General features: G+C 37.2%; 16 protein-coding genes, 1 long non-coding RNA gene and 3 other non-coding genes across 37 annotated transcripts in view; 12 read left to right on the forward strand and 8 right to left on the reverse strand.

Annotated features, from left to right (window-relative positions):
* Positions 1 to 1,146: 1,146 nt before the first annotated feature.
* On the reverse strand, positions 1,147 to 20,386 carry LOC106159297 (T-box transcription factor TBX20). 4 transcript variants are annotated; one of them, XM_013535528.2, is made up of 8 exons: positions 18,481 to 20,381; positions 13,252 to 13,528; positions 9,893 to 10,166; positions 7,755 to 7,916; positions 7,275 to 7,351; positions 6,319 to 6,387; positions 4,888 to 5,012; positions 1,147 to 3,087 (listed from the first exon to the last, which is right to left on the reverse strand). In XM_013535528.2, the coding sequence occupies exons 1-8, from the start codon at positions 18,710 to 18,712 to the stop codon at positions 2,684 to 2,686; spliced, it is 1,620 nt and encodes a 539-aa protein (XP_013390982.2). In that variant the 5' UTR covers positions 18,713 to 20,381; the 3' UTR covers positions 1,147 to 2,683. The 4 variants fall into 4 exon arrangements, with proteins under 4 accessions (XP_013390982.2, XP_013390981.2, XP_086867912.1 ...); XM_013535527.2 differs by having other exon boundaries at positions 1,147 to 3,090; positions 18,481 to 20,206; XM_087011786.1 differs by lacking the exon at positions 6,319 to 6,387 and having other exon boundaries at positions 18,481 to 20,386.
* Positions 20,387 to 26,467: 6,081 nt separating this feature from the next.
* Positions 26,468 to 36,463, reverse strand: LOC106164171 (uncharacterized). Its single transcript, XM_087011471.1, has 6 exons — positions 36,246 to 36,463; positions 34,383 to 35,507; positions 33,181 to 34,032; positions 29,986 to 31,095; positions 28,913 to 29,293; positions 26,468 to 28,676 (listed from the first exon to the last, which is right to left on the reverse strand). The coding sequence occupies exons 2-6, from the start codon at positions 35,489 to 35,491 to the stop codon at positions 26,939 to 26,941; spliced, it is 5,190 nt and encodes a 1,729-aa protein (XP_086867597.1). The 5' UTR covers positions 35,492 to 35,507; positions 36,246 to 36,463; the 3' UTR covers positions 26,468 to 26,938.
* Positions 36,464 to 37,002: 539 nt separating this feature from the next.
* On the reverse strand, positions 37,003 to 41,203 carry LOC147762557 (uncharacterized). The gene is made up of 3 exons (XM_087010448.1): positions 41,020 to 41,203; positions 39,704 to 40,706; positions 37,003 to 39,099 (listed from the first exon to the last, which is right to left on the reverse strand). The coding sequence occupies exons 2-3, from the start codon at positions 40,600 to 40,602 to the stop codon at positions 37,221 to 37,223; spliced, it is 2,778 nt and encodes a 925-aa protein (XP_086866574.1). The 5' UTR covers positions 40,603 to 40,706; positions 41,020 to 41,203; the 3' UTR covers positions 37,003 to 37,220.
* Positions 41,204 to 41,278: 75 nt separating this feature from the next.
* Positions 41,279 to 45,426, forward strand: LOC106159313 (uncharacterized). Of its 2 annotated transcripts, none has more exons than XM_013535570.2 (3): positions 41,279 to 41,560; positions 42,092 to 43,078; positions 43,285 to 45,426. In XM_013535570.2, exons 2-3 carry the CDS (start codon positions 42,156 to 42,158, stop codon positions 44,987 to 44,989), a joined length of 2,628 nt encoding a protein of 875 aa, XP_013391024.2. In that variant the 5' UTR covers positions 41,279 to 41,560; positions 42,092 to 42,155; the 3' UTR covers positions 44,990 to 45,426. The 2 variants fall into 2 exon arrangements, with proteins under 2 accessions (XP_013391024.2, XP_086866576.1); XM_087010450.1 differs by lacking the exon at positions 41,279 to 41,560 and adding an exon at positions 41,595 to 41,620.
* Positions 45,427 to 48,789: 3,363 nt separating this feature from the next.
* Positions 48,790 to 56,842, reverse strand: LOC106164172 (uncharacterized). Its single transcript, XM_087011472.1, has 4 exons — positions 56,716 to 56,842; positions 54,405 to 55,931; positions 50,592 to 51,575; positions 48,790 to 49,586 (listed from the first exon to the last, which is right to left on the reverse strand). The coding sequence occupies exons 2-4, from the start codon at positions 55,877 to 55,879 to the stop codon at positions 49,292 to 49,294; spliced, it is 2,754 nt and encodes a 917-aa protein (XP_086867598.1). The 5' UTR covers positions 55,880 to 55,931; positions 56,716 to 56,842; the 3' UTR covers positions 48,790 to 49,291.
* A 4,542-nt stretch (positions 56,843 to 61,384) lies between these two features.
* Positions 61,385 to 69,681, forward strand: LOC106159318 (uncharacterized). Its single transcript, XM_087010451.1, has 8 exons — positions 61,385 to 62,390; positions 62,707 to 62,839; positions 63,029 to 63,522; positions 64,713 to 64,845; positions 65,185 to 65,334; positions 65,796 to 65,918; positions 66,079 to 66,189; positions 69,051 to 69,681. The coding sequence occupies exons 1-8, from the start codon at positions 61,905 to 61,907 to the stop codon at positions 69,125 to 69,127; spliced, it is 1,707 nt and encodes a 568-aa protein (XP_086866577.1). The 5' UTR covers positions 61,385 to 61,904; the 3' UTR covers positions 69,128 to 69,681.
* Positions 69,664 to 76,305, reverse strand: LOC106159316 (protein-L-histidine N-pros-methyltransferase). The gene is made up of 6 exons (XM_013535573.2): positions 75,967 to 76,305; positions 73,725 to 73,915; positions 73,069 to 73,169; positions 72,480 to 72,588; positions 72,033 to 72,217; positions 69,664 to 71,661 (listed from the first exon to the last, which is right to left on the reverse strand). Exons 1-6 carry the CDS (start codon positions 76,174 to 76,176, stop codon positions 71,459 to 71,461), a joined length of 999 nt encoding a protein of 332 aa, XP_013391027.2. The 5' UTR covers positions 76,177 to 76,305; the 3' UTR covers positions 69,664 to 71,458.
* Positions 76,306 to 77,308: 1,003 nt separating this feature from the next.
* Positions 77,309 to 169,685, reverse strand: LOC106159310 (zinc finger homeobox protein 3). Of its 8 annotated transcripts, none has more exons than XM_013535546.2 (13): positions 169,520 to 169,685; positions 166,239 to 166,357; positions 156,406 to 156,450; positions 154,133 to 154,247; positions 139,532 to 139,611; positions 109,281 to 112,914; positions 95,862 to 95,951; positions 92,273 to 92,656; positions 85,996 to 91,344; positions 85,390 to 85,536; positions 84,717 to 84,905; positions 81,600 to 81,656; positions 77,309 to 81,202 (listed from the first exon to the last, which is right to left on the reverse strand). In XM_013535546.2, exons 6-13 carry the CDS (start codon positions 112,783 to 112,785, stop codon positions 80,652 to 80,654), a joined length of 10,272 nt encoding a protein of 3,423 aa, XP_013391000.2. In that variant the 5' UTR covers positions 112,786 to 112,914; positions 139,532 to 139,611; positions 154,133 to 154,247; positions 156,406 to 156,450; positions 166,239 to 166,357; positions 169,520 to 169,685; the 3' UTR covers positions 77,309 to 80,651. The 8 variants fall into 8 exon arrangements, with proteins under 8 accessions (XP_013391000.2, XP_013390998.2, XP_013391019.2 ...); XM_013535544.2 differs by having other exon boundaries at positions 169,371 to 169,543; XM_013535565.2 differs by lacking the exon at positions 81,600 to 81,656 and having other exon boundaries at positions 169,371 to 169,543.
* LOC147762558 (uncharacterized) lies at positions 134,582 to 136,339 on the forward strand. Its single transcript, XR_015333721.1, has 2 exons — positions 134,582 to 135,006; positions 135,761 to 136,339. It is a non-coding gene; the product is annotated as an uncharacterized LOC147762558 (long non-coding RNA).
* On the forward strand, positions 169,662 to 198,833 carry LOC106159317 (thiamine-triphosphatase). 3 transcript variants are annotated; one of them, XM_087010452.1, is made up of 5 exons: positions 169,663 to 169,799; positions 190,736 to 191,387; positions 195,441 to 195,533; positions 195,914 to 195,952; positions 196,380 to 198,833. In XM_087010452.1, the coding sequence occupies exons 2-3, from the start codon at positions 190,820 to 190,822 to the stop codon at positions 195,524 to 195,526; spliced, it is 654 nt and encodes a 217-aa protein (XP_086866578.1). In that variant the 5' UTR covers positions 169,663 to 169,799; positions 190,736 to 190,819; the 3' UTR covers positions 195,527 to 195,533; positions 195,914 to 195,952; positions 196,380 to 198,833. The 3 variants fall into 3 exon arrangements, with proteins under 3 accessions (XP_013391028.2, XP_086866578.1, XP_013391029.1); XM_013535575.2 differs by lacking the exon at positions 195,914 to 195,952 and having other exon boundaries at positions 169,664 to 169,799; XM_013535574.2 differs by lacking the exons at positions 195,441 to 195,533; positions 195,914 to 195,952 and having other exon boundaries at positions 169,662 to 169,799.
* Positions 198,834 to 208,541: 9,708 nt separating this feature from the next.
* LOC106159328 (uncharacterized) lies at positions 208,542 to 217,230 on the reverse strand. 3 transcript variants are annotated; one of them, XM_013535589.3, is made up of 5 exons: positions 216,912 to 217,230; positions 216,120 to 216,254; positions 211,999 to 212,061; positions 211,083 to 211,172; positions 208,542 to 210,187 (listed from the first exon to the last, which is right to left on the reverse strand). In XM_013535589.3, the coding sequence occupies exons 1-5, from the start codon at positions 217,062 to 217,064 to the stop codon at positions 209,522 to 209,524; spliced, it is 1,107 nt and encodes a 368-aa protein (XP_013391043.1). In that variant the 5' UTR covers positions 217,065 to 217,230; the 3' UTR covers positions 208,542 to 209,521. The 3 variants fall into 3 exon arrangements, with proteins under 3 accessions (XP_013391043.1, XP_013391041.2, XP_013391044.2); XM_013535587.2 differs by lacking the exons at positions 216,120 to 216,254; positions 216,912 to 217,230 and adding exons at positions 212,801 to 212,863; positions 213,388 to 215,074; XM_013535590.2 differs by lacking the exons at positions 216,120 to 216,254; positions 216,912 to 217,230 and adding an exon at positions 213,388 to 215,064.
* Positions 217,231 to 217,408: 178 nt separating this feature from the next.
* LOC106159326 (26S proteasome non-ATPase regulatory subunit 7-like) lies at positions 217,409 to 221,375 on the forward strand. The gene is made up of 6 exons (XM_013535585.2): positions 217,409 to 217,694; positions 218,897 to 218,989; positions 219,363 to 219,460; positions 219,794 to 219,874; positions 220,081 to 220,172; positions 220,563 to 221,375. Exons 1-6 carry the CDS (start codon positions 217,472 to 217,474, stop codon positions 221,035 to 221,037), a joined length of 1,062 nt encoding a protein of 353 aa, XP_013391039.2. The 5' UTR covers positions 217,409 to 217,471; the 3' UTR covers positions 221,038 to 221,375.
* A 169-nt stretch (positions 221,376 to 221,544) lies between these two features.
* LOC106159327 (D-lactate dehydrogenase, mitochondrial) lies at positions 221,545 to 230,438 on the reverse strand. 3 transcript variants are annotated; one of them, XM_087011123.1, is made up of 12 exons: positions 230,233 to 230,438; positions 229,386 to 229,507; positions 228,982 to 229,123; positions 228,323 to 228,464; positions 227,861 to 228,020; positions 227,427 to 227,532; positions 226,978 to 227,071; positions 226,410 to 226,538; positions 225,726 to 225,853; positions 225,141 to 225,231; positions 223,606 to 223,717; positions 221,545 to 223,040 (listed from the first exon to the last, which is right to left on the reverse strand). In XM_087011123.1, exons 1-12 carry the CDS (start codon positions 230,317 to 230,319, stop codon positions 222,869 to 222,871), a joined length of 1,485 nt encoding a protein of 494 aa, XP_086867249.1. In that variant the 5' UTR covers positions 230,320 to 230,438; the 3' UTR covers positions 221,545 to 222,868. The 3 variants fall into 3 exon arrangements, with proteins under 3 accessions (XP_086867249.1, XP_013391040.2, XP_086867250.1); XM_013535586.2 differs by lacking the exon at positions 225,141 to 225,231 and adding an exon at positions 224,855 to 224,945 and having other exon boundaries at positions 230,233 to 230,437; XM_087011124.1 differs by lacking the exons at positions 221,545 to 223,040; positions 223,606 to 223,717 and adding an exon at positions 224,863 to 224,945 and having other exon boundaries at positions 230,233 to 230,437.
* A 148-nt stretch (positions 230,439 to 230,586) lies between these two features.
* Positions 230,587 to 233,453, forward strand: LOC106159303 (large ribosomal subunit protein eL14). The gene is made up of 5 exons (XM_087011971.1): positions 230,587 to 230,642; positions 231,566 to 231,667; positions 232,133 to 232,327; positions 232,888 to 232,941; positions 233,259 to 233,453. Exons 1-5 carry the CDS (start codon positions 230,640 to 230,642, stop codon positions 233,367 to 233,369), a joined length of 465 nt encoding a protein of 154 aa, XP_086868097.1. The 5' UTR covers positions 230,587 to 230,639; the 3' UTR covers positions 233,370 to 233,453.
* On the forward strand, positions 231,868 to 231,942 carry LOC112041914 (small nucleolar RNA SNORD49). The gene has a single exon (XR_002886382.1). It is a non-coding gene; the product is annotated as a small nucleolar RNA SNORD49 (small nucleolar RNA).
* LOC112041913 (small nucleolar RNA SNORD49) lies at positions 232,607 to 232,681 on the forward strand. The gene has a single exon (XR_002886381.1). It is a non-coding gene; the product is annotated as a small nucleolar RNA SNORD49 (small nucleolar RNA).
* LOC112041915 (small nucleolar RNA SNORD49) lies at positions 233,079 to 233,148 on the forward strand. The gene has a single exon (XR_002886383.1). It is a non-coding gene; the product is annotated as a small nucleolar RNA SNORD49 (small nucleolar RNA).
* An 807-nt stretch (positions 233,454 to 234,260) lies between the features above and the next one.
* LOC106159302 (uncharacterized) lies at positions 234,261 to 243,138 on the forward strand. Its single transcript, XM_013535534.2, has 10 exons — positions 234,261 to 234,979; positions 235,573 to 235,727; positions 236,164 to 236,325; positions 236,768 to 236,920; positions 237,554 to 237,721; positions 238,037 to 238,254; positions 238,470 to 238,563; positions 238,750 to 238,902; positions 240,163 to 240,396; positions 242,244 to 243,138. The coding sequence occupies exons 1-10, from the start codon at positions 234,928 to 234,930 to the stop codon at positions 242,454 to 242,456; spliced, it is 1,602 nt and encodes a 533-aa protein (XP_013390988.2). The 5' UTR covers positions 234,261 to 234,927; the 3' UTR covers positions 242,457 to 243,138.
* Positions 243,139 to 246,668: 3,530 nt separating this feature from the next.
* On the forward strand, positions 246,669 to 252,498 carry LOC106159296 (uncharacterized). Its single transcript, XM_013535525.2, has 8 exons — positions 246,669 to 246,827; positions 247,452 to 247,604; positions 248,423 to 248,590; positions 248,952 to 249,169; positions 249,363 to 249,456; positions 249,681 to 249,833; positions 250,493 to 250,726; positions 251,371 to 252,498. The coding sequence occupies exons 3-8, from the start codon at positions 248,459 to 248,461 to the stop codon at positions 251,590 to 251,592; spliced, it is 1,053 nt and encodes a 350-aa protein (XP_013390979.2). The 5' UTR covers positions 246,669 to 246,827; positions 247,452 to 247,604; positions 248,423 to 248,458; the 3' UTR covers positions 251,593 to 252,498.
* Positions 252,499 to 256,146: 3,648 nt separating this feature from the next.
* LOC106159301 (uncharacterized) overlaps positions 256,147 to 288,358 on the forward strand; it is a 32,625-nt gene continuing 413 nt past the window's right edge. Inside the window, exons 1-4 of the mRNA XM_087011373.1 lie at positions 256,147 to 257,561; positions 265,881 to 265,966; positions 280,372 to 280,555; positions 287,831 to 288,358. The exon at positions 287,831 to 288,358 is cut by the window's right edge and continues 413 nt beyond it. Of these exons, the coding sequence (XP_086867499.1) occupies positions 256,772 to 257,561; positions 265,881 to 265,966; positions 280,372 to 280,555; positions 287,831 to 288,153 (1,383 nt within the window). The 5' untranslated portion in view covers positions 256,147 to 256,771 and the 3' untranslated portion in view covers positions 288,154 to 288,358. The remainder of the gene's footprint in view (positions 257,562 to 265,880; positions 265,967 to 280,371; positions 280,556 to 287,830) is intronic.

Raw genomic sequence — 288,358 nt, forward strand, 5'->3', positions numbered from 1 at the left:
GTACTTCTTCAAATTAATGTAAAAATGCAAGTTTGCAACTTAATGAGACATAAATTGTTCATTTTATGGATGTGAAGTGTTATTTCACGTAATATTAAGCCAATATAACTGATTTTATCGACAGTTAAGTTTTGATGAAAATGTATGGCTATCTAACAATAAAGATGCAGCCAAAGTCCTTGATGTCAAAAAGTCACTGATTTTTTTAATTTTTATTTTTTTGCTGCTGATTGGAAAAACAATTTCTGTAGCTAAAATGAAGTTTCATTAAACTAATAAATCATACAACAAAACACGAATTAACCTTTTTGAAAGTTATCTGAATTTGGAGATTTGTCTTAACGACGGCAAGGGCCTCTAGCACTAATATTATCCCTTTGTACTAGCGTGTGGTTTGGACATTTCATAGGGCCCAGCTTGGCTCCTAATTTGAAACTACTCTGTCACACCCCTATAAAATTCTAGATTTCTTGTTCTTTCTTGTTTTGACAAGTTGATAAATACAAGTCATCTCCCCCATTTTAGTCTTTTTGACTGCTGAGAAATTTCATTAATCGGCTCACTACCCAAATTGTCGACGCTGGGCCGGGACGCGCTCCGGAGCGATTACTTCAGCTAAATTTGGGTCACATTATGGCGGAGGAGAGTAGCGTTCGCAAGATGCTCTTTAAAAGTATTAAATTCCCACTTCATTAAATCTCATTAAGCCGCGTTTGCAATCTGTCACCTTTAACAGTTATTGGGAACCGGGAGCTCAGCGGCAGCTCAGGACGCAGACCAATAATGTTAATCTCAGTCAAACTTCCTACCTCGTAACTAACAGATATATAGTCATATAAGGAGAAATATAAAAATTAAGCGTGCTTTTCATATATATCTGCAAATCCTTTTTGACGACTAATTTTCATAGGTAACTCTATAGGTTACTCTATTCATTAATTTTGCTACACTGCGGACGTGGCCGTAAGTGAGAAAAATCAAACGAATTAAAGGTTAACATTTTTAAAGTAGCACGTTCAAGCTGAACATGGTTGCCAATTAAAATTCTTAATTCGTGCCACAAATATATAGTCAGTCTGGGTTTAAACAAGGGAGTCAAAACGCGACTTCCTTGATTTAAAAAAGGAAATTAGAACAACAAAAAGATAATTTCACATTCGTATATTTTAACCCAACTTGTCTCTTAAACTTGTATGCAACATATTTTGCTCATCAATAAACATATGAGCCTGATCTCCTAAAATTAACTTTGATTTAACCAACACTCACCGGCGTTTTCATTGATTAATATAACCCAATTCGTTTTAATACAAGTTGGTCGTTGAGCAGCAGACATACTCATAGGTTAAGATACATATGTATCTCCCACATGTGCTCGCAATCATGCTGTATCCAAAGGACAAAAGTACATTAACACTTCTGCTAAATTTATGTCGTTTTAAGGTTTGACAATGATGCTGCACAGCTGAATTCATTTTATGCTGAAGAATACACCAGCCATATTCCAGAAACATTTACTAGATTACGTTATATACATGTATGAAACAAATAAAAGAAGATAAAATATACATCGATATTTTGGCACCTTTTTATAAGAACACCGTTTTTTACTCTAGCATTATATACATGTAAACAAAACGTTTGGGGTGCCAATTTTAGAAACATGGGATTTTATCAAACAAAACTGCCCTATATTTTCAATACTTCATCATATATCTTTATATAACTACGTGTTACACTGTCAGCAGCTCTCTGTCTTCTCTAAAACTATTTCATACCAACAGATTTTATGCAGATACCGTTTTATACGCCAATTTTGTTATATGCATCAATACAAAAACAGATGGCCAAATGACAATATGACTTATGCCTTATTTCATTCAACTTAACCAGCAGACGCTATCAATAGATGGACTAAGATTCAAATAGAAAATGCAGAAATGGAGAAAGAGTAACCAGATTTCAAAGGAAGACAGTAGACATATAACATAGAAGTAACAATTTTCTTCATATCAAAAAATAGACACGAACGGGTTCCAGAAAATACAGTCAAAATATATCGATGAAATACAGTAATAACATATTTCAAAGATTAAAAGCAAACACATTACAACGAACACGTTTCAGGCAAAATTGTCTTTGTTAATCTTGAATTTTTACAATATTAATTGCTCTAATTAGAGCACGCCCCCTGATAGTTCTGAACATACGGGTTGTTGAATATTAAATCAATGCTACTTGAAAATATGGGCAATTTCCTAGTGGGCACCTGCGACGTTGATGGCGTGATAATTGATGCCAAGGAAAATGAAAATGAACATCACAGCGGGTTCTGATGTTGTTTTTGGTTTGAGATTATATGCTTTTTGTTTCTTTTTGGTTTGATATTATTCAGTCTAAAGTGGTTCAGCACTTCGCCCTTACATAGGGATATATCGCCAATGAAGCAAATAGGCTGATCTGTCCCATAGACGGAAAATATCCATGTAAAGGCTGCGACATCAAGTCTAAACTTTTACCATTCAGATATTAGGCGTCCTGCACCTAAATGAAGCTCAAATTTATTCCACTAACAGATCAGCCAATATATCTCTCATGCTCTTTCTCTCTCACACACACACTCACTCCCTGACCGTCTTACTTATAGGTAGTAGTTACAGGTATATAGACGTGACTGAATGCTCTAATCATCTTTGGCCTGAGAATCAGTTTCGTTGCTGCCTTGAAGGCCGGAATGTTTTGGCGAGTGTTCTCTGATGTTTTGGCGTGGCATCATGTAAGGTCTGTAGCGCATTGTATGTGCCACGTGAGCGCGCGTCCTATCGTCAGCCGGCGAAGTGCCCGGATATAGTGCCGGAAAGCATGTTCTGTAGCTATGATAAAATAATGTCCAGGGGTCACTCAGTCCAGCTAGCCCAGCAGAGGACGCTGCAGCCGCCGCTAGCTGAGGCGAGTACATTGCTGCTGTCCCAAACTGAGCCGATGGCAGCCGTAGTCCTAAGAAGTTTCCCCACAGTTTTGGATATAAATCTGTTAAGTACATCGCATTTGGCGCTGACGTCACGGGGAGCCCCTTGGATAGTGCGTCTGCTAAAAGTAAAACGAATAACAAAATATTCACAAAATATATCAATCAGAACTATTGTCTAATTTTTAAAATGCCGTCAGGGGAGGGGGGGCTTTAAATACAGTGCCTGCTGAAATAAACATAAAAGAAACACACGTAAACATGCACACATATCCAACCAGTTCCAAAATCTGTTGTCTTTTTTATTTCTGACTTAAGCGGCTTTAGTTATTTTAAAATATGAACATTATTTAGAAGTTCAAAGGAATACTTCAGAAATCTATTATTTTAAAATATACCCAATATAGATAATACAGCGTTTCGTTTGTCATGTTGGAATGAAACCTTGCTTATCATAACTATTCCATATCCCTAGCCTCTACAGTATTCAAGAGCATAAAGCATAAACTGCTAAAAAATACTTTCCAAAATGAAAAGAGTTATTATGCAAGAGTTTGGCAAGATAACACAACCATGTATGGCAACATAAACAGACATATCCTTTGAATATTTACAAGTTGTTTTCACTTATTAAACAGACATGTGGACGAAAGTTGGTTTTAGGGGCAGTGGCAGTTGGAAAGGACGGTACAATGGGCATGCTTCACCCTACGCCCCCTCTTTCTCTCTCCAATTAAAAACAATAAAATAAAAATGATAAAATAAAAATAAAAAACAGATAACAAACAAAACTAGGCAAAACCAAGCATTTTTCATCCCCGAGCTGCGCTCGGCAAAGGTTTTTCTTTTATTTTATCCTGGGGCTTCCTACTTAGCAACATCCAAAATCTACCAGTGTAATTGTATTGTAATTAGGGCTGATGCAGATATTAATCAGACAGTCAATAAATCAATCAAATCTTATTTCTGCAAATTGAGCTTTTTCGTTTACCTCAGTGATAATGCACTGCTTGGAGGCAAGCAATGGTTTAAAAATTTGATGACAGTTAGACTTGACAGATTTCAAAGTTTCCTAACAGTTACTCGAATCCATTGATCTTACTAAGTTTTTTTTAGCCCATTTGTAACTGTTTAAGCCTAGTAAATGTTATATAAATTAAAGGGATAACAACTGTTCATTTTGGCAAATAAAGGGATTTTCCTCGGGTAAAGGACAATTTTCCCATACTTATCAATGGTAAATGAACCCATTCCGACATTCAAAATTAGCCCCTGTTGTTTTTTTTAAGTTTGGTTTTTTGCAATATTCTCTTAAGAGATTATTACAGAGTGTAGCCATCAATGGAGTTCACGTGATCTGATGTCAAGCACAAATTCCAGAATAATTGCGATAAATGCCATTTTGGTAGTAAAATAGAACTTATTATATTGTTTACAGTATATTTATTGTGAAATATAAGTGTCATACAAACAGTTGTTATCCCTTTAATTTCACTTGAATATATTTTTTAAGTTTTCCTCAAAATGTATTCCTTATGTTAATTGAACTTGGGGGCATAACTTTCTTTTACAAATTAATGCACTAAAATAAATTATTCTGTAACACCAAATAAAACAAAAATCCATATAACTTAAATCAAATTAAGTAAAATAACATAAGACACATATTGCGCTAACCAGACAGCACATAATTAACTTACGACATAAATAAATAAAGAAATAAATATATGAATATTTATTAAAACCACCAACTGGTACTTGATTAGATACATGTAAATGAATAACAAATAAAAACATTGGACCATAAATGAATAATCCAAAGCTTTAATATAAAGAAGAAGAATAAAAGAAATAATTGATGAAAAATTGATAAAAGTTAGAAATATTGGATTAAATGATTACATATATAAGTAATATACCTGGAGAAGGTAATTGTCCTACTCTCTCAGCCGTTCGGTAAGCATTCTCAAACTCTGTCTCTGTGTATGCTCTGAGGGGCGATCGTGCGTACGTGTGATTCTGTATCATATTTTCCATACCGTCTCTACAAAAAGAAAAATTATATTTGATTCTTAAAGGCATGCTGCTAAACTATAGCTTTGTATATCTACTGCGTAAAAATTCTAACTTTTAAATTCAACTTCACATAGAGGGCAGAAGCAGCTGTATTACTGCTTTTATGTAACATCACTGAAATCGGACCGATGTTCTAAACTTATCAAAATTGACGGCACAAAGGACATATTTTGACACAACATACTTCAAACTACTCAGACTCTTTGCATATTCAAATATTAAGGTCGCTTCCACAAAAATAAACCATTTAGTTAACCGTTGGCGCTACCTCGTAAAGGGTCTTTTTTGAAAGTTGTGTTTATTCTTACACTAGTAATCTATAGATACTTATCGCAAAGACAGTTTTTCCTTTGAACTTTCCTTAAGATTTACAGTACTAGAAAACTATTCTAATTCACATAATCTGATAATGTTAATATATATCTAAATATAAAATCATACAATGCAGAATCTTATGTATGGTTGCGCTGTTCAATCATTGCGTCATTACACAAATTATACCACAGAGCCAATGACACGCACTTTACTGGTCGGTGTAATATAAATATCTTTCATCGAAGTATCCTAACATGCTGTAAAACAGAATATCAAAACTAAGAAAACAGTTTTTTTTACGCATTAGTATCCTATATACCTCTCGGCTGTTCTATACATATACATGTCTAATTACTCCATCAAGATAAACCGTACGTCGTCACCGTGCCAGCAGTGGTACTCTGTTAGCGTTTCAGATCGAATTAAGGGTGTATGTTTTTGACGCTCTCCACATTGCTCGATGTCGAGACAAACGAAACTGATATCGTCCCTCATAAACAATATCATGTAACGCAAAACAACTGCTGGATAGAAAAAAATCGAGAACCTTGCTGAAAACTGTTCTGCTCTATAAATACCAAAGAATGAACAAAAACACCTATGGAATATTTCTTGAATTCGAGCTTAGCGAATCAAACGACCTTACCCCCCCTTTTTGTGAAAATCCCATCTGAACTTATTACTAGTCTTGTCATTCAAAAATTACCGACATTCTTTCTCGACTTCTTTTCAAGAATTTTTCCTCTTATTTTCAACAGTTTGATAAGCAATGTCGTTCTACGTCAAAACAACCCTTAATGGGGAATGTCCCGCTGTTTTTAAGCGATACATATATATATTATGGATTACTATTATTATTATTATAGATATAATATAATATGGATTACTATCATTATTATGGATATAATATTGTTTAGATATGGTCAATAAAATACTGGTCATAAAAAATGTTCACGTACTGTTGGTGTCCTGAAGTAATGTGTCGAGCCAAGTGAAATATGCTGTGACATTCGGAGGAATCTGGAAAACTGGAGAGGAAATCCCCGGGGGAGACAACGTCAGTCAAATCGATGGAATAAATTGGGTGTCACTCAAACTATGGAATTGTTGAAAATGCATTACAATAGTAGTCATACTGTTTTTTTTTGCTACTTCTAACAAAATGGCTAAAATAAGCCCAGATTTATTGGCAGTATAAATAAACATACAGAGACGTTGTTGAAAGTCGTGGGCTTACTTCGACCTTAACGTGATAGAATTTGCTGTTGAAAAAGGCACACAAGTCAGGTGATATCAAAATATCAAAAATGATTGACAGCAACCCGTTTAAACTAACACTACCTTTAAGTGTCTGCAACGCCCTTTACATACATTCCCATGTCCTACTGACAGAACACGTTTTACTAGAATGTTTAACACAAAGTTTTGCAAAAGAGGGTTATTTACTATTGAAATCAGACCATTTGCTCTTTGAATCGTAAAACCCAACATAAATGTTAACAGGGCGTTCCTACCATCAACTACACTGATAATGTTTTTATTATTAGTAATAACGCCGTGATAATTAAACATAAATCGCCACCAACAATGGCGTATGCGACATAACCACCCTCTACCGTGTTAACATTGATCGGTTCGTTTAACAAGCTTCGCATTTATCAACCATTCATCAACGTTGCCAAGGTGTGTAGACGCTACTCGCAAACCCACACATTTAACTCTTTTTGTTATAATTCAATTTGAAGCATGACCAGCATTTTAATAGCGATTGTGATCTCGAAGGGAAGAGGGTCTAGAATAACATTTCCACATAATGAAGCCCTTGTTTGCTTTTAAATGACGTCAACATATTAACCGATCTTTAGATTTTGAAGTCGAGAAATTCAATAGTGGGGGTGCGTCACGTGATACGAACCTCTCTAGATCAGTCAGTCTTGAAGAGTCGCGAAAACCTTTGGCAAAGGGGTTGCTTTCTATCTTGAGCTTTGTTATCTGTAAATTTTCGAGAAAAAATAAAGCAATTAACATACATTGTATTGATAATTATAAATTATTGTGACATCCGTATCCTTAATTCTCGTATTTTCACTTAATTTTATCGATTTGCATAATATTGATTTTTGCATAATAACGATGAAAGAAATATGCTTGCGATAAAAATTTTAATAATATTATTACTACAAACAGGGTATAAGAAGAAAGAAAAAAAAAACAAATAATTCAATCAACAATGAATACATACAAAAGAATAACTGCATGAACAAACAGACGAAAAATTATGAAATACAAATATCTACAATATCTAGGGCGACATGCCAAGCATGGTAATAGTTAAATAATAATAATAAAATAATAATAATAATAATATCCTTGTTAAGGTTGGTGTTCAACTCACCAGTTGGTTCTGGTAAGCCGTCACTGCGATAAACATAGTTTCCGGGAAGACGAATGTCCTGTGTTCCTCGTGGTCCAGACTTGTAATGTTGGTTGGCGTGGTATCTGCTAGCTTTACTAGGTGGATCCGGGGCTGGTACTTGTGCATAGAATTCAGCACGATCTGGAAAAAGAACATTAGCTGTAGGTTTTTGCTTAATTGTTTGCCTTGAGAGCGAAATCCCGATTTGAGAAAATATTTTCATTGGATCAGTACATAGTGATGGTGAGGAATAGTCATCAAAATTAGAAAAGAGTTAGACAAAACTGCCAATTACATAGATTCCCGAAAAGTATTAATCTAATTTCCATGAGTGTTCTTCAAGATATCCTCAGCGTTGGTTATCTTCAGCGTATCGAAGTGCAATCAGTGCATTTAGGCAATTGATCTCCTTTGTTTCCAACTTTCATTTTATTCTAATAACACGATAAAGAATTAATCTACCCACTTTGAAAAACTTGGCAACCCTGCAAAACTGAAAATAAGTGGTTTAGATTTCCTTAAGCATAAAACGCGTGGTTAAAAAAAAATATGAAATCGAGAAATCAAGAAAACCCCAGGACGGTGCATAGTTCTCTTCACGATGGGTGAAAAAAGATAATCTGATCTAATAGCCCATTTTACGGAAATTGAGAAATAGGTTGACATCACACCGATTTCCCTGCACGCAATTGAATTGTTAGACATTCTCAATAGTTTAATATGAATAAAACAGAATGATCTTGACGCATGATAATTGCATTCCAAACAAAAAGAATCATTTCAGAGTCTCCAATACTATATATTTATCATCAACTTTTTTTTCAAAATCATTGAAGTTATGAAAATATTTCAGCCTAAGCTTGTTTGTTTAAAAACAAAAAAATTAAATAAAAATGTACCAAAACGACACAAAACCAATTACATGAACATGACGTTTGCATAATAATATCTCCGGCGTGGGTTAATGCTGATGACTCTCCGTTTAATTTCAAAATTCGAAACTAAACTGAACGTACCATGTGTTATCTGACTATTTAAGAGTACATTCAAAGTGCATGTTTCTCCAGTTCCTGAGTAAGATATCCTTTGTAACAAATTACGGCAGGGTTGACCCATACGGCTTTCAATGGTATCAGTACTTAGTATTCTTTGCATTGTTAGCTGTTTTAATCATACAAATTAATTATATTGTCATGATGCCCTTTGTTCTCCTTATGAAAGAGTAATGGTAATGACACGTGGGATTTAAACAAACGAGTCGATGTTTAACATTAAACCCTTTTCGCATATTTAAAGAATTTAAAACATCAATTTAAAAAGAGGGTCTGAGTTAAGAAAATTTAGAAACATTAATGATTTTTCCTGATTTCACCCTTAAACTCGTTTGTCACCCGTGTCTTATTTTCATATGAAATTCGAGATAACCTTTGATAAGTAATTTGGAAAGTGATTCTTAAGCCTGGTATTTCATCTCCCTCGTGTAACGCTAAGCTCATCTCATATTCTCATCCCAAGTAATTCAAAAAAAGATTCGGATACGTCTAATCTCGGTTTATCACCCTCGCTTTCCCCTACTTTCCCAGAGACTTCAACAAAGCCCGCCGATTGACAAGTAGGGGACAAGTGACGTGGAGCACGTGCGTGAAAGCGTCCGGCAGTGTTTCATAAACTCTGCACCATTAACTTACGACTCGCACTGACATGGTAATAAGTGTAAACAATGCATCTTAGCAGCACAATTAACCAATGAAAGTACGGACGCCAGACATGTCAGTGAAGTGGTGTCCAGATGATCTTTTCTGAAATCCTTAAAGAGACATCCTGAAGTACCTTAGTAATGGATGCTTTGAAACTAAATAACGTCTTAGCCGTTTGGAAGGGAAAGCTACCTTCTAGATCTACATATGCCTACTGCTGACTGTTCTAATTATGTCTAGTTTTTATTGTATTTTTTTTCAAAGCGGAAATTAATTAATTTTTTTCCTGAAAAACAAAATGACTAATGATTTTTTTAATTCAAACTGTTTTCATGGTCGACGCTAAAATGATCTTTACCGAACAGAGAGAGAGAGAGAGAGAGAGAGAGAGAGAGAGAGGGAGAGAGATGGGTCACTCACATGTCCAGTTTTGTCCATCATGTTATTGGTCAGTTTGACTTTCTCGAAGGACACGGTCTGTTTGTGTAACTGCTCCCCGGAGAACGTGGAGTCCGGGTGAACATGGAGCCGAGATGGAAGAGGAGGGTCAGCCTTCCCCGCTACCAACCACGAGGAGCGATGATAAGCGTAACGGTAGCGTTTGCCGTCAACTGGTGTAACATCCATGAGGACGGCGTATTTAGCATCTGACTCCAGCCCACTGAACGACACTCGTAGGGTAGGAAACATACGCCTGCAATCAAAATTTTAATTAAATACATTTTGTTCACTGTCCGAAGACAAAATAAAATAAGATGAAATAAATAAATAATTAATTAAATAAATAAATAAAAGAAAATAAGATTTTTTGAAAAAGGAAAAGTAATGAAAAAGAAGAGGAAGAAACTCCTATAATTGCTCTCAAGGATAAAGCAAGGATTGTGTATTACTGTAGAGTAATGAGGATAAAAGAATCGTGGGGTAAAGGGTAAACGTCATCAAATAATTATCTAGTTGTTCTGTTAACGTTTCTGCGTATCAAGGTAAATATTTGCTTGCGAACTGCCCTTTCGAAAATTCATACATGTGAAAGGTGGCGAGTGAACAACTTTGACCGAATAAAACTGAGATGATAACTGTCCACGTTATGTAAAGGGCGTTGCAGACACTTAAAGGTAGTGTGATGATAAAACTGAAATTGTTGACGAACCATACGTAGAAACCCATACTTTAGTTGTAGAAACTACCATATTTCTTTTTAAAATAAGGAATAGAATTCTGCATTTTTCTTGAATCAGAGGGGTTAATTTTCAACTTAGTTTTTATTTCGAATGAACGGATTCTTGGGTACCTTTTTCAAACGGTGCACGTTATTTAAAGTTATCTTGGAAATAAAGACAATAATTCTATATCATGACAGATCAGATCAACTTAAGCCAACATTTGTGTACGTCATTGTCAAGTTAAAGGTATTTTAACTTTTATTCTCAGCACAAAAGAATTGTTCTCGAATATCCCGAACGTACAAAATAAGGGTATTTAAGGTAAGGAGGTGAGAAAAATCTAAATAATGTGAACTCTATATCTGACTGCCTTTTCATACCTACGGGTAGAGAATTGTACTTGTATTTCAAGGCAACACAATCCTCAGAGAACTGAAAACTAAAAACAACACAGATGTCTAATCCGAAAACTATGAATCTTGCACCCCCTCTCTCTCTCTCTCAGTCCGGATTTTCAGAATGGAGCTTTCTACGGAGACGCCGTCATGAAGAACGTATCATGTCAAACGCGACAAGAATATGCGTTTGCCATTAATAAGTACGAGAGAAAGGAGAACGTTCCTGTCTATTGTGAGTCGATAGCGATACGGTGACTTTACGCGGTGAATATCAATGAATGGGGAAATAAAGCCGTCCTCTTTAGTTGTAAACTTTGTAAAATATTGAATGAATGGAGGACAACGTCGTCAAGCGGAATGGGGGTGCGTTCTAGAACAAATATGGCCGCCCTCGCCACGCGCTCTTACGGCTTGTTACCAGCGATGTTACACAATTAATGAGTTTGTATTTTTTTAGCGTCTTTTCCTCACCTAAACCGTCCAAATCTCTACACACAGATGCTCAAACTTCCGATGCAGAGTGCTAAAAATATGAGCGAGTCTCCCTGATCGTAACAGCATTCCCCCACACGTAACCTGCCGGGAGAACTGGCAAGACATAACAAACACGTGTGTTTAGCTTTCATATAGGTGTTGATGGAGGGTAAAAATTCACAAAAACTTCTCCAAAAATTTGCAAACATTTCCCCTTCCCCTTACGAACGCCGGTAACCAGCCCGCTAACAAGCATCTTACACAAACCCTCGGCATTCTGCAATGTCAATATTTAAGAGAAGGACATTTATCGATCTGGGTTTTAAATTAAAAGGTTTGAAAACTTGAACAGACGGCAAGGTTGTGTTTTCTTTCCAATTGGCTTTTGACACTTGCCAGACCTAAGCAGCACCACGGCTGTTTACCGCACTAAAAATGTTATGTTTGTGCTTTTGGGGGTTATTAGGAGATCGTATTACCACCCCAAATTCAGCAAGAGTAGTGAAATTGCAGCCTCGCAGATTTTACCCTTGATTTATGGAAAATATACTTTTTTAATTTTCATAAATAGCGCCATAATCAAAACATCAATCCAGATCAACCAAATCGGTTTACGTAATTAAGCATTAAATTAGAGTAATAAATTATTAACATGCCGTTGTTAACATTGAAAAATGGTGAAAATTGACAAGCTTTTAAGTGAAAGTTATCCAAAGCGTGTTATCGCCGAGGCACATTGGGAAAAATAACAGAGAACTGGATTATTTCGAGGCAAGCAGTACCCAGAAAGTTAGAAGCATTAAGTGTTCGTAAGTCCCCATTACCTCCGTGTGCGAAAAGAATCCTTCAACCAAACGCCACTCGAACTAATCACGAAGGTGTGAGCTCCAACGAGTTTAAATAACCAAGGTTTGAAAATTTATCTTTCAGTTTTTTTTTCAAACCAACCAAAGTTCTCTTAAACAAACTTGGTATTTCACTGACTGTTAATCGGTCGATAAACCTGTATCATAATCATCAACAAAACAAAACATGCTCATCCAACACACACACACACACACACAGAGAGAGAGAGAGAGAGAGAGAGAGAGAGAGAGAGAGCAGAACACGCCAGCACAATCACTATCAAATAACACACACTTTATTTTCCTCAAAAATCACTACAAAATTTAAATTAATTTATGACGGAATAAATTAGTCACCACACGTTATATATGGTGGCAGAGGGCAATGTTATATGACATTACCACCGCGTTACATTGATTCTTTGATATGAATCTAGGAAAACCATGTTACAACTATGAACAAGCAACAGTCATCAAATCCCTGGGCTCCAAACACATTAAACCTTTCCTCCAATATCTCAAAATCGTTCTACTATATACATTTTCGTCTTCGGGGAACTTTATTTTCGGTTTTTCACTTTGGATGAACCTTTGTTAATTTTCATGTACCGTTTGCTCGAATTTAGGTGTTACATTTTTATCCTCAAGCTTCATCTTTCTCCTTGATATTTTTCACGAAATAAGTATGTAATAGGCATATAAAAAATACAGTATAATCTACATGTATTTCATGTTGTTGCTATCTCATGGCAAAACCTTTGATCAAGAAACGTCAACTTGAATCACATTGAAAATGATAAATTGTTTACTTATTTTATAATCATTGCGTCTATTTGATTATTATTATTATTATTATTATTATTATTATTACGATATTTTACAGGCACCATTTATCTCACCTTCCAGATTTAGTAATGATCATCTCTGTCCCCAGTTCGTGAAATTTCGCCCACAAATCTTTCGTTTCCAGACGACAGTGCACTCCGGCCAGCGTCTCACTCCCGCTGACCAGTGGCTTAGTGGACTTACTGTCCGGTGCGTTCCGTGACTTCCCAGTTTTCTCTGTGCTCACCACTGTTTTGAAGGCGCTGTCGGACTTAGATGGGCTGGTGTCGGCTTTTGTTAGCTCCGCTGACGAACTTGTGGTGAAGCCGTTTGCATTGTGGGCAAGTCTCTCTGGAAAAAGGAAAAAAAGAGAATTATTGCTTCTTGAAGTAGCCGGAAATTTCTCTTTTGTTTGCCAATATTTTTCAAAAATTATAATAAGAATGAAATGGTGTTCGTATGTAACAATATATTATAATAAGCATTGGATTATAAAACAATATTTTGAACTACGGTATGCAATACTTGCATAAAAGAGTCAAAACTGTATTTCCACCTTGGTTCAAATAAAATTGTGCAAATGATTCGTTGAATAAAATTTCTTTACCGACTCCACTCACAGAGTCCAATTCCAGATGAATGTTTGTTTTTATTCTGATCACGTTTTATTATTCACAAAAAGGTGCCGATATTCTCATTTTGATGAAATCCTTATCAAGTAAGTAATTGGTCTTTACCAGATTTCGCAATGCCTTGTTTTAACTAATAACCCTAAAAGTCTGCTGAGATCCATTTAAACTCGTTCTCTTGGGCAATGTATCATTTGTTGACCAACAGATACTTAACAAAAATAACCAAGCGCCCTAGGCCATGCAGAACGCCGAGTTAATGATGCATGACTTTAGTCGATCACGAAGTTACTGTTACAGTAAGTGTGAGGCAAGGAATCGCTAAAGTTACTATCGCTGACGACGTCGTGATTTGGCATCAAAGGTCGCCCACGCCATTATGACAGTGACACGAAACACTTCTATTGCCACTATTTGTCACAACCGGTGATACGCTTTTATCATGCTTATTGTAAAATACATTATTCTAATTTCCTTTTTAAGATTCAATTGTTGAACATGTTGTCTTTTTGAGGCTTCCCCGTCGCTTGTCTTTAATGTGTTGTAACTGCTTTGGCGTCTAATGATCAACCATCATTTGAAGACACACAGTTACAACAAAATGCCGTTTTTTTCTCCAAATTACTATCTTCAAAGACAACGGTAGTCTTAGCAGCGTTGAAGGGATTTAACTCGTACGGTTTTGAACACAGTCATACTGTCGTTTGTTGACAATTAGTTGACAAACTAAGGAAAAGTGCGGTGTAAGATTTTTGAAGTAAATTGTTTTATCATCAAAGCCAGAAGAGCCCGGAAGAAAGAAAGAACGAAAGGAAAGAGCAGTGATAGATTTTAAAGGAAACTGTAATCATCAAAGTCAGAAGAGCCCCGTGAAATGCTACTGCAAAAGTGAGTTAAATGACAAGATATCCAAATATTACAGTCATCAGTCCACGCCCTCGTGTTCTTTTATCAATAAAAGTTCACAATCAATAAAAGTGTCTTTTTTGAATTCCTTTCTAAGCCTATAGCTAACAAATAATGCTATCAATTATTAATGAACTTGGAAAATATATCAAAGCGTATAGCTATAGCATTATAGATATGCTATCAAAATTAAATAAAATTTGAAAATATTTGGAAACGAATAACCTGACTGATACAGTATCTCATACAGAATCAAACTAATTTTAATACAAAGATGACATAATGAAATTCAGAAACGCTTAGTTATGCCAAACGGTATATAAAAAATGAGTAGGGTTATAGCAGCAGGGCTTAAATTGGAATTATGAAATCTGTTTCTCTATTTACTTAAATATATTTGAAATTACCTTTTAACAAATTCGTTTATCATCTTATTATTTTGTCGAAACATGTCTCCAAAATAATGATTAAAATCACCACTGCCTGAAAATACTGACAATATCAACACCTAATTTATAAGACTGACTTGGAAAAAATGGCTCAGACAATTAAGTTTATATAATCGCATTAATCAAGGAAAAATGTGATTAGCAAATATTTATTCCCCATTTACGTGACTAATTATTGCTTGAAAATGGTAATTTATCCTAATTATTCAGCCCTTTATATTACTGCTAAATGTTCGGCTTTTACATCAGGTTTTACGGCGGCAGTGGACGACTGAAAAAAAAATCACAAACACACGCACACGCACGCCAGAAAAACTGTTTTTCAAAATGATACATAATTTCTTCGTATCTGGGCATTTTCTGTTTTAAAAGGGTTTCTTCGACTCTAAATACATTTGCAAAGAAGACCTCATGTCGCCGTAGCAGTGACAAATAGACTATAGCAGAAACATTTTTTTATTATTTAATCTGGGATGGCTGTTTGTGTTTCAGCGGTTGGTAGCAGAAGGTGTTACAACTCCTTCAACGGCCGAGTTTGCGGAACCCCAGCCCATCAAGCTTGGTGTACATTTGTATGACATGCCACAAGGTGTTTTGTATCTCGCATAGGAGTTCTTGTCGTAGTTTTTAACCAATGTAAAGTTCGTTTTTCTTCACAACCTACCACAGGCGTACATACCGTCAAATAACACTTGACTGAACTGCATCATAGTTATCCAGCCAAAGAGGACTTCTTTTTAGAATTATCGCTCAAACCAGGAGTAAATGCATTTCATCCAAATTCTGGGCATTAAGAAAAGTATTGTGGTTTTAGAAGATGTTCAGCTTGGTCCTGTCTTGTCTTGTCAGCACGTGACGTTAAATGTCGTCTGCTGTCATCATGATGTCATCTGTTTTCAGCGTTCTGTCACTTTGGCGTCCATTAGATAAGTTTGGGCGTGAAGAAACTCGCTGAACTAGAGAGTTTTAGATGGAAAGACGTTGTCGTTTGTTGTTACTTTGATTTGTAAACATTTCTCAAACTCATGACAAAATGCGCAATTTTGCCAGTTTAAGTCAGCAATGGCCGTCATGAATTTGTTGTTTATAGATAAGAGGACATGAACCGTGCTTTCATTTATTTTTCTTAGTCATCACTGGCAACCTGATTAAACCAGCTCCTTCGTTCAAAAAAGTCCAACAAAACACGGTCTATTACATCGATTAAACATAAGATCCAGGAAAAATTTTAAGTGATATTTGATTGAATGTATACAGTTAAGTTTTCAGTCGACATCTCTCAATTTTCCACTTTCGCCCAGACTACACAAACAATGGAGACCCAGAGCACTTTCCTACAAAATATCTTCCATCTGACTAATTGTCCTGCAATGTGATGTTTGACACCCAATACTGGCGAAAAGATATTGAGATTAACACGGTGTAAGGGCTCCCTGACATAACAGAGGCAATGACAAGAAAATTACAACTTTGAAAATTGAAGTTACATCACAAAAATTGTGAAACGCTTAACGCATAAAGCCGCTTTTCGACACATGAATGACCAAGGAGATCATTTGCTTTCATCTATTTCAATTCTTCTGTTCGTCATAATCACAAGGTCTGCATTGGGGTACCGACAAAACCGACAGATTTTCCCGAAAATTGACACCGGTAATAATAACTTAGTTGAATTTCTTAAATCCAACGGAGTATTGAGGGGGAATAAAGTGGTTGATACCTGCCGTGAAGCGATGAAAGGTCATTCAATGCCTTGAAGTCGGTTACAAATAATTCAAGTTAAAGACGCACAGAATCAGAAGTCCTGAGAATCAAAACGCTATATTTTTTTCATCGGGTATTTGTAGAATTTTCAAATTGATGCCATTGTTTCGCTATGAATGTATAGCGTGTTGATTTTATTTTTACATTTTCGGTGTCAAGAGAGATAGCCTCATCGTTTTTATGAGATATCATTCCCCACCGCCTCCTGAATTGCCATTTAACTGGCCGACTAATGCCATTCATTACCTCCAATAAAATTTTCATTGTACAAATATGATTGCTTGTTTCGAGTGTTTATACTTATTGCCAAAGAAAGGGTGAAAATTAAATCTTCGCTAATATAATTTGTATTGATCAAAATGGTAAACGGCCTTTGTACGTTTCAGAGTTTCGAGTTGAGTTTCCTCGCCTCCCTGACTTAGTAGACTGATATGGGGCTTGATTAGCAAAAATACAACACCTAGAACTGTTGCCGAGATATAAGATTTCAGTGTTGGTGTTGAAATAAGTCTGCCAACAACAGAACGCGGTTTAAAGTAAACCGCAAAATGGGGATAAAAAACCTAAAATGTTATTGGAAATTGTCTCAGGTTTCTATAGTCTACCGGGGTAATAACGAAGTTATAGTAAATTCTCTAATGTGACATGCTGAATATGAGAATGGTTAGGGCGGTAAGCAATGGAACATCTTTCTTATTATCAGCAGGAATTTGTTTTCATTCAAAATACCTTAAAAGCAATTATATTACTGCAATTATACAGTATAGTCTACAACTAGTTTTTAGACGGTGGTTTGGTTTTTAATAAATAACTATCATTCCATAACTTGAATTGGACTTATTTATATTTATGAATAATGATATTTTATTTAATGTAAATATGGTCCATTTGTGTAACTTTTAATTGTCAACAGTATTACACGTGACTGCTACATACCCGGGCATCGCGTCTTATTTGTACAAAATGCTTTTTTTACTTTATTTGTGTTAGTAAACTTCTTGAAAATATTTACCATCGCACTTAGTCAGTTGTCTACATTTTCTCACGTAAAATAAACTCCTTTTTGTACTGCTTCAAGACGTTGCAAAGATATACTGGATTTGTGCCTCAACTTTTAACCCGGGACTTAAAATGTGCATGTATATTTTCAGTGTAATTCCAGTTCGAATACTATTTATCTTGAAAAATACAAGTATTCATTTTTCCTCCATGGGTTCTCTTTAACCCCGACTTTAACTGTAAGATATCACGCTCTGCCTCCCTGACATTAAGATAATATTAAATCAACAAGAATAACAAGGACATCTTACATAGCCTTTACAGCAAATCTAGAATAATTTTTTCCAAAATAATGGTCTTGTTCTCAAGCAAGGCATTCAACCACATCGGAATTAAATGGTTAAAAAATATTTGACACTTAAACTACTGGGGAAATATTTATAATAAATCCAGAAATACATGTTTGTAACGACACACATGTAACAGTGATTGCAATTGGTTTTACAGTTTTTAAGGACACCTGCATATAACTAAGTACATGTACACCGCGACTTACCGAGTGACGAAATGGAGCATACATCAATGTTAGCGTTGTCATCATCCTCGTCATCATCAACCATGGCCATGTCATCGTCCTTGTGCTCCTCACTGTCACTACTGCTACTGTTACTGTTATTGTTACCCATGATTGCGTCTATCGTGAACGCCGAAGGTCTCTTAAAGCTCGTTGGTATAGGAATAGGTTTAACAGCGACGCAGAGGACATCTTTAACACCTAACTCCTCCATGGTGTTGCGAGCTAGTGAATATAATACACTGACGAGCGTGTGTTGTATTGTGCGCTGTTCGCCACACCTCCTTTAGATTGATATCCAAGTTTCCTCAGCGCAGTGAGAAAGAGAGTGAGTGAGAGAGACCCGCGCTTTGTTTACTCCGCAATCGTCGATGAAATTGGTAACGACTGCTTAGCTTTCAAGTTATCGATCCTTTTTTTACTCGCAGTTAGAATTTTTACACTCAAGTCCCTTGGCTGGTGAAACCGCTGTCTCTTGCTAACTTGCATTCAAATCCCCAAATCTCTAATCAATTTCAACTCTCGGCGATGCGCGACGGTATTTCTGTACTACACCGTTCCCCCATGTGATTTCTCTACCGATCAAGCTCCATACTTAAATGGGCTGTGTACTACTTTGGCGAGTTGGGTGATGCGGAGCCAAATCTCGCGTCCAGATCACGCGTCCGAATGACATGGGGCTCAGACCTCCAACGCTGTTCCGATTAAAGAGGGCGGGCCAAGCGGGCCTGGAGGCGAACGCGGTGGATAAGATGCCAATTAATTGGTCGTGTCAGTTTAATCGTTTTCAACAGATGAGTGAAGTTGATTAAGTCTCTGTTCCCCAGACGCTGGTAAACGATTCTTTGATTGCCACTGTAATTCTGCTTTAACTTGTCATGAAAATTGCCTTGGACAGAGTGCAGGGCCGCGCGGGACCTAAGAACGCTAGAAACGGGTTGGAAACTGGGTGTTTTTTGTCGATCACTACTCAAGATATTCCCTCCCTCGCTCTGGTTACAATACTCTCTTTACTGCTGTAGTAAAACGAACGGTCCTTAATAGCCATGACCACTTTTGGGAAACTATTTTAACCAATTAGCTTAATTGGACAAGACAATGTTAGTTTTTCACGAAAATTCAGCACCAGAGCAATGATGCAGAAAGCTGAAGATATAAGACGCCGCGTTGCAAAGTGAGGAGAGCGCACTAAGGCACCATTTCCAGCATTTGAGGTATGGAGTGAAGACGCTGAGCTCGTATTTTGGCAGGAATTGCTGATGATAGTCTTACTAAGTGCAGTTAGTGCCTTAATCGATCTTAGAAAACTTTTTCTGTAACGCGATTTAAAATGCGAACTTGGAAGAGTTACCGCGGGTGACTGAGAGCCAGTCGACAAATGTCTCGGGTTACTCACGCGCCGAACTTAAGCAAGTGTTAATTCGTTTAATTGTTTATTTTGGCACTTTGCGATTTCAAACTTTCATCGACGGGCTATTAAGCGGCGTCTGGAGTTGTGGTCTCGGGAGAAAATATCCGTGAAGCACGGTAATGCACCAAGACTGCGGCCCACTGCGTCTGTTTGTTTAGTGATAACCGATCAGTTTAATAGATCGCTTGCGATCGTGTTGGCAGAGGAGGCAATGAAAGTAGACGCCGCGTACTACACAACGCGAAACAGATTTACGTTTCTTCTAGCTCCCCGAACATGCACACGCTACCCAAGCCTACAATACACTTCTCTCGCTCGCTCACTCGCTCGCTGTCTCTCTCACTCTTCTTCTGTGTGAAGGTATCTAATTAACTGTCCCCTTCATTACGAAATGGGGCTCTATTTCAATGAATGGGACACCGATGCTCATTGAATAGACGGTGTGTAGTGTGTCGCTTACTTTTCAATTTCCTCACAGAATGGAACTTTTGTAGCCGTAGTTATCAAACTGTCACCGCGCGATATTATGCAGCTACGAAGTCATCACAGTCCTTGCTTAGACCTGGCTTTTATCAGCGCGGGGGACGCTGCCACACCCCCTATTAACGCACAGGATTTGTGAATGTCCCTGTCTTTGACAAGTTGATAAATACTCTTCATTTTGCGACAGTGGCCCCTATTCATATGTAGGAAAAATTCATTTTATGGCCCGGTAGGCAAATTGTGAGTAACTACGCCATAAACGTGTCATTACCTCTGCTAACTTTGTTTAAAGACTTGTGGCGTTTGCTCGGGGTCTCTTTTTTCCTTTGTCGTATCAATTCCGAAAACTCACATTCGATCATTAAGTCGCAAAATAATCCTGTCAGAGATGATTTTTATTCTTCGGACCACCTCAGTTGTAAAAACGCTGAGAGTGATATGAGCGAGCCCGCTGCCGCATTTGCAGCCAGAGATGCACGGGCTCTCGGGAAGAATTACGGAAGTTTTCTTTAAAAAAAAATAGTCTTGAAAATTTCACGCATTAAGTTTGTTTCTTCAGTTATATGTTTCCCTAACTGAAACAAGTTGCAGTGATAAACACATAGTTTTGTCGCTAAAGGTTAACCTTCTGTTTGTAAATAATTATACTGTTTTGTTTTAAGACTAGAATTAAATTCAAACGCAAGTCTGCAGAATATGTTTGTATCTTTAAACAAAAGTTAGCGCCGTAATTGGATCTTTTAGAGAAACGAAGATTTGCTTATTAAATAAACCAATAATTTCTTGGTAAGCTCTACTTTCTTCGGGCAATTGGTAATTAAATAAATGACTCATTTCCTTGTAGATTTTACGGAAGAGTTTATTCACAAACTCGTGAATTGGCTGCTGTCTTTCGTCGTCTCGTTTATTCATAGATCATCTCTTTTCAAAATATCTCATTTTCTTCAAACAACAGCCAAAATATCCCCAAAACATTGCGAAAAAGTAAGCGCTTATTTAAACGTGCATGGTGTTAAGTGAACTTCACATTTCTCTCCCGTGCCTCACACATGATGCTGAGGGGAAAATGAGGGGGTGAGCGGAGAGGACTTTGTAATTTTTTAGCCCACATGCGCAAACATCCGCTACAGGTTGCCCTCCCAAAACATCATTGCTAAAACATCAGCACACTCTTTGCTTACCTAACTGAGGTGTTGTCGGGAATTTTGGAGGTAGAGTTCAAGTTGTGGCTTATTTCAGCGTTACGTATTACCTCCGAGGATACACGAGGTCAGAGAAGAGAGAAAGAGAGAGAGGAGAGGGGAGAAAATTAAAAGAGAGAGAGAGAGAGAGAGAGAGAGAGAGAGAGAGAGAGAGACTAAATATCAAATCACTTTCTTGAACTGCAAACCGCAAAGCAAAATCAACGAGGCGTGTTCATTTTGATGATTAATGAGTGTTAAGGATTATGAAAATTACATTAATAACATTGATATCCCCTCGTAGCTAATTTTACACATTTTCGCGTATTGCCAGCCACTGCGTTCATCCATACTTGTATTTTTAACATAAATACTTCGGAATGGATTCATCAAATGAATCAGAATGTTACGACGTGGTCTTTAAAACATTATATAATAATAATAATAATAATAATAATAATAATAATGCTCTTGGAACTACCTAAAGGTGGATATATTACGTCATGTTGACTAAAAATGGATGGATAACATCAAACAAACAGATTTACTAGGATCGGCGACCATTTTACGATAGGTGATTTCCATATTAGTTCAGCGGTACTACCAGCACGTACTGTGAGACAATTGTAGTAAACACAGTAAAAATAATGTAAATAATAAAAATAGTCTATGACAAATGTCCTTATTGAAAATATCAAAGTCATTAATTTAAGTCTACTAATTCCTGTCCTATCATCTAGAAAATTTTAATCAAGTTATAAAGTTAGCTCCGGCGGCTTTTTCTTTGTCAATTCTTTGTCAATTTGCAAAAAAAAAAAAAATAAATAAAATAAAATAAAATAATAATAATAAATAAATAAATAAATAAATAAATAAATAAATAAATAAATAAATAATAATTAAAAAATAATGATAAATAAATAAAATACCCATTTCATTTTATTGTCCGTAACTTAAAAAGCGCACAAAATGCATCATTATGAAATCTTAATGTAATTAATATTCCCAGGGCATTCGAGTACCATTATTGTATTTACAATTAATTGTATCTTAAACTCTTGCGTCTAATTTGTCCCGTTTTATATACCTAAGAACTTGGGCAGACCGCTGTTAAAAGCCAGGTTTGTGACACTTGTTCAACTATAAAAATCTATGCGGGCCATTTCTAATATGTGAGATACGTCTCTGAGTGGCTTTGGTTCAGACAGCACCTTATACCCACAAAACGCTGTGTGCGCACTGCAGAAGGACCAAAGAACGCCGATTATTTAAAGCGTTCGGTAGTTTCTGTTCTCCTTAGGAAGTTATCAGCTCTGAGCTCTGCCTCGTGCCGGGACGAAACGCCACTCATTTGCTAGTCAAGCAATTAATGGAAGCCCATGCACGAAATTGTTCAAATCAATTTTAATCCAGACGAAAGTCTAACAAGGTCGCTATACCACGTCAATTTGTCGCTGTGATTGGATTAAGTCTTAACCAAATCGAGTGTCAGGGCACTACCACATATTAATAAATCACTCTAAATTAACAGCATCGTTTACTGCGCTAAGAAACAGCAGCGCTCAGCCTGGCTTACTATTTACTCTCAGGTCCGTGTGCTTTGTTTTCAGTAATGAAGCGAGGGGAAAGAGAAAGGGTGATGGGCTAAGAGCTATAACGCAACTGAGAATAACTGCCGAATTTAATATGATTATATCATTTAAAGCATATAAAGTGGCTGCAATTTCCATTGTACTTACATGCTGTACACGTACAGTTTCATTATTTTACAATTCACGATTTGCGACAATCCTTCATCATCTACACAGCTTGTCCACTTTTTGCATTTACATATATTTCAACATTTTCAAATACTTATATCTAATTAAAGAGCGATTCACCAAAGCTTTAAAACGTACTTTACAAGATAGTTGAAAATAATAATATTCATTTTCCAGTTTAAACTTGATATTTGTAAATTTTCATGTAAAAGGGGTTTCTGAATGTAATCTGTAACTTCTAAATTTTATTTTGTGGATGATAAAAAAAGACAACTTGGTCACAAACTGTCGATATGCTTTGAAAATGAAATCATAATGGAAATGAATATATTTTCTGTTGCAGTTTGTAAACACTACACAACAGTCAAACAAACACACAGCCGATCAACAGGAACGTGCCAGTGATATGTTAGATGGCATCAAATAAATGCGCTTCGCTCAATGTGTAGGATGTATAACAAAACTCTTAAGAGGAGATTCCACGCAAGGGGGCATATATTAGCTGATCAAGCTTCGGCAGTATAACTAGTTGATGATTTGAGAAATACTACCAAGTTTAGAAGTGGTCTATTTTTGACCAAACCAGCTGAGTTTCTTGTTCTTTTACATCAGGTTTTAACATGGCAATCAACCCAAATGAACACCATGAAATCAAAAATGAAAGTGTCGCTAAATTGAAAATAAAAATATATAAATGAAATAGAAAAAAAAAAGATAAAATGAAAATGCCAATAATTTTAAAAGACACCACATCATTATAAGAACAGGGTTGCAAAATGTGTCTTACGTTTTTACACACAAAAAGAAGCTAGTGGAAATGATCTAAATTGGGTGTTACGCTAATAACATAATAATTACAGGCAATTCTGTTTTGTCAATTCAGTATTCTTGAGACAGAAGTGAAGTTAGTGACTGCTTTGCTTAGAGATCCATTGAATATGAGAAAGAACGCCCCTCTTTCTTCTCCCCCCCCTCCCCACGTTCCCTCTAATTTGACTAAAGTGACGCTGTACAGATGACTTCAGCGTCCACCATCTAGTCACGCGAGCTCTCCTCTGGGACACATCTCTCGCTTTGAAGTCGGTGCTCGTAACAACCGTAACGCGATGGTGAAGACGATATCTCTTTCAGTGCATCATCTTCTCGTCGCGTTTGCAAAACGCCGAGGATCGATACAATAGACGCTGGTGGAAATCCTACTTCTCGCGTCCCGATGTAACGTTTGATCTTTTCATTGCCAGTGAAACACGAAGCCAGCGATAGAAGGCAGCCACTTGAGTTCTGGATTGGTCTACATACCGACATAAGAAATAACTAGTGGGGTTCGAGAGAGGGAGAGGCACTCACTCAGTCTGAGAGGAGTATGACACCGAGTTTGGGAGGTCGTCGTTCTCAACATGAGCACTTAGGCGCCCAGACGTAGAAATCCGACGAAACGTGGAGGATTATTGTCTCCGAGACTTTAACAACTTATCAGGTCTTTTTATGCCACAGACGCTCTCCCGGTATCATTAAGTAAATCACGTTAATAGCCGGCGCGTATTAGTCGGCTATCGGTTTCGTATCCTCTCTGACCTTTTGAGTGGCTCAACCGTCTTAGGTTCTCATTAAGATGGAAAACTGGAAGGAAAATAAAATTTGTTTTTTGTCAAGCATTGACAGAAGAACTTTCGTCGATCGTCGATTCTTAATTTGTGTACCCGCCCACTCGAACCTTGTAAAGTTCAAATATTTTCTGAGAAAAGAAAAAAACCGAAGACTTTGCATGTCTTGTGAATCGAACAGTGGCGTTATATTTTGGGAATGTAACGCTGGTTGTCAGTAAATGCCAAGTAGTTCTTTACCTGAATTCTTTCGACCAACCACTAAATAAATAAATGAAATAAAGATATAATAAAAATGACCGAAATTGCCAGTGAAGAACATCAAATTATGATTATGAACACCATTTGTATTTCTAGTATTATGATAAAATTCTTTCGACAACACAAAAGTTATGTTGTATTTTGTGAGTTTGCGGGATAAAAGAGTATCCGTTGGTGTCCTAGAAATGATTGAAAAACTTGGAATATAAGACAAATATTTTTGAATTAAATTTTTGAAATAAATGTTTCGTAGCCTGCTCCCTACTCCCCCCCTACACACACACACACACACACACGCACGCGCGCACGCACACACACACACACACACACACACACAGAGCTTCCCCAGCTCCACTTCAGCGTGGACCATCACTTTCTAAATACGTTTTTGTTCATTTACTCAGGTAAATGTTGCAGGCATATTATTCCCTATCACCTGTAGCCTAATTCACTGAAGAAAGCGTCTTGTTATACACTGAAATATTGAAGTGGAAATAACTCGAATATACTGGCTCCAAGTATAGCTGTATGTTGTTTGAACAAACCATTATCGTAACTTTTGGTGCATAAAGCAGTGATGCAATTCTTTATTTGATTTCAGAATTTAAAATGAAACAATGTCGTATTTTTTACTGAAAGAATGTGCACAGCCCATTTGAAGGAATGAGAGACGTGTATTAAAAAAAACTTAGTTGCAAGACTAAGTAAACGAAAAGCTTCATAAGACCTCGCCAGAAACAAAAACTTGGAAAAGTTCAAGGTGACTCATTCTAGACCAAAAAATACAAGGAAAAACCTCCGTGTTCCATATCTGGTGGACATAACTACCCCTGCGACCACAGATATATAAAGAACATAGAGATGTCATTTCAATCATTTCCATAGCTTCTGCACACATTCAATTGACTGAAAATCCAAAAAGGAATTTTTTCTTCCGTAAAATACCACTGTTAGGCAGATATCCAAACATTTATAACCAACGATACGTTTTCATGTTTCTGCTGTAAAAAATTGCACTCCCGTCTTTTTAAAGTAAGAAAGATAAAACTTTCTTTGATATCAATAGCCTCTTTATCAAAACATCATAAAATGTATCATTGATTACTGTACAAGCGAAAGCGAAGCTGCTATACGGTAAAACCCCCTCAACCGGGCGTTCAATAGTCTTGGTCGTTTTTAAGCTATTGCGATAGAGGAGAAAATCACAAATCAACAGGTGCATACGGTACAACGTCTTCTCTGACACATTTCAACAAATTCTAACCAATATTTAAATAAATGAGCTTTATTTTAAATATATCAACTGAGTTTATGTAACATGTAATGAACTTTGCCAAAATTACAATAAAATGTAATGTAAACTTACTTTTCGAAACAGAAAAGTATAATTAAAATGTTGAAATACCGCATAAAGATCCTTTATGATTTGAGGAATTAATACAGAAATTCATAGCTTTGGCATATTATCTACTGAATGCAAATACCTTCACTAACCCAAGATGTTATGCTACATGTATCTCTGGTTGTCTGCGCTGTTCTTCATATATGGTCCAAGTATACACAATGATTTATAAAACAGTTACCGACAGAAACAATTTAAACAACTTATCTTACTTATGACTGTTTAAGAAAGTGATAAGCATATTAAAAAATCGTCTCTTGGATCACCGGTAATTATTATCTCTTACAGCATGTCTCAGACAGTGTTGTAATGTGATGTGAATTTTTTCTGGAATGCTTTTATGAATTTTTGACATGATCACTATGGCGACAACGTATGTGCTTCTTTAAAGTATGACTGACAGCAAAAGCCTTGTCACAGTGCTGACATTTGTATGGTCTTTCCCCAGTGTGAGTTCGTTCATGAACTACAGCGTCATGTTTCTGGGCAAATGCAAAGTCACAATACTGACATTTGAATGGTCTTTCACCAGTATGAATTCTTTCATGGTTTGTGCACGTTTTTTTAATGTTAAATGCCTTGTCACAGTACTGACATTTGAATGGTCTTTCACCAGTGTGAGTTCGTTCATGGACAACACAGTTGTTTTTGCGGACAAAAGCTAGATCGCAATACTGGCATTTGTATGGTCTCTCTTCAGTCATAGAACCTTTGTGTACAATTTCTTCATGGCGCAAACAATCTTCTTTCCTGAGGAACGCTTTGTCGCAAAATTGACATTTTTGTTTATCCCTTTCAGTGTGAATCAATTCATGTCGAGAACAAATATTTTGAGTTAAAAACCCTTTCTGACAAAACTGGCATTTAAATGGTCTCTCAGCAGTGTGCAGTTTCTCATGTTTCCTGCGGGTGGCTTTCTCAAAGAATGCCTTATCACAGTACTGACATTTGAATGACCTGATTCTGGTGTGAGTTCTTTCATGCTGCAAGCAGTTGCCATTGAGAGTAAACGTCATGTCACAGTGGCGACACTTGAATGGTTTCTCTCCGGTGTGAATTCTTTCATGTTCAACACAGCGGGGTTTGGTAGGGAAGGCCTTATCACAGTACCGACATTTGAATGGTCTCTCTTCAGTGTGAACTTTTTCATGCTGTACACAGCTCTTTTTACTGGTAAATGTCTTTACGCAGTGCTGACATTTGAAGAAACTTTTCTCAGGTTCACTAGCATTTAAAGTGCTCCTACAAGTATCAGAAGAAACTGTTTTGCCTAAGTCAGCACTGCCAATATTATCATTACGTCCACAATCCGATGTATTAGAAGAAGACAGCATATGTGTATTTTGCTGAGGCAGTGTAATTTTACAATATTGGCACTTATATGATTTCTCTTCAGTATGTGTACCTGCACCAGATACATCACTGCAATCATGGAGATATATCTGACCACAGCTCTGACATTTCACCATGTCCTGTTGGGTGTTATTTCCTCCACAGATTTGGTAGGAAGGCATCTGGTAACTCAAGCGAATATCTGCAAGAGTCCCTGCTCCATTTTGTAGGACAGTTTCTTTCGTGGCACTTTGGGTAGATATTTTCAGCTTTGAAGTAGGGTTGAAATTCACAGGTTCAGTTTTCACACTGGTGTTCATGGTCAACTCATCCTCTAGGTTTTGCTGCACTGGATTAACACTGTCACTGGCAGCCTCATTTTCGGCATTCTCATATTCATAATCCACTGGCTCGACTTTTACAGCTGTTGCCAAAATGCTTTCACAATCATCCTTGGCACTCTCTTCACTTGATTCACTGAGTTGTCTAGAATGTGGATGGTGATTAGAGTTGGCGTCTGTCAAAGTTCCAGCATCATCTTGTACATCAGATTCTTTGACCATGGTGTTTTTGTTTGCTGTATCTGGTTTTAAAGTTTTGTCCAAACAATCAGGTGGCTTGTGATTTACACTTAAAGTCATAGTTGTGCTACTTTCCAAGTTTTGCTCGACTAGCTGAACATTCAAGTTCTGAGTTGGAATACTGATATGTCTGACACCTTCAGTGTTGTGGCGTATAAGAAAACTGAAAAGAAACAAAAATTGAAGAAATTTAGTGACTGCATTATTCCCTCTATTTCAGATTAAATGAAAAATTTCCAGTGAAACACAGCAATAAACTTTGCAGTTGGCATCTATGTGCAACTGCTGCTCAAGTGCTCATCCTGAATCTAAATGTTACAAAGCAAAAGAACATGAAACTATCTTTGGTCAATTAATGAGTCATGGTTACCCTTTATTACAAATGACTGTGCACCTTACCTTTGGAAGTGTACCATACTTTCATGATGGATACGTTCCTGCCTTTTCAAGAAAGTCTTCTCACAATACTGACATTGGTGGGTTTCCCTCTTAGAGTGGCGTTTTTCATGTTTGATGCGGCTTTCCCTCCACGAAAATGCCTTATCGCAGTATATGCACTTGAACGGTTTTTCTCCGGTGTGAGTTCTCTCATGGCTTCTAAACCTTGATATCCGATGAAAGATCTTATCACAGAACTGGCAATGGTAAGGTCCAGCTTTTACACTTGCTGCCAATGTCTCAAGCATCTTGTTGTTTTCTTCAACTGAGCCAATTTCTGAATCTGTTTTTGTTAGCATATGACCATCTTCAGAGTTGGCTGTGGAGTCTTGTAAAAAGAAACTGAAAAGATAAAGGGATATTTCTGAGTAATGGAATGAAATATGCATGGGTGATATTTCAGCCCACAGCCTTCAAATCAAAAATAATTCCATGTAAATCATGTGATGTGATCTGGTGGCAATCTACATTTGATTGCAGCACAACACATATAAAGCAAACTAATCAGACTTCAAGAAACAATATTCAAACAAAAAAAGTAAAAAAAAAAAAAATTGCTCAGAGAGCAAATATACTCATAAACTATAAGAGTAGATCTAACAAAAATTAACATCTAATTACAAGACAATCATAGTTTAATAGTAGAAATGTTTAGATGTAATGTACATAATAACACGCCCTCCATCAGCACTGAAGTCTGATTGCTGTTACATACACCCCATTTCCATAGATTTTTAGATCGATCTATCCCTGTGGGGAGTCTCACTAGATTACTGTCAGCTTGGCCGGCTTAAGCATCTGTCCCGCCTACTAAAAGCTGTAAGGGGGTAATTAACTATGGTGCCCGCTCGGCTGACTGCAATTTAGCGTGAACCCCCAGGGAGTTAGGTCGATCTAAATCTTAATCTTTAGATCGATTTAAATCTCTGGGAAAGCACCCAAAGGTACTACATGAAAACAATCAAGGCTGTTAAAGATTTGTGCTGAGGCTGAATTTGTTCGCATAGTGGTATTTTCTTTATGTTCATACTTACCTGTGAGAATGAACTGTACCTTCATGAACAATGTAATCCCTTTTTTTGAAAAATATCTTTTCACAATACTGGCATTTGTAAGTTTCTCTTGTCGTGTGAAGTAACTCGTGTTTGGTACAGCTGTCTTTCCAAGAAAACCTTTTCTCACAATACTGACATTTGAATGGTTTTTCCCCAGTGTGGGTTTTTTCATGTTGTGTTATTTGGCTTTTTAGGCGAAAAGTTTTTTCACAGTATTTGCATTTATATGGTTTCTCTCCAGTGTGAATTCTTTCATGTCTCAGACAATCAGTTTTTTCTATAAACATCTTAGCACAGTACTGGCATTTGTATGGCTTCTCTCCAGTGTGAATCTTTTCATGCAGTGAACATTTGCCTCTGACTGCAAATGTCTTTTCACAATACTTGCACTTGTACGGTTTCTCTCCAGTGTGAGTTCTTTCATGTTGTACACAGCTGTTTTTTATATTAAAACACTTATCACAGTATTGACAGCTGAATGGTTTCTCTCCAGTGTGAATTAGTACATGACGGGTTAGATGACTTTTGAGGGTAAAAGACTTTTCACAATCCTGACATTTGTAGGGTCTTTTGCCAGTGTGAAACCTTTCATGAGTGAGGAGATGACTCTTCTCTACAAATGATTTCTCACAGTGTTGACATTTAAATGGCTTATCTGCAGCATGGGTTTTTTCATGGTGTAAGCATGTACCTCTCAGAGTGTATGCCTTATCACAGTACTTGCATTTAAATGGTTTCTCACCAGTGTGAACTCTTTCATGACCTGCACAAGTTTGTTTATCTCCAAATGACTTGAATTGTTCCTCCTGAGAGTGGTCTGTTTTGCCATTTTCTAAAGATGTTTGCAAATTTAGCTGAATATCTTTTAAAGTTCCAGCTCCATTTGACAGAACATCTCCTTTAGAAATATTACTATTTGGTGCTTCCTGTCTTAAACACGGGATGACTGGTTCATTCACGGATTTATTTTCTGTAGTATAAGACAAAGATTTGAAGTCCCCATCTTTTTCTTCAGCTGGCTCAATATTCACACTGTTGACCAGAATGTCCAAATTTCTTGGGGAATCCATGACGATCTGTTCAAAATAACTGTAAAGATACGTGTAAAAGACAATTAAATTAAGGGTAAAATTACACTATCTTGTCTTGCCCGTGGATATTTCTGTCAAGAGAAAAAAATTAGATGGATAAAAGATCAATTTGAAAAAGTTATCTGACCTGATCATATTTAATATCATTATACCTGCGATACCACATGGTTTTGGCTCATCTTTAACAGTTTTATGCCATAGCACTAAATACAGAATTTCTGCCAAAAAGCCCGGAATAGACACCTTATGACATAGGCTCCTCTTAGTAAATGTTCACAGTAGCTATTTGTGTTGATTATATGATAGCAATAAAATATATATAAATATTCTGTTTTCTTTAATCTTTTTTTTTATTTAAAAAAAAAAGCACTGAAACTGGCATAGCCTTACATTAGAATTTTTTAATCAAGGGTATCTGATAGAAAATAAAAAGTATTAAAGTATTTCAATGCATGCTTGATAAGCTACCCCACCCCCTTCTCCCCGGAGCAACTTTTTAAAAATCTGGTACAGCATCCAAAACACCGGCCTAGTTGTGTTTAGTAGCAACCAAGTGAAAAAAGTTGGATGTCTTGCCCTGCTAAGGTATATCGTCCACAACTAACATTCTCGTATACCATCCACATTGTATCAGTTGATGCATCAATTTGATTTTATTATTAAGCGAAAGAACCTTACGGTACCTGCACTGGCTGCAGTGTGAACTGTGAACGAATGCTCATAACGTGACTTCAAATCTGAGCAGTAAGCTAAAATAAGATAAATGCTGTAGAGCCAAAGCCCTCGGGATTGTTGTGAGACAAGAAGCAGCGTTTCTTCTCCTTGAATGCCATTTATTATGTACAGGAAATGACGCCAGTCTCACAGCGAGTGGGCGCGGACATCTTGGCTATTGCTAACATAAAGATTGTTTTCCACCACGGAACGGCACTTTTTAGAAAATGATAATCTTGTTGAATATTTAATTTATGATGAAATTGAATATTAATTGTGTGTTATATTTTGTGATTATAAGAATACATATGTGATTGCTTAAATCAGATTCAATTACAACGGCTGACGGAGTTGGGGGGGAGGGGGGGGGGGGGGAGTTGAGTGTGATTTTCCTTGACCTGACTCGAAAAGGTAGATATTCACCTGTTGAGAATCTACATGCCCCATCAATTATACCTTACTTCTAAAAGTTTTTCATGCATTGGTAATTATTCTGCATACTAACATGTTTGCAAACGTAAGTGTGCAACATGCAGGGTTGACAGGATTGTTGAGAAATGGATATAATTGTCGTAATCTCTCTTTAATTATGACACAATCAGTCGCCTCAACCACATTGCCTTCCCTAACACATTTAAGCATCAAAATTTCAGTTGCACTTGCTATCCAATTTTGTTTTTCATGTGTAAAAATCTAAGCCATAATTTAAAGGATTTTTCAACATTACCTAATTAGAGGTAAGTCTTACAGCAATACATATCTTAATTCTCTTGGATTTTTCATCACATATTACTGAGCTCTACATATCTTATATTTTCTAATTAAATGCGGTTATAATACACATCAAATATATAAATCAATTAAATGTACATTTGGACTATTAAGCCCCAATATAATGTTTTGAATTTTTTTTGCTGTTGTATGCTTATGCTTGCAGTGGAATAAAATGGTGACTCTTAAATTCAATTAAAACACCACTTCTTTGACAAAAGAAATATCATAAATTGCACTTATCAATACTGTCTGCTACACTAGATGCCCTGAAGTTGTATACTATGATGACTGTCATGAATACCCTCTACATATATTTTTAAAAAATAAATTACTGTATTGACATGATAAGGTATTTCACCAGTGTTAATTTTTTTCGTGATCCACACAGTTACCTTTAAATCTATATGCCTTGTAACAGTGCCGGCATGTTTTAACAAGGTGTTTCATCAGTATGAGTCCTCTTGTAGTTAATTAAAGTGCTCCTTTCATGGCAAAAGCTTTGTCTTACTACTGTCTCTGGAATGTGATATACACCTGAAAATACTGTTCTGTTAAAGTCTTTATACAACGACAGTCTCTAATTTGCCTGCAAATTCACTCCTTCAAAAGACAATCTATTAGCCAATCCTTAGCCAATGTCAATTTGCAATATTGGCAAAAATTTTTTTCTTCAGCTGGTACCTTATGTTTACATGCAATTTTATCACCTATGTATATTTTACCACAGTTCTGACATTTAATCATTCCCTGTTGCTTACTGCTAATTTGATCAGTCGTGATCTGACAATTCAAAGGCATATCTGACAAATTCTGAGCTCCGTTTTCCAAAACGCTCTCTTGAGCATCATTCTTGTTTGATATTTCCACTGTCATGCTATGGTCAGAAGGATCAACTGGCTCAACTTTAACACTAGTGTGCAATGCTTCACTGTTCTCTGTGCTATGGTCACCAATCTGACTGGAGAATGTCTCATAATTCACCATGATCTCACCATTTTTAGACATATTTTTTTGATGGGTTGTTTTGTCTGAGTTTTTATGCTTTAAGGAGTTGGCAAAGTAGCCAACTGATCCCACCTTTACACCATTAATCTTAGTTTTATCATGACCTAAGTTGTGTTCCAGTTGTTCAGGGTCAACTCCCTCATTTAAAGTTTGGGCATTCTCAAAATCATCATCCATGGGCTCTACTTTTACAGTGGTAGCCATGTCATCTCCACGGTCTTCCTCAAATCTCTGTTCCACAGCCTCGTTCTGAGCGAATTGTGTTTGGCGATTCAACTGAACATCTGCCAAGCTTCCAGCCCCATTTTGTAGAATGCTTTTTATTGCAGAGATTTTTTTAGGTTTTTCCAGTTTGCTGGTATGGTTGGAAAGCCTGACTTCCAAATGTCTTGTCATATTGCTGCTTTCTTTGTAGTTATCTGTGGAATTTGGTAAAATTAAACTGAAAAGGACAAACTGAAATTATTAGAGTTAATTTCAGGTCTAAGAGAGAAAGTAATTAAAGAAAGATAGAAAAAAATTTCAAAAGATTTTTTTTAAAGTTAAATTTAGAATTTAGGGTACAGATGGAATTCAAAATAGCCTTTGGTCAACACATTTCATAAATTATTTTTTTGTGATTTTGATGATTCCCTACGTGCAAGACCTGGTAAAACAATTAATGTGAAAATACAAATGCAAAAGGAGAAATAAAAAATAAATAAAATTTGTGTAAAACAAACCATTAAAAATGGTAAATAATAGAGGATAGATATTATACACAACTGGTATTTTCTTTACTTGTATATTTACCTGTGAGAGTGAACTGTACCTTCATGAACAATGTAATCCCTTTTTTTGAAAAATATCTTTTCACAATACTGGCATTTGTAAGTTTCTCTTGTTGTGTGAAGTAACTCATGTTTAGTACAGCTGTCTTTCCATGAAAACCTTTTCTCACAGTACTGACACTTGAATGGTTTCTCCCCGGTGTGGGTTTTTTCATGATTTGTTATTTGACTTTTGAGGCGAAAAGATTTTTCACATTTATTACATTTATATGGTTTTTCTCCAGTGTGAATTCTTTCATGTCTCAGACAATCAGTTCTTTCTTTAAATGGCTTATTGCAGAACTGGCATTTGTATGGCTTCTCCCCTGTGTGGTTCCTTTCATGCAGTGAACAATTGCCCTTGACGGCAAATGTCTTTTCACAATACTTGCAGTTGTACGGTTTCTCCCCAGTGTGAGTTCTTTCATGCTGTATACAGCTGTTTTTTCTGCTAAAAGACTTATCACAGTATTGGCATATGAATGGTTTCTCTCCAGTGTGAATTACTTCATGACGCATCAGATTACTTTTGACAGCAAAGGCTTTTTCACAATTCTGACATTTGTATGGTTTTTCTCCAGTGTGAAACCTTTCATGTGTCAGCAGATGAGTCTTCTCTACAAATGCTTTCTCACAGTGTTGGCATTTAAATGGCTTATCTGAAGCATGAGTTTTTTCGTGTTGTAAGCAATTGGCTTTGAGAGTATATGTCTTATCACAATATCTGCATTTGAACGGTTTCTCACCAGTGTGAATGCTTTCATGACCCACACAAGTTTGTTTATCCCGAAATGACTTGCTACAGTACTGGCACTTATGAGGTTTTCCAGGAGAGTGACCTCTTGCACTATTTTTGACAGATGTCTGCAAACCCAACTGAATGTCCTTTAAACTCCCAGCTTCATTTGATATAATATTTTCTTCATTTATTTTATTATTGGGTGCTTCCAGTTCAAAAGAGAGTTTGACTGGTCCAACCATGGATTCATTTTCTGTAATGCCAGATGAAGTTTTGAAATCCACATATTTCTCTTGAACTGGCTCAATATTCATGCTGCTGCCTTGAATGTCCAAATTTCTTGAGGAGTTCATGATTTGTTAAAGAAAACTGCAAAGAAAAAAAATATAATAATTGCATGCATTCCACATCTCACATGCGGTCACTATAGAGCCTGTGGATATAACATGTATCAGAAAAAAAAATTAATTGGATTGATAAAAGATGAATGTCCAAAATCCTAAATTTTACTGCATCAAAACTTATCCTATAATAATTATTCAATGAAATCTTGTCTAATATAGTAACAATATGTAAACAAAGCATGCTATCATTTCACTTCAATACAATGAAATTTCTAACATGACTCAGTTGCTTTACTTATTCAAATCAAATCCTCAGTGCTAAAAAAAAAAAAAACGTCTCAAAGTCCAAAACCTGAATAAGTCTTTCACGCCTGATATTGAGGTATCATTTACTTGCATTTCCAACAATTTTACACTCATACACAATTTATCAGTAAATTACCACAGTCTACATCATTCATGCATTCAACAATTGTTTAGCAATCAAACACATACTAAAGCACTCCGTACAATTATGTAGTAGAGAGTAGCTCCAGCTAGAAGTAGAATCCAATAAAACGGATACCGCCTGCTTCAAAAACTTGTCTTGCCTTCAGCGATTAATTTAAGAATATGATAAATATTTAGTTAAATTTGTTATGATTAAAGCAAAATCGGATTCAGGTGACCAAGGGAGGAGGTATGCCTCACTGACAAAAAAAAAAAATTTAATGATCAACTTCAAATCCAACCAAAGAGGAGGAACGCTATTAAGTGAGCTGACCTGCGCTGCAGCGTCCTGTGGGCAAGACATTGATACTTGGGCAGGATGACCTAAAATCCCATCAGCAATCTAAAATAAGATGTATCACGCAGCGTCTAACCCCTGGGATTGTTGTGAAACAAGGCGTTACTTCTTCGTAAATTAATTTATTATGTACAAGAAATGACGCCTGTCTCAGCGAATGGGCGCGGACATCTTGGGTTACTTCTAACATAAAGATTGTTTTCCAGCGTGGAACAAAACCCATTGAACATGATATTTGTTTCTGTTGAACTTTTTAACGCTATTATTAAATCAAACAAAAATAGTGGTGGAATATTTTGTCACATTTTCACCTGGAAAATATTATTACTGTGGTTGAATAAATCATTTTTTATTTCTACAGGATTACTTATCTGCTTTCAGGCTGTCCCCAGGAGAGCACAACACACACACTCACTGGAAGAGAGAGTGTTGAAATTTCTTTCTGCAATGGTGTCTTCAAGGGCATATTGTGATTGCATTTGACATATATGTGTCAACATTGTTGACACATATATGTCAAATGTGTCAACATTGTTGACGAACCATGGTCTTCCATCTGTGGCGTTAAAAAACTGACTCTCACAACAATGATTGTGACACAATTGGTGTTCTCTAAAGTTCTAAACATATTCAGGCCTGAAGCCAGCAGGGGTGGTGTTCAGTGAAAAATGTCTTTTTTGCCCCTCGTAGTTAACACAATGGGCCTGACATTTAAACATCAACAATTCAAAAGTATATGTTATCCAATTTTATTACATTTCTTGCACAGATACATTTACAGCTACTTATGTGATGTAATGTAATGTAAATTCTAAATTCAACTATTAGCCCTTAATTATCAATTAATTGTTTACAGTAGCGTGCTTGCAGTGGAGTACAATGAGTTCTATTTCAATAAAAACAGCACTTGCTTAACAGAGGACGTGTTGTTATATTTATCAATTTGGTCTTTTATACTACATGTCCTGTAGTTGTCTTTTTGAGCTGACCTGCATGGCGTCGCTCTACATGTCTTTTTAAGGTATGACTTACAGGAAATGACATTTCACAGTACTGACATTGGTAAGGTCTTTCACCAGTGTGAATTTTTTCATGACCTACGCAGCCCCCCTTTAATTTAAATGTCTTGTCACAGAACTGGCATTTGAATGGAGCTTCACCAGTATGAGTTCTCTCATGGTTAATTAGTGTACCTTTTATGGAGAAAGCTTTGTCACAGTACTGACACTGGAATGGTTTTTCACCAGTGTGTGTTCGTTCATGGACAACACAGTTGTTTTTGCGAGAAAAAGTTAGATCACAGTACTGGCATTTGTAGGGTCTCTCTTCAGTCATAGAACCTTTGTGTACAATTTCTTCATGGCGCAAGCAATCTTCCTTCTTGAAGAAGCTTTTACCACAAAACTGACATTTGTGTTTTTCCCTCTCAGTGTGAATAATTTCATGCCTTGAACAAAGAAATTGTGTTAAAAATGCTTTCTGACAGACCTGACATTTAAATGGCAATTCACCAGTGTGGAGTCTTTCATGTTTCCTGCGGACCTTTTTCTCATAGAATGCCTTGTCACAGTACTGGCATTTGAAAGACCTTGTTCTTGTGTGAGTTTTTTCATGTTGCAAGCAGTTACTATTGAGGGTAAATGTCTTGTCACAGTATCGGCATTTGAATGGCTTCTCCCTGGAGTGAGACATTTCATGCCTAACGCAATAACTTCTCACGGCAAATGTCTTGTCACAGTGCTGGCATTTGTATGGCGTTTCCCCTGTGTGAATCTTTTCATGCCTTACACAGTTACTGTTTATGGTAAATCTTGCATCACAGTACTGACATTTGAATGGTTTCTCCCTGGTGTCAGCTGACGTGTGGGATAAGCTTTCATTGCCTGTAGTTACTGTTCCAGTACAGTCATTATAGACAAGCAGTCTTTTGCTTTGTATACTATTCCCTTTTTCAGATGGCATCCTATTAGGGATGTTGTCCTGAGACAATGTTACTCTGCAATATTGGCAATAATATTGTTTATCTTCATCAGGTGCCTCTTTTTCACATGTAGTGGTATCACTTATGTATATTTTACCGCAGTTCTGGCATTTAAGCATTTCCTGGTGAATACCTTTCATCTGATCAGCTGCCACCTGATAATTCAACTGAATGTCTGTCAGAGTCCCAGCTCCATTCTCCAAAACACTCTCAGGTATGGTTCTCTTGTTTGACATTTTCACTGTCAAGCCACTGTTTAAATTGTCAACTGACTCAACTTTTACGTCATTGTCCACCATATCAGCACCCTCCATGTTATGTTCTACAGCCTCGCCAAGCTGATTGGAGTTTGTCTTGCAATCCGCCATGATATCTGTCACACTCCCAGGACCATCTTTTGACATGATTTCTTGGTGGGTGGTTATGTCAGAGTTTTCATATTCCAAAGTATGGGCAAAGAAGTCAACTGGTTCCACCTTAACACTATCAATCTTAGTTTTATCATGGTCCAAGTTGTGTTCCAGTTGTTCAGGGTCAACTCCCTCATTTAAAATTTGGACATTCTCAAAACCATCATCCATGGGTTCTACTTTCACAGTGGCAGTCATCTCATCCCCATTGTCATCCTCATATCTTTGTTCCATGGACTTGTTTACTTGATTGAACTGTGCCTGATGGTTCAACTGTACATCTACCAAGCTTCCAGCTCCATTCTCTAAAATGTTTTTATTTATGCCATTTACATTACGTTTTTCCAGTTTGCTGGTCTGGTTGGAAAATCCAACTTCCAAATGACTTGTCATATTGCTGCTTTCGTTGGAGTTATCTGAGGTGTTTGGTAAAATTGGACTGAAAAGGAAATAAAAATGATTATTAAAAGACATTCCATTCAAAGTTTAGGCAGTAAAACAGGTCCTGAATTTGCATTTTAAAAAGACCAAAGAATATTTATACAAGATTTTAAAAATTTCTCACACAGAAAATTGGGATATTGATGGAATTTAGAATTGCACAACACCTTTGAATAAAAAATTTTGAAACAATTTATGGTTTTGATAATTCTACAAGGCTTTGCAAGTTCCTGCTAGACTCAGTAACAGGCCTCATGAACAATAACTATCGTTTGCTATAACTAGCCTCAGATTTAGGAGCACCAAAGCCCAAAATGAAAGACATGACCCACAATTTCAGTGAACGAATGTAAAATTAGTAGCCAAAAACTCTGCATCAAAAAGAATGGCCAATTTGGCCAGCTTTCATTCGGTGGTTAATATTAAATTACTGGAAATTGTGCCATGAAGACAGCAATTTTAAAAAGCCTAGTTACATGCATTCAATGAGACAAGACATAGGGTGGTGGCTCTTCATTAAAGGACCCATGCCTGCCTCCATGCATCCTACATTGTATATATTTTATCATAAGTAAGAAACATATTTTGCTTATACAATATACCTTTTAGAGTGACATGAATATTTATGAAGTATGTAGTCCTTCTTTTTGAAAATTTTTTTCTCACATAACTGGCACTTGTAAGTTTCTTTTTCTGTGTGAAGTGCTTCATGCCTGGTACAGTTTGCTTGCTTCGCAAATTCATTCCTACAGTACCGACATTTATATAATTTCTCTCCAGTGTGAATCATCTCGTGTCTCTTATGCCCATGTTTCTGGCGGAATGCTTTGTCGCAATACTGGCATTTGTATGGTTTCTCTCCAGTGTGAAGTCGTTCGTGTATTGAAAGAGAGTATTTGACTGTAAATGACTTGTCACAGTACTGGCATTTAAATGCTTTCTCTCCAGTGTGAATTTTTTCATGCTGAACAACATTGCTTTTGAGGGCAAATGCTGTATCACAGTAACGGCATTTGTATGGTTTCTCTCCAGTGTGAGTCAATTCATGTCTTTCATAATGACTTTTTTCTACAAATGATTTTTCACAGTACTGGCATTTGAATGGTTTATCAGGAGCGTGATTTTTTTCATGCTGTAAACATGTGCTTCTCAGAGTGTATGCTTTATCACAGTACTTGCATTTGTATGGTTTATCACCAGTGTGAAGTCTTTCATGACCAACACAAGCCCATCTTTCTGCAAATGACTTCTCACAATACTGACATTTATACTGCTTGACCCTTGTTTGTGTACTTTTGGAAAGACTGCAGGACCGTTCATGTTGCAGACAGTTGCTTCTGAAGGTAAAAGTTCTATCACAGTACTGGCATTTGTGTTGTTTTTCCTGAAAACATGCTCTTTCAGTATTATCCAAAGATGTGGGCATGCTCAACTGTATGTCTTCCAAGGTCCCAGCTTTTTTGGCCACAGTCTCTTCAGTAGAGTGGCTTTCATTTTCCATTTCAAGGATATTGTTTACATATATTCAACTGCTGGTTCAACTTTCACATCATTTCAACTTCCATATCATTCTCACATGTCCTCATGATGATCCGTGAAGTCCTACTGTAAGAATTAAAAACATAAGCAATGCATTACATAAATCCATTAGACTGACAAGTCAAAGAACAATTCAAATGAATATTCATCTATTACTATTTATGCATTAAATTCTATATCTGCCGTTAAACAAAGACAATTGTACTCTTGTCGGTCAGCGTTAATGCTTTTCATTTAATGATGAATACGAATAAGAACAAAAAAAGAAAACAAATGAAAATGATTCAATGCAGCGATGGAGGCGCAATGAACGACCGAGTTGTAAACATCAGGGCAAAATAGCTTTCTGTCGGCTAAATACAGAAACTAAATGAAGTACCTTAAGCATCAGGGTGACACTGCGACAGGATACGTCCTTTGTTCAACACCAAAGTCTATTATCTTATAATGTACAGGATATCGCAGACATCTTGGCTACAATCTAAATCAAGATTGTATGTGACAGAAATAAAATGCATTAATAAAAATAACTTCTTGTATTTCGACCAACTACCAAATCAACCATTCTCAACAAAATTCATTTGGTTGCATTATGATATGTATATTTTATTAAAAACGATTCCCATTTTTAGGATCAAGCTTGACCTCAGAACCAAACAATATGTCTGCGCCCACATACTGTGACAGATCTTACTTCGTTCTGTGAGACCGACTCTTTGATCGCTCCCATACCGTAAATTCACTCTTTGCTATGAGCAGAGCATCGGAATAATTTTCTACTTAGTATTGTCGTTAATAGTGAACCATCTTTGATGCCTTGTTCCTTGCAACCAAAGCCTAGGTCGATTGGTCCCATTTTGTTCAACACAAATTTTTCACTTAAGATGATTGCAGTGCACATGCACTGAAGTGAAAGCAAGGTGAGGGGCTAGTGTGACCACATGCACGCTGTTGCTGAGATGATATGATATGACATGCAGGTCACTTCCAGTTTCAGTTTCAGTTTTTTTTTTTTTTTTTTTTTTGCTTATGACCTTTTTTGCTTTTTAATAATAGCACTGACTCCCCCTATCTGTGTGCGCTCTGTGTTTAAATTCCCCACATGTACTTTTAGCATCTTGTTTACAGTTACTGTACACTGCAGTTGTCAAGAAAAAAAAACTTGACACAGACTGTGGAATATTTGCGGGTGTCTCAATAATCTGAAGGTTCATTGGTCCGAAGTTTCTTAGGTCAAAAAAATGATATGCACCCATCTCTGATGAACTTTACTTTATCACCAGTACATTGTACACTTTATTCATTCGGACTATTGAACCTTTGGACTATTCTACAGCCCTGAGTATTTTACACTCCTGGCGAAAATTTCAATTTTTTAAAATTAAAACTATTTTACCATTTTAATAGAACAGGAACTGACTAACTGTTTAATCTTTCTTTTTTCATTTTAGACACATTTCACAGAACATTATAAACTACTTTGGAAATGGTAATTCATTGACTCCCAGTGTCGGTATGGAAGAAGCTTATCAAAATCCAGGGAATCTGGTATCTTTGACCACAAGAGTGAAAGCGGAGCCTCCAGAACTTGACCATATTGCACAACTGGACACTTCAAACAGCAGTGCATCTGGAGAAACTGTGATAGCAAATGGGGGAGGATCTTTGGCAGATGTAGAATTGAGTTTGCAATCAACAGTTACTAACACTGAAAGAATTCAAGAAAAGTCTCTTTCTTGGAAAAAACCACACAAGTGTCGGCATTGCCATAGCACATTTTTTTACAAAAGCAACTTTGTGCAGCATGAGAGATCTTGTTTTTGGCTGAAAAAGAGTCCCACTGAAGTTGAGAAACCATACAAATGTCAGTACTGCGACAAGTCATTTGTGCAGAAGCAGGCCTATGTGGGTCATGAGCGTCTTCACACGGGCGAGAAACCTTTCAAGTGCCAGACATGTGATAAAGCATTCACCCTCAAAAGTACTTGTTTAAAGCACGAAAAAAACCACACCAGTGAAAAACCATTTAAATGCCGGTACTGTAATAAGTCATTTTTAGAAAAGAGCTATTACCTAAGACATGAACTGACTCATTCAGGGGAGAAACCATACAAATGTAACTATTGTGATAGGGCATTTACCCTGAAAAGCAATGTTGTTCAGCATGAAAAAATTCACACTGGGGAGAAGCCATTTAAATGTCAATACTGTGACAAGTCATTTACTGTGAAGTATACTCGTTTAGTCCATGAAAGAACTCACACGGGAGAGAAACCATACAAATGCCAGTACTGCAACAAAACATTTCCTCAGAAAGTTGCCTGTATGTACCATGAAAGAACTCATACTGGGGAGAAGCCATACAAATGTCAATACTGCGAGAAAAAATTTTCCTGGAAAGACAATTGTACAAGACATGAAATGCTTCATACTCAAAGGTAATAGATGGAAAGTTCCTTAACAAAAGTATTTGAAAAAAGTTGGTGTTAGTATGTAAATTTCATTACTTTTACCTATAGAAATTAATTATAAATCTATCAGAGGTTTATTAAACCCATAAGTAGATAGTGTCATGCTACCATTTGAACAGTGTTTAGAAATCTGTTGTTCAATCATTTTTACTCTAGAAATTGATTCTTTTCAGTCCGGTTTATGAGAACATACTGGGAATCTCCAGACATGACAATAATCTGTCAACCTATCTACCAGTTCAGCCAGTTGAAGATAAATCAAGAAATTTACAAACTGTAACAACCAACAGGAAAGCTGGACCAGTGGAACATTTTAATCATGCCACAACACTGAGTATTTCAAAAGAAAGTATTTCTAAAGATTTGCTGCTTGAAAATGAAGGTGAAATTTTCAAGGTTGGCCATATGAATTGTGAGGCTCTTTCTGATCAAAGCAGAGAGCCACTACAAAATAACTTTGCAATGGCCCAAACTACGACCACCATTGCCAATGGTAATCCAGTGCAACATAATTTGGAAAATGTTGACACCTTGGGCAACAGTGTGAAAGTTGAGCCTGTTGATCATTTTGAACATACTGAAAATTTGAGACTGCCAAAAGAATATGCCTGTGAAGAAGCTATTTTAGAAAATGGAGCTGGAACTCTGGCTGATATTTGCTTGAGTTACCAGATGCCTTCCTACCAAATCTGTGGAGGAAATAACACCCAACAGGACATGGTGAAATGTCAGAACTGTGGTCAGATATATCTCCATGATGGCAGTGATGTATCTGGTGCAGGGACACATACTGGAGAGAAATCATATAAATGCCAATATTGTAAAGTGAAACTGGCTTTCCTAGACAAAGATACAAAGGCACTGTCAGAAGAAATAGATAGTGGAGCAGATGAAGCTACTTTCGACAATTCAAGGACAAACACACAACTACACCGTGACAAAAACATTTCTTCAAGTATTATTTGTTCATCTCACAAATCACCTGACACTGACAGAAAGTCACACAAATGCAGGTTCTGTGACAAAAGTTTTACTCTGAAAAGTAACTGCGTAAAACATGAAAGAATACACACAGGTGAAAAAAGATTCAAGTGCCGATATTGTGAGAAGCCGTTTGTTGAAAAACGCTCTTGTGTCACTCATGAAATGACTCACACTGGTGAGAAACCATACAAATGTCAGTTCTGTGACAAAGCCTTTACCCTCAAAAGCAACTGTGTCCAGCATGAAAAGACACACACTGGAGAGAAACCATTCAAGTGCCAGTACTGTGAAAAGACATACACAGCCAAATATTCTTGCTCAATCCATGAAAGAACTCATACAGGAACAAGACCATTTAAATGCCAATACTGTGAAAAGTCATTTTCTCAGAAGGCTATCTGTGTAAAGCATGAAAAGATTCACACTGGAGAAAAACCATACAAGTGCCGGTTCTGTGAGAAACGGTTTGCATTGAAGAACCTATGTACACGTCATGAAATAATTCATACTGAAAGGGAAACTTACAAATGCCAATTTTGTGACAAAACATTTTTGGAAAAAAGTTATTGTATACGTCATGAAGACATTGTTCATAAAGGTTCTTACACAGAAGAGAGACCATACAAATGTCAGTTCTGTGATCTTGCTTTTGTTCGCAAAAATAACTGCATGGTTCATGAAAGGATTCACACTGGTGAAAAGCCATTCAAGTGCCAGTATTGTGACAAAGCTTTTGCCATAAAGGGAACTTGTGTAGACCATGAAAGAACTCACACTGGTGAAAAACCATTCAAATGCCAGCACTGTGGAAAAGCATTCGCTGTCAAACAAAAGTGCAAGAAGCATGAAAGAAGTTGTCGTCATTGTGCTCACCCCCAAATTTTATCAATTTAGTCTTCATTTCCATCCCCAGTGCAATAAGAAATATTTATCACAAAAGTGAAGTGAAATAACATGAATGCTTTCATGAATGCTTCAACTTCTGGTGTCATCTGCTTTATGCTTTTTTTGCTGAAAGTGCAATCTTATTATATTTTATTCATTTCCAGTACTGATAATTTTGATAAAGATTTTTAATAAGAAAATGGTTAAGTATCTTTCTTATTATTATGGCATTTGATAAGTAAATTAAGTAAATTAATTTTTTTCTGTTATGACAGAATGCTGTTCAGAAACTGTTTTGAACACAAGTAAATATTGCAGATTGATTAAGACATTTAATACATTTTAGACATTGTTCCAAAGGTATGTATTGCAATGTGGGAGAGAGAACTCATCATGCCACACTAATAAGGTACAGTTGGCCAATAAAGCAGTTGATTAAAATTGAATTTTAACTGTCTTTTGTTTTGTACACCTGCTCTATGTTATATGAAGACTGACTTCTACTGAATCACTGGCAAAACATAACCTTCCAGATGTTCACTTGCTCTTTTGTGACATCTAAAAATAGCCCCTTATGAATAGCTTTTTTCTTCAGACTGAAGTTAACTGAGGAATCTCCTGTAGTAGCTCCCCCCAGAGCAGGTACAATGCCATCTGCACTCCTGCAGATTTAATTGCTTCCATCTGGCCAAAGTCAAAGGGTGGCTTTTTGAAAATTTGCCTATAATGTCTACCGCCCTGGTAGAGGATACTCAGCATGTACTAAGAAAAATGTTTTCACCAAATGTACAACCATCATGAAAGGTCAACTTGATTCTTGTTGGGTAGAAACATTTGTTGTTCACAATATTACGTAGTTTCAATTGTAACATACATATCACACCACAGATTGCAACTCAGTACAATTGTCCATTGTCCTTGGACAAATGACTATCAGCGCCTGTCCAACACCCCATTTCCATAGATTAGAACGACCTACTTTGGATCGACCTAACTCCCTGGGGGTTCGCGCTGAATAGCTGTCAGCCAGGCGGACACGAAAGTTAATTGCCCCTTACGGCTTGTAGTGGGCGGGGACGGACACTTAAGGGGGATTATCTGACGGTAGTCTGGTGAGACTCCCCGCGGTGATAGATCGATCTAAAGTTGTGGGAATAGACCCAAAGATAAATAGCTGATTGTCCTAGGACAGTTGTATATCCATCAATTTGGATTCCTTAGCTAGTAAAAATGCAAAAATGGATGATGATTTTCATAATGCCATCTTCTATTTACATTTTTTTATTTCAGAAATCAAGGTCTTTCACTGGTTTAAATTAAAAATGCTCAGCTAGTCAAAAGTAAGATTTTTGTAAAGTATATATATCTTATCAGGGGAGTAAATCAAAGAAAAAGCTGAATTATGTTTGAAATTCCCTTAAAAACTTGCCAAAACTACTAAATTTGTAAAACGCTAAGGATTTATAATTTTCACCACATTTATTAAATATTTCATGATCTAATTTAACACCAAGGTTAAAAACATCTTATTTTACATCAAAATAAGTGACACAGCATACCTAAATAATCATTGGCTTACTTATAAATGCCAATTGACTGAACTGCCAAGTTTCTTTCTCAGATGATATAAGTGCAGCAATAAAGGTAGTATCCTTCAAACAGCTATTGGCATATTATCTGTACGCATGATATTAGCTATAAGTGTTTAACCATTAAATTATTTTTTTTCTTTTTATTCATAACCACTGAAATATTTAGTATCACATGCCAACATCTAATACAACAGTTGTTACTAGGAACCATTGAAGACATTATTAAGAGGGCTAATTTTATTAAATGTGATGGGAGTATGGTCTTTCAATGGAACACACATATGAAAGATAGTGGAATAAGCTTGTATCTGTGTAAATTATGGCTGTATGAAGTAAAAAAAAAAAAAATGGGATTGGACATTGATTAATCAAATATGTTTATGGCTGTGTTCAGAAGAGAAGTTATAGTACTGTAACAGCAATATTGATCTCCGTGGAAATTCTCGCTAAGGCCCAGTCATTGTAATCGGCTTAATTGTCTGGCATGCCTACTCATAACTTGGGTAACTTTAGACTGGGTTCCCATCCCTAGATCGATCTAATAAGATCGGTTCATCTCCACTGGGTTTCTCACTAAATTGCTTTCTTCTTAAGCTGGCTTTGATGTCTGGCACGCCTGCTAAAGCTGCTAAATGATAGTTTATTACCTTCTATCAGCTTCAGTAGGTGTGACAGACATCTAAACTGTTAAAGTTAATTGCAATTAAGCGAGAATCCCCTTGGAGATAGTTCGATCCAAAGTTAGTACTTAGCCTTAGTAAAAATCTGCCACCTTCAGTACAATAATTTCTATTCTGAACATAGCCTATCACAATTTAGATTTTGAATTAAGATGTAAGAGAAAAATACCTCTACCCTGAAATTCAGTCCAATGTGTAGTACTTACAAGATACTAGCAATAAGTGCCTTCTGATTTCATCCAATAATTCTTGCTGTCACCAACAGTTAACTTATCAAACCCAACTGCAAGGCACTGGCAGTCTGTTTAAGTTATAGCAAACAGTGACACAATGCACCAATATAACTACTGGCTTAGTTATGTCTTAATTGACTGCCTACAGCACAAGTGTGTTCTCAGATAGTACCAGTGCAACAATTTGTCCTTCAAATTCCTGCTTTTGGTAACAGCCTAATGTTATCAAATTTTAAATACAGCGTGTATGTGTATGGTTTTTAATATTTATGTAACACAAATACAAAAGACAGTGGAATAAACCATGAAAAAATGGGGCCGCATTCAGGACAGTGGATTGACTAGTCTGAGGGTCAAATATGGCTGACCCACTTGAATTCTTCCCCACGGGGAATCTATTCAGTGTCTATTAGTGGATTAGATGGCAAGCACATCTGCGCTGGGCAGGCCATGTTGTTCTTATGCCAGACTATCGGCTTCCCAAGATACTGCTGTACGGCGAACTGCAACAGGGAAAGCACTCCCTAGGTGGTCAAAAGAAGCGCTTCAAAGACACCCTGAAAGCTTCGCTAAAAGCCTTCAATATCAGCCATGACACCTGGGAGATGTCTGCAATGAACAGACTAAAGTGGCGTTCAGATGTTCATTATGGTGCCAAAGCCTATGAAACCAACCAAATTATAAAGGCAGAAAAACAAAGACAGGCCAGAAAAAGCAGTACTAGTAAGCCCTTGACAGCAGCCGCCATTCTCTACCCTCACTGCAGTAAATCCTTTCGAGTGCAGATTGGCCTGCACACACACAGAACACAATTCACTACATGGTTCTTGTTGATTCAGATGGACCAACCACACACAGATGGCAAGCTTTTTAGTGGGCAGCCATATTTGACCCTCGGACTACTTAGTCTACTGTTCTGAATGCGGCCTGGGATAATAGCGTGGGTTATACCTGTTGTGCCCTCCCTTGTAACTGCCACAAAAGATGATTTATTTAGATATAAGACATGTATAATTTGGGTTTCTTACTGAAGTAAGAAAGTGTCCTCTTCTGCTAATATAAGCTAAATGATACTTTTAAGTCAGAAAGGCCTATAGATCTACTAATTTCATCTACTGACAGTTCTTGGACCTCTTCTAATTGTTACATTTATATAATACCATGAAACTACAACATTTAGTAAACAATAATAAGTACAAAATTTGTCATAGATTACTGCTCTTTGCCACTGATTAATTCAGAATTATTTGGCCACTTCCCTGAAATTATCAATAATGATAATTAACAAATAAAAAGACTATCCCGCAGTTTCACAGTACATTTTATTCAGCTGTCTGTTTTTCATAATAAGCTTGCATCATTTTTGCATTAAAACCAAAAACAGCTCCTGGAAAGAATGAAAGTATCCAAACCCTTTCTTTCACCCTGGGTTTCTGAGGTTTGAACCCCAACTGTCCAGTGTCAGCATAAACGTTTCTCTCATTTGATATTTCCATTGCCTAGCCAAGGTCAAAATTGTCCATTCACTCTACTTTCAGTTTTACATCACTGTCCAACATTTCAGCATCCTCCATGTTATGTTCCACAATTTCTGAAATCTAACTGGAAGTCATCTTGCAATTCATCACGATATCTGACACACACCCAGGAATATCTCTTGCCAAAGTATCTTGGTGGGTGGATTTATCCGATTTTAATATTCCAGAGCATGGGAGATGAAGTCAACTGGTTCCACCTTAACACTATTAATCTTAGTTTTATCATTACCCAAGTTTTGTTCCAGTCATTCAAGGTCATTTATCTTGTCTAAACATTCCCAAAAGCCTCATCTTTGGGTTCTACTTTCACAGTGACAGTCATACCATTCCCATGATCTTCCTCAACACTCTGTTCCAAGGTGTTGTTCACTTGATTGAACTGTGCCTGGTGGTTCAACTGAATGTCTACAAAGCTTCCAGCTCCATTCTCTAAAATGGGATTATTTGTGCCACTTATATCAGGTTTTTCCAGTTTGTTGATCTGGTTGGAAAATCCCTCTTCCAAATGTCTTGCCACATCACTGCTTTCGTTGGAGTTATCTGAGGTGTTTGGTAAAATTGGACTGAAAAAGAAAAATGATTATCAGGGCATTAGGTTATAACAGAGCTCCAGAAAATAGGAAAATATGAAAAATTAAAATAGAAAAAACATAGGAATTTTCTTGCAAAAGTATAGTAAAAATAGGAATTTTTCTAAAAGAAATACTGTCTCCCAACACCCATATTATGCCATACTGGTCTAACACACGTCTGTGCTTGCAAAACAGTCTTACAACAATCCATCACCTAACAAGCTTTCAAACAACATGAAATTATTGAAATACTAATTTAATTTCTATACAATACTGTTACTAGTACTATAACATATCTGTTTTAAAAGCACATTCATTTGATATGTGCTTATTAAGTTAAAAACATGTACCAAATACACTATCAAAAACATATTCTAACATTATTCGACCTTTTTTTTAATGAACAATCAACTTTTTTGTCCCTACTGCTGACCGTTTTGCCGGTGGATAACTTTTTTTGGACTCATAAACAATAACTGTCATTTGCAATTTTGAACTGAGAGTTTGCAACTGTGAATGCTGAATTAACAACCTTAACCACAATTTCATTGAGTGAAAGTAAAAAATTGGGGGATGATTTGGCAAGCATTCACCAGGCCCTATTTTATTTACAGAACATACCAAATGGGATTTTGAGCGGACTTGTTTATCACATGTTTGTGTTTGCAACAAATGTCTATATAACTGCACCATAAAATAATAGTTTAAGCTGTTCCTTTGTAGTTGATAAATTTTGGTGCTTTAGACTGGGTTCCCATACCTAGATCAATCTAACAGGATCGAACTATCTCCAGAGAATTTCACAACACCTTTGAGTTAAACATTTGGAACATTTTATGGTTTTAATAATTCCTCAAGTATGCTGCCATACTCAAAAATAGGCCTCATGAACAATAATTGGTATAAAAAGCCTCAGATTTGGGAGAACAAATACTCAAATTAGGGACTTAAGCAACAATTTTAGTGTACGAATGTAAAATAAGCAGTAGGACCTACCTTTTGGGGTTACATGAATATTGATGAAGAATGCAGTCCTCCTTTTTGAAAAATATTTTCTCACAATACACACATTGGTAAAATTCTTTTTCTGTGTCTGTGTGAAGCGCTTCATGCCTGGTGCAGTTTGCTTGCTTTGCAAATTCATTCTTACAGTATCGGCATTTGTATAGTTTCTCTCCAGTGTGGATTAACTCATGCACCTTATGAGCATATTTCTGGTTGAATGTCTTGTCACAATACTGGCATTTGTATGGTTTCTCTCCAGTGTGGAGTCGATGGTGTATTGAAAGAGAGTATTTGGCAGTAAATGACTTGCCACAGTACTGGCATTTAAATGCTTTCTCTCCAGTGTGAATTTTTTCATGCTGAACAACGTTGCTTTTGAGGGCAAATCCTGCATCACAGTAACGACATTTGTATGGTTTCTCTCCAGTGTGAGTCAATTCATGTCTTTCATGATGACTTTTTCCTCCAAATGATTTTTCACAGTACTGGCATTTGAATGGTTTATCAGGAGCGTGATTTTTTTCATGCTGTAACCATGTGCTTCTGCGAGTGTATGCCTTATCACAGTACTTGCACTTGTATGGTTTCTCGCCAGTGTGAAGTCTTTCATGACCAACACAAGAGAATTTTTTTGAAAATGACCTATCACAATACTGACATTTATACACCTTCGGCCCTTCCTGTGTTCTTGTGAGAATGCAGGACCGTTCATGTTGCAGACGGTTCCTTCTGTAGGTAAACGTTCTATCACAGTACTGACATTTGTGCTGTTTTTCCTGAACATATGCTCCTTCAGTATTATCCAAAGGCATCGACATGCCCAACTGTACGTCTTCCAAGTTCCCAGCTCCGTTGGCCAGAGTTTCTCCCACAGACTGACTTTCATTTGGTTCTTCCATTTTAAGGGTATTGTTGATATACTCAACTGATGGTTCAACTTTCACAATGTTAGGTGAAGACATTTTAAGTTTTTTTTAAATTTTTTTATTTATTTATTTTTTTTAGATCACTCTAGCAGAAGGTCAGTGCTTACAGTGTCAAATCATTTTCAAATGGTACCATGATGATCTATGAAGCCATTCTGTAAAGATTGAAAAAAAAAAAAACATTAAATAACTTTAGTTTATTAGATTGAAAAAGTCAAAAACATTAATTAACAACAATTTCCATTACTATTAATCCATTAAAGACAACCGTACTGGTACCCTCACCTGCTACAGTGCTAGCGTCACTTTTTTCTTTTAATGATGAAAACTAATTAATGCAAAATGAAGACGAGATCGAGACGCTATGAAGGACCAAATTGAAAATATCAGGACAATAGCTTTCGACCGGCTTATTACAGAAACTAAATCAAGCCATCATGATTACCCTGAACAAGTCTCGATCTTTGTTCTCCACCAAAGTCTATTATAATGTACAGGAAATGACGAGATTACCTATCAAGAGGGCGCAGACATCTTGGTTACAATCTTAATCAAGATTGTATGTAGCGGAAATAAAATGCAATAATAAAAATAACTCATTATGTTTCGGTGAACTAGCAAGTAGAACAACTTACGATTTTTGAGTGCTGTTTCAAAAAGCTATCGTTAACCTATTGCTAAGTTCTCTTGTTAAGTTCGTTAACATATTCTCTCGCTACTCACCGTACTCTCGAAACAGCATACCGGAAATGGAACTCTTGCGTAAAAAGTGTCATGAATGTAGTCATTCTCAAAAGTTTGGCGGCTGCTTTGAGGCCGTCGGGCTTCACCACCCTTTCCACCGCTCTTCTTGTCCCAGTTAGGCGGATTCTTTCGTAAATTTCATCATCGTTCATGTATTCTAATGCTTGGACACTGGCTAAAAGTTAATTGAACAGCCTGATCATTATGTAAACTTCCTACCTTTGAAGCGTTTTCATGTCAGGGACAAACCACATACATATTTCCGGTGATTGGATTTCTAATGTTGTTTGCGCGAAGAACATGATTAAATACTCTATCTAAGACTGGTCTCCCATACCTACAGTAGATCGATCAAATTACAGGGATCGACCAATCTCCATGGGGATTCTCGCTAAATTGCTTTCAGCTTAAGCGGCTTACTGTAGATGTCTGTCACGACTACTGAAGTTGCTAGGGGGTAATTAATTATCGATCAGCAGTTCAATCCACACTTAGTATGTTGGGTTGTGGAAATGGTACAATTAACCTTCAGCCAGTGCCCAAGTAGAACTGAAAGTTTATTTATGAAACGTGCAATTTACGCAGAATATGATTCATTAACTCGATGCGAGTGGCTTCGATTCCATAAAATGGGTGCTCAAAAAGACAGGTACCCTGGGTATCTGTATCTACTTTGGCAATTTGGTCAAAAAGGTTGTCAGCTGGCTCAACTTTCACATTTACAGTCAAAGTTTTATTGTTTCTCATGTCCTGTTCACCTGACTGCATTTGTGTGGGATGTAAACATGCAAGTACACTAATAATAATGTTTTTTTAGTACGGGTATGTACGTTATACTAATATGTGATATGTATAAAAAAAAGTATTACTTGTACACTTACCCTTGATACAATTGTTTTAGTGTTATTTATTATTTTTTCTCTCCAGTGCATTGTTACATGTGTATTCGCGTCCTATAGATATGATTTTACCTTATGTGTGAAGGTTGTGATCAATAAACTCATTCCATTCTTTGGGGGAGAACACAGAAACGACATTTCCTGCCTGTGAGCCACTGCCTGTAGGGGGGCGTCTCGATAGTCCGAAGGTTCATTGGTCCGAAGGTTCATTGGTCCGAAAAGTGGTAACATTTTTATCGATTTTTTAATCAAGGGTTCATTGGTCCGAAGGTTCTATAGTGAACATTCGGACCAATGAACCTTCGGACTATTGAACCTTCGGACTATCGCTACGGCCCCGCCTGTAGCCCGTGTGTGAAGTGTTATAATCTTTTAAAGTTATTCATGAAAAGAGAAGTTACTACCATTATTAAAAATAATAATGAGTCGAGCCAATAAGTCTTTATTTTTAATTATACCTTCTTTTTGTGTGACTAAGTACAATTGTAACTGGACTTTTCAAAGAAGAGATTTTTTAAAGACTGCCACATCATATTTACTTGATGGATTTTGTTGGCTAGTTTTACTTGTTACGTAAATATATGGGGTCATGTCAATACATCCCCGCACTGTTACTCCCCAGCACCAATACTCCCCTTTGGTACATTTTTACATTATGCACATCGATACGATTCCACACCTGTAGATCCCTGCATAGATACATCCTTTGTTAAATTATTGTTATGCAAGCACTGGTACTCTACTCCCCCACACCAATACTCTCCCACATCTTTGGCTTCCCGCATCGTTACTCCCCCTAAACAAATAAAAACTCTATTCTTCAATTTTATTATTTTATAGTTCATTTTATTCAGCTGGCCAATTTTATAATTTGCTTGCCAGTCATTTTAGCAATTTTAATGAACAGCTCCGGGAATGAAAGTATCAAACCCCTTTTTATCACCCTGGGTTTCTTAGGTTCATGGGTGCCCAAATCTCACCAATCAGCAAGCCACTCATGGGAATGGGGTGGGGGTGGGCATTTCCAGGGGCCACTGAAACCCCCGAGTGCTTTTTACAGAAAAAAGGGAACATTTAAAATGTATTGCACTGGCGTTTAGCTCACAGCTGAATCGCTCCCTGGTAAAACTTACATATGGCATGAAATGAATCTGATATCTAGTCATTTGTTTTAATAGCCAGTATTCAAAGAGGACTTGAGTTCATGCATGTAGGTAAGTACTTGTGCTTGTTACTGCATTTCATCACTATATTCCAATTTCACAGGACATTCATGTAGCATCTCTTGTGAAACTGGTGAACTTTCTCTAAATTCATCCTGGGAGCTATGAATTTCAAAATGAAGCCTGTCACTTTTGCCACAGTTTTTTTCATGCTCTTTACAGTTTTGTTTAACAGCAAATGCTTTTTCACAGTGCTGACATTGGAATGGTTTTTCACCAGTGTGAATCCTCTCATGTTTAACACAAGTACTTTTGATGTTAAATGCCTTAACACAGTACTGACATTTGAACGGTTTTTCTCCAGTGTGGATCCTTTCATGTACCATGCAGGTATTTTTGCGAGGAAAAGTTTTATCACAGTACTGACATTTGTGTGGTCTCTCTTCAATGTATGTCCCTTCATGGTTAATCTTTTCATGGCGTACACAGTAACTTTTCTCGTAAAATGTTTTATCACAATACTGGCACTTATAGGTTGCTCTTTCCGTGTGAATCATTTCATGACGTGCACAGTTATCTTTCCAAGAGAACTCTTTCTCACAGTACTGACATTTGTATGGTTTCTCTCCAGTGTGAGTCCTTTCATGGTTTATACACATGACTTTCTGTGCAAATGTCTTGTCACAATATTGGCATTTGTACGGTTTTTCTCCAGTGTGAGTTCTTTCGTGCAATAAGAGGGAATATTTTGCAGTGTAGGTTTTACTACAATACTCACATTTAAAAGGCTTCTCCCCTGTGTGAGTTTTTTCATGTTGGATACAGTTGCTTTTTAGAGTAAAAGCCTTCTCACAATACTGGCATTTAAATGGCTTTTCCCCAGTGTGGTTCATTTCATGACCTATACAAGACCTCTTTTCAACAAATGTCTTGTCACAGTACCGACATTTGAATCTCCTTTCCCCAGTGTGGATTCTTTCATGTTTCACACAGTTACTTTTAAGGGTAAAGATTTTCTCACAGTATTGACACTGATAAGAAGGTTTGTTCGTTATATGTGGTTTTAAATGTAACTTATTAACAGCTGTAGAGACACGTTTTTTATACTCTTGGTTGGCACATGCTCCTGTATCCATAGTAATGCTTTCATTCAATCCAAAATCTATTTTTTCACATAATGTCTTGTCACTGTTATACTGGTGAGGCAGAGTATTTCTACAATATTGGCATTTATATGATTTCTCTCCAGTCTGTGTCCCTGCACCAGATACATCACTGCCATCATGGAGATATATCTGACCACAGCTCTGACATTTGACCATGTCCTGTTGGGTGTTATTTCCTCCACAGATTTGGTAAGAAGACATATGGTAACTCAAATTAACATCTGCCAAAGTTCCAGCTCCGTTTTCAAGGGCAGCTTTTCTTTTTGACGTATCTACTTTGGCAATTTGGTCAAAATGGTTGTCAGCTGGCTCAACTTTCATATTTACAGTCAAAGTTTTATTGATTCTAATGTCCTGTTCACCTGACTGCATTTTTTGCATTGGTGCTTAAATGCTGTCTTTTGTTGTGTTCTTAATGGACTGGATATGAAACCTAGAACAAAATAAAAGATCACTGCATTGAACAAATGTAGGAAATGTAAGAAATATACCAACTTCAAATGTGTGCATACTGTATGTGATCACCATTTTGAAAAGGAAGTCTGAAAATATTTCATTAATTATAAAAATACTATGGTGCATCGAAGCCTTCACTTTTCTCCCCTTCTCTCTGATGCCAAAAAGAATACAGAAAAGCTGGTGATGTAACAAGCATGTTGGAATCAAGAGGAGGCATGTTAAACTGTTAAATCTGATTGCATACAGCAAGAGTCCAAGTGAAGTGAGCAAGTACCAGTACAATAGATTCATTGGGAACACACTGTAACATCAGCTGGTATAAGTAAGTACTACATGGGTAATGTTTGACTATCAAGTTAGAAATACATTTCTTTTTTCTATCTTTTTTCTTCGACACGCAGTGTGATCTAGAGTCCGGCTGTGGCATGTACATGCATGGTGGCCCAGGAAGCTTATTAGTCTGTTCCCCATTACTTTGTACAGGTGACCTTTGCCCATATACTAACCCCAATACTAAGACAACCATATTAAACATAACCCTCCCCCCCCCCCCAAAAAAAAAAAAAAAAAAAAAAAAACTTCCACTCCTAAGCATACCATTCCTGACATACATGGTAAAAAAGTGAAGGATCAGTTTTCTCTGCATCAGTCTCAAATTTATTTACGTTCATGTAAGCTGGCACGATGATAAATATATTGGTCTGAAATGTGGTAGCAAAAGCTGAAAAATCACCAACAATAGCCGTAGATCTACTTGCCTTTCTTATGCACAAGCGATCACAGTAATCAATTATTATAATTCTCTTTTCACCCAGGGGTAATTTTAATCGTCTTAAGGAGCAGACATCTTGGGCAATTCTAATGTGAAGATTGGTAAACGAAACGCAATTCTTAAGTTTACTGTAAAGTTTATAATGGTTATTCACTAATTGAGGAACGTTCTCAAATAAACACAATGGTAAAAATAAATGTTGGATATTAAAGGTTGGGTGCAGATGAACAAACGATGACCTCTTTGTCTCTTTGCGAGATGTGCGAATAGTTCTAGTCCCAAAGTTGGATTTTTATCAGTGTCCACATACAGCTTTAAAGGCAGAGTCTGTATAATTTCAGAGGTGGCATAGTATGTGAGTGGTTTTAAATTTACGCTAACTTAATGACCGCATCCACGGTAAAATAAATTTATCAAAAGTATACCTTCATCATACTGTTATCTCTCAAATTTATGTTTTAATCTCAAATGATAATTTTGGGGTAGGGGAGACCGGGGCACGTTCGGCCCCTTTTCCTTTGATCGGTTGTAGTTCAGCTGCTTGACGACGAATCTCAATGATGTGTTTTTAGTAGATAGAATGCTGAATTCCCCCTTTTTATACATTGTTTAAATGTCAAAAAGACCTTACGTTTTAAAGAAATTTAACATGAAATAAATTTCCAACACGTGGCCGAACGTGCCCCGGCCTGGGGCACGTTCGGCCTCTCGATGGGGCACGTTCTGCCTGCAAATTCAAATACTTTCCTACCGATTTCTTTTATTTCCATTTCACATGAATACCTTAAAAATAGGTATTTTTGGTGCTAAATTAGCTACTAAACTGTGACGATACACTTGAAATAAATAATATAGTTAGGTTTTAGAAAGATATAGGCCTATTTAGGCTTAATTGAAATTGTTTGTTTGGTACATGTATGTCCTTGAACTACATGTATTGAGCTACTATTTTTAAATGCATAGGTCTTTATACTTCTCGCATCATGGTAACGTATGTATTGGTAACGTATGTATCATCTTAATGTAATAAAGAAGAATGAGCGACGTAAAAACATGCGTGCCCACATATAAAACGTCGCACGCAACCAGTCGTGAAAAAAAAAAACAACAAACAATGAATTAAAAAAAAAAAAACCTTCACGTTATTTGGTGACATATGTATCTTATGAACAATTTTCACATTTAGTTGAAGGCAAAAAATCTCTTTTTATTTTATTCTAATCTAACATTAAGACATAAGTGTTGGCCCACAAATAGAAAAAGACGTAATAACAAGCTTGCGCATATATACAACGTCGCACGCATGTTATTACGTCGTTCATTCTTCTTTGTTACTTTAATATGATACATACGTTACCGATACATACGTTACCATGAAGCGTGTAATTATTTATTTATTCTATTTTCATTGGTTGTCTTTCGTTTTGTGAACCAACACTTACACTGATGCTCATAAGTTAAGCAACACCCAGATTTTTTCAAAAGTTTCTTCTATCATGATCATTATTTCATTTGTTAGTGGAATTATGCATATTTCTTTCATATTTTATAAATAACCTATTCAAATTGAATATTTCTGTTAATGAAATACACCACATAGCCTATTGTAATAATCAAAATAACTTTATTAACCAAACGGTACCAAAATAGGCCAAACCATGTGTCTAAAAAGTATGCTCACACAGCATAAAGTACGTGCTGATTAAAACAGCTTATCATGAAAAAATAAAGTTCAATCATCTAAGAATTAGTTTTAATAAAAGAAGACTGTAGATAATAAATGATTAATCGTCTATTATCCAATAAATATTGGATGTGCCTTCCCTATTTTTGAACAACAGCTTCACAATGCCTCCTGCAATTTGCCACCAAATTCTGTCAATCTTGCATTGTGAGCCTGTTCCATTCCTAAATTACTGCCTGCTAGAGCTTTCTTATGTTTCCGACTGGAGGTTGTCTCTCATTAACTGCTCTGTCAATCATATCTTTAACATGTTCAATTACACTGAGAATTGGCGAATATTGCAGGGCCATCCAAATTTGGAATACCATGCTGTTGCAGCGCGATTTGCACGGACCGTGCTTTATGAATGGGCAAATTGTCCCGCACCAAAATGATATTCCTTCCTGGATTTGCTTGAATGTGTGATTGCAAGCTCCCCAATGGTATTTCTTCTCTGTATCGTTGACCAGTGTATCTCCCTTGCATGACGTACAGTGGCAATTTTTCATCATATGAGAAAGCGCACCATACTATGACGGGTACTCCGCCATCCTGAATACAGTACGTGGGTAATCACAATCATCCTGAAACGCTTGGTTTGGACCTCTCCAGACTCCCAGCCAACCATCTGCATACATCAAAGTGAATCTGCTCTCGCCAGTCCACAGGACCCTTCACCCAGTCCTTAGGTTCTATCTCTCTCGGCATCTGGCTTATGCCAAACTTATCTGCTTGTGTCTTTTGGTCGACGGTGGCTTTTTAGGAGGCTTTTTAAATGAAAGTCCAGCTTCTAAATTATGCCTGTTGACTGTCTGCCTACTGATTCGAGTTCTTCCTAATCCAGGCCAGATGTTTCTCAGCTGTTTGGTCGACATGAACCGGTTCTGGTGGCGTAGTCGAACCTAACATCTTCTAACACTTGCGTCGGTTAATCTCGGTCTACCAGAAAGAGGCTTGTCCAATACATGATGAGTTTGGCGCCATTTTGCCACCAGCTTGGACACTTGACTTGGTGCTACTCTCTATTGCCTTGCAATCTGTCTCTCTGGTACCTCAGCAAGATGGCTTCCTATAATTTGCCATCTGATTACCTCGTTGAGTCTTCTTCTAACCATTGGTTGGTACAATATAACAAATTGTGCCCATGAAACCAGCCAAATTGGAAGCTCCGCATGGCATGCCCAAACTGTGTTTTTCGCAAGTGGCACCCCTATTGCATATTCTACCCTGCCCAACAGTAAATAGTACTCAAATGTCACGGTCCACTAGTTCAAAGTAAGAACGAGATACATGTTTAGCTACTGTACAAATTTTGCCTCAATAAAAAGCTTGGTTGCTGAGAAATTTGAGAAATTAGAAAGTGTTGCTTAACTTATGAGCATCAGTGTATGTCTTAATGCTACATTAAAATAAAAGAAAATGAAATTAAAAAGATTTCTTGCCTTCAACTAACTGTGAAATATTTCACATGAATCCTATCGGTAACGTATGTGTCATTTTAACGTAACAAAGAAGAATGAGTGACGTAATAACAAGCACATATACAACGTCGCACGCTTGTTATTACGTCGCTCATTCTTCTTTGTTACGTTAAAATGATACATACGTTACCGATACATACGTTACCATGAAGCGTGTAATTATTTATTTATTCTATTGTCATTGGTTGTCTTTCGTTTTGTAGACCAACACTTATATCTTAATGTTACATTAAAATAAAAGAAAAAGAGACAAAAAAGAATCCTTGCCTTCAACTAACTGTGAAGTATTTCACATGAATCCTATCGGTAACGTATGTATCATTTTAACGTTACAAAGAGGAATGAGCGACGTCAAAACATGCGTGCGCACATATAAAACGTCGCACGTATGTTATTACGTCGTTCATTCTTCTTTGTTACGTTAATATGATACATACGTTACCGATACGTACGTTACCATGAAGCGTGTAATTATTTATTTATTTATTCTATTTTCATTTTAGATCTAACGTAACAAAGAAGAATGAGCGACGAAATAAGAAGCTTGCGCACATATACAACGTCGCACGCAACCACAGAGTCGCGACAACAGAGAACAAACAATGAAATCAGCAAAAACAATACCTTCACGTTATTTGGCAACGTATGTATCGGTAACGTAGATCTATGCTCATAACGTATGCATCATATGAACAATTTTCACATTTGGTTGAAAGCAAGAAATCATTTTTGTCTCGTTTTATTTTAATGTAACATTAAGATATAAGTTTTGGCATACAAAACGAAAGACAATCAATGAAAATAGAATGAATAAATAATTCCACGCTTCATGGTAACGTATGTATCGGTAACGTATGTATCATATCAACGTAACAAAGAAGAATGAGCGACGTAATAACAAGCGTGCGACGTTATATATGTGCGCAAGCTTGTTATTACATAACACAGAGGGCAATACAAATCTCGCGGGAGTTGGCATTCCCTTTTCTCTACTTCTATGTTATTACGTCGCTCATTCTTCTTTGTTACGTTAATATGATACATACGTTACCGATAGAAGTATATGTATTGATGCATCTTTGAAGATTTACATTATAGTTGTAAAATACAATCCGGCCTTCTTCGGGGATTATGAAAAAAAAAATTTTTTTTTTGTTCATATTCCCCGAAGAAGTCCCAGGGGCCGAAAGCTCGGATAAAGTTTTAAAGAGTTTTAATCTGTGTAACAGCGGAGTAACTTCATCAGCTGTCTTACATGATAACAGTTAAATTAATTCGAGGTAATGCACGCATAATTGTAAATTAACTGGCGCTTCTTTATATTCATAGCAAGGCTTTTCCCATCGAACCGTCCAGCCGTCATTTGGACGACCGATGGCATCACCGGACGGCCTATATTCTTAAAGACGGCTGGACGGCTTACGATTTTTTTTTTAAATGACTGAATATGCACCCTAACTGAATTGAACAATTTTAAGAATGGATCAAGTAGGGCCTATTACAATAACAACATCAAACAACTAACAATAATCACCTGCGGCAAAAGATATCATGAAAGTTCACTTTTTAACTTAACAGATAAATCTAGTAATTATTTTTCAGTGAATTAAGTTGCTAGACTAGCTGGTGACATGTAATTAAAGTTCCACTTGGACAATAATTTTAATGGACCTCAGTATTTAGTATGTGAACTCACCCAGTGAAAGACATTTGTCATGGAAAAGATCATTGCAATATGCTGTCCTCGGCTTAAATTTAAGTATGTAATGCAGAAGCGAAAGTTTATAAAATAAGAACATGATTCATAATATTCGCCTCAATTAGTGTGCATTACGTTCCGCGTGTGCATTCTTTGTTGCGAACGAACCCGAAGTCAAGAAGCGGCCAGATACCAAACACGAAGTTTTCGTCACTTCAGGCATTTCAGTTCTAGTTGAGTAGATTTCTTCATTCGGAGCGATTATTCTATTAATGTTTATAGAAGATAACCAACTCGGTATTTATAAGATCAGTACAGCTATGGCCGCTGCATGGTATGTTATCTATCGACTTTTTAACAAGAACAATGATGCAGCAAACGATCAGAGCGATGAAGTTCAAGGTTACAAGAAAAAACGTCACACACCCTTATCGGCAGAAATCCACAAAATATTCACAACCTATCTCTCACCTGAACCTGTCGAGGAAAATAACGATCCACGAACGCCACGAAATAGACACAATCTGGAACGCCAGCTTTTCCACGCCGGGTTTAAATTGGATGTGGAATCGCCGTCAAGGCGACTGGAGAATTTCAAATCTTGGGCGTGCAAAATGACAGTGAGGGAGAATCAGCTGATTGAAAAGAAAAGTGGCAAACTCATTGTGTCGATTGAAGATTTCCCAGACGTAATTAGAAAAGCACACTGCGACGATCAAACTGGCCTTCACTTGGATCTGCCGGCTACAATAGAAAAGGTTTGTAATCGCGAGGATTTGATATAATATCAGTAAATTAAAGGCAACAACCACAAACATTCAGTTTTTCATTTTTTCCTGTGGGTGTGTATTTAACTGTCAATCTGTTCCTTGATAAAACAGATACAACATACAGAGAAAAAACAAAAAATTCATCATACTTATAAATCATAAGCAATCCCATTAATGCACTACATGCCCCTGTGGACTTTGTGTCAGATGCCAAAATGTACATTAAATAATATTTAATAATTTTTGTAATAAGATAGAGTGGTAATAAGACATTTATTTAAAAAGTTGTGATTGTCACCATCAGATCAAGGAGAGGTTCACATTTGGCCACAGAAACTTTGGAATGAATGAGGCAACAGTGAAAGAGGAGTTAAACAAGTGTAATCACCCTATCTGCAAACCTATCTTCAAGCAGTACCGAAAGGCAAAGAAAATGGGTAATCAAATTGATTTTCTTTTTGCTTGATTTATTAATGATTGTACATAAGTCTTATTGTTTTATGTTTTAAGCCCATATGCAGTCATGTTTGGTAGAATTTGGAGGGCATATACAGGAAGAACAAAAAGTTACTGAGGCTTTCCCTTATTGTTCAGTCAATTATGAAATATTTGAAATACATTTTCAGGTCAAGCTGATGCCACAACAAGCAGGCAGTCATTTTGCCAAGATGCCCACAACGTCCACTCTGACATGTCCTTGACCTCTTTGACCCCTGTGACCTTGGAGGAGAGAAATGTGGAGTCATCATTATCATTGACCAGTCTGACTCCATTGACCATGGACAAAAGTCTGCAACCTCTGTCTATCATGTCCAGTGCCACCAGTGCCCAGTCCTCACCTTCTTTGACCAGTTTGGCTCCAGTGACCATGGGCGAAAGTCTAAAGTCTCTGTCCATTATATCCAGTGCCACCAGTGCCCAGTCCTCACCTTCTTTGTCCAGTTTGGCTCCAGTGACAATGGGCAAAAGTCTGCAACCTCTGTCCATCATCTCCAGTGCCACCAATGGCCTGTCCTCTTCTTCTTTGTCTAGTTTGGCTCCAGTGACCATGGATAGCAGTATCATAGTTCAACCACCTTCCTTGACAACACCACTAATGTCCACTCAAGATCTAGATAAGGTCAGCAGTCCATCCTGGGTCGTTTCTGAGGTTATTTAACTCTTAACCAATGTTGACTACGTAACTGATAGCTAATATATACTAGCTTAATTGTTTTCATTTAATAAAAAGAAACCAGAAAAAGCAAATTTCTAGTTGACAGAACTGAGGAACAAGTTCCAAAATTGGTGACCAAGGATATCTTTTAGCAATTTTCCATTTTTTTTACTCTGGGCCCTGTTTGGCAAAATTTTAAAGAGCTTATAATTATCCTGAAAATTTGATCTTGACTTTAAGACCACAACTTAAGTCTGCTTTGACCTAAGATAACACAGTTGTGAGAACATTAAAATATTTATTGTACCAGTTTTGTGTCGTGAGTTGCTGTCAACCAAATTTTTGGTCTGAAAGGCTTCATTCAGAACAGGGGACTAACTTTTCTGAGGGTCAAATATGGCTGACCTACGTGAATACTTGTTGCTTAATCTCCACAGGGAATCTATTCAGTGTCTAATTGGGAATCAAGTGATAATTAAGCTTTTTAGTGGGTCGCCATGTTTGATGTGGATCTGTTAGTCTGCTGTTCTGAATATGCTCATAGGCTCATAGCCAAGTTTCAGACTAAAGTCCTTACATGATATTGGCTCCTGGTCTCGGCCTAAAGGTATTCAAAAAGTTGATTAGCAATGCATTACTGTTGTGTGTTCATGTTGATTTTAATATTTCTTTCTAACATTTCTTCTTTTTCTGTGTTTTTTCAAGTTGTTATCCTTTTTTGTTGAGGAGTTTAGCATTGGAACTAAACAGGCTGTAAATTGACAACAATCTAAACAGTGGGGTAAGTTTTTTTGACATGTTCATCTTTTAATTATCCTTCAGTTAGGTATGTGACTAAGTTGGCTGAAGTTAGAGATGTACGTATCTTGTTTGAAGAAAAAACCCTGTGTCAATATGACATCTTTCCAATCTTTGTCACAAGTGACATCTTTCCAATCTTTGTCACATCTTTCCAATCTTTGGCCACATGTACATAACGACAATAACTTGGCAGCAAGAATGAGCTAGCATACTTCTTGAGCTGTGCACAAACATTTTGATTAACAACTTTACAGATTTAATTTTTCCTTTTCTTTTACAACTACAACTATAGTTTTGAAAATCATTGGTTCAGTTGCACCATTTGAAGCAATTGTTATTATTTGTAATTTCAGGCACAGCAGGTCCAGGATGTTTTGCCTCCAATGTTGCAGTGCATTCCAGTAGAGGACAGCTCTGAAGTTGCCATACAAGAAGAGCCCACCCCAGTCCTGGCAGATGATTGTGAAGAGATGGCAATAGATGAAGGTGAAAATCTTTTGTTATTTTATTTTAATTCTTTATAATTTTATTTATATGTCAGAAAACAGAAGAGGTATCTGTATACTTGTCACAATTGAATGCCTGCCTTTGTCAGTGAAAGAATAGAAATTAAATTTACAGCAAACAACTGAAAACCATTTAATTGTCTCACAGATTTTGATATTTGCTTAAATATTTTCCTTTTTTTAATCTAACACCCAATACATGTCATTTAATTTATACCAGAGCCAGGAACAAATTTTAATCAAAACTTATCAAACTGCATGTGCTTATTTTAGTATTTCATAATAAAGTTTTGAATACCTGCATTCTTTAAATTTGCAGAAAGACAAGAGCTACCACTGGCTGATGTTACATCCACAGATATGAAGGCAATACCTGAGGAGAACATAGAACTTACAGATCAATTCTTCATCCTGTCTGAACGTAGTGCTGTCACAGAGTGTGTGGACGAAGAGACGAGAAAAGATGAAGGTAGTTTAATGTGTCTAGATTGATAGATCTTGTTCAATAACAAGGAATAGGCCACTCCAGATGGTAATCTTGATAAAATGTGTGCATTTATCATTACAACAAATATTTGTCTTGCCTCTCTGAAATATAATCATTGTGCTTCTTGAATTTGGAACTTTTTCTAAACTGTATTTTAATAGTTGTTTAAATAAATTTTTAAAGAGGTAAAACAATTTAAATGCACATATGTGGCTCCAATATTATGAGCTAATTATATGTCCCAGGAGTGCAACATCTAGATTTTCAGCAGACCCTTGTGCATGTAAAACCATCAGCTTTTACCATGCATCTGTACGTGAATGACAAAACTAAAAAAAATACATTATTACTGTGCAAGGTATATAGTTATTTCTGTGGGAATTTTTTTCATTCTGTCAGATCAGTGATGATAGTTTGTCACTGAAAAAATTGTCACATTTCAGAGCACACAGAGGTCGGCTCGCCAAAGGAACAAATGGCTCACGCTGAGGACACTAGAAACAGTAGCGACCCAGAAGAAAGTGAACATAAAGTTTTTGATCATAAAGATAAACTGACACACAGAAGTATGCACCCTTGACTTAATTACATTTCTTAAACCAAATTTTTTCATTTAAATATTTAAGATAGTTGTTAAATTCTTTGGCCCTTCTCATTTAATTTTTGTTCTTACATTCACTAACGCCAAAAAACAACATAGTTTAATCTATGCTCCACTATTTTCAGGATTTTTGAACAGAAAGATGAATGGACTTCTGTGTGTTATACAGAGTATGAGGAAGGACATCAAACCAGCTTATGGAGGGAAGAAGAGAAACTTGGAGAAACTGAAGAAAAGTAAAATCTACCAGTCTCACCTCTCTCTCTCTCTCTGTTCACAAATTCTTTTCACTTTCTATTTTTCCACATCCATCTCTTTTATTATGCCCTCTCCAATCACTCTCTATTACTTGTAAAAAAGCGAAAATCATAAAGCACCTTTATTTTTTGTGTTGTAGAACTTGATAACATTTTCTGTGTAGTTTCAAAATGAGAATTCCACTTATAGTCTGGATGACTGGTGCTATATTTTGGCCAAATTGCTCAAAATGTGGAAAAAGCATGAAACTTGGCACAAATGTTCTTTGGTCTATGCTGATCATTTTCAAGGGCAGTGCCCAAAATTTCAAAGCGTTGCTTAGCAACCGTTGCTATGGAAGTGAATTTCCTTAGTAACAAGCTAATTAGACCTTTCTTGTCCAGTTTAAATGGTTCAGAAATGCTAATAACTATGTTTCAGGGCATCAAAACTATCACTAGACTATTTTAAGGCAATTAAAACCCAAATTAACCTTAGCCACGATTGCTAGGCAGCATATTACCCTAGCAACAAGCATTTAAAGTTGCGTTAGTCTATTAAGGAGGGCAAATCTATAATACTAGCTAAGAACTACACTTTTGAGCAAGATGTTCATACTTTTAATCCAATAAGTTGAAATAATTGTGTGTTTACACACATCCGATCAAATACATTGCCAGTGCAGATACTTAGGGCAGCATGTTCAAAGTTAGTAACCAGTCATTTCCATGCTTTTATCACCTTACGACTCTTTATAAAACTTTGCAATAGTTATGACGTTAAATTCTCTCTTGTATGTGCAGTGCATTTTGCCCTTGCACATTGTCAGCCTCTACATCTGCACCTACATGCACACTGGAGCAACTCTGGACAGGTCAATAACTTCTGGCAAATGTGTCCACAAGGGTCCAACCAGAGTGAGCACATGGTATCTGATGACATGGCACCGTAGTGCTAATTCATATATGTTCATCTCGCAAGAATACTCTTATATTGTTGTAGAGCAGCCTTGGTGGAAGTAAGATATGGCATCTAACGGCCTTTGGGTGTGAACAGAAACTTTTGAACTTCATTGATTAACAAAAAGAATTAAAATAGAACCATGCAGGTGTATTTAAGTTACTTGGTAGAGAATAGAAACTGACAAAATACAATGTGAAAAAAACTTTTTAGAAAATATTGAACAAAATGAAAAATATCTTGGAAATCTGATCTCTGAGAAACCTTTCAATAATAGGAAAGTCAACAGTAAAAGTAAACCTTTAGTATTTCGCATCTTACGTAGTGCATGTATAAACTCTCCTACCAGCCCCCCCCCCCCCCCCCCCTCAATACTTTTAAATATGCATATCATATTTAACTTTATCAGGAATGGAAAAAGATACAAAATAAAATGAGCAAGGATGGCGTCTGATTACAAAAATGGACGGTAAAAGGTACTGCAAATAAAAAATTTATCAAGGCCCTAAACTTTACATGGCTTAAAAGACTTCTTTGTGAAGAAAATAAGAGAAAATGGAGAGTGTTTTTCTCGGCAAAATGTCAGGAATCGGTAGTAACAAAAGGTGGATTAAAAATAATAAAAGCAACTTCTTATCCCTTTTGGCAAAGATTATTGGTTCTTTGAGTGAAATTCAGGAAAATTTCAATTTAACCCCAGATGAAATCCTATCACAGCCATTATGTCAAAACTCAAAAATTGAAAGAAATTGAAAAACTATTTTCCATAAAAGATGGTGTAAAAATGTTTTTTTTTTTTTTTTTTACATCAATGATATTATAAATGACATTTGAAATCCCCTCTGTCTAGAGGAACTCAACAAAAAATCAACCTTAACACTAACTTTCCGGGCTAATTCAGCATCCTTACCATCAGCATCCTTACCATCTTCCCATGGAAGGAAATTACTCATAGCATTCCAAAGATAATGGACTCAATTAAACAAGATACCAAACCATCCAGATATTTTTTCGCAAAAAATCCTCCAAAGCCATATAATATCACCAGATAAAGGTGTGGGTGAATGACAGACATATTAAAAAACCCTTGAGTACTGATAATTGGGAACTAACATTTAAGAAACGGATCACAAGAAAATGAAGTTGCTCCAATTCAGAATAAATCATAGAATATTCGATACTTATGCTTATCTTATGAATTTGAGAATTTTGCAATACTGCTAGGGAAAATGTTCTGTACGTTTTTGGGGGTTGTCCACATGTAAAAAAATGTTTGGATGTGCATCATTTGCCCCGCTAAAGATAAAGGTCATTGATAGATCTCCGGAGATATTTGTATTTGGGTTTGTGTAAGCATACAATATTTATGTACCTATCTTAATAATTAAGAAACATGTTAGTATATGTAGAATGGGAACAGGAAGATGGGAAGGAACTGGAGGGTATGTAAAATGCTACAAAGATATCTATATATATTATTAAATATATATTATTAAATATATAATGTTAAATACTTGTTGCTAGGGTAATATGCTGCCTAGCAACTGTTGCAATGGTTTTCTTGGGTTTTTAATGTCTTAAAATAGTATAGTGATAGTTCTGATGGTTTGAAACATTATTAAAAGCCTTTGTAAATCATTTAAACTGAACAAGAAAGGTCCAATTAGCTTGTTACTAAGGTAAATCACTTCCTTAGCAACGGTTGCTAAGCAACGCTTTGAAATTTTGGGCACTGCCCTTGAAAATGATCAGCATAGTCCAAAGAACATTTGTGCCAAGTTTCATGCTTTTTCCACCTTTTGAGCAATTTTTGCACCAGTCATCTAGACTATTAAATTGTTTTAATATTTGTTAAAAATTCTTGTAAAAAATCACAGTGGAGTATCCTTGCTCGTTTCAGAAATCGGCCTTGGCCTGACTGTGTTGGATGCTATGCAATTCCATCTGTTGTTAAGTGAAGACACAATTGCTTCCTAATAAGACTTACAAAGAACATTGTACAACTAGTACTATCTATTGTTGAGTGAGAACACTAACCTCATTGACATACGAAAATGGGCTTTTTTTAAAAATCAAGTTTATGATGTTGCAGGCCTTTAAACATATTGATTTACCAATAGTTGCTGATTCACAGTGGAAAGAATCTGGTTTCGAACACTGACGGTATTGTAATTGAATGGTGGACAGTTTTCCTGGGGATATGGCAAGTGCTCCATCATGACTTTGAAAATCAAAAACTTTTTAAGTATGAGTAAATCACTTTTCTGGTGTTATTTGACTCCGTCACATTTTATTTTGCTTTTTAAAAGTAAATATGCATAAATGTTACACAAGTTATTAATGTCACAAGCAATCTTTGGGATAAAAAGCTGGTGTCCATTATTACTTATATATGCTGTAATACTTAACTAATAACGTGCCATATTCTACATTCTGTTATGTTATAATTTTGGAGTTTAAGTTTTGTTGAAATGTGCCAAGTGAAATTGGGCAGCAATGAATAAAAGTCGACAAGAATTTATCCACTTGTATTTTTCTAGTTGTTTCTTCTTTTAAGAATGAGGGGAAAATCTATTACAGTGAGGTTACAGCCTTTTGCATAAACTTTGTGTATTCACCATGTTTGTGTGTTACTTTAGCATTATTTTTTGTTAGACTACATTCCTGGTGCTTAAGAGATTTGCCCTTGTTTTTTAAAAGCTTCACTCAAGCAGTACACAAATTTAAAGTCACATTTCAGGGTATCTCATGGGGGATTTCCGTTTTCTCTGATAGTCTTACAAAAACATGTTACTTAATGAGACAATTGAAATAACAAAGTACTCACTTATCATCCAAAATAAATATAAACTGCTGAGGTCTGAAACACTAGCATAAAACTTTGGAGATTACCAGTTCAAACCAAACCGTATCTAGTTCTATTTAAAATACACAATTAATATGGTATGATTGCAAAATGCATAATTTAAAAATAAAATAAAAACCAGTATTAAAGAAAAAATTGACTTGATTAAAAAAAACCTTAAAGTCCTTTACAATGAGTGTTGAACAAAGCAGTTGCACTAGAATTACAAATTTTCAACAAGACTGGAATTAGTCATCTGAAATTACTTATGAATACTTTTGGCAGATACATGATTACTAAGCAAAGGGTTATAATATACATGCCTAATAAAATATAAAATGGATCATTTACATATACTGTTCATTTACTCTGACAACCAACTAGCCACAGCCTTTATTGCACTTTTTCAACTTTACCATTCTGGAAAATACTGAAATAATACATCTTTTGCAAAAGGATACATAAATTAAATAACAAACTATATAAATATGTCCTAAAAATTTTCAGCTTACTGGACTTTTGAGCTGCCACGGGCCAAGAATGTATTGCCCCAAAACATCAGAGAAAATGCAAGGATGAGATTTTTCTATCAGAGTATTTCCATCTTTTTGAAAACCAAAAATATCATTGGCCTAGGCAGCCCCCTGGACCCATGGCATATTTTTTTACTTTTTCATTAAATGACCGTATCATCCCCGAAAGTGAATAATAAAAAGTGGCAAGGAATTGTACAAATTTACAAAGTTTCACTGACACCACTTCTGTTATACTCAGTCAGGCATTTGTCAAGTGGCCAAGTTCAAGACTGCAGACTGCCATTATCCAAACATGGAAATGTGCATTCATGATTTTCTTACCCTTTTTTTCAAATATGGATCACAAATTACAGTAAATCACAAGGTAAATCAGTAACAGAATAAACCTTCCATACCTTGTTTGAATTCTCATGAATTTTCACTATGAGCAGTACAGTTTATGGATCCCACTAGATTGATTGGTCTTAACATAATTACCCTACTGGTTTTACTCCTTTCACAAGCTCCAATATACCAATCAAAATTTATCTGGCACATTTCAAAAGAACTGTTAGAACTAGTACTTAATTTCAGGCTTTTTAAGTGACCATCCTTGACTGACATTATAATTTCGAACTGTTACAGAATTCTGTGACACAAAAATGTCTGAACAAATGCATGACCATCAATGAACACAAAGAAGAGATAGGAATAAAGTTCATCTTTCACAGATGTGGCAGCCTCCTGAACTTTCTAGACAAAATTTCCAAAAATTTGTCCACCAGCTAACCTGTGTTTTAGAATGATGCCAGTCAGCTTCTTCACTGAAAAGTTCCCACACATCCCTGCTAACGTGAGCATTATGCACATGTGGAGATGATATGAAAATGATAATACAGGGTTACATTAGGTACTGAAACACAGGGTAAAACCAGCAGTCTGGTATTATCATAAACGTTCCAATACAAACACAGCATCATCCAGTACATAGAAGGAAGAGTTCAGATCGCCCTCACACAGATATGGAAGCCTGGTAAACTTCAGTAACTTGAATCCTACTGGTTTAAAGATGTCTTCTACAAAACTGGTGACTTGGTCCTCGAAGGTTTTCCCCTGGATGTAGAGGTATTCTGCAGGAATGTGATCTTGATCTGTGAGAAGGATGAAGTCAGTTTATTGAAAAGTCGACTTTAATTAATTAACAATAAATAATGTAACTAGAATTCAATTACTTACATTTCAGGTAAAACCTACATTATTTACTACTCCTGGGAACCAGTCTCTGGTAAACAGTATTTTTTCATCACACTATTCAAATCAATTCCCAATCATAAGCTAATTTTATGAAATCAACTGCTAATTTCCAAAAATGAAGAAAAGGTAATTAAAAAATATCAAGTAATCATTCAATCCTACTCAATTCCCAAAAGGATCAAAACACATAAATATATCCAAATTGTAGGAAATCTAAGATAATCAGGTTTTTTGTTTTCCTCTGAGAAACAAAGAAATCTATACTCACTGTACTCAACATAAGGACTAAAAGGGAACACTGTTGCCACAATAAGGCGCCCCGTGCCTGGTTTTAGTACTTTGTATATATCTCGCAGCAGTGTCATTGGACGATCACAGCGATCCAGTAGGTTAAGGCAGCTTATGACATCATACTGGACACTGTTATTGTGCCACTCATCTATATCCAGTAGGCTGAAATACATGGCGTATAATACTGAATGCCACATACTAAACCAGTATCGCCATCTATTAATAAAAGTTAATGTTTATACTGTACACCATCAGAGACAAGGTACCACAAACATCTTGAGAAGCCTTAAGACTTCCTAATATAATAATAATGTTTATACAGCTAATTTAAATATACCAATGAAATAAATTTAATCGAAAACTAAATTTATTTTTGAGAAACTATTATGTGCGTGTGTGTATGTATGTGTGCATTCAAACCTACGTATAGCCCAGCTCAGTGAGTCTCTGTCTCATGGGGGAAGACGCTTCAGTGGCATACACCTGTTCAAAATGATTCTGCATTTTCTCTGTTACTTTACCATCTCCAGCACCTTTTACAACAAACAACAACATCAAGTACACACTATGTTTACGATTACTCTCAAAAAGTCACATTTTACATAAACACCATTTTAAAAATGTGAAAATGTCACATTATTTGGTTCCAGAAAGATTGGTCTACTTCAATTAAGTATATTTTGCAAAACAGACAGTAATATATGAATTAAAATTCTAAGAAATTTATATATATATATATATATATATATATATATATATATATATATGCTACAAAACCAGCAAATGCATGTACACACACAATTTCATGATTACAAGATATCATAAATACAGACCTATACAGATTAAAATATCATTGCATGACACCATTGTAACAGTGATGGTCCTATATATCTGACATCATTGGTACAATTACAACAATACCAAACTGAAGTTTGATATATAATTAACTGTAACTGTAAAAATCACTGTACAAATTAACAATGACTCCTGGCTGAATGCTGACAAAGTATTACCTAGATCCAGGAGTGTGGCTGCTTTCCAGCTTTCATCAATATCCAGAAGATCTTGAAACTGTTGCTTGGAAAATACAAACATGGACCCTCTCCTCAGTAACCTGACAAATAAGGTGTATTCTGATAAATGATATAGGATAGGTTAGAATTGGACTTACTTAAAAGTGATAAGATTTTGGTGAAGATCCATCATTTAATTAATTAATTAATGGTTAATTATTAATGTAATTATTTGTCTTTGTGAAGGTCTGCAATCTCTGAGTGCTTTGCTCTGAGATACATTTTAAAATTGAATTATCATTTATTTGGAACAAATTATAACAATTAATACAAACATATAGCCTAACTTGAATATCTGCGTAACTCAAATTGTTTGGTCCCAGTTATTCCGAGACTAAAACTGGGTTCCCATCGTACTAGCAGGATCAATCTAACTCTGAGTGGATTCTGGTTAAATTGCATTCAGTTTTAATGGTTTAAATGTCTGTCACACCCACTGAAGGGGGGTAAATAACTTTTGTGCACATTTAAACTGAATGCAATATTTACCTAGAATCCCCTTGGAGATAGATTGATCCTGCTAGTACGATATGGCTATGGGAATGGTCCCTAAAGTTACAGCACAGGATTCGCTGACTAAGGACTATTCCTCTTACCCATTAGCATCAGTCTGAGTCATAAACCATGTAAGCACTGACTTGGCCAGAGTGTGAGCCAGCTGTGTAAAGATGGAGTCTGCCTTGTTGAAGCAGTTCTCTAGGAACTGACATGTTTCTGGGTCCTGGTGTGTCTGTAAGAACATGTCACACATCTCCTTGCTCAGCCTCTGCTGGTTAACCTGATACCACTGGAACAATTATGATACAATATCACACAAGTGTGTGTGTGTGTGTGTGTGTGTGTGTGTAGACTGTGCAAGGTGTCTAGTTTGTAGCATCCTGATGCCTACTGCAGCAAATGCTACAAACACATAGACATCAATGTTGTAACAGTAACAAACCAGTATATATCACTGTAACTGTTACTACAGTTACTGTTCATTAATTTTTTTTTTTTGTATGCAAGATGGCAAAGATTAATCTAATAACAGATGTGAAATATCATATGAACACACAGCACAAGTAAAAAGCTCTAAATCTCAACCTGTGGTGAGAGGAACCCTAAACTCTCAATTCACATGCAAGAGAAAAATATATTCTTTTACTATGAGACAAAATCTACCTTACCACAATCATTGCTAGTCAAATCCCTGCTTTCCACATTTCTGACTTGGCAATGTCATTCATTTACATTAATCATGAACCCCTATATGCTTATCATCAATACTTCAATAAAAGCTGTTCACATAACAAAGAAAATCCATTTAAATAAAACATATAAATAGACATCACACGTAATAAAATTTGTCTTAAAAGCATGAAATGCCAGCAACATTGTCTCACAGAAATTTACATTGTAATAAAGCAAAAGACGACAAAAGATTATTTAATTTCTGAGACTTGGGTCTTTTTTAGTCTACTTTCGTGTGCACAGCAAGATGATTAAGAGGTTTGACATGATTTGTAATCGACTTGACTTGTACCTGCTTTGTGTCCACAGTTGCAGTTGTATATAGACTGTAATGGCGGATTACAGTGACAAATGCAAGCGCTATAATATATGTCTAATTGAAAACTATACAACTGACAGTTTGACATATCGGAAAGTAATTTCCTGCCAGATCCATATACTACAGTAATAGTCAAAGGGCCTGTTCAGAACCAAGCTGATCCATAGAATAAGTGATCCACATATCAAATATGGGCAACCCACTTGAAAGCCTGCCCAAATCCCCAAGGAGAATCCATAGGGGAATATGTGGTCAGCATTCAAGTGGGTGAGCAGTATTTGACCTGTGGATCAGTTAGTCTGTGGATGAACTTGGTTCTGAACAGACCCCAAAAACCATTACTAACTGGTAACCATGGGATGATAATGTATCAGCACAAGTTCTGGTGAAACAACAGAGACATGCTGATGGAAGGGGTGACATTCAGGATGAATTGATTATGTCGTTTTCCACATATCACCAGAAAGTCACTGTCGTGAAATGAGGTGGCTCTTTTACACTTTGACTAGATACAATATGCATAACAATAATTACTTCAAGTTTTTAAACAACTCTCTTCTTTTATATTTCACTTTTTTTAAAGACTGATCAGTGTCAAACTATCACCAAAGTGTACTCATGACAAGAAACTAACTAATCTTTCAAGACTCATGAATCAACACTTTAAATTATAAATAACTTTTAATCTATTTTATTTATTTATTTATTTATTTATTTTTATTTTTTTTTGGGGGGGGTGGGGAGGAGGGGTCTAGACATTTTTTCTTCAAATTGAATGAGAAATCAACACAGTTTATAAGAGACTTAGGGTGCATTTACGCAGCATACTAACTAGGTTGGTACACCTCTGCAGGGGTATTATTGCTTAAGTGCAATCAGCGAAATTAGCTTAATCAGCACACAATAGTTAATTCCCCCCTAGCTGCTCCAGGATGTTTTTCAGAAAATTATGCAAATCCTACTGATTGCACTTGAGGAAAAATCCCCTGCAGATTTGGACCAACCCAGCTAGTATGATGTGAGAAACTGAATGAGGTTTTATAAGATAGTGCAGAACAGTCCATCACTAAGATCAAGACTACCTCGCTGATATCTGAAAGCACTAACTACCAGCATTTAAAACACCCCAAGAGGACACTAGAAGATGCCATAATTAAACCCAGTGAAATAAAACTTATATTGCAATCGTACTTGGAGTTCATGAAAAAAAATTTATCCCTCAGCTCATGAGAAAAAAAGGCAGAAAAAAAGAGGCAGAGAGAGAGAGAGGAGGGGGCGGGGGTCATTACCGAGCTGTGGTCGTTGTCTCTGTGCTGCCTGTCCTCGAGCATGCGCTGGTAAACTGTTCTAGCAAGATGACTGCGGAATCTATAACTGGACTGATGCTCTGGGAGCGCCAGACTGGACATTTGGTCTGTCATTGCACTTGCTTTATAGGTGAGTAAGATTGTGCATAGAAATATAAATTTACACACTCGTCGTCTTTCATGTCTCAGCATCTATCTACTGCTAGTCTGGTAAACTCTTGCTCTTGATTTGTCTCAGTCAATCGTCAATATGTATTACTATGATGTCGTGGGTTTTTCTCACCTCCGCCATCTTTAAATGTCTACATATGAAAACGAGGCTCGGGATTCCCTTTGGGGAAACCCTGCCTGACCTGATTGCACAAGTGCTCAGGGTTGGTTTAAATAATATTTTTGTATGCTATAATTGAATTATTAAAATGTAATTATATTTAAATTATCTTTTTGTTTCTTGAAATTTTCTCTTTATAGTTTAAAGAGCAGATTTATGCGATAAATTTCATAATACGGTACACCTGAGGTTAAAAAATCGATTTTCCGCGTTTTATTTCTATTTTATTTCTGTACCCAAGTCAACCTTCCTTCCGTTCACTAATGGACAAGCATGATTTGGGACTAATTTTGTAAAATCAATGCAATTACGTAACAAAATTAAAAATTGACAGATTTTACAGCTGTTTTGTCAAGAAATGAAGAGAGAGAGAGAGAGAGAGAGAGAGAGAGAGAGAGAGAGAGAGAGAAAGATTCAAACTGATATAGACTACACCGTTTAATTATCTGGTAAATGTTTTTAAGCAAACATTTAGTTTCCATTTGTACATATTGCATTTTTTTTTATTTCAGGAAAGGATGAAATTTACTTCAATTGGTAGATGCTATTATACTGGAGTTTCTCAATTTCCATATCAATCATTCATTGAAAATCGGATCAAAATCACAGGTATGCATAAAGCATAAGCAAGGTGTCAAAAAAGGGCATGAGATGAAGAAGTTAATCCTCCATCTTTTTTTCTTCCATTTTCCCTGCTATATCACTAATAAATTGACGTCAGCTTTGCACTTCGTATTTAGAAAATATTACTATACAGACATTTTTTGTAACATGCCCAATATTTGTAGGTCATTTTCTTGCTGTAATACATTTCTCAATATTTCATGCAATGAAGCAGCAGCAATAGCAAAAACATGCACGTTTACTAGTAACATAGTTATAAGAATAAAATTCTGGTTTAGAGTTTTGCATTGCAATTAACATTTTATGGATTTTCTTGAGCATCTATTATTCTTGCCTTTTTAAAATGGCATACCAAAAACAACACAAATCTCCCATTTTTGTATTTCCTTTTAATGAGCACAAGCAATACTACATATAGTTATTGACAGCGTAGGGGTAGACTAGTCAGTAAAGGGACTGGATAATCATAATGAAAAATAACAAAATATAGAACAGACTGTCTATACCCAGTGCTTCTGATAATATGTATATATATAATATGTTTGTATAGAATATAATATACTTCTTTCTATGTTAATAAAAGAACAAAAAATAATAATAATAACTGTAATAAAGTTTTCCACAGTCTGAGACCAGAATTAAATCATATCTCCCTTGTAAGTGTTACTTGGAACTTGGTTGCTAGGAGACAGTGTGTAGAAGTGGAAACAATGTGTAGCTTTTAAAAATGCTTCGAGTAAAAACTACGTGTTAGTGGCATACATATAAGTACATGTAATGTATCTACTGTGCAAAATGTCTGGTTTGTAGCATCCTGATGCCTACCTCAGCAAACGCTACATACACAACCCAAGTGTAAATACTAGGCTCTGGCAGTGTGAACTGTATCCATAGGGATAACAGTACAACCCACACCGTATCCACTTCCACTTCAGTGTCTCCAGGCACATACCCATACCTCAGCCACAATATACCGTCTCAATCCTTACTTCACCATATGTACAAATATGATTGCAAATGCGCACTACTACCTCAGCAAAAAACCTGCCAAAATCTAATAACCGCCACTTTTCTGAGGTGAAAAAAAAAAGGAAAAAATATGCTTTGAAACTGCAGTGGGATCTCCAGCCAGCTGCAGCTTTCTGCATTTCAGCCCCAGTAAAAGTTTCACCTTCTGCCTCGCAGAATTCTCTAAACTGTATAAGCGTAACAAATGCCTTGAGCTCTTTGTAACAGAACTACTAATAATTCTAATTATCATTTTAATAATGACTGCTAAATGCTGTAATGTTTATCATATGTCCAATGCATGTTCCTGTACACTGTTACTTTACCATAAAAATATTGTGCAAAATAACAGTCAACCTAAAAATGTAACAATATCTCTCTAAGTCACTACTGTTTATTTTTTCGTATCACGATCCATTTTGAGGTTCTCTCAGTTACTTTAGGAGGTATATTTAACAAATTGTTTGACAAATTTGCGATGTTCAATCACATGATCACAATGTAACAGAATATTCAGATTCCATGCAGACAATATCGGTTACAACAAAACATGAAACTGTATCATAATCTTAACCATTTCACATCTGACCGGACTCAAGCATAAAGCAAACCTCAACGTAATCTAAATACTTATTTGTGCTTTTTCTTTACAACTACGTAACAGTTAATCTATCTAGCTAGATTTCTATGGCAATCTCGTTACTGCTTTGCAATAGATGATGCCATAGAGGTAAAAATGATGCAGCTCTTAGCATGCTTATGGAAGCCTTTGCACACTACAATGTCAACTACTACATACAAAATAAGTTGTCGGAGTATCTTACGCCAGGAACTCAGTACGTCATTGGAAACATATAGAACAGTAATAAAAATCCTAGCAAATATACATGTTAACATGGCTGCATAACAAAAATCTTGAGCTCTTTTTATTTTATTTCCAGCCAACAGAGTGACTTTGAGTCACTATTTTAATATGAAAAAAATGAAAAAACATGTCAGAGAAAGTGATGTCGGCATGGCCAACTTTAACTTTCTTGTTAGCTTTTTTTTCCATCTTAATATGCACCTTGGATTCATCACCTTCATGCCTCCCATTGCTTCTTCATTCAGTAATAATGTCAACAATATGCATAATAAACCATAACAAATTGAACATATAGTTGTTCTAGTCGCCTCTACCAATGTTTCTACCTGTAGGAAAAATTGCCACTCACGTTCTATAAATTTATGCTAAGCACCAGTTTCTACTTAGGCTGATAGCCAACAAGGTAACAAATTTTCATAATTCACATAAATCTTTGACTCTGGTAACCATCACATCTTTGTCAGTCCAATATTGGACATTTTCAGTCAAATTCTTTACTTCAACATCTAAGAGAACTGAAAATATAATTCAACCAAAATTATTTTAAAAAACCAAAAGCTAATTCCAAACAAAAACATGCAAAACTTGAAGTTCAAATTTGTCATCTGCTACTCTAAATTGTCAATTTGTCATCAAATACAACGACTTATATATACAAAATTTGACATGATTTCTTTTTTTCCTTTGGCATATGCTAAAAGCTCAGCTTCTGGTGCAACCCTGCCCTCGAGTTATACATCCCTGAATATATAGATTTATATGTAATTATATATATAGTTATAATATATATATATATGGTTACTAATACATAATATGATAGATAATAATAGTGCCTGACAAATCACTCAAGTAAACTGTATTGCAATAATTTCTCCACAACACGTATTACATTTGATACCATCTGAGCATCTCCTGAGCACTACAACCAACTCTCCCACGGGACTTCTGACATCAATTCGACATGCTCACAGTGACATCTACAGTTAAAACATTCAGTGACTGAACACAGATTCTTCATACACTTATATCATTCCTGACGCCTTATCACTTGACGCACTGTTAATTAATGGCTGAGCTCTTCAGTCACAGGAGATCAGTTTTTAGTCAAAACATCACAATTAATACCTGTTGCTTCTCCATTTAAAATCCTTCAAAACATATCACCGTCTTGTAGGTGGATCAGTTATCAGCCCACTAATGGACGATATGTATATAAAGTACCATATATATCTTTACAATTGTCTTAACAATATGAGGCAGTCAAACTATATAATGCATTATCAGGTGCTCAGACGTCTAAGTAAATGAAAACAAAATTATGATTACACAATATGTACACAGAAATGGTGAAATGGCTGTCCTTTTGATTACTCATGAAGTAAGTTTTCAACGACGCTTGCCTCAGTTCCAAGTCCCCACCTGATAATACAAAGTTACATTGTAACAATACTACACCCATATTAAAAGTGCACTGACACCAAGTTCCACTGTAATGACTGGACAAACATCTATAAGTCACACAGAGAGACAACTTAGAAACACAAATATTACTTTTTCCATCTTCTCCACTGTGGAAAACCGCTGTCATATGAATTGAAGATTGCCTGTATGTTGAAGATTGCCTCTAGGTTTATATTGCCGTGTTTTCACTTATTACCAATATATATGACAGGTATCTTATTGTGTTTAGGTTATTCTCTGTTTTTAAGTGATTTTGCGCAGTTACAAGTCACATGTTAAAATACTTTTACAAGTGAAGTCTTTGTGAGTTTGATTGATATTTAGTAAATGCAGCTTCTAGTACTAATTAGTGAATGAGTGCTAAAATGCACAATGTCCTCAGCTTGTGCTTTTCTTGGGCGTTCCACTTCTGGTGGCTCCCTCTGCTGACTTATTCCCTGAAGCAGCCAGTCCCATTGGAGACCGGAAGGTGCCTGCAGCCTCTGCCTTGCTGAGTTTGGCCTTGTGTGTGACAAGATTACAGTGCAGTTTATACTCCTGCAGAGTTGAGTAGCTTTCTCCACATAAGGTGCATTTATACTGCACCTGCTCGAGCTTCAAAATGGACTTCACCTCGTTGGGGTTCTTTCCGGGGTAACAAGATGCCCTCTGGTGACTGACGCAGGCATCGCGCTGGGGGAACACCAGGTGACACTTTTTGCAGACAAAACCCACGTCCACGGTGAACTCACTGGTGCACGCAGCATCACGTACACTCACAATGTTCTTGACGTCAGCCAATGAGAGACAGTCTTGTGTGTAGCGCGCCAGGGTGGTGTTCTGCTCTGCTATTTTTGAGACAACTGTTCTGATCGCTTGCTGAGGAATCTGGAGCAGCGCCAGCGGTGTGCCGTAGGTCATGGGGTCAAATGAGAACATGTTCTCCATTCCTAAAATTAGAGGAAAAACTTATACATATCCTGCCATTAGACTGCAGACAGACTGAAAAAAAGAAGTATTTTATTTTAACACATCTAATAGCAGTACTTAAGATCATGAAATCCACCTGAAATCTTAACAATGTAAACTTGAAAGACAAAAGCAAGCAGCACAGTTTTTTCATATGTCAATCTTCTGCCAAATGTCCTTAAAAAAACTCTTAAAAACCCACTTTCTCTCCTCGCATTGACACATGCACTCAACTTACCTCCAACACTATGGACCACATATATTTGCATTCCAGTATTTTTCAAATTTTTATATGATTTGGTTGTTTTTTTTCTACTTGATTGAAGCATTTTATCATTTGCTTAATTTGATGAATGGGGCAAGCAGGTGGTAACTTACCATATGGACCCCCTGGAGGTGGAAAAGGCATCCCCAAATCATCAATCATGGGTATGCCTAATGAAGAGAAAGGGCTGAGGTAAATGTAACATAGGAATGAGATTTTCACCATTTCCTCAGTCACAAGACGGACACCTTACAACAGAGCTGTATGCTATGCAGCAGCAGACGACAATGAGCTGTATCTACATACACCATGCAGCCAAATAAGAGGTGGGGAAAGGCTAAGGAGGGACAAGTACACATCCTTGCAAACTGGCAACGTCCCCCCTCCCTCCATAGATGTTTCTTCCCATCTATATCTAAGCCCATTTTCATGCAAGCAACAAGTTTTACAGCCCTAAATGTGTAAAATATTTAGCACAGGTTCTGTCAAATTACAAAGACTGAATATTGTTGGAATGGACGAGTCACTGCATATGAAATGGGTCCATATGGAATGGGTCCATTTCCAGGGAAACAACTTGAATGTAAATTGAAATAAAAGCCCAATGTGCCTTCATGCAGAAAATGATAATAGTAATTAGTGTTTGCACAATGATTTTCTCCATATTGACGTTTTCTTTTTCTTTTGAGGATGTGTACCTGGGACAGAGATTTTGAGCATGCAGACATCAAACCAATAGTTCATTTATCAACATGCAAAGACTTGTCATTTAAAAACTGAATGACAAATGCAATTCTATCTAATACAGCCATAAGGTGTCAAATTAAGTCAAATTAACTTATTCTTTTAATCAAAATGGTTTGTACAAAAGCTTGAGTGTGAATTTTGAAACTGAAATATCTCTAAACAATGATTATAAAAGCTGAACTTATGTCTGCAAGAGTCAGTTCTGGTTTTTGATGAGAAACAGGTTAGTATGGCATAGTTGATAATTTTGTCACAGAAGAAAAATAACAATAGTAATTATATGATAAAAAAATTACAAAGAAAACAAAATGAAGAGCTAAAATGCAAGATGTGCAACTCACATAATAATGTTTAGGTGAATATTTGGTCATCATATATTGATAAATAAGGCAGAAAAAAAGTAGAGTACCATGGACAAGTAAGGCACTTATACCACTTATAATGTTAGCACAAGAGGTAATGGATTTGCAGAGGAGAAGGGGAGAATAAAGCAGGACCAATATCAATTTAATTATAACAAACAGGATTAATCTACACGAAACAAAGTTTGGGTGTAACAAAGCTCAACTTCTACAGAGCACTGGAGGTGATATGGACAGCATGAAAATACAACCCATGTAAAAAGTGTGCCACACTAATATTTTTACTAGGAATTTATACAGAATTGAAACTATGATATATGGAGTAAGACGGTAGGACACACTCCTGACTATATCATGGGGCTGTGACCTTCGGGGATTTTTACCCATAGGAGGAAAGGCAGTAATGACCATACAAGATGGAGATCCAGTACATTTTATACAGAGTGCAGCATTTCCATGAGAAAAATTCTTCCTTGCCATCTTCCCGTGTAAGATGACTGAAGGCAAGTATCCAGGTACAAAGACTATGCACATCAATTTTGGTCAAATAATGCATGCAAAAATGCTAATATACATGCATATGCACACAGGTACAGAGAAATATTCACAGGTGAATCTGCAGCGAGTGGCAGCAGCTCAGCTTAAAATTGTGTGGGACAAATGCTGCTGGAGAAATGTGTAGAGAAATGTGTGGAGAAATGTGTAGTATAGAGCCTGAGATATTGTACAGAGACCAAGTTTTATCAACCACTTGGGAAAAGTATCTTCATTTCACATATCCACCAGCCAATGCTACACAGCTGTTAACTTCAGGGCCAGAATAATTGACTTAAAAAAATCCCACATCATTTCAAAATCTACACATGCTACTGGCTGTAGTGACTTGACGAAATGTACAAGGCAAAGAAGAGAAGTCTACTATACTTGTACAATAGCTTACCTTAAGAAACATGCAGCAGCTAAGCAACACCAAACACAATATTCATACTCCACCCAACAGAAAATCTCTCTCCACCACAACACAGACCATAGTGACACAGTTCTCATCACTTTCTTCAAATATGCACTTACTAAATTGTATTTCACTTAAAATTTTGAACAAAGATGAAAAATTCCCTTACTTTGCTCAGCAAATATATAACAAAACATGAGGACAATTGCTGGGTTTGTCTTATTTCACTGGGGGTGAAGGGAGGGGGGGGGGGTAAAACGAGTGCATGTACCCACTGTGCAAACCTGGGATCCCCCTTAATCAGCTTATGGAGACTGGTGTTAACCCATACACTTTTGTTATTTATTACAAAAATGAAATATCATATGAGATATGGTCACTATGATCTGTAACATTCCAGTAAAACTCTTTCACCATCATTTAAACAAAAATGTCACATAAAATATGCAATATGATCATTAATAGTATGTTTAAGTTATATCACAGAAAGATGATGTTCTAATATTGTACAGAATATACTCAATAATTATTTCTTTAACTTGCAACATAACCCTGCCTTAATTTATTAAGTGAGCTCATATTCTGCAATTACTTCAGCTGTAGAGTCAATTAGAACATTTATGTCATCTAACTGGGTAGCTGCAATCAGCAATCAAACCCATTTTAAAATTACATAAATTTGTCAGACAGACAAATATAATTAACACCAAACTTTTTGCATATTATTATTCAAATTCATTAACACAGATGTCAGGTTTCCTCATCTTGATTAGGATTCTAATTGCATACAAGCAATCCACCATTTTTGTTAACTCACTTCATTAATTAATATGTTTACAGAAAGATAGACTTGTAATTTATACTTTTGAGAAAAACAAGTGAGGAAATATACCAAAACTTAAATCTTTAAACAAACAGTGATATTGATTTTACAAGAAAAACTTGTTGGTTTCAATTTCACAATTAAAAAAAAAAAAAAAAAAAAAAAAAAAAAAAAAAAAAATACTAATAATAATAATAATAATAATAATAATATAAACTCATTTGCTTAAAGACATATTTCAAATATCTATTATCCAGAGAAAGATTGCAACAAACTGTCATCTTTGCAAACAAACATTAAAAACAAAACTATGAACACCCCCACATACACTCTAATTTAAGCCTACCTGGAAAGAACCCTGGTGGCATAAATGGCATCCCCATACCAGGGAACATACCAGGCATACCCGTGTACATCAAGGGGTACATGCCAGCCTCGCCTCCTGGCACTGGGCCAAATGGGGAGAGCAGACTAGATGCCACTGAGCTGTCACTGGCTGAACTAGATGATGAGGTAGCAGAGTCCTTCTTTTTTCCTGAAAAATAAAGAAATTTTCCATAAAAAATTTATACAGACTGCGCAAAGGCAATTTATATGTATTGGCTAAAAATTGTGTTTAGAAGTCAACTAGTCTGCAAATGAAGTACTTCACTAAATCATGGCCTGCTTGGAGAATGATCAAAACAGAATGGTTTTATTAAATTTTTCATGAAATGGATATAGTGGTGGAATTAGGCAGTATATACCCCCTTGATCTATTTACATACAAGAAATAATTAAGATTGTGAGATAATGCTGATTCAGTGTATGCAGTCACATAATAACATTACTTTTGAACACTTGCAGCTTTAAATTTCAAATCAAACACACAGTTTTTTTTTGTTAAACACAATCAACATCAAGGAAATGAAACTTTTTTTTCACTTTTCAATAAAATGTATTGCTATTTTGAGGATTATCACTGTAATCTGTGCCACAGCTTCTTAGCATACAATTTGCCATTGGTGTGTTTCTCTCACCTTCACTGTGTGCTGTAGATGCATCAGCATCATCTTTAGGTTCCTGTTTCACTCGCGTGGGAGTCTTAGCCAAGTCTTTACTGGAAGTGGCAGAGGGTTTTGGCTCTGGAAAAACATTTCCTGGGCTGACGTTACCAGATCCGGCAGCTACATAATTAAGAACAGGAATTATCAGAGGTTAATTATCAAAATTGTGCAATTAGCAAGATAGTAATGTGTGTTGGAGTGACACACCTTACTTTTATAATTACCACCAATTCATACCTGTCAGAATAAAAGTATTTATAGCCAATCGAAAATTTTGAATGAAATTAAGCACTTGTTTCATTTGATATTTGGTGAGACAGCTTAGCAAAGCCTGAACACCATACTTTGCATCTTTGTCTATAAAGGGAAGCTACAAGTCAAGTACTAAACCATGCTGTCAAATAATTATCAAAGGTGGAAAAATAAAACCTAACAAGATGTTTACCAGCCTTGCATAACTCAGTTATTCCACCTTCCTGCCTCTTTTGTTATGATACTACAGTTTTTTTAACTTATATAATGTGAACAGAATTGCTGAGAATAAAAGGTATACAGACTACATTGATGAGATATTATTACCTCCACTGGGCAGTCCCATGGCATTTAGTCCCATTACTCTCAGTTGTGCCAAATGTGATGCTTCGCTTGCCTCCATTAATTTTCTCATCTGCTCTGACTCGTGTTGGCGCAAGAGCGATGTCATTGGGTTGGCAAAGTTCTCCGCATCAGTCTCCTGTTGGATGTGTTTCTTGACATTCTCTATATGCTTCTTAGTAAAGATATGGTCCTGGACAGTGTACTTGTGTGAATACTTGAATTTGCACAGCTTGCACTCCTCTGGAGGGCGCGAGAACTCCAGCTCCTGGCCAAAGTGTTTGGAATACGCCAGCTTGGCCTTCTTCTCCTTGGCCCGGGCGTTCTGGAACCAGACCTGAACCACGCGCTTTGGTAGCCCTATGAACTGACCGAGCATCTCGCATTCTGCCATGGTGGGCGTCTTGTAGTCGGAGAACAGTGACTTCATCACCTTGATCTGGAGGTTGGTCATTTGAGTGCGGTAGCGTTTGCCTGGAATCCTGTGAGGCACCATGGAATTCATGGAACCCGACTGCGGTGAAAGTTCGTCGTCATCACAATTCTCCGTGCACTCAGAGTAGGTGTCAGAGCGGGAGTCGTCAAAACTGAAGTTGCGTGAGGAGTTCAAGTCGCCGTCGTTACTTCTCTCACTCATATCCGTAGTTGGTCCCTCCAGCACACTGTCCATTTCCGTCTTCACTCTGATTGGCTTACTGAGATCTAGTGGAGAATCATTGTCATCAGGTTTACTGACGGTGGACGTTGAAGAGGAATTTTTCTTGGGTGTCGTCTGCTCTGACATTCCACTGGAATGACGTGATGGGGTCTCAGAGGACTGTTTAGGAGGAGGAGGTGGCGGCAGCTGAGAAGACGGAGGTACCTGCTTCGGGTGGTGAACTGCCCCACTGAGCTCATCAATGTACTTCTTCAGGGAGTCCTCATAAATCTTCTTCATGGTCTGATGCAAGGGGTCTGTCATGGGTGGGAGACCCAGCCCTGGGGGTGGCATAAATGGCATGAAGGGGTGCATGCCAAAAGGTGGCGACAATAGAGGCTTGGTCTCACTGGCTGGGGAGGTGGCTGCTGAAGAAGGTGTGGAAGGGGAGACTGGACCCTCACTGGTGGCATCAGGAATGTCCTCTATCCTGATTTCTCCCTTAGCCATATCTTCAGGGTGTTTGGTGGCCAGGTGAGATTCCAGGGCAGACTTGGCCCTGAAAAGGGCACGGCAAAAAGGGCACCTCTTGTGAATCAACTGAGTGTGGGCACGATATTGACCTTTTCGTTCGCGCGCACGCGTGTTCTGGAACCACACCTGCACCACCCTCTTCTTCAGGCCCACTTCGGCTGCGATGTTCTCCAGCTGTTTTCTACTGGGGTTACAGTCCAGTTGGTATTTCTGATACAGATAGTCCAACTGCTCTGGGAGGATGGTGGTGCGGAGGCGCTTGTCTCTGGGCTGTCCATCATCCCTCTCATCATCTTCATCCATGGAGACCTCAGAGGCCTTGCGTTTGTTGCCCATCTTGTCTTCCCGGTGCTGGCTGGCCACAGTCTGTAGCATAGCAAATGCACTGTCTGGTGGATATGCTGGAAACAAGTTAGGATTCATTAAATGAACATTCTGATGTTCTCTCCACAAATCAAAGCGTGTGAATGACAAATTACACTTTTCACAACTGAAGTTGGCCTCTTCTTTCCCAGATGACGCAGACTGCCTTCGTTCTCGAATTTTGCTGTCACTGTGATCTCCCTGTTCTGCCTCACTCTGATTGGAACTGCCAGTTGAGTTTGTGTCCTCATCTGCTATGCCAAATGCCTGTGCTAATGAAATATCCTCATCCTTATAACAGTACTTCTTCTGGTGCTTAATGAGCTCATAATAACGCTGGAACACAGTCAGGCATTTCTTACACTGGTAATTAAGCCCAGGCGTGCGCTGGTAACGATTTCCGTCGGTATCTTCAATCTCAACTTGTGGCTGATTTTCATAATTTTTCCTGGCTTTCTGTCTCGCATTCTGAAACCACACCACAATGACCCTGGGGCTGAGGTTTAACACCTTGGAGAGGTGCTCCAATTCATCATCTTTAGGGTAGGCATTCTGCTCAAAACTATCTTGTAAAACCTTCAGCTGGTAGTCAGTAAATCGTGTGCGATTAGCACGTTTTCCAGATCCACTTAGACTATGATTGGTGTCATCTGAATAATCATCAGAGGGTGTGGTAACGCGTGCACGCTGGTCATGGTTCTGTGTAGGAGTGCTGCTCATCATATAGTGTGAGGACTTACTGAATGGTGTGGAATGGTCCTCTCTTGACATAGGGGGCAGTCCAAATGCGGCACTGATTGACATCCTGTTATGACCCAATGACGAGGGCCCTGGGGTTGTAGGGGTGGAAGGACAAGGGTCATCTGCAATACTGGACATGCCATCATCATCAGACTCATCATTGGATATCAGAGTATCGTGTTTATCTCGGTCATCATTCTCAGAGGACTTGGGGCTGAGGTTGCCCGTCTTTTCATACTCTGCTAGGTTCAGAGTGGTCTGGGGTGGTACACTGAAGTTGTATGGAGAGTCCTTGTTCCTCTGCCTCTCTTTAAACAGTGTGTTCCTGAACCAGTGTTTTATGACTTTCTGTGGCAGTCCGCTCTGCTCTGACATGGCAATTATTTGCTCCTCGCTGGGGGAGTTATTGATGTCAAAATGAGCTCGTAAGATCTTCAGCTGTTCGTCGTTGATGCGTGTGCGTGCTCTCTTCTGTTGCTGAGCAGCTAGCTGTTGTTGCTGCTGCTGCTGTTGTTGTTGCTGCTGCTGCTGGTGCTGCTGTTTCTGTGCAGCCATTAAGTTGGGGTCCAGCATTGGGAGGAACCCTGGGGGAGTGAACCCGTCCATCCCAGGCATCATGTGAAGACCCAGGGGTGGCATCATGTTCATCATCATGGGCATTCCAAGGGGGCCAAAGGGCAACATGCCAAACATGGGCATCTGTGCTAGGTGGGCCATGTCCAGGGCCGAGGGGGTCAGGGGAGCCATGTTCTGGGCTTGGGACTGCAACACTGCTTCTGCCTGGCTAGTGCTGGGGCTAGCTGAAGTGGCCACAAATACGTCATCCTGCAGAGCAGTCTGGCATTTTTTCTCATAGTCCTCTCTGAAGTCATCTCCGATACGTTCCACATAATTTGTTGGCACCAGCTCCTTGTGGATCTCCTCCTGATGCGCCTTGAGCACCCACAGACTGGAGAACTGCTTCCCGCATGTCAAACATTCGCACTTGTTGATCTCTGGCAGGTCCATCTTCACTTCTTTAACTCCGCTTTTGCTGTCCACCTTTTCCTTCCTCTCCTCGTCCTCCTTCTCTTTGTCAGCTTCCTGTTCGCTCTCTTCCTTCTTCTCAACGACTTTCCTCTTCTGGTTGTACTCATTAAACTGCATGACGCAGTCAAAGCCAAAGTTCTCCAGGAGACTGCGCTGTGCTTGTATGCGTATCCCTCTGGTGAGAGGTGGCTGGAAGTAGCAATACATCTGCTGGTGCTGGACCAGAACCTCATGGGAGTTAAAGATGGAGTTGCACTTTGTGCACACATGCATGGGAGGGTGTCCGGCAGCCTCACTGCTGGTGATGGCTCTCTCCCCCTGCTCCGAGATTGCAGACATTTTGGGTACTTTTGGGGTGCTGGGGGGATGCAGGTCATGTTGCATGCTCTCGGGCTGAGAAATTCTATTCCGGTGTATCTGTGAGCTCGATTCACCTAATGTGCTGGACATACCCTGTGTTAATACTGGAGGCTGAGCAACAATGGAGGAGGAGGAGGTGGCCGATGACGCGGCTGGGGATTGAGCAGCTTGCGCCTTCTGTTGCAGCATCTCCGCCAGCACTTTCTTATGGTGCTGCTGGGTTTTGGACTGCTGGTCTGGCTGCTCAAACAGAGGCTGTGAGAGGTCCACCTGGCCTGTCATGGCCAGCTCCTGCAGCTTGGAAGCCCTGGTCTGATGTAACACTGAGCGGATGTGGATATCAAGAGTGGAGCTCTGGCTGTAGGCAACCTTACATATGTTACACTTGTATGGCTTCTTATCCTCTGTCTGATTGCCTGATAGGGCAGGGCTGCTGGGCATGGGAGATGTGGATGATGTTGGTGCTGTCAACCCTGAAGAGGGCGCTGCAGCCAGGGCAGAAGTTGTAGGGTGTGAGCTCCCTACGATGGAGGTGCCCAGAGAGACCCCAGTAGATGTCCCAGGAGGGCTTGAACTGCTAGGGGTGAGGGGGCTGGTGGCTGAGGAGCTGTTACCCTGTGTTCCTTCAAAATGCTGTTGTTGCTGCTTTAGCTTATGGAGGTGCGACACCGAGTTGTAGTGAACCAGAAGTATGTTTTTCTGTGTAAATGACTCCTTACAGGTCTCACACTTGAATGGTCTGTTGGGGTCCAGGTATTTCTCCATGGGGTAACTCAGCTTGTCACCGCGGCGATGGAGTAAGGTTTTGTTGTGCGCACTGAGGAAACTCTGCTTGGAGAATCCAACCTTACAGCGATGACACTTGTATTTCTTGGTGGGGTCATTGTAGCTGTTCTCAGCAAATGCCTGAGTGTTGATGTACTCGAAGTCTGACTGGGTCGAGTCGTTTGATGCCTCATTGGAGTTGTCGTTCACATCCAACATATCTTCCCCTCGACTCAAAGAATTCTCATCCACAGAAGGAGATTTGGTCATGTCTGATTCTCCCATGTTTGCTCCATCTGAGTTATCTATAGCCAAATGATCACCAGGAACATCATCTTTGTCCTCGTCATCTTGGTGATTGTTAGACAGTTGCTGTAGTGACTGTTGTTGCTGGGTCAGGATGACCAGTGGGTTGGCAGCCATTCGTGACTGGTAATCGGCTATCTCGGCCTCTGACATGGTCTCGAAGTGAGCAGCCTCCATGTGCTGCTGCATAGAGGCTACAGTACGGAAGCTGCGGTTACATATTATGCATTTGGTGGCAGCACGGATCATGTGGTACTGCTGGTGCTGCTGTAGCTTCTCCATGGTTTTGAACGCCAAGCTACACTGACTGCAGCGAAACTTATAGACGTGGCGTTCAGATATGGCTGCCTGCTGTCGTTTGGCGTGAATTTCTCTGAAGTGAACCTGAAGGGACTGGGCCGTCTTGAAGTACTGGTTACAGCCTTTCTTCCAGCAAAGGTACCCGGGTCCGCGTGGTGTCTGCTTCAGCTCCAGGTGACCCAGCTCGTTTTGGTGTGCGTACAGGAGGTCGATGTTCTGGAATGTCTTGGTGCATGTCTGGCAGCGGTATTCATCATTCAAGGGGTGTTGCTCCAGGTTAATGAAGTCTGGGGATGCACCTAGAAAATACACAATATGAAATTCCATCATGTCATTTTCTCTTTGGTCTGAAAATGTCAATTTGTCTTTAACTGCTACAAACAAGGCTGAAAGATGAGAAATCTCTTTTTCCCTCAGACCTAGAATAGACCTATCCATGCACTCCATACATACACATGCACATTATAGGTATGTATGGAGTTCATGGATTGTCAGTTGTGCAAATCGTCAATTAAGTAACAAAACATGAACATAAATCACATTACTTCTTCAGTGTAGATGCATTCAGTTGAGATCATAGTCCTATACTCCTATACTATTTCTAGGATCTAGTGTGCGTGTGTGTTTGTGTGTGTGTGTGTGCTGACATTTAGTATACAGTTTGAGGTATTTACCTTCAACATCTCCACTGAAGAAATATTTTTCAACTAACTGCTATTTGCAAATGAACAATTATTTGCAACTGCCACTGCATATCAAGCAGCTTCAAACAAGCTGCTAATTACTTCCTAGTTCAAATTGCCTAATTAGGACTAACTATCACCACTAAAAATTACTTAGTTATTTGAAGATAAGGTGAGAAACATTTTTCACACAAAACAGACCGCTTCTGATTTTTTTCCTAGACTGTTCTTAATTATTTGAGATCAAAATGAAGATAAAGAGGACAAAAAATTGTTAACAAGAAATAGAACACATCTTTAAGATTTTTTTCTTCAATGCAAAACATTGTCTTACATGAAGGCTTGTAAGTTGCTTGAAAAATATTTTAAAAACTTTATTAACAAAAAGAACCAAACATTTTACTTTATAAATACAATCAGCAAAAGAAAAAAGGCTACCACTTTAATACTTATAAAAGTCCCAAAAATGTTTTTTTATTTACATATTCCTTAAAAGAACCATGAATTTTGTTTTCAACGATATAGACTTTCATGCTCTCCTCACCGTTGTCAGCCTGCAGTTCATCCGCCGTCTGCTGTGGATCATCTCCTCTCTTACTCTCTTCAGAGGGCGCCACTGTATGGTCAGGTTTAGAGGCCGGAACCGCATCCACCATGGACAGTATTCTCTGCATGCCCTCCTTGCTGACATTGTGAACCTTCATCAGGTGACCCTCCATGGCCAGAGTGTCCATACACGCCTCCTGGCACAGTGGACACGGCTGGCTCTGGCTGGACTGAGACGGTGCCGCTTGCTGATGTTGTTGTTGCTGCTGCTGCTGGTTGTTATGTTGCTGTAGAACATGTGTGTGCATGCGCACCTCGCTACTGCACGTGTAGTTACAGAATGGACACATCTGGTGATGGTCTAGAGAGTTCCCTGTAGCACCTGGAGAGAACAAAAAGAGAGCCATTGTTAATATCATCACCATCATTTCTAACAGCATTTATTTCTTATTCATATAAATATAAAATGCTTTTCTTCCAATATATGAAAGAAGAAAGTAAAAGCATAAGCCATTATGTTCAGACTGTCATTTTTATTACTGAGAGATAAGTTCTTATTTTTCTCTTCATATGAAGTTTTTCATTAATGTGTGTGTATGTGTGTGTTAGAGAGTGAGAGATCAAACACTATCTAAACAAACAAACAAACAAACAAACAAACGCAAGTCAAAGGCAAACACATTAAATATGGATTATCAAACATGGCTGCTGCAATCCCTTACACAGCAGCAACACTACATTTTCATCTCTGACTGCCTTCTTAACATAGCACAGCTTAAGATCTGCCCTGATTATCAGTTTCAAGTGTCTCTGTCTGCCGAGTATGACCTGACCGCCCTAACTGCGTGAGTTATTAACATCAAAAAATCAATACATAATAGAAACCCATTTAAATATCAGTGCCCATTAAGTCATGATGCACAGGAATTGGAGAAAGGAGAGAAAGAGAGAGTGAGTGAGAAAGGGAGAGAGAGAGAGAGAGAGAGAGAGAGATGGAATGTAACCGAGGTCTGCAGCCATTTAAATTGAGATATGTATTTTATTGGTGTTGCCGTGGTAAAGTGTAGTTTGCCAGGATACAGTGCTGGGCCCCAAGCTTTCTTATGACTGTGCCCTGCAGTAATAACATCCCAGGATATCCTAATCTAACTAAGAGTACTTGATGAGAGTCTAAACCACCAGGCTTGAAAAATACTTGAAAAAATCCCGCTACATGGCCTGGCTGATGAGAACCATCTGGGGCGGTTCAAGATAATTACGAAAATCAATGTTTTCCTTAATTACTAACGATGCTCTGGTGCTTAATAAGGCTCACAACCCTTGCCGGCACAATGGGTAGCAAGCATTCTGACTTGTAGGCGGCCATTCCTGCGGTGAGGAGAGGAACGCACTGATTAATCTTCAAAATCTCGAGTCTGATCATTTTCCTGTGTGCTAAATTAGAAAGGGTCTGTGATTAACGTAATGAGAAATCGACATCAAATTTCAGCGCCATTGAAATGGTGTGCCTCCCCATTGTTCTGCTGTAAGAGGCTGGAACAATGGCACACATACCATCTCCACTGATCTGCAGCTTTCAGTGAAATGACTACACTGAGAATATTATGGTTTGTTTCCCTGCACACTGCAGCCATTCATCAGTCACAATGCGCCCGCCATAACGCTGGGCTGCACAATCTAAAAACAAAGTGCAAAGACATCAGATTTATTTTCTCAGGTGTGAAGCCAAGGTTGCCGCTGTCTCATAGTTTTCTCATCTTAATCAAATCACCCTGCCCTAGTGTTATAGATTTTGTAATTAGTCCGAGATTACAAGTAAAATTAATCAACTCCTTAGAATATAACTCTCAGTGCTGACCCTGATTCCTGCTGTGACTTTGGTATATATTACAAAGAACACTAATATGGTCAGACAAAGTCAGACATACTCTGAGTATAAGTCAGGGCAGACTGAAATTAATGATTAATAAATGACTGGTTTATAAATTTAATTATCTTTTTTTTTCTTTTTATTGCTCCTTTTAAAGCATAAGATTGAGGATGAGATGACAAATGATCTGTAGCCATCAGCACGTACAAATATTCCTTGTTTTCTCACGTAAAGAGTTCCCAAACTCCTTTTGTGATTAATGAAAGGAAATTATAAATGTGTCTTTCATTCTATTTTCAACACTTGAAATTAAATTGGTTTAATTAGGGCCATCTTCAAAGGAAAGAGATGGGCAAAATAAGTGACATAGCAGAGGGTCTCAGTCTGTTTATGTGGGTTGTGACACGCATTCAAAAGTACTCATAACTTAACTTTCAGGCTGATGAATTAAGAATTAAAAATGTTTGCTACATGACTGCCATCTTTAATGGGATTAAGCAACAAAACTTACTGATATGAATGTAGAATTCATTCCTTAACATCTAAGTTTTAGTTTACTCCAAAACTAATTTGTTGCAACTCTTGTCCAATCAAAATATATTTGAACCCCAGGAAATTTTGTTTTTGTCAGTTTGACAAAGTGAATGTTTTCATACAGTGTATGATAATGATATAATCCAAAAGCAACTAAAAGTCGTTTAAATTTTCAAAGTTAAACTTAACATATCTGAATCAGTCAATCATATATAAACAAAGGATTGTTTTCGAATATAGAGTAAGGGTGTATTTCCAGAGATTTAGATCGATCCAGGGATTAAAATTTAGATCGACCTAACTCCCTGGGGGTTCACGCTAAATTGCAGTCAGACGATGGCGCACCATAGTTAATTACCCCTTTACAGCTTTTAGTAGGCGGGTCAGACGCTTAAGCCGGCCAAGCTGACAGTAATCTAGTGAGACTCCCCACAGGGATAGATCGATCTAAAAATCTATGGAAATGGGGTGTAAGACAAACCAATCAAAAAGATCTTTTGGTTGCTTTAACGGTATATATCAAAGTAAGAAATAAGACCAGTTGTGTGATTGATAATGGGCACAAAACTCAAATACATTTATTAAATCCACATTTCTGCTTTTAAATAAATAAATAAATTAATTAATAAATAAATAAAAAATTAGCATGGATCTTGTTATCAAAAGAGCCAAAGAAGAATTAAAGTTCATACAAAATATTTTAAGTTGTTACACATTTGTATAATTTGTTTTGAGTGAATAAAGAATTATATACATGTATAAAAATAGGCAAAAAGAAATTCGTGTCAATGATGGCATCAACAATCAAATTTAAAAGTTTTATTTTTCAGCAAAAGTTTGCTAACGCTATCCTTAAATCGTATATAATAATTTTTATCTTATATTAGTACTCAGGAAGAAGATCTGTCTCCAATCCAGTTGATCATCCCAAATACTAAATAAGCCATGAGTATACAACTCTATTTTCGTATCCAATTGTATTTGTTATTGTACAAATAATTGTCTAAAATCATGTCATATGTACTTTGTCATTTAAGCTTCTAATATCACCATCATAATAGTGGTTTCCCCACTTTTAGAATCTCTTCTCTTTCAGTGTTATGTTGATTCCATATTATTTTAGCTCTAATGAGTACAGACGTCAAAATATAAGGTTTCTTTTCTATGAGAAATGCTATCCTACCATTTGTGGACTCTAGTGTGCTGTCTGTGTCTTCTCTCACCACCTCTCCATCTTGACTAATGTCCATATCGTCAGCAACCTGGTCTCCATCTTGAAAAATAAAGAACATTCTTTATCACACTATAATAATAAATATGTAAAAGTATTAATACGATATTTAACTTTTTATGGTAAGGCTTGCGACTGCATATCGGCATATTAAAAAACATTGTGATATTTCTCACTTCTGTCAGAGAAGTGTGAACTCTTTTGCAGATTAGAACACGCAAATTGCATGCTGTAACACTAAAAACATGTAACTCTGCTAAATGAAAAATAATGTATGCAATAGAACAGATTACACTTTACCATCCAAATTTTCAAACAAACTCCTCCTGTACAACTAGGAAATGATTAAGTTGAAAAACATGTTGACAACCGATAATTCACAAGGTGAGGAAAGGGCATTCACCTTTGAATGGTTCTAAGAACTTTCAAACAATCTAACTGAGATCATTGAGATTATTGTCCCATTATTCTAGTCTATTTTGAAGAAAAATTAGGAAATTTTTCACATTATGTATGTTGATACTGATCATGAGAAAAGTAAATTGTATTTAAAGAGATTTTTTTCCAAGTATTCAAGACCTTTCACTCTTCACCACATTTAGTGGTTTAAGGACGTACTTATATACCATCTTTTACTAAGAGAAAATAATAAACTTATTTCACAGTATGCTGATTCTGTCTATCAATCTTGTAAAGAAAAAAAAACATTTTATTAATGTCTTAAAAGAAAGACTTGTGTAGAAGAACTTTCAGTGATCCTGTTCTAAAAGTTTCACCATTACAAAGATAAACAAACACAATACCCCTCACAACTTCAGTTTTAATAAAGTTGTGTTATTAGTCCATCTAAAACTTATTTCTGCATTCGTTTTTTTTTTAATTTGCTCTTTTATTTTTCACTTACAGCAAGCTACATGTAACTGAATTTGTCTTTTATGATATTTATTCTTAGTAACAAAACATTTTGCAAAAAAATTTTGAGGCACACTGAAGTACTTAATGGAAAGCTCCATAAAACTGGTGGGTTACAATATTTAAGATAAAAGCTAAAAAAAAAAAATAAAACACATAAATGAAGGGTACTAGTCTTTACATAGTTCAAATTTTAGTCTTTTTTATCACCAATTTTTGTCTTTCTTGTATTGTCATCAGCCATATACTGATTAGTGAGAGTAGCCACACCTTGATTAAAATATCTTCATATACCTAATCATCTGTCATAAATTTTCTTCGAAATTGAACAATATGTGTACAAATGGCATCTTAAATTTCTGTGTAATCCAATCTTCACTTGGAGTAACTGAGGTAAATTGGCATAGGTCATTGCAAAGAACAATAATCACAATAATTAGAGAAATGGGTTCATTTCTACATCAAACCCATCCTAATTTTCATTTATTTCCCAACAAAACAACCTGGCAGCAGTAATTAAGCTGTGGCAGTTCAAACAGGTTTGTTCCTGCATATGGAAGCAAGACATGACACACTTTAAGTTGTTTTACAGTTGACAAGGTACGATTAGCTTTTCCCTGAGATAGCTGGTAATAATTGAGATAGAGAGAGACGAGACAATGGTGGTGTTTTCTGTTTCAACAGGCTCAATAAACAACATTTCCCAACATTATATACACCCTAAATACTGATAATATTATCCTTGTTGATAATAAACTGGCTTTATTTTCTATTCAAATACCCCTGGCCAGGTTCAGAAATTTCTCCTATTTAAAGAGAAGATGGCTGTCACACTTGTTATAAATCCCTCTACTTACTTCCTGAAAAATCACAGCCCCTGCGGTATGGAGACACAAAGCACAGGTGTTAAGTTTGCTCCCAATTTGCAATTAATGGGGGCCTCATACACCCCCTTTTCAGAGCGTCTTCAAATCATTTCATCATTATGACTATAGGCATATCCAAAAACAAGAACCTGTGCTAACAAAGGGTTCACTGGGCCAGCTTTACGCACCACAACTTGTCTATTGGTTTCTCCGTCAACAACAAGTTCCCATTCACTCACCAGTGCCTTCTTTTATTATAACCCTGATAAATTACTCCCTCATATTCATTTAGAGGTCCTAAAAATAACTTGAAGTGATTTTCATGAAAAGATGTTAGATCAAAGCGAGAGAGGTGCGCTATTGTATCCTCTCCTTGCTGAGAACAAAGCAGAATGGGGGCATTTGATTGGAGAGTCAACATCCCACCATTACTCATTTTAATTTCAGCTCATTCAATTACCAATTTTAGTGTGAATGTTTTTTACAGAGTACACCTGATTAACTCAAACTTGATTACATTCCCACACTCCAGGTTGAAGAGCCAACACAAGGACTTTCTCCCTGGTGTTGTTTAATTAGGGTGCCACTGTTACCCTCCCTTTTCTTCATCCCCTCTCCCCTCCAGCTTGATTAACATTATCTCACGACCATCTTATCCTAATGGCGTCTTAACAAATGCCCCAGCAGATAATGGCTGCTGGTCGCCTATTGTCTGTGTCTAAGGTGCGTCACTGCATCCTAACTCCAGTTACATGTACTCAGGATGAGAAGACAATCTAAAGCTTTAAGGAGTGCACCTGAGAGATTATCATTAAATTTTGCCAACTTTTGTCTGTTAAATGCACAGGCATGTCACACCTCAGTGGGTCTCATAGCACAGAACACCTGACAATTGTCTGCATTTCTTTTAACAGATAGAAGGGTGACTAAGATAAACACCAAAACCAAAAGTTGAAGCTGTAATATATTTCAAGGTGCTACATATATATTTTTTTATCTAAGGAATTTTATATCTCGGAACAAGATCAATGCGAGCCTATTTCTTCTTAAAGCCATCCCTACCTGTGTCCAAAAAATTAATTAAAAAAACATCACAATTATCTTTTAGGATTCAGTTGTTTCTCCTGATTGATTAATTTGAGAGTTAAAAAAAATAATTGTGGTCCCATTACAGCTGGGTGAGCTTACTTAGACAACAGAGGCCATAGGTATGTATCAACAGCTGAATGTTTTTGAAGAGCTGCAGGTTTTATTTTACAAGAACAAGCAAAGAATCCATAGAAATCTGTTGGCTATTTTTAGGCAACTTTCAGTTTAAATGGGACAATATAACTATCTGGCAGAGGTAAGCAGCTGTCAATGCAGATAATTAACATTTTACCTTATAGAGTATGTCCGAGCATGCACATGCACATACACACACATGCACGCACACATACACAGTTATCCATTTCCCTGTTAACTGTCATATGAACTATTAATATTTACCACAGTAATATGCTCATAACATGGTGCTATATCAAAAAGCAAGTGTTTAAAGGGTTCAGAGAGAAGAAAGGCAGGTTGGTATGTGTGTAAATAAGTGTGCATGCATTTATGAGTGCATGTGTATGTGTGCATGTGCACTGGTGGGAGGGGCTGGGTGGATATGTGTGTGTGTGTGTGTGTTTGGGGTGGGGGGGGGGGGGAGGAGTCAACAAAACAAAAACCTAACCACCAATATACAATACAGCACAAGGCAATACAAGTGAGATATTAGACCAAAGAAATGTTTCCAAAACTTGAACCAGTGCATATTCACTCCAAGACTTGTGCACCAAGACACTTGTTAATTAAATATGTATCTCTCTCTAACGTCTAATGGAGAGGGGCCACACTTACAAGATCTGCAGGATAAGAATCTGATACAAGCCCTGCCTTATCTCCATGGGTCTAGAACTTCAGTTTAATTGATGCTTATCAGAGGTCGTGAACTTCTGACCAGGAGCTCCCTGTCCACTTGCATAAACCTCTTTTTCCTTCAGACTTGAGCCATGTTCGTTATCTGTCACCCTCTTTACTAATTCCTCTTATCAGATCTCCCCAACAGTCTCATTACAGCACTGATATTAACTGCTGTTTAATGGGCACATACCGTGTCATTTCCTCACCAAACCTTCATTAAAATGGCACATTTCTTTAATTGTTCTCTTAATTACTGGCATCTATAGTTTACTGACAGTTCACCTGTGGAACAATAATATCCTGAGTGGCGTCAACCAGGGTGACATCGTAAGATGCCGAGATATGATGACTTTTAATTTCTAGAAAAATATGAGGACTGTTATAATGTTATTAATGTATAAATATTTTTCATTATCATCTTGGTAGTTTTCAGACAGTAATTTTTAGTTTACCTAATATCAGCCATGGGGAAATAATTTTATATTTAACATGCTGTCACCATAAAAAAAAAAAAAATAAATAAATAAATTTTGCTACTACTTCTACTTTGAGGATATAAATATATTAATAAATCATATTCTGACACCAGTTTCTAAAATAAATAAATGAAATTGCTGAATTTAACTTGGGCATTTTAGCAGACAACAATGAATATATACAGTACTAAATACCATGACTTTTTCTGCGACACAGGCATTGTCATCCTACCCCTCATGTAGTCAGCCATGCAACAATATACATATTTATTTTCACCTGTGTGCAGGTTTGTTAACATTCTGAAATGTAGGTGCTTTAGAAAACTGTGAGTATTATACTGAAGTATTGCTTTTTTTCTGTTTTTCCCATTCTTTTGTACCTGGTGAAATGATGCAATTGCTTTTTCAAGGACTTTCAGGCAGTACCAACGCTCCTTAAGGATTCTGGGATACCTATGGCTTCTCTGCCAGGTCCACCACCAAGAGACTGGATAGGGCAGGGTAAATGACTTACAGGTTATAACGATGTATTGATTCACTTGATAAATCTTGACAAATGTCTCCATTCATTCAAAATGAAACTTGAATGTGATTCTTCGCCATCTTTTGTAAGAAAGAAAATGAAGAAATCTCCCTGACCAGCGCACCCTCTCAGCTCCCTAAAACACTCTTTTTTCCCAGGGGGTTAATAAGCAACTATGTTCTTTTTTTCATTAGTACTTCAATTATTCAGATTTCTGCCTATTCTTAGCCTCTAATGAAGAAATCACACTAATTACAGTTTTCCGTGTCCAATAAATTAGTTCTGATTTCTTCAAATTACATGACGTGCAGTAGCCCTTCTCCCCATACACAACAACATAAGTAACTGTTCACAAATATGTCCATGTGCCCAGACAGTGCATTTCTGAAGCCATCCCCCTCTTGTAGGAATGTCCCTGGACTGTGTATTTTTGTAACGTTCCTTGAAAGCTTCAACTGACACGTTATTTTCTATTAGCATTCTAGGAAAGAAATACAGGCCGTTTACAGCTATTATCTGAATTAAGTGCCATGAATGTAAGTGGGGGCACACATTTTTTCTTTCTTATTACAAAAATGATGCATAGTGGTATTATGTGGCCTTGGCCAGATCATCGTTTGGTCAGCTACTGCAAATATCAGAAATTGCCTGCATTTTCCACTAAGCAACTTCATTAATGATGTAGTTAGTTAATATAGTAACATCATTCAGAAATCAGAAAAATTAAATTTACTTCTTTTTTTTTTCTTTTTGGAAAAAATCCAAAGCACTAATAAACCATAGGAAAGCTATGTACAAGCTTTCTGTAACTGATTACAGTGCTATGGATCTGCCACTTAGAATGACCAAAGTAGCTGGCTAGTTCCTCAATTCCCCACTGAGCTACTTGCTTGTCCACTCTCCTAAACCACCACTGTCCAAACAACATCAACCTGCTAGTGATTTCATCCAAATTGTAACAAAATAATCTCTTACAACAAACATGCTGCAAAAGTTAATTCTCAGTCATAATCCCTCTCTTGCGCAAGCAGGTTTTTTTTACAACCTTGCCCTCAAGTCTCTTTAACCAGAATAAGCTGATTTTTGCCTCCTTATCTAATACGCTGGGAAAGTGTTTTTAACTCTAATTATCCTACGCAAAAAACTGACAAGGTATAAGCAATTGACATCAGGCTGGTAAACAGAAGACCAGCTGCGGTGCATTGGTAACCATGGTGATAAATTAACAAAATTTCGCAACATCAAAAGCAACATAAAATAATCGACGCCTGGTCTGTAATAACCACAAGCTGGTGCGGCCATTTTTCTTGATGAAGGATGGACGGCCACTTCGCTGGGTGCTCGGTCAGACCGCATTCTCACGCAGTCCACCTCCAGCTATTAATTAACACTAGGCCTTCTTTTTAGGCCCCGTCTGTCCGAGCCCAGCCAGCACCATGTGATTTTACTTTAATCACTTTTCAACTTCAGACTCATTTCCCACACTGGATCATTTATCTAATTTCCCCCTTTCCTTCCATCTGAGAAGCTTGCCTCCATTAATCACCTATACATTGTTGCACCCCAGTGCCATTAACGGGATTTAAGTTAATTATAAAATGACATGGCTCTGTTGAAATTTGATCAGTTTTTCTCCATATCTTTTAAGTAGATTTTTTTACACCTGTTTGGGTTCATTGATGTCTGTACCCAGGTTCACGTCAGTCTACACAGATTATATGACTCAGTCTCTCTCTCTGACAGCAGAAACTTTTCTAATTAATAGCAAGCACCTGTGTGGAGCAATATTTTGGAATGTCCATCTTAGCTCCAGCCAACTGAGTGACCAGACACTGACCCATGGTCAACATCACTCTCATTCCTTAATTACAACTTTTCATGGAAATTCACGCCAATAAATGAGACTTATCTTTAATGTCTTTATGGAAATGAGCTGCCGCAGTCAATACAGAACTTAATTCCTTCCATCATGAACATAAACACACAAAATTGGACGGGAGAATTGGATTAATGCAGTTCTCTTTAAATTTGATGAATAAAATGTCTTCCTGATGCATAAAAAGACAACTGGTAATCTATTCTCATTTGGCTGGGTCACAGCTATTATAGGAACACCTTGCTGAGATGTTCTGCAGCCCATTTGTCTGGCGTTCTAATTACTATTAAAGGTCAGTGGCATAATTTTCCCTGACACTTCCAACCTCCAGATGCAAATGAGCCCCAGTGAAAGAATGCCAAGTCTCTGTGGGGGAAAGAGTCATGCCTGAACTAATGTGAAGTCATTCATTCATTGGACAGCCTACTGTCCTGGCTACTGGCACCAAAACCAAACTGACCCTTTCTAGGGCCCCATTCCACAAACAAATCTTCTGAAGTTTTTTGGGCTCAGTTTAAAGCCTGCTAAACCTCGATAGCTGATAATGTAAAATGGACTTGGTAATAGTAGCCCAAGGCCACTTTATTTACAATCGGCCCACAATAAATTTAACTGACATGTCTAAAAATGCCAAAGCCACCACAATGAGTTAAGCATCAGTGACAAGACAATATCAATACCTGGTCTTTTAAGCTTTAATTCTCAGATTAAGACCCAAGAAATGGCTGAAGGGTCTTGAAAAGAACAACTTGGGTCTCTTTTCCAATGAAACTTATCAATCTATGTAGATCAACCAAACTCCATGGGGACTCTTGCTGAATGTAATCAGATTAACACTCCTCTTCTTGATTCCAACATACTCGTATGATCACCAACTTTTCTGTATTTTACTCAATCTGACTGCATTCAACAAGAGTCCCCTGAAGTTGAATTGGCCTACTAATGACAGTTTCAATGTGGTAATAAGCTCTTGTATCATCTTCTTAAATTATTTAGCAGCTTCATCTAAGACCAGTGTTCAACTTCAAATTCTCGATGAAACAAGAACAAGGTAGAATGGCAATCATTTACAGATGTTATTTTTCTATTTTGGGGCCTCTGTTCTTTGGTGCTACTACTACTGTCCACTAAGACTAAGAACGACTTCCTCTGCCACTGTACTGCTACCAGGTCATGTCCTCTGTTTTTCCTGGTAATATATCTGATATGTCGATATTTGCCCTTAATCTCAAATTAGATACCAAGAGTGAAATAGGGACCACTGATTTTTAAATAGGTAGAATTGGCCAATTCTCTATACTTAATTTCTAAAACTACCATTTGCAAATAAGTTAATTTTAATGTGTTTATTATAATTGGTTAAAATGTTAAATGATGAGGGCAGATAATAATGACTTTTCAAGAAAGAAAACAGGAATGGCAAAAAATGATCTTTTCCATTCAGGTCTTCCCTCTCCTCTCTCTGTTCATCCATTCAACGAAAGCTGATTGCAAATTACCACAGCACCATAATATTCCCACACTCTGTCTGTCTCATTAGGTTTTTCAGCTGAATACCTCTCTAGGTGGCACCCAAGGTTCAAACAGGGGGAATGGATAACTAAATGTCCCTGTTATAAAGCTTCCACTTCAAGGTAAATCATAATTAACATGCTCAGTGGAAAAGAAAGCCCAGATGTAAGAGTATTACAGAGGTAAAGGTACAGGTATCGGCCAGGTAACCTTAGCTGCCATAGCTGTAGTGCCATCCGCCCTGTCATGTAGAGTGATGCAATAGGAAAAAGCACAAAGGGAAGATACCAATCGGCAGATATAATGGGTTAAATTTTCATTGTTCATGAAGATTGCCTAGTGGAAATGTAATGGCCAGATCCTTTTGTTCACAGGCCTTTTACCTTTCCTAGCCTTTTGTTCAAAGGAACTTCAATGTGCCATGCTGTGGGGAAACAGGGGGATCAAATAGTTCTACTTATAAATCCTGACAATTCTGTTAATTTAGCAACACATTGTCCTTAATCTTTGCTAAGAAATTTTATTATTAGGAAAGTCATTTTAATGACCAGTTATATGAGGTTTACCATTTTGATGATCTTGGAAAAAAGGACCTGAATTAATCATAAAACTGAGTTCAAATTAAATACCAGTTCATATCATGCAGTATCAAGTCATGAATAAAAGATGCTTCTGTGAAAGTAGAAAAAAAACTGGAGAATGACAATAATTTGCATTAATATTCACAACTCAGATGCGGTTCAATATCAATCAACAATCTATACACAGTGCTTCTGCTTTAAGTCAACTCCTTCAGAGATTAATAATTAGAAACAAAAGGTCTCCCACCAGCATCCCATTAAGATCAACAAGGAAAATGTCTCACATTCTGGCAAAGAAAATATCTCCGCTGACTTCCCGCCAACACTTGGCTTGCATGTCATTAACATTCCTTCAATAATTGTTCAGCATACAATCTCTGGTCTGCCCTCCATGTGTCATGCACATAAACACCCTTCATCCACACTCGCTGTTAGGCCACTGATATAGCAAAGAGCATTGATTTTTTTCCACCCTTAAAGATTATGCCAGAAGCCGAGTAGAAGAAAAACTGGTGTAATGTTCCTAATGATCATGTAACATGGAGGTGATCTGTAGGTTTGGTGTTAAGGATAATGATTAGTGTTGATCTATTTCTATTCCTGCAATTCACTCTAATTCCATAGATTTCACTTCTGTAAATTGAGCAATTTTGCTTCATTGTCAGTGTCATTTAATTTTTATCAAAAACTGATGTGGAATATTGCTTGATATAAATGGCTGAAGAATGCATTTAATCTAAAAAAAAAACAATAAATACTCAAATTTTAGATGGTTTTATAAAGTTAATATCATTCTAAACTTTCCTAATTTGGTGTTAATTTTACTCAAAGTCGTACTGCCTACAGTAATGTTATTCATATTCAATCATATATGAAATACATATTTAGAAATACTATAACATACAGCGCCAATCAATGTAAATGATCTTGCATTTAGTACTAAAAAAACTCGCTATTATTCTAAGAAATTTGATGACCGAATATGTGGTCAATGTCTTGAAACTGGGCTATCAAGAGGTCAAGGTGAGCAAAAATGTCTACACTGACCACAACAGAGTGTCTGTAAAAGCTGAAGCAAATGCTGAAGCAAATATTATGCAAATGTTTTGGCTATTCCAATTTGTATAGCTTCTCATACATGGTCAGTATCCTGGGGAGATGGTCACCTCAATATAACAAGGAACCACAGTCTGGAGGTCAGTGTCTGGTTGTCAGACAGGCAGGGGTCAGCGTGGTCAGTTTAACCCGGCCAGACCACTGGTTTGACCATATAACACTGGGTTTACAGTTGGATTCCAGACCAGGGGGGCACCCAGAGATATGACATGACTGTGGCTGATGGTAGAACAGCTGCCAGCAGCAACAGGTCTGGATGGTGTTTACACTGTAGCCTAACCCTATACTAGAACACTTGTTGTATGGTGTATTTTGTTTTATACACTGACATGTCCCAAGTTACTTGAGTAGACTGACCATACTACTACAGCAAAAGTGATGCTAGTTAGAAGTTTTCAAGACCAGTTAGAAGTTTTCAAGACCCAAGTTATTGGGTGTTATGGTCTGATGCTGCACCATATAATAACAGTTCAATCACCCTCGTCTGATTTATTAGCTTGAAGCAAAAAGATAAATCAACTCAAATATAATCTATATCATTTGAGAAATGCCACATTTCATTCTCTTTCACATACTGTGAAGAAAATAGCTCATTACCATGTCCTAAATTCTTTTACTCAGATTTGGAGATAATTGCTAAAAGGAGTTTCTACAGAGCCTTGTCCTCTACTGTTACTTCTAGGCTAGAGTACTAGCCATAGTACCCAGTACATACTCTATAGTAGTAGGAATACTATGAATGACCCTACAGACTGGGCAGATTTAAATTTTGGCAACAAGAAGGACCTCAGAGTGTAATGTGTGGGAGGTTACGGAGAGAGGCTGTTCTCGTCGTATGATAATACGATAAAACAGGAGTCCCTCAGGGGCCCGGCTACAGAGCAATTTTGATGCCAAAATCGACAAGCTGCAAAGTTTTCTAGTTATGAATCACTGGTATTGATCGCAGAGCTGGGGCCAATTTTATCCTAATAACCAACTTGTTTTTAATGGCAAAAACAGCCACACGGCAAAGTTACCAAGATCCACAGCCGTGAGCATGCTTAACAAGATTGCACTGCTTCTGATAATCAGCAAATCACTGGAATATAGAGGTGACCTTTTCGCTGAGCTCTCTCAAATTATGTCTCCAGCAGTCAGTGTTCCAGACTGCACCAGTTCTCAATAATCCCATTCCCCCCTCTCCTGCGCACAAAAGATAACACGGCCTATGACTTGATATTTTAACCAACAGCCATATCCTTCTTAATTCTCTCCCCGCCTCAGTAAACTGAGGGGCCTCATTACGTACAGAAGGGCAGCAGACACGCAAGACTACCATTGTCCCCTTTTTTACCCACCACATGAAATAGCACACTCTCCTCGACTCCACTGTGAGGTCTTTCATATCCTCTCATTTACATCTCTCTCTCCTTTGGCTGGCAGCAAGCAGTTTCATAAAGAATGAGTATGGTTATTAGTGGCTCTGTGTTCTAGAGAGATTGACCTAGTTCACAAATGAGCCAGGTTCACCAGTTCAGTTGGCCACATGGTCAGACTCCATCGCTGCTCATTCTAGGTAATTAATGCCCTTTGCTTGAGAGCTCGCTCAGGCTTTTACTAAATGAGTCCCTGCCACCGCTGTCAGCAACAGCCAGTTAATTACTGCGTCTTGTGATTGTCAATCAAGACTCTGGAAGCTGTTTTCTGTTTTACATACAGCAATCAAGGGCCTGTTTGACCTCACCACTGGTTTTCAGCTGGCACAACTCAGCCCAGACAGAAAGCTTTCTCTTCATTATGGAACTAATCTCTCCTCCACTGGTCTAATTTATGCAAGCTATCATCTACTTCTGAGCAGAGACTGAGAAACAAAACCACAGTGCTGACAGTATTTTACTGGTTCTTGTAGAGGGGTCGCCTTGCTTTCCTAATATGACAGATCACAGTGGGCAAATTACGACATTAACGAGGGAGAGAGCAAGCTAATTTTCTCCACTCAATTTGTGAAATAGAAACAATAGCTATGACGTCATTTTATGGAAAATATTTTCATAAAAAATTGCAATAAAAAGAAAAGCTGAAACCCGTAAGTGCCACGGATCACTGTACTGGTTTCATAAGAGATAACTGATTGTTCTAAGACATTGTGGTGTTCTCCCTCATTGTAATGACACAGAACTGGCAGGTTGTGTCAAATCATCATGGTGGTTTGCGAACATGCACTGTGGCAGACCTTATGCCTCAGCCAGCTGAATAATTACTTTTTGATGAGCAGAAAAGCTCAGCTAATGAAATAGCTAATGTTATAATGGCTACCAGCTTTTCAAACTGGGATCAAATCTATTATTATTATCTATGAACCTAGTTGCGATCTTGAAATTCCATGAAGGGAACACTTTAAATACACAATTATTTCTCTTCCAAATAAATGAATTCATCACCATCGTTATATATGAGACCCCAATCTTGTTTGAGCCATCTCTTCAATATGTCAAAGCCATAGACATCACAGCCTTTGTTGTCATTGGTGGAGAAAAATGATACTAATTACAGCAATTTTTCCACTGCTGTGTCTCATCTTGATCTTTGTTTCTTCTGCACATCACGCAAAATACTAACATTGCATTACCATCTGCTTTCATCAGCCGCCATATGCAGGAAAAGTCTCTAAGGTAAAAATTAACTTTTTGTGTTTTTAAAGGCTAATTATAAAAATTAGACAAATACAATTGCTCTATATTCTCAAGTAATTGTTTATCCCTCTCCCAGCAAACAAATATGTCAATTATTTCATGACCTGGGTTGACAGACTTATTTCTAGACAATGAAAGTACAAAAAATATACTTAATGTGAAACAAGATGTGCAGGAACAGAACAGTGACCTCTTCATGAACAAATTACTTTCTGAGTACATCTTTTTCTTAGAAACTATTGAATTACTTATGAGAATTTTTTTAGAAATCTCTTAAAACAAATCTCTACTCGTTTCTCATAGCATATCATTAGGGCCCTTTCATTCGCAGATCATTCATTGATATCTTTCATCTCAATGTTTCAATGATAAAAACTGGCAATTTTATTTGATTTCCATGGAATGCATTCTTTATTCATTCAACTTTGACATAATTTAAGTATTTCTGTCAATTCAGTAAATAACAAGATAAAAGTTACTTATTTAAAGTCATTTTTTTTGTTTTTAAATTCTTTACTAGAATTCTTAAAGAAGATTCAATTTTAAGTAAAAGCTTTTCTCTGAGCCAAACAAAAACGCATTGTAGAAATCAAACAATAAATTAGATTTTCAGAGAACTATATTACCTATCAAACCAATTTTTCATCATCCACATAGACCAACTTTATTGCCCTGCCTCACCAACCTTTCTTCATCGTTCAGAGAAATTTAGATATTTGGCAAAACATTATAAGACATTGCAATCATTTAATTGGGGTTTCACATTTGACATATTCATTATTATTATTTAATCACCCATCCTCCATTGTATCCTCTATCCCTGACCCCCCCCCCCCCCCCCCCACACACACAAAAAAAAATAAAAGACAACCAAATGGTTTCTCACTCACCTTCCTCATATGTATCACTTTCACAGTCACCTTTGCCCTCTCTGACAGTGAGCGCCTCCAAAGTGACGTCCCCTTCCTGCGGCATTTCCTGACCCTGACTATGCTGCTCACCCTCGCTGCGAGCATGCGCCATGGACGCCACGTGCTGAATCATGCTGAGTTTAGTTTTCGTCGAGACATTGCACAACATGCAGTGGTAATACTTCTGGTTCCCCTTCAGCTCGCCCTCACATTGCTGTAGGTGGTGGAAGATACGACTCTTGATGTCGTGCGCGCGATTGGTGGAGTGCACCTGGAGTTTGTGAATACTGTTGGTGTAATAATCACACGCGTTGCAGCGCACTTGCACAGGGTTGCTGGCGTTCATGTACTTGAGTCTCCATTCGTTGGCCGGTCCGCCCAGCTTTATGTGGTTGACCAGCTGAAGTCGTTGTAAGTGTTTGTCAGTTTTACAGTGAAGCTGAAAATTGGCCTTGAGGTTGGTTTTATACTGACACAGGTTACACAGGTAGCTGCCAGCTGCCACTGTGATGTTGTCTCCTTCACCCTGCTTTGTGCGATCTGTCTGTATATGTTGATGCAGGGAGCCTATGGAGTCTGTGCAGTACACGGCGCATATACAGCAGTGGTAAACCTTGCTGGGTTCCATCACTGCTGGGTTCTCTTCTTGACTGCTGCTCTCTGCCTGACCCCCACTGCCTGGCTCCTTGGATAAATCGACCGGGGAGTCAATGGCAGGTGGCGGCATGTGCTGAGACATGAACATGGCAGCCTGGTCAAATGGGAAGCCTGGGATGCCCCCTGGTGTCAGCGGAGAAGGCAGCGCCATCATGCCCAGATCCTGCTGTAGCATGGCCATCTGCTGCATTTGGAGCTGCATGTCGCGCTGCATGTGCTTCACGTTCTGCTGTAGCACCATCATGTTATGCGTATGCTTCTCGCTAGTCATGTGAATGCGCAGGTTGCGTGCCACATTGGTCTCATAATTGCACACGTCGCACCTCCATGAAGCTTTCGGTTTGACCTTCTTTGCAGCAGCTGCAGCAGCAGCCACTGATGATAACGTGTTGTTGTTCTCAGTGGGCGTAGCCGACACGGGTGGGGTCTGTGGGGTCTGTGGGGACAGGGGGACTTCTATAGGGGCAGCATTATTAGTGGAACCCTGCTGATTGTTCATCTGTTGCTGGTTCTGCAATTCCTGCATGTTATTTATGTGCTTATCTGACTGCATGTGAATACTGAGGTTACCTTTCGTCGTGGTTGAGTAGTTGCATACGTCACATCGATACGGCTTGTACCCACAGGTGTAGGACTCCCCACGGGCAAGACGTGGATGGGGCTGACTGGTAATACAGTAAATGCACTGTGTGTCATTCTCTGGGTGTTTTTCCTTCATGTGTATCTCCAATGTCTCCTGGTATTTATAGTGCCAATTACACTTGGGGCATTTCAGGGTCTTGCAGGAGTTACGGGAGTGCATCATTGTCATGTGACCTCCCAGGGAGCGCGAGGAGCCCAGAATCATGTCACACTTGGGGCACTCCACCCCCTGCTGCTTCCCCATGGGGTGTTCCTCACATTTCAGCTCTCCCACCACCCCACTGGCGTTAAACAACATCTGGTTCATTTGGGATTGCGAAGCTTGCATTTTCTGCATGATATCTGCCATGCTGATACTGGGAGAGTTTGGTGTGGTGGCGCTGGTATCTGAAGGAACCCCCAGCGCATTCTTCCCCAGGTCTGGTGCAAGATGGAGATTGAATTTCTTGTCGTGATTGTTGTTCAGTCTGTTGGCCGTCTCGGGGCTGACCAGTAAAGGGTCAGTTTCTGAGGCTGTAGAAAGTTTGGGGTTAGAGGGACCATCCCTTTGTGATGCCTGGTGCGAAGACTCTGGATTCGTTTTAACACCTTTGTCAATGTTAGCACCACCCTGAACCTCATCTTGAGCAGAAAAGACGGAATTTGATCCCGTTGTTTTAGCGGTGTTTGTGACAGCACCTTCATCAACCTTGCCATTGGATGGCAGGGCCTTGGACTTGGAAGATTTAGCATTCTGCTCACTCGATGTGGAAAGATCAAAGCCTTCACCAGTGCCTGAATTTCTCTGAACTGAGCCAGAGTTAAAGCGGAAATATGGACCACTTCCCTGGTCTCCATCTCCTTGTGGCGGAGTGTTGGGCTCCAGGAACGACATTAAGGGTTGTTTATCTTTACCCACGCCTTGAATGATTGCTGAGGAATTAGGCCGTGACATAATTTCTTTCTCGCTGTCATTGAGCACCATACCGTGCTCTCCTGTAGCATGGGCTGTGAAGGACTTAGTGAAACCAAATGACAGTTTACAAATGAAACACATGAGAATGGGTTTTGTTGGGACTATGGAGTATGATACGTTCGGCAGTTTCGGTGTAGATTTTGATTTACTGTCCTTTTCTTCTTCCTCCTCCTCATCCTCTTTCTTGCTCCCCGTGCGCACATCGTAAACTTTATAACTGTGCATGACGGGGGCCTCAGGCTTACACTCTGGCATCATAGCATAATAAGCACTGTAGAATGCTGCAGGGTTTCTGTGAATATACACAGCATTTGCGATCTGTGGAAATGCAGCCATTTGTGATGTGGAGGGTTTACCCCTATGGTCCACAATACTCCCTTCTTGTTTTGGAACATCCTCCATAATCGAATCATCGTCACTGATTTCTGAATCTCCTTCAATAATGTAAGCTGAGCCGTCAGGGTTGTACACTATTTTCCCATCAAAGCTCTCCACGTCGCTCAACTCACTCTCCTCATCCCTATCTCCACCATCTTTGTCGGCACCCTGTCCCACCTGCTGAACGCTGGACTGGGAACAACTGTGCTCCATGTATTTCTGCAAAGTGTCAAAGTCCGTGGTACACTCCCCACATTGCACTGGCTCCGCAGAGGAAGACTTAGATGGGGAGGGGGAGGAGGATGAGGAGGAAGAGGAGGAGGAGACGGGGCCCTTAGTCTCTTTACCTGAAGTCTGTATACTCTCCCCCTGTTGAGTACTAGCAGTAGTACTCGCCTCCATTGATAGTGTATTGGAATGAGAAACGATGCCAGTCTTGGGAGAATGCCTTGTCAGGTTTGATGGATCATTGCTCTGTCCATTTGAACTATTTCCAATACTCGGTTCCCTTGATGGACTTTTTATCGCAGTTCTTTTTCCAGCACTGTCCCAGGAGTCTTTGGTTGTAGTAATATCAGTTTGTGAGTCAGCCGTGGCCTGTTCTCCGTTCTCTGAGTATACACTATCATTGGGCTGGACTGGGTCATTGCCCTGGTCAGTCTGGTCCATCTGGTCACTCTGAGTGACCACACCACCAGAACTGACAACAGGAATGGTCACATCCTGATTATTCTCTGCAATCAGGTCAGCGTGGTGGTGGTGGTCACTGGTCAATGCGTCCACCTGGCTGACCGACTGCAGCTTGGAGAGATTCTCATTGATCTTGTCCAGGGACGCTGCCTCTAAAGCCATGGTGTGTTCACAGGGTCCCAACTGACCACTACACTGGACATCAGTCACAATAACCCTCTCCTGGCTTGACCAGTACCCATGGTTATATCATTAACATCACACCAGCCAATCGGAAAGGAGGAAGCTCATCTGAAATGACCAAAAGACCTTTTGTTATAACACTCTCAGTCTGTGCTAAGAAATAGGCAGCATCATTACAATACAGGTTAATTGGTTCCCTGGTCACTGGGGCTTGGCTTCCCCTCTAAACAAGGGTGTTGCCCGAGCCCTGTCACCTGCCCATTATCTCCTGACCATCTCCTGACTTCAAAGAGGTGGAAGTGACACTCTGCAATCAGATAAAGAAGGGTTTTGGAGAGTTTAATTAGTGAGTGGGGAGGGGGAGAACAATTAGCCGTTGCACAGGTAGCAAATTCCTGGGTGCAGTTTAATTATAACAGTAGGCCCGTAAGCAGGGTCCAGTGGCCAGAGTGCCCAGGTACATGTCACAGGTGGGGAGGCATTACATCACCTGTAATCAGCTGACCCCTATTATCAGCTCCAGTGTCTCTCTCAGGGGACTGAAAAGAAACAGAGACTGGTTGATTAGGCTACGGTGTAACAGTTGATAATTAGTGCCAGGAAAAATTAAACTTAACTGGAAGCAGTAGTTAAGCAAACATTTGCCTGTGCCTCTCTGGTCCCCATATCAATAAACTGCAAAAGAGATATACACTATATAGTTAAGTCTTAATAAATATGTCATAGTGACAATGCAGCCTGAACGACATAGCCCTACAGGCTTTCCAAGTCACCTTTTAAAGTTTAAACTGAATTTTTATACAGCAGTTTTTCAGACCTAGTAAGACTTCTTTCTTCACTTCCCCCACATCTCATGTGGCCATCGCAGCCAGAGGCAAGGCCAATTCTGCAGACACTCTTAAATTTTCTTTCCTCACAATTAATGGCATTCATCCTGCCTCTGTGATTTATATAATTCCTCAAAGAGACAGAAACAAGCTAAAGCGGAACTATTTTCTGATATGCTCATATTTTTTCTCTCGGGAAGCCTGGAGTCAATTAATTCTTACCTATTTTTAATGGGGGTAAAAGTTGGCACTCTTGAAAAGCAAGGCTCGAAAGGCAATTGTAAACTTTGCCTAGTCTTTTATCATTTCACATTTCAAGGAAAGGAAAATATATAATTTTTTTCCTACTACTAGCTCATATCAGGATACTATGTGTTTTTCTAATCATGGGATTTTGTAATAAAAACCATCATAATCATGATTATTTGTCAGTGACAACAAAGTCATTAACTTCTTTAAAAACTAAACTCCAGGCAAACATTTGGTAATTAATTATCTTACCACAATGGCAGGAGTTTAACTAGGTTTCTTATCTAAATCTTGAGAAAGATTTCATAATTAGTCTCTTTTAGATATTCAGTTTAATGGCACATATAAAACCTCCTTTTCATCTTCACGAGTTTGCATGAGAGGGACCAAAAATCAATGTATGATACTTAATTCTGTTCATATTCTCAATCTAGGTACAAATAAATTGAAAATTGAGTTACAAAGTGAAACAGTATTTTCTACAATTACATAACAGGCACACTACATAATTACTTTTGTTCCAAACATTAAGTGTGTGAATGACAAAATAATTAGAGATTTTAAGATTCTTAATGAAAGTTGTAGGGATATGTGTTGTCTTAAAATACTTTCTCAAAAAATAAAATGCAAATTCAATAGGAAAATAATTGGTAGCATAAAATGATTTTTACACTGGCAGGCAGACATCAGGGTTGCTTTTAATCTTAATGTAATCACAGATAAATAACGAGTACTGTAATGATTTTTGGTTCAGCGTCTAAGCTGTTTTTAATTTCAAGTTTGAGAAAAATATGAGCATTAACTGAGTAATGATTTTCTCCCCCTATGTCATGTTCTGATAACGGCTAACACGAAGAGATAGCCCGGCTCAACACACCCTCATTACACCAAGGCAATCTCACTCTCTCTTTCTCTCTCCGCGGGGTCCCTCCTAGTCACCACTGTATTAGTATACATATATCTCCAGGATCGAGCATGGGGCATCAATACAAATTACATATTATTCCAATACGTCATCTGTCGGTTGATGACTTATAAACCAGACCTCGGCTGAAGTGGCCTGAAGGTTGCCTGCGGTCATTAAATGTGAAATATGAAATGTAATCCATGGCAGAAATACTGTGATATTCAAAGGTTAGTGTTCCATAACTAACTCGCACAGCTGGGGATTCATAGCATATTCTGACAGGACTTAATTCATAACTTTTATGATTTCAGTACCAAAGAACTTTGTGAACTTAATAAAAATGTGTTTATATTCCTATTTCCTGAGTTATGTATTTATAATTGAATTGGTGATAAAATTCAGATGACCTAGAATGTGAAAAAAGAAATTGTTCGCATGTTGCCTTTCTTTACAAATATTTAATTTCTTCTCTGGTATTAATGCAATATTGAATAAGAGAATGGGTTTAGGAACTTAATAAAAATGTTTAAATTCATCATTCCTAAGATGTGTTGATAACCTGATGATGAGGCTTGGATGAAGGAAAAAATAAAAAAACTTTGAAATGTTATCTTTGTTTACAAATTCTCTATATATTCTCATGATAGATGTTTTGCATATTCCACAGATGTTTGATCAAACTACCTAAGACAGCGGATCACCTACGTAACACAGCATGCCACAGAAACCAGCTTTTTTTAAGGGGGGTTGTCTGTAAAAATGGACCTATTTAAACCTACGTTTACTCATTTTGAAAAATTACACAGAATCTAGATCCAATTCTGCTTCAAAACGGAGCTTTTCCAGCCATAAGGCAGTTGTTTTAAAACCTAGTTGTCCCCTTGCCCATAGACCTTTGAAGAACTGGCAACCATCCTCTTATTAACTCTCCCAATAATGAGGAAGAGGAACCCCACTCGTTAAGAACAAACTCCCTTCTGTTGTTTGCCAAAGACAATTTAGATAATTTTCCCCTCCCGAACATTAACTTACTTGTAGAGCCCAGGGAAACTGGTTCTTGCCACTGTGGTAGCTCAGGTAAATAATTACATAATTGGAAACTGTAGCTGAATTATTTTGTAATTACAGCTGTTACAAAACCTAAGTAGGTAAGATGAACAATGGGCAGCATCAGGTGGTTGTATGGGGGGAGGGAGAAGAGGAAAGAGAATTACAGTTAATAATGGTGGGAAAGACTAATTCGTTGGTGTAAATGAAATGCAATTTTTTCAGATATTAAGAGATGTACAATCAATTTGTTGCCAAACAAACAAATTAACTAAATTAAAATTAACCAATTTTCAATTGGAATTTTTTCTTTTTCAGAATTAGTGAAACATCAAACCATCAAAAGATGGCACTGTTGATGAAGGGCAAAGAAAGAAAATAGAGTTTAATTTTAACACAGATCCCTTTAAATTTGTTTACCGCATCGAGCCAGATTTACCCTGCACACTATGAAATCTAACTGCATCCTTCAGTCACTTGTAAAGACATCTTTTGCAGGCATCCACCCAACATGTGTAAATTCATATCAACATGTGAATTTATAGTTATGTTTTAATGCATTTACCTAAACATCTCCAAATGACAAGAAAGTACCTCAAAGGCATTAATAAAAACAATGTCATTAAACCCAAAAAAGTCATTTTAGGTGGGTAACTGGTGGTATCATGCTCACCAGCACCACAAACAACGAGATGTTCATCAACATGGCCAAGATATGAATTATTGCATTCTTTAGATAACACTGATAAACTTTAAAGCTGTTAAGTTCCTCAGCTTCCCTTTCTTTTATTTCATTTCATTTCAATCTGGCTCTGCTCAACACCCTAACTATAACTGGTGTCAAGTTAATTTTTTCTGGGGGGAAGGAGGAAGGCATGCAGCTGGGGGAGAGGGGGGGGGGAATAATTGGTGGTTTGAAGAGAGTAACATATATATAAATATAATAAGATATATCAGAGGAAGAATGCTGTTAACATTCAACTTAGGGAAACATGCATTTACACAAATGTTACTGAATTATCTACAACAATAACTATGGCTGACAAAAGGACAGAAGACAGAACAGTACCAGCAGACAAAATCACCCTCAGGTCATCTCAGAATCCCATCTGATGGAGTTCTCACATGTTAGATACATTTCTGCAACAGAAACTTAATTTTGCATGTGAAATATGACCATTAACAAACGGTGCTGAATGCGAGCATTAGACATCTCAACTTAAAGTAACCAATCATCGGTGATATCTTGTCCCGAGAAGTCCACTGGGACCCTTGCTAACAGTTTTGTAGCCCCCACTATTAGGCGAGGGAATTCAAAATCCATCATTACACCGTGTAATTTCTCAGCAGCTCTAGTCGCATTTAACTTCTCCCCACTTGTAAAGAACTTCCATATCTGCTGTAAACCTATCAGTCTCACTAGCACAAAGACATAGACCTGGTTTTGGAGTCATCAGAGATTTGCTCCCATACCGGGGCTATCCAATGTGGTCGCCAAACAATGGGCAAATTGCTGAGGATTTATAAGTTTCTAACTTAATTTATTGAAGCAAAGCTGCACAAATATTTCAATCCCACAAAACAAATCTCCCACGCCATGGTGGACTTAGCTGCGGCAGTCCCGATAACACTATATATTAGTTTTTAATCAATTAACAATGTCCTAAGAAATCTAGGTCTTTGTTATCTTATCGCAAACTTGTGGAAACTTCTGTATTTTAATTGCCTCTTTTGCAGCCATAAAACTATTTACAGCCCAAACTTCTGGAAACCATCACTTCAGCTTTAATTGCATTATTGCTTTCAATTCAATATAGAAAAGAAAAAAAATCTTTCAAAATATTTTCAATGAATTTTTTAAAATTCAAATTATCCAAAATGCATTACAATCAAGAATAAGTATTGTTTACCATTCAACACTTCCTTACCTTTTAAAAAAACACTGACCCCATCCCTTAGCAGGAAAAAATACACATACTGTTATTTAATGCTCTCCCAGATAATTTCAGAATAAAATATATACAAGTTACATAGATATGACAGCTATGAAGTATAATTTAAAGATCAGAAGAATGAAGTATGTGCTGTTCAAGCAGTATATCACCAGCAGGACATGGTGGAGATATGTCAATATTTGATCAGGAGTCTGACTGCAGAAATAAAATGGCCCCGTTCAAGCTTGAAAAGGTGGCTATACATATTGACACAAAATCACAAAATCCTGAAGATCTGTATGGAACTTGCAAAGGCATCCCTTAAATATACACCTCCACATTATGGTGAATTGAGTGAAGCGAAAAAAATCATCTAATTTCAATAGAGTGCAGAAACTGACTTCCTAGCTCGTCCCTATTGTACGGCTCCTAACCAGCCAAGACTTAAATAGAAACTGCCCAGTGGTTAAACATCCACAGTCTTAAGGAATAGGCCAGGAACTATATTTCTTCTATTTGCCTTGCCACTTTAAGGTTATAACCTCTCAGATGTGGAGAGAGGCGAAAGCACCGAGAATTCCATGGAATAAAAAGCAATAAATTCCATTTCTGTGATTGCATGCCGCCTGATGAAGGCATCCAACTGGAACCGAGATTAATCATTACGGAGGGTTGAGCTGGAGGCCATTCGGCGCTTTTCATACTTTAAAATAAAGGTCAAGCGATCCGAGAGATACATTTCAGACTGTCACGCTAGGGTAGGTGTGCTTTATACCCTGTCCAGTGACCAAGGCGAGCTGTGAGAAAGAATTAGTACCACCTCTTCTCACAATACCCTTAAGAAGGCAAACTAAACAGCCTTAGTAATATATCCAAGGTTCTTCCCACATTTAGAGTAAAACCATGCATTCAGCTACTGGCCACAGGAAGAATGCACTGTCATTGTCCCCACATGTGACAGAACTATACTGTCACACAGGACAAGTAGCAATCATGTTTTTTTAAAGAAAAACACAATTGGATGGGAAGTGGGAAATCAAAGCTAACTTGAAAATCATATATCACTCATGTTATCAAAGGACTTACTTCAAGTGGTAGAATATGCTCTGTTGTTTCATGACTCCAAGGAAAAAATGTCCACACCTTTTTTTTGTTGTCTTTTCCTGTCAACTGTCAATGGCTGTGGTTACAAACAAATAACGCTTCCACCAGGAGTTACACCAAGTCAAACAATGTAGTCTCATCTCCCAACAGTGTCTGTTCACAGTTCATCACTGTCATATTTTGAATTATGAATTACAATTAGAAAAAAAAAGCGACCACATTTTAAGTAGATGCAAACATTGTGTGTGTCATTAGCTGGCTCGCATTCCATGATAGCCCCCATTAACCAGAGCCTCAATGCGCCTTCCTATGCCATTAAATTTACATAACTTATAGATATTCCTCTCATCATGCAAACGAAACACATTTTGAATTCTTAATTAAACAATCAATTTTGAAGGTGAAAATATTAAAATATATCAAAGCTTTTGCACTCATATATAATGGAGTTTTTGGTGATTAGAGGTGTCTGGAAATGGCATTAGCATAGGGTGGTATTAATTATACGATGGTCCCTGTGAAACTAAAAAGGGTGTCATGTCCTATTATTTCAGTGCATTAGGCCACGGCCAACACAGCATGTCATGATATCCGAGATCATTAAGAGTCAAACTAAAGACAGCATGTTACCTTTTGACTGCCGCATGACCTCAACAAACTTGAAATAATTCTTCCTTCCTGCTAAAATTAAGACCTCAACCAATTTAAGATCGTGAGTTTTTTCTCTTGATAAACATTTTTCCCTGCCCTGTCTAATACTTCTCATTTACATAAAAAGTGATAAATAAATGGAATCATTTAATTAATCAATTTATCTATAAATTCATAAATGTTGTAAAATAAATTCAAATAAAATACATCTAACCAATCCACATGATTAGAAGCCCAGTCCCAGCCTCATTTTCCTCTGTTGCAGTTGACTCCTTTGTTCCAAGAGCTAAATGCCACATAAATATTTCATAATCTGATCTTCACACTGGCATGTGAAGTACCAGTATATGTTAAGATATTTAAGAGTGGACCCACAATATCAACCAATGGCTGATTTTCCCTCTAGTTAACAAATGAAGACAAAACTCATCTCGTATTTGGTTATTTAAGGCCTATTTAATGAATATTCAATTGAAATGACGATGATTATTCTTCTCTTTATGACAATCACTTTTTCCCAATATATCAGATGGCACTAGTCAAATGTCAACATGAAAAGTCATTCGTAATTTCATATGAGAAAAATCGGTAGATCAGTTGTCATATGTTGCAAACAAAAGTGACACAGAGATATTCATGGTTCTTTTATCCCTTGAGGACAGTGATACTGTAATTACTCATAAATGTCAAACATTTCGCTTATTCCAAACTTTCTTATAAACAACCATATTTATTACTAGTAAAAATATTGTTGACTCATGATCAACACACTTAACTCACTCATTTTTCTTATCAAATAATTTTTGTGGGACACTTACTCCTACCTTTGCTTCTAATGAGTAAAATATTCTACCTTATAATGCTCATAAGCTTTGCTTTAGACATTATTCATTAGGTTTCCTGAAAAGGAAATGTTAGAACTCTTTTCCGAAACTTAGCTGTCATCTTTAAAGCTATAGGAATTTGATCTCTCTTGGTTACTTCCTATCAGACTAATTGCTTGTAGTTACAAAAATGGGTCTGCATGAAAATGCACCAGAAGCAGTGATGATAGTAGTGGTAGTAGTAGTAGTACTAGCTGTAGTAGTATAGTAGTAGTCAGTGCTGTCACTATAATTCCTGCATGTGTGCCAAAATCTTTCACTCAAGGAACAATTGCTGGCACACACCAGTAAACTACTTATAAATACTGAAACATTGCCACCTTTCTGGATTTGCTAGTTCCTCTCAATCTTGGGATTAACTCTGGCTGAGCTAATGCATGCAAAAACATCTCAGTCTAATATTATTTCCATCTCCATGCCATTTTATTCACTTATCATTACTATTATTGTTTTTTTTTTGTTTGTTTTTTTTTTTTTTTTTTTTTTTTTTTTTGCAAATCTATGACACCAAAAGAAGTAAAGAAAAAGAAAACTTTGTATGATCTTTTCAGACCCCCCCCTCAAATGCTGGATTAATTTTTCCTTACATAACCAAAGTGTGACAGACACATCAGAATTTTTCCAGGTAACTATCATCCTACTTTTTTTCCTATGTTCCTACAAGCCTGTGGACATCTTGGCTGCATTGTCTGATCTCCTCTGAAGGGGATATAATTACAAGAATAATAATAATAAGTGAATAAATAACTCAAATTTCCATCTTTGACCCTTTCTCACAAAAAAACACTTATTTTCTAAACCTTCATTAACAAATAAAAGGAAAGAAACTGACCAATAAGAGGAAGAATTCATGTCAGACAGATACATAGAGGGAGCTGCTGAGAGAAGGGAATTCTGCTTCAGCAACCAACCAATAAACACATACAGATTGATTCCATTCTATTGTTGATTGTGTCTTCTAATCAAGCATCTTGAGTAAAAAAAATGTTGTACAAAATTAATTACATGTTACAATGTAAATTTTAATTAAAACTGACAGAAGAAAGTGGTTGTGTGTACATTTCAAAACCATTTTGTCGTTTTAAAAGTTACATTGCACCAAAAGAAAAAGGAAGGCAATGTTAAAAGCTAGTCAATTCGCTCCTACAGTATCATAAAAGAATAATGATAAAAGGGAAAAAATACCATGGAATTTAAAACAGAAATAGAAGCTTCTGCATATTTACATTGCCTTAAGTTTCAAGTGATGATTAAAACTCCCTCTTCACAATGTCTTCAGTCTTCAGGTAACTGATCCTTCAAACCCCTATGACAACTTCCTCTCTGGATGTAATTATTAATCTTTATAATAAACACTCTCTTTTATCCGCTAAAATGCTCTGACCTTTACTTGATAAAGATCCATTAATTCATTGCGTCTCACTGAAGAAGAAATGGCTCCACACATGAATTATTGAACCTTAACATTATTACTATTTTCATATTTTGAAAATAGTCAGGTGAAAAGGTTGCATTAGGAAGTGATAATGAGCGTTTTCAAGACATCGTAATGTGCATTGCGATATGCATAAAAAAGTGCTTGAAAATGCTTTAATTTCATTATTTTCCTCAAATGAAATTCATAATGGCAGCACTACATAAAATGTGGAACCAAAAATGATAACTCATTTTAATAACTGTGGGATAAGTACCACTGTGGGACTACAGGCTTTAAAAACCTAGTTTTAGACTTATTTCTTCAGCTTTTGTGTTTACATAACCTTTGATGGCCTAATCACATATAGCAGGGTGGGTGTGGGTGGGGGTTGTGGGGGGTGAGGTCCACGGATCAGAAGGAACTGCCCTTTTGGCCAGAAAAGGTCCACAATAAATGACTTGCTCTAGGTCCAGTGCCATATCTCAAGTTGGGTTAACTAAGGGGGCTAAAAGGATCCAATTTATATAAGATAAATAAATAAGTAAATAATGTATAAATAATAATTAAAACTCTGAAATTGCCAACAACAGAGAGCTGTAATTGAGCTCCTCACACTGTGCTATGGATGGAACTGACTATCAAAACCCTGTGAACAAAAAAATTAATTCTCATTAGAGATCAAACTTTTCCTGACATAATTGTAAAATAATTATAAATATATTGTTTCCTAACAACACAGAGTATAATCTAGAATGTGTAAAATCAACTATAGGTTGCAGAATTCTATTTGGTGCTCTATCTGGCAGTGATACTGAACTGCTGCCTAAAAAAAAAACCAACCCACAAACTAATCGCATAAACATACAACAAACATTACAAATAAAATTATCACCATCAACAAAAACAACAACAACAAGGTTAGGATTGTCTATAAACACTTAGCTATGTACATGATCTATTGGTGGCTGAGATGGTCAGTCTGATGGCCCCTACATGACCCTTCACTGACCTCTGTTTGACCTCAGAAGAGAGCTGGACTTGCCCATGGTTACTGGATGGAGGGGGAGAGATTTGGACATGTTATGGAATGGTTTCACATCAAAACGCAGGCAATTCATCACAATTCAGCCACTAGTTATTGTACTTACTGGCACCAGCTATACTAATGTATAGGGACATTAGGGAAATTATAGGGAACAGGAGTCTTTGGCCATTTAAGAGGTAATCTAACCTCAACAAGATGGGGGAGGGGGGCAAACATTCAACTATGGGGGTGGGGGGTGGGTGAAGCAATTTTTACTTCAACAAACAGGTTTTCATACATTTTAGACAATTCTTTGATTATTAAAACCTTTGCACAATTTCTGTCCCGGGCTTTGCTTTAGGCATTTTGTAAGCGTAAGTAGACAATATGGCGAGAGGATCCACTGTTTGGAGGACCACCATGAAAAGGGACTGAGACCCATTTATTATAACCATAACACCTCTAGTGCGTCACACATAGGAAATGCCAGCCAACATGTTCACCTCATCCAGACTGAAAATTTTTAAGGAAAAAAACGGAGTAACACATATTTAAATTAAAGGCATTTTCCAATTAACTCATTTACAGAGCAAAGGCTCTTTTTTAAGGATTAAAAGAAATCTTCATTCTTAGCTAAATGGCTTTTTTTTTTGGACATCAACTTATCAATGTTCCCAACTGGACAGAAGACTATAATAACAAAACTGAAGTATGACTATCCTTATTTTGAAGCACTTTAACAATTGTAAATTGCAGCTTAGAAAAAAAAAAAAAAATACACAACTAGACTCTAAAACAGAAATTAGCCTGAAATTGTTTTTTAATATTGCTTGATTGCTAAGACAACTGCCTCAAATGCATTTAAGTAGTGCAAGAAAAAAAAAGATATAGAATGGGTCAGGAGAAAACTGTACTGTCTCCCCTGTGCCTAAAATCTAAGCCATCTTGTCAACTGTAATTGTCATTAGAGATCTGTAACTGTACTCTGAGCTAGATGACAAAAGCTTCACACCAGATATTAAGAGCAGCCGCCAGCTATGTTTGTAGATTCAGCTCATTACGATGATATGAAGATGACAGATGCAGGCTTGTTGTTAAAAGGATCAAACAGCCTCGGAGCAAGTAGCTTTCCATATGGTAAGAATGGTGATTAATGCTAATTAATTAGATCATCAAATCAGTACAAGACAACGCTGGAATGCAGCATAAAAATGCATTTTCATTAAGGCGCAGAGAAGCAAGCTGTGTTTATCTGCTCCGGTAGATGTTAACTAGACCATCAAGGTAATACAAGGAAAGGTGAAATAAAAAATGTAATATACTCTTGTAACAAATGTTAGCCTGGGTTCAAATCCATGCCTTTCTATAACTTTTTATCTTGTCACTTTTCCAATCTGACTAAGAAAAATCTAAAAAATGTCCTGTCCTCCCCCTCGTTTTATAAAAAACCAAAATGCTTTACGAGAAACACACTGGTAAATGAACTAACTTTCAATCTAAGTTGTATCTTTTAAACATCAAAGCTGCTAATTATAGTCTTAGCAGCAGAATTTGATACTGGATTTTTACAATCTATGTTTTACTTGTCAAAATGCTAATTATAGGGTATTGCAAATAAAACCTGTAACTTCATTTTTTGCATTTAAAACAGAGAATCAGGATGATAATTACATCTTTAGTGCGGTCTTTTAAAAGTCCTCTCCGCAATTTGGGGCAAGTCTTATCAAAGCTTGATCTGCCCAGTCTAAGTGTCATATATACAGAACTGCCTTTGTTCTTTTTGAACTCCCATCTTCAAGCAATTTTTGGTAGCTAAACGAGTCAACACTAGGTCAACTCTATCTTATCTATTTTCCTGGTAGGTCATAAAGTAAATCAAATTTTAATAAGTTTGAGAATGATTTTTTTTCATGGAGGACAGATTAAAATAAAACCCACACACATCATTTTAAGTTGTCAATAAACTCACCAAACTATTATGCAACATAAAATAAATCTGATTTGATGAGATTGTGATCAATTTCATTGTTTCAAAGGTTATATCATTTGAAAAGCATGACGACAAACAGACTGAACAAAGTATTTAAATTGGTTATCAATAAATCAAGCAAAAATTACCCCTGAAAGCCAGTGATGAATAAATATATGATTTTTTCCTTGAGGGGGTTGCATATCTATAATTCAGGGGGCACCTGGTACCACCTCCCTGTTAATCCTATGTCACTGGTTATGTCACATCAGTGAAGACATATGGCCGTCATCTCACAGTCCACAGCACTCAAACTCCCGCTCACAATTAACGTCCCAATCTGAAGGAGTCCTGCGTGACACCCAGCACAATTGTTGTCACATATGCTAATGTCATTTCTTATCTCTACCAAACAAGACACACGCAAATTAAAATGGTGCCACAGTGTTATCGTAATATTCATCGTACATTAAGCTAATTAGTTGTGCTATGCCATATTCCTCAGCCCTTTTGGATGGCCTGACATATTAATGACAGGGAGCTAAGAGGTTAAGGTAGAAAACACAGACTTAATTTCAGCACACCCGACAGCTTAAGGGGGAAATATATTAACTGTGCAGTCACTACTCCTTTGTTAATATTCAATAAGAAACTCACATTAAGTAATAATATATCAGAAATTTCCTCATAATTCACTTTCCTTAAAGGGTTGGCAATGTCAGACGCAATAAGTGAAAACCTCTCGTCTCAGATTCATTATTTCATATCACATGTAAGACAATTCACATCTTGTACATGACAGCACAATGCCATTTTTCTATATTAATAAATGAATTGCAAAATTGCATCTGTCTGTTGGACTGCAAAACCATGCTTAATTTTTTTCAAGCATGATGAAAAAAAAGTCTTGTCACACCTTGGCTTAATGATATCCAGAGACAAGATTTCAACATAACTGCAGAAGCCATTCATAAAAATATTTTATCAGTTCTAGAAAGTTGCTGCTTCACAAGATTCAAATGTTTATTGTGAAAAAAAAAAAAAAAAAAAACACTGAGAGAGAAAAAAGATTAACCTTACTGATCACAAACATCTCTGTAGCTAGTCACCAAAAATTTGTTGAACGAAAACCCAGAAGAAGAAGAAACCTTCCTGGATACAACATGGCCTTGTCTAGCATTTTGTTTTATAGGGAAGTGGACATTTGCACAGTGTGATAATATCACGTAGTTCGAGGAAGGGGTTAACAACAGTGCTCTTGTGCGTTTCACCGACACGGGTGAAAAGTCCAGTGGACGTCATGTGGCCTTTGTCCAGCATGAGAGTGAGATAATGTCACAAACTTCCCTATTGACCATATCCTGAAGGTATGATGTAACACCATCCCCTTCAATCCCCCCCCCCCTCCCGGCAGTCCCCTCCACCCCTCCTGACCCTTTTGCCCAAATGGCTACAACCTAAAGCATGACATTTCAGCTCTGATCAATGCTGGTTATTATGTGACACCAGAGACCATCCCAGTCAGCCCATTACCTTCATATTACTGCGGTTCAATCAGAAGTGGGCAGGAAATATTTTTCACATATCAATCACATACACGGGGAAAATCAATTAATAAGATTTCAGCTTGGAGTTGCTAATACAGGAATGATTTAAGTTGTATTTATAATCTCCCTCTTCGCCAGGGACAATCTCTCAATCTGGGCTGAAGTGCCGGACAGAAAATGGCGCTTAATTGCCTATAGAAAAAGATCTAAAAATCCATTCTCCTGCAGACAAAAGTATTCCCAAATTGCCAAAAGAAATACTTGATCAAAACGCAGAGAAAATGGCAGCAGCAATTAGATTACATTAACTACTGGAGTATCCCTGGGGCTTCCTAGCCACTAATGTCACTTCACTAACTCACACACACACACATACTCAAAAATATTACACTTACACACATAAACGAACACAACCAAGTCTTCCTGCTCATTAAAATGTATTTGACATACACATAACTGAACATTAATATGAAACCCACATTTATGTATATCCTATCATTTTATACTTATATCCCTTATCAGTAATTGGGTAATTAAAATCCCCACCTTTAAGTTCAATCTCTTATCACTAATTTGGGTAATTAAGGCCCCACCTTAGATTAATATGTCTTATCAGTTCTTAAGGCAATTAAGCCCCCACCTGACTCTCTGTTACACCTGACAGTGCCCTTTAATAGGGGTTCCTATTTAATCTAGGTGGCATTCTTCCCCCACATCTCCTCAATCCCTCATACCTGTGCCCTGCCCCCCCCCGCCCCCCCTGTTGTCACACTTGTGTCTTCTTCCACCTACCCCTCTTGTCACACCTTTAAGTCCTATTCCCCCCTTTTTTCCTTCCCCCTACTGACAAGCCTGTGTCCTCCCCCTCCCCCCTCCTCGTGTCAGTTCCCCACCCATTCCCTTCTGAAGTCGTACCTGTCCTCCAACTTGTCACCATTGAACTGAGCAAATAACAGGTCTCTAATATCCTGGCCAATTATCCTGTCAATACCTATCCAATATATGGATGAAATGTTAAGTTCAAGACACATTCTAATTAATACTGACCTCACCTCTCCTTTATAGTATATAACCCTGAGTAGAGAACACGCACGGAAAGCACTTGGGCCAGCTGCGGACCAGCATTTGTCAAAGTCATTTGTCTCAGCTAACAATCTGTGAGAGCTGTTAATTTTTCTTTTTTCCACTCTCGTGATCAAGCCACACCTCATAACTAGCGCCCCCTGTTTTTCGCCCACCGAAAATTTACATCCCAATAGTCTAATTACACTGGGCGATAATTTGATCTGCACACCTAGCTGCCCTCCAAAGCCTCCAGCCTTTCGCCGCATTCATCAGCTTAGTTAAACAAGTTATAATACCGTGTGTATTGAATCAGGTAAAAAAACACTCGCGCATTAATAACTAATATAGAGGCTTTCTTTTGTTAACCAACCCCAACACGACTTTGTTTTTCCTCTTATTGTTCCCTTCAGAGCCGACGTATTGTCAGTGCGGGTGTCTTTGGTTTCAAGCAAGAATGGGTCAACTCCCGCTTTTAAATTAATGACTGGAGGGACTTAAGTATGTAACAACACATTGGACGGTCCCCTTCTGCTGCCAAATGATGTCACAAATCCAAACAAATGACAGATAATGCCCGGTGGGCTCTCGGGTGACTTGTTAGCAACTTCCACTTTGACGGAGGTGAACAATATGAGGGGTGAAATGACAAAAAACAAGTCGCTGGGCTGTTATTAATATCTGCGCATTCCTCTACTTTAAATGCCTTCCTCACACAATGGTGTAGGTGAACAAAAGCAACAAGTTGTTTTTTATGCTCGGGCCTACCATGACAACAGTGCATAATCCTCCACCGAACACAGGTCAATGATTCACAAAGCATTCAATCTCCACATTATTTCTTCATCAGAACACAGACACAAATAGGGGACTAGCCCCATTATCTCTGGCTTATCAGCAACATAATCATTCCCAATGCAGATTGAACAATTTAACATGCAGCGCAAGTATTCTATCCTTGGCCCAACAAGCATAAGACAAAAAAAAGGAAGATCACACTGTGATGATAAAAAAGTTCATAAACAACGTTAATTCTGCAACCGGCCTTGTGGCGAAGAAAAGGGGACACATATTTATGGGAGAGATGATGGGGGAAAGCCATATGGAAGGTCAGATGTAAACCCATAGTAATGTTCACAACAGGGGGAAACATTGCTCTAAACAATTCCCTTTCAAATCGTTTTGATCTCACCATGGGACAAAAGACGCGCAACTGATTTTCACATGACTGCCTGCAACCAAGTTGAAATTATGCAAGTACGAGAGATTAGGAATTCCAATAGAGGCCCTAAAGTAAATCAGCAAATCAAGCCATCCAACGCTGACCTTTTGTTCTTTCCCTGGGTCATCTTAAATCATAATGGGCCATTATTCTAACGATTACCACCTTTCATGGCAGTTGTGCAGGGCACACATCATCGTGTTTGTCGACCCCTTTGTCTGCAGTTTCAATTAGCTGGGACATAATTCTACTCCAACATTTAAATCAGGGCCACAATGCAATCACTCTGGAGCCAAAATTAAATCATAAGCCTTAATGTTTGGAGGCTGAACAAGCAAACCCCGCTTCCTTTTAAACTTTTTTAAGGCAATACTCCCCATTCAGACTAAATAAACAATTAAAGGGGCTCACCTCCCCACCTAAGGCCAGTTGAACCAGGGATTTAATTATTTCTATTGCCAAATTAAGTATTCATTAATGCTCCATAATCTTTTTTTATCTCTGATTTACACCTTTGACGTCACTTTTTATTTCCCAAGTCAATAGCAACAACATAGATAAATTATTGACAAATTGTTCATAACAGCGAATAAGGCAGGTTATAAAGCTGGAATCAGGACTTATAAACCATTCAATGGAGTAATTAATCTTACAGCTCTTCCATGACTTTTCTCGGTGCATGTAACACAGCCGATAACCTCGGCTAGGCTGGAAGGTCATGTGATTATCAATTAACACATGTGCTCAGTGCTCACCTATCTTTGTACTTAATGTCTGTTGTAAAACTGTAGCCCAACAACAAGAGTGTGTGTATGTGTCGTGGAACTTGTGCCTTCAAAGTTCCCACCTCTTCTCTCCGCACATACACAGTGCCACCTATCAGGGGTAATGTCCAGGTCACAGTGCTTTAAAGTCAAATCAATGGAAATCAGTAGTCTCAGTTCCTCTCTCTGACTTTATTTGTCTCTCTTTTTCTCTCTCCTTTGGTTGCGCCTCATTTAAAGTGTCTTCTTCCTCGTTGATGTCAGAGTGCTGTGCTGCAGTGACCCTCGCAGTGTAAGCCACATACCTATATAAGACGCCCTAATTACACAGCCCCATTCAGCTCCTCTCCATCTGATAATAAATAGCAACTTATTGTGTCTGCCTAAGCCGTCTTCAAATATTAGCATTGGGTTGGTCGACTAATCACCCCCACCGCTAGGGGAGTTAAATTAAAAATCCAATCTGGATGGGTTGCATCCTTCTGCATCAGACGTTAATTCCAGCACTAGTTAATGTCTTCTCCAGTCCCCGTCAAGACCGAGCCCAGTTTCTCTGCCTGCATGACTGTTCAGCCTGACTGCCAGAGACTTGTATAATTATCAAAAACAGGCAGCTTTCATTAATGACAGAGTGTGTGTGCTATATGGAGCCCGGTAATCTGAAAAATGCTATGCTAATCAGCAGTGATCGGGTTTCCAGTTGGGGCCCCTTGCTTTTGTAAAAATCTCTCACTCTGATTAGGGAGAGTCTAATTACACAAAGCTTTATGCTGGCACCTATCTAGTTGCGGGGAGAGGGGTGTGAAAAAGGAAAAGATCGAGGAGGTGCAGGGGTGGAAGGGGGGGGGGGGATAACTAAACAACAGAGATTAATTGAGCCGAGGGTCAGGGCCAGGGTAATGGGTTGCATGTATAATCAGCGTGTAATATCCTAACTCTGTGTAAATTTACATAAGGAGCTATGGCTCTCCAGCACAATTCCTCGCTGCAGATCAACTCTGATCTCCAGCTTGATTAGCTAATGACGGATGTAAACTGTCTGTCAGATCAGAGTACGAGAGAGAAAGAGAGAGAGAGAGAGCAGAGCAGATAAAAGGGCAGTTGTTTTGTCATTGCCTTGATTTGTAAAGGAGCAGGGGGAAAAAGTGATCTTTGCAGGTGACTCTTAATATTCCACATCAGCAGATCATGGGCTGTATTAAGAGCTGTCAAGCCCATATAATAACCAGCCTTCTGGTCCGCATCAGGGAACAGTGGGACTTCCAGGAAGGCGGTTATTAGCACCATAATTTTCAGGTGCAACAGGGTATCTTCAAGTGCCTTAAAAAATTAAATTCAATGGTTTTAAATTCCAGCACTGAATGTTAATTGGGGGTTGTAAACCAAGTTGGAACCACTTGAAAAATCAAAGTCTAAATAACGCAAAGCACTTCCAGAGGTCCAAGGCAAACAGGCCATAAAACTTGATTAGCAGCATGCTAGTTTTCACAAAATTAAAACAGCTTATCTAATTTGACTGGGTAGCGAGTTGAGGTCTCTTGTTACAAGTGAGCTGTGCCAGAATTAACTAACACCTACAGACTCACAAAGTAATGAACAAACTGAACAAAACACTCTGAACTTTTCCCAAATCAAGCCTACACCTATTTTCTCCTTAAGTATAGCCTTTCTCATTCATCATTTTCTTGATTAAGATCCTCTCTGCCACCCAGGAGACAAAAACTCCACAAGATCTGCACCGGGAAAAGTAACAGAATCCACAGTGAGCTCCTCGTTCCTCTCATATCAGATAAGCTCTCTTTTTGGGATTGCCATAGCAACGGTAGTTAAAAAACGTCCATCTCTCTCTAACTCTGTAACACCTGGCCTCAACTGAATAGTTTTCTGATTTACTGATACTTCAACAAACACATGTGTGCATGGGAGACAACTCTGTTGATTAGCCATCATGCCTTGCTGACACACTATATAACAGTTTGCTTAAAGTTCGGACAGGATCTGAAGAGGGGGAGGGGGTGTGGGTGTGGAGGGAGGGGGGTGCAGAGTGACAGGAATACAAAAAAAAAAAAAAAGATAATCTAGTGAAATACGTGCTTAAAGAAGTGGGATGTGTGTGTGTGTGTGTGTGTGTATGTGTGTGTGTGTGTGTGTGTATGCAAATGTGCATGTTTGTGTCTATGCCTATGCACTAAACTACATACTTAACTAAAATTGAACTCATAACTCCTCCTTCTCGTCACATATATATACAACAGCAATAGGCTTTCCAGTAGTTTCCTGCGTATATGCATACATCTGAGTTCACCTACCATGTGGATTATGATGTACCTAATCAACCATAGGAAATGAGCAATGCTAATTAACTCAAGCAATTTCTAAATGACTTCTGCATCAAAATCACAATTCCAGAGATTCCCGACATCAGCCAACGTATTGCTCATTTGCCTGGACAAGTTTTTATCAGTTCAAACTGGACAGAGCGACAGAGAAAAAAACAGTGATTCCCTTGGGGGTATTTGCTTACTAGGATGTATGAAGCAGTTTTGGCCATTGATACAGACTGCCGTCCTATTGATCTCTGGGATAGCATGCTGTAATGAGTCCTGGTTGACTGCACAGCACATGGAGCTATCGCAGGAATCGGAAGACCATCGTCTCCACATATCAGTTCTTAATTACTGTATTAATTGAGTTTTGTTTGCAACAGGGACCAGTATGCAATATGATAAAATGAATAATTCATGATCATTCCCTAAATCTTCAGAGATTCCACTTTAATGTTTTATCAAACCTACCAACACAAAAATATCCAGCTCAGCGTTAATTTCTTATGGATCGATAGCTGATTACTAGAAAGTGCCGTCAAGTCAATGATTCGGAGAAAAATATCATCCAATATCCCAGACTTTTTTTTTAGATATACAAATATGATAAAATCACTTATTGCTTGCAACGTTTATGACCCAAGAGGAAAGGTGTTATCATATTGACAGACCCCCCGACGCTGAAACAAATGATGCAGCGACTTTTCTCTAACAGCTCGGCTTCAATTAAGAAATCACAAATTTCCAAACCGCTGAAAAATCAGATTAGGTGGCTATGATGTGGAGGAATGTGGGACTTCTTCAGTAGAACAACAGCATTCTGATCTTAAATATGGACTTTGTTACCAAAGTGATGTAAATATAGTTAAGTTAATGGCTCCATCTGCATCAAATTTTCAACGAGTTCTCCTGAAGAAAGTGGCTTATTACTAAGACCGTTCAGTTCATTAGATCATTTTAAGCCTCCATTTTTTTCCTCCCACATTTTCAAGCAGTCTGAAGATGGAACAATGTCAAAATCTTTATGCAATTACTCAAAGCATGACATTTCTCTGTTTTCTTTGCTGAAGTTGACTGTGTAGAAAGATGTACAGTTTACATTTCTCTAAATTTGTCATTTACCATTTACCATTACCAAGACTTGATCAAACAATCTCCTAAAATGGCAATCCATCCCTTGAAACCAGAGGGCTACTGCCTTTTTCCTCACAATAAAATATAGGACACACGGATAAGGCAGAGGAACATAAATAAAGAACATAATTTAAGTGTTTAATTTTCTTCTTTTGATATTTGCACTCAGATTAGTTTCAGTTTGTAAGCTATGTAACAATGTAGTACTGGTGTGATGTTTAACTCTAGGACACCATGCTTGGGCACTGCATATCCCAGCTTGCTCACATCACCGCAGCCAATACACAAATATTTTCTATCTAAATGAGAAGAGATGTCCTGGACGCTTCAAACTCTGCCCCCTAATGACTAGACTATTTTTCTTCCAAACTGATTAACTGACATGTGATCTCTTCTCTTCATCAGCAATGGTCTGGGTTACTGGTTTTGGAGGTGGACCCCAAAAGATGGGAGGGGAGAGGGTGAGGAAAATCATGGAATCACTGAAAGTCTTTCTCAAATCCAGCCTTAAGTAACACTTCTTAAAACCGATATTAGTTTTTTCTTGGAATTTAGAAATCAATCCTATAGAAACAATTTTCATCTGAAAATATTCTTCTTAAAATATTTTTAGCTATTGTCTGCTGTCATCCATAAGCTGCAGAAGAAAATAAGAGAACGATATTTTACCTGTCATGTCAGGATCACCCTGCAAGCGGACGACACTGCAACATGCAACAGCAATTATTTTGCTTCTCATGATATTTTTTTTCTTTTTTTTCATCTAACAAACAAAGATTCTCTTCTTTCTTCTACCATCAAATGATATGACTATCGCAGTGACAGGTCTCTGCCGACAAGTTCAGTTAACAGGCTTCGACCTCTTGTAATGAGTATTTTTCTTAAGCTTCATCTGTGTCGTTAGTAAAATGCCAAGTCTGTCATAATACTAGCATGAACTTTCCGTGACTAATTAATGCCAGCAAATCTCGGCTTGTTGAATAAATGGAGCATTTTATGTGCTGTTATGCGATAATTAGAACAGTTATTACTTCCCTTCAATCCAGGATAACAGAGATGGATGGGGTGATGCTTTTACTTACTATTTTTTTTTCTTCTTTTTTTTTGCACTTTGGGAATTCTAACCACACCTGACTTAGCTGTCACATAGCATGAAGTTAACATCATCATCTGGTCTCTCTTGTAATTATTACCACCATAAATCATATTCTTCAGATACCTTCTCAAGGTGGATTGACTTAACTCAACCCTTATTTCTCTCTCTATTACTTGTCTTTTACTGCTTCACCTATAAATTCATTCATTCCTATGTTCTGTATCTTGCCCCCATTTCTAATAATAATAATAATAATAATAATAAAATAATAATAATATTAGCAATGCAAGCGATTTTATCTCTCCTTCACCAAATCCACCTTCAAATATACCTCATCTACATTAATATATATGCCATTTTTCATTCTACAGCTACAAACTTCCTAGATCCCCCATCTCCTTCCCTCTGAATGTCTGTCCATCTGTCTGTCTGCCTGTATCCTTCTTTTTCCTCCCCAATAAAACTAGATAACATATTTCATCCCATCTTTCCTCCCTTTCCCCCCTCAAATATGCAAATGCCTAAGTTTTTCTATTTTCCCACAAAAAAAAAAAAAATAATAATAATAATAATAAAATAAAATAAAATAACCCCCCCCCCCCTACATATCTGCCATTAGTCTTATTCCAGAGGTCATCTGACTCTGGCCATGTCCATTTTGAGGCCAAACTATTTAGGTCAGTCTGTCTGGACAGAGCTGACCAGACTTGTTACAAACCCATTGGTCAGTGCTATCACTCTAATGGTTACTCTATATCAGTGAATCAGGACAGATACAGTATAGGGGTCAGTGTTAAGGTACTTCAACCAGTGTCCAAGCAATGTCCAGTTTGGTCAGAGGGCACTTGCTATGAATGGGCCACTGGTCACTAACAAGATACAGTGATTGAGCGTAAAGACTGTATGCAAGTAATATATTGGACACGGATGAATGAGAAAAGCAAGAACATGAACACAGCCAGTGACAACACAGCACCAGTAACAATACAATGCTTGATGCTGTTCCTCAGTTCTCACCATACAGTGACTGTACAACTGGTAATGGAGTAACACTTACTGTGATATACAGTGACATTACATACTTGATAGAGATAGAGTTCTCACCATGCAGTAACATTACAACACCCGAAGCCATCACAGAAATATCATCATACAACAACAACAACGCAATCATTGATTCTTTTCTTCATATTACACATCTAGGCATTACAGTCTGTTTTTTACTTATCATTCAAAATTAATATTTTTAAAAAATCATTACTAAAAACAATGAACACCTGTATATTCAATGACCACCCCAAAAATTAAAGAGAAACAAAGCACCATTTACCTCAAGATACAGAAATCGGGCTGAAAGCTTATCTCATTCAGATGCTGCTGGACAGACTTCCGTTATGATATTGTACATACTATTCCACTATTGGCATTACATTTTAGTTCAACCACTGATGAGATCTTATTCTGACCAATCAAATGATAAAAGATGTACTTACACATCACCATGGTAACAGATTGTAAATTAACGTGGCTAATTTGTAATTATAGAATTTGGCCAGTTAACTGTATGGATAATACATATGGTCCATACAGTACAGTTTTGTTCAATATCATACAAGCAATGAAGATTTAAACTGTCTGGTAATTAAGAAGTAGTATATTTCTAAACAAACAAACAAAGATTATTTTCAATGACAACAACTCTGTTGCACTTATGTAAATGTGATCAGCATTCTTAAGGCATAATTTGAGTGAGTTATTTTACTTTTTTATATCTATTTATTATATTTTTTAGGGGAGAGAGGAGAAGTAGAGGAGGGTTAAGTAATTAGTGTTAATCACAGCATGAAAGTCAAAGGCTTGCTTATTTACAAGGAATATATACTAAAAATGAGGAGAAGAAAAAAATGATACTAAAAGAAAACGCAAAATATAATTTTTACAAATAGGATTGGTCAGGCAAATACGACTGAACTGTGAGTTGGAGATAGTGATCTGGGTCTGGAGAAAAACTCATACTACGTTAACTACATGTGCATCGATTGTGGACTCGCGAGGGCCGTGAGGTACTCTCTGGAGTCACAGATCAATGAAATGGTAGTTACTGTGAGCGAATGATGGATGGCGACTTTTACAATCCCGATTGAACCTTCTGCTAGACTTGCCAAACAGCAAGCAAACAAGTGAAACACTAGCTTAATGAATGGCTGGTTGGCTTGGGAAGACCCCCATCTCCTCACTCCATTGTACTACAACTTTCTCCAATAATGCCAAGACATAGATGGATGCACTGCATATCATTTTGTATATGTTGTATACATTTCTTCATGCTCTGTATCCTTTATTTACTACTGCACAAGTATTATTTTTCTCACTACTCTCTGTGGTTTTTCTTATTGCATTTACGTACAATAGTTAAAAGTTAAAAGTGAAGATATCATTGATAAAAAATGAACAACACACACGAAAATGAAAAGGACTGACAGCATGAAGAAAAAAAAAACATAATTGCAAACAATCACTGTGTGGACAATAACATTTTTTGTTTAACTATTAGCACATTTTGTACAAAGACCATTAACTATAATAAGAATCTCCAAATTACACCTACGACATGCCATGCTTTAAATAATAGGTCCACTGAAAACATTGGGGTACTTTAAATGTGTCCATGTATCATTATTTCGTTATCTTTTCTGGCTTAAACAATACCCATATAACAAATGAATAAATGGGTGTATTAAATAAATGGACACAAAAGAATAAGCGAAATGGTAAATAAATAATTAATTAATGATAAAAGTAACAATGATGGGTTTTCATGCAAATACTAGGAAATAGATTTTTAAGAGCAAACAAGGTTTATCTCTGTCATGCTGAGGCTAAAAGGGGCTAAAATAAATACCTCTAAGCTCTGCATAATTTTGTGATAAAGGTACACCCACGTTGATGAGGTCATTTGCCCTACATTGTCCCTACTTCCCAGAATTATATATAAAACTGATTCACTGTAATAAATGACATACTATAGCAAATAATCATTATGTAATAAATGTTTTTTTAAAAAATCGACGGACAGAAGAGGTCATCCTTAATGATGTCACGATGTCCTTCCTTTTCCAGGAATACCCCAGTTTAGTCATTAGATTGGAGAGATATGTAAGGCAGAATTGAATAAGGTCAACTATTTACTTGCCAACCCAGGAGTAAGCCTTGACAGAGCATAATCAGTGATGGTTGGACTTATGTAATAGATCACATGTAGACGTGTGTGTGTGTGTGTGTGTGTGTGTGTGTGTGTGTGTGTGTGTGTGTGTGTGTGTGTGTGTGTGTGTGAGAGAGAGAGAGAGAGAGAGTGCATATTTTGACATTTTTTTAAAGTACGGCTCATTTATATATATATATATATATATATATATATATATATATATATATATATATATATATATATATATATATATATATATATATATATATATATATATATAATCTTAAGCACAGGGATGCTTTTGAACAGATAAATCTATCATGTAAGTGCATGTCATATAACTCATACTTTACATCATGACAGATATACTCTCCAATATGACTACACACAAAACAAAATACATAAACATCCACATTGGAGTTCCATTCCACTTGTTGAGAAGTAAACCAAATCTTCTATACACGAGTCCGAGGGGATCAATCGCCCTCTGTGGGTTAATTAACCTGAAATTTAAGACAATGGTTTTTGCACACTCATCTCCACCAGCAGCAAACAAGCAGTTATCTGATGTATGCATCTCATTGTAATGTCATTAGCGTGGAACGCGGAGGGCCAGGGATCAGGAGACGTTATTGAGTCAAACTTCTAATAAATCAAATCAGTTCACTTCAAGCTCTTGGTTGTATGTAAGGTATGTTTTATTTAAAAATTGAAATTGTACACTGATTATACAGAAATGCCTTGTAGAGATGCTGTAGATGGTGTGTGTGTGTGTGTGTGTGTGTGTGTGTGAGCACCCACCTGCACGAATGCATGCATGGACACGTGTACTACAAACACTTTTACATGCATTGTACCAGAAAAAAATGAAATAGGTCATGTTCATTCAAAAAAATACATTGTTGCAGGATATAATTCATACAGATCAAATATATGTTGCTTTTTCATACTAATTAACCTGTCCTGTTTTCTTCTAGAACATCTTCATTTATCTGAACTAATGCTGAATGGGGGGTGGGGGGGGTGGGGGGGGGAAGGAGAGAGGAGTTTTCTGTCACAACGTGGTTCTAAACTGAAGTTGAATGGGAGAATTTTCTGACCTAATCTTTGCCAGTCTATTAATGAGACTATAACGTCTGCCTTTGATTGAAGAAAACACATGTTGTTGTCATTTTTGGAATTTGACTGTAATCGATATTTAGGTTCCCTCCGTCTGTGCTGCCTTGTCATGTTTTCCAACACTAACTAGAATCCCACCATATAACACCATCACACCAGTGAAATTTTTATGAAACTTTTTCTCATATTTTTTAATATGAATTATTTCTGGAAAAATAACTAGTGTGTTAAGATTATTTTTGAAATAATGGTGATGATCTTTCTGTCAGAGAAAGAGAGAGTGAAGGACAAATCTAAAATACAAAGAATCCTGTACTTTTAAATTAGTTATAACTAATTTTGATATCAGCTAAAAATAACTTTTTTTAAATGGAAATGTAAGAATGAGTTGATGCAGCTGTCAGCTGTGTAAAAAAATAAGAGACCACACAACACGCTACAACTGCAAATGAGAGAAATTAATGCATTGGATTGCAATTTAGACACCTGCAATTTCAATTGGTGAACAAATCAAGCATATCCAAGGTGAGAAAGTTTCGGCATACGACACTCAGCCATTATGTTGATAATCACAAATGTAAATCTGATACTAAGCAACTTTTTTTTTTTTACAAAGATGCATCCTTTCCCACTTTTCTTTGTATCTTTTTTTTCTCATTCAACAACCCACATTACCTCCTGCCGTAGGAAAATTTTGAAGTTCATGTCAACTCATTGTTCTGAATGTAACAATTTAATATATTCACCACTGTGTGCCTGCTTCTCTTTTGTAAGTGTTAGTGCTGCATATATAGAAGAATGTCGCTGGAAACAAAAGGCGCTCTCAGATAACATCAGTCAACAAAGCCTCATCTTTTACTGCCTGACAGTGAGGACGGGCTGGGAAATGGAGCACAAAGTTGACAGAGGGGAATGAAAGTTAATATATATATATATATATATAAGGCAGAATTGAATAATATATATATAACATGCATATTTATATAAATAAAACTAAATTATATCTAAAAATTATTCCATCAGCTGTGTCATGCACTGAAAGTTACAATAATAGATTCTTCAAAAGGAAAAGGCTACTGTGAGATCAACAGCCCCATTCCTTAATGAAGGTATCATGTGAGACAATGAAATATTGGAGTGGTCTTAAATCTGATTTTCAGCTGTTGTTTTAGGGATCTTTTATTGTAACTTTAATCGCATCAACATAACAAAATAACTTTTTAAAGAAAGCATTCATACCTTCAATGAGGAGTAAGCTTCTCACTTTTTCTTGCCCTGTTCTGGCTGGATATCTACAAACTGTCTCTCTCAATCTTCCTCTGGAAAGAAAAAAAAAACAGAAATAGTTGTGCGGTTGTCTCATCCAGCCCAATCTACACACTGTTTCGCCACGGGGACGGCACTGGGCTCTTCAGCAGCCCGACTGTGACTACTCTACAATATGACAAACAGCAGACTGTCTTGATTAAAACCTAAGTCACCCACGGTTTCTACTGTCAGAGCCTACAAGCTTAGGCACTCCATCAGATGCTGCTGCAATCCACTAGAGATACCTCAACTCAACTCAACGTACGCCTGTCCGAGCCACGGCAGCTCCTGGAGACAAAACCTAAGAGCACCCAGGTGGTGATAATTACACCCCTCTTCCATCACCTGACCTACTTTCAAAATTAATCCAGCCTCGGCTGGTCTTGTTAAGTGGGTGGCTTGAATGCTGACACTAATGAGTGTCGGTGATCAACAACATGGTACTTGTGATGTCATGCCAGCAACAAACCTCAAACTGATTGCCTCGTCAGTTTCCAAACTGGACCATGAGCAGAGAGGAGAGGTGGTGTCGTCAGTGTTGGCTTTTGGTGGAAGTCACATGGAGAGAAATAGAGAGAGAGCTGTGACACAAGACAGCGGAGAGATAAAAATACCACATAACTCATTATCTCTGTGACACCGCTGTGGCCGAAATATTAAATGATTAATTGCCCACTGCGTGATCTCAGAACTAAATGCCTTGGTTAGATAAGACTCTGTCCTGGCCCTACATTGCCCTCTTCACATAATTCATCTCTTTCTCTCTTTTGGTCAGAAAAGTGCAAATCAAGAAGGGAAGTGCTCCTGTCATTTGCAAATGTTTTTGGTCTTCTTCTCAGACACCTTCATAATGTTGCCTCTTAAGAAGAAATTTCTCCAGACTCAAATGTCTCATTAATTACAGAGGAATAATAACCACCAAACACTGCCTTTATGGCTGCAAGTTTTAACACCTCTTTTCATCCTCATCTCAAAGACGTGTTCTAATACTTACAATCATAATTGCTGAACATTTATTATGCTGTCATGGCAGCTCAATTAACAGCCCTGCTTTACAATCAAACAACAATGATAATGATTTCCACAGGCTCATATCACCTTTTAATTACCAAGTTGGGGGGTGGGGGCACTGTTTCATTACTAACAGGTCATTTATGAACAGGGTGATAACTTTTTTATAGAGAAGAGAAATAGATTTATAGGTTTTCAAGCAGACCTGTCATTCACCTCTACTCAATCCTGTCTACTATTCATAACCATGCAACAAGGTGTGAAAAAGAGAAATTCTTTATTAAGCTACTCCTACATGCTTTGGGAGGGAGGGGGAATGAAGGTGAGAACTTGTCTAGAAAAACCCTCGATTAACTGTCTCTCTACACCTGTTCTACAATCTGTGTACTTTGGCAACCCCAGAGTTTGTTTAGCAAATGTGTTTGTTTTTCTGAAACTTTGCAAATGTTTGTTTGAAATCATGGCTAAGTAGGAAACATTTTTACCTTCCAACTTTTGGAATTTTGATCTCTCTAATGCTATGCAGCCAGTTTTTTTCTTTTTATTCTAAGGTCATTTATGGGTATCCAAATTGAGTGCTCCAAAATGCACAGCTCAAAAGTCTTTATTTCAAATTGAAGACCTTGCCACAACACTGTGCTTTCCTAGGAAATGTTATCCATTTTTCCTTCATAAATAAAGTAGCTGATACATTCCAATTTCTTATCTTTTCAGCTTTCTTTTTCAATGTGACGAATTCTTACATCTAGTTATCGATGTTAGCCTCAAACATTATCTCATTTGAAAAATAAAATTAATCAAAATATACATTAAAAAGATGACACTTTTTGACCTGTTCATGTTGTCACCTAAACCTATCAAATCTTAATAACTTCATTTCAAATAACAACCATAAGATGGAATTTTTACATTTATAGTGTATAATAAATCAAATGTTGAAAGATATGAGCATAATATTATCAAGATGATTATACATATTAAAATCATATCCATAATTAAAATACCCAAGACTTAAAATATTTATTTCACCAATATCACAAAAAAAAAAAAAAAAAAGAATATAGAATTAAACACTCAATCCTCATTAGGCATCGGAATACTGATCTTAATTAATCCAATTAATCTGTGGTAATTATTGATTAATAGACATACACTGTAACACCAACCTTTTGAATTAAAAATATATTTCAAGTTGCAGATGTTCCCCTACTGCATAAATCTCCCACGTAGGCATGCATGCACACAAGGGGCAGAATTATTACCTTTCTTAGTCTTTATTAATCTTGGTATTAATTATAATTAATATGATTACTCGTTTCCTGTAAAATAATGAGGGTCAAATAATTCTGACTAATTGATGATTGTCAACAATGTCATCAGCAAAATCCATGGCAAAAAAAAGGATATAAAAGCAACAAATTATGAAAGTCAACAGGGTTTTGAATTCTGACCTAATGGTTTAAATCATGGTCCTCTAGTCTAATCGAGCAGAATGTGAAGTGTTTGTGCCAGTAATTATAAGACTTGTTAAGATACTGTCACACAAGGTGACAGGATATGACTTCTTGTCCTTTACACCACAATAGACTTGCTGATGATTGAACTGATATGAATATTAACATCTCAACATGGAGGTGATCAAAACATCCACAACAACTGGTTCTGGTTTTTGTGTTCTATAGGCATATAACCCTGCAACTCTTCAGTCCACGAGTCACTACATGCTTATATGATTATGTGTGTAAAATTTCACTAAAACTGATTAAAAAATGAAAAAAAAAAGTCAAAGGTGGCAAATGGTTTCAACATAGACAGACAGACAGACAGACAAGATATTTTCTACTTTGACAGATGAATGAGCAATTAGATTCCAGTATACCTCTTGTGTGTGCAGGGGAAAGGAGGTGAAGGAGAGTAAGGGGGCCTGAGGGTAGAATAATATGATCTTACATTTGCAAAGAGCCGCCCACTCTGTATACTAAAATAAAAATGCACTACTTTTCCCAGATAAAGTCAATACTAACAGAACAAAAAAAAATGTTCAATGCTTCATAAAAAACCAAAAAAGTGTTAACTGTTCCCAGTTAGATACACCATATAGCGTGGTCTCTAGATTAGTATATCTAATGAACTAATGGCAGAAATGTACAATTCTTCTTTCCGAGGAGATCTCGAGCCATTGGGTCACCACGAGGGAGCACATCCCTGCAGGCCTGCCAATCCCAGAGCCGCTAAAATCTTGCTAATCAAATGTAACATGAGGCTCTGGTTGGAAATGTCATTCTTCAGGCTGATAAGAGCAAATTAGGCCAAAGAAAAAAAAAAGAACTAATGAATGGTGGAATCTGGATGGCAAATAATGAATCTTTCTATCAGTCTTCATGCTACTTTGGCTTTTCCCTGTGTTTCTCAGGCTTGTTTCTAAAAGATACCGAGAAAAAAAATGGATGGTAACCCTTAAAGTCAAAAGAAGTTCAGTCAGTTACATTAATAGTGCGAACAGATTAAAAAACACACAACAATCCACTAAACAGAAGCAGGCTATAAATATAAGAAAAATAATTTCCCATCATTGAGAAATTACAGTGAACTGTGCATAGCTATTATACATGTCAATAGCTATGGCTGACTGGAAGACTAGACTAGTTTTTCTAACAAACATATTTTCCATGTACTGACCAGACTGCACATATCTAAAAATCACACACTCAAAAATTTTACAAACTTGTTTTTTTTTTTTACGGAACAACGCACTCATTTCCTCAAACCACTCATCTGCTAAGATGTTGTTTTTTTTTACTAAGTAATATGTAGACATTCATTAATGATCAAAATGCCTCTGCAGTGCCTCACCTGTTAAGCTGCATGCCCAATCTTTGGTTGCCATGGAAACCGAGCGGGTCAGCAGGGCAGCAAAAAATCTATGGGCCTTTTGCAGGAAACAGCATTAATTAGGTAAAATTGTGCAGTTTAATCAGTTATGACAGGTTGCAAAAGAGCAGGGCCTGCACCAGTGAACTCATGCAAATGGAGAATGCCGACAGATCAATTCCTTTTCTTCAGACTCCAAATTAAAGAGAGCAGACCTTCATTCCAACCTTCTTCGCACCATCTCAGGGCAGACGTCGGAATAATCAACTTCATTAAACTTAATCCATTGAGACTGTTGTAATTGCATCTTTTTTCCCCCTTCTTTGCGTATAAAAATAAAAATCACTGCATCGACTGGATGTGCCCTAATATGAATAGCCATTTTTTGCCCGTACAAAGTCAAAGCAAACTTAATCAAGATTGGAAAGTTGAGGACACCACAAAGTCCAAACCAACGAGCCAGAGAACAAATTTCGTCCAGTTGCACTAACAGAAGTCACCAGATGACACAGCTCTTGCCATGTGTTACAATCTAAAGTGTGAATAGCATTATATTTCACAGCATCTGAAAAAGGACTGCTGTTACCGTTAAGCAAACGTTGTAAACACTGATTCTGACCAATTTTTTTTTCTGTTAGGAAAGAAATGGAAGAACAGAATGAGAAGAAGGAAAGAATGAACTCTTTTAATAAAAGAAATGGAAGTTATTCTTTGTAATTTTCAAACACCTCTCTTATTCTGACTGTTCTGATACTTTTTTTCCTAAAACAATAATTTTCAGTAACTTGTCAGAGGGAATAAACTTTCTGATACAAAGCCAATTGACTTTTTAAGATTTCTGAATCAACAATTTGAGTATAACTATCAATATTATCTTGTGAAAATAAATTAAATCATTTTGTGCAAAATTACTGAGTAGTTACTGTAAGTAAGTATCAGGTTAGACTCAGGAGAATGTTATCAGTGCAAAGAAAAACTGAACAATATGGACACAACTCATTAACATTCCTCTCCAGCAGCAGAAGGACAGTGTCCCAAACATCATTACCAAAAGTCGCCTCTTTAAACGGCGCCAACATGCGACATAACGCATCGTTTTTCCTTTCAACTACCGTAACCTTCATTTCACACCACGGCCTACAACAATCATTAGTCATTATCACAATCATCATCAGCAATGTTTAACATTTTTATGTGTTTTTTCTCCTTTTTAAAAACATTAGGTTAATGTTGTACATGTTAAATAGCATTGTAAGTGTCTGACAGAATAATCATTTGTCATGACTTTATACATTAATTCAACACTGGTGAAAATGATTTTCAAGTATTAATATATAAATGATGTCTCTTATGTTTCTCCCACAAAGGTCTGTCTCTCTTAGCCAATCTTCACCTCGTCTGTTACTTTTTTCCTTCCTTTAAAAATATACAAACTTTTTTATATCCAACTTTTTTGCATGCAAATGAATAGTCACAACTGTGAAACTACAACTCCATCAACTCTCCCCCCCCCCTTTACACCACCACCACCACCAGCATCAATGCCCCCATGTTGTGAATTATGAGAAATTAATCCCCCTTGATCCATAGTCTTCTCACTGCAGCTGATAACTCCTTGTAATCCCTAGTTAACTAATCTCTCCTCAGTAATCCTTCAGGTGTATCAATCTGGAGCCTATTTCAAGAAAGAACTATAGCCCGTAAATTGGTCTAAATAAGACCAAAATTTCAATCTAGTTTCACCCATGATAAATCAGTAGCTGTCCAACTGAAATAAATATTACAATGTTTTATAACAAAAAACATATGGATAATGTTTTCGACCAATACTATTGCAATATAAGTGATGTGTGTGTGTGTGTGTGTGTGTGTGTGTGTGTGTGTGTGTGTGTGTGTGTGTGTGTGTGTGTGTGTGTGTGTGTGTGTGTGTGTTTCCTTTTTAAAACATTATCATATACGTGTCATTGACTTTTCTTGAAAATTCATTTACTCTTGATTACAATTGAATTACAGAATAAAAAGCTAGCAATATTTGGTCCTTTCAAAAAAAAAAAATAATAATAATAATAAACATATATATGAAAAGGATGTTATAATTATTTTCAACCAATCATGCACTGCTTGATTTATAACTGCAGCTCTTGGGCTGTGACTGCACATCTGCAGCTTGTTTGTCTCTTCAAGACAATATGTAATTACAGACTCAGATAAAAATGATATCTTTTAACAAAGTTATACAAGGAACTCCCTGTTTAATGATGTTCTGTTTAGGTTTATGATGGAGAAAATTAGTCTCAACTGTCTGTATGATGTTACTTTTGCTTTTAAGTTTGCACCGCAAGGGTCCCGTGATTTGCTCTCCCCCCTGGACCTTTATGGCAGTGAAGAGTGCCAGGACGCTCTGCTCATGGTGCCAGCCCTTGCTTCCACTCATGTAGGCCCCATACCATGGATTCTGCTCTGGTAAAAAATGCTGAATTCCTACGGAGGACTTTCCTTATTCATGATATATTTCCTAATTAAAATTACAACCCGGGCTGTGGTCTTAAATTACTGAATTATTGGATCCAGATTTGAGTAAGATTGTGGGAAAGTGAAGCTAACCATGCAGTGCCTTCTTTTTTGTAGCAGATTAAGTTGTTGGTTAATTGTTCACCAAATGTGTTTTCCATATTTCATCATAAACAGACAAAGTGTGTGGTAATAGCAAATGTATCTCTTGTGTAATGGAGTGGATGATACTTGTGTGCATGTGTATGAGAGAGAGAGAGAGAGAGAGAGAGAGAGAGAGAGAGAGAGAGAGAGAGAGAGAGAGAGAGAGAGAGAGAGAGAGAGAGAGAGAGAGAGCATGACACAAGCATCACCCCTATCCTGATAATAAGCCAGGATAACACAGCCGACATGTAATTTTAGGATAATAGGCTCATCTGGGGCAATTAGTGGGGCTGATTACAGTCTCAGATAATTAGTTTACTAATTACTTGCAGCTGAATCAGATGTGAACTTTCTATGACCCTTTAGTTCCTAACACAAGACCTTCATTTAACTTATAATATGAACCAAAAGCAGTTAATGGTAATAATGGGTTTGAATAATAACAAAATTGAACTTACCTCTAATCTACCTAACAACTGCAGTAAGCAAGTCTAAAAACTGTAAATGAAACATGTATATTATATTTTTTTCTTCAAAAATAGCTTAAGTAGTCTAGTCCACATTTTTAAATACAAAACAACATGAATATGTAAAAAATGCCTACAAAAATGGACTTCATCTGACACCGTTTTAAATTTTAAATAAAATTGAACACTATTTTGATACTACGGTGTACGGAAGGGCACACATCCCATCATATTTCTGCCCAGTCTTCAAAGAGGGCACAGGAACCAAGCAGCCCATTACTTGCCACATAACAAGCCTCTAAGAATTATTCTAATTGAAAACAAGATAACAACGCATCATCCGCTCTACCTAATGGGCTGATACACCGCGCAGTTTTCATCTGGGACCCTGTTCCACCCCAGGGGACTATGGTTTTCTTAATCTTGAGTTCCTCTAACTCAAAAACTATAATGCACTGGCCAAGATGGAATAAATGAAACTCATCAAGAGAAATGAATCTCATCAAAGACAGGAAAAGCATCACATTTTTCAAAAGAAGGAAAGGAAAAAATAGAGAGAGTGACTGATGAAGATAAAGGATAATTTCTGGGATCATCATGGAAGAAAAATGCTTTTTAACCACATTTGGAAAGACAAAGTTAATTTTCCAAAATTAGTGCTATTTTATGCACCTTTCCCTACACTTAACATTTCTAGTGAATCCATTGTTCTCAAAAGAATAAAATGGTATTATCTACAAAAATGATTACTTTCTTGCTTTAATTTTGTCAAAAATAAATAAACAAACAAATAAGTAAATAAATAAATAAATAAATAAATAAATTAAAACAATCGCAATTGTTACAGAAATGATAACAAAATCAAAAAGGATCACATAAATTTTCTGTAGTAGGGTGGGACAAATCGGACAGAGAAAGACTCAGTTTACACTGGAGAATCACAAATTTTAATTAAACAGGGAGGGGAGTAATAGTCCAAACAACCTTCAGGGAAGATGTCACCAGTTGTGCTCCCTGTCAATGGAAAGAATGTGGAAAGCAATTCAGTATGGAATTCCATGATAAAATGTGTAGGAGACAGAAGAGATCAATTATAAATATAAGTTGTTCAAATGAAAGGTAAGCTTAACCATCTTCATGCTAACTTTTTTGCCAATAATGGAGTTCTCCCCCCCCTCAAAACACACACACACACACACACACACACACACACACACACACACACTTAAATAAAAAAGTGTCATAAAGTCGTAAAGATAACATATAATGCCATTAAGATTTTTTAGCATTTTTTAATGGATCACTGGTCACATTATTCAGGTAATATAAATTCTTTTACAAGCCCACAGACTGGTTGAAAATACTGCACTTATATATTTACATACATTTTAAAAAGAAACTGAGGTTTATGATGTTTTCTGATGTACTCAAAATATTCAAATCTTTATCATTTTTTTAATCTAAATTCCCCTTTCAGTCTGCTTCTTCTGACAAATACATCCCCTGATCTCTGTCACATCATGGCCCTGGACCACAAAAGAGCTTTTGCCCAAAAATTGGTCTTTACTTTAAGACCAAGATATTAGCCTACTTTGACCCAATATAAATCAGCAATCATCCAATGGAACGAAACAGTGGGCCCCATTTTTTCATCAGGAAATGCATTGTTTTTGTGTTACAGACCAGTAATTATCTCAAGTGGACTACTACGGGCCTATCATGGACTAAAGCAAAAGTTTATAGACACATTTTCAGGCTAAAGGTCTTTGGTGAGCCAGACCTCAGCCTCAGTTGAACTCTGTTAACCTACTAAACAATACCTATATGTTGACAATATCCTCTCTATGATATTATTTACAACATCCGATTATCTACGTCCACAGAGTCAGATGTCTCATTATGAGATCTCGTTTTTAAGACAAAAACGTCATTGGGAAGATGCTAGTCTGTAGTTTACAATACCATTCTTTGAAAGGAATTTCTCTTTAACTTTCAATGCTTTGGTAATTAGAAATTGGTTTTGTGAAATTAGTTTTTTCCTTCTCAAATCATTATTGTACATTTTCATGACGAAAGAAAAAAGGAAGATTTGAACAAAATGCTCTTGCTGAGTGGTTAGCCTTTGAATAACCTATTACAAGCAGTTTTATTACTATATGTATCAATTACATTAGATGATGTCATAGAGGAATATTTCTGTTGCTCACTTTAAGTCTAGTAAAAGTATAAAGATAAATGATTTAAAAAAAACAGAATCAGAGGATATACACAAATTCCACTGATATTCACAATTTTATGTAACAAAACTTGCCATTAAGTTTGAGAGTGGAAAATACAGATTTTATACGGAACGTGCTAAACCATTTGACTAATCACAAAGTGAAATTCCATCGTATCCTCTCCATTACCAATATGTAATAACTCCCCAAGCAACCTACACAAGATCTGCTGACATACTGTAGAAAGACTATTGTTTAGCCTAGATCAGCCAGAGAAAAAAATACAAGCTCCAATGCTCAAATTATGGAAATGTATTGTGAGATAAAACTAGCTGATAAGGAGAAAACATTTGTTTCTGACATGAAATTAATCAGGGCCGAAACAATTACGCCGAACAAGAGCCTTGCCCTGTTGTCACTGCAGACTGATATTCATATCATTTTTGCGTGCTCATTTTTTACTGTGTAATTTAATGTAAAGCTAAGATCTTCCGATAAGCAGGGGAGGTTTTGCCTTACAATTAGGGTTAATTCCACTAATACATGCAGCACATGGTTTCAACACGGGAAGTAAAAAAAAAAAAGATGTGTGCAAGCCTACTTGGTCACACCTATATATCTGGATACTGGAGAAAAAGAAGGGCATCCAAGGCCATCCCTGGATCAGTAACATACACTCAGAGAGACAATACGCCTTTACAAACCAAGCCAATTTACAGCTTGGAGTTAAGAAATAAAATCCCCACAGGTGAATTAAAGACAAACACCACGCTGAAGAACAAAGCCGTCACCCCTGCATCTGTTACACGACACCCACACTTAAAAGAAATTCTTCACACTTTTGTGCCACTGAAGAAATGTGGTGCCAAAAGACAGCAAAAAAAGTGGCATATAATTGTAAGAATGTTAAAATATGATCTATGCTGTTAATAACATACAAGCAAAATTATGTAGAATCAGATGTCGAGTTAAGGTTGACAAGTGACAAGTTCTTCTGTCTATGCCATCCACGGAGTCGTGCACAAGACGACAACCAGTGCAACCTCGACTAAGTGTCACTGTCATACAATAACCACTGATAATTTTGTGCATTTTTTCCCAACCTCATTCAAAAAAAGGACCCCGAGTAACAAGTTTTGTTGCGCTGTGATTATCGTTTTTGTGCCTTAATAAACACTAAACAAGAAAAGCACGATATATATGCATGTGAGTGTTTGTAATACGAGCACGTATGATTGCTGTCTGCATACCAGGTGTTAGAGAGCTCTCTGCTAATCAAAGAGAGCACATAAATGTATCACATGTTACCTACTCTCCAAGGCTTAATTAGTAAAACCATAATGAAATGACATGTCATTCTAGCGTGCTTTTCTTTTTGAAAGGTGTTGATTTTCTGAATCACGCACTGCTGCTGAAACACGAGGCTTATTAATGTTAATACCATCCAGAGGGAGAAAGGTGGCAACACGACAAGCACTTTCTGCTGCTGAACTAATTGAAAAAACACGTAATTAAAAGTTGACGTGATAACAGTATGTCATCTGTGGCTTAAAACAAAAACCCTCCAAAAAAAAGTTTAAGTCACTCAACATCCTATTTGATAAGTGCCATTCTGGAAAGCAGACTATAGTGCTTACCCTCTTCCTCTCAGCATAATCACTAGGGTTTCACAAAAACAGATGTTGAAGATTGTTCAAAAATATCTATAAAAACTGTCCATCATAATTGTCAAATATAACATGTTTTTTGCCACCAGGTGGCAGGTTTGGCTGTTGGTCTTCCCATCTGCTTCACTGTCTTAGAAAAAAGAAGGGAAATCTGCCAAAAATAAGCTTGTATCTGATCTTAAAAAGTGATTATTTACTTTTCAGTTGACAGGTAAGATCTTAAGTGTGAGTATTATGTTACGGCCTAAACACAATGCATATTTGCTAGATGGCGCACTGTTTTAAAACATCTCAGCAGCGATGGTAGTCTACTTCACAAAGAGGCTAATTTAGCAGTGTACTTTTGGGTATGCAAAATGTTGGGAGGAAGCACACTAAGTGAGATGAATTACTGTCTGATCTTCGCCATTTGAACTTAGCTGAGAAAGTCAGCGAATGCTGGCACACAATTAAGTAATTCCAGTATTAGATGTCTTCCGCTGACATGAATGATCCATCACTTTGCTGTAACTAAGATAAACAAAAATGAAAAAGACAACATTACAAAATGGTCACCGGTAGCTAGAAATCTCTGCATCAAACTCTCTCTCAAAAGAGAAAAAAATCCTTTTCTTAAATTACTTGAAAAGAATCCATTGTGATGATACAAAACGCCTCAAAACTGCTTACTTTAGAAAATTCAGGAAAAAAAAGTGTTTGACTCATTATCCACCCCGCATACCCCTGTACTTATTTTACTGCCAAACAATTATCGGCTATATCCTAAGGTAGGGCACGCCAGATAAACACTTTAATTGCACAAGATTTGATAAGTTGGATTGTAAAACAGGTCACTGGCTTGAGGGAAGGCAGGCCTCCTCTGCCAGTTTCTATCAAAACTTAACGTCTGCTTAATTATTATCTTGTCAAATGATTACATGGCCTGCGGGGTTGCATTAGCTGGGCATTCCTCTGTGGAAATAACGTGCTATTTAGCTCGCTAATCCGCCCCAGTTACGAGCGCATGCAGTTCCCAGAGAACGGCTCTGATCTGTACAGTGAAACCTGCTTGTCTTACGTTTCCCTTTTCACTGAGTGAAACATCTTCAGTGACATGCAAAATAACAGTTTTTACATTATCAGGTATTAGAAGGCAGTGTCTGGAGACCTTATTAGCCTAATGACTTGTCAAGAGGTCTTCTCTTGGAAACCACTGATACTGGAAATCTACAAGTTTTTAATGGGATGCAGCCTTCCAGAAATGAGGCCTTCAAAACAGAAAACATCACTCTCTCTCTGTGGTGTCTCTCTTTCTCTCTCTCTCTCATGCGCTCTTTTTGTGTTTACCTCCAAAAAGCACGATATAGCAATCTTTCCAACTCAGCAGAAACATTCTTTGTGTGCACGTTGCCATGCAACACATTTCACAGCCAAGCAGGAAGATACAAATAATAACATGAATGTAAGATATTTTTTACAATCCAAGAAAGCCAGCGTACACAAACTTCCACTTTTGTACCAAACACAATAGTTGACACTGACAAGTAAAATATCTCAATAGGAATGAAATAAGGTTAAGAGCTGTACAAACATATCATTATGAAACTAGATTAAAAAAAAGGGTGAAATGCTAGTAAAGGCAGGGGCTATCATCTGAATTAATAAAATGATGTTTAAAAATCTTGTGTAGTAAAACAACTGTATGCAACCCTTACCATTTAAACTTGTACAGCCATTATAGTGGCTAAATAACCCAATGGCTTGAAACAAAGAACTCTAACTTCCCTGCATACATTAGTTGATATATGGGTACTTCATTATGAATCTATATTTCCTTCATAACATACATAAAATTAGGTGGCAGACATATCATAATTAAAAATTGAACCATATTACATGGATGTTGACTGGCACTAAAACAGTATAACCCAACTATGAGTAAGCATGGAAATGCACACAAACTAATACCAAACCAGTACATGTATCACTGACTGTTATTAAAATACATTATTTAGATCCAGAGACAGACAAAGAGGCAGACAGACTGATGAACAATACCAACAAGAGAGGGGGTATACTGAATATGAAAACACATGCAACAAAAGACCTGTAAAAGAGAACATTTCATAGGGAGCTGAGGGTTTGGTACATTATTAACTTGTGGTCCAAGGACCTGTCTCACAAAATAACCTAAATCCAAAATTGGTCTAAACTTTAAGAACATAATTTTAGTCTACCTGACCCAAGATAAACGAGCAGAAACCAAATCAAATAAGACAATGTGTCGGTTTTATGGCATTTTTTTTTCTTCAGAATGATACTTACTTAATATAAGTGTAGAGCTACTGATTTAACTTGTGACTTCCAAGTATTCCATATTTATGGTAAAAAAAGTTTAGACCAATTTCTGGCCTATGTTATTTAGTAAAACTGGGCCCAAAATGTTTTTTAGAAGCAGAAGCAGTTTTCTGCCAATGCCAGTGTTCTCAGTCTCATCCTGGTTGACCTGGTGGCATGTCATACATCACATATGATGGCAACATAGAGCGCATTCTCAACGAATTAAGCCAGGCTTTACAAAGCCGGTGACCTAAAAATGGCGGACGTACATGAAAGAAAAACCGCCTAATCTTTTAATAGTCTCTCCGCCTCTCACACGCCTCCCCACACGTCGTCCCTGCGGGGTACAGTAATTAAATCTCGGCTCCGAACATTAATATTTCTGTGAATATCTCTGGTGATATTATCTCCGTAGATAGTCGATTCATTGCTGCTCTACGGGCCAAATTATTCCTTTTTCGTCTCTGTTTTCAAACATAATAGAACAGAAGAGCTTTTTTCCTTCGATCGCCTTCAGCCGCCATGCTTTCTTCACCACGAGTTTAACTGATGAGCATGCGCACTTAATATTTCTCAGGTAGCTTCCGCATGGCGAACGGAGCCGAGATTTAATTACTGTACCCCGCAGGGACGACGTGTGGGGAGGCGGAGAGACTATTAAAAGATTAGGCGGTTTTTCTTTCATGTACGTCCGCCATTTTTAGGTCACCGGCTTTGTAAAGCCTGGCTTAATTCGTTGAGAATGCGCTCTTAGAGTATGACTTCCCTGTGACAGCAACATGATAAACAAACGAGAGAGAGAGAGAGAGAGAGAGAGAGAGAGAGAGAGAGAGAGAGAGAGAGAGAGAGAGAGAGAGAGAGATGGATGGAATAAGTAAAGGGACTGTACATGTACAAAGCCTTTGGTTTGAAAAATACAATACCAAATTTTTGTAGTTTCTCAAAAATTAACAGATTTTATGGATCATCACTTTATCAAGTTCCAAATGCCAAATACTTAAAAAGGTATATATTTTTTGGGCAAACACTTTCTTCACTAAGATAAGTATGTAGTTAAACATCTTCCTTTCATTCTCACTTTATCTAAAAGTGAACTTTTCCACCATCAGTAGCAAGTTCACTACAAAAGGAAGACACCATTAACTATACTGAACATTTAGTACAAGCTTCCTTAAAAAGAACTATGACAAATAATGAGGATGACAATCATATTAACTGTCCCCTTTAAGAGAACAACCATGCAGTTAGCAAGCAATATTAAAGATGACAAAAGTCCAAATATAAGTGCCAAGAAATAAAGACAACTTTCAAATCAAAGCTCACCTGTAAATATCCCAGCTTCAAGATGTTTTAATGGCGTTCACTTCGCTTGGTCTCTGCGTTAATAAGTGCCGTCAGATTCATTTCAGTCGCTGTTCACTGACTGCACACATTGAAACTGAATAAGATGAAAATTTACAATTAACCTCCTTCATACAATGGCATGGCTGATTTGATAAATGCAACATTAAATTAAACTACGGGACTTGTAAATACACGGCACCAAAAAGGGGGTTAAGTTTATTTGAGCAATGTGGGCTTTATTAATTTACTTATGCACTCCCTTGCTCAGAAAAGACTACCCATTGTTAAAAGAAACACAGGCAAAAAGGCCATCGGGTCACGGCACACATTCAGTTGATCCCTCTGTTAAAACCTTATGGCCCCGCCTCAGGATTTCCACTGGCTGTAACCAGATTTAATTTGCATGACACATACCAAAACTAATCAATAATTTCAAATAATTTCAAGTGTGTGGACTGCGGTAAAACAAATACAACTTGTTGAGAATGTATTCTTCTCAGACTGTTTATCCCAGTGAATGTACCTGAGCAAACAAAGTCTTTTAAAATAATTGTGTAGACCAGACATTTGGAGAGGGGGCAGCTAAGTGGAAAATGTTTTGTTTCACTTTTGCGTAACTTCTTGGGCTAGAGCGATGTGAAGGTTTTCGGCATTGACTTAACAGGGGTGCTGTTAATAGAGAAATCTTATCCCTGTCTTTACCACCTTTGACCCCCCAAGTCAAGTTTTATTTCACCATCCTCATTGAGGCTTGACCGCTGCTGACCAGGTGTGGATCGCAGTCAGTCACACTTGATTAAACAACAGCTACATATTTCCAGGTTGGGAAACATGCTTAATCTGAGCTTTGTTAACAGCCCTTTAATTTTTCTCCAATGAAGTAAGGCGATCCTTTTGAAATGCTATAAGGGGTGGTCAGAGGCAACAGGCTGAATGGCAAATCATTTGACACCGGCAGACAAAACAAAAGACAGAAAGCGGCAGGAATCACAAGTCCCTTGCTGTTACGCCATAGTTTTGTATTATGTCACCATTATCATAAAAAGAATAGGTACCACCAGTTCAATTACTGATTCAATCAGGCAAAACAAAGAAAGCCCAGAGCTCAGAAATCAAAAATACTATCAAGCATTTACACACTGTATACTATACACCCTCACATTCATCAGTTGTTTGGAGAAACCCAATCCCATATAATTATACCCCAAAACTGAGGGTCATTCATTAAGAGCAATGGCAGAACTCCCGACAGGTCAACAAGTAGCTCCGTCTTTCTCTGATAAGTGACTGCACATGCATTCGAGTGCGACCTAATCCTGTGTCCGCCATTTAAAACCCCCAGCGCTCATTAAGACTTGAGTGGCAGGTCCCCCTCGTCCCCCCAGGTGAGGCTGAACAGTCCCTGTCTTAGGCAAATTACAATCAATCTGTCTTTATCCCCCACTCCCCACAGGGGGGTCTATTCTTCAGCTGCAAGATGCATCTCATTAATCCTTTTGTTTGAGGTTGAAAGCCGTCCGAGAGGGCCTCTACCTAGGGACGTGACTGAATTCCATAATTAGGGAAGCCTTTTATTCAACCGAGATGCTATTAAGTTAATTTCAAATAAATGTATGAGTAATAACAGAGAAGCAATGCTGAGGAATGTGGGAACTCTAGCTGTCTTTAAGTTATTGTATTACACTGATAATCAACCGTAGTGGATTGGATGGTTAATTTCATCACTGCCCCGCCAGCAGAACACGTAAAGGGGGGCGCCAAAATGAGAAGTGTAGCCTGATGCACACAGTAAGCCAAACTGTAATCAATAAACTTGATAAATCAGTTAAACATACTTTACGCACAGAATCAATATTTTTTGAAGATTCTTACAAAAACAGAAAAAGGAAAAAAAAAAGAAAATAATAAGAAAAATTACATACCTGTCTAGTGTGTCAGCTATATTGTACAAAGTACAAAAGGCTGACTGTTTAAAGAATTTATAGGTGACAGAGAAATGAATATTGTCATGATTTTTGGAAGGGTGTCCGAGCATATCATTCAACCCCAAATCAACCCCCATTAATACTGTGATGGTAACAGGTAAGTAGGGTAGTCAGACAGGTCATCCTATCCAGACACACTTACACAAGCCTGTCTATAGTTAAGCTTCTTTAAATGGGATTATTATTACAATGACTTATTATCATTATCAAAACAATTAATGTAAAATTACTTATGGTAAAAGGTGGCCACCCGCAGCCTTTACTTACTACTGGATGGTTAGTTATGAAGAGTTTGCCTATGGTGTCTTCTACCTGAAAAAACAATTTTCTTTAGTCAGCTTTTTTTAATCATTTTCATATACAAAAAAACTAAAAACAATCGGAATCTAGAGCTTAGAAAAACAAACAGATATTTTATTTTCTTAGAATTCAAACTAAGGTCTTATATAACTTGGATTTACATATCATTATTTTCCTTTTAATTAAAAAGAGTTTGCTTGGGAATTTTTACGTATAAAACAAATATTATCATAAAAATTGTTCAGAAATTCCATAAATAAATTTCAAAAAGTGAAGCAAAATATTCTCTGGCAATGCACACATGCACACACAGATCCACGCAAGTTCGCACATACCAAACAAACCTAACTGGTGCATATGCTTAATAACAGAAATAAAATGTGTACTACATGGCAATATAGGGACATGGTGGCAAGATAGAGTTTTGGGGTTTGGAGAGGGGGTTATAGGGATTGGTGTATGAAAACAAAGTATTTCATGTTCTAATGTTAAATAATGTGCTTCAAAGATATCAATCTTACTAGGTGCCCCAGAAGCCCAACACGAGAACAAGGTGTACAAACACGGGGAAAATCCATCCAAGATTGTTTTCATTTAACCATGCCCTCTCTTGCTTGTTTGGATTTTCAAAATCAAATCCAACTGATTATTCACATTGGCTAATAGAGCAACTCCAGTAACAAGCCTTCATTACAACATGGTGCAAACAAGTTCAGCACCCGTTTCTGAGGAAATGTTTAGGGTCCCACTTGCTGGGCGCATGGCGGCAGATGACAAGATTGGCCAAATTCTTCCTACATCTTAATCAGGGCACTGTTAATATTATAATATGTCAGGAATATAATATGTGGTAACTAAAACAACGGTGAATAGGTCAATGATAAGGAAACAAACAACCACAGACAAATTGAAAAAAAAAATGGTTCAACAATAATAATAATGCTGGGACAAAAATGATAACTGAAGGCTATACCACATAGCAACAAAATGTCAATAACATACTAATTGGAATTTTTTCAAAGTAAAAGATACCTAAAATGCACAAAAACAATTATGATCTTAAGTGAAAGGAAAGGCTTGTTTACAAAATATCATCACAGACAAATTGTGAGCTAATTTCTGTAATCCTTTAATCTTCATATTTTGAATTAAAAAATATATATATAATGAAAAAAGTTTTAGCTCTTTTTAAAAAAACAACACTTCCACTTTCCCCTCTGTATTCCCCTAAACATTTGAGAGCAACAGAAAAATTACAGCAGCTAAATTAATTACACTGGGAAGAAGACGATAATGAGTGAATAACAGCTGAAAGGAAAAAGAAAATACAGCAAAAAATGCCAATGCACCTCTTCTCATTAATCTTAACTGCCGCCTTGGCACTCCATTCCCTGTCAGAGATGGGGGGAAACCTTGCTCGACCCTGCCAACTCCACGGACCAGACTCTAATTACTTCTGTATGTAATCAAGTGAAATGCTCCCAATGAACAGTTAATGAACACTTAACTAAAATTAAGTTGGAGGGAATGACTAGTGCCATATGCAGATAGCGAAGGAGAAATTATGCTGGGTCAAACGGAAAAGATTTGCCTGCACTGAAGAAAGAAAAAAAAAATGGCTTTAATTTTGCTTGCCGCTGGAGAATGTAATGGCATAAATGGTGATACAATCATTCAACCCTGCAGTGAAACAGTCAACACAAAATTGTTCCAAATGTTAAACAAATTTCATATGGCCATGAGCGAGGAGAGGTGGAGGATAAATGTTCTGGAATTTAACACTGATGTAAATTATAATAATTCAAAAACAGATTAGACTTATGTAAACTGATGAACTATTCAAGTATAATTCCACAAGGACTTGTAAGTTTAGAGAAATATATTACCCTTCCAAGCCCTTTTTTCCTTCCTCATAAATACTCACCTTAGCTGAGAAGTTACTCGTCTTTGGAAATTGTAAAATAGTATATCTGTCTGAATCCATTGTGTACATGTGTACTACAAGACTGGTCAAGGAGGGAGGGGGGCTCAGCCAGGGGGGGGGGGGGAGGATGGAGAAATAAACAGCTATTCACTGTAAAAGCCTTCGCCCTCCTGATCGATAGAACTCTCCAAGTATAAGGTCAGTGGCAAGAAATCTAATGTGTCTGTATTAATCAATGGCCCCAGCTCACACATATATATATGTTATAGACATTCCAGGAGAAGCAAGACATCAATGTAAAGTATGTCAGAGGCAGAGTAATGGGCACATGAAGAAGGCGTACTAGCAATAGTACTACTGGATATGTTCTAGGGAATACAGTAATGGCTGCATGCGTGAACTAAGATAATATATATTTACAGCATGCAGTCTTCTCCATCTCGAAAAAAAAAAAGGTTTCAAAGTGGCAAGTGTGCATCACTGGTGGAGCAAAAATGTCTGGTATATAAGTGTCCATGGTGTGTACAAAATATATACGAGAAATAAATACTAATATACATAACCCCCCTGGGAAAGAAAAACTGATACGTGTGAAACAAATGGGGTTGTATGTAAAACATGTAAAATCGTGTTAAAACATGGTTATGATGTACATCAACATCTGTCAACATTAAAAACAAATGCATATTTATGTTAACAAACTGATTGGCTACAATTAACACAAGTTTTGCTCTTAAAAAGAAGAAAGAAAGAAAGAAAAGGTAGATTATAGCAATAATGGAAATAAACAAAAGAAAAAATATTTACAGTTTGTTCACAAAATGGTAACCATGCAACACTAATGAAAAAATAAAAAAATAAATACACATGCACACAAATGTGTGTTTTGTTTAGAAAACGTGAAACAACAATAAAGAAAATAAATAGTGTTAAAGACAGCGGTAACTAATATTTGGTTATGATGAAACCTCAGGTGACATGTACAAACAGCTTTGCATGACCAGCACTCTGTCTGGAATCATGACGGCTGCTAGACCACCTGCTAATTGGCTGATAATTGTCAAGATGAGCTCTCTTACAAAACAAATTATTTATGAAACAATCGCCACACTGATGTCAGAATGCCACAAGTCATCTCAGTTCAAGAAATTTAACACGGATGGAAGTTCTTTAAGCATTACTCTTTTTCCCAGTGCTGTTTATCTATATATTTAATTATTTTTTCATATCAATTACCCTGGCATCCCTCAAAATTTGTTTTCTGGTCTCCTAACTGACAAAAATAAAACATATATATAGAGAAAGAGATCTTTACTACATAATCATTTCAATAATGAAAATAATAAAAAATGACCAAATGCATAGAATGTCAGCACATGCTGCATTGACCGATACGTGAACATGCAGAAGTCGTTCTCATCTGCTAAAAAGCATTACGAAATGTGAACGAGCTCACCACCCCAGAGCAGCTGAACCTTAGAACAAACTCTGCTGTGGCAGGAACAAAATACTCAAAAACGAATACCTGCCTATTATCCTAACCCTACTGCTGAGCAAACAGAGTTAAATAGCCCTGAAGCTTAATTGCCAAATTTACATATGACAGTGCCATTAGTTTACCCAGGTCCCCTATACTTAACCTTTTGTTGTGCCTCACACCTCATTAAGCACACAGAAACATGGGAGACAGATTAATCCAAATTGGAGATGAAATACATAATTCGCACTACCACTATTCAGAGACGATTTTCTCATTTTTCTCAAGATCCATTTCAAAGCCGCTCTTCTTGAGATGTGAAGGAATTTTCCCACACTCCCCGAGTTAACACTGGAACAATGTCTTTCATGCTGGTGTAAGTAGCCATCATTCTCTTAACGAGACAGATGTTAAGTGTGTCACCTTAATGAAGGAGCTCCTTTAATCCCTGTCCCAGGCCCCTAATGTCCAAAGGCTGGTTCACTGCCAATAAAGCTCCCCCTCTCAAGTCTACGGTTAAAAGGCTGCCTTGGTCTCTTAGTCTTTTAATGAGCTGTCTGTGACTGGTTCAGCAGCTAGAGGAATTACCCATACCGTGTGTAATTAAATCAGTCAATTGATTGACAAGCTTTGCATATGAAACTTTTGAAATTATCAAGGCAGAAAGACTGGGCAAACAGAGCCCCGCATCTCCGGCTCATATGTAGATGTAATTATCTTGGGAGGCTGACAGTCATGGCCAACTGCATGCAGAAAGCGCACAACTGTCCATTTGCATTTTTAAAGTCAGCAAAGAAAATAAACCAATTACACTAAATGGATTATTGATGACAAGCTCAAAAAAGCTAAGATGCCATTTCACAGGCTCACAAAATTAAGCCATGCCATTTCTTATTTGCTAATTCCAGAAAGGCATTAAGAGACGCTGTTAATTTCCGTGAAAAATTCTGCCGGCTTAATGGCAGTTTCATTTGCAAAGGACAGCAGAGGTCACCCTGGGATTGCGATGCTCGAAATCTCTTGCCGAGAACTGCGGCCATTTGTGACCAGCCCTGGGGAATTTGCGCATTTCAGAAAGAGAAAGTAAATAACGCAAAATGAAAGATTATTTTTCAATTTATATGCAGATGGAGGATAATTTTCCCCAGTAAAAATCATCCTAACATCCTCTGAGACAAAATATGTCAATTAAACAAATATTAGACTTGCAGCGTGCACGAGGCAAAACTATATTGATGATTTGCTAAATATAGGTTGCATAAATGCAACAGATCTGATTAAGCCAGCTGGAGGAATGTGAGACTGTGGCAGTATGCGAGGACAGAGGTCAGCCATTACCTGGAGACAGGTCATAACCTTTGACCTGTCTGACCTCACAGGAATCTTGCCCTTTGACTTCAAAATTACTTCTCTTGATCAACTACACTGAGATATCCCAATCTAAAAAGAATCATTCAAATAAGCCTTTAAATGATGTAACTTTTTTTCCAGAAAGCATTAGGTATCAATGTTTAGTGTCTTTGCAATTTCTGCTCTGACAAGGGAAAACAGATGCATGTAACAAATAAAAACTTCTCCAGATGATTTCCTAGGCAGAAACAATCTCGGAAAATCTGGCTTTGTATTATCTCAGAATGTGTCTTTGGTAAACAACAGATAGTCCTTTGATCAGATAATCATTGTTTTGTCACACTTATAAAACTATGAGCATTTTTTGAAAAAGAAACTTTGACTTTGGAGCAAGTATTCATTTCACTTTTATGGATCATTAGAAGGTTTAATTGCATCTGTTTTACTTCGCTGAGAGAGGAGGAAAGAAAAAGTGAACTGAAGTTTTGGAAGAGAACTTTAAATTCACAACACAACACATTCATATCCTCATTTTCTTTTGAGAATGTAGAGGCTCAAGTTTGTAAGAGTTGCTATAATTTTTAATGTGTATCATATCTCCCAAATTAGTTGGATACCATGGAAATAGTTTTTAACTTTAGGCACAAACTTTCTTATAATCATTTGCAAATAAACACCATCATACTCAAGTCTGGAAGATGTACCTGACAGAAAAAAATGGACTCCAGAATATTTGGTAATTAAGCAGAAACAACACATGTTCTATACCTGCTGATGACTTGTTGGCACTGGTGAAAAGGTAAATTAAGAGATTCATATGATGATCTGGGCTAAATTAGACGTGCCATATCTGCTGTAATTTACAGTAAATCTGAACTTTTTTACACATGTGCAGGGCCAAAAGACTCCAAAGGGCCCAGGTTTCATGGATTTGGAGGCATGATATGACCCTTATGGAGATAATTCCTCATCAGCTTAGTGGATAAACACACACAACAGGAGGGCAGCCAATATGCCAGTGGATTATTATCACCAATATGGGGAGAAGTAGCGCTGAGCTGATCTCAGATGCTTGGGGTTTCTTCCTTCATAGACAGGTCAGCCTGCGATCATAACGCATTACGTCTGGACCTGCCACATGAGAGGTCTTCTGCTTTACCTCTATGGATATGCCTGAAATAATGTGTGTTTGTGTGCCTGCGTTAGGGAAAAATGTCTGTTTCCATACATTTATCATGTTTAAACTTATGCAATATCATAATGGTCTTGAAAAGTGGGCCTTAAACTCTTTAGCTCATCAGACATAAATTTCCATTTGAAAAAAAAATTCATAATGACATTTCATGGATTCCCTTTTCACATATCGCACCACCAATCCCCAAGAGAAGATGCTTTTTTGCCCCTTGCCACACAAAAAAGAGCACATCTTATGAAGTAGAAGCATAACTCCTGTACACATATTTTAAAGAAAATGCATTTTTAACAACTAAACTTCTAAAGATTCAGTCACTTCATGTCATTTTTTAATCTGAAAAAAAAAAAAGAAAGGTCAAATCTTTTTTCTTTCTATTTTTTTTTTCTGGTGTCCTTGTTCCACAAAATTTGCCTTGACCCTATGCAAACTTTGATAAAAATACAATAAAAAATCATGAAATTTGCCATATAACATTTAGATACAATTGTTTTGAATTGTTAATCAAATTATATTTAAAATTCAAATTAGCTATCTTTTCTTTTTTTCCTGCCAGACAGTGAAAACAGACAAACACCCAGTTTATCTTGACCAATGCTTTTTACATTGGTGACAATTCTTAATTGCTGACTGGCGGTGTATTCTATAACTTACTCATGGATTGACTTTCGTAAAATTTAATGAAAGTCCTTTGCTTCTGTGATCCATTTGAAGAAAGTGCTTGTTACACTGAAGAGCATCCAAACAGAAGGTTTCATTCATTTCATTAAGTTCTTGTACTTTTTCCAGAAAGTATATATATATATATATATATATGATTTATTTAATCTAAGTGCAATTTCTAAGAAAAACACTTTATTTGGAACTTATCTGATATACATTCTACTACTTTTTCTCAATTTAATAGCCATTCTATAGAGCTCTTTTGTTGCATTACAAAATAAATCATCATCATCATCATCATAACCAAACAAAACAGGGCATTCTCTCTAGTATGTACACAAGAAGTTTGCTCTGCCCAAAGGTTTTCTTGAGTAAAAAATAATAAAGGTAGTTCACAATAATTTCATCACATTTTTAAGATCCCAATTTTTTCTTTAACCTTATTCCAGTGCAATATTTAACATAACAGCTGGTGCAATCGAAAAAAGAGATGTTACTAATAACCTTTTTTCCTCAAATCATCAATAATTTTTCAGACTCTATACCTTTAAACCAATAAATACCTTATTTACCTATTATATAGGATAGCTTTCTTCTCTTGGCTTATTCCACTTTTACCAGGATTCCCTACATTCTTTATTAGCTTATCAAATTAATAATGCAATATTTTGAGAATTTGTAGCAATTCAATAATCTAAAACAAAATGTTGCACGTTTTTGAGATGCTGTCACATGAGAGAGAGAAAGAGAGAGAGAAGGGGAAATTATACAACAAACTGTCCCTTAAAACAAACATGAGCCAGAAGTTTCATGACAACACAACCCATGACATCAATTTGTTCCATGTTTTTCATGACCAGAGGCCATACATGCCACATCATGTCATAGAGTCATGTCACATGAGGTCACGCCGCAGTGTCACAGAAGGAATGCACCCCTCCTGCCAGCTTCCCACTTCCAGAACAAGCCCGAGGTTGTAATTTACTTTTTTATAGACACAAATATTGATCATTAGTTGAAAATTTATGCCTGAAAATAACCGTTTTGTGTGCACCACTCCCTTATCTTCCAACAACCTTGTATGGAATGGAAAAATGGCCTGATCTGCTTTATGTTCACTTTAATGATTCTATGAACTTAGATTACACTCCATGACTTGGGTGTCCCTGGCATCACCCCAGGGGGGGGGGGGGGGCACTTGGTAAGTAGATGTATTCTTTATGAATGATAAATCATGGCTACAGCTGCTATGCTGCTAATTGAACTTATCGCTTCATCAAAGAAAAAAAAAATAGAAAAAAATCAATCTACAAAATTAGTTCTTAAGGAACAATAAAAATCAACTAAAAAACCTCAGTGTTTCAATTAAATATGTGCACCATTAACATTTATATTTGCAAACAGAGGTTTAGATGGGCAACAACTAAAACTTTTTTCCAACTCGTGGAAAAATTTGGCCAATTTTTAACTAAAATGAGTGCTTGTTTCACATCTGATTCTCTCATAAAATAGAAAAGCAACTAAGTTTTTAAGCTTTCAGCAGTCAGAATTTGTTCCAGATAAAAAATTGATACACAATGTACAAGTAAAAACTAACAATGACATAACAAAATATACTTAAAGTCACAAACATTTCTGTATTAAATTTCTAATCAACTCAGTATCAAATAAACACTATACCACCCAGAACTTATGAATCAAGCCTCCAATCAAACCACCCATTCTAGTCATGCATACTGAACCCTCATCTTTTATTTTCATGTATGCCAAACTTATCTCCAAGGGATCCATTCATGACAATTTAACCTCCCAACTACCCACTCACCCTACACAATCTTATCCCAAAACTGTATTTGTGAACTGTAGCCAAGTAACCAAGTAAATCTGGTAAGTCAAAATCACAACTTTATATGTTATCCACAAAAAACATCTCTCTTGCTCAACACCCAGCTCAATTTGTTTAGTTTCCCAAAGATGTTTTTTTCTTCCCTAAACTCCTCCTCCTCTTAACCACCTCTTTATTCCACAGCCAGTGCCACACCTGGTATTCCCCACCCTTTCATCACACTTTATTCCAAAGTCTATGCTACCCCCCTGGAAGCCCCCACTATCTCATCCCACCTTATTCCAAAGTCAGTGCCAACTCCCAAAAATCCATGCCCTCTAATCTCACTTAATCCCATAGCTGGTTCCCTCCCCTGGAATCTCCCACCCTCTCATCCCACTTTATCTCACAGCTGGTTCCCTCCCCTGGAATCTCCCACCCTCTCATCCCACTTTATCCCACAGCTGGTTCCCTCCCCTGGAATCTCCCACCCTCTCATTCCACTTTATCTCACAGCTGGTTCCCTCCCCTGGAATCCCCCACCCTCTCATCCCACTTTATCCCACAGCTGGTTCCCTCCCCTGGATTCTCCCACCCTCTCATCCCACTTTATCCCACAGCTGGTTCCCTCCCCTGGAATCCCCCACCCTCTCATCCCACTTTATCCCACAGCTGGTTCTCTCCCCTGGAATCCCCCACCCTCTCATCCCACAGCTGGTTCCCTCTCCTGGAATCCCCCACCCTCTCATCCCACTTTATCCCACAGCTGGTTCCTTCTCCTGGAATGCCCTACCCTCTCATTCCACTTTATCTCACAGCTGGTTCCCTCCCCTGGAATCTCCCACCCTCTCATCCCACTTTATCCCACAGCTGGTTCCCTCCCCTGGAATCCCCCACCCTCTCATCCCACTTTATCCCACAGCTGGTTCCCTCCCCTGGAATCCCCCACCCTCTCATCCCACTTTATCCCACAGCTGGTTCCCTCTCCTGGAATCCCCCACCCTCTCATCCAACTTTATCCCACAGCTGGTTCCCTCTCCTGGAATCCCCCCACCCTCTCATCCCACTTTATCCCACAGCTGGTTCCCTCCCTTGGAATCCCCACCCTCTCATCCCACTTTATCCCACAGCTGGTTTCCTCTCTTGGAATCCCCCCACCCTCTCACCCCACCTGTTAACCCCTCAATCTCCTATTGCCAGTGCCATCCCCTGGAGTTCTAACATCAGACATAAAACAGTATAATAACCATGCAAATCAAAACCTCAAAACATTGATTGTAGGGGAATAAAGTTCATCAACCAACAGCAGAATCGATATTAATTTCAAAGACAATGTCCATATTAATGAGAACATGACACAAATGCTTACTTGAAATCGAAGGAAGACCCGTGGTTGATTGGGTTGATTTTTTCTGCCTCTATTACCAAGGGTATGGGCAGCACTCTGAGTTGGGCGGCTGGAGCTTGGGAGGCTACTGGCTCAATTCCCTATAAAAATACAATTGGAATACAAGCACGTTAATTATTGACAACTGTAGCAGCTCCTCTTTTGTCTTTCCTAACGAGACCCAGCTTCATTATTTTATCGTCAATGCTATAATCTTGTGAAAATCCATGTCTGTCAGTCCACCATAATTAGTTTTCATTGTCAACACCAGCACCTAGTTGCAAGAGAGATCAATTTTTTCATGGTCCAACATACGCCTTTTGTTTTGCTGGCAATTGAAAGGCAAAAAAGCAACAGTGACTTAATGAGACCTACATTTCAGGCATTGGGTTGGAAACTGTTCTCCAATATAGAATTAATGACGAAAAGATAATTGGGCTCATGTGAAGTTAAATATTCATACATGCAATATTGAGAAATTACAAGAACCATACGATGAAGTCATGTACGGGGTCGCGCTGTCATTTCCTTCATTATCTCTGTATTGTGTGATGCAACTGGAGGCTGATAATTGTATCACTTTTGAGCAAACACACCAACTGTTCTCAAACAGGAATCGAAAACCAAATACATTTTACCTGGATTGATTCTGTTATCCTTTTATATTCAGCTAAACTGATTTTTCTATCCTTTAAGCTGCGTTACAAACTCTGTCCACTTAAGCAAATTTAACTCTTCTTTTGATTTTGAAAGTTGTTATTTTTAACTGTTTTTTCCCTTTCTTTTGTTAATGACCTGTCAAACCAGGGATCTAAACATTCTGAAAACTTAAATATAGGTAACTCTGTATAAAGAATTTGGTTATACGATGTCAATACTCTCATGTTATATTACCACAATTGGTAATATTATCCTTTGTATAAATCTAACATACATGAAACTGTACAAATTAATCCCATACACAAAGTCGAATGTCAGCTACCTCTAGACTATATTAATAAGAATATTTCAATAAATTACCTCATCTTAAACAAATGAGAAATAAATGACAGACAGAGACAGGGGAAAGACGAACAGACACACGGATGAATACAGAATATGCCTTGCAGGTGACAGCCAAACAAATACTTCATTATTAATTCTTCATTAAAATAATATGAAAACTCTACATTCTGCACAATTGACTTTTGTGTCACATACATACTGACTTATGTACATAAGTGGAAGATGAGCAATAAGGCCCTTAAACAATCAGATTTTATGAAAAACTACAAAATATTTACATTTTATAAGAGGTATCTTCTCCATGTTATATTCAGGTAATGGTAACTTGGATAAAATTCATTTAAAAAGTCAACAAGCTTTGAAAGATGCCTTGAATATGAAATAATATACATTTCTTTTAAGTACATCCCCTACAAAAATTAATCATTCATGTACTTTAAAGACAATAAACAATAACAAATGGAGGCCAAAAAAATCTAGGAGTTATATTTGTGACCTCATCATTATTTTTTAGCATTTAGATAGGTATAATGGCTATATTTTACCTCCTTGCATGATGGTGTAAATCATTTAAGATTGTAAACAAGGTCAAAGAAAATTAAGAATATTTTTCTATACCTTCATGTGGGATCAAAGAAAAACTAATCCTTGCTACTTTATTTGCTTAATTCAGAATGAAGGCATTTCATTATTATTCAAGACAGTAAATTAAAATCATTTATAATATGATGACTGATAAAAAATGTGACTGGTTTGAAATTCACAATAAAATAAAGCTATATTTTAAAGTAAAAACCTCAACCATACAACACATAGTACAATGTGCAGTTTTCTTTTATGAAGATAAAGCTTTTGGTTGATTTTCAGCAAGGGTACAATTATCCATCCTTGGCTCCTAGAAATGCTAATGTACTTGCCATAGATCAGTAAAAAAGACCTCATCAATTTAGCTGCAGGATAAGCAATAAGTATCTGGTGTTAAGATCAATACAGAGATATTGTACATGCTGTGGTCACAGACGAACTAATGTAAATTATTAATGAAGACAAATATCCCAATCATTATACTGCTTTCCACTGGACACATTGACCGCCGGACGGCTGGCCAGACTGCTTGGCTACTGGACATGGAATTCCGATACATGGGAGGCCTTGGGTACATTAGGGGATACACTGACACTTGGGACAAAGGGAGATAATGGAACAAAATATGAGACCATAAAAAACCAGTACGGCCTCTTTTTTTTCCAATTTTTTTTTCAACATGATCCTACCTAAATTTGACTTCTTACATTGACTATGTGGCTAGATGAAACCTTCTAATTGCCTGACCTTTTGGTGACTGTATTGGATTTAATATGAGTTATGTGTAGATGCATGTCTTAACATTATGCTTATATGTGAATTAAAATAATCAATTCATTTTACAAGAATTGGCATGGGGGGAAAAGTTCAGAATCCCTATGGTTATGACAAAAAAATAATAATGATTATCATTCCCACCATTACAAGTTAATAATAATAAATAAACAATAATGAAAACATCAAAAGCTAGGGATGGTTAAAGCAGCAATAAAAACAAAGGTCAAACTATAAAATCAACATGTGAATTTATACTAAAAATATCCCGGAAACCAAAAACCTCTCTGAACTGCACCAGAGCCAAAGTTATCTGCGTTTGGTATTACAAACTACTGTCTCTGAGGGAACCCCCAGCATGTCACTGGGGACCGACAGAGACAAACTGTCTGAGGAAAGTCTCTCATCGATTTCTATGTCACATTCAACAAATATAACGTGTCACCACTGATGACAGGGCTCTACCGCAGTTTACACGGGAGTACAACGACGGTCGCGCGGAGCGTACGAGTCCCCCCGGCGCGACCGGTGTTAAGCGGTCAACAAAGACCGCGAGATCCTCATATGATGGGCGCCCACGATCGGGTTGCAACCTGACGCGGCGCTTCTCCCGGCGCGCTGGGTCACCCACGAGTTCCTAACTCCGCGCTAAACCAGGGCACCATTCAACAATCAATCAATACTCTCGATATCTAGTAGAGTACTACCCTGTCACTACGTCTACCTCTAAATATGCCATAAAATACTTACTGCTACATCTGCTGACTCCTGGAGCAGTTGCCAAACATGGCGACTAATTATTACACGGCTTTGGTAATTACGGCGTGCACTGCCAATGAAAGATCAACAAGGAAAATACCAGAGCGAAAAGTTCATTACACTCGTTAGGCCTGACTTACGCAGTGTATTTGCACTTCCCGCTGGAAATTTCTCGTCGTGGATGCTTGTCCACAGCTAAACTCGCCTTCGACAGCTTAGAGCAAGCTCTCAGACAGCGACTTAATGCCTCGGCTAAAAATAACATGAATGAGAAGTGTTTTATTGTGCTAATTAATTATTCAAAATTAATTGGACCGCGATGCGCATGTCCCAATTAAAGGCCCCCAAGAGGAAGAGAATTGTGGGATTGGTATGGCGGCGCCCTTGAGAAAGTGATCTTCTCCGGGTTTTCGCCTTAAAGTAAGTATGTAAGCCTGTAAGAAGAGAAATTAGTACATCGATAGCATAAAGGATGCTTTTAATTGTTCCATTTGTCTGGAAATGGCGTGACATTGCTTTCAAGTGCACGGGTGGAGTGCTATTAGTTTTGCCGGCCGGGATGTCATCTGACAAGTGACAGATGCCAAACTTTCATTGCAATAGAATAACAAATCCAAAAGACACCTGTTTTAATACGCCACGTTACATGGTTTTGTTGTTTCCTTTTATTCCTATAGCAAATACATGCTGTCAGAACACTTTCTCGTGGAGCACATGACATGGATAATGCTGAAAAGTAAAATATTTCACAGTATCCATTGCCATATGTACAGTAGGTACATATCCCAGGTGTATTCTACTGATAACTGTCAAATAAAATGAAAGTCCCTTCAATTTTTTTCAAAATGCACAGGCTAATAATTATTTGAAGTTCAAAAGTCAAATTTGAGAGATACAACCTAGAAGATATGAATTTATTGTCTGTTTAATTCTGTATAGTGGGGTTGGGCTGGGCTCAATAGCTCAATTGGTAAGAGCAGTCACGTTTTGCCTGGGTTCGGTAGCTCAGTTGGTAAGAGCAGTCGCACAGTTTGCGAGAGTCCCAGGTTGAAATCCCGGTCGAGCTTGGTGTTTTCTCCTCCCAAATTGCTACAATTCAGTGCAATAGTGCATATATTTGGCATGTTTAACATTGACATCATTCGTGTGACACCCCTCATATTTTGCTACAACATTACACTTTTCTTTGATTGATCGATTTTCATTATTCAATTTTATTGATATAAAAGTTTGCTGAACAATTTATTGGGGGTAGAAAAAATTAATTTGATACCTGACAATGCTTGAAAAGCACACAATATAGGTATTAAATCTTTATATAACAAACTGTCTACGCATTCTGCAGACTAACTTGTCTTTCATAATAATTCAAATGTTAAAAACAATAGAACCCTTCAAATAAAAGTACCTGATGTAGTTATGCCCTTCTAAAATGTACAGGAAGACATGGCTGTCTAAGTGATTAACAACTAAATTATTGTATTAAAATGTCATTAACAACTAAATTGATGTATTAAAATGGTAAAAAATAGCAAAAGGGGTCAATCAGTGATTCACGAGTAGTAGAACATTACTTTTTGTATCTTTTCTTTCTTTCCCTCAGGAAAATTTAATTTGGTCAAAAAAATCATGTACAGTATGGGATACCTTTAAACTAAACTACATATGTAACCACCCCTTCTGTATCAACTTTCATAATGAGAAAAGAACTTTTTAATGATCCAGAAAATGTTGAATATATCAATATGAATGAAGTAATAAGGTGAAGCTTGCATTGATCATTTAGCTAAAATATTAAGGATGTAATCAAAAGCAGTTCGATTATTTTGTAACAGTAATTCATCCTGTGTCCTTTCTACCAATTTTGTAAAGCTTGATTCTTGTCCTTCTGATTATTGATAATTAACAGTCATATTTGGCATTTTATGTAACACACACATTTTAAACACTGCTGTTCTTGGAAATAATAAAATCCTCCTTGCACAAGGTAATACTTAAATAAGAAACCATTATAAAAATGAAAATGATATAAATTAAGCAATGCTAAATAAGGCTCTGCAATAGCCTCTAGAGGTTTGGACATATGGTTAGATATACAAAAAGATTAATGCTCAACAGGCATGTGTATGAATTCTATGTCAGGACATTGCAGCATCTTGTATTAAATGCACATATGTTGAATCTTCTCTGTAGACAGCAGAAAGGGCACTTGTGTATTTTTTTTAATGCATACAGGTGTTTTATAGTGCGTTAGGTGCACCAGTGCATTAGTTGTGCCAATAGGTTAGGTGGGGAGTTGTTCAAGACAGGCTGGGTTTGTTAGATATGAGGATGGCCTTATTAATTATTTATATGTTATTTGTGCACTAATCTTACCATTGGAAAAAGCCAAGAGCATTATGATTTCTCAATTTTATTTCTTATATCAAATTTGGCAATTTTAAGCAAATGGTAAAATGAAGATATATATTAGTCAGTTTATGTAAATGTTTGTAGAAGCTGAATGGTCTGCTAGGTGCCTTCTCATTATGCCTCTTTTTACAACACATCATTTAGCATGCTTAAATAAAGATCAATATATAGCTGGGCTACGTTAGATATGTCAAAACCATTGCGAACGTCATATTACTGCTCTGTGGAGCTAACAAAATTATCGATTAGAATAGATTTGTGGTGTGTCTGATAAGATTTGAAGAAGACTGTTCTGATTAAGGATTGTAAATGATTACTATAACTTGTTAAATAAAAAAATGATATATCTGGGGTAGCACTAACACTCGCCAATTTACCCTAATGTTAAAACTGACTTAAATTGGCTAAACAAAAAGGGCTTGATTTGACTAATTTTAGTCAAATTAAAGCCATTTGGATAACAAATTGACAAAAAAGTGGTAATTTGGCTAAGTGAAAAAAATTGCTAACGCTACCCCAGTATATGTTATTATAAGTAAAATTGTTACCAAACCCAAGAACATCAGATATTAACTGCTGTGTGGAGGTAACAAAATTATTGATTAAAAAGAATTATGCTGTGCCTGATCAGAAGATAGTGATTAAGGATTTGGAATGTTAGCTAAATTTCATCATTTAAAAAGAAAAATGAATGTAACAGATTAAATTGACGTCATCGGAAGATTCATGAGGTAAGGCATATGAAATTTAGAGTATCAGCTTCTTTTGCTAAGATTTGATTTTGGTTAATGAACCTTAAACAATTGTTGTGGTAGCCCAGTTTTCAAAAAGATATTTAGACCTTTGTTTTCTAAAATCTATGTGTGAGTTATTTGCCCTTAAAAAATTATTCAAGCATAAATAAATGTTTTTATGTACAATTTTCAATTTCTGAAAAAGAAATGTGAGATATCTCCTTTTTGTACCCAAATTTGAGGTATCTATCATAGATATTTACAAATGTATGGTTAGGCTTTACCTTGAAGCTTGAAGGGAATAATTTGCAGATTTTGTCCAGGGACTTTAGCTTGCCTTGGTGAACGGTCAGTAAATGAGTGGGTTATCACTTTGGGGTTGAATGAGAATTCTTCCCTCCAGAGAAAGACCAATTTTCATGATTTTATTATTATTATTATTATTATTATTATTATTATTATTATTATTATTATTATTATCCAGTGGATTTTTGACAGTCATATATCTTACGGGGTGGGGGAGATACAAGGCTTTCATGATACATTTCTTTGAGGGTTCATTACTTTTATTCTGTTTTGTCTTGTGGTTTCTGTAATGCTTAATCTGGTGAGGATGCTGAAGCCTGATGATGTTTTATCTTGTTTGAAGATGCATTTAAAGTCAATTTTTTGCCCCAAAATCTGACCAAACACTACCATACAGTTTCAAATAGTATAACGTGGAAAAATCAAAGGACATCATTTCATAATTCTCCAAAAAATGACTTTTGAACAGATATTTTCTGCTTTTTTTCTGTGCTTTATATATCTCTCAGCAGTCTCTTTTGAGTAAGTATGCAGTTGTGTACGCAGTAATACATCCATACATCATGGGAGTGAGAGTGATGACTATGCAATGCCCATGCAGTACTACGTCATTTAGCGGACCTTTATGAACTGGAGCAGGCCCGTAGCCAAGGGGGGTTCGGGGGGTTTCGAAAGAACCACCCTTTTTGCTGGGAAAAGGTCCACTCTGGGTACAATTTGATCTATGTACCTGAGGATTTTATACTAAAAGGTCCACTTTTTCAGAAAACGAACCCCCCCTCTAAAATTGCTGGCTACGGGCCTGTGGAGGGACAGATGAATAGCGCTTGAATAGATGAATTAATTTACTACCAAAAAATTTGAAGAAGGTGCAGTTTTAAATCCATTTTTTGGCAGAATGAAGGATTAATTTGGTTTATGACTTGGCATGTCAACTGTATTTTAGTTATATTAGAAACTAGTGGAATGTGCATTATTGGGAATCCACTCTTGCTTTATTGGAAACTTTAAAGGGTGTGTGTACACATGCATTTTTTATTTTATTTTATTTTATTTTATTTTTTTATTAATTTTTTTTAAGAGTGGAGAAAGAGAAATAGGAGTAGTATTTTATTACATGTTAGCTTTGCTTAAGATATATTTTATTTTTGGTTGAAGTGCATTACTTTGGTTAAAAATGAGGTGGTTTTTATGCATTTATCCTTTAACATTTTATCATATAGAAAATTACAGATGTTTCTAAAACATCAAAAAGCATTTCAGAGTATTCCAACTTTTATCTTGTGGGGTCAAAGAGTTTGTCAATATTTTATCTTGATGAGGCCAGGAAACTTAATGGTTTTCAATTCTCAGCTGTATCAATTTAATGCATCATCTTACAGCATATAGCAGTATAAAGTTGGATACCCAGTACATTTAAAATAATGATGCCGTTGAACACTAAATACGTTAACTGTACACTTCACATGTACATTTGAATGTACATTAAAAAATGAATGTGAAATTTCCATGCATATTTATTTATATGTAGTATTAAGTCATGCAGTTTATTTTCCAATATTATCAAATGGAATGGCATGAATTTCTACCAATTCTATCTGCTTTAATGTCTTGTTGAAATGGTTGGGTGGTCCTTAAGGTATAATCCTTCTCTCACAAGACTACCACCAGATATTTTGCTCCCAGTAAGTGGTATATTGGTTATGGATTGACAACTTCTTCAAAATTGACCATTGTGAATCTTCTATAAATACTACAAGTCCTGGTTTTTAAGAGCAAGGCCTACTATTATTTGAGTCATTGATCTCCCCTTAAAGCAATTACCTATTGGATTTGCTGGCAAATATCTCCCAATATACTGATAATTGATCAGGGACCCCAGACACAGGGAAAGAAACAAATCTATGCACTTTTTTCAATGTAACCAGGGGAAATCATGGCAACAGGATTGTCAACATAATTTGATTTTATTCCAAATATTTTTGGCTAAAGTAATTATTAGAAGTGGAAAGTGTAGGGATGATTTCTTCGCTGTTTCATGCGTTTACTGTGTTGTTTGATTACAACAAGTTGACAGTCTTTGAAAAATTATGCAAAAAATATAAAGAGATATTCCAGGAATTTTTTAAAAGATTAATTATACCATACCTGCACATTTTGTCTCAATGTCAATGTCTACTACAGATGTATTGGAGGTAAATTACCATGTTGTTTTATTTCGACAAGTTGACAAATTTTTCAAAAATGGCACATAAAGAAATTCTTAGATTTTTTGTCAGCTGACTTGTTTCCTCTCTAAACATGTACACTTATGTCTCCATAACTACTTCAGATATAAAGAGGAAATAGCCAAGTTGTTTTATTTCAGTAAGTTGACAGTCTTTCAAAAAATGAAGCACAAGGAAATACATATTTTTTTTTGTCAGCTAACTTGTTTCATGTCTACAGGTATTTACTTATATATGTATATATTATCTCAACAACTACTGCAGTAGAGTAGCCATATTTCAGAAATGTATGCATACAATGAAGAATGATCTAACCCAATTTCAGTGGCAGTCGCTAGCTTAAGCTTCAAGATATTTACTCATATTCTTAATTTTTTTTTTTTTTTAGCCTCACTTTCCTTTTTTTCTGGTGTTAATTGTTAATAACATATCAATCAATGGATTTATGCATTTTGAGTAATATAATGTTGACAACAGTCTAGATGAACAATTTCATGTCATTTGATCTTTAATGTTATTTTATCTTTAATGTTTTTTAAATTATTCTTGGCATCCTAGTCTACCCCACCATATGTTTTGTGTTATGATGTGCAGAATTGAAAGGTGTGCATTTTTCTTTGAAAAAAAATCCCTAACTTTTCTCTAAAGCATTTGTGTGTCTCCTCTGATGCTTTTTCAAGGTAAAGTTTGAATGAACACACCATCAGTTTGTTTTAGAATTAAAATTTGCATTAAAATGTCATTTTTATAAGTCTTTCAGAATATTAATTTGCAACTTATATGATATGAAAGTGGTATAAACTTTCCCGGGTCTTAATAGTCCAGTTCCTTTTACCACATGATGCTAGTGGTGGCAGTGCCATGCATTTTTCCAAGCTTTCCTTATGATTTTGATGTTAACCTTTCTTCATTTTTTAAAACAAACTGAAACTCAGATACATTTGAACTTTTGCGTGTAGAAGTTTGGACAGTGGTATCATCGAGCTGTATATTAGTAAATGACATATTTTTCATTTAGTATCAGAATAAAAAGGTCAGTCTTGCCATCAAAACAGGCCATAAAATATTAATTGAGCAGCCAAACTGTAATTTAAGGTATCCACACATAATAAACTAGCCTCTTTCAAGAAATGTACACAAGCAAGTTCTCTTTCTCTAGACGGGGTTAATAAGTTTATCAGACTACTAATAATTCTCCTGTTTAAAGTTTTTCATAGAATTTCATTAAGACTTCTCCTTTTGAAGTGGACATACACTCCAGCCAGTTTCTTAATTATTTGCATGGTAATTTTTTTCATTTGTGCACCAATTTATCCTTTGCATTAAGTGTCTTACATATTTCTGTGGCCACTGACCTTTGTTTGCTATGAATTCTCTCAGTTCACTTTCCAGTATCTACGAGCAACGGGTTTAACATCTGCAATTAAACTGACTAAAGGACACCAGCCTTTGAACATTAATTAGGCAGATATCAGAGAAAATATTTAATTATTCCATCTCATTAAGAAGAAATGTGTTTTTGGTTATTTTGGTCTGGCGCCTCACTTTTTTAACTCTCCATTTCACATCTGTACTTGTTTGATTTATTATGAATAATTAACTGCTGTAAATGCTTAAGCAATATGTTAATTGTTTTCTTGGTCTGAAGTGGTGCTAGGGACATTCTTGAAGGGAGAAAAATACTAAAAGACCAGTGCAATTCTTGTTTCTCAGTTAAAGCAATAACATGCCAAAAAATTAGATTTTCCATTGTACCATAAAAATGAAAGTTTAATGAGCTTAGATAACCAATCTATCTTGTCTTCACCCAGGTCATTGTACTAGAATACAATGTCAGTGATGAGAACTTAGGTTTTTTTTTAATCTAGTAATATGCTCCCACAGGTCTGTAGCCATGAATTCTGTGCCATAGATTTAATACCTTCAGGGACAGGTTTCTCAAAAAACTTTTTACTGCAAGTTGGTCTGATCTGTTAAATTGTTGTAGTTCACTTATGACGGATAGATATTTGTTAAAATAGCGAAAATGGCTTTTTCCCATTTCTTTTATATAAAATAGATATAAGTACAATACAATTAAACACTTTTAGAGCAAGAACTCCCCTTTTGATAGTTTGATTCACCAAACCACGCACTTTGCCTGAAAGCTCTGCCCCTATTTATTGTTAAATTAACTGCTTTTTAAATTGATGTAACACAGTAATCGGCTTGTGGTGTAACTCCATAACTAAGTCAAATATCATCATGAAAATTGGTATGGTTGATGACAAATGTGTGATGTTCCATCAAACAAAAGCACTATTTGGCCTCTTTACCGATAAAATCAAAAGTGAGCCTTTCAAAAAATCCCTGGCAACGGATCGTATAGTACTTCTAATTGAAAGTAAAAAGGCGTTTAAATGGTGCTGAAAAGCTGCCCAGGTAAGGGGATCTGCTTGAATACGAAAACGCAATTTTTATCACAAAAAATGCTGCTGTTGTGTCATCAGCTTGAATTACCAAATTCACCACGCTGTATTTTTGATGTGACAGCATTGTCTCATAACATGTCAAGGTTAATTTCTACATTCTCTAAGCAGATAAAGAAATGAATCTTAATGTATCTATCTACCTTAACTGAAATAAATTGTGCCAAGAAAGAGATGTCTAGTATTTTAGACCAAAAGCTGTTTTATTTTAGTGGGCTACTGCACATTTATCCTGAATTTTAGGTAGACTAAAATTTTGGCCTTAAAGTTGATACCTTATTATAAGCTCCTTGTCTCTGCCTGAAGTTCTTTTCTGATACTGGTCCCTGCACCATACCTTCAAAAGGTCCTCAGGGGGGCAAAGACTGTGTGTAACCAAATTCTACCATACCTATTATTCACCCAACTCGCGGGGAATTTCTTGGACCCTTCTGCATCCAACTTGAACAAGATATTACCATTCCCTACCATCTCTACCTGTCTCTTGAATTATGGACGACTGAAACTTTTTCCAAAGGGTAAAGCAATCAGATGCTTCTTTCAAGTCTTTTGTCTTTAATTTTACTGTTTTTATCTCATCCCTTTGTGTTAATTTTTTGTTTTTATTTTTATTATTATCATTTTTTCACATATATGATAGTTCAAAAAAAAAAAAAAAAAAAAAACAGATTCCTTGTCATCTTTCACTGTTCACTATGCAAGATTTCTTTATTTCAAATACTGACCTTGTTAAGATGGTCTCAAAGTGACATACCTACTAGTAAACAGAAACTAATTTCCCTTTATTTTAAACACAAAAGACGCACCTTTGCCTTTTATCTTTAAATCTGCAGGTGGTATTTATTTCCTTGTTCCCCCTGTCCTCTTCTTAAACAAGCTTCCTTGTTTGAAGTAACAATAATACCAGTGGTTTCTTTGAAACAACAGCTAAAATTGGATTGATTTGTACTGCAATATTTCATGTCTCTCAAGCTGCTCTCTCCAGGGAAATTCTTGGAATAGGGGGTACAAGTGTTTTAGTAGACTCTACCTGTGGTGTGCAGTAGATGACCCCCCCCCCCCCCCCCCCCCCCCCCCCCCCCCCCCCGTCCTACTTCTGCCAAAAATTTTAATAATGTTAATGTTTTTCAAAGAATAATGATAATGACAATATGAATTTTTTAAAAAATGCATTTCACGTGTCTCGTGCATAAACAAAGGTCAGTGAGTAGTTCCTTTGTTTCTAGTAATATTTTTCTGTTCATACTTATTTAGGTCGTATATGTGTGTGTGTGCGTGTGTGTGTGTGTGTGTGTGTAAATAACATTGTATCTGAGAATGATGTAACAGGGCTGATCAAATCCTCTCCTGGACTACAGTGTTAATCTCCAGCCTTAATTCAGCAGGAATTCATTTCCTTACCAGATTACAACCAGCAAAAACTGAGTAAGAGAAAAGGTGATTTAAAAGATCTGTACACCATATATACATGTACACATGCATCAAGTGAAACTGTGTTTGAGCAGTGTTTTAAACAAATTAAAGTTTAGGCAGCCACAGAATGATGGCATTTTTGTGTTTTCTCGAAAATGTCTCAATAAAAAGTCTCGAGAACAAAGTTGTGGGAACATTTTTATCTGATTGCTATTTATGCTGTGTTATTGAAAAGCATTGAAATGTCATGAAAAGGAAATGGTGGTTTCTACACTGATTGGAATGTATTAAAGTCAATTCATCAATTCTAATAAAATGGCCTTCATAAACTTGTTTTTCAGTCAGATGTCACCTTGTAATTTTTATCTTTGTGTATGTCACTGTCTCTGATTTGTAAAGAATGGTATAAACCTTTTATTATCATATTTTACTGATAAAGTTGAGCAAAGAAAAATTAATTGATCAAATATATTTGATCAGTTAAAGAATTGTTGTATGATAATTTCAACATGATTTAAAAAAAAAAAAATACATGATAGGGTGGGATTGTGTCAGCATAAGTTTTTGTGTAATCCAAGACTTTTTCACCAAACCTTTGATGAATTGGATTTTATGATCTCCAAAAGTGAATTAAAACTTTTTTTTTTTTTTGATTTTATGACAATATCATACATTTTGGATAAGGTTACTTCTGTTGTTATTTTTAGACCTTTAACTGTAAACCTCAGATATAGTTTTTGTCTACTGCAAAAGAATAAGATCCATCCCTAGTGTACTAGTATGTATATCTTCCATTAACATGATATTGCACACATATCCTTATAGGGGAGGAATCTGTATAGTCGAGTTAGGCAGATACCAGTATTTATGGTAAAGTTCAACATAAATGAGGCCTTGCCAACAAAAATAAATGGCACTAACTTCTTAAATTTTCAAAAATTGTTCTCGGCATGCAATTTTAATGCCTTTCAATTTAACATGAATTCAGAAGTAAAGTTTGGAAAATTTCTTCTCTTATACAAATATGTTGGTATCTTTTAAGGCATCTTTGAGTAGTTTTTTTCCACAGAATGAGTTTTTTTGGTCACCAGTTATGTAAGCAAATTATTTATTTATTTATTTATTTATTTATTTATTTATTTATTTATTTATTTATAGAATTAAATTATGCAAAATAATTCTCTTTTTTTAATATTTCTACTGTTCTTTGTAGCCTTTAGCAGGTAGAAAAATGGCAGGTGAAGTGGAGCAATTCATCTCCATCTAATCTTGTGCACTGATCAGTGCTGATGAGAGCAAATTTATGCATAATTACTTCGCTCGACCCCCTTATCTCGCGCGAGAATGAAAGGTGGCCTTTATATCGGTCATGTTGTGGCAGCCATTTAGACGTTTTTGTTTTTTGCTGAAGGTTGCTAATCATGCACAGGGATAATTAAGCAATTTGACCAGAATAATAAACAGGAGACTAAAGCATTTTCATGCCCTAGTCAACTTTCAGTCACAGCTATTAGTTTGGATTAAAATCTCATCACAGGGCGAAATTAGAAAAAAATGGTCGTGCGTGGCAGTGGTGCCCTGGTACAGTTATGGCATTTTGCCTGACAGTGATGACTATAATGGCGAAGTGGTTGTTAGTGTTGCTGTCTCGACCCCGTACAATAACTTGTAATGATGCAATAGAAAAGATTGTAATTTTGCATGATTAATGAAATGGATGAGGAAAAGGTAGAAATGATTGAGGAAAGGTGGATTGGGTAAAATTGACAAAGAAAGATGGTTTTAGTTTGAATGTGCTCTTTTAATCCATACAAGTGTATGATGGCTTTGTGGTATGAATGAGTGGAAACCCGAGTGAAGTTAGTATAAATGCAGATAAAAATACAAAAAAGTAGGCAATTCTCTTTACATTTGTAACAAGGAAGGGAATGAAGAATCCTTCCATCTAAAAGTTATGTCATGTTTATTTTGAGTTTACGTTAATCTGTGTGTAATTTCCAAAATATATATTTTGACAGTTTTATTTAAATAAAACAATAACACTACCTGCATTTTCCTGTAATTCATGAAATATATTTCATACCTTTTAATTAGTTTAATTAAGGGTATAGAAGAAGAAAAAATCAGTTCAAGTTCTTTTAGAACTTTATGTACTCTGTATGTGATGGAAATCAAAATTTTTATTGTAGTAGTTTTTGCACAGAATTTAAAAAGATTAAGCCACCATTTGACAGGCAATTGAGGTAAGACTTATTTCACAAGTAATATTTTGGTTGTAGATTATGACTTGATGAACATATGCCCCTGAACTGCTCATTGGTTTTAAAAGCCACACAATGCAGAAAATTGAGAAATAAATTTAGAAAAAATAAAATTTGAAAAAAAAATTAACAATAAAATTTTCATTGGTAAAAAAAGAATTTCACTCATCATGTGACAATGAATACAATGTATAGGGTTTTCATTGTAATAAAAATTAGTACTTTTTCCCAGAAACCAGCTTGTGAAAAACCGAACATGTACTTTGGCACTGTGTTAGAATGGGGTCTTCATCAGTACCAAAAAAAAAAATCCTTTCAATTTTTTTAAAGAAGAGGACTAAGGATAGCACAATGTGCTCATAATACTTGTTATTTTTGCCTTTAGTATTTTTTTACATTTTCTTAAAAAATTGCAAAAACCAAAGGACTGTGGTGACTGTGTGTAGAATTGCATTCAAAGTAATTCATTGACTTTTTCTGTGAAATTTTTTTGTCTGTTATCTGTATTGGGCTCAGGGAGTGAGGGCAGTGCAGAAAGTCTTTTCTGAAGCATGAGATGAAAATGAAATGGATAGAAGAAGAAAGGAGAAATGCAGTCAGCATTGTAACTACAATGTCCTCCATATTCTTCTGTGGAACCTTTTTTTTTTTATTGCAATGCAATTTCTCTACTGAATCAATACTCTTTTTTTCTATACATGTAACCTGTTGTAAACAGCTCAAAGACAACGGCAGCACCCAGCGTTGTACATTTTTCTACATGGCCAATTCGGGATGTTTGATTTGAGGTTACCGAGGTGCTGCCATTTCCTCTCTCCCCGTGCTCATTCGAGTCACCTTGGCAACAGTCTTTAGAAGGAGAAAAGTAATAACTTTGACGAGGGGAAATTTGCAATTAGCAGCAAAGGCAGTAATTAACAGAGGTAGACTAGGGTATTGATTCTGAAGGCACTTCTGTGCAGATTGCGAGGATGGTAATGGTCTAATTTCTCATCTCTCTGTTCAATATGACAAACAGCCGTCAAGCCAGAACTGCATGGTTATTACATGCAAAGGCCAGGCTAATTATGGGGCAATTAAGGTGAGCATAACTACTGCGTTGCACCCCCCCCTTTTTTTTCCCTCTCCCAGCCACACATCCCCAGAAAATCGATAAATCTTCAACCCTAAGACGTGTGTCTTGTCAAGAATCCCACTGGTCGACATATTCTTTTTTTGCACTCGTGTGGAAAGTACTTTTCTCTTCTTCATATCCTCTAATTTGTCGTTGGCCTGAGGTCTTGCTCTGTAATTAGATCCTTGCTAACATAGCTGCTTCAGCTTTTTTTTTTCTTAATGAAAATTATTACATATTTTGTAGAATTCTACAGTGCCCTTCAAAAAAATCTGTAGATTCTTTTTCATCACTGGTTCAGAATTGGATACTTAAAATACAAATTTGGGAGAGGGGGGGTTGTTGGGGGGGGGCAGTGAGGCTCGGTGCAGGAAAGAGGAGAGATTGTGATGTGCTTGAGTAAAAGATTTTCTCTATCAACATATTTTGACAAAGAAAAATTTTTTTTTTTTCAGTTTTCAAAAAATTTATCTTTAATTTAATTTCACAAGTATTTTTAATATCTTTAATATATTGTTTTTTGTCTGAGTTTTACTATCACTTACATTTATAAAGTAATTAACTTGGGGGAGGAGGGATTGCAATTCAATTCCAGTCATCTTTTTTGGTTTTATAAAAAATAAATTGCTGAACATGTCAATAGGTATTTGGCTACAGCTTACAAATGGAAATTTACATAGATATCTAAGACAATTATGCAAAAAGCTACATGTAACAAGGACTTCGAAGTAAAAAAGGTAGCTAGAGTTAGCCATAAAATGGCCATTGTGTATGTATCCACTCTCTCGTCTTTCTATAGCTGGCACTGTATTTTTATGAACTAATGTTGGTGCTGCAACTTGAAGGTTATCTTTCATTTAAATGTGATTGATAAAAGCTCATTTGCCAAATGACAGAAGCCAGATATAAGTATGAATTTGTTTAAGGTTTGGTGCAACTAATCAATGGAATGGTATGGTATGGTATGGTATTAGTGGATGGCAAGTAGAGTCCAACCATTGCATTTAGACAGGTCATTATTAATAACTTTAATATTTTTAGATAAACCTCCAATTTTCAATTTGAAACCAGCTATATTTTTTTGTTCAAAGGTTATACCTACAGTAAGGTTGCAGGTATATTTCAAGTTTTTTTTCTCTCTTTGTTAATGGCTGAAAATTATTGTGAAGTTGGGAATTGGTGAAATATGTTGTTAAAAAACCTTACCTTATTAAAAGGGTTTATCCCACTAATTTTAAGATTGTCTTTAGCAGAAACATTCTGTTTAAATAGATTTGGGTCATATTCATCGAGGTCAGCAAAACTTTGCTCAATTATTAACTTCCTTTAAAAATATTTCACTATCATTTGAAAAGTTTGTATGATGCAAATAACAATTGTTACATTCTCTTACCCTTATGTTTCCATGTATGATTCAGCATTACAATGTTTTCTAATTAATATTGTAAAATATTCTTAGTATTTCATATTCAAATCATACAATGTTCATCAATTACAAAATTGCTTTACATGAGTAACCTTCATTTTTAAGAACACATTTTCATACTATAAGTCCAAACAGGGATGGGGAAGGGGGGGGGGGGGGATAAGGGACAAAGTAATTTTTTCTTCACCCACCTCATAAGATCTCTCCAAAATATGATATTTTCAATGTTATTATGTATTTGTGATTTTGATACTTGCGTTAAATTTTGTCAGTATCAATAAAATAAAGATCCTGCTTAGTAAGGCTTGCAGGAATCATTTATAGGACTAGAGTACCAGTCAAACTCAGAACTTCAACTCCCTTTGAATATTCTCTAATGCTTCAAACTTATTGGAACCATATGAAATATACATGTAGGTCAGGTCAGGTCAGGTCAGAGGTCAGGTCAGGTCAGGTCATTTTATTGTGACATGTCTACATAATAATTAGCTATCTAACCTTTACTTCGTGTAATCAGTTTCTTAATTCATCTTATCAACCTGTAACCTAATTTTTGAGATCAGAAGTAGCATTGTGTCTACTTAACACGTTTGGCCTCATATCTGCCTTGAATTTTAGTATTTTTCTTCTCTGTGATTTGTTTGGGTGGATTGGTTACGTCACTAGCATACTGTATTTATATGTACACATTGTGATAAGATTTGGCATAGCACTACTGGTATTTGTCTAGACCTCTGTCTGAATTCTTACCTCTGTCTGGTCTCCTAAGGCCAATGTGACCATCCTGGGCATACGAATGCCCACTTGTATACCAGTAACTGAAGGTGAACACGTCAACAAGTGACCGCTGAGTGTACGGCCATTTCTCGCCCAGACTTAAAAACTCCAGGAAAACTCTCTGCAATTAACAGCTCTAGAAATGACACAGAGTATTGATTCTCCACGACTTTCTAAAAGATACTAATTCGATTAATCACCTTGATTCATTTAATTGACAAAGACAGGCCCTGAGAATTTATCAAGTTAGAACCATCTTCAGTTTTGTAAAAAAAAAAAAAAGTATGTGTTAAAATGTATAATACTTGGAGCTGTTTACAAAGCAGTAAGTATGCAGGCAAAAATCATGAGTTATTTGTTTTATCATGCATGTTTTATGCACATTTAATAGCAATGTATAACAACTGCAGTTTTTCACCACATGGACATTATAATTAGTTCCCCCAATATTATCATATTAACCACAGTGCATAGCATTCTTCTATCATTATCTTCAGTTACCAAATATTTTCAGTTTTCAAGTTACATAACACCAATCATATACAATTGAGAATTATGTAACAGTGATTTTTGGTGAAGTTCACTGGGTCCTTAATTATATTGACTCCAGATTCCAAACATGCATGATTATTTTGTAGTAAAAGGCCAAAAGTAGTAGTTACAAGATCTTTTCTGTAAGTATCTAAATTATTGCTGTTGGAACATATGTAGGCATAATAATAATAATAATACAGTTACACAAGTTTGTGGCAAAAAGGCTGGTTTGCAAACAATGTATCCATTTAAATATTTTAATGAAGCATGTTACAATAAATGCAAAGTTGGTTTTGTTAAGGAAATAACTGAATAATGCTGTCAACAAAATGCTTTTGAAAAATTTGTCTGTAGTTTATATTGAAGGTATTTCTCATTGACGACCCTATTTAATTAAAATATGTTTATACCAGTTTTTGAGCAAAAGAAAAGTTGATAAACTTTTCTCATTTATACTTTATTGAGTACTAAAATATTTTACAGATACATTTTATAGGCTCTCTACACAACCAATCTCATAATATGTGTGCGTTACATACATATATGTTATTTCAGTATAAGATATATATATATATATATATATATATATATATATATATATATATATATATATATATATATATATATATATATAACAAGCGTACGTGTGGTATAGAGTCCTCAACTGTCCAGAGCATGTATGCACAATTAAAATAAAAAAATAAATAAATAAAACACTAGACATGTATCAACCCCAACTCTGAGTTTCGTGAGCATACCCAGAAGGTATGCCCAATCGTCAGGAGGTTGAAACCCCCTGAAGATGCAATGAAAAAAACTGCTGTTCTTTATTTCTTTTTTATCATATATATATATATATATATATATATATATATATATATATATATATATATATATATATATATATATACTCGTACAGGAAAAACATATATATATATATATATATATATATCATTAAAAAAACAAACACTTGCACAGTAACTTTTTAAAACTATAATTATCTGATTGTGGAGATAGCTTAAAGTCTATATGTGGTCTGATGCACAGGTATGTTCATTATAGAAATAATAAAAAAGATATACATCACTACCATAATGATTTTGATTCTGGCTCAAAAATGCTTTTTATTAACATGCTGAATATTTTTTCACAATTTAAAGGTGCACAGCGTAAGATTTTCTAGTGAAATACTCATACTTAGCAAATTTTCCTTTCAAAATTCACATGCCATGTCATTACTTGTAATTTTCCTGAAGAATTTTCAGATTAAGGCAAATGCCATTGTAAGTATTTTTTTTCTGCATGTGCTTTAGAGGACCATCTTTTTTTTAGGATTTAACAATTAAGAAACAGTTGCCCAGGCTTATTCTGTAAACAATGCCATTAATTTACCACAGAATTTCACAGCAATTCAGGGAAATGACAGTAGACCAACTTGAGTATGACCTTGTCAAAATTGCCCCCTTCACCCTTAAAAAATACATAACATTTGTACCTGATCCTAATAGAAACATTTGGTGATGACTCTAGTAAATTTGGAATGAGCTTGTTGCATACCAACTAGGTTAAGGAAAGGGGGGGAGGGGGGGGGGCAGGGTGCTGATGTGGTTTACATCAGGTAGCAAGTTCTGTGCAACTGTCATATAATCCAAGATATTGTCTTTCTGTTTATCTTCACCTTGGCAATAAACATATGAACTTGTACAAGTGGGTGTATACTCAGTTCAGGAAATTGTTCCAAGTAGATGGTATTTAAAGTCTCTTTACTCATATTGACTTGTTGTTTGTAATACACCTATAAGTAGCAGACACCCTTTTATAGTGACACCAGGCCTGGATAGCCTCACACACACAAACACACACACACACACAGAGAGAGAGAGAGAGAGAGAGAGAGAGAGAAGAAGGGAAAGGGAGTAAGTCACACGTTAGTGAATGAGTGAGTGAGTGAGAGAGAGCACATTTGCACAATCATAATGCTCAGAAATAATATTGCAGTAGTTGCCCACCTGTGACTCACCTGTGTTAGAAGTTGTGTATGCACATCTGCTATACCACAATATCCCGTTTGCTGTCATAAGCAAGACCCATTTGGTTGTGTGAGTGTGGTGGTGGTGTTGTGTTTATGTGTGTGTGTGGGGGGGGGGAGAGAGAGAGTTGTGTGTGTGTGTGGGGGGGGGGGGGGGGGAGAGAGAGAGAGAGTTGAAAGATAAGAAACTCCCTCTTGGCCAGAAAAAATTCACTCTGCACCAAAATTTGATGTATGTGTAGGTTTTATGCCATTTCCCAAATTGATTCAAGTACTAGTAAGGTAGTTAAAGGGTTCCCTTTTAAGAAAAAGAACCCCCTTTGGAATTGTTTTGCTGTTACTGAAGGCATCTACTTTTCCACCATCTTCAATTGACTGAATGAGGGTACAAAATTCTGTACCCCTATACCAAGGGTATAACCTACTGTACCCCCATGTTAATCTGGCTCAACTAGGTTATGACATGCTGCACCCCTATGTCAAGTTGGCTGGCCAATGCTACAACCTACTGTACCACTATGTCAAACTGATTGATCAAGGCTACAACTTACTATACCACTTTGTCAAGCTGAGTGACAAATGTTACAATGTACTGTACCCCTATGTCAAGCTGGTTCCCAAAGGCAACTACCTACTGTGCCACTATGCCAAGCTGGTTGACCACAGTTACAACCTTGTGTACCAGCATGTCAAGCTGGTTGACCACAGTTACAACCTTGTGTACCAGCATGTCAAGCTGGTTGACCACAGTTACAACCTTGTGTACCAGCATGTCAAGCTGGTTGACCACAATTACAACCTTGTGTACCAGCATGTCAAGCTGGTTGACCACAGTTACAACCTTGTGTACCAGCATGTCAAGCTGGTTGACCACAGTTACAACCTTGTGTACCAGCATGTCAAGCTGGTTGACCACAGTTACAACCTTGTGTACCAGCATATCAAGCTGGTTGACCACAGTTATAACCTTGTGTACCAGCACGTCAAGCTGAGTGACCAAGATTAAAACCTCTGTACTGTACCCTGTATCAGTCTGGGCCCCGTATCTCGAAAGCATCTGTGCGCAAGCGTCTCGATTGCATAACTGGCCCATACTTGCCCCATATAATACATTGTAGCCTCTATGTGATATTGCTATTCGCAAAATGCGATGCTTTTCCCAAAGGCTACAGCCCACTATATCACAACTTTTACCTCTCTGCCCAAAGGCTACAGCCCACTATACCACAACTTTTACCTCTCTGCCCAAAGGCTACAGCCCACTATATCACAATTTTTACCTCTCTGCCCAAAGGCTACAGCCCACTATACCATAACTTTTACCTCTCTGCCCAAAGGCTACAGCCCACTATATCACAACTTTTACCTGTCTGCCCAAAGGCTACAGTCCACTATATCACAACTTTTACATGTCTGCCCAAAGGCTACAGTCCACTTTATCACAACTTTTACATGTCTGTCCAAAGGCTACAGCCCACAATGCCATAACTTTTACCTGTCAGCCCAATGGCTACATCCCACTATACCACAACTTTTACCTGTCAGCCCAATGGCTACAGTCCACTATACCACAACTTTAACCTGTCTGTCCAAAGGCTACAGCCCACTATACCACACCTTTTACCAGTCTGCCTAAAGGCTACAGTCCACTATACCACAACTTTTAACTGTCTGCCCAAAGGCTACAGCCCACTATACCACAACTTTTAACTGTCTGCCAAAAGGCTACAGCACACTATACCACAACTTTTAGCTGTCTGCCCAAAGGCTACAGCCCACTATATCACAACTTTTACCTGTCTGCCCAAAGGCTACAGCACACTATACCACAGCTTTTACCTGTCTACCCAAAGGCTACAGCCCACTATATCACAACTTTTACCTCTCTGCCCAAAGGCTACAGCCCACTATACCACAACTTTTACCTGTGTGCCCAAAGGCTACAGCCCACAATACCACAACTTTTACCTGTCTGCCCAAAGGTTACAGTCCACTATATCACAACTTTTACCTGTCTGTCCAAAGGCTACAGCCCACAATGCCATAACTTTTACCTGTCAGCCCAATGGCTACATCCCACTATACCACAACTTTTACCTGTCAGCCCAATGGCTACAGTCCACTATACCACAACTTTAACCTGTCTGTCCAAAGGCTACAGCCCACTATACCACACCTTTTACCAGTCTGCCTAAAGGCTACAGTCCACTATACCACAACTTTTAACTGTCTGCCCAAAGGCTACAGCCCACTATACCACAACTTTTAACTGTCTGCCAAAAGGCTACAGCACACTATACCACAACTTTTAGCTGTCTGCCCAAAGGCTACAGCCCACTATATCACAACTTTTACCTGTCTGCCCAAAGGCTACAGCACACTATACCACAGCTTTTACCTGTCTACCCAAAGGCTACAGCCCACTATATCACAACTTTTACCTCTCTGCCCAAAGGCTACAGCCCACTATACCACAACTTTTACCTGTGTGCCCAAAGGCTACAGCCCACAATACCACAACTTTTACCTGTCTGCCCAAAGGTTACAGTCCACTATATCACAACTTTTACCTGTCTGCCCAAAGGCTACAGCCCACTATACCAGAGCTTTTAACTGTCTGCCCAAAGGCTACAGCCCACTATACCACAACTTTTAACTGTCTGCCCAAAGGCTACAGTCCACTATATCACAACTTTTAGCTGTCTACCCAAAGGCTACAGCCCACTGAACCACAACTTTTAACTGTCTGCCCAAAGGCTAGAGTCTACTATACCACTCCTTTTATCCAGCTAAGGTTACAGTCTATATACCATAACCTTTGGCTGTCCCCATGGCTTCGCTCTTTACCATGACCTCTGTTGACCTTTGTTTGACCTTGTTTGACCCAAGATGGTCTTAGTATTAAATCTTGGTAACGTCCAGTCTGGCTGCGTTAGTTGCATAGTAGTGTGTGTAGTAGGAGCTGGCAGTGCAGTCGTAGTAATAGTAGTCTATTGATTTTGTTCTTTTGCTTGGCAGGTTATGCACTTTGTAATGGCTACTCTTGGGACTTTGATCATTGTATTGCTGCCAACTTGCATAGAGTATGGCTGTATTCTTTCGTCTGTGTATGTGTGTATTGATTACAAAAAAAAAAAAACAAAGAATGAAAAATAAGTATGGGGGTCATATTCATAATTGTTATTCTTTGTGAAAATGCCATCAATATTGTGTTTTTTCCCCAAATTCTGTACATTGTATGTGGTGGCTGAATGTCGTTAGGGAAATTTTTAAATCAAATTCTTTGGTAAAAGGTCTAGTATCAAACAACATTTATTATTATTATTATTATTATTATTATTATTATTATTATAGTCCATAACCTAAATTTGGGTAACATCCCAATAATACAATGTGGTGAAAAGGCCTATGTGGGATATCATATTTAACCCTCACAATTCATGTCAGTTTTAATTTTAAGTGCTTTCATTGTATAAATTAAAGGATACTGAAAATATACAGTGATGTTGAAATTAAAACATAAAAAATCCCCATCTAGTTTAGGATTTAAATTCTGTATATTGTATGAGTCAAAAAGATGTATAGCCATTAGTTTGCCTGTTGGAGTACCTTGCGACCCTTAACTTTCATTTATTTATTCATTCATTTTTCCAGGCTCACCAAACTTAGTTCTCATACATGTATACAAGCTTGGTACTCACAGTCATTAACCAGACCAACCACTAATTCTGTGTTGCCATGGCAAATCAAGGTGATGTTAAAACAGAACCCCTCCCAAATACACCACCTACTATTGAAGTTGAGAGAAAGTTCACCTTCACTGACTCTACAGAAGATAAATTACAAGAACAGGGTGCCTCTCTCATCCAGCAGAAGACATTCACTGACATATATTACGATGTTCCACAGTACTCCTTGACTCTGAGTGACCATTGGCTACGCCAGCGTGATGGGGTGTGGGAGTTGAAGTGCCCCCCAGAAAATCCCACAACTAATGACCTTAGTCAAGTGACTTGCCAGTATGCAGAACATGTGACAATTCCAGAGATCATAGCCAAGTGCTCTGCTGTCTTAGGGTTAGCCATACCCACAGACAGCTCCATGCAGGAGTTTTTGACCAGTGCCCAGTGTGGTCAGTTTGCCACCATTAAGACTGAGAGGAAGTCGTACTCGTTGAATGAATTCAGTGTAGATTTAGACACGGCAGACTTTGGTTTCCGAGTGGGAGAAATTGAAGTGTTGGTTTTGGAGGAGAATAAAATTGCAGATGCTTTGTCGCGGATTGATATGTTGGCTAAAACACTAGGTGAGTTGTCAACAGTTTCATTCTCTTCATTTTTTTATGGTGTGATTCTTCAGATATACATGTACCATCTCAGTTTGAAAATGCCCTAAAGCCATATTTTATGGTCTACATATTCCTGCAAATTTGTGAATCTCTCTCAATGCAGACCTTTAGATAAATGATAAAACTTCTCAAATAAAAGGACCGGATGTCTATACTTCCTTCTAAAATGTTCATGATAACATAGCACTGTAAACATTATAGGAACTAAAGAACATTATAAGAACTAAATTTTTTAATAGAAAATGGTTCAAAACATCAAATCTATGTGCAGTGATGAGTGCAGCAATGATTCTTGATTTGGAAAAATTCGCTTTTCTCAACAAAAATTCTATTTTGTTGGAAAATCCCATTTTGGATACCTTTAATCCATATATACAGTAATAAGGCCATCTATAAACTTGCAATCAAAGGTTGGTACTAGAAGTGATTCATATGGAGAGAGAGAAAGCAAGAAAAAAAAGATTATTAGCATCTTAGTACCTGTAAAACCAAACAGATAAATTAAAATATAAACACTGATTGAATATTGCCAAGGTATAATGAGCAGGAATGTTTTTTGGCTAAGAAAATGAAAGCCGTCGATATCTTAGAAGCAAATACACAATTTGCAATGACTTAGCAGGAGCAACCAACGACACAAAATATAAGAATGAAATCAATTATAATTATTATTAATATTATTATTATTATTATTGTAAAGTTGGGAAGCTCCAAGGGAAGAGTCTATTGTTTTAGTATATTCAATTAAATTTAGCTCAAAATCAGACCTGTGTCTGTGAAGTTGTTCATGAAATTTTACAACAACAGGTGTTTATTTATTTGTCCTCTTCCCCCAAGATAGTCTGAAGAAGGTAACTTGGATTTCCAAAATTGAATCCAACAGTTGATTGAAGAAATTCTCATTGTTTTTTTTTTTTTTTTTTTTTTTTTTTTTTTTTTTTTTTAATTTTTAAAAGGGCTGATTACGTTGTATACCGGATTACTTTCATGGACAGCAGCCATTTAGTCTCTTCCTAACAATGTTAAAATCTTAAATGTCAACTGCACTCACTCTGCTGAAATGCTGAGTACCTCTCTTATTTGATTGCAGTCAAATAAATCGTTATCAGTTTATATCCATTTTTGATATATACTTTAACATGTGAGATTTCCTTAAATAAGGTGATATCATTTAATTGCAGAGAACCATTTTAGGAAACGGTGGATACCATGTTTGCAAGCCTACTAAATTGTTGCTATTGTCTTTTAGACATTCATTTTTTGAAGACGATATATATTGAAGTATTTTTCACTAGTTTGCTACTGGTTTAAAAAAGGGACAAAAATCAAAAACTGCTTGAGTCGGAAATAAAGGGATAAAGAAAAGTAAAAAGACTGAAAAATTATGTGGGTTTGCACCAATTGCAAGCTACATATTTGCACATTAACTATGTACCAATAGAAAATCCACAGAAAAACTACTGAAATCCAGTAACTCTTATGATCTTCATATCAACATATAGCCTTACATTTAACTTACCTTTACCAATGAAATGGTGTCTCCTCTTGTAGTCTTGTAGTCTGTTAAGCTACTATCTTTTACTGGTTTCAATGAACTAAAATGGTTTATTTTCAGTTACTTATAAGAAGAATGAAAAGATTCAAGCAAAACGCCCATTTATATACCAAAGCATTGCTTGCCAGTTGAGGTTTTTCTTACCTCGCTGATTAATTAACCACATCCTAACAAAGGATCTTCGTTTATTAGTCTGCAGAGTTGGCAGATATATCTTTTGCCATCAGAATTATTCAAGCTTTTTAGAATTTTTTTTTTCATTATTTCTTTTTCTAATTTTTTGCAAACGATGATTGTCGTTGTCATTGTTGATGGGCATAATGGATGAAACTGGTGTTACTTTTGATTTAGGAAAATTGGCAGTGTGTGGTCAAAAAGTGTGGTTTCGCCTCATGTTCATACGTATTAAAATTTCGATTTTTGTTTGTGGTAGTGATATAGTACTACGTACAAGGAGTATCAATGAGGGAAGTGTTGAGGAGGCAAACATACAGTGTTTACTAGTTTTATCATTTTTTATGGAACCCTAAGTAAATAAAGAAGTGAAAATGGCATCTGTCTTTAAGTCTCAACAAAAGTGATAAATAATAGTAACAACAGTTGATATTTCCTATGCACATTGCAAAAAATATATATTAGGGTAGACAAAACTGACAAATTTGTTAACAAATCCTACTGACCCTGATTTTGACAAAATGAGACTTTTTTGCACCTTTTTTTTTTTTTCTTTAAATGGAAAATAATGCATATTTGGCAAGTTGAAAAATTTACAATTGACCCCAGTGAATATTAGTGATGTTTTCATGCTTGAAAAATCATCCACACTTTGAATTTGAAATTTCCTTACAAAGAAAAAAAAAATAGAATCAAAATTTAAAAAACAATTAAAAAAAAACTACACCAAACCTATAATATAGTTGCTAACATGCTAAATTATATATACTTTATTCATTGTAACGTATGCATCTACATGGATAGATGAAAATGTACAAAAGGAATGCAAATATAAATAAATATGAATTATGTTAAATAGTGATATTGTACGACTCCTTGTATGAAAAATACAAAACATATTTGGCAGAGCCCAAATGGCTCTACCTACTCAACTGGTAATGGGTGCAGCACAGTCCCTTTTTTGGAAGGCTAACCATAAATATTTGGCAAGAGCAATAATATGTTCATTCTTCTTACCAGTCATTAGTGTTTTAAATTTATCCATTCTGGTAAGATGCTCAAACTATGTTGTTTTTTGTATACTGAATAAAGATCATATTGGAGGTCTGTATAAAGGGGGCATGACACTAGGAAATGGATTTCATCTTCTATTTTGCCAGAATGGCACTTTTTGCAAATTCTGTCTGCATGTTGTTAACCAATATATCAATTTGGCTGGCCTAACTCTACAGTGATTATTTTTATCTTCTGTGTCACATGTGTATTTACATATGCCATCAGATGTCTTCTTCCTGTGTGGCGACCTATGTTACACAACCTTGTCTGAAGCGTGTGTGTGTGTGTGTGTGTGTGTGTGTGTGTGTGTGTTTGTGTGTGTATTTGATTGCAGGAGTTTTTAACTGCATGAGTGCTGGTTTTGAATCATCATTTTAAAAACCACTAAACATGTTTCTGAGAGCTTGCAGCTATATTAATTCTGTCATCTGAAACATTTAATTAGCGTGTGCATTAAGTTAAACCAAATTTGTTTGCATAAATGTGGTGACTTGTGGCAAGGCAGGTTAATAATAAAAATTTACAAAACTTACACAAAAAGTTGTTAAATGCACATTTAAGCATCATGTCCTTATAGTGACATTAGTTGTTCTTTTAATTAGGTTTAGATACAATTTATCCCACTCCACCTCACCCTCCCCCAGAGTTAACTGTGTTATATTTGTTCTCCATGTTATCAAATGTCCCTTTTTTTTTTTTTTTTTTTTTTTTTTTTTTTTTTTTTTTTTTTTTTTTTTTTTTTGTTGTTTTGTGTCTGTTTCACAAAAAAAAACTGGATGGTTATGGGCTTTACACTCCTGGGACAGGTCCAGAGATATTTTCTGATAGTTTTCCAAATTATCTTTGTTCAGCCATCCTCCATTTTTGACCATCTTAACTAAAAAATTCTAACTGTCTTCCAGAAGACCCAAAAGAAGGCCTCCATCCACTTTACTTAGATGGCTTAATTTATATACATATGGCTGACTATGTAAAGTTAACATTGGGTTACTGGTGTAAGAGCCTTTAACAAGTGCAGATGACATATCTATGTGGGCTTTGACAACACTGTAAGTCACATCAAATTAGTCAGCAAACATCCATACGCGTAGCATCATTGCTTATCCAAATTTTGAATTTTAACATTTTGAGAAACAGGCCCTTGGATGTAAAGGTGTGTGTCATTGGTTGTAGGAAATGGTGCCCTAGTGTAAAGCTATGTGTCATTGGTTGTATATTTATTGCAGGCTTCCAGGCACTGTGGACAGGAGAGAGTCTGTATCCATATCAGATCAGTGAAGACTGCGATGATGATGATGAAATCTCTCCATAGATCTGAGGTGATCTGTAGATTTTAACATATGTTTTTATGTACAGACACATCACTGGCATGGGGCTTTGACATTGCTGTGCACTATTCACCTATACTTATTTTGCCAACACTTTTATCTAATATCTCTAATTAATTGCATTTATAGCTTTACCAGATATATTAAATTTGCCATAATATTTCTTAATGAAACAGTATTACAATTCAGAAGTACAACCTTTTTGGGAAAATAAAGTTTTTTGTCAGTATTGTGTGCACAGAGGACTCTTTTTTGGCCTCTTTGAATAACTTGATGTTTTAAGAACACAGCACTCCAAGAAAAAAATTTATAAAAATAAATTAAAATTTTTATAAATTATGTCAATTTATGTCAATTTATTTTGGATTTAGAAGAGGAAGGAGTTGTCTGTTAACCTGGCATGATTTTTGGTAAACAGTGCTTGTTGTTGCCTTTTTATCTAACAATTTGAATAAAGAAACCTGTTTTATTAAACCCCTTTAAGATACTAGTTCACTCTGAGATTCATAGGTCACTTGTCACGAGGAAACAGCTGCGACATGCTGATAAAACAGACGAGTGACCTCTGAAACACGGTACCTGGTAGGCATGACAATCGACGAGTAAGAGGATAACAAGGGGAAGCAGGGGGGAGGGGGGTAATGGGGTAGATTAGTGGGTAGGGGGGGTTGAAGTGGACAAGTCTTTTCTTCTGAAGGTAAAAAAAATTGGTTTTGATCAAATTGTTCAGAGTAGGAATTACAGTATATATATTAAATGTCACTATTTGGAGATGATGCAAGAGATCTAAGAATAAGAGGACAGAATTCACCAATCAGAAATTGTGTTTCATTTCAGGTGTAGGAGAAAGCAAGAAGCTTCCAGGCAAACTGAGTGCCTACCTACAGAGATTTAGACCTGAGCATTACAAGACATTACTGCAACATGAAATAATTCCTGAAGTTCGAGATGAGCATTTTTTTGCTGAGTGAATGGCTCTCCTTAATGTATGCGACTTCTCATATTTGAGAACACTCTATTTTTATCAGCTGATATTCCGGGTGCTATTCCACTGTACTTTGCAAACCCAACAAATTCCATACAGCTTTGTCATTAGTTGTAGAATCAATTCCATTGTACACCAAACATGTTATTGTCCTTAAAAAGATGTGTAAATACCAAAAGGACAGTTTTGGTATTGTTTAAATATTGAAGAACCAAGAATACTGTTTTGACATTATTAAGATTACAAAAATTAAAATAAGTTTCTTTCATTAGTTATGGAAACTAAATCCCCAGTTATGGTGTGCATATCCGGTTCCAGGCTTAGGACTTGCCAAATAATCACCTAAGTTTCTTTAAGATTTCTGACACTTATTCCTTCATTTAGTCTTCCACTTCCATGTACAAAACAAGTTTCCAGAACAGTAATGAATACTGATTCAGGGGCCAGATCATAACACCCTGAGTTCCATAGGTCCCTTGCTACTGGTCTCTATACTATCAGACTACCTCCAGTTTCCAGGCATTGAAGGAGAGGGGAGTCTCCAAGGGACCTCTGAAACCCAGGGCAGAACCTGTTGGAATATTTTGTAACTTTTAGAATTATCAAAACTTTATGTATGTGATGTTGTCCCCCTTATGTTGAATGCTGAAAGGGAGTTGAAGACTCTGTCTTTTAAAACTGCCTTTTAAAACTGGTTGTGCTACTTGTATATGAGTTTGCAAATGCTGAACTCCTGGTAATTAGTCAAAAATTGAGTTAATAGGGCTTTTCTTTAGAATTTGAGATGTTGATTTGAGACAGTGATGAGATCTTCAGTCTTTTGTATTAGGCTTTAGTAATTTGTAAGTTTTCTGTATTACCGTTGTTGATTACCAAAGAATTTAGAGCTTTTTGTTTGTTTGTTTGTTTGTTTGTTCTTTCATTTTATAACATTTTATATGCTTTTTGAGTAGGGTTACTTTTTGTTGAGGCATTTTATGTGTGTTAAATGTTGCTCATAATCACAAGTACCCCAGTATGTGATTTTTGGATAAAAGATGATATTTTTGTCCTATTGTGGATGGCATTGGTCCAAATAACTTGGATCCTATGTAGAACTACTAAAAGAAAGTATCCTAAAGTATATAGCACAGCATAGCATAGTATACCTTTTTTGCTTGACAACTGTTCCATGCAGCTGTAATGTGCTGACTTGATTACATCTAAAACTGAAACAACAATAAATAATTATCAAGCAAAAAGAAAGAGAGATGTACTATACTATGACTCCAAACAAAATGGAGCTTTTTTTTAAGTTATTGTGATTACACTGTTAATAATATGGAACACTCCAAGAGCCCAGGTATCTGACTTAGAAAAAAGCATTAAAACTATCTATCAGAAAATATCAGGAGATGCAGATTCAGTTTAAATTGTAATCACTACTATTCCTGCTAGATAACTGTTTATCCTGAAAATTTCTTCAAAAATTTAACAGTATATGTGATAATCTTTCTTGGGTATCTTGTTCAAAACCAAGCAGAAAACCAGTTAGCCCAGAGGTGGTACCAGAGTGACCCAACAAATACGTGATAATCCTGGATGGACCAATGTGCATGCCCATCGACCACACCTTTTTTTCTTCCAGGCTTTAAAAAAAGGTTTCTTAAAAAATGGGCGATTCGTTTCCTTAATTGTCTTTGTACTCTGTTAGTTTCTGCTTTGATATATATCCAATGCCTGTTTTACAAAAGAAATAAGGCCAGAAATTGATTTAAACTTTTAGGCCAGAATTTTAATCTGTTTTGATTTGTAATAATCTCTTTGTCATGTGACCCAATGGCAAGCACAAATTCCAGAATAATTTCCATAACTGCTGTTTGGGTGGTAAAATTTAATGTATGTTATATTTCTATGAGTTGTTTACAATATATTTATTGTGAAATATGAATTGCTTATGAACATTTGTTAAATCCCTTTAAGATTTTAATTCTTTCTGTGTTCCTAAACTAAGAAAGGTAGAGTCATGAAATTTTCAGCAGTTTTTAAATAATCATTTTCCTAATATATCCCAAATTTCATTCTTATATCTTCAAAACTGTTAACGTTATTGTTTCTTTTATTTCTTCTTAAGCCACATGATGTTTATCCCACTTGTATACCTGTAAGCATACAATATTAACAGTTCGTTGAAATGCTTTTGTTTTTTGTATTTTTTCTATGCAGCATTTTCCTCATCATTTTTTATTTGGTATTGTTTTTGTTAATAATATTGTACCGAGTATAGAAAGTAAAGGAAACATGGTTTGTTGCCTAAAATGTCTTTTGGTCTTGTTCAGCATTTTTACCAAGGTATACCCAATTCTAAACCCTTGTAACAATGCAATGTTTAAGCCCAATTTTTGAGTTCTAAGTTTCTAATTTGCCTGTCACTATCTCCAAATCCAGGTGATTCATAAACCAGAAACTTTGACCCCAAAGTACGGTTATTTAAAGCGTTGTTATGTGAACATTCCTGTATTAGGTGATAAAAGGAAAAGCGCTTAATTGCCAATGCTATCTGCTCCAATGGCATTCATTTCCGAAAATGCCTTATGTATATTACGCATTACAGGTGTGTCAAAGAAATTGGTGACTCTGGAGAATTGACTCTCTGTAACACGGGCCCGTTTCTCTACACTAGTGGAACGGCAAAGGTATTCCCAGGAATGAAGACCCGTGTCTCATATGATTAGTAAATATTAGGAGGTTGGACTTAAAGGTACACTGCACATGTTTGAATAATTCCCTAAAGTCAGACTTTATATGTCTACATATCCTGCAAAGCCACTAATCTTTCCCAGTTCAAACCTCTAAAATAAAAGGACCCGGACTCGATTGGTCCTTCTAAAATATACAGGAAGACATGGCGTTTTAAAATACTGACCAGTCATTTAGAACTGTAGTAAAGTAAATGACTTACACTTTCACTAATTGCAGATAATAATTAAATCGGAATCAAATGAGTAAAAGGATAGGGAGTTATTGAGTGTAAGTTAAATTTCTTTAAGAGTCAACAAGTGTAGAAATTGTTCACGTAGTGGAAAAAAATGGAACATGTCAAAGTCACATCTAGTTCGATTTGACTGGTTAATTTCTCAATAGATTTGCAAGTTTCTGACCTGTGTAAAACACATGCAAACTAAGGATGGATATAGTCCAAGCATGAGTAATTCAAAATAATATTTTTAATATTTTAAATTGAAAACTAGTCTCTTAGATATTGCCTAGTAAGGAAATGTTCCAGGGTGGTTTGCAACATGAGAATGGAAAATTCCTCGTATCACGCAAAGACAACGGAAAAAAACCAGTAAATGCATGATCAGTACGAGAAATAGAGTATAAATACTTGTAAAATTGTATGAAAAAGGCAGTCGGTGAATAAAAGTTTGAAAGCTCCAGATCGTTATTTTCACTATAATAGAACTAAAACACTGAATAAAAAATAGAATACAACATCAAATCCAAGTACAGGTACGGTTTGGCAACGATTTGCGAGTAGGAATTTTTCCCGAGAAAATTTCATTTTGGTGGGTAACTCCCAAACAGGGTATCTTTAACCGCAGGAAACACGATTTTTGAATATTGCTTTAGATATCTTGTTCAGTACGGGACATTAATGGGTAACGGACTAGGGTTCCCAGTGGAACACTATTCCTGTCACATAACATAACTTGTGTCCTGCCAAAATTTCTACGTTACTAAAATAGGTTCTTCCCGGATATATATTCTCCTAATATTAAATTGCCAAATAAAATGAAACTTCGTTCCAAATTATTTTCCAAAGGTAAAAGTCAAAGCTATTCTTTGAAGTTCAATTCAGAAATCGGAGAGATGTGATGACTGATACGGCATACTTTTGACGACAATGTTACGTGTGCAACCTGCTATTCCACGACCTCATATTTAATGCCCATCCCCCTTTTTTACAACCCAATTACGGCTATTTCTAGATTCATTTATTTTATTTAAACAAAGCCTTGGAGAACAAATTAAAAAATGGTGCATTTCTTTCTTTTTTTAAATCACTAAATGTGCCTAACTTGACAGATGTATTCTGTGTAGCTACAACGATGAAAGAGTCAACAGTGAACGCGAAAGTGCCAATTTTACCCCATAAATGTCGTGGTTGTATCATTAATGTACAGTAGGTCGTTAAAGCTGCATTGTCGACTTGTTTTATGTCTTTACGTTTTTGATACATTTAACTTGGGAACGGTAGTTTATCGTTTATGTTGAAAAGTGCCCCCCATCCTTTTTAAAGACTGTTGCACAAATATGTTAAGAAAAAGCATTTATACTGATTAAAATATATAGTAAAGGAGTGCTTCATTAAAGCTACCAGTTTGTGCGTTATCTTAGTTATCTAAGTTTTGTACAGGCACCTTTTAGGGGAAGTTCTGTAGATCAGCTAAAAAAAAATCACTGAACCCGTTAAAAAACTACTGTGAAATGACCAACAACAATTGTGTAGGTTTGAACTATTGTTTTTGGCTATATATCAAACTAAAAATTTGTAATTCCAAATTATTGTTAAATTACCATGATACTAATACGATCCAGCTCCTTCATTTTTTCAAAATATATTAGGTCCTAACAAAAGTCATTTTATTAATGTTCCACACTGCCGTAGGTTAAGATGTACACTTTTATATCAATATTTTTTCACTTGAATAAAATCCTCTTCTCTGTAATTAAATGACCATGCAGTATACTCTTGAAAATTAGGCTTGTTTTCTTAAAATTTATATGAATGGAACACTGATAACTTTCTTTGCCACACCTCTAATAAAATTAAAATTCCTTAACTTAATGTTTTAATGAGTATAAATGCTTTTTCTTTAAATATTTATGCAATAATCTGAAGAGAGTATCATCATCAGTTGTTTTTTACAAACCACATAAAATGAATACAACTAAATTCTAATTTGCCAGACCTTCAGTTTATGATATACCTTAATCTTAAACATCTACAATTTAATTACACATGCCTTGGAAACAATCTGGCAGCTCACATGTTAATAACTTGGCCATTACAAATGTTCATTATACTGTTTACAATGCAAAGACCCAATTGGGAATTGGCCTGGACCAGTAAGTAACTGGACTGGATTGGGATCCGGCCTGTGACAGTAACCACTGGTCAGTAGAGAAAATCGTCGGTTACCCCAGGAAAATCCTTTTTTTTTTTTGGTCAAAACGGATAGCTGTTACCCCTTTAATTTTTTCGGTTTTACTTTAACCCCGGAGTTAAGAAACTTTTAACAGAATGTCCGCCCTCCACGAGATACATACAGGTTAGGGAAAGCGTAACGAAATATGATAAATTATTTCTCGTCCCTACATAATTAAAACAAAGAGAATCTCTCCCCGCCTTCCCCCTCCCAACTCTCCAGCCATTCTGTACTGCGACACGCAGTTAGACTTCCTCACGTGTTTGAAAATAAAATAATAATAATAACCTTAGATTTCCTCACGTGTTTGAAAACAAAAAAAAAAAAAAACGTGAACGTGGAGACACGGGCTTCGGCAAAAAGCACGGTTGTCAAACTGGTAACGACACGTGGATGTGGCGTTAATTTGCTCGTGACAGTAAAATTTAAGTTTAACCTTATTCGGCTTAATACTTGTAGCGGTTTGTTACAGACTTTCGAATAAAAGTGAGGAAAAAGTGTTAGGAAAAAGGTGTTCTTTAAAGAAATCGAGGCCACCTGTTAGATTCATACAGGTTAGGGTTAGCGTAACGGAAGTGGGTCAAAATCTAGGACGGGGATTACCTGTACAAATCGTTTGGAAACGGACTGTATCACAGTGGACTCTCTCGTACATTAAATATTGGCGTTGTGTTAAGGGGATGGGGGGGGGGGGGAGAATGTGGGAGTCCAGCTCTACAGTAGGAATCTTTTAACAGAGCTTGACAACACTTGGTATTGATTTATTTCTAATTCAACACAACTATTCAGAAAGTTATGGGAACAATATCTCGGGTTAATTTGGAAAAGAAATCTAATCTCATCCACTTTTTGACCCGAAGAGCAATTTATTTCGTTCGTCAATTCCCCATGATAATTGTTTGAGACGGACGCATACGAGGGGTAATGTTCTCCCTAATTGCTCTGCATTTTGATGCTAAGGTAATCGGATTTAGCCCTGCGTTCCAACCAGCACAGCGGACGCGGTGTCAGGGGGCATCGATCCGGCGTGGAGTATCGGCCTAGACGTCAACATAGCGTGGGTCCATGACATCTAGCTCTGCCCTGACTCTAGGATGTCGCTTGTTCGGAGCGTCTGACTCAAAGGGATAACAACTGTTCATTTGGGCCAAAAATGAATTTTCCCTGTTTTTTTTTTTTTGTTTTTTTTTTCTAAAAAGTTTTTTTTTTTTTGTAATAATCTCTTAAGAGATTATTACAGAGTATAGCGATCTTTGGAGGCCACATGGTACAATGGCAAACACAGATTTCAGAATAATTGCTTTTACTGCCGTTTTTGTGGTAAAATAGAATAAATTATATTACTATGAGTTGTTTACAATGTTTTTGTTGTGAAGTATAGATCTAATACGAAGAGTTATTGTCCCTTTAACCAAGAGCGTCGTACAACGACATCGCATACTATTTTCTGTACGATTTTAACATCTTAAGTAGCTACAGCAGCGGCGGATCCAGGGTTATTTGAAGCGGTGAGGGATCCAGGGATGCGAAGGCGACCCTCCTCCCCCCCTTCCCCCCCCCCCCCTTGTCGTGGGGTTCGGGGCCTGCTGAAGGGCCCTGAAATTTTTGGTAATTTAAGCCTCGGTCACAACCGGCCGTACGGGCTCTTACGGGCTGTTTGCGTCAAACTTTTGCGCAGAATCTCACGTCCCACGCAATTCCTTCTTACGCAATGTCGAGTTGGCAGACAGCCCGTAAGCACGTACGGAGGATGTTAGACATGTCCAAAAGATTCTACGAATAGCCTGCGAACAGCAAGGCCGCAAGAGCCACGGAGTTAGCAAGAGAGACGCACGTTGTGCAAGACGTACGTCGAGCAGACCGGGAATGCGTCGCACGTGCGTCACCCCCACGCCTGGTGTATAAAAGGCGTGCTCTTTACAATGAACGTCGACTGTGTAACGTGTACAACAATTTTCAAAATTTTCAAATTTTTGCTCAATCTAGTTTCTAATATGCCTCCAAAAGGCAAGGCAAAGAAGCTTCCATAGTAGAAAAAAGGGAGGAGGAGGAAGAAGAAAGAAGAGGAGAACAGGAAGCACAACTGATGTACGCAGTCAGTACGTCACCACAAATGTGTGAGGCAAGTGTGAAGCAAAACTGGTGCAAAAGGGCACAACTTTCGCCGTGCGTTGCATTCCCTTCGTAAGTGGTGAGTGTGTGCCACGTACACAGGAAGCAAGACATACTCAAGAAATGAGTACAATTTCCACGGCCATCGCTCCTTGCGATTAGCGTCCCTACTTGAAAGGACATCTCATGTGGCCCTTGCGACTCGCAAGGTGGACTTTCCCCTACCTCTACGACCCCCACGGCCTCCGCAACACCCAAAAATCGCAGGGGACGTACGATCCTGAAATTCGTGCGTCCGGTTGTGACCGAGGCTTAAGAGGGCGAAAAGTACGGTTTTGAACTTTAGTTCAGCTAGTCAAATTCTAATTTCAGGAGGGGACCATTGGTGTTATTTTTTCAGAAATCGAAAGGGGGTGGGGTCAAGATCCCCCTGACAGCCCCCCCCCCCCCCCCCCAAATCCGCCACACATGCCAGACGGGTTATGGCGAGTACGTTTACATTACGCTGCCGTGCCACCGGTGGTCGGTTGAAAAGAGATTGTGCGGAGTACGCCTTCCGCGCGGCTTTCTTGAAGAACATCAGAGTTTATGGAACTATGGCACATCAGAGTTTCAAATTCGTACAAGTGAACAATATTAGTTTTAAACATCTTAACTATTGTTATGCCTCCTAAAACACCAAAGGTGGAAGGGCAAGAGTATAATGCCATCTACAATAACAGGTTCAACCATTATCACGATCACCGCAAGTCCACCGAACAGTGCCCCGTACTTTGTGATGCCATCTAGGATAGTGCTACAGCCTTTTTTAAAAAATGTCAAAAGTTTAAGCTTAGAGGCTTCGGGGGCAGTGAATCTGCACAATTTCGCACGATTTTGCATGGCCACCGCTTGCCTTCGAGCAGACGCCGCACAAAAAAGGCTGTACGGGCAATATACCAGCAACGCACAGACATCGCATAATCTAGGCTTTAATTCATCAGCACGCAATACCGTGTAATGTATGCCAACAGTGACATTTTCTGAGACGCAGCAAGCAGATGATATTAGGCAAATCGCCCATTTTTCTATACTTCGCGATCTCGTTTAACTTAGCATGAAATCTGAATGAGAACAAAAAAGTAATCTGTGTTAAGGTAATTAGCTGTCAGTGATGAGAATTAGCACTCTATGAGTGTTGATGAGATTACTTTAGCTACGATGTGTTCCTTGATTGACCTGAAACATGAGACAAAAATTCAACTTTGAAAAATAAAAGAAAAGACGGGAGCGGGGCAGATTCCTCTGTTTCAGTTCACTTATAGGTTGAAAAGACTTAATTAAAGATTATATATCCTGAAATATATCATATTATATGACATAAATTCAGTACCTTATTTTATTTGCTTACTTATGTGTCAATCTTCATATCCAACATAACATGAGGAACTATGCTGATCAACATGTCGACAACAAGTAGGGTTGGCTTTGTACTAGGATGCCAAATTTGACTGTTGAAATACCTGGAAGCGTGTGTTGACCAAACCACAATAATTCCGAAAGTGTGTAGACAGAAATTCCATAGAGCGGCAGATAAAATCGCTAAAATTAGCATAGTGGTTTTATTTGAAGTGATTAGTGATGAAATATATACAGAGTTCTTTTACGAAAATCAGTTGCATCGTCCTATAGTGCTCATCCACAGCTCCCTTTGCTTTTTTTCTGATACGAGTAAGTAGAGAACATCAAGAAACCGAAAATAGGACTTTCAGCCAAATATCGCTGAAATGGCGTCACCAGCAAAATGACCAAATCTTTTTTGGAAGACAAATATTGTCCATGAACACTTTATGCTTATATTACAACAACCAGTATTATATGAAGTCGTTTAAAGCCCGAATTTGGCTAACAGAGTATAAAATTGCAATTTGCTATAATTGTATTAATATTTCATTTACGAGTGTTTTACTTCAGAGGTTAACTGGTAAATAAAACAAACATTGTAGAAAACGGTAAAATGATCAAAAATAAATTAAATAAGCTAGAAATGCACTCGGAGCCAGTTAAGACAGCACAATTGTTATTTGAACCAATTAATAAATTGATCGATGGATCATCACTAAAACATAATTGACTCTAAGTTTGTCTGTTCCGACCTATCCCGAGAGTTAAATTGAAATCCATCATCCGTTACTTTTTGAGTTAGACTGTTACCAAACTAACCTTAATAAGCAAAAACCAAACTGTTTTTGACAGAGTTAATGAAACAAACAAATAGATAAATAGTGTCCCTTGTTTAAATAGACACTACTGTCTTAACAGACTCCCTTCAAAACCCCTGAAACGTAAAAAGATCCCCATCTTGTGGCATGAGTCATTTTACCGGTAACCACGTAGACTCGACTAGTTTGCATGTTTTAGAGAGCTTAAAAATAGAAGCCACTGCTTATATATACGATTAATTTACTTCAACGCGAGCAGAAAGTACAAAGGATTTATGCAAACCCTAGAATACACCAAATATATGTATGTATGCAATCAGCCTAACAAGACCAAATTCATAATTATACTCAAGATGCACATAATACATGTTAATAAAATGGTAACACAATGTCAGCATTAGGAAAATGAACAGTATACAACATATATCAAACGGCACACGTCACGCGTGTACCTGCCTCTCCAAAGATTCTACTGAGCTAAAATCTAACTCATAGAAGCCCTTGTTTTAATAGATCTGCTGGTGGCGTTCCCCGGGAATTCTTCATTCAAATGTAGACCGAGCTGCTAATGGGTAAAATACGGTAAATAAATACATTGAAAATTGTCTTTGCTATTCTAAAAACCATATCTAACATGATTTATAGTACTCATCTAGATAATCGTTTATTCAAATTAAATATATGAAGCCCCTTTAAAAATGTTCATAGGATTTAAAAGACACCGCCATATGCCACAGAACAGACATACAATTAACATCAGAACGTGCTCACGTGTCTAATAGAGTGTGCGTCTACCGCGTATTGCAATTATCTTCCTAGAAGAACCGCAAGTCTGTGCAGCTAAGTGGGATCTTCCTGAAGTTTTTCCAGGGGTTATACGTTTAGTTTAATCTTTTATTTAAATTTAGAATAAAGAGCCCCTTTAATAATGTTCATAGGATTTAAAAGACACCGCCATATGCCACCAAACAGACACACAATTAACATCAGAACGTGCTCACGTGTCTAATAGAGTGTGCGTCTACCGCGTATTGCAATAATCTTTCTACAAGAACCACAAGTCTGTGCAGCTAAGTGGGATCTTCCTGATGTTTTTCTTGAGATTGGCCCGTATTATTTAATGAATGGGGTTATTTGATCCGTGCACCACACGCCATAATTTATCCATGGACATAATAAGAGATTATTATTAGGTCCATGATTTATCCAACCGACGCTCCGTGAAGCTAGTATTAGGATTTAAAGATGGGTTTTCCGTCCTCTTAAAGAAACAAGTAACTAAAATAAAACAAAATAAAATGAGCAGCAGTAACATTGTCCTCGTTAAAAACTTGTGATGAAAAAAAAAAAAAAAAAAAAAAAAAACGTAAATCTGTCAAAAGAGTGATAAAGTCGGTAGGCCGCGTGAAGATGGGTGGGGGATTCTTCTCCCGATTCTTCCACTCAAAACACAGTTTTTAAGTTACAACTGCCAAAAAACGAGACAAAACCATGCAATTTTCCCGTCCCTGTGCCTACACTTTTCAGTCAGACTGTACTCATCTATTCTTCATATGAACCTGGCTTTGCTTATGTATATATGTATTTATTTATTTATAAGAATAGGGTATTTAGTGGTAGGGGCACATTCACTTATTAAAGAAGTCGAGCAATTATCTTATTACATTATTTGATTTAAGAATTTCTTAAGAAAGGTTTTTTTTTTTAGTGGCAATTTATTCTTACATCACTTTTCAAAGATAAAATTTTCATTTTCATATTCGTACACTCATTTTGCTTTGTGCATAAACATCATGTGCCTCTTGTTACAAATAATAATAAAATGAATCATTATTTTAATGAAAAACTTCGATCATCATTATTATCCCTTCTATTATATTACTACTACTACTACATTATTACATCGGCTCTCTTCCGTGTCATTTTATTTATCATTTTTAAGAAGATATTTATTCCGTTATTGCGACGGAAAACATCCTCCTAAAATGAGTTTGCGGTGGCAGCTGCGCCAGTTCTCCTGGTAACGGTGTCACTGTAAAATGCAACCACAATGTTTTGGTTGAGACGGGTACAGGTTGATATTGTAGTAGGTGAGATGAGAGACGTCACCGCCAAGACAACACTTGAAGGGAAAGCGTTGTTGTAATAATGTTGCTGCAAGGAATTAAAATTTTTTGAACTGAAAGTACAAGCACAACGCAGCAACAAAGTCGATATAAAGTTAAACGAAAGCTCTCTCTCTCTCTCTCTGTGTGTGTGTGTGTGTGTGTGAGAGAGAGAGAGAGAGAGAGAGTGAGAAAGAGAGAGTGAGAGAATCCGACTGTTCCTTTCAAGAAAAACCAAAGACATGATAATTATCATATTATTTACTTTGAAATGAACAGAGAGATGTATGAAATTTATGAAATATTGTAGACTTGATCTGAAGTTCCCTTTCTCTTAAAAAGTAACTTCTTTGCTTCCTTAATACTAGCATTAACTCAATATTTAGTAAGTTTCTCAGGTGAAATGCAAAACAAAAACAATGATGATTTAATGAGTCACAAATACACAGCTTTTGCAGTGTTTTCAACAGATACAAAAATAACATTCTTGTAACAATAGACAAATGCACAGTAAATACAAATATTTCTACAATGCAATAAACACACATGGAATGGTGATTGTCTCAAATTACATCTGCACATAAAACTGACAATAAAATGTATATTTAAACAAGCAGCAGTGTCTCTAAGAATTATTCTTTTGTCCCCAAATATTGAACAATAAGTCAACTTGTGATTGAAAAAAGCTCTTACTTATCTTAAAATCCTTAAAAGACCCCCAGATGACAAAATTTACATTTATAACTCAAAATTATTGAAAAAAGTACTGAAAAAAGCAATCTGGTGAAGATTTTCATTTTTTGGCAATATTTTGGGAAAGCCAACATTTCCAGCTTAACACAGAGTACTTTCTTCAAATCAACATTTTATATTAACTATCTCTACATTCATATGACTGTATCAGTCAACTAACTAAATGTCATCTCTATACTTCTTCTAATCAAAATAAAAATATACCCAAGTAAACTGCCCTTTAAAATAGGACAGAGAAAAAGAACATGCTGCATAACTCGGACACTTTCGACTTGGAAAATTTGTCAAATTGTGCCAAGATTCAACTCAGGCATTGTTCACAAAGTTTCAGCTCACAACAAAGGAGAAATCTGCTCCACAAAATCAATTCAAGGTAAGCAATAACTTGTGTTATAAGGTGGCAAGCTATGTTCAGTCTACTGTACTTTTCATTAGAATGGCATCAATAAAGTTGTCTGACTAGATTGACACTTAAAAGGTGCACCTCTATTACAAATGAGCATTTTAAACATGAGTACTTAAAATATGGCTACAGACTTAAAGCAGCTAGAAACCCATACTGGCAATGCACAATACGATTCAACTTGTATAAATAATAAATAACACTTGTAGACCATAAAACCCAAAAAGTTCATTTCTTTGCAGAAATTGATGAGCGTTTTTCCCCACTCTTTGCAGAGGGAGGTCTCTGTTTAGTTGATGTGTGCTCGACTGCTTTCAGTACTGGTAAAGTAGGAGGTTGCTTCCCTCTTACAAAATGTCTCAAGTCTTCATTTTCATCCTTTACAAAATTCAGTTCCCTCTTTAATTCGACAAAATTCTTAAAGGACCGGTCAGCACCAATATGCTTTTTAAGTTTTTCAATTTCTTTAAGCAGTCTCTCTATTTCTCTCTCTAGTTCTTGTCTGATTGTCTCCGACTTCTCTACCCTGATTTGGAGCTCTGCAATTTGAGCACGTAAACGTGCTATGAGGTCTTCATAATCTTTCTCCTTCTGAGCAAATTCTTTCTTTTCATTGTTCAACTTTGTCAGCTTCTTTCGGAGGGCTTCAATGAGTTCGTCCTTACTCTTGTCATTTTTGAGATCAGTAAGTTCTTTTTCCAGCTGCGCCACCTGGAACCTGAGCTCTCGGCTCTCCTGTCGAGCTGCTACTAGTTCCTCGCTCAGCTCCGCCTTGGCCTTGGACATTTTCTGGATCTCTGCCACCTGAGAGGCATTGCCCTCCTTCAGCTGCTTGTTCTCAGCCTTCAGATGTTGAACCTCATCTTGAAGGGACTCTATCCTCAGTGTGAGCATCTAGAAGACAGTTTTAACATTATGTACTTTGTGAAATTTCTGTGGAATGTGACTTTTAGAATTAATTTTTTTAATAGTCATAGAGTTATCAAAAATATGTCCTATAATATTTGGAGTAATACATAATTTAGTGGACAGACAACCATATCTAATGATATGATGGGTACATAAAATATTCCAAAAATCTTACTCGTTAAAGCCGTTTATGGGAATAAAATAATTCATACCATTCCCTACGTTGAGAACAAAAGAACCATTCATGGGTTATTTTGCACACACATAGGTAAAAGTTGCAAAAATTGAAAATCCTGAAATTGTATCTAGCAATTTCTCATTGCATTTAGACCATATAAAAAGGCAATCACAACAAAGACTGAAAATAACGATGTCAGGCACAATCCTGAAAACTTTTAGCCATATTTTGCACGCCACTCATGAATGCACCACCTCTGGTTCTTTTGTTCTCCGCATCTTTTATGGTAGAAGTCTGATACACTAAGGCTTCGTTCACATGCAATGTCTATTTTCTAAATTCTATTTTCTATTCGCAGTATGTCTTATGATCACAGTCTGTGTCCTGAATATCCCGCGGCGTAATTACTGGCAGCGCAAGCCAGTTACTATAAGTTACTATAAGTAACTGGCTCGCGCTGCCAGTAATTACGCCGCAGGATATTCAGGACACAGACCGTGATCATAAGATAGCGCGAATAGAAAATAGAATTTAGAAAATAGACATTACATGTGAACGAAGCCTAATGGTCAGCAAGGTGCAAGTGCTTTATACTAGTCCATAACACTTGTGTATACTCCATACATTTGGCTATTACTCAGGGTGTATCTATTATGTAGCACACACGTGTCATTTTTTTTGCCACCAGGGTGCACCACCTACCTCCACCTTGCCCTCATTGCGCCTGTAGATGTCAAGTTGACCCAAGAGTTTCTCGTTACTTTGTTTTAGCTTTTCTACTTCTTCTTTCAGCTGGAAAAAATGTGATGCAATAAAATTACACATCTGTAACTCTCATATATTATTAATTTTGTGTTGGTACCATCACTGCAGTGTGTATTCAAATAAAAAATGATTTTTATTCAAGGGGGAAAATAGCTGAAAAGTACATCTTTCAGCAATTCTTCTGTAAGTATCTATTTACTGTTTAAAGAACCCTGATATTTAATTGAACAGGGATTCTCTTATTACATCTTAAGTTTGTCACAAGTCATGAATCAGTCTAACCCCAGACTGGATGACCTTACACAACCAAGCTCACTGCGGCCTTCTTCACATTGTGGGTATCTTTATCAGTATTGCTGTGTTTTGAGGTACTGACAACAAAATATTAGTAGCCAAGCTATAACCTAAGAGAGTCATCTAAATGGAGCCCTGCCCTCTATACAACCAGTTATGCGAATGAATTTTCATACATCCAAGCAACTGAGTGCCAACTTGCAAAAGGAAACAAAAGCCCCTGTAGTGTAATTACTGGTGCATATTAAAACCAGTCAAATATTGTGATACAGATAAGTATAACGTATGATGTGAAAAGGGACCTAGTGATCAAAACTACATCCAAGTAGTGCTGTCTTGGGGTGCATTCCAAGCAAGTTCATTCGCTGACTAACAGATCCACAGATCAAACATGGTCAACCGACTGGAAAGCTTGCCATGTTATCCCCTAAGGGACACCGAATAGAGTACCTGCTGGTATTATGCAGTAAGCTTTCATGTGGGTCAGCCATATTTGATATCAACAGATCTGTTAGTCCACGGATCAACTTTTGTTGTTATTGCGGCCTTGGCTACTAACCTTGGCCTTTTCATTCTTCCAGCGTTCTTCGGCTTCCAGTTTCTCTGTTATTTGTCTCATTAACTAAAAAATACAGAGAGGAAAATATATGTTATAACATCCACAAAGCACTTAGGTTATATTAATGACTTAATGCGAAAATCCTCCACTCAAAACATTCATCGGTCATTCATTTTTAATGCACACAGAGCAAAACTATTTACCATACATATGGGGTCATGGTATGCCTTGTTTTAATTATTATTTTGGTTATATGTTTTATAATTGTCATGTTTAATGTAATTTTTTTGCTAACAGGAGAGGCAACAGTGTGCAAACAACCTCCGAATAAATGAAAGAAAAATCCAAGAAATATAAAAAGATGACAAGCTTGAAGAGTAAAGGGGGAAAGCTACATACAAGGCAAAAGAAAACACTTTAAACAAAATGGCACAAGCAAGGGTATAATAAGAACTGAAATATCAGACTACTGTCCTGCTGCAAATATGATGCATCACATATAATCTTGATCTATTATCAAAAAGACGGTAAGAGTTCAAAATTTCCCTCAAAGAACTTTTATTACAAACTGCTGTTTCTTGTGTTTTTATAACAAGAAAAAAATTTAATTGTTGATGTTTTGAAACTAGGGCCCAGAAAGGGTGGGGGTGGGAGGAGGAGAGAGGGATGAGTAAAACTAAATGTCCTATTTAAACACCTGGCAGTTACAAATACAAATAAACAGACAGAGAGGTTTGGTTTGCAATTTGCCTAAGACCCTAAATCACATCAGACTGCAGTTGAAATCCTCATGGCACCTTACCAGTAACCTGTCTGTTTTCCACAACTGTTCGGCCATCTCCTTCTCTACAATCTGAGCTTTGATCTACAAACAAAATCAATACAGTCCTTCCAATCCCTTGCTAACAAAAACACTTAAGTAGTCTGAGAGCAAGCATCTCCAGAGAAGTTTAAACTGATGGGAAGCTGGCCTAATAACAACTTCATAATTTAATGATAAATCATTAATACAGTAAGTAAAAGTTCAGGTCTACAAATATAACACTCAGCGATGCAAATCAAGCTTAATTCTTAAATCTCCTCAGAAACAAAGAATAGAAATGGCACAGTAGCAAGTCAGTTTAGAATTCTCAGATACATCATGAAATAAGAAACAAAAAGATATGGCTCTGCCTCACCCCCAGTAGCTACATACTGGTACATTGGTACCCCCTTCCCTTCCTAATACTAGTTAGCAGCAACCCCTCCCCATCTCTAAGGACATCCCCTACTCACCCCTTCCTCAAAGACACCTCCCTCATCACCCACCCACCCATTCTCAAAGACAAACCCTTCCAATATCTTCCCCAATCTCACTGTTAATCTTCAATTGTTTCATTACAAATCTACCTTCTCTAACTTGGCCTCCATCGCCTTTTTTGTAGAGACAAGCTCTCGAACAAATTTCAGGTCTACGAGACGTTCCTTTCTCTGCTCCTCATGATCACATGGTACACCGCCGCAATGCCAACACTGCATGCTACGCACCCAGCGAGGGTGATTCTCGTCCACATCTAACCAGTCAATAAGGTGAAGCTGGTAAACCCCATCGCTGCTGCGCATTCTGTTAATATTGTGCGCCAGGCATGGATGGATCCCAAAGTCCACAGACTCTGACTTGTGTAGCATGTTGGTCATGGGTGTATAAATATGTACCTCAGCAACAGGTGTTTATATACTGGACAGCTAGTCCTACTTCAACACCTAATCACAGGTGTATTTCATACATTTCAAAGTGCCTTACACTAAAGTGATATGGCCAGACTTTTCAATTTCGTTGCATTTCTTTTAGAATTCATCACAAAACCTATTCCAACTCAAACACTTTTGCCCTTAGGAATGTCAATGTCACAATTCAGGAAAAATACATCTGCCAGAGTTTTATATCCTCAGATCCCAGCTTGCTCTGCTCTTCTGTTCATGTAGATGTGATGGCTTTTGTTTCATGAATTTTTTTTTAAAGAGTTTTTTTACAGTTTCTGTAACAAAAGACCTCCCTAAAATTAACAGTGCATCTCTTAGTACTGCAGATATCCTAATTATTTAGCAGCTTTTCTGCAATCAAATTCTCTATTCACAAATCCACTGCACAAACCAGCCTTGCTGATATGGTTGGTAGGCAACAGGAGGCAGGCTCCAATACTGCTTTATAGCTAGGATGTTTCTGTAGCTGTTCCAAACATGCACATACTGAGCTTCGTGGCTGTAGAACTCTGTGATACACTGAATATATGTGTGCCCACCACTTTGCCACCACTGCCTAAACTCACAAATGCTTCTCCCTACATCACTTGTCTGGGTCTTGCGGAAATACCTCGGCCAGTCACTCACAAAGCCAGGTGTATCATGCTCCTGTTACCACTTCAAAAGTGTCCTGTTGCTATGCTAGCCAATACAGGTGCTACTTCAAAGAGACACACCACACAGCCTCCATTACACTGTGAAATGAGCTGTTAATCCAATTAAATCATCTGGCCCCATATTAATCATTGCTGCAGTCTACACCATGCTTACTGATGTGGGCATTTTAAGTCATGGTTGCTATAAACTCCAGCAAGCCTTGATTTCAGCACATTGATTTAGTGTGACCTTTGATCAGTGTTTTAACATGTTCAGAAATCCCATACTTCCCCATCGGATGTAACAAGCTACTGTGCTATCACATTTCTCACGAGCCTGGCTCAGCTGCCTGGTATCCAGGATTAAAATACAACAACAGTGTTTAAGTTAGGCACTTAATATCAATACTGTTATTCCACCAGTTTTTGTCCTCAAAAAGGCAATTCAGATTGCTGTTTGTTTAGCTCTATGATTACAGAGGCCTGCCGATATAAAGGGTGTCATATAATAGGAATGCAATTCATATTTCTCTTACAAACACAGCCTGATATTGGATTTTGTTTACAAAGAAAATCAATGAAAGGCTCACGCTTTGTTTAATTTATGATAAAATCTTTTGCAGGTACAATTACCACCAGGTGGCACCAGTTGACCATTTAAGAACCAAGTAACCTCCAATTTCTTATGAATAGAATTCAAGGCTTAGGTTTCAATTTAAATGTACAATAACAAAGTGTACTTAACCTCATCAAAAAAGGAGTGAAGCTCAATAAATGTTTACGTAGAAAATACTAGTTTTTTCTTGATAGTCTTCAGGTAAATTAAACATGTTAAGCTGGCAAATATAACCTAAAAAGGCATAATTAGAATATAATTATCATTCCCATCATATTTATATGATAATTTCTTATGCTTTTTAAATACAGTTTTCTAGTACAACCTTAACTGATCATTTAAGAATGTGTTTTACTGTAACAAAGGTTGAAATACTCAGTATTTAGTTTGTATCTTTTAAAAATATTTTCCTGCACTTATGTGAAATTTTCCATCTTAAAAGATACTAAGCGCAAAGAATCCCACTTGAGTGTGCAAAATGATTGCACAATAAATTATACAAGTATGCATTTTGCAATAATTTTGTTTGATAAACTAAGGCAAATGTGCTGAATATATATAGGTACAAGTTAGTGTCACTTATGCTGAGGCTTTTAGCAAATATACAGCTTTGTGACCTGAAAACATCATTAACTTTTCTCATTTGATCAACATCACAATATTTCTGAAGCTGTTGTTAGATTTTTAAATTATTTAGAATGTTGGTGCTCACTCCTGTATCATTTCATCTTCATTCTAACACAAACTCAACCATTCACACACAAGCAAACAGTTCACATTACAAATCAAATCTGAGTATTGGTCATATAAATCTAATGTTTTATAACAGGTATTTAAAAAAATAAGTGCTATAATACTACTTACTAAATTGTTCCTTAGATTCAAAGTATATTAATTACAAAAATTACACACAAGCAATATACTGGGTTCAAAGTGTGTTTTATTTGGATGCAGTGCAACTGGTCACATGAGTTTTTGTGTGTGTGCATAATATGCATGAGTAGTTTATTGGATATTTTCCTAATTAATACATATTTACAGAAGTACATTAAATATTTTGTTAATAATAAGACAAAGAGCAAATCTATCAACTTTGAGATGTATTATATAACAACCATTATTCATACCTCCGCCTCATGTTTCTGGATAAGCATAGCATTGATCTCGTCAGCTCTCTTCATATACTGCTCCTGTATCTCTTTGATCTTCTGTTTGGATGCCTCCACTGCATCATGGAGCTCCTCACAGTGCAGCTTCTGGCCCTAGAATATGATATACTGTTATTACATATATTTCAATATAGAATCAAACAACGGTATATGTTAAGGTTTTACCTATAATAATAATAGGCCATGTTGTCCTTATCAATATGGACAATATACATGTATATTATTTACATGTATTGACCTGTTGCATGTGATGTCAACAATAGTATATATGAGATGCACACCATAACTTCTATTCCGAAGTCTGTGCAGAAGTAAGTACTGGTCACATCCATGTTAACCTTCTGCTCTGAACTATTAGTAGCTACTTCAATGTTTATCTTTACTGAAGTCATTATAACCTATTTATTTAGCCACTCTGTCCTTCTGAACTAGAGATAACACATATTTCATCATTTTCATGATTCATTGAATTGTAAATACTGGGTGTGAAAGTCTAACTAAATTGTAAATACTGGGTGTCAAAGTCTAATTGATAGTTAGAGAAACATTGCTCGCTGCATAATTAACATTTATAACTGAAAATTATTTGTCTGTTGTCAGTGTTGGAGAAAAAGGTAAAAAGAATATAGAAAACACTTTTGATCTTAGTGGAGAAGTGAAAATTCAATGGTCCTGTCATATCCAAAATGTCTAACACAATAAATTGCTGCAGTGTGAATGCACTTCAAAACTTTCTTTTATATTCATTACCTCTAGCTCTTCTAGTCGTGCCTTCAACTCCTTGTTTTCTTTTACAATCTCTTGCAGGAAACCCAAAGTTTCGATGTGCTTGGCTGCTAACCGTTCATTCTGCTCGTGCAGTTTCTCTCTTGGAATCCTGTCGGATTTATAACAGTTCTGCATATTGGAAGACCTTTACATAAATGAACAGGAAGATCTGGTACCTAAAGTAAGCCCAATAAAGTCGATGTTTATCCGTTCATGCTATTTTAAACAGCTTCATTGACAACTGATTCGCATCACGACTAACCGGAAGATAAATATCTGACGAGGAAATATAGTTCCAATATCTTCACACCTTTTCTTCTGTATTTTACCAAACAAAGTTCCACATTTACCAATTTTACTGTCCAAGGTGATACCTTAATTTGTGATCGCTTAAATTGAGGGATTGTGGCACTTCAAGCAAACGTAAATATTCCTACATATATTCCGGTCACACATGCGCATAATAGAAAGGAGCCATATTTGCACGAAGTTGTTGTGTCATTGTGCCGGTTGTTGTGTTTTGATCAGCTTTTACAGCCAAAATGCCAGAGACGGAGGTAGCACCACCACCAACGACAGTCACCGCTTCTGTGCCACCTATACAAAATGTTAAAATAGGAAAAGTTGTTGTACATCCACTTGTTCTTTTGAGTGTCGTTGATCACTTCAACAGAATGGGGAAAGTGGGGAACGTGAAACGTGTGGTCGGTGTTCTCCTCGGCAGCAAACGGGGAGACTGCTTGGACATATCTAACAGTTTTGCAGGTAAGTCTAGATATCTAATATGCCACGCAAGAAATTGAATATAAATTGTCCACATCTTCTCTCTATTTTAGGTATATCAGAAAAATTTTCAAACTGATCAGAAAATTATAATACTTATATCATCTGAAAGGTAATGCAAAAACCGGATGAAATCACTTGGAATTTTTTTAATATTCCTACAAGCAACAAAGATATTGAAGTTTTTTAACTGCAAAAATGCACCAAAAGTGTCCACACTTTTCAGCTTAAAACCTGTCACTACTGACCAGCGGTGATCACTCAGCTGTAGCTGCAGCTCAAATTGCTTGTGACCAATTAGGGCAATTATGGCTGTATGTTAATCTAATGACCCGGAAACAAACCCAAATTGGCGACCGCACAAGCACATGGCTGGGATGGCTTCCGTGCAGATCAAGTACTATAAATATTGCGCATCAAATAAACTATACTTCGCATGGTTTAATTTTCATGATTTTTTTACACAATATTGCAAATTTCATAAACTTTATTCGATATAAATTTAAAAAAACTGAAACCAGTACTTCCCTGACATTTTTGAGCATTTTGTCGAGGCAAAACTTCAAACACCCTGAACTGAAACTTCTCAAAGACTGCAACACGGGAAAATCACATGACTGGATTTTACTCTTTGATTTACAGCTTATTTAGTTAATGGCTTGTATTAGTTTTTTTACGCGGCGCTAAAAGAGAGATTTAAAAAAGGGGTGCCATAGGCGAGCTGTCAGCAGGCCGACTTCAGTTTTACACTTCACTGCCACTGGACAGTTACTACTGTAGCGCCCCTAGCGGATTGTGATATACCTATCTATTTGTTATTGCACAAATAAAGTTTGTCAGAATTATTTTTCAATTTCATCTTTGACTTTGTTGTATTGACCCCCCCCACACACACACACATATACACTCACACTGTGACATGCAAACAGACTATATCGCTGCCATTAAGATTAATCTCACAGTCATGAAAGTACTGAGGGTAGGCTTTATGACCCCATTCCTTTACTGACATTAATGAATAAATAAATAATAATTATAAAATACATGCTGTATTGAGATTTGGAAGTAATCTGTAACCATTTTTTCATCGTTATATCAAGACCACCCCTGACTTTTTATTGTCAGCAATGCAAACATAAAGACTTTGATATTAGTTATATTTCATAAATTTAATTCATTTCCAGTGCCATTTGATGAAGATGACAGAGATAAAAATGTGTGGTTTTTGGATCATGATTACTTAGAACAAATGTCCACAATGTTTAAAAAAGTTAATGGTAAGTAACACCAAATCGAGTTATTTAGATTGAGTACTCTCCAACTAGCTATTTCTAGTGTTGTTTTGCTACTACAAAGGTTTAAATTTTGCCACATTATTTTTTTTTTATTAATTATGACCAATTCTCTCATGCTAACTAGGCCAATATTGAAAATATTTTGTTCTGCTACCAGGAACTTGCTACCTTTCCAAATTTTAATTATAACAAGTTTATAGAAACTTCTAAATTCAGGCCAATCACTCCCCTTGTCTGGTACATGGACTAAGATATGAGAACTTAAAAAGGCTGACTTGGAAAGAGGTTGCTTGTAACCTCCACAATTGCACATCTCTCATTATGATTGTTTAATGACTGCTGCCTCCTTTTTCAGCCAAAGAAAAGATAGTTGGCTGGTATCACACAGGACCTAAACTTCACCAGAATGATGTCATTATAAATGAACTCATCAGGAGATACTGCCCAAATAGTGTAAGTGAAATGACACCTGTGAACATCATTTCTTTACTCTTTGCATTTGGTCCACTGCTGATTTTACTGGTTTTGTGGTTGTCTCTAAGTTTAACTTTAGATTCTATGTTTTGTCTTCATTTCTGTTATGTTTATGACAAAAAGGATGACATTACCCTGTTTGAAATATATCTTCTCTCATTTTGATTGATTTGTTAATTTATTCATTTGTGTTGTTTTATTATTACTACTATAATTTTATAATACATCGTTTCTGAACAAAAAACTCGAGGTCTGTGACCAATTTTGTTGACTTGTTTAAAACTGAACTTACCTATTACTTTTCTGTTATAGGTGCTAGTTATTATAGATGCCAAACCTAAAGATTTAGGTCTGCCAACTGAGGCGTATATTGCTGTAGAAGAGGTGCATGATGTAAGTATCACAAAACCAAAGCAAGGCTTGCACTTCAAAGCTAGACTTTTAATCTGTTCCTGAAAATTGGTACAGCAAGTGCAGATATAATGTGATTGCATCTACTTAACCTTTGGTTATGGTACCCAGTATATTCTATATAATTTGTGAGTGTACTGGACGTAATTATTAGGCCATGGCTATTCAATTCTGTTATTGACTTCCAGGATGGTACTCCCACCACTAAAACATTTGAACATGTACCCAGTGAGATAGGGGCTGAGGAAGCAGAGGAGGTCGGTGTGGAGCATTTACTAAGGTACATGTCCATTTAAAGTAATGTCACTCTTTGAAAGTGAAGTTATTCATTATTCTGCTCACTTTTATTGAATTAATAGTCAAATGAATATCAATGTGAGACAACATTTTGCTCATCTGTTTCATCTAGCTGCTGTCTTTGAAAATAAGTAGCTTTTTGAAATACCGTCTACCAAATGTGTTTTTGCTTATGCTTAAAGATGCAACAACAACATCCTCCTGATAAATGAGATGTAGTTCTTGACATTGTACCATTCACTCTTATTTAAGATGTTGACATTTTATAATTTGTTACAACAGAAATGCAAGCGTTCGGCGTTGTCTCTGTTGCTCTTGACATTATATTACTATTGCATATTTATTAAATATCTGTTATATTTATTTGCTGCAGGGATATCAAGGACACCACAGTGGGCAGTCTGTCTCAGCGGATCACCAACCAGCTGATGGGTCTGAAGGGACTGCTGTCACAGCTCCAGGACATACGGAACTACATTGAGAAGGTGAACCAGGGCCAACTGCCCATCAACCACCAGATAGTGTACATGCTGCAGGACATCTTCAATCTCCTCCCTGATGTCACGCTACAGGACTTTGTGAAGTCCATGTACGTTAAGACTAATGACCAGATGCTGGTGCTCTATCTATCCTCGATGATACGCTCCATCATAGCTTTACATAATTTGATTAATAACAAGCTGCAGAACAGGGACGCGGAGAAGAACGAGGGCAAGGACAGCAAAGATGAGAAGAAGGATAAGGAAAAGAAAGAGGGGGAGGGGAAGGATGCAGATAAAAAGGACAAAAGTAAGAAGGAGGAGAAGAAAACGGATTCAAAAGTAACAGAGAAAGGGGCCAAAAAATAAAGACTGACCCGGTTGAGCTGTACTCATAAATCTCACAATCTCTCAGTAATAACATTTTCAGCCACACCATTCACAGTGTAACAGGAACTGGTCTTGTTAAATATCAGAATGTTGTGAATGCCACTGTTAAAGAAGGTTACAAAATTTAACCCAGTTTGTCTGTTAGCCAGTCTGTTTGAGATAAAAGACAATTTTCATGAAGGACGTGAAACTGTGTTAAGCCACCTCTATTATGTATTTAGATGTCATGTTCTTAAGCAGGAGTGTGTCACAAGGCTAAGAGAAGATGTATAAAATGTGAATATTATCTAACATAATTAAAGTCTTTTTCAAATCTTGGTGTTATGTAATTTACTGCTAAATTTCTGCTCTTTTTGCTTGATTTTTCTTCTTTTTACAAATGGAGACCAAATCTTGTGAACAAGGTAATGGCAACTTTTGCCATGATGAATTCTCGTTCCTTTTTACAAACCCAATAACTAAAATATGGCAAACAAACAAATGTAATAGATAAAATATGAAAAATTTATTGCAGAACTTCTGATTAATGAATGGCAAAACAGGCAATGAATGACAATCAGATTTCAAAGCTAAGAATGATTTTTTTTTACAAAGCAAGCTGCAATGTTTCTTTGTGGAACAAATTAAACAAAGCTTAATTTTACAAAAATATAATTTGCATGAAAGAAGTCAAATTTAAATGCCCAAAATCTTTGCACTTGCCTCTAGCGTCCAGACCTTCAATGATTGATATAACAGTATCACAGTATGTCCATTTAAAAGATTCAATTCAGCAAAGCTAATGCCAGCACAATATATAAGAAATGTCTTAATTGTCAATTGACTGTTTTTTCTTTTTTTTTAAATTGACATTTAAAGAACTTTGTACGGTACAAAAAAGTCTGAATGAAATTCTAGAAGGTGGTCCAGCAGTTTTGTGTCAAAACTTCTGTTGCACATTAACTGAACCATCTGATGAGATGCTTTGTGCAATTTTACCAAATCTTTCTGATATATATTTGGACTTAATTATCACCAAATTGACCCCTTCTTAAATTTTATATAAAAATTTATAAAATTGGTTTTCATCATAATATCATTATAAGCTGTTATATAACATCTACAACATTAGGAATCACCAAAGATTGCCAAAAGTCTCATAATATGCTTTGCGCTATTTACCAAATCTTTCTGACACATGTTTGGATTTGATTTTCGCCAAAATCACTCCTTCCATCACTTTATATATAAATATACAAAATTGGTATTTATCATTATAAGATAATAAGCTATGTGACAACAAGATTTATAACATTAGGAATCGTCCAATCCTGTAATAGAAAATAGAAAAAATTGAGGGAGATTTGTTAGATTTCAAGGAGTGTAGGGATCAGAAATAACTGTAGACTAGTAAGTGCGATACAGCAATGAATAAAAGCTGACAGAATTCGTCCACCAATATTCTTCTTATTACGGACTATTGCACAGCAATATGATTTTACCAGGTTTTGCATATCACTTTTTAAGTGCACTTGAAGACGCCATTCCTGGCCCACAGTTTCACCTTTGCTGCTTTAAAGGTAATCCCCACATCACCTAGCTATCTCAGATGATTTCCATACAGCACCATTTTCATTTATATAGCAATGTTTCCAATTTTCACCTTGTGGCTCAACTTTAAGCAGTACATATTTAGATGAACTGCATAACAACTTTCCACTTTTAGTGAAATCAAAATCATGTGGCAGTTTCCTCAGATATTGCTTGTGACTCTTGATTATGAATATTTTTCTTCTCCCTAAATCTGGAAGTGATCCAGAATTTAATATCATCAGTCCATAAAAATCTTCCCAGGATTCATGATGCCCTTGGGATCAAGGGCTGCCTTCAATTCTTTCATCACTTGAACCCCAACCGCTCCGATCTCCTTCTCTAAAAAGTGGCGCTTGCCCAATCCAATCCCATGTTCACCTGTGCAGGTGCCATGCATTTCCAGCGCACGCCTGAAATGAACATGGAAACAAATAATCCAATAGAAATTCCATTAGCTGTTCTATGTACTTATTTGCTTGTCATATGTGAGACATTGATATACAGGAGTGTCAATAACTGAATTCAGCAGTTTGAAGAAACTATTATAATTATGACTTTTGGAAGAAATAAATCATCAGGACAGGCTGATTTAAAGGAGGACTGGTATTTTTCGTGAGTAATTAGCCCTGACTGACTTTCAGGCAGGTTTTGAGTTTCCAATTCTGTGAAATGAAGCTTGGGAAATCTTCAGAAGTTCAGCAATGCCAGAGGCACATAAAACCCTATTTCAAACACAACTTTCAAGACCGAATTACTTATGTCTTTTTCATTTACAACAAAACTGTTTTATTATATTCTAAAGAAACTGTGACTAACATGGCCATCCTAGAAGCTCAGTCTTGCACTGAACACATAAATGACATTAAACCAGATTTTACAAAATCTGATACTTCTGCCTGTTTTTTGGTATCATACTTGTATGTAACAAAGTTGATGACGCCTGCCATGCTATGTTTTAGATGAACTGTGACTTACATAGCCATCCTGTCTGTGAGACCTTTGACCTCTTCCACCTCCTTGGGGTTATTTGGATCAAAAACCAGCACAGTGTGAAAGTTACCATCTCCAACATGGCCAACTATGGGGCCTAGAAAAGAATGTGTTAACAAAATGTAAAGATCTCCATCATGGCCAACTATAGGTTTTTAAATTACGATATTTTGTCATGTTATCAGTCTTTGTTATCAATGTATACTTTGTCAGATAAGGTCAATTAAAGGATCTAAAAAAAGAAAATCTTACAATGCTACCATCGCCACCATAACATACTATTGCTTACAAAAATATAAAAAATGCTTGCTTTCTTTCACAACTAAAGATAATTGCGATTATTTCTTTTATTTATAACTTAAAGGGATAATAACTGTTCGTTATGGCCAAAAAATGAATTTTCCTGGAGTAAACAACAATTTTCCCATACTTAACAATGGTTAATGAATTCATTTCTACATTCATTTGAATGTAGAAATGAATTCATTAACAATGGTTAATGAATTCATTTCTACATTCAAAGTTAGTCCCTGTTTTTTTTCTAAAAAGTTTTTTTTTTGTTATAATCTCTTAAAAGATTATTACAGAGTATAGCCACCTATGGAGGTCACGTGGTCCAATGACAAGCTCAGATATCAGAATAATAGCTATAACTGCCGTTGTTGTGGTAAAACAGAGTATACTATATTTCTATGAGTTGTTTACAATGTTTTTATTGTGAAATATAGATCTCATACGAAGAGTTATTATCCCTTTAAATACATTCAATGTAAATATTTCCTTTATAACCGGCTTGCTAACTTTAAAGCAAATTAAAAAGCATGTGAGTGGACAAAAGCTATACTTTTAAAAAACATTTAAGACCTTTATGGTATAAATTCAGCAAAATAGAAATTTAACTGGCTATGATGCAAACTCAGCATTATGTAATTGTACACAGGTAAATAGTTTGAGAGCTTCAAAAGTCAAGCAAATGAAACAAAAATTAAAAACTGTCATATCTTTTGACACAACATCACAGAGCATGCAAAGCATTTTCTTCCTTTCTAATAGTATCTATTCAAGCAAGCATGCTGGTTTAGAGAGAAGGCCAAATACAGCTACATCACAAAATGCTAAAGTCAAAATGCTGTTTTAAAGAAAAAAAGCAGTGGCTGTTACCAAGAACCATAATCAAAACACAGCAAAATTTTGAATGCTAGAAAAAACAAACAATTTTGGCCTGTTCTCTTACCAACAACTGAGGAGCTTTGTATGTCTTCCTTGGTCATTGTAATTAATTCTGGTAACCTTGAGATTGGAACACAGACATCCGTGATGCTAGCCTTAAACAGAAGCACCAAGAAAACCACATAATCACATTTCCAATTACTGCAATCCAACCCTCAAGCATTAGGGGCAACAGAGGGAGAAAGCTGATTCATTTTTTTAGCTATTTAAGCATTTGCCATATTGTAAATAGCCTAGATTTATAGCACATCATCTTCCCCCTGGGTTTGTACAACTACTGGCATCATTACCAGGAATAAAGGACCTGTCCAAGTCCTCCTTGGTTTCCGTGAGGACCTGCGGCAGCAGAGAGATGGGGACACAGACATCTGTCATTTTACCCTGGATACACAGGAAGCAAGAAGATTCAAATGGGGCTGGGGCCAATTTTACAATAAAACTTCAGCCTGAAAAATTTTTGTCTGTCTCTGTTTAAGATAAATTTATAGTAGTCCTTTTAATAGTTGCAATGTTGTGTTAAAGTAAACTAAACTTTAAAACTGAAAGGTTTGACCAATTTTCAGGCTAAAATTTTTGTTTAACGGGCCCCTGCCTGAGTGACCGAAGTCGGACTGGCCAAAAGCAAAATGTCAGAAAAATGTTCTACAGTATACTTTGAAATGGGTTATCTCAACATAACACATAATGCATAATATATAAGAAAAAGACTTTCACTTTTTTCTTTATTTGTACTCTTGTTTGATGGTTTGTAAGATACATCTAGGTAATGATGAATTTCAATTGGTGAGGAAACCAACCTCAGCTCATTTTAAATAAAGAAGTTTATTTACTTTTCACAGAGATCTATATAATGGAACAGTACTCAAATATTTTACCTTACATCCTGGCCTTAGTGCAATGCAGGCATAGTAAGCATCATGTCTGGCCTTCCACAGTTTATTTCTCACCTCTGGCTCTTTGGCCCACTGAAACCCTGAACCTTCATTATACTCTGCTATCTCAGCTGAAATGAAAGTTCATTTTGTTTCAGATATCAATGTCACATCATATATCATCACTGCCTCACATCTGCAATATAGTACCATCCCCTTTCACTCATCAACATATAGTCTACACATTTTTGAAAATGTTACTCATTTATCTACTTATTTTTTATTGACAACAAATTCTATTTGATTTCAGCTATTATTCTCTAGAGTTATAAATAGCCATCTCAGCTTCACTGGTATAATGGTTTAACCCTAACATAACCCTTCATACAGAACATCCATCTCACCATACGCCTTCCCCAATTTTATAAATAATGGATTTCCTATAATCCAGGTGTTATAAACCAGCTCATTTTCATTGGTATACTAGTCTGCCACATCAAATCTAACCATACACCTAATGCCAGTAAAACTGAACCTGGGCCATTTAAATTTACTAAATTTGATCAGTTACAAGCCACCATTTCTGCTTTGAACGGTAGATTACAAGTCCCTGATGTCTCATAGGGGCAGGAGGTTAAAACCCATTTTCAGCACAGGCTGGTGTAATATTTTCACCCAATATCTCACCCACAGCCTTGGCCTGTTCCTCCACCCCAGACTCTGAGCCATGGAACTCCAGGAATAGAGTGGGGGACTCCTGGTAGTCAAGATGACTGAACTTGTTACATGCCATCATCTGAACCTCGTCTAGAAACTCTGGAAGTTCAGGCACAAATGTTATTAAAATATAATGGTGATACCTTGGAAATGCTGTAAGTGTTTAATGGTCAAACTGGTTACATGTACCATTTAAGGTATGAGTGACAACAAATAACTGTTCAGAGATGGAAGGAATCTCTCCTGGACAAGTATGTATACCAATAGCTATGTTTATGCAGTTCACTGGGATTATGTTTGGAGCAAACAGGCGCATTTTCTAAACAATTTCAACAAATGAGGCCAAACAAAGGACAAAAATGGTCAACTTAGACCCTTCCCCCTTTTTTCAATAAGTTTCATCTTTAACTATTTAAATAAATATCACTCAATTTTAGCATACAAATGTCACATGTATAATTCTTAACATTATTATTGTATACCGACAGCGAATACTAATAAATGTGTCTTTCATGACCTATATATTCTGCCAGCTTACCAATTCTAGCCATGGGTATTCCACACTGTAGTGTCTGAACTGTTGTATCAACTGCTGCCTTTACTGAGGGAAAGTGACAGACTGCTGATATAGTCTGGAAGGAGCACATATGATTCATATTATATTTCATGATCAGTATAAAATTATGACAGTAGATATTCGGATGTGTTCTAAAAGTGATTTAAGCTTAAATCTTGTTCCATTTGTAAAAAAAGTTACTACAATATATGTTTCGTTTGGATCTATTCTTTTTCGCTCTTATTACAACTTGTGCAACTGAAATCTTGCAAACATGCCATATTCAGGTTATTTAATGAAAGTTAATCACTAAACTTGCTCTATCTAGATATAAAAAAACATCCCTTTTGGCTTTCAATGTACAATCCAGTCCAACTTTTTAAACAATATTAAAACATTTTCTCAAGATCTGCTGGCATACAAGTACTCACACTCTCTGGTTGTCCATAAAGTTTTATTGTGGCCTTGGTGATGATGCCAAGAGTTCCCTCAGAGCCAACAAATAGGTTGGTCATATTGTATCCAGCTGCAGTTTTTCTAAATATAAAAAATAATTAGAAAAAAAATAAATTGTTTGAATATATAATTAATAACTATAATAAACAAATAAATAAAAATCATAGAAAATTCTGAACTACACTTTACCAGTTAGTAAAATGTTAAAAGCATTTAAGTGCTATCTCCAAACATGAAAATGTTCCACTAAAGTTACAGGTTTACATAACTTTGATATACATTTTAAGACAGCAAAAGAATGTCTCACAGTATTCACACACACACACACACACACACACACACACACACACACACACACACACACACACACACACACACACACACACACACACACACACACACACTTTACTTCGTTCTCCTCCCCTCCCCTGCTGTGTGGATAACTCTTCCATCACTGAGGACCACCTCCAAGTTCATGACGTTCTCACGCATGGTACCGTAGCGGACAGCGTTGGTGCCAGATGCACTTGTGGAACACATGCCGCAGAGAGAGGCGTCAGCCCCAGGGTCTGAAACACAAGTGTGGGTTAATAACATGATTCTGATTGTACAGTCCAGCCTTGCCCTGTTAAAATATTTACTCAAGAAACAGATATTCACTTGTTAATAAAAGAATTAATTTACGACAAAAATGGAACAGATACACTGCAAGCAGGGCCGAGTTTAGAGTATTGCACTGGTACTGAATAATACTGGTTATATGTTTGTTTGGCACACTGACAACCTGGTCTCAGTCTTGCTTACAAACCATAGTGTCAGTGGTTCTCACATCCTATCTACCAGTACACCCTTCCCTTGATCATGGCCTTACCCACGGGAAACCATAGGCCTGTGTCATGGAGATAGTGGTTAAGAGCCATCCGTGTCACTCCTGCCTGGACAACTACATCAAAGTCCTCAACATGTACTTCCTCTATCTGGTCCATCCTCATCAAGTCAAATGTTACCCCACCCTGCAACGAACATGGCCTTGAATTTATTGTATCACAGATCTGGTCTCAGTAAAATATGAAACAAAGTTACATACTGAACGTTCTAACCATAATCTATTGGTACATAAAATTAGATGGTTTTGATACTGACATAGATGGTTAAAGAAAGTATCAATAAATAAGTGATGAATATAGTCCCAACTTGATACCAAAAACTGTACATGTAGCAAATAGTATAACGATATTACAAGACATTCAACAGTGGGGAGAGAATGAGGGAAAATAAGCACTAAACTGTTATGTCAAGAACATCTCATCCTAAATCTGTTCTACCTTTGACCTTTGTCACCCCTTCCTCTACATCTGACCTAGCTGCCTCCACATCTATTCTGAACTTGAACCATGAGACCCCCCCCCCAATCCCAACTTCTGAAACACCTCCCTCAAAATCTTTAGTAACCTTGATACCTATGACCCATATCTGACCTGACCTTGACCCTTAAATAGTATGGCCCTCTTTTCCAGGACCAGTTCTAACCTTGACTCCTGTGACGCCTCCCTCCAGACCTGTTCCAGAGCCAAAGGGAATGATGGGAAGCCCCTCAGCGTAGCATATCTTGGCACATTCAGACACTTCCTCCGTGCTCCCTGGGGAGACGACTAAATCAGGTGGAAAAATGCTAAAAAAAACAAAAAAACTTTCAACTTCCTTGTTTCAACTTCCTTAACCTATATATCTTGCACTCAGACTTCACATTAAGTTTGGCACATTTACTAAGATGTAAATTCAATGTTGTTTACCTTGTTAAATAGGATTTAGAGTAATCGTGTGTTAACATCAATATACAGCATCATAGTTAACTATAAAAGCACTCATTATTTGAATTATATTTTCTAATTGGAATAAAAATGAATGATGATGTAAACTATAGTAAGTTTTACCCATGATAAGATTCATCCTTCCCATGATGCTCTCTCACAGCTTTAGCAGTGGACACATTCTTCTCTCCAACAACAGATGCAAAAGCCTTCAAAACATCATCTTGGATCTCCTTTCTATTAACCTGCAGTTCAAGAAAGAATTGTGAATTATTAAGACAACAGATGACTTACAGAAATTTGAAAAGAGACATGCATATCAGTCAAATGCAACTTACATGTGCATTATTCAATTATTCTAACATAGGCCCTTTTCACATAATGCCATAAACTTTTCTGTACTACTTCACCATTTTGAATTAATATCCTAGCTGGACATTACTGTGAGTCATCTTAGCCTCCTGGTATTGAGATGGACAGTTAACAGAATTAATTTTAATTGCTCGGAATAGTCGAATGTGAAATGGAGTTACCCCCCCTCCCCCCCCCCCCCCCCCCGCACACACAATCTGTAAAGATTGAAAGCAGTCCCTTTCACTTTTATGGTGAGTCCCCCCCCCCCCAAAAAAAAAAAAAAAAAAAAAAAAAAAATTAATAATAATAAATAATGATAATAATGTTGTGTTATTGCATAATAACCTTGTTATAACATAAAGTGATTGCTTTTTAAAAATATTTTTAGTATCATTATTTTTGTATGTGTACAAAATTAATAAATCGTGATTGACTTTTTTCACATTTTTTCACATTTTTCACATATCCCGGGTGAGATAATGAAGAATTTAGTTGCAATATTTTTATTGAAATCCATCGACCGATCAAAGGGCACAGACACTAAATGACAATAAAAGACTGCATCTGCAAGTGCAAATATCGCGACGCACAGTCGAACAAAGTTTCCAGGCCCTACCTGTGTCTGCAGCAGTCTAATGGAGTTTGCACTCTCGTACATGCGTTTGTGAGACAATCGGTACAGAGTCCTTAAGCTACGAAACATTTTGACACGTAAGCCGCCAGGGAACCATGAAAACTCTTGAGAAAAATGACCAGAGTCGGTTTACACCTGGTCTCCCTCCAGCACCGTGCACCACTGATAAACATGAACTTCGCATCTAGGTCAAGGTCAGTAGTGGTAACATCAACAAGGCATTTCTGGATTATAAGAATTATTTTACAGTGGAAATAAATTCATAAAAATGTGAAAATTAACAATATGTAGATTAATACATGTAATTACAAAAATTGTTGTATAGTTTCACAACTTCCCAACTTGCAGTGCGCGTGACGTCACACTGCCTCTTTCCGGCAAGAAACAGCATGGTGGGTTGTGAGAGAAAATGTGCCCCCGAAATTAGCAAAATATCTCTGTATAATAAGTTAATTCCTTATCAATAAATGTGTTTTCTTGTAAACAATATGCTATAGATAACAAATGGCTCAACATAACCCCTAAGTATTTCTTATTATTTAAACAAAAACGGTATTTCATGGCCCTAAATCGCTGTGTGAAAATTGGATGCAAAGGTAAAACGAAGACGGACATTCGTGGCACAGTTAGCTTCAGTTTTTTGGTAAAGCGGTGACAGTAATAAAATATGCAGTGACTCACTTTGTGAAATATGCCTCCGATAATGTGGTCAAATATTATGCTGTAAATCCATGCGCTTTGCAAGTTCCATAATTACTGTTCATAATTAGAATTTCTGCAGTATGCCTCCAAACTTGAGCATGCTTGTCTTTGATTTTTTTTATGAAATTCGTATAGGTGGTGACTTTGGTCAATGTCTCTTCCATTTATTCACTGAATTTTTGGTGTTCACGCCTGGAATGACATCGGGTTTCAATGTATTTGAATTCCTTTCAGTTTTCTTGATATGATATTGAATCATATTTACATCATTGCTGCCAGACTAATTGATTTTAGTTAGCGAGTCCGTAATCAACTTCACCACATCACTAGGTTTAAATAAATATTGACAATCCACAACTTGTCATTTTTAAAAAAATATTTATTTATTTATTGAGTATTTATTTATTTGTTGTTGTTGATGGGTGGGGGTTCTCCATGCTTAAGAGCCTTTGACACAAGCACTCATATCTGGATAAGTAATCCCTCATTAGCAACTATTAAGGTAACAAGAAAATTGATTTTCAAATAATAAATGTAACAACCAATTGCAATTTTTGTCAAAGAAAATGTATGTGTACAAAAGTGATTATCTAGCCATATTTATTCATTGCAGGGTTTTTCCCGATATGTTGAGATAGGCCGTGTGGCCTTTGTTGCCTTTGGTCCAGACCAGGGAAAACTGGTCGCCATTTCAGATGTTATAGATCAGAATAGGGTAAGTGTGGTCAATGTGGCCCATAATGTTACTAAGTGTACCACATATTCTGATCTCTTGAATGGAGCACTGGTATCAAGGTTTGATGCTGTATTGATAAGCGTTGTTGAAAGGATTTGGTGTCAGAATAAATCTCGAGATAATCTTAGACTCTTTAATTGTTCTTTCGGCTATGCATTCCAACCTCCATGGTATAAGTTCACACTGATGATGAGCCTTAGGTTGATAGGAATTGCCGTCAGATACGAAGCTGACGATAACCTCCTAACCTGAAAGTGTGTTTACTAGTTTATCTTAATTTCATTGTGGGCTTACAGTAGAAGTAACTTCAGTTAAGTTTCTTTTTCTTTTAAGTTCATCTTGTTCATAATGGGACTTGAAGGAAATTTTTATATTGGAAGACCAATGGCCTTATGTTACAGTTTATGAAATTGTTTATTTAGTGACACTTGGTTTTAATTCCAGGCTCTAGTTGACGGCCCATGCACTGGTGTAGCCAGAAAATGTATGAACCTGAAACAGCTCCACCTCACCAAGTACGTGCTCAAGTACGGCCACGGAGCCAGGACAGGCACTATCCGCAAGGCCTGGGAGAAGGCGAAGATCAGTGAACAGTGGGCCGAGTCCACCTGGGCCAAGAAACTGGCCCGCAGGGAACAGGTGGGTACTCAGTTCAGTAGTGATAGATTGCTATTTGTACATGAGATTCGACTGCCAAACCTAAAGTGTGCTGAGTAAATAGGTCAGTTTTCAGTTTTTTTCCTGTGTTAAGAAGTACACCTGAAATAAACTGCAGGATGACAAAGCCATATAAGTTATTACCTACTTCCGTGTGCTTTTGTTGTGAGTTTGCTGTGTGTAAAAGAAATAGAAGGCCAGGATTTCCTACCTACCCCATTGTACTTTTGGCCTGGTAGTCGAACCTCTTCGATGTACGTTCACACTGATGATGAGCCTTAGGTTGATAGGAATTGCCGTCAGATACGAAGCTGACGATAACCCCCTAAGCTGAAAGTGTTTTGAACAGTTTAATTTTCTTTAATTTTCGTTTGGAACCTGTCTAGAATGAACTTTAAGCCAAGTCTGAAATATGAAATGAATTAACGAGGAGTTGGAAATAAAGCAATAGAATACTTTGAATTTGAGTCCAGACTTAATGCCACATTTGAAACAAACATTTTTTAAATTTAATTATTCAGCTCTTTTTTGCATTTTTACAGAGGGCTCAGCTGACCGACTTTGACAGGTTTAAGCTTATGAAGGCAAAGCAAGCGGTGAGTAATAAGAATGATCAACCTCAAGAAAAAACATTTAGCACATAATTGCGTTAAATCAACAAAATGCACTTTGCGAAGCCATTAGAATGTAGGTTTGACTACCAGACAGACGAGTGAACTTGAGTAAAGGTCTTGTAGATGATGAACCTTGTTGATAGGAATTGCCGTCAGATACGAAGCTGAAGATGACTTAAAAATCTGAACAGACCTTCATAGAGTGTGCAAGTACATATCTTTAGGCGCTTCTCGGATTAGTGTAAAAATGAATCTTTTTTTGCATCGTTTGCTAACCTGGAATCGCTTTCCCTTTGCAGAGAAACCGCCTCATCGCCATTGAGTACGGAAAACTGAAGAAGGCTGCCAAGGGAACGAAACCCAAACCAAAGCGCGCCAAGCCCAACAAAAAAGTACACAAGAAGCAGTAGAGACTTGATGGAATGAATATTTTTTAATGAACAGAACATTTCGGGGAACATGTCAATAAATAAAGAAATATTGACTTCAAAGAACTACCATCTCCTTGTTGATTCTTTATGATGGTGCAATTGCTTATCATTTGTACTTACCCCCGGATTTAATTGAAGTCGTTGTCCGTTAGGCCCTGTTCAGGTATATGCAACTCGGCCGCCAGTTGTGCATAACAGACATTTTGTTATGGCAGCTCACTTAATTCGGTCAAATTTCTTGCATGCTTCACTCACTGCGATGTTTTTTGCCTAAAGTTGTGAAGGATACCGAAAGAAATATTTACTTTAGATATTTTAACTTCGTATTTGAACCATAATCTGAGATATTCGAAATTTCTTTATTATAGTTCATATAGTCGAGCGCAGATTCTCTATAATGCATATTAACCACTGAAACTAGTTTCTTACACGACTCGAATAAAGTCGATGTGCCCAGAGATAAACCGAATTAATCACTCGTCCAGCCGTAAAGAGCTTTAAAGTTGCAACTTTAAATACCTGGGCGTAGTATTGGACTTCATTATCCATTCCTACAGTCCACCAAACTGACGTAGCAATGTATGTCGCATTACTGCTGCGCCCGCTAAATTTATAATACATATTATAATAAATGTAACACATATTTACTAAAAAGCCAATCATTTTCTGTCAAAGTCGGGATATATAAGGTAAATTATAAGCATGGACGTCCGCAGAAAATTTTCCAGGGGGTGGGGGTGGGGATCAAAGTCATTGAAGGGGGAAATAATAATTGGCTGGGTACCCGCAATAAAAATGCAGTTCCAAAATTCCGGGGGGGGGGGGGGATTATAAGTACTGGTCAGGTAATGGCTATCCGTGTTCCCAGAAGATGACTTGATAGACACTGACAGCTGCATGCGTTGGGTAGTGCTGTTGGAAGGATTTTTTGCATTATTTTAAGAAGGAAATAGGTGATTTTTGGTTCCTGATTTAATTTTTTTTTGACTAGTTATTGCATTATAACTGAAATACTTTATTAAAAACATTCAAACGTTTGGAACACGGCCTGCTCAAGGGTAAATTCTCTGTTCATTTTACTGTACATTACTAATTTGTTTTGATTTTTCTTTTTTTGGGGGGAATAATTCTGGCTTTTTCGATATTTTATTCATTATTGGGCATGGGAAGCATGGCATAAGAGTCAAAAACAAATATTATGTTCTATGTTCTTTTAGATCTACTAGAGGTACCACAGACACTTTCTATAATGAAAACTTGCACACATTCGATACTGGTATCTCGTCAATCAAATATTTGGTACTTGATATCAATCCCTATATCATACTAAGTAATTCGTACACCTTATGGGGTTCATCACGACACACAAACCACCCGATGAAATAACTGCCCTCGACGCGCCTGCGCGGTAATCCTCTACTACACGACGAGATTCCAACACATACATGTACATGTACAAGGGTCTCCTAGAGGCCTAAAGTACACGTCAGATACGATACGTACAAATTGATTTAGATTAACGGTAAAGAAGCCCAAGATGATACACCCGGCATTGTCTTGTATGTATATCTGTATGCTGTTTAATCCAGGTGAGCACTTTTTTTAATATTGGCAATCGTACTTCGTTAATGTCATATAATCCATGCTTACTAGACATTTCCAGGACGAAGCTTTTATTACACCTACTTTTGTTTGATTGCGGTGCTTGGTTCTTGTTTATTTTCTGAACTCAGGTGAAACAAAAGTATTCGCTATACTGTTAGTTTCGTAAAATATGTTGCGGGGAGCAAAAATGAAGCAAAAACTGGTGATTTTCACGATTTTACATGAACAGGATTGCTGATATACCTACTACATGTAAACTGATTCTGGCCAGGAAATGGTGCATGGATAACACATAAAACAGGGAGACAAAGCATTAAATATGACCTATTTACCAGCGGCTGTCAACCTGTGAATGTTTTGAATATTAAGCGGGCAATCAAAAGAGTCTGGTAAAGAGTTTGGTAAACCCTTTATCAAATCTGATTTTTTTTCTGTTTTGTTTTTCGAAAATCAATTGTGTATCTATAGCCCCAAGACTCGCGAACGCAACGATCTTTTACATAACATGTACTTGCCCAGCGCATCACTTGTCGCAAATTAAAAAAAGAGCCATTTCTCTATATTTATCTTTCTTCAGATCTTTCTATATCGAAACAGCACCGGTTGGTACAGAAATGCTTGCAGGACGTAGTGGGACCATCACCCAGGGTTCTTTTAGAGTCATTTACAAACTGGGCAGAGCTAATAAGTTACGATCGCGTATTCGTGATGAAACCAAAATCGGTCGAGGAGGTAAGAAAGGAAATTGTTCGGGGAAGAAAAGAGGTGTATTTATGTTATTGTCAGTTATTGAAGGTCTTGCTAGGACTGCACATGTAACAACTCACTTGGGCCTCTGTAACGTCTTTCATTTGAAGGAGACTTTTCTTATCGTGACCTTCATCTGTAGATTGGTGTGTAATATACTACATGTATATTTATTTATGGGCTTAATGTATATACTACATGTAGCTCGTTGGTTGAACTAATTTTAATTTCTTAAAAGAAATAAAAGTCAAAATTCATCCATAAAATTAAAGGCCCATAGGCCCGTCCCATTTTGAAAAAATAAAAAATTAGATGTGTTTTGTGTTATCAAAAATAAATAAATTGCATTTGCCATTTGTTTTTTTACAAAAAAATGAAAAATGTGAAAATGATTGTCCTTGTTTATGTTCATTATATTCAGATACAGAGAGCGGTATACGCTGCGCACGCATGCGGAAGACAAGTGCGTGCTGTGGGCAGCTTGCATACAAGTTCTCCTCTCTTCGGCGACAGAGGTCAAATTCACTTAAATCTGTCCAATCTGGCTTTAGATGGAGGAAAAAGGGTGATTCTTCAGCCTTTGGTATGTCACCAAGAAAGGCATACAATGCGCATTAGATCCTCGTGAAGACAACATAGACCACATTCTCAACAGCGGACTAATAGGTTCGTGGATCAAATATGGGGATCCAATTAAAAGCTTGCCGCATAGTCCCCTAATAGACACTGAATAGATTCCCCACGGGGATAATGTGACGAGCATCCAAGTGAGCCATATTTGATCCGCGAATCTGTTAGTCCCCTGTACTTGCCTGGAAATTTCATAATTTTCCGTAATCACCACGGAATGCTCCTTTGGAGCAATTCTGTCGATTTGGTACCTATCTCTTTTATCAGCTCCAATAAGTATCTTAATGAAAATAAACAATTTTAAAGAATAAAGATGCAGAAATTGAAGTATCTTCAGAAGGTAAATGTCGTTCCACTGACGTTGTCCATTACTGGATTGAAAGGCAACATTTCAGAACCCTAATCGGCCAGTTGCCTTGGTTAAAGTGGCACCTAGCGTCACCCAGGTGGAGCTAAACAGAGAGTTGGAGGTGCTGGGATATGCCTTTCCCTTCGGTCCCCTCGTTTCAGACGTGACCATTGCTGGAGCCATAGCGACCTCATCACACGTGAGACTCATTGTTTAAATTTTTTATCAAACAACAAGAGGCTTTTGACTTTTTAATGCAGTAAAATGTTTTTAAAGAGCTTTTGCCCTTGAGCTGTTGTTTAGTTTGACCTATTTATTCTTAATTTAATTGTTTTTAAATGTATTAACTGAATTATCATTTTGTTTTCACATTTTAAACTGAAATGATTTTATATTTCTCTTTTGAAGGCTATAACAGAAACATATTTCTGTATTACTGAAATATATATATATATATATATATATATATATATATATATATATATATATATATATATATATATATACCATGTACATGTAGGCCTACTGGTATATCAGCTCAATAAATTATAATTGTTGGTTTCGAAGTATAGTCGATGTAACAGACGGATCTAGGGTTTTCATAAGGAATCTGTCGATTTGGCGATTAGCTTAACACAAAGCACAAATGTTTCACCCTTTTATTTAGTTTTGAAACAAATAGGATCTTTATGAACACTTGTAAAGTAATTTCTATAGATATTTAATATATATTGAACTGTAATAAATCAAAAAGTTATGTTGTATTGTTTAATTTTTTTATTACAAGGATCCGAATTATCTGCGTAAAGTCCCCAAATGCCCTTTCTTTCAGTCTGCAAACTTCAATGAACCGTCGATGGGTGGCTTCATGACGGCAGTGAGATTGATTGACGGTAGGGGGAGCGTCAGGCAGTTTTCTGAGAACAGGACCCCCGTTGTTATGAAAGCATTGCGTTGTAATTTAGGGCTGCTGGGAATTGTGTTTGAAATTGAAATGAAGGTATTTATCCAATAATATGTCAAATGCAACCACTTTGCAATTTGATCAATAATAATAATAATAGTAATGTAATGGTTACAAATCTCACTACACATACGTGACAAACCAATAAGGGCATTAAGAGGCACAAGGAACATTGTCTTACAAGTACATAACAAATTCACATGTAATAAACATAATCCTAAAAACAGACGATCGTAATTGTTGGAGCAGTGATGTACATGTAGACGATGCACTAGACCTTGTCACTCAGTCATATTTCAGCAAAATAAGTTGGAAGCAGTCAGAAATTTCAACTCAAATTGCATTTTGTAGGTGGTTCCACTAGAAACAGTCAGCGTTCGGCGCGTTTTCACTCCACTACGGAACTTGTTCAAGTCGCACTTTCTCCGACATCTCGTGACGAAGAACTACATTGTAAATGTCATGTATGGGGCATATAATTCATTGACAGAAGAAGAGGCCAGATGGGCTTTGGAGACAGGAAGAGTACCAAGGACATGGGACAGTGCAAACGATTTGGTTTTGTTACAGTAATGCTCCTTGTGCACTTGAACAGATATGTCCATTTAAGATAAATATCATGCTGATTAAATTCAATATCTCGAAGTTGGCTGATGAGATTGTTGCTGTTAATCAAATTTAAAACTGCACTTTGCCATAGTTATCAATATTACGTTTACCACAAGAAAATCGCTTAAAACTTCTACATTTACTAACTCCTACATTTTGCAAAATTTCCCTCCAGAATAATAAATCCGAGTTCAAAGTCTGTGAACCTCGCAATTGAGGACAAAAGGCCCGAGTCAGCTCCGAATGTTACGGTTGTTTCACTGGGACAGGTATTTATGTTCTTAAAGAAGATAAATTTTGGCAAAATAATTGATTACGTTTGACCTGCTTTTTGAAAAACATTCAAGGAATTTAACACTTAAATGAACCAATAAATTCACTTAAAAGAAACGGATTCTTATAGCTTTACAAACATTCCGTAATTCGGTTCATTGTATCCTTTGAATTCTTTTCAGACTAGATTCAACCAACTACTTTCTGCGCCTGCCTTCGTTATTTCAAACCTTAGTCAAGCCACCCACGTGCCTGCCGCCGTTCTGGATAAAACTGAGTTCTCGGAATACACCATTCAGCATTCAACTTTTACTGAAGATGCCAAAGTTTTGAAGGTATACTCCGACACACCGAAAAATTTTGATAGCATATATGAATTAAACTATATATATATATATATATATATATATATATATATATATATATATATATATATATATATCTGCACGTCCACATTACTGGGTAACAACAATGGGACATGGGCATCAAAATTTCAACGTGGCGCCGATCTTGTGAGCACGCTCTCCGCTTAGAATATTCATCGTATTTTGCTTTATATTCATATATTTTGGAAAATTTAACATTAAACACATACAAGAATTACCAGGGAAGAGCACACTTAACTTCACAGAGCTGGGAAAGCACGCTGCGATCCTAATTTTGCGGTAAAACAGTGATGACATAAAATCGTCACTTGGGTGCACGCTTTTTGTTTTTTCTCTAGTGTGTGTGTGCCGTGAATGATCCCTGAGATGACAAACAACATGACAATACTTTTCTGAAAGCTTTCTAATCTATAATGTACAGCTGAAAAACAGACTGGTATGTCTGTGTCCCAGATATAAGCTCTGTTTTAGAGTCATTTTCGGCTAAGAATTAAAAGTTTAAAATACACAGCAATGTTTGGAAACACAAATTTGTTTTGTTATAAAAAGACAAATCCATCCCCTTTTACACAAAAGCACCCCCATTTTAATCCAACACATAAGAATATTTTGAAAGACTCTCAAAGATGATAACCCATTGTTGTTACCCAATATAATGGACGTGCGGATATGGATATCATACATGTATTTCCTTATTTCATGCATGATATTTAGTTTCTTCTAGAAAAGCTATATGTTTTAAAAAAAAAATGATAAAAAAGAGCTTCATTGCAGTGACGGAGCGACAAATATAAGGATCCCACTTTTACAGGAACGAGCTGGTGGTATCCCATTAATAAAATCACTGCCAAGAGAGCGGTCAAACACAGATGATGTCGCTCAAGAATATGATATTAAGAAGCAGACATAAAAAACAAACGTTTAGAGAACTGCACCCTTTCAAAACCTTACTGAGAACATATTTTAAAGTCCTTAAAATGATGATTACAAAGTCTGAGTATGTTAGAATAATATTTTTAACGTGGCATAGCTGCTAAATGATGTTTTTTGTTTTTGTCCCTTTTTTGTCGGTGTCATCTTATTGATTTATTGGTAGTGTTTTCGTTTTAATATTAGATATTTTAATGTGTGAGGCGCATTGAGATTTTTTGAAATGTACCATAAAATCATTCATTAACTTAATGGGCCATAAATGTTCCTTCTTTACAGGTCTTGTCATCATTATTAAACGAGAAGTCTTATAAAAAAGGCATTCAGCCATTGCAACTCGGCCTGTTCAGATGGTTCGCTGGTGCGAATTGTTTTCTCTGTGCAGGCTCGGCGACAGTAGGGCGGAATCGACACGATAAGACCAAGGATCTCGGCCACTTCGCCTCTTTTCATCTGCACGACCTGGTTGATTCAAGACAGGACATCAAACGCGCAAGGGCTTTCCAAACTGCGGTATGGGCTTAGAAATTGAATTTACTCCGCTCTTACTATTTTTGAATTATATTCAATTCAATTCAATTTATTTCTGTACTGGTACATAAATAATCATGATCTTGTACAATGTAATAAAATAAAACAATACAATTGGTGCATTACCATTCTCTAGTTGGTAATTGGATTGCCAGTTTGTGAGTGGGCAAGCATATATCTATATATTTATATCATGAACAGATGTACTAGCTTAGTGGCTAATAAAATAAAATATTTAAGCTAGGCAGTGATCTTAAACTTAGTGTGAATATAGATTTACCATAGACATAAACTGTGAAGCATATGGCTATACGTTACACAATATGAATTTACAAGGAAGGGAGAACAACACATATATAAACTAAGTAAATAACAAGGTTAAACTGATATAAGTATTGTGGCCCTTGACCATGTGCCATGTTCAGCCCCACTGCCGAGTCACTTCTCACAACAGTGGGACCATACACTGACATTTTTCAAGGAATATGCTAGGAGTTACCAAGGAGAGCACTCACTTCATTTCTTTTCTTGAATGATTTTGCTATAAAATTGGAGAGGAAGACTAAATTCTCTTTGTTGACACTGTTAAATACTTTGCATAATTGACTCTCTGGTGACCTTGTATCAGCTTTTAAGATGGAGATTTTACTAAAGAAGGTATCTCGGTCTGTTTTGTATATTGGGCATTGGAATATAAAATGGTATTCATCTTCAATTTCCCCTTTGGTACACAGGTGACAGATTCTGTCACACTTTTCAGTTTTCGGCCTGGTGTGCCGCCCAGTTTCGATATGGAGTTTATGATCGCTAAGACGTAGCTTAGCAAATTAAGGGCTGATAAATTGTCATAATTTGTTACTGTATCAACATATGTTGCCCTTTCACATTTCTGGTAAAGTATATTGAGGAGAGCCATTTTACTGTTGGATTGAAGTTTACTACTGCGTAATTGGGTACAGTGGTCAATTTGTCTCTGTTTGAAAATTGTAGTGAAATTGTTTGGAGGTCACTGGCTAAGCCACACATCCCCAAGACCAAATGTAAAGAGGAGTTTTCGGATTCCCTCAGACCACGACATGCATTATAGGTTACAGAGGTATATGGCATCAGATGAAATTAAACGTGGATGCGAAATAACTTGTGTATAGTCTGCATACAGCCCCCCTTCCCACTTTTGTTGAGATAGCACTTTTAATATATAAGTACTACCTCAGAATATTGATTGTCCAGATTAGGTCATTGAATTAACGTAAAAAAGAATGGATGAATAACGAATAATTAAAAATAGACATCCGTAACCACAGATAATGAGAGGCACCTTTAACAATGCATATAGAAGTCCAACTTTACTTACATCTGTTGTTCGCACATCGATATTATTGTGGGCAAAGCCTATCAACGACTGGGGCAAGTTTCCATAAAGGACTTAAAAACGAAAGTTATGTCGAACTTTTAGAGAGAATATTTGATTTATTTCAATTATGGAGGTAGGTGCAGTGGTCCACTTAGATAGAGTAAAGGTTGGTCTACGTTCTTGCTTAATTTTATAATGGTAAAACAGGCGCAATATTTCATGTTTGGACTGCTGCTGATATACTAGGCAGGGTAGGGTTTTTTTGTCTAAATTTTTAGATTAAATAGTCTTTAGTTCTTTTGCGAAATATACTACTGGTCTGAACACCATGCAGTCAGATAATATAATAACGTATAAATAATCTAACGGCAAATATGAGAACGTTTTTATCTGGGGTATTGATGATAGTCACCATATTAAAAGCGTAATGGGAAGACAGCAACTTACATTTTTTTTTTTGCTTTTTAACTTCCAGGTTATACAAGAATGGGACAAAATCGGTAACTTCGGGCGTCCTCACTGGGGTAAAGTTCTCCAGGTGTTTCCAAACCTGAAACAGCGGATTAAGCTCAGCTACGGTCTCGACTTGGACATATTCAAAACCATCCGAGAATCACTTGATGCCCACGGAGTTTTCACTAATGCATTCTTAAGATATTTGTTTGATATTAAACGTAAAATACGTTGAAAAGATATCCAACACTTGGCATATTGTAAAAAATAATCTATATGTAGGACCTGCGATTATTCTTCTCACCTTCAATTTGAATTTGTATGATTATTTTCCCCCGAAAGGGAAGGGTAGAAGTTGCACCATTCGGATATTTTCCCGGGAATTCTTTCTTTCGATTTCAAACCTCTGCAGCACGTGGTTATTGGCTTCATAATTGCGCAGAAGACACAAGATACACTTGGCTAGGTATCAGATCGCTCCTTTTATATTTTTTGGTGGGGATGGGTTTTTTGTCTGAACTCTGATGTAGATTGCCCAGGAAATATATTTCATGTCCAAATGTGTTAAGCTAGCTTGTTGAAGAAATGTATGAATAAATGCATTCCGTTTGCGCAAGGAATTTATATTACCAAATAGTTGCTCTCTCTCTCTCTCTCTCAGAGTTAGACGCACGGATTTAAGACCATCTGTAGCTTTCCACTTCATACATTTTACTGCTTTATCATCTCATCTAAAAAAGGAATTTTGACGATGCCCCATCTGCGTGCAATCGTATTGTGTAATTGTTAGCAAAAATTATTTGTCTGGGGAAATCAATATTCTTATTTCACACATGCAAAACGTGTTTTGCTTAAATAATGAATGCTGTATTTTGACGTCAAGTTGTGGCTACCCGTGTCCCCATTCCGTGAAGATGACTTAAAAGACACCGAAATAAAGGTTAATTTTGTGTTCCTCATTCAATGCGTTTGGTGACTGGTAATCCCATTATAACTGAAGTGCTTTATAAAAATCATAAAAGCATTTGTATCACGAAATGTTCAAGAGAAAATTTTGTATCAGTTTAGCTGTATATGGCTTATTTGTTTTTAATTTTTTTAAAATTATTTTGGCTATTTCGATTTTTTTTTTTTCATTATTGTACATTAGGGTGACAAAACTATTGCACCATTTTGCTTGAAGGTGAACAACAACTGGGTTTCTTGGTTTTTCAATTGGTATTTTATTGAAAAGTGGTTATGTCACGTTAGTATCTTAACTAAAGGTTTACAAACCAGTGCTTTGCCCTTATAAAACGCATGTTATTAGGCTAGTATTAACCTTTTGTAGTATAGCCACCCTTCTTGGCTTTAGATTGCTAAAGGTTCGGTTATCTTTTGAGGACAATGTTGGCCCAGGCTCTAGATACTTTGGATTAGAGCATTTCTGGCAAAGGGGAGAGCCTTCACCAATTGCTTTCCAATCTCATTCTACAGGTTTTTTTATGGGATTTTTGTCTAGTGATTGGATAGACCAATTCACCCTGTTGATTTAATGTCGGTAAAGCCACTGTCCTGGCCCGTTGGGGTGTGGCATTATCATCTTGGAAACAAAAGAATGCTTTCCAGGCCTCATAAACGATAATTGCCGTTTGCTAACCGGAGGCGTAAATTTGTGAGCGCAAACGCACAAGTTAACGACTCCAGCCACGAATTAAGTACTGCAACGTATTTAATAAGGTTACACAATCTGAGCGTTTTATTACACAAACACAATTTGGCCAGCTTCCACCCGGGCCTTTGGCTGTAGACATAGGCCCCCTACGTGTTCTTTTTATACGGCAGTAATACGTTCTCGACAATCTCTGGGAGCCATCTATACCCTCCTCCCTCAGAGAAACAATTTCTGTTCTTTTGTCATTTGTGGGCTTCCGCACCATCACCATGGTTGCAACTTGACAGTCAGAAGAGCGTTTAACCTTCGATGAGACCTTTTTTGTGCACATGGATGAAAATCCATCACTGGTTACGCGAGTAATAAACCGCAAATCACTTTTTAAGGACGCGTCCCCCATGTTCACAGATACATAAATGGTGCATCACTTTGTCACCCCTCTGCACGTGTAGCATTGCGTAATAGTCTATGACAAATATTATATTTTACGTTTTTGTCAGATCTACCGAAGAAACAAGAGGTACCACAGTCACTTTCTTACATATAAAATTATACACAGACTGGTTTCCCTCAAACTAAATTTTGGGCACTATATATCAATCCCTATTTTCATACTAAGTTATTGTGCACCTAATGGGGTTCATCACGTTACGGAAACCCTGGTTGGAATAATTGTTCTCGACGCGCCTGCGCGATAACCTTCTACCATACAACAAGATTCTAACACATACAGGGGACTTGTAGGATTTAAAGTATACGTCAGATACCAAGTACGTAAAATTGATTTAGATCAAAGGAAAAGAAGCCGAAGATGATACACCCTGCATTGTCTTGTATGTATATCTGTACGCTGTTTAATCCAGGTAAGTTCATTTTTTAATACCGGTGACTAGGGAGACCGGGGCTAGTTGGCCCAGCTAGATACGTTTGGCCTTGTAGAGCCAACTAGGAATGAGTTAGAGTAACAAAACCGGTTTCTAAGTAAGCCCCATGAACTAAGCTACGTATGCAACGTCATTATTTTTCAAATATAATGCCAGATGGCTCACAATTTGACAAAAAACGCAGTTGACGTCAGGGGGGCAACTTGCCCCGCCACGGATAGTTCATTTCGCTTTAAAAGAAAGTAACAAATTCACTTTTAAACCATATAGTTTGTTTCATCAATGGTCTCTAGCTCTTTTGCGCGCAAAGGTTTTTGGGTAATATGAGGGTCTAACTTTCTCCCAGTCAAGGGGGCCAACTAGCCCCGGGTGCACACTTTTTGTTTTAAAGGATGGAAGCCATTTATGGTTCTATAATGAGCAAAGATGATACATCTCTGTGAAACTTGAAATAATGGGCTTCAGTTTGATACCCTATACATATATTATATTCGATCAAAAGCCTATGAAAATAGATTTTTAAATCTCTTAAACAAAATTACTTTTATGTGCAAAAATCGTTTATTTCGACTCACCGCTTAAGTAAAACTTTTTAACGTCCGACACTTCCTTTGCATTGTAGGCTACGGTCTCTTTACAAGAGTATGTGGCCAATTCTTTTACCTCGTAGTTACTTTTTCATAAATTGGGGGGGGGGGGGAGGTCCGGAAACTTACCCCGGGGTCCAACTAGCCCCGATCTCCCCTACATACTTTGTAAATATTATGTACCGGGTAGTTCATGATGACAAGACATTTCCATGACGAACCCTTTTTTGTTTGACTGTAGTGTTTGGTTCTCGCTATTTTGAGAACTTCAAGTAAATTTTAGATATACGTTATACTGTTGGTTTGGTACCAATATGTTGTAGAGAAGAAAAGGTAAAAATAAGACTGGATTGTAAATGAAACGGTTTGCTGATAACATTCACATAAAACAGGGAGACAAAGCAATAAAGATGACCTATTCACCGTTATGTTAACCTTAGTTTGTTTGTTCAAGGATGTCCTTGGTTGTCTAATCCGAATTTTTTTAAATCCAGAGCCCAATTATATATCTAAAGCACCAAAGCTTGTGCACGCGAGCGATATTAAGTTAAACTTAATATGTCCTCTCCACGGACAGTCCAGCGCATCACTCGTCGCCAATTTTAATTTAAAAAAATCGGAGTCATTCTTCTGTTGCTATCTTTCTTTAGATCTCTCTGTTTCGTCGCAGCTCCGGTTGGTACAGAAATGCTTGCAGGACGTAGTCGGACCATCACCCAGGGTTCTTTTAGAGTCATTTACAAACTGGGCAGAGCTAATAAGTTACGATCGCGTATTCGTGATGAAACCTGAATCGGTGGAGGAGGTGAGAAAGGAAATTGATCTTGTCCGCATTCATAGACCCTATATATTTTTAGCTGTTTGTCGAAACTAATGAATAGAAGTAAAAAAGAGCTGCGTCATGTATTTTAAAATGTTATCGTCAGTTTTCAAGGGTCTTGCAAGGACTGCACATGTAACAACTCAGTTGGGCCTTTGTAACATCTTTCATTTGGATAAGAATTATTTATCGCGACACTGTGCATAATAAACCACTCTCTCTCTCTCTCTCTCCATATATATATATATATATATATATATATATATATATATATATATATATATATATATATATATATGGTCCTCAGGTATATAAATGTAGCTCTTTGATTGCACTAATAAATAAAGGTACTATTTCCATTATTAAGGCCCAAAAGTCCATCTCTTTTTTGACATAAAAGTTTTGTGTAATTAATAACATGTGACTTTCTTTTGCCATCTTTGACAAAAAATTTAAAAATGTGAAAACGATTATCCGTACTTATGTCCGTTATATTCAGATACAGAGAGCGGTATATGCCGCGCACGCATGCAGAAGACAAGTGCGTGCTGTGGGAAGCTCGCACAGCAGTTCTCCTCTCTTCGGCGACAGGGGTCACATCCATTTAAATCTGTCCAATCTCGCATTAGAGAATGGAAAAAGGGTGATTCTTCAGCCACTGGTATGTAATTATGAAAGACAAACAATTCGCATTAAACTTTGAGTAGACTTAATTAATTTTCTTGGAAATTGTGCATCTTTCCTTTATCGCCAAAGAATGCTCCATTCAAAACCGTTAAAAATTACGATCTTAAAACCCTTTTAATTTCTATCTTCTCAGGTGGGAATCACCAATATCCATCGCCACGACGAGGGTGATTAAAAAAATTTGTAGCTTTAGAACTCAAAAATTAAAACTGGGTTACAAATTATAATTCTGTAAATGGGTTGGGTATGGTATACAAACAACTCGGTGATGAGGGAATATATATATGCAATTTCTAGTACAAGAAATACTTTGTTTTATAAAGTCCTCAAGTTCATTGTGTGCCTCTGAAATAAATTATTTGTATGCTCTTCTAGTCTGTTTGCGATGCTCTGTTCACATTTTAAATGTTTCCATCCTTTGAAGCATTCCTGTCCATGTGATATCTACATGTATCTCTACGTTCAGCTTCAATTCGTATCTTAATAAAAGTAAATGTAACTATTTTAAAGAATAAAAAGGCAGGCTTTTGAAGTATCATTACAGTTAATATCTTTTCACTGACTTCGCCTGGTATTGGATTGAAAGGTAATATTTCAGAATCCCGATCGGCCAGTTGCCTTGGTTAAAGTGGCACCTAGCGTCACTCAGGCAGAACTGGACAGAGAGTTGGAGGTGCTGGGATATGCCTTTCCCTTCGGGCCCCTCGTTTCAGACGTGACCGTTGCTGGATCTATAGCGACCTCATCACACGTGAGACACATTGCTTAAATTTTTATCAAGCAACAAGAGGCTTTTGACTTTTAAAGGCAGTAGGTGCTTTTTAGAGCTTTTGCCCTTGGTCTGTTCTTCGCTTTAAGTCTTAGTTCTTAATCTTTTTGTAATTTTCCTTGTATATTAATTAAATGTTCACTTTTTCACATTTTAAACTTAAATGATTTTACATTTCCCTTTTAAGGGCTCCAACACAAACCATTCCTGATGTATATTTTATATACATATAGGCCTCCAGTGTATACCATCTGGATATATTCGTCTTATTGTTGGTTTTGAAGTATAGTAACTGCAACAGACGGATCCGGGGTTCTTTATAAGGGATCTAAGGGGTGCTCAGGGTTAAAGAATGTTTTGCCTCGACAAATACTAAATTCACCATAGTACGGGGTTTTTCACATAACTTGATCTACGAAGATTTAAGATAATTTAAGGCAGTGAAATGATACCCTTTAACTACACCGGTAAACTGTAGAATTTTGTACGCACCCTGAGTGCCAGGGCTACCTTGAAACTTTCCTCCAAGTATGCTGATAACAGAGTGGTGGGTTCAAGGACCACAAACCCAGGGTGTATGTTCGTTGATTTGTTGGGATGCTTAATCTAAAGCACAAAGATTCATCCTTTTATTTTCTAATTTAATTTTTGAAACGGAAAGGATCTTTATGAATACTTGGAAAGTGTTTCTTTTACAAATATGGAACTGATACTGAATCAAATAAGTTGTGCTGTTATTTTTTTTATTTATATTTCATAGATCAGATAGGCGAATTATTTCCAAATGCCTTTTATTTCAGTCTGCAATCTTCAATGAACCGTCGATAGGTGGCTTCATGACGGCAGCAAGATTGATTGACGGAAGGGGGAGCGTCAGACAGTTTACTGAGGACAGGACACCTGATGTTATGAAAGCATTGCGATGTAATTTAGGACTGCTGGGAATTGTATTCGAAATTGAGATAAAGGTAATTATCCAATCATATGTCAAATGCAATCTCTTTGCAATTTGATCAATAATAATAATAATAATAATAATAATTATTATTATTATTAATTGGTTAAAAATCCCACTTCGCAGGCGTTAGAACCCTAGAACCCTATTAGGGCATTAAAAAGCACAAGGAACCTTAGATTTGATTAAAAATAAACATATTATTGAAACTACGTATCAAGTTTACATGTTATAAACGTTTTCCTAAATACAGACGAAGATAGGGCCTACTTGTTGGAGCAGTGATGTTATGTAGGAGATGCAGTTCTCATTGCCACCCAATCTCATTAAAGCAAAAGACAGTCAGAAAATTCAACTCAAATTTCATTTTTTAGGTTGTTCCACTAGAAACAGTCAGCGTTCGGCGCATTTTCACTCCACTGCGTAACTTGTTCAAGGCTCACTATCTCCGAGATCTCGTGACCAGGAACTACATTGTAAATGTTCTGTATTGGGCATATAATTCATTGACAGAAGAAGAGGCCAGGTTGGTTTCGGACACAGGAAGAGTACCAAGGACATGGGACAGCGCCAACGATTTGGTTTTGTTACAGTAATGCTCCTTGTGCACTTGAACACATATGTCCATTTATGATAAAGATCATGCTGATTAAATTCATCACCTTGAAGTTGGCTAATACAGTTGCTAATATTCATTATATTAAAGTATTTAATAAGCCATAGTGATCAATGATACGCTCACTGTGAAAATCGCGTAATTTCTACATTTTTAAATCTTTTTCGAGAATAATACAGCCAAGTTTGAGTTCTGTCAACCTCAGATTTGAAGATGAAAGACCAAAATCGGCTTCAAACGTTACGATTGTTTTACTAGGGCAAGTACGTATGATTATATGTTTTTCCCATTTTAAAATGTTAAATTGAAAAAAACGAACTTAAAATTTGGCAAGATGATTGCATTATTCAGAACCTGCTTCTTGATATACACTGAAAAAATTAACTCTACGCTAATGCTTAAATGGACGAACAAATTCACTTAAAAGAAGGGTGCTTATGACCTAACAAACATACCAGAAACGAATCCTTCTGTGAATTCTTTTCAGAATAATTTCAATCAAGCACTTTCTGCGCCTGCCTTCGTTGTTTCAAACCTCAGTCAAGCCACCCACGTGCCCGCCGCCACCCTGGATAGAGCCGAGACCTCGGAATACACCATTCAGCATTCAACATTCACAGCAGATGCCAAAGTTTTGAGGGTAAAATCCAACACGGCATAACATTTTGACAATATATAAAGTAAAGCTTTGTAGATAACATACATGTACCTGTATTTCCCAATTTCAGGTATCGTATTTTTATTACAATCTGTATTGAAAAAGGTATGTATTTCTGTTTATCATGCATAATAAATATATAACATTGGAAACGCATCTACAAAGATTGACTATGGCAGATAAATGTGCCTGATTCTCCTATTTTAGTCTCTGAAGAAGACACACAAGCCGAAAGCTCGGACTCTTTTTATCTATCATATTTGATCTAAATAGACGCGTTTTCAGTGTAATCTATTTATTTGTTATACAAGAGATCAACACGGTGATTGCGATAAAGTTTATCATGCAGTTACGAAGTAAACGTATTAGTAGTGGCGGAGTGACCGTATACCCTTCATATATCTTGAATGCGCTGGTGGTATCTTTTAGATCATTGCCAAGAGTTCGATCAAACACAGCTGATGTCAATCACGAAAATACAATGTTAATAACAAGTGGACGTAAAGAAAAAAAAAAAAACGTCCAGGGCTCGCTTTATATGTAATTTAAACCTTTGCTAAGCTGCTAAATGATTTTTTCGTTCTTTTTATTAACAATGTCATCTCATTGTGTTAATTTGCTCATAAATATTTTTGTCACAGGTTCTGTCATCAATCCTAAACGAAAGGTCTTATAAGGAGGGCATTCAGCCTTTAGAACTGGGGCTGTTCAGATGGTTCGCTGGTACGGATTGCCTCCTCTGTGCGGGCTCAATGCCAGTAGGGCGGAATCGACACGATAACACCAAGGATCTCGGCCACTTCGCCTCTTTTGATCTACACAAACAAGTAAATTCAAGGCAGGACCTCACACGCACGAGGGCTTTCCAATCCGCGGTATGCATATAAAAAGCTCATTTACTCTACACGTTTTGAATTTTGATGATGCAGGTAAAAGTAAACGTGGATGTGAAATTAGTTGTGTTTATTCAGTATTACACCCACACCCTTTAATTGAGATAGCACCTTCAATATACATGCATAATAAGTACTACCTCAAAATTAATTAACTGACATCTGGTGTTTGCACGACGATATTATTGTGGACAAACTTGTCACCGACTGGGGCAGGTTTCACAACAGGACCTAATATGAAAAGTTACTCAGAACATTTGATCTATTTAAGTTCTGGGGGATGGTGCAGTAGTCCACTAAGATTGATAAAATGTTTTTTTTATATAATGATAAAATGTTGGGTCTTCTTTCTTGTTACAGCTGTAAAACAGACGCAATATTTTATTTAATAAGACTAATGCTGTATACTGGGCAGTCTAAATTTTGTGGTCTATTTTTAAAAAGTTCTATTGAGAAACAGGCTACTGGACAGAACGCTGCACAGTCAGGTAATTTAATAACGTATAAATAATATAACTTCGAATATGAGAACACCTTCATCCTGGGTATTGATACTTGTCAACATATTAAAAAGGCGTCATAGAAAAAGTACCTATTATTATTATTTTTCTTTTTTTAACTTCCAGGTTATACAAGAATGGGACAAAATCGGTAACTTGGGGCGTCCTCACTGGGGTAAAGTTCACCAGGTGTTTCCAAACCTGAAACAGCGGATTAAGCTCAGCTACGGTCTCGACTTGGACATATTCAAAACCATCCGAGAATCACTTGATGCCGACGGAGTTTTCACTAATGCTTTCTTAAGAAATTTGCTTGATATTAAACGTAAAATCTATTATATTGATTAGACATTCACCACGTGCCATATTGTAATGGGTTATGTAGGACCTACGATTATTCTTCTCACCTTCATTATGGTTATTTGCACCCAAAAAGGAAGGCTAGAGGTAGCATATAACTGTATAAACACCTTGCTAAAAGTTGCACCATTCGAGCATTTTTCCAGGGATTCCTCTTTTAATCCTTTGGTATCACGCAGTTATTGGCTTCATAATGGCGCAGTGGACACTTGGCTAGATATCAGATCATTTCTTTTTTTATTTTTTGATAGGGATGGGTTGTTGTTTCGTCTGATCTCTTATGTAGGATTGCCTGTAAATATATTTCACGTTTAAATGTGTTAAGCTTGCTTGATAAAGAAATTTTTGAATAAATGCCACTTCGTTTGCGCTCATGTGTACAGTCAGAGAACGGATGTACACATTTACGAAATGCGGTAGGTGCTCTCTCTCTTTCTCTCTCTCTCTCCCTCTCTCTCTCCAGAGAGACGCACGAAATTAAGAGCATCTGTAGGTTTCCACTTCAAACAAATTACTGCTTAATTGTCTAACTTAAAAAAGGGACTTGGCGATGCCACATCTGCGCGCAATCGTATTGTTTAATTGTTAGCATAGATAATTAGTCTGGGGAAATTAATCTCTTTTATTTCGCACATGCAAAAACGTCTTTTGTCTAATTAACAAATGCTGTATGTTGACGTCCCCAATCCCAAGACAAATGAAAACAAATGGTGACATGGTGTCAGTATTACAAATTCATTGGCATAATAATTAAATAATTGATGAATTAATTGATTTCCAAACGTGCCAGATATCTTTGGACCCAATCAAACTCAAACTCTGGAAAGGTGTCATTTTCAATGAAGCTCGATGTGGCAATTTACAATTACACTGTTCTTCAGAATTGAAATCTGACACGTTATAAATAAATGTTTTTAGCACGTGTAATGCGTTTTTACGTTCGTGCATATAATTAGGTTAAAAGTAACAATGTTATGTCAATGGAAATTCATCGTGCGAATCAATACGGTTGACATTAGTCAAACAGAGGTAATTAATGGTGTTGTATTTTAACTTATTGTAATGAAGGCTTGTTTAGGGACGTTGTGCCTCTCGGTCGATATATGCATATGAGGATGGAACAGACAAACTTAATTCATATCCTCAAAACATTGACCGAAAGGCAAAAGATAATTGATTGTGTGAGTACTTTTGTGCATAAGTACGCCGTCTTCCCTAAGACGTAAATTAACGGCGAGGCCTTCCTATAAAAGGTGCATATTTTGTGCTACTTGTCACAACGAAAATGAATAGGGTCGAAGAGTACACCGATAAAGTAGAATAACATTTTCTCCTATTTAAGACATCGTGATATTCTCTTCCGAGGGGCAGCTTTTTAAGAGCAGTATTGTCGTAGTGTAATAATGTGTACCTATATATATATATCACACAAACACCCATCCTGATACACTGACAAGTTCAGGGAATTTCTAAGAGGGGGTGGGGTGGGGTGGGGGGCAAGAATTATAAGCAAATATAGTACACGAGGATGGTTTTACTATTACATGTAAGGTAAAAGGATATATTATTTGCTTAATTTTGCCTCTCCTCGCTCTCTTCCTACTGTTTTAAAGTAGAGTGAATGGAGAGGAGGAGTATCCGAGAAACTATCAAGGTGTGGGGGGGGGGGGGGCGGATGAACGTGCTCGATGCCCCCAAGATCCCCAGTAGCTGATGTTAAGTAATCATTTATGTTGATCGACGCAATATCACACCTTAGTCTAAGTCTACAATGTTATTACGTGAATGAAGGCTGTGTCCGACTTTTTTTTCATCATCAACACATGTTCTTACAAACCGCACTTCTCACAGATTACGCGTAGAAACAAATCGATACACTTTCAATAAGAACACATGCATAATTTAATAATGCACAAATGAATAAGATAAACACTAGGTCCTTCGGGGCAATGACAAGAACCTGAATAACTGTCTGGAGAGATTAATACAACGGAACAATGCCCCACAGACAGGTGCTTTTTTGTGAGAATTTATTGTCCGTGGATATTAAGACTCTTATTAATGCAATTTCACCATGGATACGAACTTGGTTTATCTTTAGGTTATTCACCTGTTTTTTAATGTGTGTATGTGTGTGTGTGTGTGTGCGCGCGCGCGTGTGTGTGTGTGAGAGAGAGAGGCTGAATCTTATCTTTGTTCGAAAAGTTAGTTTGTGTGAATACCGAACCACGTGATACTGTACATCATCTTACGCCCCGCTCGTAAATAACACATAGGCCTATAAGACGTTTATAAGACGACCACAAAGATTCACTTGATTTCGGAACCCATATACATGTACATATAGTCATCCTGAGTCTTTTTATTGTCATGGATTGTCTCCATGTTAGCTATTGGGCATGCATGTATTTCCACTACATCTACAGTGTACATGTACATACATGTATAATGAAAAACAATAAAAACAATAATATAGATTTTTTTGAAATGTCACATACAATTATCCTTTGTTTTTTATGAGTCCGTGTATCCAAGTCAGCTTAGAGGGATATTTTGGTATACCTCATACACGAAAGTCAAATGAAAAACTGACAAACACTTGTTGATGCATATCTATTACGAACACGTTATATTGCAACTATTAATCAATAAAACAAACTTATTCTAATACAATTTTGTGCAATACATGACCTATCAAACCCAGATCACTGGCCATGTACATGTAAAAGTCACTGCCAATTCTTAGTAATATGTTATAACGATTCAAATGACCTTCATTACCAGAGATATGGTTTACATAATGGCCACCAGGTGGCGCAGGAACATGAGGCGTGGAAAAGACAGCCAAAAGACTCCGTTTTCTGATATGTTCAGTATAGTTGGCAGTCTGTATTGAGCAATATCCCCGTTGTAAGTTGGAATGGTCTGATAAAGAAGAACTGTCTAATTTGAATCCACCATTAAAGGTAATTAAGACTGAATAGCCTCTCCTTTTATAACCAATTTATTTATTTATTCGTTTATATATTTGTTCTTCTAACTTCTTCTGATTATTATTATTATTATTAACCACTTACATCTCCACTCCTCACCGTGTCCAGTGTCCATGGGTACATGCAGTCGCATCATTAAACAAGGGGTCATATCTTAATCTTAAATATTCATTTAGATTGTTTAAGCTTAGGGGTATGCAGCACTAAGCAAAGTTTCGACTAGTGACGTGCAGTTTTTTTTTTATATATTAATGAAAGTGTTTACGCTTATACATGTAGATGAAACTGGTTACAAAGCAGCTTACTCGATAGATAGATAGATAGATAGATAGATGTCTTATTTATTCTGAATAGTGAGCAGAAGCACAAGAAATAAAACAGCATTTTTTTTTCTTTTTCACAATATCAGCAGGTCAAGCCATCAAAATTGAATCACGCATGTATAACTTACACGTACTGCTACGAATAGTGATATGCAGCTATTTTAGTTACTGACTTTCGTAAAAGTAGAATGTAAATTACTCTGATATATTGTGCTCATTTTAACTCGATGTCTTCAAACGGTCTTGGGTATACTGCAGTGTTTTATTTGGTACTAGTATCTTGCTTAGATCTAAATTTAGCGATCGGTAAACCGCAATTGCTTTCGATGACAATGCAAATCAAACGAGGGTTTTAACTCAAGTGACGAGAGGGATTAAGCGCTTCAAACGACTCTTTAAAATAATGTGTCAAATGTCAGTGTATTGATTCATCCTGATCGTTGCCATTGTTATATATACAGGTGTATGAAACGGCTGAGATATAATCAGACGCTTACAGATTTTCTCCGGCTCTCCAACCGGTCTTAATTTACTGGATAATGGTATCTCCATGTAGACTAGAAATACACATTCACTGGTTTCCATCTTAATCCCGGGGCTCCAGAGCTCCTTATAAACACCAGTGTTTGGATATCGTGCGAATCTCACATAAGATGACCTGACAGTTGGGTTTAATATCGACTCGCTCATTTCAGATCCGAAAAAAAATCTATGACCAGCCCATTTATATTAAACACACGCCGGTATATTTTACTGGCGTTTTAAGGTTATTTAACCTAATTAATAATTTACAGAGTTCTGCTGTCTATTCTCGGAAAGCACCCGCTTATATTATGACGGTTTAATAACCATGCGTGAGAGTTCGTTAAGGTAGACCGTCTGTTTACATTTAACTGGTTAGGTTTTAAGACGAACAAGCGGCTCAATTGCGCAGTTCTGTCTCGAAATATCGGTAGGCATGGTTGAGGCTCTCACATGAGAGAGCTGTTCTTGGTTGGCCGATCTTTCTTCAATATGTAGTTATATAAATACCTGGGCGATTGCGGGTGAGATAAACGCGTTTCGCAGCGTGAATTACGGTCATTTCGAACTGGCGTGCGTTGCTTTTAATAATCCAATAATGCGGCCAATGTGCGTGTATGCTGTGCTACATGTACGTGAGACTTGGATGGTAGTGTTGGTTCCGCAGCCCCTCGAGGTCGGAGGTGACGTATAAATACCACGTCATCCAGGCATCTATCGCGCATATTACTCATTGCTTCGGAGCTTCGGGAGAGATAGACGTGCTGCCGACCTCTGAGAAATTTGAAGTCGGTCCCGCGGAGTTTACGATCAGAAACGGGACGAATGCCGGGGAGATGATAAGTCAAACGTAATCGCAGTAATTTAGCTAATGTCATAAGTCGAGCGGAAAAAATCGGCTCGATATATCTTGGAGTAGTAGGTGAACTTTTGCACGACGGTATTGCTATAATTTCCTGCCGGGTTTCAGTGGTTGTTGGCGAAACTTGTCAGTGTGTGGCTCGCTAATACGTGCGACAGTGATCGATTTTCAAAAGTCCAATCATCTTGCCTCTCGTGGACTCGTGCTTCAAGGCAATAACACGCGCTGCAGCACGGGACTTGTATCACTTGAGGATCAGCAGCTCTATCTGACGGAGTTGGCGGAAATTGATGACACAAAGAGAGAGATAGACAGACAGAGAGAGAAAGAGATAGAAAACGCCTTGTGTGTTTTGATATCGCAGGAATGGGAGGATGCCATTAAAATGACAACAGCTTGAGTCTGTAATATTCAGATTGTGTTTTGTAATACATATTTACATCAGAAAATAACTGTTTAACGTAGAAATGACAAGGGAGAACGGCAAGGTGATGACTGCGGACCCGCCACAAATTGAAATGGACGTGGAGGCCAACTCCAACTCTCCGGACTGCGGTCCGACCGACTTCAGCAAGTTGTTTGAACAGGCGGCAAAGCTGCAAGTGCAGGACCAGCTTTTATCGGTCTCGACCGATGCTCAACGGCCCGCGGTGTCAGCACCAACTTCGAGGCAAGGGTCTGTGAAAAGGTCAGGTTCCGTGAAAAGATCAGGCTCGGTGAAACGCTCCGGTTCCGTGCGGAGGAGCGTGAAGCCCAAGGCAAGCGACGGAGAATCCTTCAACGCGGCTCGGACTAGAACGAATAGCTTACCGATGCTGGTGTTCCCGGACTCGGACGATAAACGAGGGAGTGCCCACAAGATGCCCGGGGACGACAGCGACCAGGACGGGGATTGTATACGCGTCAGGGAGTTTCACCTCTCGCCGAAAGGCGGAATCACGCATAGGGGAGATTCGTTTCGCAGAAAGGGCAGGAGTAACGTTAGTGTGAATTCCATAAACTCCGCCAAAGGAGCTACGGGCGGTGTCCAGCAGGACGCCTCGGGGGGACAAGGGACAACGTTACTGGGGAGGGAGGGGAGTATCCATTCGCATACTAGTGCTAAGAAACACGCACCTGCCCCGGAGGAGGGAGACGACGGGGAAGGGCTGAAAAAGTACAGAGTGTTCATGCTGGGAGCACATGGGTCTGGCAGGAGGGCAATAACACAACAGTTTACCACGTGCGAATACCTGGATACTTTTAACACCTCAGAAGGTAAGGAATGCATGGAGCTCTGGTTAAAACTCCTGATTGTAGTCTGTGGACAAAACAATGCGTATGGCTGTAACATATCATATCATATGCAAAGTTGCGCGTACATGTGTGTGTGTGTGTGTGTGTGTGTGTGTGTGTGTGTGTGTGTGAGAGAGAGAGAGAGAGAGAGAGAGAGAGAGAGAGAGAGAGAGATTTTGTATGTTATGCATTTTGAAAAGAAGTAGGGCCTATCCACAAACAATTTATCCGGTCCTCTACATTTATTGTGTCGTCTACAGCCATTTAACCTGTTACACAACCCCTGGCCTATATGACACCCATTGGGTATTCACTGGGATGGGTGACTACACATGTAATGAACTGTACTTCCAGGGGAAATTTCTCAGCGGTGTCAGTGAAAACGATTTCTTGTTCTTATGTTGCAATGGGGTGAAAATTAGACAATGGTTTATTGTGTGGGAGAACAGAGTGGTTTAGCTGAAATTTGATGACCCGACAATCTCCCTGACAAAAAGTTACAGCTCACATGTTGTACTTATGAAACTGTAATATATTATATCTTCTGAACTTGACCATGGACCTTTAAACTGGAACGTACAGCTTTAGAAGCACGCTTACACGTTGCATAAAAATGTATATTCATATATATGTATATGTATATGTATATGTATATGGAACCCCACATAACATGGCTAAATGCAATGCTATCCGTCCATAAAGAATTAAAATATAAATTCGGTTCCAGCACGTTAAAAGGCTAATGAAGGAAAAAGTCACAGCAATTCCACCCAAATCTTGGCTTAATTTGCTTAAGCAATGTCAAAAGTTCGATACCAAAATGTGCTGAGACGCGACCATCAATTTTCCTTCGCTTAAATGTGCTATGAACGGCACTTAACTCCACAAAGATACTCCATCAGTCAGAATATCCCCAGACAGATAGCATTTCTATTAGTCTAATAGGCCAGTCTTCCCTCCCCCCCCCAACCCGTAACCCCGCCTACGCGCACTTTGTGCACTCACGGCAACTCCCACGCGGAAATCTCCACGCACAAACGCCCCACTCGAGACTAAACAGCACCTGTCATTCTGGAAGCTTAGAGCATGATCGTTTCCTTGAATCAATTTTATACCATTCTGGGTGATAAAAGCTGTCTGAGACGCCATTTATCATGGATTGTCCATGTCCAAGTACGAGTAAATCCCCAGCTCTCTTTGATCTTACAAACGAAATACACAGTTGCAGCGCATTCATTTAGCCTCACACTGGTTTCAGTCTTATTTCACCATGTCAATGCAACCTTTTGGAACCGAATTAATACAGATAGCATTTTATATAATTTATTTGAACAGAATACGCCTACAGTACCTTAAGATTGATTTCATTTTTGCTCTGGAAGCGAACTGATACTCTATATAATTCATATTAATTCAGGACATTGAAACAGTGTATAGAAGTAGAACTGGAACTGTATATATCTTTTCTTATGATTGTAACCCGATATAAAATAGCAGGTGTAAAACCATCTGAATGAAATGTGCTAAAAAGCTAACAGAACTGTACTCAGTGGAAAATTATTTTAGACTTTGTGCAAAGATTTGATACAGAGAGCGACTTCCTCTGGACGGAAGATATCTCTACAACATATGATAATTTATTCGACAATAATTGTATTGTTAGACAGGATTTACCACGACTCCACTATTAGAGGTGTAGGAAGGCAGTTAATTATAGCTTATTACAGTGCGACTGCAGGTGCAGGTGTGTATATATCTTATATATATATTACCCCATATGGGTTTTACAGTGCTGAACAGAAATGTAAAATGCACGATGCACCAAAGCCCCACTGAAATCTGATAAGTGTAGCTATACATATGGTTGTCACTGTACTTAATTCCGATGTTTAGCTTGTAAAATTCGGGGAAATAGAAGGGAACTTGTCTCTAGACTGCATATGATCTTGTCATAGGGCACACCAGAATAGAACATTCAGATTTCATCTCCAAGAAGAAGAACCTACCTTTAACCCCACAAGCACAGAAATAGGGTATAACTATGAACGTGTTTATGTGGCTTTCGGAATGGTGAAATAAAGATTTTTTACAGCTGTTAAAACAATTTTAAACAAAACGTAAAGAAAGGTAGAGGGAACAATGAGAGGTCACCGTACTAGAAATAATCGATCTTGTGAATTCTTCAAAATCTTTTTAGGAGTGTTTTCATTTCATTTCACCGTTTTTTGAAGGCCTCCGACGTCAACCTTTTTTTTTGTGCTAGCTGAATATGGACCTAGTTGGTCCAAGGGCTGCGTCATAGAGCTGCTTCACCCATACGTTACCCCCATACAGATACACGCACTGATGCACGTACGCACACACAGGAGCTTGCTTGCTCTCTCTCTCTCTCTCTCTCTCTCTCTCTCTCTCTCTCTCTGGCACACACTTAACAAACACGTGCTAATACAACATACATGGAACTTGTATTGGGATCAATTATTGTAATTCGACTCAAAGGGGCGCGGAATGTGGAAAGCCCAAGTAACCTCAAGGTATTGCCATTCTCTTGGGAAAAACGGTTTGGCCGTGTTCTAGGAAACAACCGCGGTCAACCACACCGGCGTCAGGCCATTGTTCATGGCACTTGCATTAAGATGTGTCAAATGAACCGGTGTAAACCAATTATCTGTCACAGTTCGGTTGCATTTAACTCTTTATCAGGGGGCATTAACGTAAAACTCCTGTTTTATTCTATTGCTTATCCTGCAACTGACAAAACAAAAAAGAAAGCCTGAAGGAAATGCTTATCAATGGTCATACTGATATCGGCAATATTGTTTGATGACGCTGCTTTGTTTGCCAAACACTCTGGCAGCGATCTATATATGCACAACTACATAGGTAGCGTGAGAGTGATTTGGTGAACGCGCGAGCGTGCACACACACACACACACACACACACACACACACACACACAGAGAGAGAGAGAGAGAGAGAGAGAGAGAGATTACTGTTTAACATAGTACATTAAGAATGGTTTCGTAAATATAATAAGAATAACAAAATATAAATTTACACCATACTGCCGTTTCGCCACGCATATCGGCTACTAGAATCTACAAGTAATATGCCGCATCAATAATATATATATATATATATATATATATATATATATATATATATATATGCGATAAAATTGTGTGCAATATAAATATGTCGACAGGTGTTTGCGGCGATATTTGCACAGCATATTGCCCATGTTAGAATAACCTTGAAGAATGAAGAACATGTATAGTAGGCCCTGGCTGCAATATGCTTTATGCCAAAATCCAGTAAGCTGAGATGGGCATAATAAAAGTGAAATCATAGATAAGCAAATGTGGATCCGTACTTGGACGAGCTTTCCCTTACAATCATACTTATGACACCTTATCAGCCTTATCCAGGTTGAGAAAAAATTCTCGGGGGAGGGAAAAGCTGTTGAAATCTTATTTAACGTGCAAACAGGTTTTTTTTTTATATATACCGACTGTAGTAGCAGTCTGATTGAAAGAAAAGTAAGAAGCTTCTGATAGATTGAAAGAAAGGAAAAGGGTAGCATTTTGTATAAATCCCCCAAAATCTTTTTAAAAGCGAAACTTAAAAAATTGCGGTCCAATTCAAATCAATAATGAAGTCGGACCGGTATGACTATTATGAGATTCCGGTGTGACCGTTAGTCCTGCACCCTCAGTTTCAGAAACCAGGGTCCACATCAAAAACAGGTTCCCCTCCGATAGATCGTGAAACGGAGACTCCTGGTGTAATATAAACTAATGATCCCAGGACCGTCAGGACCCTGAGATTCAAAACATAGCGTCCTGAGACCCCTCCTAGTTTTAATAATGGTATTCCGACAGACTGTTCGTTATAAAAATGTTGGTCTGCCGGAAATGGCGAGGCTCTCTGTCACGTCACACCAGCAATTTTGATGAAATCCGGGTTTTCACATTTGCCTCCAAATATTTACTTCCGCAAAGGAGGTTTCGTTTTCCCTTCCCTTGGTCTGTGTTCGTCACCAGCCATACGTAAAAAATTAACTTTTAAAATATCTCAGCAAGTGGTCAAACTCAAAAAGTGATCATATTTTGCTTGTGATCCCGATCACCATCTGATCATAAAACCAGGAATTTTTGAAAAGATAATTTACGATTGCCAGCTTGCCTATGACTCCACAAATAATTCATTTATTAATTGTAATTGAGAATTAAGTTAATTATTTAGCTGATTTATGAATAATTTATAATAATGAGAATTAAATTGGCTTGGCGGAGACCTGGTCTCTTTGCGTGCTTTTCTAGTTACGGACTGCATTAAGCATAGACTACGGAACATAAAACAAGGCAGTTGCCAAACTGAGCTCCCAATCAAGATATGAGAACCACCACGAATACAGAAAGATCCCGTCGTATACTTTCCATGGTATAAATCGCCATCATCACCCAGACCTTGAAATTGTCAGTGATGGCCGGGTGTTAGCTTATACGATGCAGTTTTGATGAGGCGATATTTTCCTAAACCGTCATCAATCATGTCGTGGGAAATAATTGAAAGATATTTCAGGGAGGGCAGTCAGCATGCATCCCGAATATTCTTTACATTGAGACTGTTTAAGGCATGCAATACGCGTTACGCCTTTATATTGCAAGGTATACCTTATCCAAAATTGCTAAGAAATTTTTACCTGTAAACCCATTTTGAAATTTTGGACCTCTTTATTTCTAACTTGTACCGATAGAGTGAAACTCGCCAGTTTCCATCTCTATTGCAAGAGGATTCTTCACCATACCTCAGAAATTAGAAACCAAGAACTCAGAACCAGGTGTTTAGATTGAAATTTAATCAACGGGTTAAGACATGGTGCACCTTGGTGATTAAGAGGAAAATGTTGAAAATTCCAGGAAAAAATAATTCTGTGCTTTATATTTTAATACCAAAGTGTTCCTGCGTGCATTTAAAGAATGGCATGATCTGCGGTAACATTCTATTATGCAATGGTGACTCAAACTCAGACATTGCGTTGCTCCAATATAAGTTATTCTTATAGTTGAAATCAAAGCTTTAATTTTATAGATCAGTAGAGAAGTTCAGGTCATCGTTTTGCAGCAATGTCGTCGATTGGCAGAACAAAATATGCCTTGGTATGTTTTGACCCGTTCGATATTGTTCCAAGAAGTACCTGCGTGAGAGAGCAGACGTGGATCGTATTGGAATTGTATTATTTCTTTTTAACAGACACGATAAAACCTCAAAGTCAGAAGCAGTGTCCGATTAGAAATAAAAAAACTAATTTCCCGAATATCACTTTTGCGTACAATATCATTAAGTCCTCTCTTTTTCGAGGATTGTATTTCTCTAGGTAAGATCTCTTCAGTTGCAGTTACACTGAAACGCTCTAATTCATGCTTTTTATATACAGTTTACATGTATTTTATTTCTTTATGTGTGTTAATGTATATTACACGCGTGTATTTTTTTCTGATTGAAGTATGCAAGTAATTGAATAAGTTATCGCTTACAAACAATGTTTCTGGATGAAATAGAAAACACATGTTAGGAATTTGACAGTTGGAATAAATGATGATAATGCAAGTTCCATGCAAGGAGGAGAAATTCAATGCCAATTAGAACATCGGCCACAGAAAGCATTAAGTGACTGTCGTACATATACCAAGTGACACCCACAGGGGAGCTGGCTATTAAACGACAGGATGCGATTGAGATATAAACGATCCCGTCTTGAGATATGACTGAGTGCGTAATTCTCACGCAACCAGTAAGGTCAAGCTTAAAATCGGTACAGAACATCGATTTCATTGATCGTGGTAGATTGTTAAATTATGGTTAGTTTTCGCTGGCACAATGGGGTATCCATTTATTTATTTGATTATGTTTGTTCCTTTTTATTGAGTTACTACATTCATTATCCATTTGTCAACCAATCAAATTTATTTTTCTATTAAAAATACATAATGGGGTTTATATCTATTTGGTTCTTTACTAAATTTATTTAACTACTTCATTAATTATTTATTTGTCTCTTAACCAATCCATGAAATTCATTTATAACCAACACACAGTCAAAAAACATGTATATCGAGTTTATTTGAAATTATAATGTAGTTTTATCATCACACATGAAAAGTGGCCCTATGATATGGTATCTTGAGAGATTTTACATGTGCAGGATGGTGTGAAGGTTTTAACGTAGCCGTACGGAGCGCCTGACGCGGTCATTATCAGCCATAAAGATACCAAAATGGTACAATGGACCTATGCATAACCATCTCAACATATAACCGTTCTGTCTTGAGACTGTAACTAGAATGTACGTGAGCATTCTATGTTTACAGAAGAACCACTACTATAGCCCGAACATTGGTCTAAAATTTTTTGGGCCAAAATCTTGGTAATGTTTGGCCGAAGATATATCAACAGTAGCCAAATGAAATGAAATGTTGCGGCTATTTAACGAAAGGCATTTCTGATTTTTCATGCAAATGATCTAATTGGATTTTATGTTTTTTTCATGTTGTCGAGCAAAAATTTGGTCTAATCGTTCAGACAACTTTTCGGGCTAAGTGTCTGAATCCGGGCTGAGGTCATCCACACGTCATTCAACTGCATTGTAACTTATTTATATGTCTGAAGTCCACAATTACTTTTACTTTGCGACTCTTTACACCACATAACACATCAGTGCTGAAATCGTATGAACTTCGACCCCTCATACGTATGTTATATAACTCGAAGCCAAGACACCTATTATCTCTCATTTCGTTTTTTTTAAATACAACCATGATTCTAGTTCTTACCTATGATTATGTTGGGAAGTTAGCCAATGCCAAATCTTGGCAACGCCCAGCCCAACCCTAATACATGTTAATTGCGGTATTACCTAGAGAACGGATTCGTTGAAGCATAATGCCAGATTCCGGCAATTTATACTCTGGCAATTACCTGGACATTAAGGAACGGCGGGCGGTGAACCTTGGTAAAGATTAAGCTTTCACCGTTGCTTTGAACCGCTTTCATTGATGTTTGCTTCAAACTATCAACTTCCTTAAAGCTTAACAATGTTGTTGTCAGCTTCGTCGCTTGCAAGGGACTAATTGGTAGATTCATTTTCCAAGGTCTGATGCACAGGATCCGGTCCTTTAAAGTCGTCTACTTTGAAGTGTTACTCACTTCGCCGTGCACAATTGAACATAGCGGGAATGATTTTTTGTAAGTGTCCAGTGACAAAATAAAAAACGCAAGTGGATTCGCCACAAAACGCCTTTGTCTCGAAAAAAAAGTGAGACCGTTTGTGCCATCTTTCAACTGTGCTTTAATGGCATTTGTATCTTGGACTAGCATTCGCCTTAGACATAACCAATGTTCCGATTTGGAAATATCATGGACATTTTGTATAAATTGAACATATACTTGAAATCAAATGGCAAAAAAGTACATATATCTGGTGTATTGGTCATTATGTGTCTCACCTTGGCAGCTATTTTGTGATATATTCCCCACTAAAAGCCATATATATATATATATATGGGTGATGCCCGCCAACATAAAGTTAGTTCTTCTTGGACTTGCTGAATCTCTTATATGTATACCATGTTATATCATTTCTGTTACCCATACATTATTGAATCGTCGCTGTTTTTTTTTTGTGTGTTTACATAACCTGGGCAATGGAAAGGCAAGACGCCAAATAAAACCAGCATCCACTGATTATATAAGACTCTTTGGGATCCACAATAATGAGAATGGGTTTAAACACCACGTTGTTGCCCATTTATTCCCCATTTTGACACTCATCCCCTCGTAACGTTAAGTATGTTGGTCTTATAATCTGACGTGTAATCCAGAAGCAGAAGCGATCATGATATTTGCACCTAACTGCACAGTTAACTGTAGATTACGGACTAAATAATTGCAGTAACGTTACCAAATGGAGCTATTTTGGTAATCGAGAGATGCAATTACTGTTGGTGGAATCGGTTCGGAAGGTCTTAGATGATTTCGTGTTGCGCGATGATGTTCCCGGGTTGTTCCCACATGGGAGTTTCACTCATCTGTGTAGTTCATGAATGCACAAATGAAGTTTCGTTGGTAATGAAACCGGTCGGTGGGACTTTACATTGAAATTAAGCTTTATTTTAGCTTAAACAAAGACTATCTGCCTGTTTTATTTATTTTGGGTGGCTGTTCGGTTTGAGAGAGAGAGAGAGAGAGAGAGAGAGAGAGAGAGCGACATTATTTTTCATAAATTATTATCTCTTGCAGATGATACTCGCCATGAAATCCGCCTGTCAGTTGCTCTGGATGGAGAAGAATCGGAATTAAACTTCGTCTGCCCGCCACCCGACCATGTAAGTCACCAACACATTTTTTGAATTGTTGACAAAATCATATGTGGAGTGCTATCTTTAGAATAAAAGAACACAATGAACTTGTTTTAAGTTAGACAGGAAGGCGTCAGCGATGATGCATTTCAGTTACTGATTAAGCACTGCTTATCTAAAAAAAGTCTAAAAAAAGAACTGAACCCAAATTCAGGGACATCTTGAGGCGCTTCTAAGTGAAACCATCTGACAATGTCACGCTCTATTGCAACGCCTAAGCAGCATTCAGTAAATATTTCTTAATGACTCAGGTAGTATATGTTAGCTTGTCTATGATAATATATTTGAAAAAGGCTTTAGGATGCTTCAAATGCCGGTCGTATTTTTTTATGAATGCTGAATGCACCTAGCTGAAAAAATCTCATGTACGACAAATATCTATAAAATGACTAAAACAATTAAGATTGACCCGTATCCCCGGCAGCATTGCTGAGATTGCAGATGAAATTTAATATTGGCTTTAATATTCTTAGAGCGCAGTGGAAGGCTTCAGTAAAGAAGTGTTTAAAATGCCCATACCGCCTCATATGAAGTGAAATTTAGCCGTGCCATCGACAAACACCACTTAAGCTGAAACATGTTTTAGTTTTACTGCAGAAAGTCTGGAAAGTTAACGGTTTCATTGCAATTTTGAAATTCACCAGATCTGAAAGATATTTTGATGGTTGTTTGGAACATGGCGGGTTCATGGCTGGTTCATGCAATCATAAAGTTTTCTTCCTGCTGTCAACAGAGAGGCGATCTTACTTAAAACCATGTTAAATGCATCCGAATAGAAGTACACTATACTCGTTCTTTACAGATGTATTGCAATGGTTTCAACCGATAAAAACGACAATGGCCTGGTTTTATAGCCGATAAGATAAGTCACGAGAAACGACCATGTACGCCAAGCTGATCGCTGGCAATTAATTGCTTACTATTAAATTAGATATATTACGGTATGCTTACTGTGTTTAAGAACAAACCACAACCAGTGTATTGGAAATCAAGACATTGCTTCTTGCACAATATATCTTTCCAGTCATGCTTTCTCAACGATATATATTTTATTGAACATCATTCTATAACTCGATAAGTATTCATAATCACTGCTTCTGTGGCAGCACTGTCAAATTATTGGTTTAAATATCGTGCAATCGAAGGCAATCACTCGCATGGGAATAAAGAGCAATCATATTATGTATTGTTCTAAATGTTTGCCAGGGTTTTTCTTCATAATTTGCTCTTCTTCTTCTGGGCAGGAAAGTGCATTCAGTGAATATGCTTGGTTTTGAGACGAAAAGAAATATTGATTTGCATTGTTTTTCAAAATGTTTCTTGCCTCGAAGTGATACAAATGCACTTCATGAAAATAGTATCGTTTCAAAATAATTTAAACTCTAGCATCTTCCGTATAAATGCGAAAGAGTTCACGAATGTAATTGTAACGAATGTATAAGGGACAAAACTAAAAAAAAAGACATTACGACTTGCATATTGGTTCCAAATAAGTTTAATTGTAAAGTTATGTTGTGTTGGTAGTTGGTGCTGGTAAATATCTGACAAGGTCGGTCAATATCTACGACTGATTTAGATAATCATTGACAGCACTAGCCGATTCAGGATTGTGCTACAGTGCAGCACTTCCCTCGGCACAACTATGTGCAAAATAGTATGTAGATGAGTAAAATAGAAAGCGAAAGAGGGTGGCAATCTGGATTTGCCTGTAAGTCTGAGCTGTAACCTTGTTTAGCACATACGTACATTTACTTTAACAAGTCTTTCTCTAAATGGAGTCTTGGGGATACAAAGATGCAAATCAACCTAAACCTAAAAAGCTTAACTGACGTCACCAAAAAGGTAGATTACGTTGGGGACTAGAAAGGAGCCGCTGCAGTGCATTGGCGCATTAATTGTGAATATCACTTCATCAATCTGATGGACCGAAAACGCTAGTAATCCCCTTCCGGTTATATTTAGCACGTTCGGTAAATCACCTATGAAGCTGAGTTCACAAGATCCATCAAAGCAGACTATGCACCATTTGTTTCGGAGCATCTGTTCTGCCAATATCGAGCAAAACTGAGTGCTTTACCTCATATTCATGGGACATATCTAGGTACCATTTCTTATCAGTGTTCCCCTTGGTACCTTCAAAATTTGCTTCACCCATACGAAACCCCCATACACATACACGCACTGATGCACGCACGCACGCACAGGAGCTTGCTTTCTCTCTCTCTCTCTCTCACACACACACACATACACCCACACCCACCCACCCACACCCACACACACGCACACACACACTTTGTATAACAACACTCATACACAGTGCGTGAATCTCCGTGGTAGTGGGTCTCAAAATAATCACGTAGCATAGATACTGCCGTGTCGTCTCTGTGTGAAGCCGTATGATACCGTAATAGGCTGAGACCTGTCATAATCTGTCAAAGGCAACTGGGTGTTTGCTGATAACCCTTCATTTCACCCGATAACTCGACATGCCATTCTGTCAAAGTGAGTTTACGTAGCACCAGGTAGTAACCTAAAGTTAAATGCCATGGAGCGACTTTTGAAAATAACATCTAAAGCGCTCTTTTTATTAATCGGGTTTTATCTAGCTATCTCCATCTCCTAGATTCGTAGATTCGGAATGAGTTGATACGAGATATGTTTTGATCAATCTGCGAGACACAGGGATGCATGTATAGACGGGAATGTGTGGTTTCAGGTCGATCGTTTTGCCGATTGCTTGTCCACCGACTAAGCTGTTGAACCTTCTGAGCTGTTGGAAGATCAATTTATAAATATTTAATCTCTCGAAATTGATTTTGACACTTGTCGCTGTGGCGTGGAAGATATTCATGGAAGTAAACAGAAGGTATTTTCACACCAAACTCTTGACTAACAGGCAGAGTGGGGCTAGGTAGAAAACAAGCAAGCAAACAGGAACACAGATCTATATGAACAGTGACACATGTATAGGCGAAAATAATGAAAGCGATGGTTCGATCCTAATGGTTATCGTTGGCCGTCAATTTGAATCACTAACCAGTTTATTCAAAAGGTTATACCGAATTATCACTCCCAAGGCTATGGGAACTTCAAATATCGAGGTTTGCGCTCTGTGAATTGCATTGACCTCAAGTGAACTACTGGGCACTTAATTTCTCTGAACGTGCGTTCGAACAGACGCTGCGGGGATATTTCATCAGTTATGTGATAATTGACATAGGGGGAGGATCTCGTTTTATTTTTTCGCCGAGATATTGACGTTTGTGTGTCTATGCTTTTGACACCGGGAGTGTAATTTGCAAAGATGGTAGCAACAATCCGTTTTATAAACTGCGTCATTCCATTAAAGCAACACTGTTGGGAGAAAGGGTCAATGACACCAGTACTAAGTGGCACATTATGATAGACAGATAGACACGGTCGACGTCACAATAAGCAGTTACATTTTCCAATCCTCGCTGTGCTAAATGACGAATGGTAAATTCAGGTGAAACGTATTTCATGTTGAGTTCAAAAGTCAGGCCTACCCAACTACCAGACTCGGCACCGAATGATCCTGAATTCACCGGTAAATCGGACCACACTACCCGTTTTCAAGGTGTGTGTCAGATCGCATTAAACAGTATCAGACGCGACACCGCTCTTGCCTAGTACGCGATGTGATAGTGACGATTCTCAGCTGGGTTGAAATGCATTGCATCACCACTCAAAATTTGTTCAGGGTATGCTACTATGTAATGCGATCTGACACACACCTTGAAAACGGGTAGTGTGGTCTGATCTACCGGTGAATTCAGGATCATTCGGTGCCGAGTCTGGTAGTTGGGTAGGCCTGAAAGTATATAGAGAAAACAAGAAAAGAAAAATACCATATCAAAGTCATAGTTTCGGAAATATCTACAGCCTCGTCGTTAGTTTGTCTAAAGGATGGAATCAGCAAATATTCAGAAAAGATAAAACACATGGGAAAAATAATTTGTGAAGACATGTCTTTTGCTCTTTCCCCATTAAAGTATTTGGTCGTTTAGATATACCGGGCCGTTTTAATAAGAAATAGCACTAAACTGAATTGATTGAAAAAAAACTGCATTTTATCTGACGTGCTCCTTCACACCAATAACTCGCTTATGTCAGAAACTGCAATGGATTTCAGTGTGACTGTCTTAAATCGTGAATTATTTGTGGTCTCAATAATTGAATATGCACAATAAGTAATAAAGGCGTGCCTTACAACGTGGCAAAAAGAAGTCTTCACACCAATCCCTCCTTTTTTTAGCAATCCATAAATCTGGGACACATAACCCCTCAAATGAGATATGGATGAAGATCCGACAGAATTTTCTTCTTGGAAGAGTGATTTACTTCTGGGAAAGTTGGAGATAACAAGTCTCTTTGCATGTGCTTGCTAATTAGCAGTCTGTTTTCTAAAAACCGTGCTGAAGAAAGCAGAACTGCTTTAATTCATTTCCCACAGTTTTGGTTGCGTGCTTATCTACAAGGCAGTGAATATATAAATATACAAATCCAAATCCCATAATAACATCAATATTTGTAAATCTTACATGACTGACAAATACACACACAGCTCTGTCTGTGTAGATCAGTTGATGTGTGGCTTAGAAATAAGCTCTTACTGGCAACGAATGCTGGTGCAACTTCATTGAACCATGCATAAGCTTGTTTATTTGGGTTAAGACACCTGATACATATCACCAGTCTGTAAGTCGACTGCAGATAGCTCCAAAGCATGGAACAAAGGTGCATATTAGGGGACCGGTTCCATAGAACAATTTTGGTCCGAAAGTTGGTCTCAGATTTTAAAACAAAATATAAATCTATTAGGCTTATTCAATTCGGGGTATATCTGTAGTCCACGTGATAATAATAATTTCGTTCTTGCTATAGGGTAGGCACAACATGTGATATTACTGGACTACCATTAATACATTTCGGGTGAAAGTGGGCTAATACTTTTAAGTCTTAAAAGACTAAAGGTTTAGACCAACGTTCTGTCTAATCTCACTTAGTGAAACGAACCCCAGGCCGAGATTATGAGCCCTTCCTTCTCACCTTAACGAACTGTTTTGTGTAGCTCATTTCCCGCTTAATTGCAAAGCATGCAAGTGCTTTCAATACAGGTTTCTAGCAAAGCACTTGCATGCGCTTAAAATACACCCTGCAGGCCTGCATACAGAAATGGCCAGGTAACACATATTCTGGTGTGTATTGGAAGAGGGGGAGGGGTTTTCTTAAAATAACTTCGGCCGAGAAATTGTTCTTAACTTTTCGACCAAAGTCTGGTCTGTTTCAGTTCAAGATACATCTATGGTAGTCCACTTGAAGAAAATGGGTATTCATCTAAAACATTAGCCAAGTCTTTTGTATTTAAACAGGCTCAATATTTCATTTACTTATATACTGTATACTACTACTGATTTATCTGGGGTAGAAGTAAGCTTGTTGTTTACCAAAAAGTTTATACCAATTTTCGGGGCATGCTTCACAAAAATGTTTCAAGTATTTGGGCTGAGCTTGGACCGTTAACCTAAGATCGGACAGCCAATCGAATACACAAAGTCGACTTGCAGCATTGGTGTTAATTATTTTAAAAGCTATTGGCCCACCATTAATGCATTTGGCATACCTATATGATACCATGGGCACTGAAAGTAAAAATCTTTGGCAAAACAACCACAGTTTGCCGAAGATGCTTAGTTAAAACTAAGTCCCACCAGGTGGGCCCGAGGTTAAAAGGCCAAAAAAGGGTCGAAGCCTATTTATTTATCTTTATCAAACGCAACGTAGTAGGCTAAGTCCAGGTAGACTATGATGTTAGCCCAAACACTGACTATTGACTTTTATGAAACGGGTCCCAGAGCAGTTCCTTTGGGATAACCCATTGTCTTTATATCGGTGAATAGCAGGCGATTGGACGTCTTACGGTTTGTTCATTTTGTAACACGACCAGCGAGCGTCTGTTTCTATGTTAGTTGTACAGAAACTGCGCGACCTAGCTCATAATTTTATAGCGACGCTGCTAATTACAGATATTGTGTCTTTCTACGAACTATTCTGATATCTATATGTACAAATAAAGAACGCTTATACTGAGTTAATTCAAGCTGTATTGAAAAGTAGGGTCTTCACAGGAAAAACGTTCTTAGAGGTTAAAAGAGTCAAATCGGCTTTTGGGAGGCTGTATTGTTCCTGGAAATATTCAAGCCAGCTGGCGTTCCCTCCTGGCGCACGTGCATGTGGGCGGATTGCTCGTGCTCGTATTTATTTAAGCCTCCGTGTGATAACATGGCTGGGAATACAGTTGGTGGGGCGCTGTGATTGAAAGGCGGTCTGGAACTGGAAAGGAGATTCTAAAATAACTCCTACTTAACATTTAGATGTTTTTATAAGCTTCGTTACCGTGTGCACTCTTCACCTATGCCGTGTGGATATCTTTCGTACGTATGTTCTACATCTAGGTCAGTGTAATTATCTATCGTATCCCGCAAGAAAACGCAGTAGATACTCCAGCGCAGTAGACTACTGCAATCATACTGCAAACCGCAGTAGACTACTGCAATCATAAAACATGCTTCAAATCTGCTTCGATTTGGGAGCTAATTAGCATATTTGAAACATATGTTTCTATCATGCTGCTAATCTACTGCATTAATGCTCCTCTCTGTACAAACCTATGTACTTTTTGGAGTAGAATTGCAGTAGGCTATGCTGCATTTCTACTGCAAATATGCTCCACACCACTACTGCGTTAATGCTTCTTTGCTACTTCGATACTACTGCATTTTCGTGCGGGATTTAGGACCAGATTTAGGTCTCTTGGTGGGCCAAGTACTGCCAGCACCCTGGTCACCCTACACATGAACGATTGACTTGTGGCAAGCAAGCTTTGCACATTGAAATTCTATTGCTACATACTGCTCTTATACAACCCTTGTACTCTTTCTACTTTCTTTTTTTCACCTCTGTCATCCAAATGTCATTTTCTCAATAATGTTAAACCGTTTTTCTTTTTTTACATATTTTTCGTGTTTTTCTGGCAACTGGCTTAGTTTACTTATAAATAAATCCGGTCTTGATCGTAACTTTGCATATAAGGTATTTTGACTTGAAGTCTTCAGTGACTGATATCATTTGCAAATTACAAAGCATCTATCGAATGTAAATATAAGTTGTACAAAGTGCCTAGTTTAATGCCGTCCTGAGCAGTTGGTAATATGTTACTAAATAGATTACGTCTTGCTTGGAAATTTTTGAGTTGAAAAAAAAAAAAAAAAAATTACGACATGAACCAAGTTTTGAATGTCTTAGTATCTTTTAACATCGAACTGCATATCTAACTGAACCAGTCTAGTATAACGTATTGACAATTTGCTTAATAGTTTTTGTACTACGTGAGAGAGTCACCTAAACAGAGCCCCCCCCCCCTTACCATTTAATAACCTTAACTTAACAGCATAAAAGAAAAAAGAAAAAAAAAAAACCTGTGGAGAATAATTTGTCAAGGGAGTAATGCCTATAATAACTACTGATAACACTTGGTAGGTTTACAAGTAGAATGAGTCTTGCTTAGGCTAGTTCGGCAAATGAGTTCGTTTTCGTGCAGGTGGACCGTATGATGTAAGACGGCATGCGATCATATAGTCATTTATTTGCTATATGTGTTTTCCATGATCATCAACTACTTGGCTTATTAGCAATGAAAGGAATCTGCTATTTGTGGCACAAGTGATTCATGTGTACGTTGAAAGTCAACTATCATTTATTATCTCTTAGATTTCCAAGATACACGTCCTGGGCAATATGGAGGGGGGAAGGCTGTGAAACCAAGTCGAGGCACAACACAGAAGTTTTAAAAAAGCACTAAAACAATATTACACGCTAACTTTTCTTTCTCGATCTTCCATAGTGTTCCGATTTATGGTCTTCTTTTAAAAGGCCTCAATAACACAAAGCAGTAGTGGCAGTTTCTATCCTTTAATCGTACTATTTTCTTTAACTGATTTGATATCAAGATATGGGTAAGAATGCAAAAGCCGTAGGCCTAACCTCTGATTATGCCAGTTAAAGACAGTTCTACCTATAGACTACTAGTAGATAACCTACAGATGTACAATAATAGACTCGTTCTACAGATCAGTAAGAACTGGCTCGTTGAAACAACGTAAAAAGATAGGAGAATCCGAGAGAAATAATGTGATTATCCGAGAGAAATAATGTGATCTCCAAGAGAAATAATGTGATCTCTTATTTATTTTTGCACATGCATACCGCGGTATTGCAGATCAGAATATAATGTTTGGAAAACCTTACAAATTCTTCGCTGTCTTGTTAACATCTCTTAACTCCAAAACAAACAAAAAGTTTTTTTGAGTTACCAATTTACAATGCATGCATTGAAGCTCACTGTTACTGTCCACGATAGTCAAACCAATATCATTGACCTAGAAAATCACGCCCAGATAAACGGTGAAATTCTAGTCCTTTCGAGTGGGATTCATATGGAAAGCACGAGTATGCTCCTAGCTGGTCGATTTTGTTTTTTCCAGGTAAAGCAGCTGTCCATCGCATAGCTAACATATCCAGTTTCGTGCTCCAGTAGAGCGGGTCTATTTACATTACTTAGAAAAGTGCTGAACAACAAGGTTAATCAATCAAGTAAGAATGTCCCGTCAAAATGTAGCCCGCCTAGTCTTGCTGGGATGTTTTATTATGAACAGATTGGCTTTGCGTGGTGGTGTTTATTTATCATTAATGTGGACTTCTTCTGGTTTCTTTTCTTTTTGTTCTATCATTCTTTCGTACTGTCCTTTTATTCTGTCTCATTATGTGGGTTATAAGGTTCATACATTAACTCCCGTTTATTTCTTCTCTCTCTCTCTCTCTCTCTCTCTCACGTACGTACGTACGCGAGCACACATTTGCACACGCATGAGCTACATGTAATACCACAATAAAAATAAGTCTTTACATCGTACATTTAATCGCCTTCTTTATATTCTAACATTGTAAAAACCGGTGGTAGCTCATCATCACCAGAAGCAGCAGGTTCTATGTGTTCCAGCTTAAAAACTTGATTTTTATGATGCATTCATACTAATTCGTGTTTTGTAGTTGGCGGAAATCAGATATATGCCTCCTTGAAAAGATATGTGGCGTAATTTTCTTTTAATGGGAACTGATCACAATCCGAGTTATTACTTCACCTTTGTTGCCTCATGGTGTGTACTGGTATTAAGAAAGCTTACAGTATCTTCTCTGGCGCCTATATGAGCACGATATCTATCTATTTTGTCGAAAGTACTCACAGAAACCTTCGATTTTTTGGAAACAGAGATTGTTTGTACTCTTACACTATCTATACGGGACTACCCGTGAAGTAGAGCAAGGCCTTGTATCTGTCTTCATCAAACTCAGAAACGAAGTTTATTTGAAAGCTGCCAGTCGTAATTGGACAACAAAAAGCACCAAATGGATAGAGTAAGTGAGTAAACCGTAAGATGAATGCGTCTGATAAGTCCAAATTGCTTGGCGGTTTCCTTTATTTGCGGGGAAACTAGGGGATTTATCAATAAGAGGCCTATGATTCTATGTTTTTTTAATGCGTATTTTGTCTACTGATAATTGACTGCATCTGTACCATTTCTAGATCGTCAGTTCTAGGCTCTCTGAAAGACCTCGATTTATTATTAGCAGTTAGCGTCAGGATGATTTATAAGCGCAAACAAGTGTGTTAAGTCCTCAAGATACGTCCAGGTAAACTGATTCCAGATATTTCGGACGTGCCAACATTTTTTAAGATTCGATATGCCTGTCTCACCCGTGATGTTTCCCCGTTGGATACTTCCCTTAATTTTGAGATTTTTTTCCTTGGTCATCCACCTGTATCACGTGTACGGGGTTTTAACTTCGTCGATTTGCAAGCTGATTTAAAAAATAAGAAGTGTCCCGCAATTTAATCATGGATAGCAATAGATTAAGAACCATAGTACAATTTACCTTTTGAATAAAAGTCCAAGTTGTTTCTTTCTGCTATATTACGTGCTCCATGAAGAAATGAAGGGGACTGGTTTTTTTTTAGTTTTATATCGATAACTCATGGCTGTAGTGACTGCGGGAACACGAACTAAAGAGACGTATGCCGTGTGGAAACCACCATAAAAGTGGTGTATGTGCCGTATTATTAATGGGTGCTACCGTTAACATGATATAACGCTAAAAGATCTACCTTGAAAAAGGGAAACGCCGTTCATCACGTCAATACAATTACCAAAGTGGAAGGGTTTGTAGCACTCAACCATATCAAAAGCGCTTTTCTTTAATCCTTAATCAATAGCGTGGATTTTTGCAATAAGTGGAATTTTGGGAGGTCCAGATTGGTTCTGTATTTGGCGCCTGCACTTCCTGCAATCTCAGGGCAAAGCACATTTACTGTTTATCTCTCCTTTGCACAAACTGACTTTGGCAAGATTTTGTTACATCTTCGGCCAAGCAATTGAATAGCATGGCTGAGAACTTTCAACAATGTGTTATGAAAGATTGAGTTTTGGTGTGTTTTTTAATTTGCAAGGGTAGAGGCTAATACATACATACATACATATATACAATATGTACTCTTCCAACACATACACACACACACACACATGCCAGTGTGCTTTTTTTATCAGTAACATATTTGAGTTCAGTGCCATATGGGCACGTAGATTACTAATATGGTGTACCACTACCTTTAAACCTAATTACTTGTGATGTTTATACACCTGTCTATCACATTACCTATCATATACAACCACGGAAAGCACATATTTTTACTCAGAATGCAATGAAAAAGATAACGGTCTGGTTAAAAAACATGTTGAAATATATCCGGAGACATTTGCTTTTCAAAAGAGAACAGCATTCACATAGCACAACTCTGTGTTTATGGATCAGAATATCGCTCCCAGGCGGGGGTGCAGGCACTCTATGCAGACTTTAATCAGGGTCTGTATAAAAGAGGACCTAGTAAGGTTAAAAAAAATCAGTGTCTCTACATAAATTGCGGTAGAAATTAGATATTTAGAGCTGGAAAACGGTGACAAGTGACAAGGTTCAAAATTTTAAGTTTGAACTTTATAGATAAAGTCTAAAGCGCGCTGCATGCTTCTAAACTGGCGCCACCAGACGCTTACATTCATTGGCCAACAAAGAGTTTCAGAATTTTAAGGCGCAACGTGTGTCCCTCCCCATCGACGACGCGCACTGGTTGTTTATAAAACATGGCGTCGAGAGTGCTCTAGAGATAAAGATTATTAAAATTTTAAGACAGAAAACATTAATCGAATAGTTTTTGTGGGCGATTCTATCAGACCACTCGATCTACCTTTTTATTCGTGATTGTATTTGTTTTAATCTTACATTTCCATCCATTAACCTAATTTGCCTCAATTTGGAACGTGATAAGCATAAGTATTAGTCTCAGTGAATAGAAACTATCCAAATTCACCAGCAAGTTATCGATAGATTCCCTGGAGACGTTTTTTGGTATTGTGAATCTATAAAACAGGGGAGTGAGGGCCAGCGTACCAAGTGACCTGTACTGAATAATTAACCTGGTTTAGAGGCACACAATAAGTGATGTACGTTAATAATAATAATAATAATTATTATTATTATATATAATTATTATTATTTTTTTTATTTCCAGGAAAAAACATTTTTCTTTACAAAGGTCTACCTTTTTAAGGCTTCAGGTGCGTTAAAGTAGTGAGGTGTATCCGTGATTATTATGCACTGAGACCTGCCTAGTAAGAAACGAGCTCAATAAGTGGTGAGGGTTATATTTTCACCGATACATTTGTCCAGGTTTTTGCTACCCAGTAAATTGTCATTCTAAAAAATTCCGAGCTTTTTTTGGTTCAGTTCAACTTTCAAAAAATTAACCCTAATTGTTTAGATAGTTTGGGGAACGCAGTGCTTTGGTTACGGAGCATTGCTCTTCTATCGTGAACAATGCATGCAATAAAGGAACCATTCCCTTAAAGAAAAGACAGATTTTTTAATAGATCCCGAGGGTTCGACGTCTCGCAGTGCAGTTTTAACAAAATTGCCCTTCAACTTCTAAATATGGTGTACTTTGTGCAATTTTGTTCCATAATCTATTTTGCCTGAAATGTCATGGTTTCTTTTGCACGCGAAATGCATATCAAGCTGTCGAGGAAGATGCTTCATATCTATTCAAACCAGTACGAAGAACCATTTGCAAAATGCCATGGTAATTAGGGTTCAAATGATGAGTGCATTAGAATCGGGAAGGTGGGGGGGGGGGGGGGGGGGGGGGGGGATCAGCCAAGCGACCGTTATGTCCACGTCAATTTAAACAATACTAGCTATCGACAAGGCCGTTCAAATTTGTATTCATTGCTAAATGACTTGACAGCGCAGCGCAGCTTTGCAAGGAATTGTGAATTTCACATATCTGAATTCTTGATCATTTCATACTCAACACTGATCTAGGTATTTACATCACTGCATTCTTTCGACACTAGTTATTGTTGCAGGTGTGTTTTGCATCGTCGTGTCCAGATTACAAAGAAAGGGGTTCAACTAAGTTCAGCCTTCGTTCTGATAATTGAAAAACATGAGACCTACACTGCGTTAAATTATATATTTAAAGCCGTCTAATGAGGCTTTTTTCAAAGCTAGAAATAGTGATGCTAATATAATCTTGGCAGAGAAAATAATTGAGCTAAAACTTGAAGATACACAGTAAATGAGGTTAATTTTAAGAAGCTAGATGCTTGGTGTTGTAATGGGAGACTGTATACTTTGGTGAGTATTGGGTGGGGGGCGGGGGGGGGGGGGGGGGTTGAGGTCCTGTGGTACTTTGAGAATGATTACCCAGTGCATCTTTGGCGAAATACGAAACTTTGATGGGGTTATGTCTATGGCGTCTGCTTTTAGTTTCCTGAATCACTCTCACGAAATAAAAACAAAAGACAAAGGCTGACATAGCAGAAAGAAAAAAATGGCTATTATAGTATAAAACCCTATCTTACCCTATCTGACGTTGACATCTTACTAATTGGACCCATATTACTGCTACTGCTTACGAATAGACGGGCCTGAGAGACTCACTGGACGGGTATCCATGATAGGTGACAAAGTCTTATGACATATTCTAACTCTAACAACTGATTTACTGATGGAGTTAAGAGTTTAGAAAGCGATTTTCATGAAGTATAGCTATATTCAAATAAATTGATTTTCTTTATGGTCATCAAAAGACTGATCAGGAATATTTCAAAGCTACAGTTAAAGAAGCCAAGGGGGAAGGTCCGAGTTGGGTCATAATTGTTAAGTTACTTTTATTTTGCGTTTTGGGTTTTGCGATATTATCAAATTTTGTATTGGTTATCCGCTTTGATTTTGAAGTTTTTTCTTTTTTCTTTTTTTTTTTTGGGGGGGGGGGGGGGGGGGGTTGGGGGTGGGGGGGCGTGTACTATATTTAGGTCCACACTCTATATCCTGGTGGTTATTCAAGTCAACTGAAACTGACGTACTAAAGTCAGTGCGTGACGTAACAAAATTGCGAATATCCAAGAGTAATGGGGGACACTTATTGTACATGGATGATTCAATGTACAACGTGAATTTTGTCTCAGATAATAACACCAGATGACATACAACTAACGATAGAATGTTAATCAGGTTCCAAACCTTTTAGCACGCCTTGGAGAGGAAATGAGAAGCGCATATATTTTTCGTTTAGCGTTCGGCAACGGGCATTGCCTGGATATCAAGCAAATTTTTAAGTGGCAACAAGTGTTACATAGAATTATTGTCATTTATACACAGCTGTCACATTATGGATCATTTGAACATGACAACTAAATTTTACTCCAAAGGGATCAGTTATATGCAGTAATGAAATTTGTTCGTACAATTTGTCAAATATGCGAATATAAACCATTTTATGCACCTCTGTACAAAAATTTGTTATGTATATGGCATATGGTATACTTGCAAGTATATCAATAAAAGTTTCTGGTTTTCATTAATGCATCTGCGCCATAATATAATACGACCGAAATCACTGAAACGAAATCCATACCAAGAGCGAATCACTGAAATGAAATTCATACCAAGAGCGATCGGGTTTATGTTACAGCTTATATGTTAACACACGATTTAAATGTCACTTTTCTTTAACATTTCGTTTCTACTGGTACTTTGATGTTTGGTTTCAAATTACAGTTTCAGATTGCCAGTTCCAACGACGCAGCAGCTGAAGCTAACCCTAGATTAAAACGCAATTTTTGTAACCATTTAATTTTTAATTCGATGTTTCTTTTCTAATGACAGATTCATAATTCTAGATTGCCAGTTACGAGGACGAGGCCACCGCGTACGTGTTGGTGTACTCCATAGCCGACAAAAGGTCATTTCGAAAAGCCTGCGACCAGCTACAACGATTACGGGACGAGGAAAATAACACCTGTCCCATCATTCTAGTTGGAAATAAGATGGACCTGGCCAGGGCTAGAGAAGTATCTATGCACGGTATGTTAGCCATTTAACTACTTTTTCTATCAAGATTCCTATAGCTATAGTCAAGTATATTGCCTTCTCGCCCCCCCCTCCCCCATCACCGACAGGGCAGTTTTTCATTATAAAATAATAATAATAATAATAATAATAATAATTACACTGATGCATATAAATACTGATGCATATAACTAGAAATTAAACAAAACAGAAGTGAATGGAATTTAGATAAAAGGATAAATGCCCACTCATAATGTACCTTGAAGAAATCTTGTATAGAATTCAGGGGCGGTTCCAGGATTATTTGAAGGGGGGGGGGGCGCGCGGATGCGAAACCCCCCCCCCCTCCTCTGGGCCCACCTGACACCCCCCTAAATCCCCCACTGGAATTAATTGCGAAATATTGGTATGGTTATTTTCGTACTTTTGCGTATGTGGAAATGCTTATCATTAATCACAATATTCTTAGCACTGGCAAAATTTAACCCTTTTAACGGCGGATGGCAGTACAGCAAATGATAAAAAGTCTGACGGCATAATTGGTTTTTCTGGAAAGATTTTGATAGCTGGAGAATGTTACGGTATCGCAGCGCGAGCCAGATGTGTGGGTGGAAGTGATAAAGTACGCTACCTGGATAACTATCTAGAAGTGCTTTAGCCTTTCACTTGCCAATGGCCAATAAACTGTATTCCAAAAATAAGTTGATGTGTTTTACAAGCGAATTGCCAATAAGTTTCGCAAGCATCGGTTGCCATTAGGCTGTGACGCATTCATAAACGGGACGACCGGGTGCTGCTTCGATCTGAACGACGCCACATACATTACAGCACGTTACCCGTACCGACCTGTGAGAATAGATGCACCATGAACCTTGCAGATGCACACGCCCGAACACATGCATGCACGCATACATTTATGACATGTAACTTGCACTACTGCATTGGAATAGATGCACGATGAACCCCGCATTTGCGTCATTCTACTTAAATACAATCGAAGCAAAACCATGCATTATCTTGCTCCCTTCCTCATATGTTATAAGTTATAAAGTCACTGTGACAGGAATGGTAGTCCTAGAAATGGAAGCCCGGGCTCACATATGATTTGTACAGGTTAGGGTTAGCTGGAGAAATGGGGTTAGTGTATAGGACGAATGTCACCTGTACAAAGTAATGGGGAGCGGACTACGGTTCCTAGCGGGCTACATGTACCATTCCTGTATATGTTACAGCGGGTATTGATGTGATTTGGTGGTTGGGTTGGGGCTGGCGTGCACAAGGTACTCTTCTTTCATGCACACATACAGCCCCCCTCCCCCAAGCATAACAGTGAGTAAAACGAAAACCTTCCACCACCACCAAGGGTGAGACATGTCCGCATCTGACACATGTTGTCAGGTCAAGGTGCCCTAGACGCCTGACCATGACTATAATTTCCCTCCTATTCTCAATCGCCTAACTAGCCATATCGTTTTTCCTAAAATATCAAGGAGTTCCAGGCAAATAAACAGTATAGAAACTACTAGCTTCTGTCTACGAACTTATGCTGATTTGGTCCAAATGGTTCACATACTACAGATCTTTTACCGAACTTATTAATCTCGTGTGTGGAAAGTGGTTCTATTTTAAGTAGTAGAATCCGTTCATTAATTTGAAACCAACCCTGCCAACAGACCAGGGGACTTATGGACACAGAGACAAACGCATCTAATTGTGTTACAGCAACTATTTGGTGGATTAATTCAAAGAAAAATATCTCAGCGGCATCTAAATATCTTTGAATTACGCTCAAAGCCTTTCATTATAGAAACCAGCATTGTTTTGTAGGTGTTTCGAGGGGCTCGGCGTGTCTTTCACCGTCTCAGTTCAATCAATTTAAGCCACGTGTGATAACATACCGTGGAAATGACTTGCTAAACTAATTCTCTGGCTGATTTCCAACTTTGTACTATTTTTAGCGCATCCTGACGCCCGTCGCACTGAAACGGGGGAGTTTGACATCATTGCGGCGTATTTTTAGATTAAACCTTCAGAAAAGTAGTCTGTGCCATCATTATACACATTATACACATTTTCACTTTGAATATGATACCCACTAATAGATGCGCCGGTGCTTTGTCAAAAGCTAAAAACATATCAATTTAAGAAGAGACCATCTATTTTAGGCAACACTTGGATCTATTTTTATCTCGTCCGACACCCGAGGAGCCTCATTAGAATCTTATATTTTTATCGACCAGTATTTTCATAAGTTCTAAAGTAACCTAATCCTCTTTAATTCTGTGTATTGTCGTCAATGGTATATGTCATCTGTGACAAAGATAGCCGACTTTTCGCCTTTATTATACTGGTGCTCATAAGTCAAGTAACACTGTCTGTATTCTTTAATTCTCTCAAAAATCAAACCTTTGATTGGAATGGATTTTTTTTACAGTAGTTGTATACGTCCTTTGTTGTTACCTTGTATCAAAAGGCCATGGTGCGCAATTATACACTGAGGAAAAATATAAACGCCCCACGCAATACCTTTAAAATGTTAACAGCATTACGGGTTACATATAGGGGCCAATATTACAAAAAATGTATGAATTACATAGGCTTTTGTGGTGGGCAATTCAAGTTGTGATTTAACAACCACACTAAATCATTTAGGGTTATAAATTTTCAACGGAAACTGTGCTGTCATAATATTTGGAGATTAAAAGAAAGTAACATGAAGTTTGACATAAGGTGAGTCATTATGAAAAAATCTGTAACACAAAGGAGGAACCAACAGCTGTAAAACCTTTGTCTATGCAGAAAGCTGTTAATTATGCTTACGCCAGCTACACGCTTATACAAAATGTTTATGAAATATGAAAGAAAAGTGGACAGCATGAACTGGCATTTTGGGAAAAATCTAGGTGTTGCTTAACTTATGAGCATCTGTGTACTAGTGGCTGTATATAAGATCAGTCTGACGGTGTTGTCCTTGGTTTAATACAGCGCGTCATTTTGCCGCTAGTTTGATTGAACCAAGGCATTTGAGAAAAATCTTCGAATTGCTTGGTAAGAAATGTGGCTCCAGTGGATTTTTTGCCTAATTTTGTGACTTCAATCACGTCAAATACAAAGACAGCGAGCAGCTTTGTGGTGGTGGGACGGTACAGGTTGGATGTTATACACCGGATATAATCGAGCATGCAAATAATAATAATCTTTTTAAATAATATTAATAATTGATAATATTAATATTTTAATGTCTAAAATCCATTAGAATGTTCAGAATATCGCTATCATCAATGCAGTTGAAATGCTTTATTTTTATTCCGGGGTGGGGGGGGGGGGGCAAATTTTGATTTCAGATTGGATTGCCCTTTGCCTCCTACCTATACTTGACAACGTCTAAAGGACCCACCTGTCGCGTGCGTGATTAAAAAAGACCCAGTTGTTTTCATACCAATCAATCATTTCTGTGTCAGTGGTCATTTCAATCATATACGCCTGTGGTCGAGCTTCTGTGTGACAGGAAATTAAGTCCTCCTCAAGTATTGTGTTTGCCCACGCCACACCAGCAGTTTTTCCTATCCATCATCTTGTTTCAGGTAGCCGCGTGTTGCATTACAAGCAATTAAATTGCCTCTATGGTTTGGGTTGCTGTATACATATAACTCCGTAGTAATTGGTCACTGCAGTAAAAAGCTACCTGCAAAAGTAATGACAAATGTTCCGAATATTTTTGTTGATAATATGCCCTATTTGTTTTTGAGTGCGGAAAAAAAGAATAAAAATTGCGAGTTTATATTCTAATACCCCTCCCTCTTTCGGTTTAGAAATTAAGTGGCAAGTTTTCCATTTTTTAGATGAAACAACCAAAAAAAAGTCATCGTAGTTGATTAATAGACACAATGATCACAGATGAAAATGCTTCATTTGGTTACTACGATTTGGAATAATTAAATATAAGCAATTTATGCGTCTAATTTGACCCTGGCGTCTGCGGAGAGGATCGACTGCCTATCAGTCGCCATTTTGGTCCAGTTGTTTCATAACTGTTCTCGTCAGTGTCTGTGCCTGACAGTCTCTTAATACCAAAGCGATCAGTTATACGCAAACCAATGAAAGCTTACGTGTGATGACGAATCCCCGTTGCGTTCAAAGTAATCATATTCAGGGTTGGGTGCTTTAAGTCATTAGACAGTCTCGCAGAGCACAAATAGATTTGACATTTCTGTAATTTGTCTGTCAGAATCCAATGTTCCAGCGGGTTTGCTGGGGTTTGAGGGACCATCTCCAGGGATTTGAACCCATTAGAATTAACTCGCACGTAAACTTTTCTCCCTGACCTCCCCCCTTTTTTTACCCGCACATTTATCTTGCGCATCTCGGCAACTGATTATTGACGTATTTGAAGCCATAACAATGTGGCGAGGTAAACTGATTTCGTTATTGGTCGTCAAATCAGTCACGCTGACGGTCTAGATTTGGCGCGAAAGTGATTTAGTGATCGACGGAACACTGAGGAATGAATGTCGCGTATGGACTTCTTTGCAAGTGACGTCATTTGCCGAAGTGGGAATAAAGTGTAGGCCAGTCACTGAATAGATCACTGACCAGAGGCACGCTGACATGTTTTCTTATTTTAAATCACCATTTTGACAAGTCAGGTAGATATAAAAAAGCATGGCTGGTTTTAGACCACGTAACAGACTGGGACTCACTTGTTCCCTTTTCAGTTGCGCAGTGCAAAATTTCTTTAATTCAAGCAGACACTTCAGTAGTAACTAACGCTTTGAATCAAATGTTTGATCGGTAACGGATGTTTCACATATTTACTAAGGCTATCACGTTCGCCTGAGAGGAAATTAACCCGTTGTTTACTGACTACCTGACAGTATACATCTTAAAGGTATCCTATCCGGTATTTTCCAGTCAGTTCGAATATGCTTTGAAAAGAAATAATTTTCGGCTATGGATCATTGCTCCACTTGTCCCTGCACTGGTAATCAACGTTTTATACTATTTTATATTATACAATTTTGTTTTGTTAAGACTGCCATGTCTTCCTACACATTTTAGTAGGTAAAATCGCAATCGAGTACTTTTTTTTTGAAGGGTTGTATCGTTTTCAAATTGAGAAAGTCCAGTAGTTTTTCGGTATATGCACACAGAAAATATGATTTGAGGACAGTTCCAAACGTGGAAAGTATATCTTGATTTTTTTCAAAGCGTGAGAATGACATATGCGTTAGGAATCCATACTATGGGCTAATGCACACATAAATTGTTTAATTTTCAAAATTTATTCAGAAAAAAAATGATAATACAAAACTAAACAAGTTCATAAGCTTCTGAAAGAAAAAAGGCCATGACAAATGGTTCTATTGGCAAATTTGCTAGACCGGAGACGTATGATAAAACATGGGTACCGCTTCGTCTGTTTTCTTTTGTACATGCGTTTAGCAGTTTTCTTGATTTCCGATAGACGGCGCATCTGTTTACATTCCCGCAAGCACAGGCGAAATGTCGCATACGTTCCTGCTTGTACAGAAGTCATACTGTAAACAGTATTCAATGTAAAATGTCTCAGGGTCTCAGTGGGGTGATTTTAAGATAACCATAAAAAATGAAAAAAAATCAGCAATGAATGAAAAGTTAACAGCTTGGATTCAAAAATGACGAGAATAAAGTCTCACGGGTAAAAAGAATATTATTTCAAGCGGGTTAAAAGCTATCAAAATAACGTTGCGATCCATCACTGTCAATGGAATGTCAATTGCTTGAAGGGCACTTTGCCAGAAAGACCGATTTGAAATAAATATCATGGCCAAACGTCTGAAAGCCATCCCTTGCTTTGCAAAATGTTCTCATTTTTGGCTCATCATTCTGAGCCAAGTGTATGAAAAAAAAATGGACAAGTTGAAAGTACCTAGGTTCACCTAAAAATCGAATTTAGGGTCCAACATCTGAGAAAGTTTTGTACTTTGTAAAAAAGATTACCTTGAAACAATCCAGTATCTTGAAAACCTTGATTTTATTTAAATGAGACACATTTCGATAGCAACGACGCGGTCTTTAGCGAGGTGATAGGTAATTCTACTAGTTCTCAAACAAAGTATAGTGTATACCGGTGAGTTCACCATATTATCGTATTTGGCATTTGCAAAATTGTACTTAACGTTTGGCTTCATAACCACGCCTTGGGACAGACACAAACGGTTGCGGTCTGGTATCGTGTACGCGCTTGAAAGAAAAATAAAGCCAAGATGAAAGCGCGCCGGCAGTTCCGTGGCCATTAAATCGGCAGCTACTCTGACAAATTAAAGCCCATAACGTTCTACACCTGTTCGCGCACCTGGGAAACGTTGCCTTCTTAATCAGCGTTCACCGAACGCCATTGCAATATCCCTACTAAAGCAATTAGTGGTGTGTTTTCTGTCTTAGATGTTTTTCTTAATATAGCACGGCAAAGATTATCCCTTGAGATTCCGATCTTGCCGTGACGACCTTCAGATGTTTACCTTTATACGATTGATAAAAAATTGACAGCCTCAAAGTATTGCAAATGCCCACGGTTACTAAGTTACTTTTGCCCTTACTCGGTATTTCTGCCTTTTACGTTGCGGTGTGAATCGAGGGTTCCGTCGTGTTCAAACTGTTTTCGTCATCTCTGTAAATTAACATTGTTAACATTGCTCTGAGGAGGTAATGAGAAATTTATTTTCTGATAGTGAGCTTTGGTTGGGCTTGTTTTACTCGACATAATAGAAATGTAGAGGCACGAAAAGTATTGTGTTCAAGAAGAACAACGAAGACGGTCGAAGTACGGTCGTGACAAAAATAGTTGTGTCGTTTAAAATTTAACACCGATTCAATTTTCCTAAAACTAATTCTTTTATTCAAGAGAATAATATCAGCATCATAATGTTGTGATAAAAATATGGACAATAAACCACCGAAATGGCTTTAAACTAAATAACAATTTTCTCGAGAACGCTCTGATGTCGTGACCACAACAGCGTGTTAAGATAAGAAACTTATAAGTATATAGCATATATTTCCTTGTACGGTTTCTTCAACTTTCTCTGAACGGTTCGTTAGATAATCTCTTATTCACTTCTTCTCTATATAAGAGACGGAGGAGCACATACATACGTGTAACAGTAGGTTTGATACTTTTCATCGTACTTAAGTTGAAGACGTTTCTGTTGTTATAAATATGATAATAATACTTTAATAATATTAAAAATGATATAATGATAATTTATCTTAAAATACATTTATATATTTATTTATTTTATTTTGTTCCAGATGGAAAGATTGCCGCTTCCGACTTCTGCAGCAAATTCGTGGAAACATCCGCCACATGGAAACACAACGTAGACGAACTGCTGGTCGGAACGCTTAAACAGATAAGACTGTACGAGTCCGCGATAGAAAAGGCTGAACAGGAGGCAAAAGCATCAGGCAAACGCAAACAGAAGAAGAAGACACGAAGTCACACGAGTACTTATCGCAGTTTCCGAAGAGCCACGAAGCGATTCTTCGGGAGGCTTACGGGAAAGGGCGAGGACGCCGGAGTGGATAGGACTTGTGAAGACTTATACGCGCCTCTGCCTTCAAAGAACTATTGATAAAGAGACAATTGTACTTGACTTTTCGAAAGTTGAATGCAGGGCCTGAACCCTCGCCGGGTTTCGGGTGAGGAAAAGAACAAGTGAAAAGGGCGTGGTCCCCTTTCGAAGGCAGAATAGGCCCCACCCCTATTTAAAATCAAAGTTGCATTTTCATTTAAGGCGTTCTGTTCTGACAGAAATGCCATCAAAAGGGGCCCGATAT

Source organism: Lingula anatina, chromosome 4, assembly GCF_051362555.1.
Source record: "Lingula anatina isolate TDL-2025a chromosome 4, LinAna3.0, whole genome shotgun sequence".
Lineage (NCBI taxonomy): Eukaryota > Metazoa > Brachiopoda > Lingulata > Lingulida > Lingulidae > Lingula > Lingula anatina.

What these genes read in the sequence shown, in the direction of transcription:
- LOC106159297 (XM_013535527.2), bottom strand. Translation starts at nt 18,712, where the DNA reads ATGGAGGAGTTAGGTGTTAAAGATGTCCTCTGCGTCGCTGTTAAACCT. An exon ending in AGACTGACTGATCTAGAGAG is followed by an intron (nt 6,388 to 7,274) that starts GTTCGTATCACG and finishes TTTCCTCTCCAG; the next exon opens with TTTTCCAGATTCCTCCGAAT. An exon ending in AGGACAATTACCTTCTCCAG is followed by an intron (nt 3,091 to 4,887) that starts GTATATTACTTA and finishes TTTTACTTTTAG; the next exon opens with CAGACGCACTATCCAAGGGG.
- LOC106164171 (XM_087011471.1), bottom strand. Translation starts at nt 35,491, where the DNA reads ATGAACTCCTCAAGAAATTTGGACATTCAAGGCAGCAGCATGAATATT. An exon ending in GGTACAGTTCACTCTCACAG is followed by an intron (nt 34,033 to 34,382) that starts GTAAATATACAA and finishes TGTCCTTTTCAG; the next exon opens with TTTAATTTTACCAAATTCCA. An exon ending in AGTATGGTACACTTCCAAAG is followed by an intron (nt 28,677 to 28,912) that starts GTAAGGTGCACA and finishes GTTTCTTTTCAG; the next exon opens with TTTTCTTATACGCCACAACA.
- LOC147762557 (XM_087010448.1), bottom strand. Translation starts at nt 40,602, where the DNA reads ATGGAAAATGAAAGCCACTCTACTGAAGAGACTGTGGCCAAAAAAGCT. An exon ending in TATTCATGTCACTCTAAAAG is followed by an intron (nt 39,100 to 39,703) that starts GTATATTGTATA and finishes TTTCCTTTTCAG; the next exon opens with TCCAATTTTACCAAACACCT.
- LOC106159313 (XM_087010450.1), top strand. An exon ending in GAAATGCTTCATACTCAAAG is followed by an intron (nt 43,079 to 43,284) that starts GTAATAGATGGA and finishes GATTCTTTTCAG; the next exon opens with TCCGGTTTATGAGAACATAC.
- LOC106164172 (XM_087011472.1), bottom strand. Translation starts at nt 55,879, where the DNA reads ATGCAAAAAATGCAGTCAGGTGAACAGGACATTAGAATCAATAAAACT. An exon ending in GAATATAGTGATGAAATGCA is followed by an intron (nt 51,576 to 54,404) that starts GTAACAAGCACA and finishes TAAAAAAATTTA; the next exon opens with AAAAAAACTTAAAATGTCTT. An exon ending in TATTCATGTAACCCCAAAAG is followed by an intron (nt 49,587 to 50,591) that starts GTAGGTCCTACT and finishes TTTCTTTTTCAG; the next exon opens with TCCAATTTTACCAAACACCT.
- LOC106159318 (XM_087010451.1), top strand. Translation starts at nt 61,905, where the DNA reads ATGTTTATAGAAGATAACCAACTCGGTATTTATAAGATCAGTACAGCT. An exon ending in CCGAAAGGCAAAGAAAATGG is followed by an intron (nt 62,840 to 63,028) that starts GTAATCAAATTG and finishes ATACATTTTCAG; the next exon opens with GTCAAGCTGATGCCACAACA. An exon ending in AGAGATGGCAATAGATGAAG is followed by an intron (nt 64,846 to 65,184) that starts GTGAAAATCTTT and finishes TTAAATTTGCAG; the next exon opens with AAAGACAAGAGCTACCACTG.
- LOC106159316 (XM_013535573.2), bottom strand. Translation starts at nt 76,176, where the DNA reads ATGCTGAGACATGAAAGACGACGAGTGTGTAAATTTATATTTCTATGC. An exon ending in ACTCAGACTGATGCTAATGG is followed by an intron (nt 73,170 to 73,724) that starts GTAAGAGGAATA and finishes CTTATTTGTCAG; the next exon opens with GTTACTGAGGAGAGGGTCCA. An exon ending in AGCCACACTCCTGGATCTAG is followed by an intron (nt 72,589 to 73,068) that starts GTAATACTTTGT and finishes TTGTTGTAAAAG; the next exon opens with GTGCTGGAGATGGTAAAGTA.
- LOC106159310 (XM_013535546.2), bottom strand. Translation starts at nt 112,785, where the DNA reads ATGGCTTTAGAGGCAGCGTCCCTGGACAAGATCAATGAGAATCTCTCC. An exon ending in TGAACTGCAGGCTGACAACG is followed by an intron (nt 91,345 to 92,272) that starts GTGAGGAGAGCA and finishes TGTATTTTCTAG; the next exon opens with GTGCATCCCCAGACTTCATT. An exon ending in GCCACCAGGGTTCTTTCCAG is followed by an intron (nt 81,657 to 84,716) that starts GTAGGCTTAAAT and finishes TCTCTTCATTAG; the next exon opens with GCATACCCATGATTGATGAT.
- LOC106159317 (XM_013535574.2), top strand. Translation starts at nt 190,820, where the DNA reads ATGGCAAATCAAGGTGATGTTAAAACAGAACCCCTCCCAAATACACCA. An exon ending in TATGTTGGCTAAAACACTAG is followed by an intron (nt 191,388 to 196,379) that starts GTGAGTTGTCAA and finishes GTTTCATTTCAG; the next exon opens with GTGTAGGAGAAAGCAAGAAG.
- LOC106159328 (XM_013535587.2), bottom strand. Translation starts at nt 213,675, where the DNA reads ATGACCAACATGCTACACAAGTCAGAGTCTGTGGACTTTGGGATCCAT. An exon ending in GGAAGAATGAAAAGGCCAAG is followed by an intron (nt 211,173 to 211,998) that starts GTTAGTAGCCAA and finishes CATTTTTTCCAG; the next exon opens with CTGAAAGAAGAAGTAGAAAA. An exon ending in GCAATGAGGGCAAGGTGGAG is followed by an intron (nt 210,188 to 211,082) that starts GTAGGTGGTGCA and finishes ACTGTCTTCTAG; the next exon opens with ATGCTCACACTGAGGATAGA.
- LOC106159326 (XM_013535585.2), top strand. Translation starts at nt 217,472, where the DNA reads ATGCCAGAGACGGAGGTAGCACCACCACCAACGACAGTCACCGCTTCT. An exon ending in GGAGATACTGCCCAAATAGT is followed by an intron (nt 219,461 to 219,793) that starts GTAAGTGAAATG and finishes TTTCTGTTATAG; the next exon opens with GTGCTAGTTATTATAGATGC. An exon ending in GGTGTGGAGCATTTACTAAG is followed by an intron (nt 220,173 to 220,562) that starts GTACATGTCCAT and finishes TATTTGCTGCAG; the next exon opens with GGATATCAAGGACACCACAG.
- LOC106159327 (XM_087011123.1), bottom strand. Translation starts at nt 230,319, where the DNA reads ATGTTTCGTAGCTTAAGGACTCTGTACCGATTGTCTCACAAACGCATG. An exon ending in GGGGAGGGGAGGAGAACGAA is followed by an intron (nt 227,533 to 227,860) that starts GTAAAGTGTGTG and finishes TTTTATATTTAG; the next exon opens with AAAAACTGCAGCTGGATACA. An exon ending in TTTATGGACAACCAGAGAGT is followed by an intron (nt 227,072 to 227,426) that starts GTGAGTACTTGT and finishes TGCTCCTTCCAG; the next exon opens with ACTATATCAGCAGTCTGTCA.
- LOC106159303 (XM_087011971.1), top strand. An exon ending in ATGTTATAGATCAGAATAGG is followed by an intron (nt 231,668 to 232,132) that starts GTAAGTGTGGTC and finishes TTTTAATTCCAG; the next exon opens with GCTCTAGTTGACGGCCCATG. An exon ending in TTATGAAGGCAAAGCAAGCG is followed by an intron (nt 232,942 to 233,258) that starts GTGAGTAATAAG and finishes TTCCCTTTGCAG; the next exon opens with AGAAACCGCCTCATCGCCAT.
- LOC106159302 (XM_013535534.2), top strand. Translation starts at nt 234,928, where the DNA reads ATGATACACCCGGCATTGTCTTGTATGTATATCTGTATGCTGTTTAAT. An exon ending in AAGATGCCAAAGTTTTGAAG is followed by an intron (nt 238,903 to 240,162) that starts GTATACTCCGAC and finishes CCTTCTTTACAG; the next exon opens with GTCTTGTCATCATTATTAAA. An exon ending in CAAGGGCTTTCCAAACTGCG is followed by an intron (nt 240,397 to 242,243) that starts GTATGGGCTTAG and finishes TTTAACTTCCAG; the next exon opens with GTTATACAAGAATGGGACAA.
- LOC106159296 (XM_013535525.2), top strand. Translation starts at nt 248,459, where the DNA reads ATGACGGCAGCAAGATTGATTGACGGAAGGGGGAGCGTCAGACAGTTT. An exon ending in AACGATTTGGTTTTGTTACA is followed by an intron (nt 249,170 to 249,362) that starts GTAATGCTCCTT and finishes ATCTTTTTCGAG; the next exon opens with AATAATACAGCCAAGTTTGA. An exon ending in CGATTGTTTTACTAGGGCAA is followed by an intron (nt 249,457 to 249,680) that starts GTACGTATGATT and finishes AATTCTTTTCAG; the next exon opens with AATAATTTCAATCAAGCACT.